General features: G+C 42.0%; 2 protein-coding genes across 2 annotated transcripts in view; both read left to right on the forward strand.

Moving 5' to 3' along the window:
- Window positions 1-481: 481 nt before the first annotated feature.
- On the forward strand, window positions 482-173,708 carry MYO3A (myosin IIIA). Its single transcript, XM_069732227.1, has 34 exons — window positions 482-649; window positions 10,431-10,565; window positions 16,190-16,294; window positions 17,828-17,927; window positions 18,876-18,952; window positions 27,027-27,172; window positions 43,832-43,897; window positions 50,485-50,640; window positions 59,115-59,214; window positions 63,364-63,480; window positions 64,773-64,877; window positions 70,429-70,512; window positions 74,497-74,699; window positions 80,500-80,598; window positions 80,699-80,813; window positions 88,851-88,977; window positions 98,508-98,718; window positions 101,189-101,336; window positions 111,050-111,203; window positions 114,313-114,401; window positions 115,446-115,575; window positions 121,329-121,408; window positions 126,258-126,332; window positions 133,017-133,222; window positions 133,696-133,807; window positions 133,981-134,143; window positions 141,641-141,718; window positions 141,819-141,942; window positions 144,078-144,780; window positions 145,566-145,704; window positions 150,765-151,025; window positions 158,275-158,363; window positions 161,214-161,254; window positions 173,594-173,708. Exons 1-34 carry the CDS (start codon window positions 482-484, stop codon window positions 173,706-173,708), a joined length of 4,821 nt encoding a protein of 1,606 aa, XP_069588328.1.
- A 32,995-nt stretch (window positions 173,709-206,703) lies between these two features.
- Window positions 206,704-208,389, forward strand: part of GAD2 (glutamate decarboxylase 2) — a 117,826-nt gene continuing 116,140 nt past the window's right edge. Inside the window, exons 1-3 of the mRNA XM_069729593.1 lie at window positions 206,704-207,099; window positions 207,959-208,018; window positions 208,136-208,285. Coding sequence (XP_069585694.1) covers window positions 207,024-207,099; window positions 207,959-208,018; window positions 208,136-208,285 — 286 coding nt within the window. The 5' untranslated portion in view covers window positions 206,704-207,023. The remainder of the gene's footprint in view (window positions 207,100-207,958; window positions 208,019-208,135; window positions 208,286-208,389) is intronic.

The raw sequence follows: 208,389 nt of genomic DNA on the forward strand, positions 1-208,389 counted from the left end.
GCATCAAACAGTTCACAGCAAATGAGGACTAGCCCATTCCCTCAAATGAATGTTATTGATGACACTCCATTATAGGGAGGGGGCAGGGACTGCAAAAGTGACCTCTGCATCTGCCCCTTGATAACATTTTATTTAAATATCCCAGCATGCACTGGGATTCTCAAACAATGCATCATCATAAAAGGAAGTGAAAAAAAGCAGTTAGAAAGTGTAGTTAGAGAAGGATAGGGAATTTTTTATTCAAGTATATTAGAAAATAGTTTAGATTATGGCATTAAATAGAGAGAGATTTAGGAGGAAAATGACTTTCTATGTCTTACCACCCCTTTAAAGGTGCGATCGGGGGATGGTTGTCAGCTGTTGGGTGCTAAGCAGAGGTGCAATAACAAACTGTATTGAAGGTACTGAATTACAATTCCATCCTGTACATAAAACACCTCACGCCAGCTATTTTTTTTTATTTCAGGCATCTTAATTGAAAATGTTTTCATTCCGTGGCAAGCCATTTGTATTTGATGGATTTCCAGACCCTTCTGACACTTGGGAGATAATTGAGACCATTGGAAAAGGAACGTACGGTAAAGTGTTTAAAGTCGTAAATAAGAAAAATGGAAGCAAAGCAGCTGTAAAAATTATGGATCCATTTCATGTAAGTCACTTTTCTCATTCTTTTCCAAATAAAACATATAGCGATAATGAGTATTACATTACATATTACATTATACCATTGTTGTTCTTCTATTTCACCACATGCCTCTTCTAAAATATCCATCATTTTGACAGTAGAAATCACTGTCTGGAGTCATTGGTTGTGATAAATATTATTACTTTAATAATTTTCCCAAGTGTGAAATAGTTGTGGCCAGATTACATGTATGAGAAGTAGAGATTAGAGAAGATTGGCTTGATCCACGGAGGATTGAGTTTGAGTTGAAATTACTGAAATTTGCCGTTTCACACAAATTTAAATATTTTGAGATTTGAGTCACATATCACAAAAAAATAACTTGCTGAGCACCATTTCCCACACTGCTGAAGCATCAGAGAACACGATAATCTCTTCTTGCGTTGTCACGTGCGCCTCCCCGTAATGTCCTGCAGCTATGACATCTAGCTGATCATCATACCTTGCACAGGGGGGTCAGTATCGGGGTAATCACAGATCAGCAGTTCACTGGGTAAGTTTCTCTCTCCTGTAGAGCATAAGCTCTTATGATCAGTGGGGTCCTCTCTCTCTTGTAGAGTATAAGCTCTTATGATCAGTGGGGTCCTCTCTCCCTCCTGTAGCGTGTAAGCTCTTATGGTCAGTGGGGTCCTCTCTCTCCTGTAGAGTGTAAGCTCTTATGGTCAGTGGGGTCTTCTCCCTTCTGTAGAGTGTAAGCTCTTATGGTCAGCGGGGTCCTCGCTCTCTCCTGTAGAGTGTAAGCTCTTATGGTCAGCGGGGTCCTCTCTCTCCTGTAGAGTGTAAGCTCTTATGGTCAGCGGGGTCCTCTCTTTCCTGTAGAGTGTAAGCTCTTATGGTCAGTGGGGTCTTCTCCCTCCTGTAGAGTGTAAGCTCTTATGGTCAGCGGGGTCCTCTCTTTCCTGTAGAGTGTAAGCTCCTAATGTCAGCGGGGTCCTCTCTCTCCTGTAGAGTGTAAGCTCTTATGGTCAGCGGGGTCCTCTCTCTTCTGTAGAGTGTAAGCTCTTATGGTCAGTGGGGTCCTCTCTCTCCTGTAGCGTGTAAGCTCTTATGGTCAGTGGTGTCTTCTCTTTCCTGTAGAGTGTAAGCTCTTATGGTCAGTGGGGTCTTCTCTTTCCTGTAGAGTGTAATCTCTTATGATCAGTGGGGTCCTCTCTCTCCTGTAGAGTGTAAGCTCTTATGGTCAGTGGGGTCTTCTCTTTCCTGTAGAGTGTAAGCTCTTATGGTCAGTGGGGTCTTCTCTTTCCTGTAGAGTGTAAGCTCTTATGGTCAGTGGGGTCCTCTCTCTCCTGTAGAGTGTAAGCTCTTATGGTCAGTGGGGTCTTCTCTTTCCTGTAGAGTGTAAGCTCTTATGGTCAGCAGGGTCCTCTCTCTCCTGTAGAGTGTAAGCTCTTATGGTCAGCGGGGTCCTCTCTCTTCTGTAGAGTGTAAGCTCTTATGGTCAGTGGGGTCCTCTCTCTCCTGTAGAGTGTAAGCTCTTATGGTCAGTGGTGTCTTCTCTTTCCTGTAGAGTGTAAGCTCTTATGGTCAGTGGGGTCTTCTCTTTCCTGTAGAGTGTAATCTCTTATGGTCAGTGGGGTCCTCTCTCTCCTGTAGTGTAAGCTCTTATGGTCAGTGGGGTCTTCTCTTTCCTGTAGAGTGTAAGCTCTTATGGTCAGTGGGGTCTTCTCTTTCCTGTAGAGTGTAATCTCTTATGGTCAGTGGGGTCCTCTCTCTCCTGTAGAGTGTAAGCTCTTATGGTCAGTGGGGTCTTCTCTTTCCTGTAGAGTGTAATCTCTTATGGTCAGTGGGGTCCTCTCCCTCCTGTAGAGTGTAAGCTCTTATGGTCAGTGGGGTCCTCTCTCTCCTGTAGAGTGTAAGCTCTTATGGTCAGTGGGGTCCTCTCTCTCCTGTAGAGTGTAAGCTCTTATGGTCAGCGGGGTCCTCTCTTTCCTGTAGAGTGTAAGCTCCTATGGTCAGCAGGGTCCTCTCTCTCCTGTAGAGTGTAAGCTCTTATGGTCAGTGGGGTCCTCTCTCTCCTGTAGAGTGTAAGCTCTTATGGTCAGTGGGGTCTTCTCTTTCCTGTAGAGTGTAATCTCTTATGGTCAGTGGGGTCCTCTCTCTCCTGTAGAGTGTAAGCTCTTATGGTCAGTGGGGTCTTCTCCCTCCTGTAGAGTGTAAGCTCTTATTGTCAGCGGTGTTCTCTCTCTCCTGTAGAGTGTAAGCTCTTATGGTCAGCGGGGTCCTCTCTCTCCTGTAGAGTGTAAGCTCTTATGGTCAGCGGGGTCCTCTCTTTCCTGTAGAGTGTAAGCTCTTATGGTCAGCGGGGTCCTCTCTTTCCTGTAGAGTGTAAGCTCTTATGGTCAGTGGGGTCCTCTCTCTCCTGTAGAGTGTAATCTCTTATGGTCAGTGGGGTCTTCTCTTTCCTGTAGAGTGTAAGCTCTTATGGTCAGTGGGGTCCTCTCTTTCCTGTAGAGTGTAAGCTCTTATGGTCAGAGGGGTCCTCTCTCTCCTGTAGAGTGTAATCTCTTATGGTCAGTGGGGTCCTCTCTCTCCTGTAGAGTGTAAGCTCTTATGGTCAGTGGGGTCTTCTCCCTCCTGTAGAGTGTAAGCTCTTAAGGTACTGTCACACTAGACGATATCGCTAGCGATCCGTGACGTTGCAGCGTCCTCGCTAGCGATATCGTCCAGTGTGACAGGCAGCAGCGATCAGGCCCCTGCTGGGAGATCGCTGGTCGGGGAAGAAAGTCCAGAACTTTATTTGGTCGCTGGACTCCCCGCAGACATCGCTGAATCGGCGTGTGTGACACCGATTCAGCGATGTCTTTGCTGGTAACCAGGGTAAACATCGGGTAACTAAGCGCAGGGCCGCGCTTAGTAACCCGATGTTTACCCTGGTTACCATCCTAAAAGTAAAAAAACAAACACTACATACTTACCTACCGCTCTCTGTCCTCCAGCGCTGTGCTCTGCACTCCTCCTGCTCTGGCTGTGAGCGTCGGTCAGCCGGAAAGCAGAGCGGTGACGTCACCGCTCTGCTTTCTGGCTGCCCGGCGCTCACAGCCAGACCAGAGAAGCAGAGCGCCGAGGACAGACGGCTGTAGGTAAGTATGTAGCGTTTGTTTTTTTACTTTTTAGGATGGTAACCAGGGTAAACATCGGGTTACTAAGCGCGGCCCTGCGCTTAGTTACCCGATGTTTACCCTGGTTACCGGGGACCTCGGGATCGTTGGTCGCTGGAGAGCTGTCTGTGTGACAGCTCTCCAGCGACCAAACAGCGACGCTGCAGCGATCCGGATCGTTGTCGGTATCGCTGCAGCGTCGCTATGTGTGACGGTACCTTTATTGTCAGCGGTGTTCTCTCTCTCCTGTAGAGTGTAAGCTCTTATGGTCAGTGGGGTCCTCTCTCTCCTGTAGAGTGTAAGCTCTTATGGTCAGTGGGGTCCTCTCTCTCCTGTAGAGTGTAATCTCTTATTGTCAGCGGTGTCCTTTCTCTCCTGTATAGTGTAAGCTCTTATGGTCAGTGGGGTCCTCTCCCTCTCCTGTAGAGTGTAAGCTCTTATGGTCAGCGGGGTCCTCTCTCTCCTGTAGAGTGTAATCTCTTATGGTCAGTGGGGTCCTCTCTCTCCTGTAGAGTGGAAGCTCTTATGGTCAACAGGGTCTTCTCTTTCCTGTAGAGTGTAAGCTCTTATAATCAGCAGGGTTCTTTCTCTCTTCTTCCTTACGTGTTTTCTCTAAGCAATTGTAAGCTATCCAGTATTGAGATCTGTGCTAATGTATTCATCGCAAATCAATTTTTGGGGGAAAAATTAAGCAAAGTCGAAGAATCTGAATTTCCCATTATCCACTCGTGTTTACTATGATGAAAGGTGCAGCCAGGCAGGCTTCTCCATAAGGCGCTGCAGCAAACACATCACATGATCTAGTGCAGACAATTACGGGGGACTATCACAGCCGGTATAAAAGATGGGAGCTAGCCAAGCAGCACCATCTTATGCTTTTACAGCACAGGGATAGAGGTCGGAGCACACAGCTCATACCACATAGGGATAGAAAAATGGTGTCAGTGGATTAATCTCTGTACTGTCCAGCCGTTCAACAGTGAATATATATTTATTAAGGAACAAAGATAACACAGCTTACAACTGGTAATTCTTATAGCTTACAATCTTACCATCTTGTTTGTCAACTTGCAAAGTGTAAGTGAAAGCGTGCTACATCTACACACACTGAGTGAACAGAAATGTACTGAGTTTTTTTTAGCAGTGCTTTGCTGGCAACAAAACACTATTGCTGGAAACAGAAATTCATGCACTATTAAACAGCAGTAAATAAAAGTTAATGCAATATATCTAACAATAAGCATTATTCCAACACCCCCACTCAACAACTACTTATCCTGTTAGTCGTAGAGTGGTTCTGAATTCTTCAAACTTGGCTCTTGGAAGTGGATTTGTTATAACATCAGCTATCATCTGGTCAGCCTTGCAATAAACAAACTCAATTATGCCATGTTCTATCAATCACGCAGGTGATTATGTTTAATGTCAATGTGTTTGGTTCTCACGTTAATCTTCTCACTTGCAAGTTTAATGCATCCTTGGTTGTCTTGATAAATCACCATCGGTTGAGTTGATGGATTACCAAGATCACCTAATAATTGGTTTAACTAAATGACCTCTTGACTTGGGTGAGTTGCAGATACATACTATACTTCTATAGATGACAAGGCTACAGACACCTGATTTCTGCTAGACCAAGAAATTGAGCTTTCTCCAAGCTTGAGCAAATAGCCACTTGTCGATTTACGATCACTTAAGTCGCCGACCCAGTCTGCTTCCACATAGCCTGTGAGTTTCAGATCTCCTCTTGCAGATATCCTTTTAAATTTATGTCTTGAGTCTCTTTCAAATATCGAAGAACTCTCTGAATGTCTTCTTGGCTCACTTTTTCAACATATCTGCAGAGAATTCTAATTGTTGTGGCGATATCCCATCAAGTCATAGATATTTATAGAAGTGCCCCCCGCCGATCTGCATTTATTATTGTTAGATAACAGATCATCTTTTCCTTCCAACTTTAAGTCGGATGGTTCCATTGAGGCTGATATGCCTTTGGCTGTTGACATTCCAAACTGATTCAGAATGGAGTTGATTTTTGCACTTTGGTTTAGAAGAAATCTTCCATCTTCTTCTCTTTGGACCTGAATTCCTACATAGTATGTTACATTTCCAAGGTCTTTAGTTTTAAAATGCTGATTCAGAATTTTAGTCATCTTTGCAATTTCTGTTTACTCCTGATGAACCATAACCACATTGTCCACATATAAGAGAATATATAGGGTGGGCCATGTATTTGGATACACCTAAATAAAATGGGAATGGTTGGTGATATCAACTTCCTGTTTGTGGCACATTAGTATATGGGAGGGGGAAAACTTTTTAAGGTGGGCGGTGACCATGGTGGACATTTTAAAGTCGGACATTTTGGATCCAACTTTATTTTTTCCAATGAGAAGAGGGTCATGTGACACATCAAACTTATTGAGAATTTCACAAGAAAAACAATGGCGTGCTTGGTTTTAACGTAACTTTATTACTTCATGAGTTATTTACAAGTTTCCTTTTGTTTACAGCCATTGACATGTCGCAGAGGTTAACACGTGAGGAGCGGATAGAAATTGTGTTGATGTCTGGTGAATAGTGTTGAGCGATACCGTCCAATATTTGAAAGTATCGGTATCGGATGGTATCGGCCGATATCCGAAAAATATCGGATATCGCCGATACCGATATCCGTTACCAATACAAGTCAATGGGACACAAATATCGGAAGGTATCCATAATGGTTCCCAGGGTCTGAAGGAGAGGAAACTCTCCTTCAGGCCCTGGGATCCATATTAATGTGTAAAATAAAGAATAAAAATAAAAACTGTTGATATACTTACCCTTGGACGGGCCCTGGTTGTCACCGCTGCAATCGCCATGCTTTTCTTCCTAAGAATGAGCGCTTTAATGACCTTCGATGACGTCGCGGCTTGTGATTGGTCGCTGAGCGGTCATGTGACCGCTCACGCGACCAATCACAAGCCGCGACGTCATCGAAGGTCCTTAACGCGCTCATTCTTAGGAATGAGCGCATTAATAACCTTCGATGACGTCGCGGCTTGTGATTGGTCGCGTGAGCGGTCACATGACCGCTCAGCGACCAATCACAAACCGCGACGTCATCGAAGGTACTTAACAAGCTCATTCATAGGAAGGAAAACATGGCGGTTGCAGCGGTGACAACCAGGGCCCGTCCGAGGGTAAGTATATCAATATTTTTTATTTTTATTCTTTATTTTACACATTAATCTAAATCCCGATACCGATTCCCGATATCACAAAAATATCGGAACTCGGTATCGGAATTCCGATACCGCAAATATCGGCCGATACCCGATACTTGCGGTATCGGAATGCTCAACACTACTGGTGAACGCAGTACCCGGGTCATTGCAGCAGATTTTAATGCAAGACACCCTACACAAGAAAACAGTCACCATTTCCTTGTTATTTAGGTGTATCCATATAAATGGCCCACCCAAAAAAGTTTGCCTCATCACTGAACATAATGTTCTGTGTAATCTGAGGGTCCTGTTCCAATTTTTGTTTTGCCCATTCTGTATGTCCAAGCCTCCAAAGTAGAAAATCAGAAAATAAAAGCAGCACTCTAAAAATCAAAATGAAAAACCGTGGCTTTACTGATCCATTAGCAGCAACTTTTCAGCAGATTTCTCTACCTTTCTGGCTTGAGAAAGGCAGAGAAATCTGTCGAAATGTTGCTGCTAATGGATCAGTAAAGCCACGGTTTTTCATTTTGATTTTTGGAGTGCTGTATGTTTTTTTTCTGATTGTCTATCTATCTATCTATCTATCTATCTATCTATCTATCTATCTATCTATCTATCTATCTATCTATCTACCTATCTATCTACCTATATCTGACCTAACAATAGCTGTACAGGCTGAACAGAAGTAAACATCACAGTTTGATATGCTTTATATGTATTTGGAAATTTCAAGGAAAATAAGATTACATTGTATTGATCTGAAGAGTAAAAGTCATTTACTTTCAAAGATTATATTTTGTGAAATGTCATACATAATAGTATAATTTTTTTCCCTAGCTCATTCTGAGCCTGTGCCCCAACAGAGCGAAATCTACCAAAAAGGGAGAATTGATGGACATTTGCCCTTTAGACTTCATTTAGTGTTTTGCTGGTTCAGGAAACACAAAAATATTAACTGATTTGTTGCTCTAGGGGGAACTCTGATTGGTAATAAAATATTATGTCATTCATTTAGATTGGAATGATGGGATATATTTTGAAAAAAGAATTTAATGTGTTCATTTTATTATTGAGCAGAAAACTCACAGTTCTGACTAGTCTAACAATCTACAATACAGACCAAAAGTTTGGACACACCCTCTCATTTAAAGATTTTTCTGTATTTTCATGACTATGAAAATTGTACATTCACACTGAAGGCATCAAAACTATGAATTAGCACATGTGGAATTATATACTTAACAAAAAAGTGTGAAACAACTGAAAATATGTCTTATATTCTAGGTTCTTCAAAGTAGCCACCTTTTGCTTTGATGACTGCTTTGCACACTCTTGGCACTCTCGATGATGAGCTTCAAGAGGTAGTCACCGGGAATAGTCTTCCAACAATCTTGAAGGAGTTCCCAGAGATGCTTAGCACTTGTTGGCCCTTTTGCCTTCACTCTGCGGTCCAACTCACCCCAAACCATCTCGATTGGGTTCAAGTCTGGTGACTGTGGAGGCCAGGTCATCTGGCGTAGCACCCCATCACTCTCCTTCTTGGTCAAGTAGCCCTTACACAGCCTGGAGGTGTGTTTGGGTTGTTGTCCTGTTGAAAAATAAATGATGGTCCAACTAAACGCAAACCGGATGGAATAGCATGCCGCTGCAAGATGCTGTGGTAGCCATGCTGGTTTAGTATGCCTTCAATTTTGAATAAATCCCCAACAGTGTCACCACCAAAGCAGCTCCACACCATCACACCTCCTCCTCCATGCTTCACGGTGGGAACCAGGCATGTAGAGTCCATCCATTCACCTTTTCTGCATCGCACAAAGACACGGTGGTTGGAACCAAAGATCTCAAATCTGGACTCATCAGACCAAAGCACAGATTTCCACTGGCCTAATGTCCATTCCTTGTGTTCTTTAGCCCAAACAAGTCTCTTCTGCTTGTTGCCTGTCCTTAGCAGTGGTTTCCTAGCAGTTATTTTACCATGAAGGCCTGCTACACAAAGTCTCCTCTTAACAGTTGTTGCAGAGATGTGTCTGCTGCCGGACTCTGTGTGGCATTGACATGGTCTCTAATCTGAGCTGCTGATAACCTGCGATATCTGAGGCTGATGACTCGGATAAGCTTATCCTCAGAAGCAGAGGTGACTCTTGGTCTTCCTTTCCTGTTGCTGTCCTCATGTGAGCCAGTTTCTTTGTAGCACTTGATGGTTTTTGCCACTGCACTTGGGGACACTTTCAAAGTTTTCCCAATTTTTCGGACTGACTGACCTTCATTTCTTAAAGTAATGATGGCCACTCGTTTTTCTTTACTTAGCTGCTTTTTTCTTGCCATAATACAAATTCTAACAGTCTATTCAGTAGGACTATCAGCTGTGTATCCACCAGACTTCTGCACAACACAACTGATGGTCCCAACCCCATTTATAAGGCAAGAAATCCCACTTATTAAACCTGACAGGGCACTCCTGTGAAGTGAAAACCATTCCCGGTGACTACCTCTTGAAGCTCATCAAGAGAATGCCAAGAGTCATCAAAGCAAAAGGTGGCTACTTTGAAGAACCTAGAATATAAGACATATTTTCAGTTGTTTCACACTTTTTTTGTTAAGTATATAATTCCACATGTGTTAATTCATAGTTTTGATGCCTTCAGTGTGAATTTACAATTTTCATAGTCATGAAAATACAGAAAAATCTTTAAATGAGAAGGTGTGTCCAAACTTTTGGTCTGTACTGTATATAGTGTTAAATTGGACATGTTCATATTACATGTTCTTTTTTTATGAAGGACTGATAAAGCTACTATAGCAGTGTATATATGTACCTTGATATGTGCTGTATCTGATCTCCATATGTATGCATAATCTGATTTAAGATGGAGGCATACAGAGCAGGGGTGTATATAAAAATTATGGGTCCCAATGCAGGAGTTCTAATCAGGCCCCCACCAGAAAAAAAAATAATAATAATGTATATTCAGCGGGGCAATGAAGAGCATACCTCAAAACTTTGCAGACCTTACAGAGTAATTTTTCTCCCATTGAAGACCTGGATTCCCCGTTCCTTGCTCCCATATAGTATGATGCCAACAAAAGTACCACCAAAAAACACAGTATAATATCCCCACAGTGAATTCCTACATAGCATCCCCCACCTGCACAATATGATCACCCTACTGTACCCACCCGGCTAAGTATGGTGACCACAACATTGTATGATGCCCCAACACAGCAATCCATACAGTATGATGGCCCCCAAAGCAAAGACCAAACTGCTGTGACGTTGGTCGTATTGCCGCACGTTGAAGATATAGTATATAGTTGTTGTTTTTTTGTTAACCTATATTCATTTTATTTTAATAAAATATGGAACTGGAAATCACAACCTCCACATAACTCTTCACGTATTTGCTAAATTAATCTCCATTTTTGGAATTTCAGGAGGATATCGACGAGGAGATTGAAGCCGAATACAGCATCCTGAAGGCTTTATCCGATCATGCAAATGTTGTCAAGTTCTATGGAATGTATTTCAAGAAAGATGCAAAGACTGGAGATCAGTTGTGGCTCGTCTTGGAGGTTTGTAATTATTTTCTAAATAATATATATAATTTAAAGGGAATTTGTCGCCAGGTTTTTGTTACCCGATCTGAGAGCAGCATAATGCAGGGACAGAGAACCTGATTCCACTGATCTATCGCTTATTGAAGTCTTGATATAATACTTGTTTTATCAGCTGCAGATCTACCAGTTCACTGAATGCTGAGCTCTGTACAACCCTATACAAAAAAATGTTCCTGTGCTGAGATAATCGTATAAATGTGTCTCGGCTGTGTACTGTGTAATGGCTGTGTCTGACCATGCAGAGATGCTCCAGCTCATCGGCAGGACATACCACAGCTCCTGGCCAGTGGGTGTTACCTATGAAAGCAGAGGCTGTAATGCTCTCCTGTTTTGTCTGTATACTCAATTATCATAAGAGACTAATGCTTCTAACTCCGACAGGAGCTGAGATATGTCTCGACCATGGTCAGACACAGCCATTACACAGTACACAGCAGGGGCACATTTATAAGATTATCTCAGCACAAGAACATTTTATTTAAACACATCCAATTGTGGAACTTATTATTATTCCAAGATTTATTAACTAACCGAAAAAAAACAAGATCTGAGAAAACTAAATAGTAGATAATATTCCCCTGTGTTTAATAACTTACATACCATTTTCCGATTTTGACTAGACAGGTTAGGGCTCCACAGCAACAAAAGTCATGGGGCAGCAGTTCAAAGACAAGTCGTGAAAAAAACCCCCAATATATTGATCTTGTCTGCAACTTAACCCCTTAGCGACCGTTAATTAACGGCGCTGTGGAAAAAGTACACAGCACCCCCCAGAGGCCGATTTTCACCGGGGTCTCGGCTGCCGGGGGTAGCCGAGACCCCAGAGAACATGATTCGGGGGGTTTTTAACCCACCCCGCATTTGCGATCGCCGGTAATTAACCGTTTACCGGCGATCGCAAAAAAAAAAAACAAAAAAAAAATCGCGATCTCTTTTTAATTTCTCTGTCCTCCGATGTGATCGCACATCAGAGGACAGAGAAAAGGGGTCCCAGGTGGCCCCCCAATACTCACCTAGCTCCCCCGATGCTCCTCGGGATAATCTTTGGGGTCTCGACTGCCGGGGGTAGCCGAGACCCCAAAGAGCATGATCGGGGTCGGTATTACCGACCCCTGTTTTGCGATCGCCGGTAATTAACTGTTTACCGGCGACCGCAAAAAAAAAAAAAAAAGTAAAGTGTAATTCTCTGTCCTCTGATGTGATCGCACATCAGAGGACAGAGAAATAGGGGGATTCGGGGACCCTAGCATACTCACCTAGGTCCCTGGATCCTCTTGCTGCTCCTCCTGGCCGCCGGCAGAAGAAAATGGCGGGCGCATGCCCAGTGCGCCCGCCATCTGTCTCCATCTGCCAGCCGGCAGGAGAACAGCAGTTGGGGCTAAAATTAGGGTTAGGGTTAGGGGTAGGGTTAGGGTTAGGGGTAGGGTTAGGGGTAGGGTTAGGGTTAGGGGTAGGGTTAGGGTTAGGGGTAGGGCTAGGGTTAGGGTTAGGGGTAGGGTTAGGGGTAGGGTTAGGGTTAGGGGTAGGGTTAAGGTTAGGGGTAGGGTTAGGGGTAGGGTTAGGGGTAGGGTTAGGGTTAGGGGTAGGGTTAGGGGTAGGGTTAGGGCTAGGGTTAGGGCTAGGGTTAGGGCTAGGGTTGGGGCTAAATTTAGGGTTAGGGTTGGGGCTAAATTTAGGGTTAGGGTTGGGGCTAAATTTAGGGTTAGGCTTCTTTCACACTTACGTCGGTACAGGGCCGTCGCAATGCGTCGGCCCGACATACCGACGCACGTTGTGAAAATTGTGCACAACGTGGGCAGCAGCTGTAGTTTTTCAAAGCATCCGCTGCCCAATCTATGTCCTGGGGAGGAGGGGGCGGAGTTACGGCCACGCATGCGCGGTCAGAAATGGCGGATGCGATGTACAAAAAAACGTTTCATTGAACGTTTTTTTGTGCCGACGCTCCGCCAAAACACAACTGATCCAGTGCACGATGGACGCGACGTGTGGCCATCCGTCACGATCCGTCGGCAATACAAGTCTATGGGCAAAAAACGCATCCTGCGGGCACATTTGCAGGATCCGTTTCTTGTCCAAAACGACGGATTGCGACGAAATGCCAAACAACGCAAGTGTGAAAGTAGCCTTAGGGCTAGGGTTAGGGTTGGGGCTAAAGTTAGGGCTAGGGTTGGGGCTAAAGTTAGGGTTAGAGCTGGGATTAGGGTTAGGGTTTGGATTAGGGTTGGTATTAGGGTTAGGGTTGGCATTAGGGTTACGCTTGGGATTAGGGTTAGGTTTGGGATTAGGGTTAAGGTTAGGGTTGTGATTAGGGGTGTATTGGGATTAGGGTTAGGTTTGAGGTCAGGGTTGAGATTAGGATTAGGGGTGTGTTGGATTTAGGGTTTTGATTAGGGTTATGGTTAGGGTTGACATTAGTGTTGTTTTGGGGTAAGGGTTGTGATTATGGTTAGGGTTAGTGATTAGGATTATGGATCAGGTTGGGATTAGGGTTAGGGGTGTGTTGGGGTTAGGGTTGGAGCTAGAATTGGGGGGTTTCCACTGTTTAGGTACATCAGGGGGTCTCCAAACACGACAGCCAATTTTGCGCTCAAAAAGTCAAATGGTGCTCCCTCCCTTCTGAGCTCTGCCGTGCGCCCAAACAGTGGGTTACCCCCACATATGGGGCATCAGCGTACTCGGGATAAATTGGACAACAACTTCTGGGGTCCAATTTCTCTTGTTACCCTTGTGAAAATAAAAACTTGGGGGCTACAATATCTTTTTTGTGGAAAAAAAATATTTTTTATTTTCACGACTCTGCATTCTAAACTTCTGTGAAGCACTTGGGCATTCAAAGTTCTCACCACACATCTAGATAAGTTCCTTGGGGGGTCTAGTTTCCAAAATGGGGTCACTTGTGGGGGGTTACTACAGTTTAGGTACATCAGGGGCTCTGCAATCGCAACATAATGCCCACAGACCATTCTATCAAAGTCTGCATTCCAAAAAGGCGCTCCTTCCCTTCCGAGCTCTGCCGTGCGCCCAAACAGTGGTTTACCCCCACATATGGTGCATCAGCGTACTCGGGATAAATTGGACAATAACTATTGCAGTCCAATTTCTCCTGTTACCCTTGTGAAAATAAAAACTTGGGGGCTACAATATCTTTTTTGTGGAAAAAAAAATATTTTTTATTTTCACGACTCTGCATTCTAAACTTCTGTGAAGCACTTGGGCATTCAAAGTTCTCACCACACATCTAGATAAGTTCCTTGGGGGGTCTAGTTTCCAAAATGGGGTCACTTGTGGAGGGTTTCTACTGGTTAGGTACATCAGGGGCTCTGCAAACGCAACATAATACCCGCAGACCATTCTATCAAAGTCTGCATTCCAAAACGGAGCTCCTTCCTTCCGAGCTCTGCCGTGCGCCCAAACAGTGGTTTACCCCCACATATGGGGTACCAGCATACTCAGGACAAATTGGACAACAACTTTTGGGGTCCAATTTCTCTTGTTACCCTTGTGAAAATAAAAACTTGGGGGCTAAAAAATCTTTTTTGTGGAAAAAAAAAATATTTTTTATTTTCACAGCTCTGCATTATAAACTTCTGTGAAGCACTTGGGCATTCAAGGTTCTCACCACACATCTAGATAAGTTCCATGGGGGGTCTAGTTTCCAAAATGGTGTCACTTGTGGGGGGTTTCCACTGTTTAGGCACATCAGGGGCTCTCCAAATGCGACATGGCATCCAATCTCAATTCCAGCCAATTCTACATTGAAAAAGTAAAACGGCACTCCTTCTCTTCCAAGCTCTGCGGTGCGCCCTAACAGTGGTTTACCCCCACATATTGGGTATCAGCGTACTCAGGAGAAATTGCACAACAACTTTTGTGGTCTAATTTCTCCTGTTACCCTTGTGAAAATAAAAATTTGTGGGCAAAAAGATCATTTTTGTAGAAAAAATGCGATTTTTTTTTTCACGGCTCTACATTATAAACTTCTGTGAAGCACATGGGGGTTCAAAGTGCTCACCACACATCTAGATATGTTCCTTAAGGGGTCTAGTTTCCAAAATGGTGTCACTTGTGGGGGGTTTCCACTGTTTAGGCACATCAGAGGCTCTCCAAACGCGACATCGCGTCCAATCTCAATTCCAGCCAATTCTACATTGAAAAAGTAAAACGGCGCTCCTTCACTTCCAAGCTCTGCGGTGCGCCCAAACAGTGGTCTACCCTCACATATGGGGTATCGACGTATTCAGGAGAAATCGCACAACAACTTTTGTGGTCTAATTTCTCCTGTTACCCTTGTGAAAATAAGAATTTGTGGGCGAAAAGATCATTTTTGTGTAAACAAAAGCGATTTTTTATTTTCACGGCTCTACGTTATAAACTTCTGTGAAGCACTTGGGGGTTCAAAGTGCTCACCACACATCTAGATAAGTTCCTTAAGGGGTCTAGTTTCCAAAATGGTGTCACTTGTGGGGGGTTTCTACTGTTTAGGCACATCAGTGGCTCTCTAAACGTGACATGGCATCCGATCTCAATTCCAGCCAATTCTGCATTGAAAAAGTCAAACGGCACTCCTTCACTTCCAAGCTCTGCGGTGCGCCCAAACAGTGGTTTACCCCCACATATGGGGTATTGGCGTATTCAGGAGAAATTGCATAACAAAATTTATGGTTACATTTCTGTTTTTACACTTGTGAAAATAAAAAAAATGGTTCTGAATTAAGATGTTTGCAAAAAAAAGTTAAATGTTCATTTTTTCCTTCCACATTGTTTCAGTTCCTGTGAAGCACGTAAAGGGTTAATAAACTTCTTGAATGTGGTTTTGAGAACCTTGAGGGGTGTAGTTTTTAGAATGGTGTCACACTTCGTTATTTTCTATCATATAGACCCCTCAAAATGACTTCAAATGTGATGTGGTCCCTAAAAAAAAATGGTGTTGTAAAAATGAGAAATTGCTGGTCAACTTTTAACCCTTATAACTCCCTAACAAAAAAAAATTTTGTTTCCAAAATTGTGCTGATGTAAAGTAGACATGTGGGAAATGTTATTTATTAACTATTTTTCATGACATATCTCTCTGATTTAAGGGCATAAAAATACAAAGTTTGAAAATTGCAAAATTTTAAAAATTTTCGCCATATTTCTGTTTTTTTCATAAATAATCGCAAGTAATATTGAAGAAATGTTACCACTAACATGAAGTACAATATGTCACGAAAAAACAATCTCAGAATCAGCGGGATCCGTTGAAGCGTTCCAGAGTTATAACCTCATAAAGTGACAGTGGTCAGAATTGCAAAAATTGGCCTGGTCATTAAGTACCAAATTGGCTCTGTCACTAAGGGGTTAAGCTGCGATTTTGCTGTAACAATACCAAATCGCAGACAAGTCGCATGCATGTGACCAGGAAAAGAAAATCGAACACATTTTGTAGCATTTGTGTCGCAATCGCGGGAGGTCACAATTTGCAATGTGACCCCATAGGAAATCATTAGATGCGATGGTGCAAGGAGACACTATGCTGTTGATGTTGATTGACACATGTCGTTGTGCAGCCCTGGCCTAAATCGTGATCTCGTCTTTTGCAGTTGTGCAATGGAGGATCCGTAACTGATTTAGCGAAAGGTCTTCTGAAGAGAGGAGAAAGAATGGATGAAGCCATCATTGCATACATTTTGCATGAAGCTCTTATGGTAAGAGGTGCAATTCCGACTGATACCATGTGTTACTATGCAATGTCATATCGAGTGTTTAGAGGCAGGTCTTTTATATGTTCTGATTTTCTCTGGCATTTATCATTGGGGCTAAGCTAACAGTAAGTAAGACAGATCCCTCTGCATAGAGCCAGATTACACAGTTGGTCCAGTGAGTTTGGACTAGGACCTAAAACTCTGCCCTTTAAGGCTACGTTCTCACGATGAGGTTTTGGTGAGTTATTGATGTTGCAGATTTTCTGGACCTTTTCAGCACCCATTAAAGGGAAGCCAAATCGTGAAAAAACACTATTAACCTGCAAATATGGGTTTAATCTGCAGGTTAATAGTGTTCTGAACCTGCCCGACGCCTGCACTTAGACCCCCGCTGCCGGCAGGAAGTGGACCTTTTTTTCCCCAGCAGTGTTTGGTTTCAGTCACAGGGGCGGCGCTGGTGTGGATTCAGTCACCGCTCTATGTATGGAAAGTGGCATCTGTAACTGCGCCTCCAGCACTGACTGACAGCCAGTCCTAATGCTGAGCTGCAGTCAGGCAGTGCGGGGCTGTGGTTACAGCCGCCGCTTTCTATACATAGAGCGCTCCCGAAATTGAAACCAAAATGCTGCCAGGTGTAATAAAGTTAATTTTCTCCCGCATAGGTCAAAGTGCAGGCGCCGGGCGGCCTGACAACCCTATTAACTTGCAACCTGGTTTACCCCCTATCTGCAGGTTAATAGGATTTTTTTTAGGTAATGGGTGCCCTTTAAGTAAAATAGGTGTCTTGCAAAAAAAATATGTAAAAAGACTCATCAAAAAAACCATCGTGGAAGTTTAGCCTAAAGGAGTTGCTCAGGTTAAAAAATAAAACAAAAACATGGCTCTTTTCTTCAAAAGGCAGAGCCCCACCTGTCTGCAGGTTGCGTTTATTATTACTGCTCAGCTCTATTGAAGTGAATAGAGCAGAAGATGCTAAACACAACCTGCAGAAGAAGGTGGCACTGTTTTTTTTGAAGAAGGCAGACTTTCTTTTATAGTTCTGGACAAGTCCTTTAAGTCGTGTATAGTTTTAAAATTTTCATCTACTTTTTTGATTATTGCAATGTGTTTCTCAAGACATCAGCTAAGTATAGAGTACTACAGCTAATGCTCCATGGGAGAAAACAGTGTAAATGAGCTATTACAGTATGAAAGCTCACAATTACCACCTAAAAGAGGTCACTACTCCATTAGGTAATGTATTGAGCCTTACAAGACCAGAGATAAACACCCATCCAGGAACTCAGCTACAAGCGCACTGTTTCGGCGTGTTTGCCTCTCATCAGTGTAAAGCCAAGTCTGATGGTTGAGTGCAACGACGTTAAGGCAACGTTTGGGAAGTACCAGTTCTTTTTAGGAGCAGAAAATGTATAAACAGGTCATATAAAGAAGTAATGTGCTGTAACCAGGTGAACACTGTGCACATAGGCGACATAGACAAATGTGTCTGTTATTCGTCTGATTCTTCTGCTGTTCAAAATTATTATTTTCTAAAAGGGCCTTCATCATTTACATAGCCATAAGACAATTCACCGTGACGTGAAGGGGAACAATATCCTACTAACCACAGAGGGAGGTGTCAAACTTGTGGATTTCGGTAAGTCTGTACAAGTTGTGTGCCCATTATAGCACAAGTATGAATGAGAAGAAGGCCCCAAAGCAAAGAGAAACGTGAGCCCCTAGTTTCAGTGCAGGTTCAAAACCACCTAGAACAGAGGCAAAGAGCTATTTCTACCTCCACTCTCTTTCCATTAACCTTAAAGGCGTTTTCCAGATTTACTATATTTATGACCTATACTCTGGAAAAATAATTAAAGGGGTTATCCACTATGCACACAACCCCTTCTGAATCCCTATGTTTCCCCCAGTAGTATAATAATAACACCTATACTCACCTCTGCTGCTGTTCTAATAGTGTTGGAACTGGCTCTCCCGAGGATTGCATGACATTGTAATGTCACACAATCCTTGTGGCCAATCAGTGCTGGCTTCAATCTCCTTTTCAATGGATGCAATTGAGGAAGGAAGGAAGTAGGAGCTGCGGCTGCTCTCTCACTTCCTCCAGATGTCTTAATTTGTCTGAAGAAAGGGAAATTGAAACAAACGCTGATTGGCTGCTGGTATTGCGTGACATAATAATGCCATGCGATCCCCGGGAGAGCCGGTGTCAACACCACTGGAACGGCGCTGGGATGAGTATAGGTGTTATTATTTTGCTGTGGGTAAACATAAGGATTCAGAAGGAGTTATCTGAGTGGAGGATAACCCTTTTAATATCAGATCGATGGGGGTCAGATACTTGGTGCCCACCCCCCCCCCCCAAAAAAAATCAGCTATTTTCAGAGTTGGAACAGCACAGCTCCATACACTGTGCAGTGGCCGTTCCCAGGTACTGCAGCCCAGCTCCTATTCTAAAAGTAATGGAAATGTGGCAGTCTCAGACAATATTAAAGGTTAGCAATGTATTTTGTTCCCTATATAATAAATGTTTTCATGGCTTTTAAAGGTCTTTATAAAAAATATTAACATTATGTAATTCCTGCAGGTGTATCAGCGCAGCTAAGTAACACTCGCCTCCATAGGAATACATCAGTGGGGACGCCTTTCTGGATGGCACCAGAGGTTGGTTACACTTTTTTATAAATTGATGTAACAATAACAGTTATAATAAAATAATACCGCATTAATGGCTGTACCATAAACAAGAAAATCATAACTATAGCACATGTTTAACTAATATAAATACTAATATTATCCTCTATGAAGAGTAAAAAATCAAGAACCGGAGAATTTTTTTTTTCCTTGTTAATACGAGTGGAAGCTCCATTTAAGCACTAAAATGATTCATTCAAGACGATTTCACGATTTCTTTATAACCTCAGACTGAACATAGTGGCTCCAGAAGACCAATGTTGTTCCTGCCGCTGTTCCCTACTTGTCATTTGTTACCAGTATTCCCAGTCACTCAATAAAACCTTTTTTTCAGCAATCTGAAAGATGACTAATTTTAATGATTGTTACCGCATTTTCTTTGCACACATAAACTTTTGCTTGGACGATTGGATTACCGTCGTGATTCTATAACAATTTTTTTTTTCAAATGTCGCTTTCTTTTTGTTATCATTTATGCATGTTCTTCGGTTTTGCAATTCAACAATTTTCTTTCCAGGAATCAAAGACCATAATAATAAAAGAAAGGTTTTATATCTGTATTGTACAATTTACAATATGTTAATATATTAAATCATTGAGTAGTGAGGGGGATTCGGGGAAGCAGTTATTTTTTTACTTTCGTTTTATTTATTTTATTTTCCCCAAAGCCCAGGCAAGATCATTGAAGACTTTACTATTTTGAGGTCACTGCTGTCATTGTCACTGCTAAGGCTGTCGTCTTACTATAGAGGTGGTCCTGAAAGGGGTGGTCCAAAATACAAATTCAATTTAATCCTAAATCTCTATTTAATGCCATAATCAAATCATTTTCCAAGATGCTTTAATTAAAATTTCCTATCCTTCCCTATCTGTGCTATATAACTGCTTTTCTTTTTTTTTTAATTATGCAAATTGTCTCTTCAGAGAGGAAGAGAGCTAGAACTCTAGTGCCACCTATTGGAAGGTAGCAATCCTACAAGTCAATGTCGACCCTTTAACGAGCCTTGTCACATGACTTAGGATAATAGCCAAACCAGAATCTCAATTTGCAGACACTGTGTTTTGGAGCACTGCCCCTCGTCAGTGCAGAGGAGCATTGCGGCTTTAAGTTGCCTCACCTCGGCATGCTTAGCATGTCGATCTCCGCAAGGAGAAATTATACTTTTTGGATAATGGTCTGACGCCTCTCAAACAGCCTAACCAGATCCCCGCTTTGCACTGACGAGGGGCAGTACCCCGAAACACAGTGTCTGCAAATTGAGATTCTGGTTTGGCTATTATCTTATCTATGTGACAAGGCTCGTTAAAGGGTCGACATTGACCTGTAGGATTCCTACCTTCCAATGGGTGGCACTAGAGTTCTAGCTCTCTTCCTCTCTGAAGAGACAATTTGCATAATTAGCATATTACCCAGAGGAGCATTGCGGCTTTAAGTCTCCTCATCTTGGCATGCTTAGCATGTCGATCTCCGCAAGGTGAAACAATATTTCTTTTTTTTATAACTTCCTTTTTGAGAATCCCAGTACATGCCAGTAGAATCAAATGAAGTGTCATCAGTGACATTCATTTCAGGGGCTGGATTAGTCCCTTTTACTTAATTTTTGGATGTCCACAATGACAGTGCACTCTCTTGATGGCTTAGGTCAGTGTTGTGAATTCTGTGCCTGAATTCAGTCCTGTGGTCACAAGTGGTACTGCAGCTTCTGGGCTTCCTCCCTCAGGTGTTCTGGTGAGCTCGTTGGCTGCCTTGTTATTTAACTCCACCTGATTCTGTCTTCCTTGCTCCTTGTCAATGTTCCAGTGTTGGATCTTAGCTTCTGGATCTTTCCTGTGGCCTGCTGCTCTGCTTAGATAAGTGCTTCTTTGCTTTTGTTGCTGTTTTTTTCTGTCCAGCTTGTCTTTTCGTTTTTGCTGGAAGCTCTGAGACGCAAAGGGTGTACCGCCGTGCCGTTAGTTCGGCACGGTGGGTCTTTTTGCCCCCTTTGCGTGGTTTTTGCTTTATGGTTTTTTGTAGACTGCAAAGTTCTCTTTGCTATCCTCGCTCTATCTAGAATATCGGGCCTCACTTTGCTGAATCTATTTCATCCCTACGTTTTGTCTTTTCATTTTGCTAACAGTCATTATATGTGGGGGGCTGCCTTTTCCTTTGGGGTATTTCTCTGAGGCTAGTCAGGCTTGTATTTCTATCTTCAGGCTAGTCAGTTCCTCAGGCTGTGCCGAGTTGCATAGGTAGTGTCAGGCGCAATCCACAGCTGCCTTTAGTTGTGTTTAGGATAGGTTCAGGTATTGCGGTCTACAGAGATTCCACGTCTCAGAGCTCGTTCTATTGTTTTTGGGTTATTGTCAGATTACTGTATGTGCTCTGATTACTGGCACACTGTGTTACTGGATTGCCTTCATAACAGTACAAGGAGCCCAACTAATGATTCTCAATAGAGGGAAAAAAGAAGTTCTGATATCATTTTTTTTTCTCAGCTTTGTGTTCAGTCTTTTTTTTCCCCTAGACATTAGGGTGCTTCAGGACACAGCTGTGGACATGGATATTCAGGCTCTGTGCTCTTCAATGGATAATCTCGTTATAAATGTACAAAAGATTCAAGATACAATTGATCAGAAATCTATGCTAGAACCAAGAATTCCTATTCCTGATTTGTTTTTTGGTGATAGAACTAAGTTTCTGAGCTTCAAAAACAATTGTAAGCTATTTCTGGCCTTGAAACCTCATTCTTCTGGTAATTCAGTTCAACAGGTTTTGATTATTATTTCTTTTTTGCGCGGCGACCCTCAGGACTGGGCATTTTCTCTTGCGCCAGGAGACCCTGCATTGAGTGGTGTCGATGCGTTTTTCCTGGCGCTCGGATTGCTGTACGATGAGCCTAATTCAGTGGATCAGGCTGAGAAAAATTTGCTGGCTTTGTGCCAGGGTCAGGATGATATAGAAGTATATTGTCAGAAATTTAGGAAGTGGTCAGTACTCACTCTGTGGAATGAATCTGCGCTGGCAGCTTTGTTCAGAAAGGGTCTCTCTGAGGCTCTTAAGGATGTCATGGTGGGTTTTCCTATGACTGCTGGTTTGAATGAGTCTATGTCTTTGGCCATTCAGATCGGTCGTCGCTTGCGCGAGCGTAAATCTGTGCACCATCTGGCGGTATTGTCTGAGATTAAACCTGAGCCTATGCAGTGCGATAGGACTATGACCAGAGTTGAACGGCAAGAACACAGACGTCTGAATGGGCTGTGTTTCTACTGTGGTGATTCCACTCATGCTATTTCTGATTGTCCTAAGCGCACTAAGCGGTTCGATAGGTCTGCCGTCATTGGTACTGTACAATCCAAATTCCTTCTGTCCATTACCTTGTTATGCTCTTTGTCATCGTATTCTGTCATGGCGTTTGTGGATTCAGGCGCTGCCCTGAATCTGATGGATTTGGATTATGCTAAACGTTGTGGGTTTTTCTTGGAGCCTTTGCGGTGTCCTATTCCGTTGAGAGGAATTGATGCTACACCTTTGGCCAAGAATAAACCTCAGTACTGGGCCCAGCTGACCATGTGCATGGCTCCTGCACATCAGGAAGTTATTCGCTTTCTGGTGCTACATAATCTGCATGATGTGGTCGTGTTGGGGTTGCCATGGCTACAAACCCATAATCCAGTATTGGATTGGAACTCTATGTCGGTATCCAGCTGGGGTTGTCAGGGGGTACATGGTGATGTTCCATTTTTGTCTATTTCGTCATCCACTCCTTCTGAGGTCCCAGAGTTCTTGTCTGATTATCAGGATGTATTTGAGGAGCCCAAGTCCGATGCCCTACCTCCGCATAGGGATTGTGATTGTGCTATCAATTTGATTCCTGGTAGTAAATTCCCTAAAGGTCGTTTATTTAATTTATCCATGCCTGTACACACCGCTATGCGCAGTTATGTGAAGGAATCCCTGGAGAAGGGACATATTCGCCCATCGTCATCACCACTGGGAGCAGGGTTCTTTTTTGTAGCCAAGAAGGATGGTTCGCTGAGACCGTGTATTGATTACCGCCTTCTTAATAAGATCACTGTTAAATTTCAGTATCCCTTGCCATTGTTATCTGACTTGTTTGCTCGGATTAAGGGGGCTAGTTGGTTCACTAAGATAGATCTTCGTGGTGCGTATAATCTGGTGAGAATCAGGCAAGGAGATGAATGGAAAACGGCATTTAATACGCCCGAGGGTCATTTTGAGTATCTAGTGATGCCGTTCGGACTTGCCAATGCTCCATCTGTTTTTCAGTCTTTTATGCATGACATCTTCCGTGAGTATCTGGATAAATTCCTGATTGTTTACTTGGATGACATTTTGATCTTCTCAGATGATTGGGAGTCTCATGTGAAGCAGGTCAGAATGGTTTTCCAGGTCCTGCGTGCTAATTCTTTGTTCGTGAAGGGATCAAAGTGTCTCTTCGGTGTGCATAAAGTTTCATTTTTGGGGTTCATCTTTTCCCCTTCTACTATCGAGATGGATCCGGTTAAGGTCCAAGCCATCCAGGATTGGACTCAGCCGACATCTCTGAAAAGTCTGCAAAAGTTCCTGGGCTTTGCTAATTTTTATCGTCGCTTCATCTGTAATTTTTCTAGCATTGCCAAACCATTGACCGATTTGACCAAGAAGGGTGCTGATTTGGTTAATTGGTCTTCTGCTGCCGTGGAAGCTTTTCAGGAGTTGAAGCGTCGTTTTTGTTCTGCCCCTGTGTTGTGTCAACCAGATGTTTCTCTTCCGTTCCAGGTCGAGGTTGATGCTTCTGAGATTGGAGCAGGGGCGGTTTTGTCACAGAGAGGTTCTGGTTGCTCAGTGTTGAAACCATGTGCTTTCTTTTCCAGGAAGTTTTCTGCTGCTGAGCGTAATTATGATGTGGGCAACTGAGAGTTGCTGGCCATGAAGTGGGCATTCGAGGAGTGGCGTCATTGGCTTGAAGGAGCTAAGCATCGCGTGGTGGTATTGACTGATCATAAGAACCTTACTTATCTCGAGTCTGCCAAGCGCTTGAATCCTAGACAGGCCCGTTGGTTGTTATTTTTTGCTCGCTTCGATTTTGTGATTTCGTACCTTCCGGGCTCTAAAAATCTGAAGGCGGATGCTCTGTCTAGGAGTTTTGTGCCCGACTCTCCGGGTTTATCTGAGCCGGCGAGTATCCTCAAGGAAGGAGTCATTGAGTCTGCCATCTCCCCTGATTTGCGGCGAGTGTTGCAAAAATTTCAGGCTAATAAACCTGATCGTTGTCCGGCCGAGAAACTGTTCGTCCCTGATAGGTGGACTAGTAAAGTTATCTCTGAACTTCATTGTTCGGTGTTGGCTGGTCATCCAGGAATCTTTGGTACCAGAGAGTTAGTGGCTAGATCCTTCTGGTGGCCATCTCTGTCACGGGATGTACGTACTTTTGTGCAGTCCTGTGGGATTTGTGCTAGGGCTAAGCCCTGCTGTTCACGTGCCAGTGGGTTGCTTTTGCCCTTGCCGGTCCCGAAGAGGCCTTGGACACATATTTCGATGGATTTCATTTCTGACCTTCCCGTTTCTCAAAAGATGTCAGTCATTTGGGTGGTCTGTGATCGCTTTTCTAAAATGGTTCATCTGGTGCCCTTGGTTAAATTGCCTTCCTCCTCTGATTTGGTGCCTTTGTTCTTCCAGCATGTGGTTCGTTTGCATGGCATTCCTGAGAATATTGTTTCTGACAGAGGTTCCCAGTTTGTTTCAAGGTTCTGGCGAGCCTTTTGTGGTAGGATGGGCATTGACCTATCTTTTTCCTCGGCTTTCCATCCTCAGACTAATGGCCAAACCGAACGAACCAATCAGACCTTGGAAACATATCTGAGATGTTTTGTTTCTGCAGACCAGGATGATTGGGTGTCCTTTTTGCCGTTGGCTGAGTTCGCCCTTAATAATCGGGCCAGCTCGGCTACCTTGGTCTCTCCATTTTTCTGCAATTCTGGGTTCCATCCTCGTTTCTCTTCAGGACAGGTTGAGTCTTCGGACTGTCCTGGTGTGGATTCTGTGGTGGACAGGTTGCAGCAGATCTGGACTCAGGTAGTGGACAATTTGACCTTGTCCCAGGAGAAGGCTCAACTTTTCGCTAATCGCAGACGCCGTGTGGGTCCCCGACTTCGTGTTGGGGATCTGGTTTGGTTATCTTCTCGTCATATTCCTATGAAGGTTTCCTCTCCTAAATTTAAACCTCGTTTTATTGGTCCGTATAGGATTTCTGAGATTCTCAATCCTGTGTCCTTTCGTCTGACCCTCCCGGACTCCTTTTCCATACATAATGTATTCCATAGCTCGTTGTTGCGGAGATACGTGGCACCTATGGTTCCATCTGTTGAGCCTCCTGCCCCTGTTTTGGTGGAGGGGGAATTGGAGTATGTTGTGGAGAAAATTTTGGATTCTCGTGTCTCTAGACGGAAACTCCAGTATCTGGTTAAATGGAAGGGTTATGCTCAGGAAGATAATTCCTGGGTTTTTGCCTCTGATGTCCATGCTCCAGATCTTGTTCGTGCCTTTCATGTGGCTCATCCTGGTCGGCCTGGGGGCTCTGGTGAGGGTTCGGTGACCCCTCCTCAAGGGGGGGGTACTGTTGTGAATTCTGTGGCTGAATTCAGTCCTGTGGTCACAAGTGGTACTGCAGCTTCTGGGCTTCCTCCCTCAGGTGTTCTGGTGAGCTCGTTGGCTGCCTTGTTATTTAACTCCACCTGATTCTGTCTTCCTTGCTCCTTGTCAATGTTCCAGTGTTGGATCTGAGCTTCTGGATCTTTCCTGTGGCCTGCTGCTCTGCTTAGATAAGTGCTTCTTTGCTTTTGTTGCTGTTTTTTTCTGTCCAGCTTGTCTTTTCGTTTTTGCTGGAAGCTCTGAGACGCAAAGGGTGTACCGCCGTGCCGTTAATTCAGCACGGTGGGTCTTTTTGCCCCCTTTGCGTGGTTTTTGCTTTAGGGTTTTTTGTAGACTGCAAAGTTCTCTTTGCTATCCTCGCTCTATCTAGGATATCGGGCCTCACTTTGCTGAATCTATTTCATCCCTACGTTTTGTCTTTTCATTTTGCTAACAGTCATTATATGTGGGGGGCTGCCTTTTCCTTTGGGGTATTTCTCTGAGGCTAGTCAGGCTTGTATTTCTATCTTCAGGCTAGTCAGTTCCTCAGGCTGTGCCGAGTTGCATAGGTAGTGTCAGGCGCAATCCACAGCTGCCTTTAGTTGTGTTTAGGATAGGTTCAGGTATTGCGGTCTACAGAGATTCCACGTCTCAGAGCTCGTTCTATTGTTTTTGGGTTATTGTCAGATCACTGTATGTGCTCTGATTACTGGCACACTGTGTTACTGGATTGCCTTCATAACAGGTCAGTAGTAATGAGCTGGCAACAGAGCGCACTGTCAGTTGGCACTGTTAGACCAATACCTAGTTTGCAGAGACCATCGCTGCCCTCACACGTGACATCGTGTCAGTGCCTGCTCTCCCAGTGCTTGCATCACATTGTTATGTCACGAGAGCCCTGCAGTCAAACAATGGTCTCTTCCATCTGACTTTCTTCGGACAAAACTGACACCCAGAAGACAATAGATATGCTGCTGCTTTCGGCTTTTCCGGGATGTCAGTAACATCTGAAGGTAGTGAAAGAGAAGCTTCTGCTGGGCTTGCGTGACATAACAATGTCATGAGAGCCCCGGGAGAGCAGACAACGACATCACAGTAAAGAAGTCCGCATTAAAGGTGAGAAGAGCTGTTATTATTTTACATGGGGAAAAGTGATTGAAAAATACATTGAAAAATCACGCATCTGTTGGGGAACAAGGAAAGCTTGAAAAAAAAAGAGGATGTCCTCCCATGAATAAATAGCTTGACCTTTTTGTCTCTGGTCAATAGATTTCCATATTATGGAATAAAGATATTTAAGATTTAATAAAAATGATTCATAAGTAAGACACAATCATTAATAGTGAAAATTCTGTAGATATTTTCAGAATTTTATGTCCCAGGATTCATTGAAAGAAAATGAAAGACAACAGTTTGTTTTCATTGTTTTGATAGGTCATAGCATGTGAACAGCAAGTGGATACAACATATGATGGCAGATGTGATGTCTGGTCTGTAGGCATTACCGCCATAGAACTAGGAGATGGCGATCCTCCCCTAGCAGACTTGCATCCTATGAGAGCCCTCTTTAAGATACCAAGGTACTGTGCTAAATTAAAGGTGGCGGACAATTTTTCTTTACTTAAGTGCGTGTATTTGGCGCTAAAAATAATTTTTGCAATTCAATGTAATTAAAAATGTTGCACTGTTTTGCCTTTTCAGACTCTTTGTTTTCCTGCATCTTCAACTTTGACTGTGGTCTGTTGTCATACGTCAGCTGAGAGGAGCTCAGAAAAAAAAACAGATTAAAGAGTTCCAAACAATACCATTAAACAATCAGAACGATTGACTGATGGTTTCTCAGTTTTGTACATTCTGCAGTTAGAAGTAGTAAGTGTAACACAGAAGCTAAGAAAGGCGGATGCTGCAAATGTTTTAATGAGACCAATTACAAAAATGATTTTCAGCTAAGAAAAATAGATGCATTTAAGTAAAAAAACAAATTGTCCCCAAAAGTGAACATCCCCTTTAAAGATATGTGATAAGCTGATCTCAAGTCCTAGTTTTGGGCGCCAACAAATCCTGAGTACGGAGCTCTGAAGTGTTCCTTTTTGAAAAAGCAATAGCTGGGCATGCATGACACTAATCCATTTATTGTCTATGGGACTGCGCTGTACTCGCGTATCTGCGGCAATAATGTACACAGGGAATGGAGCGGTGGTGCGCATGCTTGACTCCCGCTTTACTCAAACTGGGATAAGTGGAGGTCTCAGCTGTGAAGGGATTCTGAGCAAGTTATTACCCATCCCATGGATAGGTGATAATGGTCAAGCTTGTTACAACCTGGAAAACTTTAGGCAAATCCATCGCACTGTGTTATGTCCAATGCTGCACTCAAAGGGGTTGTCCAAGGCTATTATATTTTTAATAACTATGGGTCTAAGTCTATGGCTGCTGTCACACTAGGCGTAGGGAAATACGGTCCGTATTTTACAGGCGTAATACGCTAAAATGATCCCAAAAGAGTGATCCGCATTCCACACGAGGATGCGATTTTTTTCTCTAAAAATTATCCATGTGTCACCCGTATAGCATCCGTACATAAAATGTTAAAAAAACAGACAATGTGATTTTCTGGATTTTTTTTTCTCAGTTTGTCTCCCATAGTTGAGGTCTACCTATGATGTAAATTACAGACGCCTCTCATCTTTTTAAGTGGTGGAACTTGCACTATTGCTGACTGACTAAATACTTTTTTGCCCCACTGTATATATATATATATATATATATATATATATATATATATATATATATATATATATATATATATCAGTGAGACACATATATATTTATATTTAATACAGCTTTAGATAGCTTAAAAGTCGGTAATTCAATTGCCGACTTTTGCTATCTCGTTCCCAAACCCGACATGATATGAGACATGGTTTACATACAGTAAACCATTTAATGTCCCTTTTTTTTGCATATTCCTCACTACTAGGGTTGAGCGAAACGGGTCGAACATTTTCAAAAGTCGCCGACTTTTGGCTAAGTCGGGGTTTCATGAAACCCGATCCGACCCCTGTGCGGGGTCGGCCATGCGGTACGCGACTTTCGCGCCAAAGTCGCGTTTCAATGACGCGAAAAGCGCCATTTCTCAGCCAATGAAGGTAAACGCAGAGTGTGGGCAGCGTGATGACATAGGTCCTGGTCCCCACCATCTTTGAGAAGGGCATTGCAGTGATTGGCTTGCTGTCTGCGACGTCACAGGGGCTATAAAGAGGCGTTCCCGCCGACCGCCATCTTACTGCTGCTGATCTGAGCTTAGGGAGAGGTTGCTGCCGCTTTGTCAGAAGCAGGGATAGCGTTAGGCAGGGTCCATTAACCACAAAACCGCTTGTGCTGCAGCGATTTGCACTGTCCAACACCACCCTCGGTGTGCAGGGACAGTGGAAGTTTTTTTTTTTTTTTTCCCCCTCAGCGCTGTAGCTCATTGGGCTGCCCTAGAAGGCTCCCTGATAGCTGCATTGCTGTGTGTACGCCGCTGTGCAAACCAACTGCTTTTTTCAAAGCACAAATCCTCTTGTTCCTTCCTTTCTGCACAGCTATCTTTTTTGTTTGTCCACACTTTTTATTTCATTTGTGCATCAGTCCACTCCTTATTGCTGCCTGCCATACCTGGCTGAGATTACTGCAGGCAGGGAGATAGTAGCTGCCTGCCATACCTGGCTGAGATTACTGCAGGCAGGGAGATAGTAATTGTAGGACATTCCCTGTTTTTTTTTTTTTTTGGTGGGAGATTAAGATTGGCAATTTGGCATTTCTGCTAGAGTGCCATCCCTGTGTGTGCCATCTCTCTCACATAGTGGGCCATAGAAAGCCTTTTCATTTTTCTGTATTTTTTTTTGTGGGGTGTATAAATTCTCCCTGATAAAAATACAGTGGGAGATTAATATTAGCCTTTGGGCTTGTGTGCCAGTCCTGAGTGTGCCATCTCTCTCACAAATAGTGGGCCATAGAAAGCCTATTTTATTTTTTTTGGGGTTTTATAAATTCTCCCTGAAAAAAAGGGAGATTAATATTGGCCTCTGGGCTTGTGTGCCAGTCCTGAGCGTGCCATCTGTGCCAGCCCTGAGCGTGCCATCTCTCTCACAAATAGTGGGCCATAGAAAGCCTATTTAATTTTTTTTTTGGTTTTATAAATTCTCCCTGAAAAAAAGGGAGATTAATATTGGCCTCTGGGCTTGTGTGCCAGTTGTGAGCGTGCCATCTGTGCCAGTCCTGAGCGTGCCATCTCTCTCACAAATAGTGGGCCATAGAAAGCCTATTTAATTTTTTTTTTGGTTTTATAAATTTTCCCTGAAAAAAGGGAGATTAATATTGGCCTCTGGGCTTGTGTGCCAGTTGTGAGCGTGCCATCTGTGCCCGCCCTGAGCGTGCCATCTCTCTCACAAATAGTGGGCCATAGAAAGCCTATTTAATTTTTTTTTTTGGTTTTATAAATTCTCCCTGAAAAAAAGGGAGATTAATATTGGCCTCTGGGGTTGTGTGCCAGTTGTGAGCGTGCCATCTGTGCCAGTCCTGAGCGTGCCATCTCTCTCACAAATAGTGGGCCATAGAAAGCCTATTTAATTTTTTTTTTTGGTTTTATAAATTCTCCCTGAAAAAAAGGGAGATTAATATTGGCCTCTGGGCTTGTGTGCCAGTTGTGAGCGTGCCATCTGTGCCAGTCCTGAGCGTGCCATCTCTCTCACAAATAGTGGGCCATAGAAAGCCTATTTAATTTTTTTTTTTGGTTTTATAAATTCTCCCTGAAAAAAAGGGAGATTAATATTGGCCTCTGGGCTTGTGTGCCAGTTGTGAGCGTGCCATCTGTGCCAGTCCTGAGCGTGCCATCTCTCTCACAAATAGTGGGCCATAGAAAGCCTATTTAATTTTTTTTTTGGTTTTATAAATTTTCCCTGAAAAAAGGGAGATTAATATTGGCCTCTGGGCTTGTGTGCCAGTTGTGAGCGTGCCATCTGTGCCAGTCCTGAGCGTGCCATCTCTCTCACAAATAGTGGGCCATAGAAAGCCTATTTAATTTTTTTTTTGGTTTTATAAATTCTCCCTGAAAAAAAGGGAGATTAATATTGGCCTCTGGGCTTGTGTGCCAGTTGTGAGCGTGCCATCTGTGCCAGTCCTGAGCGTGCCATCTCTCTCACAAATAGTGGGCCATAGAAAGCCTATTTAAATATTTTTTTGGTTTTATAAATTCTCCCAGAAAAAAAGGGAGATTAATATTGGCCTCTGGGCTTCTGTGCCAGTCCTGAGCGTGCCATCTGTGCCAGTCCTGAGCGTCCCATCTCTCTCACAAATAGTGGGCCATAGAAAGCCTATTTTTTTTTTTGGGGGGGTTTTAGAAATTCTCCCTGAAAAAAAAAGGGAGATTAATATTGCCCTTTGGGCTTGTGTGCCAGTACTAAGCGTGCCATCTCTCTCTCTCTCTCTCTCAGTCAGTGGGCCATAGAACGCCTATTTTTGGTTTTATTTGTTTTCTAAATTCTCCCTGAAAAAATCATTTTATTTTATTTGGTTTCTAAATTCTTCCTGATAAAATCATATTTTTTTTATTATTTTTTTTTCTAAAGTCTCCCTGAAAAAAACAAAACAAAAAAAAAAACAAAAAAAACAGTGGGGGATTAATATTGGCCTTTCTGCTTGTGTGCCAGTCTTGACTCCTGTGTGCGTCATCTCTCACTCAGTGGGCCATAGAACGCCTATTTTTTGTTTTATTAGTTTTATAAATTCTCCCTGAAAAAATCATTTTATTTTATTTGGTTTCTAAATTCTTCCTGATAAAATCATATTTTTTTTATTATTTTTTTTTCTAAAGTCTCCCTGAAAAAAAAAAAAAAAAAACAGTGGGAGATTAATATTGGCCTTTCTGCTTGTGTGCCAGTCTTGACTCCTGTGTGCGTCATCTCTCAGTCAGTGGGCCATAGAACGCCTATTTTTGGTTTTATTTGTTTTATAAATTCTTCCTGAAAAAATCATTTTATTTTATTTGGTTTCTAAATTCTTCCTGATAAAATCATATTTTTTTTATTATTTTTTTTTCTAAAGCCTCCCTGAAAAAAAAAAAAAAAAAACAACCAAAAAAAACAGTGGGAGATTAATATTGGCCTTTCTGCTTGTGTGCCAGTCTTGACTCCTGGGTGTGCCATCTCTCTCTCTCTCTCTCTCTCTCTCTCTCCAATTGTGGTCCATAGAAAGCCTATATTTTATTTCCTTGATTTGGGTTCCAAAATCTACCAGAGAAAATAACTACATCAATCATTGGTAGAAAAATATTGGCCTCTGGGTTTGTGTGCCACTCCTGACTCCTGTGTGCGTCATCTCTCAGTCAGTGGGCCATAGAACGCCTATTTTTGTTTTTATTTGTTTTATAAATTCTCCCTGAAAAAATCATTTTATTTTATTTGGTTTCTAAATTCTTCCTGATAAAATCATATTTTTTTTATTATTTTTTTTTCTAAAGTCTCCCTGAAAAAAAAAACAAAAAAAAAAACAAACCCCCCCAAAAAATGGGAGATTAATATTGGCCTTTCTGCTTGTGTGCCAGTCTTGACTCCTGGGTGTGCCATCTCTCTCTCTCTCTCTCTCTCTCTCTCCAATTGTGGTCCATAGAAAGCCTATATTTTTTTTCCTTGATTTGGGTTCCAAAATCTACCAGAGAAAATAACTCCATCAATCATTGGTAGAAAAATATTGGCCTCTGGGCTTGTGTGCCACTCCTGATTCCTGTGTGCGTCATCTCTCACTCAGTGGCCCATAGAAAGCATATAGTTTGTTACATTTGTTTTCTAAATTCTCCCTGCAAAAATCTATTTTTTTTTTTTTTTTGGGGTTTCTAAAGTGTTCCTGAAAAAAATAAAAATAAAAAAAAAATAATAGTGTGACATTAATATTAACATTTGTGCTTCAGTGACAGTCCTGCGTGTGGGGCATCTCTCTAATTTGCAGCCACCAAAAACAGAGTGTGTAACATTGGGCCTGATTTTCGCTGTGGTCTCACCAACCTGTAAAGGGGTAGCTAAATCATACTGAAGTTATAGCTCACCGTGTAAGTTGTGTGACTGCAACAAATAACGTTAGTTTGGTTACGTTTTTAAAACAATGAGGAAGTCTAGTGGAAGAGGTCGTGGCCGGGGGCGTTCATTGTCAGCTGGTAATGAGGGTAGTGGTAGTGGTGGAGCATCAGGTGGTCGTGGGGAAAAAAATATTGCACCTAAGTCTGGAGCTGTGGAGCCAGGTTCGTCGTCCGGCTACACAAGGCCTCGAACGCTCCCTTTTCTGGGATTAGGAAAACCGCTTTTAAAGCCGGAGCAGCAAGAGCAAGTTTTGGCTTATCTTGCTGACTCAGCCTCTAGCTCTTTTGCCTCCTCTCGTGAAACTGGTAAAAGTAAAAGCAGCGCGTCGTTAGTGGATGTTCACGGTCAGGGACAAGTCACTTCCTTGTCCTCTTCAGCAAAAACAACAACAGAGAAGAATGCAGCAGGCGACACAACGGGTTACTCCATGGAGCTCTTTACACATACCGTCCCTGGCTTAGAAAGTGAAGCAGTTAACAGTCCATGCCCATTACAAGTTGAATCTGACATGGAGTGCACTGACGCACAGCCACAGCCAGACTACTATGCTGGTCCTTTGACTCAGACCACAACATTGCCCTCGCAGGGTGCTGATCAAGAATCAGACCCTGATGAGACTATGTTGCCCCATCACGAACGCTATACCACCAAACGACACGGTGACACAGACGAAGTTGCGCAGGAGGTACAAGAAGAGTTATTAGATGACCCAGTTCTTGACCCCGATTGTCAGCCATTGGGGGAACAGGGTGCAGGCGGCAGCAGTTCTGAAGCAGAGGAGGAGGAGGGGCCGCAGCAGGCATCAACATCGCCACAGGTTCCATCTGCCGGGCCCGTATCTTGCCCAAAACGCGTGGCAAAGCCAAAACCTGGTGGAGGACAGCGTGGCCATCCGTTTAAAGCTCAGTCTGCAATGCCTGAAAAGGTATCCGATGCTAGAAAGAGTGCAGTCTGGCATTTTTTTAAACAACATCCAATTGATCAGCGCAAAGTCATCTGTCAAAAATGTTCTACTTCCTTAAGCAGAGGTCAGAATCTGAAAAGTCTCAATACTAGTTGCATGCATAGACATTTAACCACCATGCATTTGAAAGCTTGGACTAACTACCAAACGTCCCTTAAGGTTGTTGCACCCTCGGCCAATGAAGCTAGTCATCAACGCAACATCCCTTCCGGCAGTGTAGGACCACCATTTAGCGCACCACCTGCTGTATCTGTGCAGGTATCTTTGCCAGGCCAAAGCAGTCAGGGTCAGGGAATCACCAGTTTCGTAGTAGGAAACACTGCATCTAGGGCACCGGCGGCAACAATACCATCTCCCACCGTCTCTCAGTCTGCCATGTCCACCGGCACCCCCGCTAGTTCCACGATCTCCAGCTCTCCAGTCCAGCTCACCCTACATGAGACTATGGTTAGAAAAAGGAAATACTTAGCCTCGCATCCGCGTACACAGGGTTTGAACGCCCACATAGCTAGACTAATCTCGTTAGAAATGATGCCCTACCGGTTAGTTGAAAGCGAAGCTTTCAAAGACCTGATGGACTACGCTGTACCACGCTACGAGCTACCCAGTCGACACTTTTTTTCCAGAAAAGCCATCCCAGCCCTCCACCAGCATGTTAAAGAGCGCATCGTCCATGCACTCAGGCAATCTGTGAGCACAAAGGTGCACCTGACAACAGATGCATGGACCAGTAGGCATGGCCAGGGACGTTACGTGTCCATCACGGCACACTGGGTAAATGTGGTGGATTCAGGGTCCACAGGGGACAGCAAGTTTGGGACAGTTCTGCCTAGCCCACGGTCTAGTAAACAGTTGTCTGTAGCCGTTCGCACCCCCTCCTCCTCCTCCTCCTCCTCGTCCTCCTGCAGAAGCAAGAGCTCGTCCACAGACCGCAGTCGTACAAACACTCCATCCGCACCTGCCACTGTTGCACACCAGGTCTCCCATTATGGGGCAGCTACTGGCAAACGTCAGCAGGCTGTATTGGCTATGAAGTGTTTGGGCGACAATAGACACACCGCGGAAGTTCTGTCCGAGTTCTTGCAGCAAGAAACGCAGTCGTGGCTGGGCACTGTAGATCTTGAGGCAGGCAAGGTAGTGAGTGATAACGGAAGGAATTTCATGGCTGCCATCTCCCTTTCCCAACTGAAACACATTCCTTGCCTGGCTCACACCTTAAACCTGGTGGTGCAGTGCTTCCTGAAAAGTTATCCGGGGTTATCCGACCTGCTCCTCAAAGTGCGTGGACTTTGCGCACATATCCGCCGTTCGCCTGTACACTCCAGCCGTATGCAGACCTATCAGCGTTCTTTGAACCTTCCCCAGCATCGCCTAATCATAGACGTTGCAACAAGGTGGAACTCAACACTGCACATGCTTCAGAGACTGTGCGAACAGAGGCGGGCTGTTATGTTTTTGTGGGAGGATACACATACACGGGCAGGCAGTAGGATGGCAGACATGGAGTTGTCAGGTGTGCAGTGGTCGAAGATTCAAGACATGTGTCAAGTCCTTCAGTGTTTTGAGGAATGCACACGGCTGGTTAGTGCAGACAACGCCATAATAAGCATGAGCATCCCCCTAATGCGTCTGCTGATGCAAAGTTTGACGCACATAAAGGATCAGGCGTCTGCACCAGAGGAAGAGGAAAGCCTTGATGACAGTCAGCGATTGTCTGGTCAGGGCAGTGTACATGACGAGGTACCGGGCGAAGAGGAGGTGGAGGATGAGGAGGATGATGGGGATGAGTATATTTTTAATGAGGAAGCTTTCCCGGGGGCACGGGAAATTGGTGGCGTGGCAAGGCCGGGTTCTGGTTTTTTGAGGGACACAAGTGACGTAGATTTGCCTGCAACTGCCCCTCAACCAAGCACAACCGCAGATTTGACAACGGGAACTTTGGCCCACATGGCGGATTATGCCTTGCGTATCCTCAAAAGGGACACACGCATTACAAAAATTATGAACGATGACGATTACTGGTTGGCCTGCCTCCTTGATCCTCGCTATAAAGGCAAATTGCAAAATATTATGCCACATGAGAACTTGGAACTAATATTAGCAACAAAACAATCAACTCTTGTTGACCGTTTGCTTCTGGCATTCCCTGCACACAGCACCCGTGATCGTTCTCACACGAGCTCCAGGGGCCAGCAGACCAGAGGTGTTAGAGGGGCAGAAATCAGAAGTGGCGTTGGCCAGAGGGGTTTTCTGACCAGGTTGTGGAGTGATTTTTCTATGACCGCAGACAGGACAGGTACTGCAGCATCAATTCAAAGTGACAGGAGACAACATTTGTCCAGTATGGTTACAAACTATTTTTCATCCCTTATCGACGTTCTCCCTCAACCGTCATTCCCATTTGATTACTGGGCATCCAAATTAGACACCTGGCCAGAATTGGCAGAATATGCATTGCAGGAGCTTGCTTGCCCGGCAGCTAGTGTCCTATCAGAAAGAGTATTCAGTGCTGCAGGTTCAATACTAACAGAAAAAAGGACTCGTCTGGCTACCCAAAATGTAGATGATCTAACCTTCATTAAAATGAACCACAACTGGATTTCAAAATCTTTTGCCCCACCCTGCCCGGCTGACACCTAGCTTTCCTATGAAAAGGTCTTGCCTGTGGACTATTCTGAATGACTTTTCCAATCTCGTAATTTTCTTCACCTGATTGTCCAGCATACAACATGTTTCCACCTCACGAAATGGCCAAACTCCCCACACGGGGCCGTGCTATCGCCACTTTGCGCTTGGACCCTTGAGAGTGCTGTTTGTCTGAAGAGGTGGGTGTGGCCGCTTTTGGTCGACGGCACTGCCACTGGGTCCCTCATAGTACAATAAAGTGTCTCTGGCGGTGGTGGTGCGCACCCAACGTCAGACACACCGTTGTAATATGAGGGGCCCTGTGCCTGTACCGCCGGCCACAAGACAGTTCCCCCCCCAGCTCAAACAGTGCTCTACCACTAGCAAAATTATCTCTCACAGCTTCACCAATGTGTAGTCTAGGCGCTGACATCCTTCAATGCCTGGCACTGACAATACCATTGTTTTGACATTTTTGTTATGTTAGGCCTTCGAAGCCTGTCTGCGGTCCCTTCTTTCTACAACTACTACACTGACCAGGCCACTGCTGGCCGTGTTACCCTGGAACCAATTTAAAAGTGCCTACAGTCAGCCCAATTTTGTTATGTTAGGCCTTCGAAGACTGTCTGCCGTCACTCCTTCCACTAGACTTCCACTGACCATACACTGCTGCCCATGTACCCCTGGAACCAATTTAAAAGTGCCTACAGCCAGCCCAATTTTGTTATGTTAGGCCTTCGAAGCCTGTCTGCGGTCACTCCTTCCACTAGACTTCCACTGACCAGACCACTGCTGCCCGTGTACCCCTGGAACCAATTTAAAAGTGCCTACAGCCAGCCCAAGTTTGTTATGTTAGGCCTTGGAAGCCTGTCTGCGGTCACTCCTTCCACTAGACTTCCACTGACCATACACTGCTGCCCATGTACCCCTGGAACAAATTTAAAAGTGCCTACAGCCAGCCCAAGTTTGTTATGTTAGGCCTTCGAAGCCTGTCTGCGTCCCGTTCTTTCAACTACAACTACACTGACCAGGCCACTGATGGCCGTGTTCCCCTGGAACCAATTTTAACTTGCCTACAGCCAGCCCTATGTTATTATGTTAGGCCTTCGAAGCCTGTCTGCGTCCCGTTCTTTCAACTACAACTACACTGACCAGGCCACTGATGGCCGTGTTCCCCTGGAACCAATTTTAACTTGCCTACAGCCAGCCCAATGTTAGGCCTTTGATGCCTGTCTGCCGTCACTCCTTCCACTAGGCCTCCACTGACCTGTCTATTGCTGCCCGTGTACCCCTTGAACCAACATCATTAAATATAAAAAAAATTAATTTGATTATAAAAAATAAGATCGTGTTGAGATCTCAAATGCAGACATTTTAACAATCAAAACAAACACACAACAAATATCTGGAACTGTACTACAAAGGTCCAACAGCTACAATTTCTTTCTCCTGCAAGAAGTTAACTGAAAGTTTTTTGGAGTTGTTAACACAGCTATGGCATCCACCGAGTGTTGTCCTGTCGCGTCTCCTTTAAATTATTTCCAATAAGATGTTAAACTATTAATTTAATAAAATCAATAATTAAAAAAATAATTGAGTAAGTCAAAAGCACATTGCAAATAAACATTAATTACAAATCAAGAAGCATGGCGCGTCCGAGGGTGAGTAGATACCGAATAAGAATATAATCACCCTCGGACGCGCAATGCTTATTTACAACAGCCTTCCTTCCTAAGAATCAGCCCTTCCGTGGTGTAGAGAGAGGTTGTGTTACACTCCAAGGTGTTCCCCAGGTTGCCTTTCCTGAGCTTCGATCTTCCGGCTCTCGTTTAGTAGCTGTTGGAAACTACGCTGCATTAGGCCTACTAATTGTGTATGGGTGAAACAGTGGCGCATCTGCGGTCCCTCCTTCCACTAGGCCTCCACTGACCTGTCTACTGCGGCCCGTGTACCCCTTGAACCAACCTAATAAAATATTTAAAAAATTAATTTGATTATAAAAAATAAGATCGTGTTGAGATCTCAAATGCAGACATTTTAACAATCAAAACAAACACACAACAAATATCTGGAACTGTACTACAAAGGTCCAACAGCTACAATTTCTTTCTCCTGCAAGAAGTTAACTGAAAGTTTTTTGGACTTGTTAACACAGATATGGCATCCACCGAGTGTTGTCCTGTCGCGTCTCCTTTAAATTATTTCCAATAAGATGTTAAACTATTAATTTAATAAAATCAATAATTAAAAAAATAATTGAGTAAGTCAAAAGCACATTGCAAATAAACATTAATTACAAATCAAGAAGCATGGCGCGTCCGAGGGTGAGTAGATACCGAATAAGAATATAATCACCCTCGGACGCACAATGCTTATTTACAACAGCCTTCCTTCCTAAGAATCAGCCCTTTCGTGGTGTAGAGAGAGGTTGTGTTACACTCCAAGGTGTTCCCCGGGTTGCCTTTCATGAGCTTCGATCTTCCGGCTCTCGTTTAGTAGTTGGTGGAAACTACGCTGCATTAGGCCTACAAATTTGGTATGGGGTGTAGAGACAGGTTGTGTTACACTCCAAGGTTTTCACCAGGTTGCCTTTCCTGAGCTTCTATCTTCAGGCTCTCATTAAATTGTGGTTAAATGGAACAACTGCATTTGGCGTACTAGTTGGTTTGGGGCCTACTATCGGTGTCTTCCGCTCCTTGCTGTTCTCCTGGTTTCCTGTCCTGAAATTCCATTTTCAGCCTCTCGTTAAGTAGTTGTTAATGTTAAACTGCATTTGGCCTACTAGTTGGGTTGGGGCCTACTATCGGTGTCTGCCACTCCTTGCTGTTCTCCTCCACTGAACAAAGCTGTGCCGCCTGTTTACTACGGTTGCCAATTTTGAACTGCATTTCGACTACTTACTGATTTGGCCCTACTCTCTGTGTCAGCCTCTCATTCCAGTTGTCCTCCACTGCAATGCCCCCTGGTTATTCCTGTGTTACCAATTTTGAACTGCATTTAGCCCACTTTCTTCTTTGGGCCTATATCTGTGTCTCCACTTCATCGTGCCCATTGCCCAGCCAGTGATAGATGAGTCTGCTGGTACATTGACCCATAACGCAACATTCCCCGTGCACGCTACACAACAACATTGTGACCCTGCTGAAAGTCAGGTTGCTCTTCCCGCATACCATACCACCTTACACGGGGACAAAGAGGAAGGTGCAGATGAAAGTGCAGGTTCCTTCATCAGGTGGGGGGAGGAATACTAGTTGGCGACGTCACTGGCACAGGGCCTCTCATAGTACGCAAAAGTGTTGCTGCCGGTGGGAGGCGCCCCCGCCGTGCAAACACACCGCTGTACTTTGAGGGGCCCTGTGCCAGTGCCAATGCCAACGAGTGGGCCCCCCCTGCTTGCTCAGGTTCACAGCACTTGCAAAGTTGAAATACTTACCTCTCCCTGCTCCACTGCCGTGACGTGGTCCAGATTTCCTGGGCCCACTAATTACTTGAACCAGCCCTACCCCCCACAACTTTAGCCAAATGACCCCCAATTTCAAATGCCTTCCAATTATTATAAGGTAAATTATGCTTGACAAGCTTCATTAAGAAGAATGGATGGTTTTGACATTAAAATGGGCACTCTAGGTGTTTTCCTGGCCCCCACTCACTGCCGACTATGCTGCCCCATTGACTTGCATTGGGTTTCGTGTTTCGGTCGATCCCGACTTTACGTCATAATCGGCCGATTTCACTCGACCCGACTTTGGACATAGTCGGGTTTCGCAAAACCCGGCTCGACTCTAAAAAGGTCAAGGTCGCTCAACTCTACTCACTACTAATGTTAGTAGAATGTGTGTGCAAAATTTGGGGGCTCTAGGTGTTAAAATAAATGGTTAAATCATGGAAAAAACTGGCGTGGGCTCCCGCGCAATTTTTTCTGCCAGAGTGGAAAAGCCAGTGACTGAGGGCAGATATTAATAGCCTGGAGAGGGACCATGGTAATTGCCCCCCCCCCCTGGCTAAAAACATCTGCCCCCAGCAACCCCAGATAAGGCAGATCTTTAAGATGCGCCTATTCTGGCACTTAGCCTTTCTCTTCCCACTCCCGAATATTGGGTAATAAAGGGTTAATGCCACCTTGCTATGGTAAGGTGACATTAAGCCTGGTTAATAATGGAGAGGTGTCAATAAGACATCTATCCATTATTAATCCAATAGTAGTAAATGGTTAATAAAACACACACACTAGGAAAAAGGTATTTTAATGAAATAAATATAAATGGTGTTGTAATAGTTTATTATATGCTCAATCCAAATGACGACCCTCGCTCTGTAAAAAATTAAAAATAAAAAAGCAACAATATCCCATACCTGTCCACCGTTACAGTCATGTCCCACGCTGTAAGTCCATCAGAAGGGGTTAAATAATTTTACATCCAGGAGCCTGCTAATGCAGCGGTGCTTCTGACTGTAAAAACTCGGGAATGAATGGAAAGCAGGGAACATAGCAACCTAGACTTGCGGTGCTGCGCCCCCTGCTGGGATAACCTCATATGAACTCGAGCGTGAGAAAATATTCTCAAAAATTCCCGCGCTAGAGTTCATAGAGAATGGTCCGTGTGCAATGCGGTTTTTTTGCGGCTGTCATACGTCCATAAAACTCTCTAGTGTGACGTCGGCCTAATAGGCAGGTAGTTGATAACAAAGGCATCTACTTGCCTGTTCTACTCGGCGCTGGCTCATATCAGTCACCGACCGCTCCTGCTAGAGATTCAGCAGCTCCATGGCAACAGAACAACTATTCCTCTACTGGGCTGCTCTATTGATGGTGCCAACATCATGATGGTTGTGAGACGGCTCCCTGCAGTTAGGCAGCGGGGAGCCAGCTGTCAATCAGCATGAGGTCAGCAGAGCAGAGCTCTGTGGACATGACATTAGTAGAAGCTGCTGAATCGCTGGCAGGAGCTGTCAGAGATCACTCTGTGCAGGCAGAGTTTTGTGTCAGGCAGTCAAAAACATTTAACCTAACCCCATTAGGTGGGTGGCGCATGACACAGGAATTCAGATAACAGCAAAGAGAAAGTCCCTGAAGGATGCGCCGCTCTTGATGCTCTAATGAAGCTACTCCACAGTGTATGGGTTCTGCCCAGGGTGTTTATTTTATGTTGCAGCTTTTAACTTTATTTTTCACGTGACACACAGTAGCTATATGAAGTCTTGCGTTTTGCGGGACTAGTTATAGTTTTCAATGACCCCATTCACTTTATTATATAACGTCTGGAAAAAAATGGTGAATGATTGAAAAAAAATGCAATTCTGCTAATTGTTTTTTGGATTTCATTTTTACGTCATTCATTGGACAGTAAAAATGACTTGTGAGTATGATTCTTCAGGTCAGTACGATTGCATCGATACCAAACTTATAAGATTTTGTTATGTTTTAGTTTTTATTTGCTAAACAAACGTCAAAATTTTGCAAACAAAAAAAAATTTTTATTCACGCTGCTATTTCATGAGACCCGTAACTTTTTAATTTTTTCAGGTTGATGGAGATGTTGTTTGGGTTTTTAGTTGTGTGGCGACGTGACCATTTTTGGGAACATACGATGTTTTGATTGTTTTTTAGTGCATATTTTTAGGGAAGTGCCGCATCTGAAAAACATCAGTTCTGTCGTTTCAATAATTTTTTCCTTTTTGGTGCTTTGTGTACATTTTAAATATTTTTAGAATTTATTAGATTGGACTTTTACGGACACAACAGTTACCATATAAGGGTTTTTTATGTTTATCTTTTTTTATTTGAAAAAAGGGAATCATTTAGGGTATGTTCACACGTTCAGGATTTCCATCCTTTTTTTTTCAGGACAGTTTTTAAAAAAAACTGCAGCTCTTGGCAGAAAACGCAGGTCCTTTTTTTGGTCCTTTTTTTGTCCTTTTTTGATGCGTTTTTTGATGCGTTTTTTTATCCTTTTTTTATGCAGTTTTCTATGCAGAGACTGTGTGTTTCCTAGGAAGCTTTTTAGGGCTAAAATGGCTGAAAATACCCTAACCCTACCCCTAACCCTAACCCTACCCCTAACCCTACCCCTAACCCTACCCCTAACCCTACCCCTAACCCTAACCCTACCCCTAACCCTACCCCTAACTCTAACCCTAACCCTACCCCTAACCCTACCCCTACCCCTATTCTAACCTTAGTGAAAAAAAAAAAAAAAATTCTTAATTTTTTTATTGTCCCTACCAATGGGGGTGACAAAGTGGGGGGGGGGGTGTCATTTACTATTTTTTTTATTTTGATCACTGAGATAGGTTATATCTCAGTGATCAAAATGCACTTTGGAGCGAATCTGCCGGCCGGCAGATTCGGCGGGCGCACTGCGCATGCGCCCGCCATTTTGCAAGATGGCGGCGCCCAGGGAGAAGACGGCCGGACGGACACCGGGACGCCGGGTAAGTATAAGGGGGGGAGATTAGGGCACGGGGGGGCATCGGAGCACTGGGGGGGGCATCGGAGCACGGGGGGGGGGGCATCGGAGCACGGGGGGGCGGGATCGGAGCACGGGGGGGCAGCCACACTCCGCCCACGCACTTCCGCCCGCTCCCCCGCACTTCCTGCTGCAGCGGTTCTGCACATCAAATCGCAGTAAAACCCGCAGATATATTTTTGATCTGCGGGTTTTACTGCGATTTTGACCTCACAATGGAGGTCTATGGGTGCAGAACCGCTGCGGTTCAGGAAAAAGAAGTGACATGCTCCTTCTTTTTTGCCGCAGCTATTCTGCGCGGCTTTTTAAACGAAATTACGGATCATGTGCACAGCAGTGACTGTTTTCCATAGGGTTACATTGTTATGTACCCTGCATGGAAAACAGCTGCGGAACCGCAGCGGCAAAACCGCTGCGGTTCCGCAGTAAAAAATGCACTGTGTGAACATGGCCTTAGACTTTCATATTTTCTTATTTACACTTATTGTACTACAATTCCACCATACTGCATATATAGGAATATTACTGACACTTCATAATAGCACCAACCAGTCAGCCACGAGACAGTCATTGTAACCTGTTGGCTCCTCCCGATCTTGTCACGGAGGAGAGAAATGATTGGCGCCGGAGTGATAGTGCAAGGCAATTGGACCATTTAAAAGGCAGCAGAATTTAAAAGGTTAAACACAGCATGGCTAAACAGTCTGCTCCATACACCCACACCCGACACACGATATTCTGGTATGTCCACTGATACGTCCTATGTCGAGAAAGGATGCCCACGTTTAGAAAAAAACATGGCTGGAATTCTTCCAAAAAAAAAAAAAAAAACAATGTCACACCAATCACATCAAAGGTGTTTTTTGAAGAAGGCAACAATGTTTTTCCAATCCTGGTAACTTGGCTGATTCATCTTTTTTTTTTTATCAGTATCCATCCATCACTGTGTCTGCAGGTATCATAGCATTGATATTAGATTAGATTACAAAAATTTAAAAAAAGTAAAAAAAAATAAATAAAACATTCCATTTTTTTTTAAAGAATTGTAATGATAACATTTTGGTTTTACAGGAACCCACCTCCAACTTTGTGTCAACCAGAATTGTGGTCACCGGAGTTTAACGACTTTATTAGCAAGTGAGTGAAACATATTATATTTTTTATTAGGGAAGAAAGGTTTATTTTTCAAAAATGCATTTGGTGTTAGAAGAGTTGGAGTTCTGTGGTGGTTTTCTCGACGGTAGCACGACTCGACTTTATCTGGTGCAAACAATATTTTATTTTATTACCACGTTACTGCAGACTGCACCAATTTGTACAGGTACATAGATTTTAGCTCCTTCAATAGTTTACGGTACCACCCTCATTGATCTGAAGGTAAGGCTGCACATATAATTTGGTGAGTTTTGATAATCTGGGAGACAAGCCCAGGAGAATCCATAATAACAGCAGATTACCCCTTACCCCCATAACAGCGACAATTTGCTTAATTTGGTTGTCCAGATCTTATATAGTGATAAAACTTTATCTTTATGAGATCAATGGGGGTTCAGGATTCAGAAACCCCGCTGATTGACTGTTCGTAGTTCCTGATGCTTCATTATTACACATAACATAATAACCATCATGAACTATGGTTTGATCACTTTGCCTGTGTGGATTTGATACCGATATCTGATGAGAATTTCATGTCAATCGCGACTTTAGAAATATGTTTACTTAGAAAATTGGTGGCATTCAATACTTATTTCACCTGCTGTAGCTGTACTGAGCAGTGTAGCTGCGAATCTAGCTCTAGGATAAGATAAAACACTTACTAGAAAGCTGCAGCACCAAATGTTTGCTTCTTTCTCACTTTTCTTCACCCACCTCCTTCCCACTGTCCTCGCCAAAGACTTCAATTGGCAGCTGTAATCTGATGCCTAACTGTGTTGCCAGTTGATCGAGATGGATAATAGGATCAGTGATGAGCGAACGTCCTCAGATGAGGTGTTATATCAGCATGCTCGGGTGCTATCCGAGTGTCTTCGGCATGCTCAAATAATATGATCGAGTCCCCATGGCTGCATGTTTCGTGTCTGTTAGAGAGCCGCAACTTATGCAGGGATCGCCTGTTTGTTAAGCAATCCCTGCATGTGTTGCAGCCGACGAACAGCCGCAAGACACGCAGCCGCGGGGACTCAAACATATTTTTCGAGGACGCCAAAGTCATCCATAACATAACATCTTATCCCAGCATGTTCGCTCATCTATAATATATTTTTGAGAGTGGATGATGAGTTCATTCCTGACACATGGGAAGAAGTAAGAAGTGACTCATAAGTGGAGAAAGCAGCAGAATTTCCTAATGATACTGTATATTACAAAGTGTCATATATTAGCTTGTACTATTGGTTTGTGCAGTCTATTGAAATAACAATGACTATTTAATATGTATTACATAGTAGTAATAACTGTATGATTGTGTTATTATGTGGCGTCTATGGCTGTTATTGGTCACTGAACGTCGTGTTACTTGTGCATTCCTTAAAATGTCTGTTACTGTGAAAAAGTCTTTCTGTATACCATGCTGCCACTCGTGTTCACTCTGAACATCCTATGCAATGACTAAATCTCTTTTGCATATCTGCATATTTATCACACGAATGCAAATTTCCAGATGCAAACTTAACCAAGAATTTGGTATTTTTATTTTTTTCTGCAAGCAAATCAGTATCAGGTATAGATCCAAACAGAGATATTCAAAGTAGCAGGATTCTCTAGGGTGGCTGCTCTTTAAACATTACGTGCTATGTCTTCGGACAGTGGGAAGTTTGATTTTGACCTCTTTATGTAAATTTGGGATTTAGCTTTTGATTTTTAAATGTTGTCTACTTTTATGTATACATAGTATTCTAATCCTGTTATGACTGTTTTGTAGACGCTTACCTGACCCAAAGCTTGTGAAAATACCTGAAAATACCTAAAATATTCCCTCCTAACACACACACAAAAAAAGGTGGTATCCCAAATACCTGAATACTCAAGCGGCGTCCTGCTGCCATAGCCGGGTGTAAATTGCCCAGGTTGGATGATGCCATCAGAGACGAGACTGGTCCTTGGCATCGAATTTGGCACAGATGAATAACAACATATTTACTTATCCCTAAAATACATGAAATGGGTATAATCGCTGATTATCTGACTACTTAGGCTACTTTCACACTTCCGTCTTTTCAGATCCATTGCAATGCGTCGTTTTGGGAAAAAAACGGATCCTACAAATGTGCCCGCAGGATCCGTTTATTTCCCATAGACTTGTATTAGCGACGGATCGCGATGGATGGCCACACGTCGCATCCGTCGTGCGACAGATCCGTCGTGTTTTGGCAGACCGTCGTCTGGAAAAAACGTTCAATGTAACGTTTTTTGTCTGCGTCAAAAAAATGTACAGCGACGGATCCTGCGGCGTCCGTCGTTGGCTAGAATGGAAGCCTATGGGCGTAGGATCCGTTGCTGTGCGTCAAATGATGGAATCCAGCAACAGATTCCGTTTTTTTACACTGAGCATGCCTGGAAGGATTTCTATTCCTTTAATTTAACCCATTTTTCCTGCAGCTGCTGCATCGACGGATCAGTCAAAAAACAGGATCCAGTGCATCCGTTTTTTACAATCTGCACAGGATCCGTCTTTTCAACACTGACGGATTGTGACTGATTCTAAAAGACGGAAGTGTGAAAGTAGCCTAAGACCCCCATTGATTTTGATACCAGGAGACACAACATCTTTTGTGGAAATGGTACAATAGTGAGCATGTGTGACAGCCACCGTAGTGATCGCACATGCTCAGTATTACTCTATTCACACAGGGGACTTTGGGACTTCCTTTCTATATTAATAATAATCATTTTATTTCTATAGCGCCAACATATTCTGCAGCACTTTACATTTTAGAGGGGACTTGTACAGACAATAAAAGACATTACAGCATAACAATAATCACATAAATCAACAGATACCAAGAGCAATGAGGGCCCTGCTTGCAAGCTTACAATCTGAGGAAATAGGGGAGATATAAAAGGTGGATGGTAACAATTGCTTTCATTGTTCGGACCAGCCATAATGTAGGAAATCAGGTGTTCACGTAGTGCTGCATGAACCTGTTACCAACCAGTATGTGTAAAAGTACAGACACAGAGGGCTACTAAATGCATAACGTGTATGCGAACATGACATGAGGAACCTGGTTATGGTGAAAATTTTTAATGGGCAACACAGGGATAGTTAAATAAATGTGTTGAGGTGGTAGGCCTGAAGAAATGCATTTTTAGGGCACGCTTAAGGCCAGTCTCACACGTCCAGATAATTCCGGTACCGGAGAAATCGGTACTGGAGTTATCCGTGTCCGTGTGCTCACGTGGCACATGTGCGGCAGTCGTGTGCCGCCCGTGTGCTGCCTGAGGACCACACGGACCATGCAGGAGACATCGCTACAGTTAAGTGCTGTCCCCTGCTTTTGGTGCTGACGCCGGCATTCATGCCTTCTCCCCAGCAGCGTTCGCTGGAGAGAAGGAATTGAAAATCAAGGTTTTTTTTTTTTTTTTTTGTTAACAATAAAGTTTGGGATCACCTCCCGCCTCCCACCCCCCGTGCACCCGCCCGCTTGCAAAGAAATACTCACCCAGCTCCCGCGATGCCTCCTCTCACCGCCGGCAGCCTGTCCTGTGTGAGCGGTCACGTGGTACCACTTATTACAGTGATGAATATGCGGCTCCACCCCTTTTTCACAATTTTGACCAGGAAGTGAATCAAGACTATATTTCCTGTTGTCTGGACACCAGAAAGCAACATAATGTGCAAGGTTAAAGGACAGACAGTGACACAAGAATGGATGGTCGCCATCAAGCCCTGTGCATTGCATTCATGATTTATAAAATTCATGGTCCATCCAGGTTTGATGTGTACCACAAATCTAGTGAAATTAATAATTAGCTTGCCCCTGCGCAGAAAATGTCAGTCTTTCATCTGAACTTGCTAGCAGAAAAAAAATGCTGATCACAAAAAAGGGATAATTTTTGGATCATTTTTTTAATTTTAAAAGCATAAAATGTCTATTAGTGCAGTATGTTATTACATGGACCTTAGGTTATCATTAATTACCCATAGCCATGTATGGTGAAGTCACTCGGACATTGCTAAAACTATATATATGCTAAAGAACTTCAAAAGGGTAACATTTCTCCTTGTCGAGTGTGACATGCCTGACATGCCAGAGTAAGGAGACATATAGGCCATGTAATGCTACTCTAGGAAATTAAATATGCAAACTGTCTCTTCAGAGAGGAGAGGCTCGTTAAAGGGTCGATTTAGACTTTTAAGATTGCGATTTCCAATAGGTGGCACTGGAGTTAAGTCCTCTTCCTCTTCGAAGAGACAATTTACATATTTAATTTCCCAGAGGAGCATTGCATGGCCTATAAGTCTCCTTACAGTGGCATGCCGCAAGGAAAAACATTACCTCTTAGATCACAGTCAAAGGCCTCGCTTACAGCCAAATCAGATTTCATACTTTACACTGCAGAGGGGCAACACCCTACAAAATGTCTCTGCAAATTGAGATGTTGGTTTTGGCTTTTATACTAAGTTATGTGACAAGGCTCATTAAAGGGTCAATATTGACTTATAGAATTGCTACTTCCAATAGGTGGCGCTAGTGTTCAAGTCCTCTTCCTCTCTGAAGAGACAATTTGCATGCTAAGAAGCTTGGAACAAGTTAGATACAGTCCTAGGAGACCTCAGAGTGTTGCACACATCTTTTCAGAGCAATTGATGAGCTTTGCAATACTCATGATTAAATCATCTGCAAATTATCTTTTTGGGAAAAATTTGGCAAAGCTGGCGAATATGGATTTAAAAAGTTTTGCATATCTATACTGCTTCTGAAGCTTGGTGGTTCTTTCTGCTAGAATGAGAAGGGAATATCTTACCGAGTCTGAGGTACAATATAGAACAGTTGTGGCCAAAAGTATTGACACCCCTGCAATTCTGTAAGATAATACTCAGTTTCTTCCTGAAAATGATTGCAAACACAAATTCTTTGGTATTATTATCTTCATTTAATTTGTCTTAAATGAAAAAACACAAAAGAGAATGAAGCAAAAAGCAAACCATTGATCATTTCACACAAAACTCCAAAAATGGGCCAGACAAAAGTATTGGCACCTTCAGCCTAATACTTGGTTGCACAACCTTTAGCCAAAATAACTGCGACCAACCGCTTCCGGTAACCATCAATGAGTTTCTTACAATGCTCTGCTGGAATTTTAGACCATTCTTCTTTGGCAAACTGCTCCAGGTCCCTGATATTTGAAGGGCGCCTTCTCCAAACTGCCATTTTTAGATCTCTCCACAGGTGTTCTATGGGATTCAGGTCTGGACTCATTGCTGGCCACCTTAGAAGTCTCCAGTGCTTTCTCTCAAACCATTTTCTAGTGCTTTTTGAAGTGTGTTTTGGGTCATTGTCCTGCTGGAAGACCCATGACCTCTGAGGGAGACCCAGCTTTCTCACACTGGGCCCTACATTATGCTGCAAATTTTGTTGGTAGTCTTCAGACTTCATAATGCCATGCACACAGTCAAGCAGTACAGTGCCAGAGGCAGCAAAGCAACCCCAAAACATCAGGGAACCTCCGCCATGTTTGACTGTAGGCACCGTGTTCTTTTCTTTGAATGCCTCTTTTTTTCTCCTGTAAACTCTATGTTGATGCCTTTGCCCAAAAAGCTCTACTTTTGTCTCATCTGACCAGAGAACATTCTTCCAAAACGTTTTAGGCTTTTTCAGGTAAGTTTTGGCAAACTCCAGCCTGGCTTTTTTATGTCTCGGGGTAAGAAGTGGGCTCTTCCTGGGTCTCCTACCATACAGTCCCTTTTCATTCAGATGCCGACGGATAGTACGGGTTGACAGTGTTGTACAGCTTGAACTTGTTTGGATGTTAGTCGAGGTTCTTTATCCAACATCCGCACAATCTTGCGTTGAAATCTCTTGTCAATTTTTATTTTCCGTCCACATCTAGGGAGGTTAGCCACAGTGCCATGGGCTTTAAACTTCTTGATGACACTGCGCACGGTAGACACAGGAACATTCAGGTCTTTGGAGATGGACTTGTAGCCTTGAGATTGCTCATGCTTCCTCACAATTTGGTTTCTCAAGTCCTCAGACAGTTCTTTGGTCTTCTTTCTTTTCTCCATGCTCAATGTGGTACACACAAGGACACAGGACAGAGGTTGAGTCAACTTTAATCCATGTCAACTGGCTGCAAGTGTGATTTAGTTATTGCCAACACTTGTTAGGTGCCACAGGTAAGTTACATGTGCTGTTAATTACACAAATTAGAGAAGCATCACATGATTTTTCGAACAGTGCCAATACTTTTGTCCACCCCTTTTTTATGTTTGGTGTGGAATTATATCCAATTTGGCTTTAGGACAATTCTTTTTGTGTTTTTTTTTCATGTAAGACAAATTAAATGAAGATAATAACAAAGAATTTGTGTTTGCAATCATTTTCAGGAAGAAACTGAGTATTATCTGACAGAATTGCAGGGGTGTCAATACTTTTGGCCACAACTGTATAATACTAAGGAATCCCTTTTCAGAAAGTAGCAATATTCTCTGCTATTCCATATTTTGATGTACAGTTTTTATATAAAACGTCATATTTAATGTTTCATATTTTGCATTTCAGGTGCCTTACCAAAGATTTTGAAAAGCGTCCTATGGTTTGTGATCTTTTGGAACATGCTTTTATTAGGCAAATTAGACATAATGAAATAGCACTTCAAAAGCAGCTAATGGAATTCATAGATATCCACCAGCAAATGGGGATAATGGAGAAGAAGAGGTAAACAACGTATTTCTGATTATCTGGGAAACATCAGTGACTGCTCTGTATATACTGTGCCCAGGAAGCGCTGTCATATCGCTCTGCTTAATCTGCACATTCTGCTCTAAATGGAGTTTCATTAAGATTCATTTTACTCTAAATTACAGAGGAAACAAGCAAAGTGCATTAACCAGACGTGGAAATATATTGGCCTTTTATGGCATAGCAAAAGGGAAAGTCTATAAATAGTGTATTAAAGAAAAATCCGTATACTTGGAAATTGGCAACTTGCTTATTAAATATTACTAGATGGTGACCCGATTCTAACGCATCGAGTATTCTAGAATATTCTGACTGACAGAACATGTTCAGTGAACGTGACTGAACTATGTCGCACTGTGACTGACAGAACTTGTTCAGTAAACGTGACTGAACTACATCACACTGTGACTGACAGAACTTGTTTAGTAAACATGACTGAACTACTTGGCACTGTGACTGACAGAACGTGTTCAGTAAAAGTGACTGAACTATGTGGCACTGTGACTGACAGAACGTGTTCAGTAAAAGTGACTTAACTATGTGGCACTGTGACTGACAGAACTGTTGTGGATTCTGTTTTTGAGCTCCCTCTGGTGGTTACAGATGGTACTGGGTGACTTGTGTTCTCTGCGGTCTCTGGTGTCCACCTGTTCTATCAGGATATGGGAGTTTCCTATTTAACCTGGCTTTCTTGTCATTTCCTCGCCGGCTATCAATGTAATCAGTGTGTCTTGTTACCTCTGCTTCCCGCTTCTGTATTCTTCTGGACAAGCTAAGTTTTTGATTTTCCTGTTCCACGTTTTGCTTAATTTTTGTCTCAATCCAGCTTGCAGATATGTGATTCCTTTTTGCTGGTTGCTCTAGTGGGCTGATATTACTCCTCATGTTCCATGAGTTGGAACATGAGTTCAAGTAATTTCAGGATGGTTTTTTGTAGGGTTTTTCGCTGACCGCGCAGTTCACTTTTGTATCCTCTGCTATCTAGCTTTAGCGGGCCTCATTTTGCTGAATCTGTTTTCATAACTACGTATGTGCTTTCCTCTCATTTCACCGTCATTACATGTGGGGGGCTGCTATTTCTGTGGGGTGTTTCTCTGGAGGCAAGAGAGGTCTGTGTTTCTTCTAATAGGGAAAGTCAGTTCTTCGGCTGGCGCGAGACGTCTAGAATCATCGTAGGCACGTTCCCCGGCTACAGCTAGTTGTGTGTTGAGGTTCAGGATCACGGTCAGCTCAGTTTCCATCACCCTAGAGCTTGTTTTGTTTTTTGTGCTTGTCCTTTTGTGATCCCCTGCCATTGGAATCATGACAGTATAGCCGGCCAAAAAGTGGTAATCGTATTGGCTGAAGTAGGAAGAAAAGTAGTCTGAGGAAGTTTTTTTTTTTTTTTTTCCCCTCAGAGTTTGCTGCATAGCCTTAATTGCAGCCTGGCTGCGTCTTACCTCCTCTTAATCCTTGAATGGCTCTGACCTCAGCTGTTTATCATGGACGTCCAGAGTTTGGCTTCCAGCCTAAATAATCTTGCTGCTAAGGTTCAAAATATACAAGATTTTGTTGTACATGCTCCTATGTCTGAACCTAGAATTCCTATCCCAGAGTTTTTTTCTGGAGATAGATCTAGTTTTCTGAATTTTAGGAACAATTGCAAGTTGTTTCTTTCTTTGAAATCTCGCTCTTCTGGAGACCCTGCTCAGCAAGTCAAGATTGTTATATCTTTCCTGCGGGGTGACCCTCAGAATTGGGCATTTGCATTGGCACCAGGGGATCCTGCGTTGCTCAACGTGGATGCGTTTTTTCTGGCATTGGGTTTGCTCTATGAGGAACCTAACCTAGAGATTCAGGCTGAAAAAGCTTTATTGGCTCTCTCTCAGGGGCAAGATGAAGCAGAAATATATTGTCAGAAATTTCGGAAATGGTCGGTGCTTACTCAGTGGAATGAGTGCGCCCTGGCTGCAAGATTCAGAGATGGCCTTTCTGAGGCCATTAAAGATGTCATGGTGGGGTTCCCTGCGCCTACAGGTCTGAATGAGTCTATGACTATGGCTATTCAGATTGATCGGCGTTTACGGGAGCGCAAACCTGTGCACCATTTGGCGGTGTCTTCTGAACAGGCACCTGAGACAATGCAATGTGATAGAATTCAGTCCAGAAGTGAACGGCAAAACTATAGGCGGAAAAATGGGTTGTGTTTTTATTGTGGTGATTCAGCTCATGTTATATCAGCATGCTCTAAACGCACAAAAAAGGTTGATAAGTCTGTTGCCATTAGTACTTTACAGTCTAAGTTCATTCTGTCTGTGACTCTGATTTGTTCATTATCAGCCATTTCCGTCGATGCCTATGTGGATTCAGGCGCTGCCCTGAGTCTTATGGATTGGTCATTTGCCAACCGCTGTGGGTTTAGTCTGGAGCCTCTGGAAGTCCCTATTCCTTTGAAAGGAATTGACTCTACACCTTTGGCTATGATTCATAAACCTCAGTACTGGACACAAGTGACCATGCGTATGACTCCCGTTCATCAGGAGGTGATTCGCTTCCTGGTACTGTATAATTTACATGATGTCTTAGTGCTTGGTCTGCCATGGTTACAAACTCATAACCCAGTCTTGGACTGGAAAACGATGTCTGTGTTAAGCTGGGGATGTCAGGGGGTTCATGATGATGCACCTCCAATTTCTATCGCTTCATCTACTCCTTCTGAGGTTCCTGTATTTTTGTCTGATTATCGGGATGTTTTTGAGGAGCCTAAGCTCAATTCGCTTCCTCCTCACAGGGATTGTGATTGTGCTATAGATTTGATTCCTGGCAGTAAATTTCCTAAAGGTCGTTTGTTCAATCTGTCAGTGCCAGAGCATACTGCTATGCGGGATTATGTTAAGGAGTCCTTGGAAAAGGGACATATCCGTCCATCTTCGTCCCCTTTGGGAGCAGGTTTTTTTTTTGTGGCCAAAAAAGATGGTTCCTTGAGGCCTTGTATAGATTACCGTCTTTTGAATAAGATTACAGTTAAACATCAGTATCCTTTGCCATTGTTGACTGATTTGTTCGCTCGCATTAAGGGGGCCAAATGGTTCACTAAGATTGATCTTCGGGGTGCGTATAATCTTGTGCGGATAAAGCAGGGTGATGAGTGGAAAACCGCATTTAATACGCCTGAGGGCCATTTTGAGTATTTGGTGATGCCTTTTGGACTTTCTAATGCTCCTTCTGTCTTCCAGTCCTTTATGCACGATATTTTCCGTGAATATCTGGATAAATTTATGATTGTGTGTTTGGATGATGTTTTGGTTTTTTCGGATGACTGGGAGTCCCATGTTCAGCAGGTCAGGAAGGTGTTTCAGGTCCTGCGGGCCAATTCTTTGTTTGTAAAAGGTTCAAAGTGTCTCTTTGGAGTCCAGAAGATTTCTTTTTTGGGGTATATTTTTTCCCCTTCTACTATTGAGATGGATCCCGTCAAGGTTCAGGCTATTTGTCTGGACGCAGCCTACATCTCTTAAGAGTCTACAGAAGTTCTTGGGCTTTGCTAATTTTTATCGTCGTTTCATAACTAATTTTTCTAGTGTTGTTAAGCCTTTGACGGATTTGACTAAGAAGGGTGCTGATGTTGCTGATTGGTCTCCTGCGGCTGTGGAGGCCTTTCAGGAACTTAAGCGCCGGTTTTCTTCTGCTCCTGTGTTGCGTCAGCCAGATGTTTCGCTTCCTTTTCAGGTTGAGGTCGATGCTTCCGAGATTGGAGCGGGGGCGGTTTTGTCACAGAGAAGCTCCGATTGCTCAGTGATGAAGCCATGTGCATTCTTTTCTAGAAAGTTTTTGCCCACTGAGCGGAATTATGATGGGAGCTTTTGGCCATGAAGTGGGCATTTGAGGAGTGGCGTCATTGGCTTGAGGGTGCTAGACATCGTGTGGTGGTCTTGACTGATCACAAAAATCTGATTTACCTTGAGTCTGCCAAGCGTCTGAATCCTAGACAGGCTCGTTGGTCACTGTTTTTCTCCCGTTTCGATTTTGTGGTTTCATACCTGCCAGGTTCAAAGAATGTGAAGGCGGATGCTCTTTCTAGGAGTTTTGTGCCTGACTCCCCTGGAAATTCTGAGCCTACTGGTATCCTTAGGGATGGGGTGATTTTGTCGGCTGTCTCCCCAGACTTGCGACGTGCTTTGCAGGAGTTTCAGGCGGATAAACCTGATCGTTGTCTGCCTCAAAGACTGTTTGTTCCGGATAATTGGACCAGTAGAGTCATCTCCGAGGTCCATTCTTCTGCGTTGGCAGGTCATCCTGGAATATTTGGTACTAGAGACTTGGTGGCCAGGTCTTTTTGGTGGCCTTCATTGTCGAGGGATGTGCGTTCTTTTGTGCAGTCTTGTGAAGTTTGCGCTCGGGCTAAGCCTTGCTGTTCTCGGGCCAGTGGATTGTTGTCACCTTTGCCTATTCCGAAGAGGCCTTGGAAGCACATTTCCATGGACTTTATTTCGGATCTCCCTATCTCTCAAAAAATGTCCGTCATCTGGGTTGTGTGTGACCGCTTTTCTAAGATGGTTCATCTGGTACCCTTGCCTAAGTTGCCTTCCTCCTCTGAGTTGGTCCCTCTGTTTTTTCAGAACGTGGTTCGTTTGCATGGGATTCCGGAGAACATCGTTTCTGACAGGGGATCCCAGTTTGTGTCTAGATTTTGGCGGACGTTCTGTGCTAAGATGGGCATTGATTTGTCCTTTTCGTCTGCATTCCATCCTCAGACGAATGGCCAGACGGAACGAACTAATCAGACCTTGGAAACTTATTTAAGGTGTTTTGTTTCTGCTGATCAAGATGACTGGGTTACCTTTTTGCCGCTTGCCGAATTTGCCCTTAATAATCGGGCTAGTTCTGCTACCTTGGTTTCTCCTTTCTTTTGTAATTCGGGGTTTCATCCTCGTTTTTCCTCTGGTCAGGTGGAGCCTTCTGATTGTCCTGGAGTGGACATGGTGGTGGATAGGTTGCATCAGATTTGGAGTCATGTGGTGGACAATTTGAAGTTGTCCCAGGAGAGGGCTCTGCAGTTTGCTAATCGCCGTCGCCGCGTGGGTCCTCGACTTCGTGTTGGGGACTTGGTGTGGTTGTCTTCTCGTTTTGTTCCTATGAAGGTCTCTTCTCCTAAGTTCAAGCCTCGGTTCATCGGTCCCTATAGGATCTTGGAAATTCTTAACCCTGTGTCGTTTCGTTTGGATCTCCCGGCATCGTTTGCTATTCATAATGTGTTCCATCGGTCGTTGTTGCGGAAGTATGAGGTACCTGTTGTTCCTTCACTTGAGCCTCCTGCTCCGGTGCTGGTGGAGGGAGAATTGGAGTATGTTGTGGAGAAGATCTTGGATTCTCGTGTTTCCAGACGGAAACTCCAATATTTGGTCAAGTGGAAGGGTTATGGTCAGGAGGATAATTCTTCGGTGGTTGCCTCTGATGTTCATGCTGCTGATTTGGTCCGTGCATTTCATAGGGCTCATCCTGGTCGCCCTGGTGGTTCTCGTGAGGGTTCGGTGGCCCCTCCTCAAGGGGGGTGTACTGTTGTGGATTCTGTTTTTGGGCTCCCTCTGGTGGTTACAGATGGTACTGGGTGACTTGTGTTCTCTGCGGTCTCTGGTGTCCACTTGTTCTATCAGGATATGGGAGTTTCCTATTTAACCTGGCTTTCTTGTCATTTCCTCACCGGCTATCAATGTAATCAGTGTGTCTTGTTACCTCTGCTTCCCGCTTCTGTATTCTTCTGGACAAGCTAAGTTTTTGATTTTCCTGTTCCACGTTTTGCTTAATTTTTGTCTTAATCCAGCTTGCAGATATGTGATTCCTTTTTGCTGGTTGCTCTAGTGGGCTGATATTACTCCTCATGTTCCATGAGTTGGAACATGAGTTCAAGTAATTTCAGGATGGTTTTTTGTAGGGTTTTTCGCTGACCGCGCAGTTCACTTTTGTATCCTCTGCTATCTAGCTTTAGCGGGCCTCATTTTGCTGAATCTGTTTTCATAACTACGTATGTGCTTTCCTCTTATTTCACCGTCATTACATGTGGGGGGCTGCTATTTCTGTGGGGTGTTTCTCTGGAGGCAAGAGAGGTCTGTGTTTCTTCTAATAGGGAAAGTCAGTTCTTCGGCTGGCGCGAGACGTCTAGAATCATCGTAGGCACGTTCCCCGGCTACAGCTAGTTGTGTGTTGAGGTTCAGGATCGCGGTCAGCTCACTTTCCATCACCCTAGAGCTTGTTTTGTTTTTTGTGCTTGTCCTTTTGTGATCCCCTGCCATTGGGATCATGACACAGAACGTGTTCAGTAAACGTGACTGAACTACGTGGCACTGTGACTGACAGAACGTGTTCAGTAAACGTGACTGAACTACGTGGCACTGTGACTGACAGAACGTGTTCAGTAAACGTGACTGAACTATGTGTCACTGTGACTGACAGAACGTGTTCAGTAAATGTGACTGAACTATGTGGCACTGTGACTGACAGAACGTGTTCAGTAAACGTGACTAAACTATGTGTCACTGTGACTGACAGAACTTGTTCAGTAAACGTGACTGAACTACATGGCACTGTGACTGACAGAACTTGTTCAGTAAACGTGACTTTACTACGGCCGGACTGCGCCTGTGGCTGATTGGTCGCGGGTGGCCAATAAGCGACGCGTGATTTCCATTACAGACAGACAGAATTAGACGATTATATAGTAGATTAGTAGAGATAAGAGAGAAACTGCAAAGTTTGGGTCTCCCTTGATTTCTATGTGGTTCAGGTTTGGTTACAGTTCCTGCACCCGGACTGAACTTTGGACTAAGGTTCGGACAAACTCGAGCTTATACAGGTCCACTCATCCCTAACTATTAGCACTTATTTTTTGCACAAATTTATTATTTAAAGGGATAATTTTATTAATCATAATAATGGTATGACTGTATAGATCCAAATGCAACACTAAAAATGATACCTGACTTGTAGTAATACCATTTGCCAGTCCTGGGAAATTAAGCTTTAAAGCCATAAGTAAATTAGCTTGAAAGGGCTTTGGGGGCGTGCTGATCTACTTTGCATGGACACGCCCCTACTTCACTTTCAGGCTAATTTGTAAGTGGATTTAAAGGTTGATAACTCAGCGCTAGCTCATAGAATTACTACAAGAATGGTATCATTTCTACTCATGTACTTGGACCTATACAGGCGTAACACTAGTGTGATTAGAAAAAATGTTCTGACAGGTTCCTTTTAAAGAGATCATGTCAGTTCCCATGTCTATTTTAGTACATAGATTATTTTAAATTAAATAATTAAATAAAATGACAATTCTAAACATCTTTGCGCAGAACACATTGTTTTTCCTCCTGCAAATATAAAAACAAATTGACAACTTGGTGTCACCATTTCCTTCATAGAGTGTGTAACTAGAATCTCTTATTAAATGGAATCTGTCACCAGGTTTTTACCACCTAATCTGAGAGCAGCATATTGTAGAGACAGAGAATTTGATTCCAGTGATGTGTTACTTACTAGTCTGCTTGCTCTAGTTTTGATAAAATCACTGTTTTATTATCAGGAGATTATCACTATAGGACAAGTAAACCTGCTGCCATGTAGTCCTCCATCTTCTTGAGTTCTGTATATCTCAGTCCCCACAACTGATTAGAACCTTTCTGCCTATGCACAGTGCACACAGGAAGCGGCCAATCAGTGGTGTGGGCGGGGTTATACAGAGCTCAGCATTGAGAGAACTGCTAGATCTACAGCAGAGAAAACAACAATTTTATCAAAACTACAGCAATCATCCCAGTAAGTGATACTTCACTGGAATCAGAGTCTCTGTCCCTACATCATACTTCTTCCAGATTACATAGCAAAAAGCCTGGTGACAGATTTCCTTTACCAATGATTAGAAAATATCAGGCTGGGTTCACATGCTGTGTTGATAATAGAGAAAAACATGAACCGCACGATACATTTTCGAAAGCCACAATCACAAAAATCACAAATAAAATTAAAAAAAGGTCACACAAAAAAATGCAATTATTATTTCCAAAGATGCTGTATGTGAAATCACTCCAGAAGTGAATGTCTCGCCAATGTAATAGTTCCGGTCACAATTAGACATTTCTTTTTTTTTCTAGGGGAATTTGTATTTATTCAAAGTACATATTCGGTCACCATGACTCTCCTGACAAACAGTAGCGTATGTTCTGCTAGGTATAACATTTGCCTGCAGATGAGGCTTTTTAACATTGAACCAGATATTTACGGCTCTCATTCGAACCAGAAAACAACTCAACAGAAGCTACGATCCTTCATGTATTTCACAGTAGTGCACACTGTAAGGCAAACAATCTCAACCTTCTAAGATCGTGGTCAAAAGTTCTGGTGTATCTGTTCGAATTTTAAAGATTTTATTTTTTATTATTTGGAGACCATCTGGAGGATAATACTTGGGTTTTGGTGTCTAGGCATGAGAGGATTCATACGAAGAAAGGCATCTTCAGAGAGTCTATGACATCCAACCTGAATGATGTGGATGACTTGGCAACCTTAGAGGTCCTGGATGAGGTATGGTTTGGAGCATTTTGAAGTATAAAATGTAAATTTTTGCTATTATTATTATTAGTTAGTCCAAGACTAAGATGGACCAGATGACCCAGGAGGTCCCTTCCAACTCTACCACTCTATGATTCTATGATTCTCATGCACCACTGGTGGCTCCGTGATGACTTCGTTAGACCCCCTACAACAGAGGTGTCAAACTGCATTCCTCGAGGGATGCATACAGGTCATGATTTCAGGATTTCCTTGTATTGCACAGGTGATAATTTAATCACCTGCACAGAATGATTCCAGAACCTTGTCCAATGCTAAGGAAATCCTGAAAACATGACCTGTATGAAGCCCTCGAGGAATGCAGTTTGACACCTCTGCCCTACAAGGTCCCAAGCCTTAGAAAATCCAAGATTCCGAGACACCAGAGAAAATAGAGATAAACTTACAGCCATTTTTTAAAATTGTACTTCTGGCTTGAAAAAGGCCCTTTTGGGCCGAAACATTGCTTCACTCGTCTACCTCAGTTGTATTTCACCAATTGGAATAAAGGTTATGTTTTATCCCTATTTTCTCTGGTGCCAAATAATCTTGGATTTTCGATTATTAGAAGTAGTAATAGTCTTTTGTAATTGACTTATCCCAGGCAGTAATGGTATATTGTTAGGATATGCCTCCGATATCTCATTGGCGCCAATCACTACAAGTGACACATACGTCTGGATGTCCACATGGATTGCCGCCATAGTCAATATCCAAAGGTGTGCCACCAATATCCGACATGTAATAAATCCTTTAAGAGCTATCAAATGTAATTCAGCTACTGAAAGCCACATGAATGATGGTCCTCCGAAATGTCCAGTCTTTGGTTTGAGGCATCAAAATGGCCAATTCATCATTTCTACTCCATGACCGCATCTACCATGGATGAAAGTCTTCTACTCTGAGCAGAAACCAAATGGTTTTCCCATTGAAAACATTTCTTTCGAATTAGGTGCCCATATATTGAATGTTTCGGACATGTTTAGCATTGATTGTGGACATCTCATCATCAGATATCCTGAGGATGCACCAACAAAATCTCAGGTTTTCCATTGATAACCATGACTTTTCAGCAATGCTCATCGACTCTGACGTGTTTTTTAGATGGAATGAATGGAGACGTAACTATTTTTGGAGAAAAACTGACCCCACCATTAGCGCTAGTGTGAACAGAATCCTACATGAACAAATGTTTAGTTTAAACTAACATATGAGGTTCCGCTCAAACTTCCTTTAAAGTCCCTGTTGAGGGTCTCCATTGGCAATTTCAACAGGTTTGACAACAACATGAAGCACTAACAAATTATTGGAATTGCATTACTGCTCTAGAGAATGGGTAAAATAAATTTTCTGTGTTGGGCACACATGAAGTAGTTAATTTATGCACTAAGTATCTTCATTTTAATTTTTTTCTATAGCAGTAAAGCAATTCCAATTTTTCATGCAATAGCGTTATAGAGGGCAGCTTTTATTTTTTAGATACGTGTGGAAGCGGCATTTTCACCTTGCGCCTGTTCACACCTCATCTTCTGTTTGGAAGTGACGGTCAGACTTTGATATTTGTAATCAGTATTTTTGATCACAGCGTCATCAAGGTTTCATCAGAATGTCATCAATTGTTCTTTCATGAGAAAGGAAAAATGTTTCTCCATCTTCTCCTATCTATCAGTCAATGAAAAACGGGAGTCACACTGATGGCATCTGAGTGCTGTAGGATATTTTTCACGTCCCTATAGACCTTCATTGCCGAGTTCAATGGGACACTTGGATCAACATTGGACATCTCTCCAATCCGCAAAAAAATCAGAGATATGTGAAGAGCTCCATAGACTATCGTAGATACGAGAGCTATCCGGGACAACACAAATAGCACTCGTAAGCAAAAAACTGACATGTGAATGAGCGTTAAGTCTAATATTTTACTATAAAAAAAAAGTTTTTATGATATCACAGGAGACCAAGCCAAAAAACAGACTACTACATCTGTAAGGGCGTCTGAAAACCGAGCGTATGAAAAATTGTCATAGTTTTATCCAGAAAACTTGGACAATTTTATTCTAATTTTCATCCGATTTTCATCCATGTGCCGACCGTGTTTCCGTTTTTTTTTTTTTTGCATCCATGGGACATCGGTCTGTGATCTGTTTCCATACAACTACATTAAAACACATACATGACCAAATACAATTTATTAGGTTTGTTGAAAGAATGTATCCTGGAAAAGAAGGGGAATAACGGGAACGCCATTTAAGCGTATTATATAAGGTCATAAGAACAAAGATGGGGATAAGAGTGATTTTGCTCACCTTTGGGAGTTGCGCATACAGACACAACTCTGGAAAGGATATGGCTTTAATAAGGATTAGTGATGAGCGAGTGTACTCGTTGCTCGGGTTTTCCAGATCACGCTCGGGTGACATCCGAGTATTTATGACTGCTCGGAGATTTAGTTTTCATCTCGGCAGCTAAATGATTTACAGCTACTAGCCTGCTTGATTACATGTGGGGATTCCCTAGCAACCAGGCAACCCCCACATGTACTCAGCCTAGCTAGTAGCTGTAAATTATTCAGCTTTGGCCATGAACACTAAATCTCTGAACACTAACAAATACTTGGAGACCACCTGAGTGTGCTCGGGAAAATCCGAGCAGCAACGAATATACTCGCTCATCACTAATAAGGATCCTCGATGGTGGTCTGTAGTGATGAGCGAGTGTACCCGTTGCTCGGGTTTTCCCGAGCACGCTCGTGTGGTCTCCGAGTATTTGTAACTGCTCGGAGATTTTGTTTTCATCGTGGCAGCTGAATGATTTACAGCTACTAGCCAGGCTGAGTACATGTGGGGGTTGCCTGGTTGCTAGGTAATCCCCACATGTAATCAAGCTGACTAGTAGCTGTAAATCATTCAGCTTCCGCGATGAAAACTAAATCTCCGAGCAGTTACAAATATTCAGAGATCACCTGAGAGTGCTCAGGAAAACCCGAGCAACGAGTATACTCGCTCATCACTAGTGGTCTGTTGCCAGTGTAGTTGTGGTGGACAATTCCTAGGTAAGGTACCCACTAGTGATGAACGAATGTACTCGTGGCTCGGGTTTTCCAGAGCACGCTCGGGTGGTCTTCAAGTATTTATGACTGCTCGGAGATTAAGTTTTCATCGCGGTAGCTGAATGATTTACAGCTATTAGCCAGCTTGATCACATGGTGGGATTCCCTAGCAACCAGGCATCCCCCACATGTACTCATGCTGGCTAGTAGCTGTAAATCATTCAGCTGCCGCAATGAAAACTAAATCTCCGAACACTAACAAATACTCAGAGATCACCCGAGCGTGCTCAGGAAAACCCGAGCAACGTGTATACTCGCTCATCACTAGTACCGACGTATAAAATACCCAAGCTATAAAGCGATTCCACTTGGAAAAAAACGAGGATCCAAAAATGTAGATAAACTGTATCATAAATTTATTAAAACTGTTTTTAAAAATTCTAACAATTCTTGCTAGAAATAAAATAAATAAATAAATAAATAAATAAAAGCCGAAACGCGTTGTGTTTAGGTCCTGTAATTTTTATTTAAGTTCTAGCAACAATTTCTTAGGATTTTTAAAAACAGTTTTAATAAATTTACGATCCAGTTTATCCACGTTTTTTCCAAGTGCGAGTGCCTTATAGCTTGGGTATTTTTTCACTCTATTTCTAGTTTATTAGGATTATAGTAGAAAACTATCCGTAAAAATCAGATTCCGCTCTCATGTTCTGGGCGGAATTACATTTTTCTTCTTGCAGCCATAGACTTAACTATGAATTTCATCTGATACTCGAATGTAAGTAATGCACGCAGAGAAGAAAAAAAGTCATTAATCTGAACAGCTGAAAATCAGAAAGCACACGTCCGATTTATACACACGCCTGCACGAGCCCTAAAATGTAATTGTCCAGTATTAATGATGAGTTATCGCCATCATTACAGAGAAGTACACAATCCTGCTAAAAGGGGAAAAAAAACAACAAAAAACCACTCGTTTGCACTTAGGATGACTAGATCCCAGTGTTACCTTTCAATATTGGTGTAATAGTAGAACTTGCCTGTTACCTGCCTTTCTCCATTGCTTGTTACAGAACACTGTGACTGACCAGCTTCAGAAACGATACAACAGGGATCAGATTTACACCTATGTAGGGGATATTCTCATTGCGGTCAACCCGTTCCGAAGTTTGGACCTCTACTCATCACAGGTCTGATTCATTTAAAGATTTCCTTGTAAATGTAGCACTCGGTCATAGTATTCAATATATTAACTTTATTTTTCGCTAAAAATATTTTGGCCATGATAAAATCGGCATATTTGTAGCTTTTTCTGGTGTTGCATAGCGTCACAAGGCGCCATGTCTGGTGGCTCCTCCTCCTCCGGTTATCCTCCATTCTGTCATTCCCGCGCTTCCTGTTAACCTTCCAGATTTAAGTTTCCAAGAAGATGACACAAAATGGTAAGAAATTGGATGACTATTTATGAAGCTGCTCTATTTTTTCATTTCAGATGGGTTGTAACTAGTGATGAGCGAATGTGCTCGGATAAGGTGTTATCTGAGCATGCTCGGGTGCTAACCGAGCGTCTTCAACGTTCTCAAAAAATAGGTTCGAGTCCCCGCAGCTGCATGTCTCGTGGCTGTTGGTTAGTCAATCACTGCATGTGTTGCGACTGTCGAACAGCCGTGAGACATGCAGGTGCGGGGTACTCTAAAATATTTTTCGTGCACCCTGAAATCTCAGCATGCTCAGATAACACCTTATCAGTTGCAAAAGTGTATTTAGCCTTATTCATCGCGCTATGAAGTTTTTCAGGGAGTCTGTCAGCACAAAATGACTGTTCAAACCAAGCACAGGCGATCGTTGCTCCCTTGGCGTGGTGAGCAGTTGAGTGCACCTTCCCGCCTACTTCAAGAAAGAAGTGGGCAGAGATAAATGGAAAGGTGCGCTGAAATATTTAGCCACGCCAAGGGTGCACTGATCATCCGTGCTTGGTTTGAACAGCCATTTTGTGCTGACAAACTCATTAGTGAGATAAATTGGCCATAAAAGGTTTCTTCACCGGCATCACTTCTTGCATCACCTCTTCATCCACTACTAAGTCTCATTGGATCCTTGTCAGTATGTTTAGTAGTATTTTTTAATTTTTTGTATATAATATGTGAGAAAGCTAATTTTATTCATGCAAAAAATGGCAGATCTTCTACTGCAGATTATTCTTAAAGGTGACTAAACCTAAAGAGATTTTCTTCAAAAGTTTAAAAAAATAAAAGAGATGGTCACCCTCCCAATTCCCCAATCTCCCTCCTACCAGGTCCCCAGTACCTGGTCTCCTCTGGGTTCCAATGCATGGTCATCCTTCCAATTATAGGCTGAGGCTGATCACCAGCCTGGAATAACGAATAGAGAAAACTCTTCTGTATCTATTTTACACCGGACCCATTCTGCTGTGGATTTGCTATCGCTTTGCATTATACCAATGTCCATTCTGTTTTTACAGCATTCAGAAACATACACAGGCACAAAAAGGACATCAAACCCTCCACATATCTTTGCTGTGGCCGACATAGCTTACCAGTCTATGGTTACATATAGTTCTGATCAGGTAATTCCTTTTTTCTATAAAATAGTCATCCACTGTTGTGTCCATATTTCATCATTAGTTATTGCATGCTGGTCCTAAGGCTGCCGTCATACTAGCAGTATTTGGTCAGTATTTTACATCAGTATTTCTCAGCCAAAACCAGGAGTGGAACAATTAGAGGAAAAGTATAATAGAAACATATGCACCACTTCTGCATTTATCACCCACTCCTGGTTTTGGCTGAGAAATACTGATGTAAAATACTGACCAAATACTGCTAGTGTGACGGCAGCCTAACTCTGATCACCGAGACTCGTGTGCACTGACAATGTACAAATTGCAATTTCCAACATCAGCAGCATAGGCACTCCATATGCCTCCCCATGATACCACCCATTTTTAGTCTTAGTTTATGAAGAGGTAGCTTTGCAGCAAAGATCCATATGCGCACCCATTTTGGTGGTCGGTTTTGCCTTCCTGGACATGAGGGCCTGGTGATTGTTTCCCTCTCTAGGACTCTGTCATGTCCTTTCCCCAAAATGCGCATCCTCTTGCTTGCTACTGTAATATTGTAGTTCCATTTAAGAAAGGAGTCCTATATTAGTTCTTAGATAAATGTTTTATTCTTGGGGGAATAGTTACAAATTTCCTTTTTATTGGAAAAGTCCAGTTGGCACGCTAATTACACCGTGTTCCAAATTATTATGCAAATTATATTTTTCTCGGATTTTCCTAAATGGTCGGTGCAAATGACAGTCAGTCTAATAAAAGTCATCACCCGTTAGATTATACATCGAATTTTATTTAAGAAACCTCCCAATGATAACCGTAAAATCTCCAAAATGAATAAAAACTCATGCATTGTTCCAAATTATTAGGCGCAGTAGAATTTCTATACATTTGATGTTTTAAAGAACTGAAAATGCTCTTTTGTTGAATTTGCAGCATTAGGAGGTCACATTCCCTGAACAAAACAGCTATTTAACTCCAAAACCTCCTAACAGGCCAAGTTACATGTTAGCATAGGACCCCTTCTTTGATATCACCTTCACAATTCTTGCATCCATTGAACTTGTGAGTTTTTGGAGAGTTTCTGCTTGTATTTCTTTGCATGAAGTCAGAATCGCCTCCCAGAGCTGCTGTTTTGATGTGAACTGCCTCCCACCCTCATAGATCTTTTGCTTGATGATACTTCAAAGGTTCTCTATAGGGTTGAGGTCAGGGGAAGATGGTGGCCGCACCATGAGTTTATCTCCTTTTATGCCCATAGCAGCATGAGATGGTGCATTATTGTCATGCATGAAGATGTTTTTGCTCCTGAAGGCACATTTCTGCTTTTTATACCATGGAAGAAAGTTGTCAGTCAGAAACTCTATTTACTTTGCAGAGGTCATTTTCACACCTTCAGGAACCTTAAAGGGTCCTACCAGCTGTTTCCCCATGATTTCGGCCCAAAACATGACTCCTCCACCTCCTTGCTGACGTCGCAGCCTTGTTGGGACATGGTGGCTATCCACCAACCATCCACTACTCCATCCATCTGGACCATCCAGGGTTGCACGACACTCATCAGTAAACAAGACTGTTTGGAAATTAGTCTTCATGTATGTCTGGGCCCACTGCAACTGTTTCTGCTTGTGAACACTGTTTGAGGGTGGCTGAATAGTAGGTTTATGCACCACAGCAAGCCTTTGAAGGATCCTACACTTTGAGGTTTCAGGGACTCCAGAGGTGCCAGCAGATTCAAATAACTAATAGATACCGCGCTTGAGGATACCTGAACAGGGAGAGGACTGGACAGGAAATTAGATGGGGAATTCAAGAAACAGATAGGCTCAAGAAAACCCAAGTATATTCCATGTGGTATAATGCCACTGCAGCCAGTAAAGTAAAAAGGGCAGCACACTGAAGCGCCAAAACATGCAAACTTGAAAACACGAAATTTGAACTGCATCACTGCACTAGAAATATGAAAAATGAGAGCTTTTAGCGCATAAAAATGGCCATATTTATGTGTACCTCGTAGCCACTTTACGGCATCTCTCTTATACGAGGTCCTACGCTTGACCTACCTCACCGAGAATAAACGTCTCCATCTGAATGGGTACATGTGAAACCTCTTCTTGGACTCAAATTCTCTCTTTCTGTGGAGGGGTATTGGACCTACTATAATTAAAACACCTGTGGCTAGGAGGCGGGGAGTGCACGATCAGAAGGCTAAAGAATACATTTCAAAAACCTGACCTGCACATCCAAACATAGACTGAGTGTGAACAGGTGCTGAACCCAGAGTCGCCAACTCGTATATAGTTAAGTAAAAAGGGCAGCACACTGCAGCGCCAAAACATGCAAACTTAAAAACACGAAATTTGAACTGCATCACTGCACTAGAAATATGAAAAATGAGAGCTTTTAGTGCATAAAAATGGCCATATTTATGTGTACCTTGTAGCCACTTTACGGCATCTCTCTTATACGAGGTCCTACGCTTGACCTACCTCACCGAGAATAAACGTCTCCATCTGAATGGGTACATGTGAAACCTCTTCTTGGACTCAAATTCTCTCTTTCTGTGGAGGGGTATTGGACCTACTATAATTAAAACACCTGTGGCTAGGAGGCGGGGAGTGCACGATCAGAAGGCTAACATGTACCCATTCAGATGGAGACGTTTATTCTCGGTGAGGTAGGTCAAGCGTAGGACCTCGTATAAGAGAGATGCCGTAAAGTGGCTACGAGGTACACATAAATATGGCCATTTTTATGCGCTAAAAGCTCTCATTTTTCATATTTCTAGTGCAGTGATGCAGTTCAAATTTCGTGTTTTCAAGTTTGCATGTTTTGGCGCTGCAGTGTGCTGCCCTTTTTACTTAACTATATACGAGTTGGCGACTCTGGGTTCAGCACCTGTTCACACTCAGTCTATGTTTGGATGTGCAGGTCAGGTTTTTGAAATGTATTCTTTAGCCTTCTGATCGTGCACTCCCCACCTCCTAGCCACAGGTGTTTTAATTATAGTAGGTCCAATACCCCTCCACAGAAAGAGAGAATTTGAGTCCAAGAAGAGGTTTCACATGTACCCATTCAGATGGAGACGTTTATTCTCGGTGAGGTAGGTCAAGCGTAGGACCTCGTATAAGAGAGATGCCGTAAAGTGGCTACGAGGTACACATAAATATGGCCATTTTTATGCGCTAAAAGCTCTCATTTTTCATATTTCTAGTGCAGTGATGCAGTTCAAATTTCGTGTTTTCAAGTTTGCATGTTTTGGCGCTGCAGTGTGCTGCCCTTTTTACTTAACTATATACGAGTTGGCGACTCTGGGTTCAGCACCTGTTCACACTCAGTCTATGTTTGGATGTGCAGGTCAGGTTTTTGAAACTGCAGCCAGTAACACACAATCAATTCAACCAAAACCCCTAAACTGACCACATATTGTGCTTAAATTCATAACAGGTGCCAATATCCATCAGCTTACCTCTATTATTGTGGACGTTGCTGAATATGGGCTAGTGCTGGACACCTGTTGATCTGCCTGGTGTATACACCCGGGGCTGCGGCGTTGTATGGATCAGGGTTCTGATGAAGAAGAGTGTTGCCTCTTTGAAACGCATTGGTTGTTTCATTCTCCATTTTTGAGCACTGTAGCGCTCCATACTGCATGTGACGTCACTGATAGGAGGAGCCTAGCGGCCATCTTTTTTGGTTCACGCGGTATCCAGGGAACGCTACCGGCCGGAGCTTCCCTAGACTAGCACTGCATTCTGTCACCTGATCCATACAATGCCGCAGCCCCGGGTGTATACACCAGGCAGATCAACAGGTGTCCAGCACTATCCCATATTCAGCAACGTCCACAATAATAGAGGTAAGCTGATGGGTATTGGCACCTGTTATGAATTTAAGCACACTATGTGGTCAGTTTAGGGGTTTTGGTTGGATTGATTGTGTGTTACTTGCTGCAGTGGCATTATACCACGTGGAATATACTTGGGTTTTCTTGAGCCTATCTGTTTCTTGAATTCCCCGTCTAATTTCCTGTCCAGTCCTCTCCCTGTTCAGGTATCCTCAAGCGCGGTATCTATTTGCTATAAGAATTGTACATTGACATACAGGGCGGCACTACCCTGGTTGATTCCAGTAGCTGAGGACTGTTATATGTAGGGTGAGCACCAGTGTGACTATTAATCATAGCTTCAAATAACTGTTTGCTGCTTTGTAATGGTATTTTGTCAGCTGCTCTCTTAATCCAATGAATTTGTCTGGCAGAAACGTTCCTCATTATGCCTTTATCTGCATGAACTCTGTCTGTGCTCTGTTTCAGTCACAAATCTCTTAAGTTTTTGTGAAATATCTAATGTTTTCATCCATTGACCAAGGCATTGCACTATTTGACGCTTTTCGGCAGCAGAGGGATCCTTTTTCCCATGTTACTTGAAAACTATGGCCTGCTTAATAATGTGGAACATTATTTTTAAGTAGTTTTCCATTAATTAGAATCACCTGGAAAACTAATTAACACATGTGTTTAAGTTTGATTTCAGTGATCCTTTGAGACCTGAGACACAATACCATCCATGAGTTTATTTCAAAAACAAAACAATTAAATCTTTATGACACTTAAATCCAATTTGCATAATAATTTGGAACACGGTGTAGTTGTAAAAATATATTAAGGTAATGATTAACGTAAATACTCTGACACGTGTATAAGCAACGTAAATGTCAAAATATCAAATACCTCATTTAGTGCCATAAATAGATTTCGATAGGCCCCGATGCAAAATTTGGGCCTGGCACCCTCACCTTGGTCCTTGTATCATTCTAGATCCTACAAATACATACATGTTTGCCACCATCCTGGCCCCTTCCTGTAATAATGGCCCCCATCATTGGCTCCTTCCTGTAATAATGTTTCCCATCCCGGCCCCTTCCTGTAATATTGTCCTCAATCCTGGGTCCCATCCAGTAAGATGTCCTCCATCCTGGGGCCCTTCCTGTAATAATGTCAGGATATCCTCTGCCCTTTCTTAGTATAATGTCCTCCACCTTATTATTCTACTTCCTGTTATAATGTCCTCCATTTTTGTCCCCTTCCTGCCATTCTTTTCCAACGCATTAAAAAAATTAAACAATTCTTCTTACCTTCCTCCACTGTCATGACGCATGACATCCTCTTCTATAAACGGAGAAGAGGCCAGCAACCGACTTCATGGTGCCAGCCACGGGCGTCACATGATGTCAACTGCCGGCCTTTGATTGGTGGCTGCATATATTGCAGTGCAGGGAGCTGGTGTGTCTCTGCACCGCAATACATTTCAGCTGAATTTGGACAGGAAGCAGCATCAATTCTTTTGCCCATGCGCATCCACCAACCTGGCAAAGGCTAATGTCAAAAATTGCCCATGTTTCAGTTATTTTTTGTTTTATTGGAAAAAAACTGATTATTTGTGATGGACATTATTTTTATTTACTAAAAGTTTTAGAAGCTAGTGCATCAATTGGTTTGTACTTAAAAAAAAAAACTAAACTAACGGTAATACAATCCTATATTTTAACTTTTTAATTTTAGTGCATTGTGATTTCTGGTGAGAGTGGTGCCGGAAAGACAGAAGGGGCTCATCTTCTAGTCCAGCAACTCACAGTCCTTGGAAAGGTGAAATCATATTTTATGTCTTCACATATAGTAGTTAATAACTGCTCAGTATGGAGCGCCCCCAAGGGTCTGGTCCATGGCCCTGGGCGTCAATTAAAGGGGAAATAAAGTTTATGGGAGATTGTTCATGACGCCACCTGTGGTACTCGGCAATAAAGGTTTTAGCCGACACTGCTTCAGAGTCCACTGGGGCTGTTGGTGATGCAGCAGAGTTGGTACAGCTCTACATAGGTAGAGCTAGATCCCAGGGCAACTGTGTGTATAAGTGATGAGATGATAGTGGTTGTGGTAGGCTGGGCAGGTGTTGTAGGACACAATAAGGACACAATAAGGTGCAGTTTCCACTTTTACTCACAGTTCTCCAGTCCACAAACGTCAGCCTGATGCTGTGTTCTCCAGGTTAGTGGTCCAGCAAACTCCCAGGTAAATTAGGATGCACCTTTCCAGGAATCCTTTCATATGCCTTTCTCTGGCCATCTCACTAAGCTAGCTTCCACTTCTCCTGCCCAGCACCTAACCCACAGTATCTCAAGCCAGCAGCCATGAACCTTGTTGGCGATGTTTTCTCAGTCCCCTGGATTCTATACGGCTGCCTTTTTGGCGATGTTTGGGTGGATGTGGCTGTGACTCTTGCAAAGCCACAGCCTCCGGTTCCTTAGCTGAACTTGAAGTATTGCACTAAGTTGGGGCCAGTCCCCTAACTGTGACCTGGTCCCTCCACGTCTGGACACAGGCCCCACGAGTTGCTTCTGCACCTCCCGTGCCCCTAGGACCCCTTCTGTACTCCCGGGAGCTTCCTTCAATCTCTCCCTTTCAATTCTCTCTTCTGCTCTGCTCTCTCACTCCTTCTCTTTTGGTCTCCTAGGACCAACTGCTCTGCCCACTGTTCTTCCTAATAAGCTCCTCCCCTACTCTACCTACCCCACCGACTCCCACCACCCATTCCTGTCCATCCTGGGATGAGGCCTTCCTCCCTAAGGGTATGCCCAGGTGCCCTGACTGAACTGGTGTGTGTTGGATGTGAGTGTTAGAGTCCTGGGTGCTCCTTACTTGCCTCAGAGTGGGATACCACACCTCTGGATCAGTTGCAGTACACTCTGTGGCGACTGGACCCCAGGGGTGCCACAAATACACAATCTCATCTACTTGTTTTGCATCTATTTCTGTACTTCACTACCGTAATTTTGAGCTATGGCTTTACAAGAGCCAGAGAAGGGCAGCAATAGATGTAAAAATTAGCAGGTGGGAAGGTGCACTTTTGGCCATGCTATGGGTGCACCAAGCACCTGTGCTTGGTTTGAACAGTTATTTTGTTCTGAAAGACTACCTTTAAAAATATTCACTATATCATTTGCATTTATTAGAGATGAGTGGATCGATCTGTTGCAAATTGACTTTCCGAAGCTGGCAAGTCCTGATGAATTTGTACAATTTGTTATTTGATTAATGAAAAAATAAAATATGAATCAACTGGAGAGCAGCCTTATGACATCAGATGTGGCGGTGCAGGCTTCCCCATAATGCCTTGCAGCTATTACATCATGTTGTCTAGTGCAGCTTATCAGAATGATCAATCACAGGGACTATAGATACAAGATACTCAAGAAAAGCAACAGCAACCACATGGTATGGATCTATGTACTGACTTTCTCTTATACTCAATAAACATTTGCTGCTATAGTAAAGGACTCCGGAACAATTTCGGACTAGTTGCTAATAGACCTGGACAAAAGGGGGAGGATGTGGAAACCACAAACAAAAATTGCGACTCAAAGTGTCCATAATAAATGCAAAATTTAATTTAGAATATCAAAAAATTAGAGACAAGTAAATGACAGTGACAAAAGGCATAGATTGCAGCCACTAAAAAACACCAACAGCTGTGCAAAGTGGAGCGCCCCAGCCTAAGTAATACCCAGGTACTTTATCTAATTTATACTAAAAAAAAGTCTTACACCAATCCATCACATACTATGTATCTATCTTGTTTATTCACCAATATACATTCTAGTATGGAAACACACGGTTACACTAATTAGAACCACTACTGTTGTTTACATGGGATAAGCCAGGGAGGATGTCGCGTTATAACTATCAAATAAAAAGTACCACATAATAAATGCTAGGATGTACATAAATACCTCAAGTGAGTGGCAGACGTATATACCCTAAGGCTGGCGCGTCACCCCGACGCGCGTTTCGGATGTCCTTCGTCCTTCCCTGATGAAATTTTGCATTTATTATAGACACTTTGAGTCACCATTTTTGTTTGTGGTAATCACAGGGACTATGCAAGATGACGGTAGGGAAATCAATGGCAATGTTTCGATTTTGCAGCATAGGGATAGGATGTCAGACTTTACCATTACATATATGGGATATAGATGCCCAAATCTGATTGTGATGTTCTACTGCAGTGCTGAAAAACATCAAAAATGAGAGTGGTAGGTGACTAATAAACAGATTCCAATAATAGGGAGGTGCTGGACCTGTAGAGTCTGTGTGACTGTGAATTGATTGATCTGTGCAGTAACAGCACATTAATAACACCATTTTTTTTTTATTCTTGATGCACTGCAAAAAAGGAAGGCAGATAAAACCCCATTTCCTAATTTTATGTTTGCATTAAATAGCTCAAAAGGGATGCAATACAATACTCAGAGACCTCAAAGTATTATATATGTTCTTTCTGGGTGATTAGAGGCTTGGCCATATTGAGATTCGCTGTGAATCAAATTTTTGTGGAAAATTTGGCAAAATTGGTGAATTTGAATCTTAAAAGACTCAATCATCTTTAGTACATATCTCTGGTCATTTTCTCAACCTTGTGTCTAAAAGAAAGAGTATAATTTACAGAATGTATTGTAAAATGTAATTAATCTTGATATTGTAAATCATTCCTTAAACACTTGTTCCCTTGGGGAACTTGGCAAACTTATTTGCGGAAAATCAACATAAACAAAGCTTTTCTTCACGCCTGAAATTTACCTAGTGGCTCTATGGGAATTTCCATTGCAAAACAGCCTTATTTAACTTTTACAAAATAAATTCTGTTTGTCTAGCTAATCTCTGCAAAGGAGAGCGATGGTATTTGTTCGGATTCATGGAAAGCGTAGCTCATTGTGAAAAGCTGGAATTCTGCAAAAAAAAACGTTTTTCATCACCGAACAGAATATAATTGGTCTTCTACTTAAAATGATATCATTAGTGTAAAATCTAAATGGTATAATTGCTGTAAGACAATTATCATAAAGGGAAATCAGTGCACTCGTTATGAAATAAAGAAGTTTTTTGTAGAAGGATACAAATTTTATCAAATTTAAAAAGAAAGAAAATCGTGTGGCTATCTGGTAAAGAGTTATAGCTCTTGTAAGAAGGGAAGGAAAAAACACAAAAAAAAAGCAAACGTGAAAAAAACATTAACTTGAATGAAAATATTATTTATAAAAATGATTTAGAAAATTGTAAAAACAATTCAAAATCATAATGCAATATCGCCAACAAATGATCTCATTCATATTATTAATATGATGTCATAAAATAACCAGCAAAATGTCAGACATAATTTGCCGACATCTTAGACAACAATATATATATGTGTATACAGTATATATACACTTACACTTTGTATATCCAGTATTAAAAAGGTGATTGCTATGATTTAAAGGAGCCATGAGATCAGGTTTTTGATAAATGATAAACGAGCCCTCATGTTATAAGTCATTGATTACATTTTTGTCTCCAATAATGCAGCCAAAATTCTTAATAATAACCTGGGAGTCAAATAACTGTATATTGTGTTATTAAGTTCCTGATTAATGGTAAAATTATTGTTTTTTCCAAGTTTTTCCGCCAGTTATAGAGGTCTGTCCTTAGATGAGATTTAGGGCTTCTGTTGTAAGATCCATCATTCATTACCAAATGTTCAAGAAGAAGAGTTTAAGAAACTAAGATCAAGTTGTAAGCAGGATTCCCTTTTTCTAGGCAAACAACAGAACCTTGCAGGAGAAGATTTTGCAGGTGAATAATCTGGTGGAAGCCTTTGGAAATGCTTGCACTATCATTAACGAAAATTCAAGTCGCTTTGGGAAATACTTAGAAATGAAATTCATCAACAATGGAACAGTTGTAGCAGCCCAGATCTCCGAATACCTCCTGGAAAAATCCAGAGTTGTCCACCAGGCGATGTACGTTGTTACAATGTTGATTCATTGATATCAATCAGTTAAGTTTCAAATTAAAGGTTTTAGTTTTTTTTTGGGGGGGGGACGATGGTGATTGGAAAAATGTAATAAAGGCAAGAATTGTGTTGAAATACCAAACTAGCCATTACTCACATATTCAAACCTCCCCTGATCAGTTGGTCCCTGCCAGTCACACCCATCACTCACATGACAGATGCAGCCAATCACTGGCTTCAGAGGTCACGTGCTGTACATGCAGGTGTCATCTCTGAGACCAGCAATTGGCTACAGTGATCACGTGAATGTTGGACATGATGACATCACTGCTGAACCAGCAGGGACCATCAAAGAGGTGGGGGTTGGAATAGGTGATTGGTGATTATATTATTATTTTGACATATTTACTATTAGTCTGTTAATTTCAATATCCGGGAGAAATATTTTTAAAAATCAACCACTAATTCTTAATATATTTATCAAAACATAGCATTAAACGTTTATCTATATTTTCTCTAATATATAAGTTACTACATATGTGCATCTCAACTTGATGTAGCATGAGTGTCAATACGCATCATTACGATTGTACAGAACAAGGTCATACATATCTACAAGCTTACCACCATACTTCTATACGTCTAACTGGCTCATAACAGCCAGACCCTGTAACAATCAAACACTCAGTGTAGACGTAACCTTGGATGGAGTCAAGCTGACAATATTCTGCCCATTGATCCCCCGGGCTGCTTTTTCTGATCACTACATTCTCCATTGCATCCTGTTTCTGTAAACAAGAGCTAAATATACAAATGAGTTGAAATGAGATTTTAGAATTTTTTTTTAATGACCATATTGACCACCAAATTAGTATTTTACAAATCAAAACTAGTGGTATGGCGGTATGGGTGTAAAATGGGTCATAGTACAAGAAAAAAAAAGATTCCAGTCTTATAGTAATTTGAGATATCTTGGCTGAGAAGTCAACCTTTGAAATCACAATAAATTAGCCTAGAAGGACATTGAGGGTGTGTCAGTACACTTGGAATTTATTGACACGCCCCCAGTGTGCTTCCTGACTAATTTGAATGAGCCTTCAAACCTTAAGAAAGGATTAACATTGATTGCCTATCCTTAGCATAGGTCATCAATGTCTGATCAGCAGGTGTGCAATACCTGATACACCCACAAATTAGCCGTTCTCTGTGCCGGTGACTGCCAGAAATTCTCAGTTATGGAGCTACTCCATCTATTGATAGTGGCCATAGCTGGGTACTGCACTTCCTCCTCATATTGTTTTGAATAGGGGGCGGATGAGCCGTACCCAGCCTCAGCATTATCAGTAGACAAAGCTGCATCGCAACTGAGCACTAATGGCAGCCACCGGCACCTAGAGCAGCTGATTAGCGGAGGTGCCTGGTGTCGGACCCCCGACGATAAGACATTGATGACCTATCATAACGACAGGTCATCAATGTTAAAGTAGTGGTCAACCTCTTTAATTTCTTGCCTGAAAACCATTATAATTTTTAATCTGTCCATTTCACACATAATCAGCCGTACCATTAGTTTGTTTTGGTCATACCATCCTGGTATGCTTCCTTTAGGCATTCTGAAAAGCTCTAAAGGGGTATTTTGAAATCAGAAAACAATGGTTATTTTTTGCATAATGAAAAGACATGCCATTTTTATATAATAATAATAATAATAATAATAATAATAATTTTTATTTATATAGCGCCAACATATTCCGCAGCGCTTTACAAATTATAGAGGGGACTTGTACAGACAATAGACATTACATAACAGAAATACAGTTCAAAACAGATACCAGGAGGAGTGAGGGCCCTGCTCGCAAGCTTACAGACTATGAGGAAAAGGGGAGATACGAGAGGTGGATGGTAACAATTGCTTTAGTTATTCGGACCAGCTATAGTGTAAGGCTCGGGTGTTCATGTAAAGCTGCATGAACCAGTTAACTGCCTAAGTATGTAGCAGTACAGACACAGTGGGCTATTAACTGCATAAAGTGTATGAGAACATGATGCGAGGAACCTTTTTTTTTTTTTTTTATTATAAATAGGCCACACAGGGATCGTTAGGTTAATGTATTGAGGCGGTAGGCCAGCCTGAACAAATGAGTTTTTAGGGCATGCTTAAAACTGTGGGGATTGGGGATTAATCGTATTAACCTAGGTAGTGCATTCCAAAGAATCGGCGCAGCACGTGTAAAGTCTTGGAGACGGGAGTGGGAGGTTCTGATTATTGAGGATGCTAACCTGAGGTCATTAGCGGAGCGGAGGGCACGGGTAGGGTGGTAGACTGATACCAGGGAGGAGATGTAGGGTGGTGCTGAGCCATGGAGTGCTTTGTGGATGAGGGTAGTAGTTTTGTACTGGATTCTGGAGTGGATGGGTAGCCAGTGTAATGACTGGCACAAGGTAGAGGCATCGGTGTAACGGTTGGTGAGGAATATGATCCTGGCAGCAGCATTCAGGACAGATTGGAGCGGGGAAAGTTTGGTAAGAGGGAGGCCGATTAGTAGAGAGTTACAATATTCCAGACGAGAATGAATAAGTGAAACAGTAAGAGTTTTTGCAGAGTCGAAAGTAAGAAAAGGGCGAATTCTAGAAATGTTTTTGAGATGCAGGTAAGAAGAGCGAGAGCCAATGATCGGATGTAGGGGGTGAATGAAAGGTCAGAATCAAGGATGACCCCAAGGCAGCGGGCATGTTGCTTTGAAGTAATGGTGGAACCGCACACGGAGATGGCAATGTCAGGCAAAGGTAGGTTAGTAGAGGGAGAGAACACGAGGAGTTCAGTTTTTGACAGGTTAAGTTTCAGATAGAGGGAGGACATGATGTTAGAGACAGCGGTAAGACAATCACTGGTGTTTTCTAAAAAGGTCGGTGTGATATCAGGAGAAGAAGTGTATAATTGGGTGTCGTCAGCATAGAGATGGTACTGGAAACCAAATCTACTGATTGTTTGTCCAATAGGGGCAGTATACAACGAGAAGAGGAGGGGGCCTAGGACTGATCCTTGAGGAACCCCAACAGTAAGGGGAAGGTGAGAGGAGGAGGAACCAGCAAAACATACAGTGAAGGATCGGTCAGAGAGATAGGAGGAGAACCAGGAGAGAACGGTGTCCTTGTGTGCATAGTGTATAGTGTACTTATCAGTGTATGGCAGTTATCAAAGTGGGAACCCTTGTGGTTTACTTCTAAATCTGTATAGGAAGTATCTGGTGCTTGAGAAACACAGGAGCTTGGCTCCTTAGATGTAGACCATGAGCCACTGTGGTGGCTTCTTTCAAAATTCCCATCAACCATGGCTAAAAAATTAGTGCATGAGTGATTGCTATTTTTGTTGCCCGAATGGCGAGAGCTCTCCACAAATGCTCGAGGTGACGCTGTAAAGATCAAGAGTCTACTGTACAGATCTGTCATATGATGATTCTGTTACAGGATCATGGCTGCCACTATAAAAAGAAGCCACAATGCTTGTGTGAGGAGACACTTTGGGCCAGATTCATCTAAGCTTTTACGCCAATAGTCTGGAGTAAAAAAGCTTTCAAAATGTGCAGCTTGGGGCTGCACTGAAATTTTGCGCCTTTTGACGTTCTTATGCCATTTTTGTTCCCAGCTCTGACAAAGTTGGAGGAGCTGAGGCAGGGAGAGAGTGTAGTGACCACCACTCATCAAATTCATGACGAGTGGTGGCATTCACGGGGACTGGAGTAGAAATTGTGGTGAGGTATACACCGCTTGTCCAACACTCCTGATTCAAGCGTCTCTTAATCAATCAAGAGCATTTGATTAATGAGACCTCCTCATTAAGACCAGCCTGAACAATGTTGGTCTTGATGAATCAGAACCTTGAACTGCAGTTATCAGACCTCTAATGTATAATGAGCCCTCCTTCTGTGTTTCCATCACATGATCAACGCTGACTTTTATCTCCTGTAAGGATGTAAGGAAACAATCCATATTTCTAGTAAATGATCTCAAGCAGAGATTTTTTTCTCCAATATATTTTAATTTAGATTTAATCAAAAACCAGATACCACAATATAAACTGCATATACAGTATTAATAACTGGATCTCTTAGACCTGTCGAGGCTGTTGTTTACTTAAAAGTCCATGTAAGTCTCAAAAGAATCAAATTGAATATTTTATGAGTCCAATTACAGATAAATAAAGCTAAAATGCTCATTTTACTATTGGGCAGGAAAACTTTCATAAATGATCATACTGCTTTTCAGTTGGCTGTAAAAAGTTATGAACTGTACATTTGGAAAGCGGCAGTTCCACCTGGAATACCCTATAATAATAATAAACTTTATTTTTATATAGCGCTAACATATTCTGCAGCGCTTTACAGGTTGCACACATTATCATCGCTGTCCCCGTTGGGGCTCACAATCTAAATTCCCTATCAGTATGTCTTTGGAATATGGGAGGAAACCGGAGAACCCAGAGGAAACCCACGCAAACATGGAGAGAACATACAAACTCTTTGCAGATGTTGTCCTTCGTGGGGTTTGAATCCAGGACTCCAGCGCTGCAAGGCTGCTGTGCTAACCACTGCGCCACCGTACCCTATCACTATGTCCGGTTAGAGCATATAGCTAGCAAATAGTAAGGTGTGCACAGATCTTCCGGGTAGCGCATGTCATACTCAAGTGGACTTCTCTTAACCTAATCTAAAGCCTCTGTCACTCCCGTTCTTTTCCCCGGCCAGTTCCACCTCGTCATGCTTGACTGATGGTTACTTTGCCTGAAGTCACACAGAATAGAAGCTGTCAGTTAAGCAGGAGGCGGTGCTGGGCGGGGAATAGAGCTGGAGTGACAAAGGCATCAGACCTACACATAGCTCTTCGGCCTCATAGGTATGTCACATCAAAAGCTGATTTCTCAGGAGCAGAGTAATAGACTGGCCATATAAATGTATGGCTGGACTTGTCTTTGAAAGAGCTATTATGTGCACATATAAATAGTTTAGGGCAGTGCTCCCCAATCTTTCTGACCTTGAGAGCCACATTCAGCTCTGAGAGAGGGTTGTAAGCCACATTCAGCTCTGAGAGAGGGTTGTGAGCCACATTCAGCTCTGAGAGAGGGTTGTGAGCCACATTCGGCTATGAGAGAGGGTCATAAGCCCCATCCGGCTCCCATCCCATCACAATAGTGACAACCAAAGCCCAAATTACAGGTATAATGATAACCGAAGCTTTTCCACACTTAACACACTGTCACATCCAGCTTCAAGAACCTCTCCTGACCAGTAGTATCATCATGTCTCCAGCACACCATACTTAAATTATCTCTAAACCACTAAGACCTGTATATGTGCATCCAAGTCTGGTCTTTTGTGTAGGGCTACTCACAAAAATCACCTTTTTGAGGTGTGCTCCTCATACCTGTTTGCTAATGCACCAAGCTGGCAAAAAGCAGCAAGCCACAATTCATGGGACCGCGAGTCACATGTAGCTCCCGAGGTACAGGCAACAAAAAATCTAGATTAAGTACATATGAGGGTATCTATCCTGTTCCCCTCCAATTCCCTCATCTTTATCACTTCCCGGAGACTGCAGTAATTTATGAAATTTCTTTGTCTCCCATTTATTTTAGTTGCAATATGTCCGCCCCTAAAAAAGCTTCTAAAAACAAAACTTAAATATCTACAATGTATTATTACTCTTCGACAGATTGACATCTCTTAAAAAAAAAGCTAAAATCAACTATATCAGCCATTCCTTTTAATAACTCAATTTTCACCTCTTTTTTGACAATTCGTTCTTTTCAGAGGAGAAAAAAATTTCCACATTTTCTATTACATCTACGCCGGATTGTCAGAAAAGAAGAAACTTGTGCATTATAAATTGCCAGAAAACAAGCCTCCCAGGTAATGGCATAGATTAGAATGAAGCATGATACCCAACGATGGCAACTTATTACTATTCCACTCTCATTTCAGTGCTAATCATTTCTCTGCCAACTTTCAGATACCTGGAGAACGAGCATATTAAAATGGTACAAGACTTTATGAATAACGCCTTCTATAAAACTCAGTTTGACTTAATTGAACAATGTTTCAAAGTAATAGGTTTTACAATGGAGGTGAGTGATTACATCTCTTTTTCACTTTTTATTTGACTAAAGTATTGTACATTATTGGACTGTATTCCCATTGAAAGTTGTACTGATTATATAATGTACAGTGCATTTTAGTACCTAGAAATGTATGTGTCCCCTTCATTTCCGATGTCCTTTGTTGCTATGTTGTGGTCACGATGGACCATTTTTTATTTTTATTTGAAGTTAGACCACTCTCCCATATTCCAAACAAACAATTCCAATTTTTCAGGATTTTTGTTAGACGGTAGTGTCACAATATGTACCCCATGTTCAAGATGAAATAGGACCTGTCACTTCCAATAAATATGTATTTTTTAACCTGGTGTAAATATTGCTGTTCTTCTGAATATGGCATTGTTGTTTTTTTTATTCCTGGCCCTCTCCAGTTGTGAAATAAGGCCTCCTTTTCCTCATATATAACTCTATACCACTTGATGAAATTATTTGAGAAACGCGCGTCGTGGTACCGGGCAGTGTGTGTCACATGGCTCACTGACTATGGACTATGGGGTGTAGTGGGTAATTGTCCTCTTTGGAGGGAATGTTTTTACACTGGTTTTGCTAACCCCTTTTTTATACCTTGATTTGATTTGATTTGATTTGTATGTTATTATTGACTGTTGTCTCGATTGGAGTTATTTTTATTCATATAAGGCCACGTTACCATGTTCAGTATTTGGTTGGTATTTTACATCAGTATTTGTAAACCAGAACCAGGAATGGAACAATTAGAGGAAAAGTGTAATAGAAACATATGCACCACTTCTGCATTTATCACCCACTCTTGGTTTTGGCTTACAAATACTGATGTAAAATACTGACCAAATACTGACCGTGTGAACGTAGCCTTATAACCATGGATTATTAAAATTCAGTTTCACAGTTGTTTTACTTCATTGTAATCATGGATTTCTAAACGCCTATATTGTTTGTTTACTTTCAACTTAAATTTATACTCTTACTACTTTATTCTGGTAATTTATTCTTTATATATATTGATACTATATTATTAGGGTTGAGCAACTTTTCTTTTTATAGGATCGGGTTGGGTTTCACGAAACCCGACTTTTTCAAAAGTCGGGTCGAGTGAAATCGGCCGATCCTATAGAAAAGTCGCGGTCGGGGTCGGCCGAAACACGAAACCCAATGCAGTGCATTTGGTTTCTAATGGTTTCCAGGGTCTGAAAGAGAGGAAACTCTCCTTCAGGCCCTGGGATCCATATTTAAGTGTAAAATAAAGAATCAAAATAAAAAATATTGATATACTCACCCTCGGACGCGCCCTGGTTCTCACCGGCAGCCTTCCTTCCTAAGAATCAGCGCCTGAAGGACCTTCGATGACGTCGCGGCTTGTGATTGGTCGCGTGAGCGGTCACATGGGCGTCATGCGACCAATCACAAGCCGCGACGTCATCTAAGGTCCTTCAGGCGCTGATTCTTAGGAAGGAAGGCTGCGGGTTAGAACCAGGGCGCGTCCGAGGGTGAGTATATACCTATTAGGAATATACTCACCCTCGGATGCGCCCTCGGACGCTTCCTTCCTAAGAATTAGCGCCTGAAGGACCTTAGATGACGTCGCGGCTTGTGATTGGTCGCGTGACCGCCCATGTGACCGCTCACGCGACCAATCACGGGCCACGACGTCATCGAAGGCCCTTCAGGCGCTCATTCTTAGGAAGGAAGGCTGCCGGTGAGAACCAGGGCGCGTCCGAGGGTGAATATATCAATATTTTTTTTTTTTTATTCTTTATTTTACACTTAAATATGAATTCCGATACCGATTCCCGATATCTTAAACATATCGGAACTCGGTATCGGAATTCCGATTCCAGATCAGAAGATCGCCGACCTCATGGCCGACCCCACACAGGGGTCGGGTCGGGTTTCATGAAACCCGACTTTGCCAAAAGTCGGCGACTTCTGAATCTGGCCGACCCGTTTCGCTCAACCCTATATATTATGCCTTTAGGGGATTTACCATTGATCACATTGCCTTTTTGGGTTTTCATGGAGTGATTTTGATGTGTGATTAATTTTTTCTATATTTAATAAAATGTATACATTGGTATCTAATACAGCATGGGCCTTTGACTTTACGGTATATATTTTTCTTTAAGAGTAATTTAAAGATACTTTTGGTACTCTTCAATGCTTTCTACATTTCTATAATTTATTATAGGTCTTTTGATCCACATTTTGTTACTAATTGTATATAAATCTAGCTTAGTTAACCAAGAGAGCGTGGTCCTTAACACTTTTCTGTGGCAGTCTTCTTCACGACCATGCCTCCATGGATAAAAAAAGGCCTAATTTACAAACAGGGAGGAGGTGGCCATATGTCTGGAACGTAGAGAAGCAGGAGGACGATGCAACAACTCTGGATTCAGGAGAACAGCGACATTTCCACTGAGTAAAAAAATATACATATTTATGGACGGTGACAGGTCCTCTTAGAGTGATTAATGTAGAACTGATACTACACTTTGATGGAGTTTTTCTACATGCTTTTGCAACTGCTCCTTGGCATTGAGTGATAAATTGTTCTGGTGAGTTTTACCAGTTACATAATGTGAACCAAATCCAATTAGCAATTGAATTCAATGATTTGGTTGATTCGTTTCTTAATGATTCTGAAATAATATGTTTGCACTTTCTTAGGCATCTGGAATGAGGCAAATCATGTTTTACAGCATATTTTTTTGTAAACATAAAATATATTATGGGCAGCACCGTGGCTCAGTGGTTAGCACAGTCTCGCCTCGCTGGGGTCTTGGGTTCAAATCCCACCAAGGACAACATATGCAACGGAGTACTTTATTATTAATCTCTATAAATTTTTCATGTGCAAAGAACATGATAAAGCATTAGTTTATAAATATACAGGGTAAGTATTCATTAGTGAAAGTGGGGTTACCACATGACACTTGATACACTAGTTGACTCGTTTGTCAGGGCGAAGGTGTTTCTCTACGTATATACTTACCGTACGCACTGTATACAATCATGACTAAAATGGTAGATCACTTTCACTAATGAATATTTACTCCGTATATTTATAAACTAAAACTTTTTCCTGTTTTTTGCACATTACTGGGACATCTTTTGGTTGTCTTTTTTTGAACATATGCTATCTTGTTTGTTACTATATTTTTATTATAATTCATTTTTGGTAATAAAAATGAATAGAGATTAATAGTAAAGTACTCCGTTTTCTTCTTTGGTGGGATATCCTTTTGGAGTTTCTTAATAATAATAATAATAATAATAATAATGGAGCTTTCGCTTGAAAGAAAAATCAATGGGGGAATATGGGTTTGGAGAAACAATATGTTTCCAGATGATCTAATATTTAATATTACAGTTTGTATGTTCTCCCCGTGTTTGCTTGGGTTTTCTCCAAGTTCTCCAGTTTCCTCTCACACTCCAAAGGTATACTGATAGGTAATTTAGATTGTGAGCCCCAAAGGGGACAGTGATGATAATGTATGTGGAATTAATAGTGCTATATATGCGAGTAAAATAAATAAACACTGTAATGTATTCAGAATGAGTATATTACATATTATCTCTATCCTTATTTCAGAAGCATGGGTTTTACATTCATTTTAGCAGAATGAATATAAAATGTGGTGTGTGCGAGATACCGCCTGTGACGGTAGATGATAGGCTGATTATGTATTAATTAATTTGCCTGTTAGGATGGTTTGTCAAGTTACTGATTTACAGAATACAATAATAGTAATTCACCACGCTCAAGAGAAGCACAAACACAGTGAGTTAATTTACCAATATATCTCAATGGGCTGTAAATCAGAAAAGCAAAAATCAGGCAATAATTTTCCTTACTTTCCACCAAGACTGTGAATATTATACAGAATATTATTATCATTTTGAGAGGTCCCTGTGTAATAAGCTGCCAGATCGAGAATGAGGACATGCGGTAGGTGCTTCTAAAGGGATAATGTTTAAGAGAAAAACAGAGCTGCCTCCAGAGGGTTTGTAAAGGGTTAATCTGTGTATCTCACTATATTCGCAAATAGCAGCAACCTGAGTAGAAGTCAGTTACAGGGTATACCTTGGTTGCTGCTTCTTCTAGCCCTCTCCTCCTTCCACTGATGCACTGAGGAGCAAAAGGGTAACAATGTTTTGACCTTTTGATTTTCAGGCTCCATATCTCACCATCCACTACTGCATCTAACGTGAGACTTCCAAAAAAGTAACTCCAGCACTCCATGTGTGCTGGAGTTACTTTTTTGGATGTTTCTATTTTTCTCCTGAGCACCAAATCAGGGTAGTGAGCACCCCATTTTCTATATTCTAACGTGAGACTGCCATCATTTCGTAGACAATCATCTTGGCCAGGGCCGGACTGGCCATCTGGCAATTCTGGCAAATGCCAGAAGGGCCTGTCTGATCATGGGCCACCTTGTCTGCTATGTTGTTAACAGAATCGGTGTTCTCAAGACACTCATTCTGTTATGAGTTGTGATGGAACACAAAGTCGCTGACTTTTAGGCTCCATATCTCACCATCCACTACTGCATCTAACGTGAGACTGCCATCATTTCGTAGACAATCATCTTGGCTCTCTCATACATAAATTTGACTTGCAGCTATTTAGCATAAGATTAGTTATACAGATTCTTATCACGTCACTGCATTGTTACTGTTTGGTTCTTTTGGTGGAAAAATCTTTTTCTTTCTGAATACTACAAAATACAACCCCTGTCCTCACATTCCCTAATAGCTCGGTGTGTTATTGAGTTGATTCCCAAGCGAAAGGTCACTGGTTCAAGTTGAGGAGCAGCCATGAAGATTTCCCAAGAAAAGAGAAATAGCATCATCCAGCTCATCGATAGCGGTCTGTCGGCCAAGAAAATGTGCAAAATGGATCATGTGAGTGCCATGACAGTTGGAAGAATATGAAACAAAGTCCGTTAATCCATTCAAATGCCAAGAGGTGGACGTCCAGGCAAAATATCAGAGCCAAGAAGTTGGCTCATCACAAGGTCTATCAGTTCTGGCAGAACAAACACAGCAGTGGAGGTGGCTCCACTGCTTCATAATAGCCAGATCACAGATGTCCATGCAAGGACCATGCGATGCACTTTACACAAGTCTGCAATGGTGGGCATGAAAAATGGTGAAGAAGCCTTGACTTCAATATTGTCATAAGAAGTGTCAGCTCGAGTTTGCAAAATAATACGAAAAGAGCACAGTAGAAGATTGGAAATGGGTAATTTGGAGCAATGAGATGAACGTCAAAAGACTAGCCTCTGAGGGGTGCAAATGGGTATGGAAGAAACAAGAGAAAAAGGGGCTAATGGATTAAGAAATTAAAGTAACTGTAAAGTAACAAGTTTGGAGGAGGAAGACTGATGACATGGGGTTGTTTTACAGCAAAAGTCATTGGACACTTGACCAGGATTGATGGTGGTCTCAATGCTGAGCTATATGTGATTATCCTACAAGATGAGTTACTTCATACACTCGTGTACAATGGGTATGAAAAGAATGAAATATTATTCCAGCAGGACAATGACCTGAAGCATACGTCTAGAAATGGTCCAGTGACAATGAAGTAGAGGTGCTGGATTGGTCCCCACAGTCCCTGGACCGCAACCCAATCCAACAATTGTGATTAGAGTTGAAGAAAAAGCTGTATACTGTTATGAACTGGTGATTCAGAACCACAATGGACCTAGTGGTTAAGAGCACACTAAGTGACCTGATAGTTACTAATAACATAGGACGAGCTCTGAGACGTGGAACTCTGCTGACCGCAATCCCTAATCCTATCATACCACTAGAGGTAGCCGTGGAGCGCTCCTGACCAGACCTAGGCGCCTCGGGCACAGCCTGAGAAACTAGCTAGCCCTGAAGATAGAAAAATAAGCCTACCTTGCCTCAGAGAAGTTCCCCAAAGGAAAAGGCAGCCCCCCACATATAATGACTGTGAGTTAAGATGAAAATACAAACACAGAGATGAAATAGATTTTAGCAAAGTGAGGCCCGACTTACTGAATAGACCGAGGATAGGAAAGATAGCTTTGCAGTCAGCACAAAAACCTACAAACAACCACGCAGAGGGCGCAAAAAGACCCTCCGCACCGGCTAACGGTACGGAGGTGCTCCCTCTGCGTCTCAGAGCTTCCAGCAAGTAAGAAAAACCAATATAGCAAGCTGGACAGAAAATATTGCAAACAAAAGTAACACAAGCAAAACTTAGCTTATGCAGGGTAGACAGGCCACAAGAACGATCCAGGAGGAAGCAAGACCAATACTGGAACATTGACTGGAGGCCAGGAACAAAGAACTAGGTGGAGTTAAATAGAGCAGCACCTAACGACTTAACCTCGTCACCTGAGGAAGGAAACTCAGAAGCCGCAGCCCCACTCACATCCACCAAAGGAAGCTCATAGACAGAACCAGCCGAAGTACCACTCATGACCACATGAGGGAGCTTGACCACAGAATTCACAACAGTATACATACCCAAGTAAGTCGACCAGTATGCACCAACTTTGGGAATGTGTAGGAGAGATAGGGCATCAGATTTCGGTTGAGACATACTTGAATCTGATTGAGAGCATGACCAGAAGGATTTCAGGTGCTGAAAGTCAAAGGTGAATTTACAAAATAATAAAAATAAAAATGTTGATTTTTAGGAGCATAACAGTAACAATACAGTAACATGACAAGAATCTGCATAACTAATCATATGCTAAATAGTTGCAAGTCAAATTTATGTATGAGATAGCCAAGATGATTGTCTATGAATTGATGGTAGTGACAAGTTCCAAGCTGTAGAGGATGGTGAGATATGGAGCCTGAAAGTCAAAAGTTCAAAACATTATTACCCTTTTACTCATCAGTGTAATACATAGGAAACCATCTTACATTGCTCCTTATATAATAGCATTCAGTAAATAGTAAAAAGCAGAGCAAATCTACTGCTCACTCATATTCTCCCCTCAACACAGTGGTATTTTCCAGTTCAGGAGCAGCAAGTCTCACAAAGCTGTCACAATAGTAAGACAATGAAGAGCCTGCCCCATTCTTAAACGCTCAGAGTATTTATCAGTAGGGTTGAGCGAAACGGGTCGGCAATTTTCAGAAGTCGCTGACTTTTGGAAAAGTCGGGTTTCATGAAACCCGACCCGACCCTGTGTGGGGTCGGCCATGAAGTCGGCGATCTTCTGAATCTGGAATCGGAATTCCGATACCGATTCCCGATATGTTTAAGATATCGGGAATTGGTATCGGAATTCAGATTTAAGTGTAAAATAAAGAATTAAAATAAAAAATATCGCCATACTTACCCTCTGACGCGCCCTGGTACTAACCGGGAACCTTCCTTCCTAAGAATCAGCCCTTCCAGGACCTTCGGTGACGTCGCGGTGACGTCGCGGCTTGTGATTGGTCACGTGAGCAGTCACATGGGCGGCCGCGCGACCAATCACAAGCCGCGACGTCACCGCGACGTCACTGCAAGGTCCTGGAAGGCTGATTCGAAGGAAGGAAGGTTCCCGGTTAGTACCAGGGCGCGTCAGAGGGTAAGTATGGCGATATTTTTTATGTTAATTCTTTATTTTACACTTAAATATGGATCCCAGGGCCTGAAGGAGAGTTTCCGCTCCTTCAGACCCTGGGAACCATTGGAAACCCAATGCACTGCATTGGGTTTCGAGTTTCCGCCGACCCCGACCCCGACTTTTTTATAGGATCGGCCGATTTCACTTAACCCGACTTTTGAAAAAGTCGGGTTTCGTGAAACCCGACCCGATCCTATAAAAGTAAAGGTCGCTCAACCCTATTTATCAGTATATTACATATATAAATGTTTACTTTAATATATTTGAGAACAAAATATATTTTAGTGTGCATTTAAATAATGAAGTTTCTCTAAAGGTGCCAACTCCTTTTTAATAAAAATGTTTTCGTATACCGATTGAAAATATTACTTTCTCTGTCGTTATAAAGAAATTGCTTTACAAGTTATTTAACATTTACTTGAAGGAACTTGGAAGTGTGTACAGTATCCTGGCTGCTATCTTGAACGTGGGAGATATAGACTTCACTTCGGTGGCATCAGAACATCAGATTGATAAAAGCAACATCTCCAATCCATCAGTACTGGAAAACTGTAAGATTCAATTACGTTAAGTCTTTTCGTGTATAGTATCACTGCACATCTGGTACTAATGCCATGTAGGCAGATTATACAGCACGCCATCTATACTGATTGGACAGAGGCCTACATATTTATGTCTGTGTGTGGATTCTATAAAGTGTCGTTAGGTCATCAACCTTGTCATTGTAATATATATTCTGTTTGTTGTTGGCTATCCTTTTTTCTCATCAACTCCAAGCAACATCAATGTCTTTTTCAATAGGGATTAGTGATGAGCGAGTATACTCATTGCTCGTTTTCCCGAGCACACTCGGGTGATCTCCGAGTATTTGTTAGTGTTCGGAGATTAAGTTTTCATCGCCTCAGCTGAATGATTTACAGCTACTAGCCAGGCTGAGTACATGTGGGGGTTGCCTGGTTGTTAGGGAACCCCCACATGTACTCAGCCTGGCTAATAGCTGTAAATCATTCAGCTGCGGAGATGAAACTAAATATCCGAACACTAACAAATACACGGAGATCACCCGAGCGTGCTCGGGAAAACCCGAGGAACGATTGTATTCGCTCATCACTAATAGGGATCTTTTCATAAAACAGATATGGGATATGGTATGAAATAACCAACTTTATAGAAAAAAAAAAGAAATGTGCTTTTGCGATACTCTGTTGGGAGGTTTTTTTGCAGTCCGTTTTGAGATGTGGCCACCCAGTGGTTGTGATGTGTGTTGCAACATGTTGATGATTTTGTCTAGTATGTCCCGGCGTTATCTGAATTTGTGCGAATAACGAAATTGGGGAAGGGTAACGGTGAGGAAATGTATAGATGTTGTTCCAGACAGAGGAGAATACATTTCATAGGATCAGTTTAAGGTTAGTCAAGGCTCATCTGTAAAGAATGTGTCAGCCAATGGCTTCAGTGCTCTGCATCTATTGGCTGAAGATGCATCTTAAAGAGGTTCTTGGGACCTTAACATTGAGGATAGGTCATCAATGTCTGATAGGTCGGGGTACAACCCAACTCCTTCGATATGTGTAGTGGCCACGGCCGAATATTGCACATCTGCCACCTTTCCAAATCAAAAGTGGATATAGATACTGTATGTAGTACCCGGGCCGCAGCCACTATTTGAAGAAGCACCGGAAACATCTGATTGGAGGGGTTGTTGGGTGTCACGTCCCCACCTATCAGACATTGATGACATATCCTGAGGATCGGCCATCAATGTTAAAGTCTCAAACAACCTCTTTAAAACCTCCTGCTCTACGTGCTACCTGCAGGCATGATATATGCAGGTTAGAGGTGGACACATCTGTATGTACGAGATAATTCCAGGATAGTTATTTGATGATAAAGGAGCCAGTGTCACTGCTTAGTTTTGTTGCCCTTGCTTTATGTTAAAGGTCTTCACCAACACAGAGATTCAAAGACATCCATAAGTTTCCAGTCTATCTTATTTTTGGGGCAGATTTTGATGCAACTAAAATCACACAGAAGATACTGGACATCTCTGATCTTTTTTTCTTTACTAGAAGCAATTGCTATTTTGGAAAACTTGTTTTTTTCATTGTATTGATCCATGAAACCATGCATCTTCTTAACTATCCTCACTTTACCGTGCAAAGTTTTAGCTCATAAACCTTGATAATGACCCTTTTAGCCAAAATTGTCACATATGGCTGAATGTGGGCGAATAAATAAGAAAATCTATATACTGTATGTTTTTAAGACACTGCGTTTTTCGCCTTTCTTGTGCCTGTATTTATTTATTGCAAAACTAATAAAATCACTAAGGCAGTAGTGGTCTCCTGCTAGAATATCATTACCCTATGCACTAGGCATAACACGTTGGATCGTTTCTCAAACCTAGCAGAAAAACTGCACCTTCCATCAACTGTGCAGCTTTCATGTCTTTCGATGATCTGGAATTATGCTAGATGTACTGGGATTGGCACTTACTATAGGCCATTTTTCATTAATAAGGCTCAGTTTGTAGTTAAATGGTCACTGTTTTCTCAATAAAGTCTATTTGATGGCCAATGCAATGAGTAACAAAGTAGCAATTGTTTTATTTACTAAAAAAAAGGTTTTTCAGCACTTCTGCCTAATTTTCTGTCCACTGCCTGTTGTAAAGTCCAATCTGTTTCGCTGAGATGTAATATACTAATGAGGCTGGGACTTTTTCTTTCCGTTGCTGTCTTCCCATGTGTAGCATAAAGGTGGGCTTTCATTTTAGGGCAGGTAAAACATTGAATAATGGGTGAAGCAATGCATGCTGGAAGATGAGAGATAATAATTTCCAGCACATATAGTGCTGACAGTATACTGATGAAGAGGGTTGTTCACTAAAATAGAGTGGACGGTTAGTTATCGAGTATGAGGACCTTATGGATATATTAAGAGAAATAGGCACTAAAAGCAGTTTTAACTTTTTCTGGGGCACAAGGGCAGCAACAACACTTAAAATCTCAGTTCGGGTGAAATGACAGGTGCACTTTAAGTAGGTAGAAGTGACTGTCAGGGACTGCCTAGCTGAGAAAATGCATTTCAAAAATTGTTACTGAGATTGGAAAAATTCTATTTCCAGTTTCTCAATCTCAGACCACTTTGAAATTAACATAAAACAGAAAGAAAAATTATTTTTTTTTTCATTTCTATTTGAAAACTTTGCTCAGGCTTTTTAGCAAACCCAGTAAAAATAAAAATATGCCATAAACAACAGCTGTGCTCCATCTCCTGACGTGTAATACATATTAGCATAATGGATTCCTGATGGTACAAAAAATTGATTTCATTCTGAGCTAAAAATTTCCTGACACATAATCATCACATCGCAGCTTAGAATCTACAGCAAAGGGATAAAGCAGGATAATAACAAACAAGTGGTTTAGAGGGAGATCTGAGTTTATGCAAATTATAGACTTCAGCCTTCTAGGTTTATAAATTACTCTATTCTCTTTTTAGACGTATTGAATGGTCCAGTTACAAAGTAAATGATTAGGAACAAGTTTAAGGAAAGCTGTCAGCAGGTTTTTGCTATGTAATCTGACAGTACCATGATGTGGGGACAGAAAGCCTGATTCCAGTGATGTGTCACTTACTGGACAATATTTTTGTTTCAATAAAATCAGTGTTTTATCAGTAGGAAGTTATCACTAGAGGACTAGGTGTCTCATACCTCCTGTTCAACCTGATCAGGGTATCCTCTCCCCCTCCTCTGATTGGCAGCTTTCTGTCAATATACAATGTACCCAGGAAGCAGCCAATCAGTGGTGTGGGCGGGGTTATACAGGGCTCAGCATTCTGAGCTCTGCTAGATCTGCAGGAGATTAAACTGTGATTCTATCACAACTGCAGTAAACCAAGTAATACATTGCTGCCCCTATACCATGTTGCTGTCAGATTACATTGCAAAAACCTCTTAACAAATTCCCCTTAAAGGAAAGGTGGGCAAAACTCACACATTAATATGCCTAGTGCAAATTCTGGGTAAAACAGCATAATAAATAAATGCCTTCCTAAGCATTACAGAGAATTTGGCAGAAGATTTTTGCTATGTAATATGAGAACAGCAAGATGTAAAGGGTTAGACACTGAATTTAGGCATGTGTCACTTATTAGACAGTGTGTTGTTGTTTCCATACAATGAATGATTTATTACCAGTAGATTATCACGGCTTGGACTACAGAACACATGAGCTCTGTGTTCATGACCACGCCCCTCCTCTGATAAGCAGCTCACTGTCAATAAGCAATGTAGGTACAGAGCCTCTTTCTTAACTCTGCTGCATCTAAAAACTCTGTGTCAAAACCGCTGCACCCAGTAAACTAAGTAACACATCGCTGGAATCTGAGACTCATTTTCTACATTATGCTGCTCTCAGATGAGGTAGCTAAATCCTGGTGACAGATTCACTTTAAAGGGTTATTCCCATGTTTCTTTATAGTGGAAATTGCTTATTGTTTCTAAAAGAAATCAAATAATTTATTTAATTGTGCAGTGTTTGCACGCTTCAGTACAGCTTGTAAGCACTCACTTCAGTACAGCTTTTAAGCACTCATTTCAGTACAGCTTGTAAGCACTCACTTCAGTACAGCTTGTAAGCACTCACTTCAGTACATCTTGTAAGCACTCACTTCAGTACAGCTTTTAAGCACTCATTTCAGTACAGCTTGTAAGCACTCACTTCAGTACAGCTTTTAAGCACTCATTTCAGTACAGCTTGTAAGCACTGACTTCAGTACAGCTTGTAAGCACTCATTTCAGTACAGCTTGTAAGCACTGACTTCAGTACAGCTTGTAAGCACTGACTTCAGTAGAGCTTGTAAGCACTCACTTCAGTACAGCTTGTAAGCACTCATTTCAGTACAGCTTGTGAGCACTCACTTCAGTACAGCTTGTAAGCACTCATTTCAGTACAGCTTGTAAGCACTCACTTCAGTACAGCTTGTAAGCCCTCATTTCAGCACAGCTTGTGAGCACTCACTTCAGTACAGCCTGTAAGCACTCACTTCAGTACAGCTTGTAAGCACTCACTTCAGTACAGCTTGTAAGCACTGACTTCAGTACAGCTTGTAAGCACTCACTTCAGTACAGCTCGTAAGCACTCACTTCAGTACAGCTTGTAAGCACTCATTTCAGTACAGCTTGTAAGCCCTCATTTCAGTACAGCTCGTAAGCACTCACTTCAGTACAGCTTGTAAGCACTGACTTCAGTACAGCTTGTAAGCACTCACTTCAGTACAGCTTGTAAGCACTCACTTCAGTACAGCTTGTAAGCACTGACTTCAGTACAGCTTGTAAGCACTCACTTCAGTACAGCTCGTAAGCACTCACTTCAGTACAGCTTGTAAGCCCTCATTTCAGTACAGCTTGTAAGCACTCACTTCAGTACAGCTTGTAAGCACTCACTTCAGTACAGCTCGTAAGCACTGACTTCAGTACAGCTTGTAAGCACTCACTTCATTACAGCTTGTAAGCACTCACTTCAGTACAGCTCGTAAGCACTCACTTCAGTACAGCTTGTAAGCACTCATTTCAGTACAGCTTGTAAGCACTGACTTCAGTACAGCTTGTAAGCACTCATTTCAGTACAGCTTGTAAGCACTGACTTCAGTACAGCTTGTAAGCACTCACTTCAGTACAGCTCGTAAGCACTCACTTCAGTACAGCTTGTAAGCCCTCATTTCAGTACAGCTTGTAAGCACTGACTTCAGTGCAGCTTGTAAGCACTGACTTCAGTACAGCTTGTAAGCACTCATTTCAGTACAGCTTGTAAGCACTCACTTCAGTACAGCTCGTAAGCACTCACTTCAGTACAGCTTGTAAGCACTGACTTCAGTACAGCTTGTAAGCACTGACTTCAGTACAGCTTGTAAGCACTGACTTCAGTGCAGCTTGTAAGCACTGACTTCAGTACAGCTTGTAAGCACTCATTTCAGTACAGCTTGTAAGCACTCACTTCAGTACAGCTCGTAAGCACTCACTTCAGTACAGCTTGTAAGCACTGACTTCAGTGCAGCTTGTAAGCACTGACTTCAGTACAGCTTGTAAGCACTCATTTCAGTACAGCTTGTAAGCACTCACTTCAGTACAGCTCGTAAGCACTCACTTCAGTACAGCTTGTAAGCACTCACTTCCTGTTGTGAAGCAGGCCAGGATGGAGGGAGAGCACAATTAGTTCCCAATTCTGCCAGCTTTGGTGCCAGTGCACTACTATCACAGTTGTTGTCACTTTTAAAGGGGTTGTCTCAACGAAGATATTTCTAAAAGGTAAAGTATGTCATAAATAGCAAATAGATGCTCCAATAGAAAAAAGAGAGAGAGAGATCAGTGCGTGTGCAGATACCTCTCCATTCTCAATAAAGCACGATGGTGTCCGGCTGTCAGTACGTGGAGCTCATATACTGTATATCTGACATTTGTGACATTTCCTCTAGATTTCCCATAAATGTCCCGTATAGGTTAACCCTTTTATATACACCCATATAGGAGCAACAAGAAAATGAACATAAGTTTTGATTTAAGTGCTAATAAATTGTGGGGGGGTTTTCAGCCATTTTTCATCTGGAAAGCAGGCGTACCGGGCCAAGTCAGTTTTCATTCATTTTTTTTTTAAATTAAATTTCTTGTGATCTCTATTCTCCATTGGTCCTTAACACCACAGGTAGGATCAACTCATTCACCATGTTACTAGTATATATAGGGGAATTTGCCAAAACTGCACCCACGTGTCTGACATCAGTTATTGTTCTAAAAGGAACCTTTTACTAAACATTCACATTTTTTCTATAATTTCATCCAACATGGAAAATTATGAAAATTTGCATATCACTTTATTAATGGATTGTTTTCTTTCTGGTAAAAAAAAAATATAAGCGGCTCCCAAACCCCTGCATTTCCCCAATCTATTCATCAGCTTTCAGCTGCATTGATATCAGAACCTACTCACTCGGAGTACAGATGATGGCAGTGAAAGAGTCAGCTCAGCACCTCTCTCCTCCCTCTGCAGTTAAAGGAAAGGCAGCAACACTGGTAATTTGAAAGATGGGGTGCACTTCATCCAACAGTCAGCAACAGTCAACACACATGGAGAGTGAGGCAGCACATCCAGTGAAAGCAATCTTTTAGTAACCCATGTGACATTTCAGCTCCCGTGAACCTTCTCAAGCCTTTCACTGGATGCGCCTCCTCACTGTCCAGATCTCTCTCTCCTCCTCTGTGTGCTGTATTTGCCAGAACAATCTCCCGCTGAAGCTTATCCCAAGAGTAAGGCTACTTTCACACTGGCGTTTTTTGCCAGACGTCGCAATGCGTCGTTTATGGCAAAAAACGCATCCTGCAAAGTTGTTTGCAGGATGCGTTTTTGCCCCATAGATTAACATTAGCGACGCATTGCGATGCTTTGCCACACGTCGCAACCGTCGTGCGACGGTTGCGCTGTGTTGTGGCGGACCGCCGGGAGCAAAAAACGTTACATGTAACGTTTTTTGCTCCTGGCAGACCGCTTTTTCCGACCGCGCATGCGCGGCCGGAACTCCGCCCCCACCTCCCCGCACCTCACAATGGGGCAGCGGATGCACCGGAGAAATGCATCCGCTGCCTCCGTTGTGCAGTGCGTCAAACGCTAGCGTCGGAATCTCTGCCCGACGCATTGCGACGGGGAGATTCCGACGCTAGTGTGAAAGTAGCTTTAGTGACACGCAGGTTCTGAGCTGTCCCTTTCACTGCCATCATCTGTACTCCAAATTAATATGTACTGATATCAATGCAGCTAAAGGAAGGCAAATCGACTGGAGGAAATTTAACTTACCTGTTATGGTTATCTCATGCTCCTCTTCTTTCCCCTGGGTCCTCTGCCCTCCGCTGTGCTCCACTTCAGGTTTTGCAGGTTGAGTGGATTAACCCCTTACCGGCATCGGACGTACTATACCGTCCGATGCCGGCTCCCCTGCTTTGATGCAGGGCTCCGCGGTGAGCCCGCACCAAAGCCGGGACATGTCAGCTGTTTTGAACAGCTGACATGTGCCCGTAATAGGCGCGGGCAGAATCGCGATCTGCCCGCACCTATTAACTAGTTAAATGCCGCTGTCAAACGCAGACAGCGGCATTTAACTACCGCTTCCGGCCGGGCGGCCGGAAATGACGTCATCGCCGACCCACGTCACATGATCGGGGGTCGGCGATGCTTGTGAATGGTAACCATAGAGGTCCTTGAGACCTCTATGGTTACTGATTGCCCGTCGCTGTGAGCGCCACCCTGTGGTCGGCGCTCACAACACACGTGCAATTCTGCTACATAGCAGCGATCAGCAGATCGCTGCTATGTAGCAGAGCCGATCGGGTTGTGCCTGCTTCTAGCCTCTCATGGAGGCTATTGAAGCATGGCAAAAGTTAAAAAAAAAAGTTTAAAAAAATGTGAAAAAAATAAAAAAAACATAAAAGTTTAAATCACCCCCCTTTCGCCCCAATCAAAATAAATCAATAAAAAAAATATCAAATCTACGCATATTTGGTATCGCCGCGCTCAGAATCGCCCGATCTATCAATTATAAAAAAGTATTAACCTGATCGCTAAACAGCGTAGCGGGAAAAAAACTCGAAACGCCAGAATTACGTTTTTTTGGTCGCCGCGACATTGCATTAAAATGCAATAACGGGCGATCAAAAGAACGTATCTGCACCGAAATGCTATCATTAAAAATGTCATCTCGGCACGCAAAAAATAAGCCCTCAACCGACCCCAGATGATGAAAAATGGAGACGCTACGAGTATCGGAAAATGGCGCAATTTTTTTTTTTTTTTTTAGCAAAGTTTGGAATTTTTTTCACCACTTAGATAAAAAATAACCTAGTCATGTTTGGTGTCTATGAACTCGTAATGACCTGGAGAATCATAGTGGCAGGTCAGTTTTAGCATTTAGTGAACCTAGCAAAAAAGCCAAACAAAAAACCAATGTGGGATTGCACTTTTTTTGCAATTTCACCGCACTTGGAATTTTTTTCCCGTTTTCTAGTACAAGACATGCTAAAACCAATGATGTCGTTCAAAAGTACAACTCGTCCTGCAAAAAATAAGCCCTCACATGGCCAAATTGACAGAAAAATAAAAAAGTTATGGCTCTGGGAAGGAGGGGAGCGAAAAACGAACACGGAAAAACGAAAAATCCCCCGGTCATGAAGGGGTTAATGACATCATTTCCGCAGACCTTAGGCCCATTTAGACACATACCTGGGTCTTGGTATTATTAATATATTTGGTGTTCTCCACATTTCTGTGCTTTTTGTGTTCGTACACTCATCTCTGCTGTGCTCCACTTCATCTATCCTACTGCTCCTGAGATTCTCTTATGCCAAGTTCTTGCTGCCCATGTGCCTTCTACATTGCTTCATCAATGTCCAGGGGTCCATGTACTTTGTGCCCATCCAGACCTTGGTTTAGAGACTCCACCTCATCTGCTCAGCATAAACAGGAACGCAGGATTTTGGAAGCCACCTACGTGCAATTTTTTACAGAAATAAAGACAAATGCCCTAATACAGGAAATCCAATCCAAATCCTTCCAAATTGTGCAAAATTCTGCAAAAAATTAGTTATCCTTTAATTTTCCTAATCAAAATCACTACCATAGTATATTGCTTTGCACCAACTTTCTTAGCATGTCTCATACAAACTTTGCATTTTAACTTAGAAATAGAAATTTTTCATCCCCATACCCCTTGTCGATTGATTGAGGTATCACAGGAATGGCTATGTCATTCAAAGCAGAGAAGCTTGAGCAGTTAGATCTCAGTATGCCAGTGTTATATGCAGGCACTCCTAGGGGGAAGGCAGAGGAGGAGCAATTTCAGCCAATAGGAGCAGAGTACTGAAGCTATTGGTTGAATTTTTTTTTTTTTTACGGAGGAGCCTTCAACTTTCATAGAGTGAGAACTTATTAAACACTACGTTCAAAGTAACCAAATACTTCAGTATAAAAATGAGGGTAGTGACATAGTCATGTAAAACATTATTAAATGGATGACTTTTTGTTTTCTATCTCAGCTGCCTCCTTGCTCTGTATACTGTCCGATGAACTGAAGGATGCGCTCACTTCTCATTGTGTCGTCACTCGTGGAGAAACCATAATTCGCCAGAACACGGTGGAGAAAGCAGCAGATGTGAGAGATGCGATGTCCAAAGCGTTGTACGGTCGGCTCTTTAGCTGGATTGTCAACCGAATCAATGTTTTACTGAAACCAAGTGAAGAAATAAAGTGAGAATTTATAGGCACTATTATTTATTGAAATTTTATATAATTTTATATAAAATTTGTGAATATGTTTTTTTATTTTTTATTTCCAACATTTTTTGTGTTTTTTTATGCAACCTTAGAAGATAAAAAGACAATTGTACCTTGTGATCCAAGCATGACTCCCCCATAATGTTCCACATGGAATGCCAACTGCCTGCATAAAGAAAATCAATGTCAATGGGAACAAAATCACTACAGTAAATTAAAGAGAGGCTGATTTACTTAGGGTAAAACAGGACTTACAATTTTGCCAGCACATTCTGGAGCTATTGTATAGAACCTCCTCCAACCATAACTTAGATAATGATTTCGGGAAGAATACAAGTACCGGTACTTATTAAACCAGACAAGTAAGACTTGTTACATCTTAGTGGATTTTTCTAGTTTAGTAAAACAGAAGTTTTTGTCCCAAAACAGCACCAGTTTTGTCCATAAGCCTCAGCCGAGTATTATACCTAACCTACGCCATCTTCACCTTCTATCACTGCCGTTCCCATCAGTCTCTAGCAGTTTGTGAGCCGCCAAAGGGCTCCAGTGTTTGCCCTAGATCACTTTTCAATGCAAGTCTCGTTCTGGCTCTCATAGACTTGCACTGAACGCTTGTGACCGTTACCTCTCACTTCCGGTCACTCATAAGTTGCTGTCACAAGATGGCACCGTGGAATCGGCATGGCACAAATAACAGGTTAAGACGGCAGTGGTTAATTATAAGACTAGGGTCAGGGACCTTAAATTAGAAGCACTACTCCAGCTCTGAGAAAAAAACCTGGAGTGGTGGATTAAGTCCCCGATTCTTTTTCTGGACCAGCTAGTTGACACCTCTTCCTTCAAGTTGTTCTACTGACTGGCAACTACTCAGTGTACACAACCCAGGCGGCCTCTGCAGCAAAAGTCAGATCCTGATCAGGGATAAAAAGGTGAAGAACAGATTGCCCTTAGGACCTGCTATGTGTAGTAGTTTTAAGGTTGAAAGAAGTTACAGGTCCATCCAGTATAACTTACTTGTTGATCCAGAAAGTGTAAAAAATACTCCATTAGACAGATGCTTATTTCTCCAAAATAAGGGAAAAACGATCCTTTCAGAATCCATATAAAGTAGCTAACAGACTAGTTCCCTGGATCAGCGCCCTTCAGAATCTAGCACTGATAACTTGTAATATTATATTTTTCAAGAAAGGCATCACAGCCCTCAAGAGAGATCCAGAGTCTAACTGCTCTTACAGTAAAGAATCCATAGTCTTACTGCTCTTATAGTAAAGAATCCATAGTCTCACTGCTCTTACAGTAAAGAATCCAGAGTCTCACTGTTCTTACAGTAAAGAATCCATAGTCTCATTGTTCTTATAGTGAACAATCCATAGTATCACTGCTCTTATAGTAAAGAATCCATAGTCTCACTGCTCTCATAGTAAAGAATCCATAGTCTCAGTGTTCTTACAGTAAAGAATCCATAGTCTCACTGTTCTTACAGTGAAGAATTCCTAGTCTCACTGTTCTTACAGTAAAGAATCCATAGTCTCACTGCTCTTATAGTAAAGAATCCATAGTCTCACTGTTCTTACATTAAAGAATCCATAGTCTCCCTGTTCTTACAGTAAAGAATCTATAGTTTCACTGATCTTACAGTAAAGAATCCAAAGTCTCATTGCTCTTACAGTAAAGAATCCATAGCCTCACTGCTCTTACAGTAAAGAATCCATAGTCTCACTGCTCTTACAGTAAAGAATCCATAGTCTCACTGCTCTTACAGTAAATAATCCATAGTCTCACTGCTCTCATAGACCTTCCTTTGGCGTGTGATGATTGCAGGACTGGGACTTAAAAGATAACTATATAGTTCTCTGTAATGCTCCCTCATATACAGTATTTGTACATTGTAATAAAATCGTACCTTAGCCGTTGTTTTTCCAAACTAAATAACTCCTAGTTTGTCAACCTTTTAGGCAACCTTGTTGGGCAAGGCACATGAAGTGTTTACAACAAATAATAAATCTGGTGTAATTCATCAAAGACAGTTTTTCGTTGCAAATGCCAGCACATATAGCTTCATGACTGTTCCCGAATATTCCATGTGTAACGTGACCAATATCTTGAATAGAGGTGAAACTATGTTTTACGCCAATTCTGTCCAAAGTAGCCAATTTAAATGGACACATTTGCTGCAATAAACAGCCATGTTTTCCTAAACTCAAAAAATCCTCTAAGCAGGAAACTAAAAAAAAAACTTTCCATGCGGCGCCTTACCGCAGATTCTCTCCTCTGACGCCCTTCATCAGATAGCCGCTCCGGCACGGTTTGCACGCTGTGTGATATCGCTTTATGACTGATTTAAACATAATTCATGAAATGCATTAAATTTGAAAAAGATTAATACAGCAAATAAGCCGTCCATAAATAGAACACAATTATAGAGATGTGTTTGATCTTGCAGCGAGGAGGAAGCTGGATACAGTATTGGGATTCTTGATATCTTTGGCTTTGAGAATTTTAAAAAGAATTCCTTTGAACAACTGTGCATTAACATTGCCAATGAACAAATACAATTCTACTTCAACCAACACATATTCGCTTGGGAACAGGTAAAGAAATGTAATTTTTACTTCAAGGCATACTTTATTCATTAAACCTTTCATGAATCGTTTCGGAAATGTTTTGAGTTTTTAATTTCTTTTTTTATTATTATTTCATATTTTAACTGTGTGCAAACCTTTTTTTTTTTTTTTTTTTTAACTTAGAGGGGTTGTCCCAGATGTTAACATCGATTATAGTTTATTGTATAAGATGTAGTTTCAGCCTTTTCCCTGCCTCCTTCTTGTAAAAGCCACAGGGAGAAATCTATCACAAGCAGGAGGCAGGGACTGAGGTTGAAACGGCATCACAAATGCTCTGTGACTCTGACCATGCAGTATGAGTCAGAAGTATGTCAGGGGACCACAGGACTATGCCACTGATTTATTACTTGCTGCTTTTCGATAGGACACAGAGCATAGTAAGTGCAGTGTGATGAGATACTGCCCCCTCTATAAACCCAAATGCTTCATGGGAAATATAGTTTACATTAAAGGGAATCTATCACCCCCTGGAATGCTTTTAAGGTAATACTATGGTCATACAGGTGAAAGAATTGTTAAAATAGTACTACTTGTATGCCTCATAGCTGCAGTCTTGTTGCTTAGAAATAGAGTTTTAATCTTTTATGTTAACTAGTTATTCCATGCTCCTGGGCATGTGGTGCCTGTATGAAAACACTACCTCTGATGTTAATTTTCATATCACCCCCATCCTATGCACGTCACAGTGCCATGCAACGTGCAGTTGTGGTGCCGGTGGCCCGCTCCTGTGCCCTGCACTCTTGTGATTGTGTGTACCATTTCTTCCCTTCTATGGGCAATTGTTCTGCGGAAGCGAAACATTGGTACCTGAATAGCAGTGACTCACAGGTGCCCATGCAGAAGAGCAGTGAAGCCAATGCCCATAGCAGGAAGGAAAAGGTAAGTATAATAGCGCAAGTGCAGAGCAAAGGTGTGGGATTCTGGCACCATAACTTCACATCACATGGCACTGTGACGTGCATGGGAGGGTACTGGAATGCAAATTAACACCGGAGGCAAGTAATTGGGCAAATTAACTTTACCATAAATAAAAGGTTTATTTTTAATACTTTGTAGAGATTCCTTTTCAGGCAATGTCTGTCTGAATTATTACCCCAAGGGGGATCAAAAACCAATACTGGAATAAACAAACAATAATCACCTTTTGAAAAAGTTGCAAAAAGCAAAAAAAAAAAAAAACAAATAATCAAAAAAGGATATTTAACAAAAAATATAATTTTTTTAATTACAAAACACAGAAAAAGAGAAGACAAAATATAAAAACACTCCATAAAACCCCAAAAAGCTGACAGTGTGGTCAGAGGTAAATCACATCACTGCAAAAGAATACATATAACAAATAGCAAAAAAATTATAACTTCATCAAAGAGAGGAGGGGAGGAGATGGAACGAAAAACATCTAAGCAAGGTAATAAATATATGCAGGGAACCAAACACATGATTGTCTGGAATGAAATTTGAACAATTTGTTTCATTAGGTGATTCCGCAAGAATTAACCAAATAACATAACATAAATAGCAATAAACAACCAGGGAACCGTCACTTGTATTAAAGTGCAGTAGTGCAGGAACCCCTTACCCATCAAACAATGTCATAGTCAATGTGCCAATGTAACAAACCACGCTGACAAGTACCCCGACGCAGGTTTCGCATTAGCTTTGTCAATGTTTGCCTAAAGTCTGGAAGCCATAAACGTCACCAACTGCTGGATTTCTTCCTTAGTGCTGTGTTCTCAGGCCTTTACTGCAGCTGACTTCAGTTGTTGCTTGTTTGCGTGTCTTTCTGCCTTAAGTTTTGTCTTAAGCATGCGAAATGCATGATCAATGGGGTTGAGATCTGGTGATTGACTAAGCCATTGCAGACTATTCCACTTCTACTCCTGGGTTGCTTTTGCAGTATGTTTTGGGTTATTTTCCATCTGTACTGTGAAGCACCGTCCAATACCAACCTTGCTGCGTTTGGTTGATTCTGACCAGAAATTCTCACCTTGTACACTCTAAAATTAATTTGTTTTCAGTCACATCATCAACAGACACTAGTTACATAGTGCCATTGGAAGCCGCATGCCCGCGCCATCACACCGCCTCCACCATGTTTTACAGAGGATGCGCTATGCTTTGGACTATGAGCTGTTCCAAGACTTCTCCATCGTGTCTTCTTCCCATCATTCTGGTACAGGCTGATCTTAGTTTCATCTGTCCAAAGAATGCTTCTTTAGAAAAGTCTAATCTCACTTTTCTATTTTAATGCTGATTAATGGTTTGCACTTGGTGGTAGACCCTCTATATTTCCTCTCAAGAAGTCTTCTCTTTATGGCAGACTTAGATACTGAAACACCTACTTCCAGGATAGTGTTCTCCACTTAGGTGGATGTTGTGAAGGGGTTTTTCTTCACCATAGTACGGATTCTGCGATCATCCACTACTGTTGAGTTCCATGGACATCCAGACCTTTTTGAGTTCCCAAGTTCATCAGTACTGTCTCTCTCTCTCTTATATACTTTATACCAAGATTTTTTTTTTGCCACCCCTTACATTTCTGCTGTGGATTTCTTCTTTTGTTTCAGCCTAATGATAGTCTGTTTCACTTCCACTGACCGCATGTTGTGGGTTCATAGCAACAGCTTCCAAATGCAAAAGCTACATCTGAAATCAGTTCCAACTTCCAGAGTCCAGATCTTTCACCTGCTTAATTGATAATGGATTAATGAGATAATAGCCAATGCAAGCCCATTAAAGAACAATTGAGATAATTGTCCAATTACTTTTGGTCCCTTTAAAAAGAGGCATGTCTGTATTAAAGAGCCATAATTCCTAAACCCTTATTCCAATTAGGATGTGAAGATACTCAAATTAAGCTGAGAGTCTGCACTTTAAGCCCATATTGCTTATAGGACTGTAACTTTATATAGTTTGGTAAACAGCCAAAATGCCAAAACTTGTGTCACTGTCCAAATATTTCTGGACTTAATGGGATTTTCCATCACTTTTCTGGTTTGAAAAATAGTGGAAATGATAAACACATGAGCGTCTCTGGTGATTCTGAAGCCCAATCTATCTCTAAAAATAAATTACGTACACATTTGAAAAATCTTCTCCAGTGCACATTCTGCAGCTTCATAAAGATCAGTAGAATATTTTCATGAATCCATCAGAAATAGTGCCATAACTTAGGTGTGAACAGAGCATTACTCATGCCCAATCATATGCACTGAAAAAGTCTCCCACTGGTAATAATCAAGTTATTTATAAGACAATTATGCTCTTCAAGCCTAGAAAGGATCCTATTGTTCTAAGCACCGACAGCTTGCAAATGAGCTCCGCAAAGCTGGGATATGAACAATTTCATACCTAATGTACTGTGAAATCCCATCTCTCATATATACAGTCTCTGGACAAGCATGGTGCTGGGTGCAGCTTCCCTATATGTGCACAGTAAGAGAATTTGCAATGCAAATCTTTATTTGCATTTCTAATGCACGTAGCTGCATGTAATTGGTGTGACCTTTGGAGTTGCTCCAGATAGGTCAATTAGAGTAATATGTATATGAATGCATAAATCACTGATGTCATTACTCATTTTATATTTTCTGCTTGGCAAATAATCACTTTTCGGTACAGTCTTAGCCTATGGTGCAGGGTAGCTGATTTTCTAATTTCATGCCCCAATATATATCATTTGCACATACAGTATATAATTTTTGTGCTACAGTCCCACATTATAAAGTATGGTATGCAAATTTTCAATCACATAATCACATTTAGGGAGGCATGATTTGAAGATTCAATGCAGGACTAGTCAAGGGGGAGAGATGTGCTATTGGACTAGTCCTGCCTCATTGGCATACTGTCACGCCGTAAACGGCGTTAAAGGGGCAGGACGGCGAACTGGGACCCGCACCTGTCCCTAACACTTTAATGGGGCCCTGGCTTTCCCTTATCTCGGGGGTACCTATGATGGTTAGGAGGCCCGAGCCACCAGCATATCCCTGTCTCCTGTGCAGGCCCTATAAGTGCCCCCCTACCCCCCAGGGAGGAGGACTGCACCAGTGTATAAACACAACAATAAACAGGGTATACAGACAAGGTAACTAAAAGTCTCTAACTCACCAAATGCTCACACAACCACAGAGGAAACACATAGAAGGGAAGAGAAGGAAAAAACTAGGAAGGAAAACAGGTTTAACAAGCAACCAAAACAGCAGACACCAATCTCTGTAATAAACCTCCAAGCTCCAAATATCACTCTCCTTCAACCTCCAAGCCGTGCAGCAGAACTGATCACTGACACTAGCTGTAGTCAAGGCTGGGTCTATATAGAGGAGGAGATTACAAAAATCCACTTCAGCTGAGAGACCCAGCTCACAGCAACTTAGCAAATAAGGTTAGCTCCTGCACTGCTGGCACAAGCAGCCAGGTCAAAATACAGGAGAAGAGCTTCTGTTCACTGTGTGTGAACGAGGCCCAGAGCGCTGCGGTTCTCTGGAACCTCTCTGTCGCGGCAGCCCTGTGACACATATGCTACTCTGCATGATAAAACTACATTTTCCAAATATTTACTACCAACATAAAGAGCATAAATCATCAAACTCATGATCTCAGGAGACACACCTGAACTATAAACTATGAAAAAGGAACAACTGGGTGCCTAATAGTCTCTAAAAATGAAAACTTTATTGAAACAGGAAAGATATATATCTTGGTACTGTGTTAGCCAGTAGATAGAAAAATATTTAGAATTGAGAGTCCTCAGTGGACTATCAACCACTATCTATCAACCACTGAGGACTCTCAATTCTAAAAGCTTTATTGAAAACGCCAGTATAAAAGCAATAGACGTTTAACAGAGTAGCACAATTGAGGACCACAAGAATATATAGACATAGATAAATCACGTCATTAGTGTTGAATGAAGAAACAGTTTAGGAAATTGTTTAAGCTATAGAATTGACGATACCAAAAAAACAAAGCCTAAATGGCCTAATGTATATGCTGCATAGTACAGGTTTATGGTCTGGTTGCCAATTGCATAGAAAGATTTGCGTACAGGAAGATGACTAAATGGTAGATTACATATCCTAAAGACTGGAGTGGCAGGTGGTCCTGGTGCCCCAACGTACGTTTCACCCTTGCTTCATCAGGGGGGCATTTACATACAATATACAGTCCCACCATGTCAAGTATTATAAACAAACTGTCAAGCATATATAGGGAGGCATGATTTGAAAATCCAAGGCAGGACTATTCCAAGGGGAGAGATACTCTTCTGGACCAGTCCTGCCTCATTAGCATATGCTACTCTGCAGGATAAAACTACATTTCCCAAATATTGAAGGCACCTAACCCTGCTAATGAAATCTGCATCCATACTGCTATAGTATTGATTAGGGATAGTCGGGATCATTTATAGCAAAATCATTAATTCTGAGGGATTTTTAAAATACAAGTATACAATAAATATCATAATTACTGCAGCATCTTTAGCCCAAGGTTCTGCAGACGTAGTGAGACAAGCCGCCAGTCAGTTAATCAAAAGACATAATATTTTTGATTGACACTTTGACATCTGACAAATCTTTTGTAGTGCTCAGGATCTACAGAAAAACAATAAGCTGTAAACTAGAAATGAGTGGATCTTTAGAAATTCGAGTTCAATGACTTTACTGAATTTTCCCCCAAAATTTGATTTGTGGCAAAAAATTTGCACAAATCTCAATACTGGAAAGCTTATAATTACTCAGAAAATATACTTGGGGGAGGGAAGAGAGACAGAACTAAGCTACTGACCATAATAGCTTGTGCGCTACAGGAGAGGGAGAGAGGACCTCATAGACCACAAGATCTAACACTCTACAGGAGAGAGAGGACCCTGCTAACCTTAGAGTTTATACTGCATAGGAGAGAGAGAAGACCCCGCTAACCTCAGAGCTTATACTTGATAAGAGAGAGGGAGAGGACCCTCCTGAGCACAAGAGCTTACACTCTACAGAAGAAAGAGGACTCTGGCTATAAGAACTTACACTGTACCGGAGAGAGAGGACACCACTGACCATAAAAGCTTACACTATATAAGAGAGAGAGGACCCTACTGACCAAAAGAGCATACACTCTACAGGAGAGAGAGGACCTCACTGATGATAAGAGCTTTCACTCTACAGTAGAGAGAGAGGACCCCGCTGACCATAAGAGCTTACACTCTACAGGAGAGAGAGAGAGGAACCCGCTGACCATAAGAGATTACACTCTACAGGAGAGAGAGGACCCCGCTGACCATAAGAGATTACACTCTACAGGAGAGAGAGGACCCCACTAAGCATAAGAGCTTACAATGTACAGGAGAGAGAGGACCCTGCTGACCATAAGAGCTTACACTCTACAGGAGAGAGAGGACCCCGCTGACCATAAGAGCTTACACTCTACAGGAGATAGGACACCGCTGACCATAAGAGCTTACACTCTACAGGAGAGAGAGGACCCCGCTGACCATAAGAGCTTACACTCTACAGGAGAGGACCCTGCTGACCATAAGAGCTTACACTCTACAGAAGAGAGAAGACCCCACTGACCATAAGAGATTACACTCTACAGGAGAGAGAGGACCCCACTGACCATAAGAGCTTACACTCTACAGAAGAGAGAAGACCCCACTGACCATAAGAGATTACACTCTACAGGAGAGAGAGGACCCCGCTGACCATAAGAGCTTACACTCTACAGGAGAGAGAGAGGACTCCGCTGACCATAAGAGCTTACACTCTACAGGAGAGAGTGAGAGGACCCAGGTGACCATAAGAGCTTACATTCTACAGGAGAGAGAGGACCCCACTGACGATAAGAGCTTACACTCTACAGGAGAGAGAGGACCCCGCTGACCATAAGAGCTTACACTCTACAGGAGAGAGAGAGGACTCCGCTGACCATAAGAGCTTACACTCTACAGGAGAGAGTGAGAGGACCCAGGTGACCATAAGAGCTTACATTCTACAGGAGAGAGAGGACCCCACTGACGATAAGAGCTTACACTCTACAGGAGAGAGAGGACCCCGCTGACCATAAGAGCTTACAATCTACAGGAGAGAGAGAGGACCCTGCTGACCATAAGAGCTTACACTCTAGAGGAGAGAGAGAGAACTCCACTGACCATAAGAGATTACACTCTACAGGACAGAGAGGACCCCACTGACCATAAGAGCTTACACTCTACAGGAGAGAGAAGACCCCGCTGACCATAAGAGCTTACACTCTACAGGAGAGAGAGAGGACCCCGCTGACCATAAGAGCTTACAATCTACAGGAGAGAGAGAGGACCCTGCTGACCATAAGAGCTTACACTCTAGCGGAGAGAGAGGACTCCACTGACCATAAGAGATTACACTCTACAGGACAGAGAGGACCCTATTGACCATAAGAGCTTACACTCTACAGGAGAGAAAGAGGACCCACCTGACCATAAGAGCTTACGCTCTACAGGAGATTGAGACTTACCCAGTGACTCTGCCATACAAACTGCTCCACTGGGAAACTCTGATCAGTGATGGCCCTGGTAAAGTACTGTCCACCACTGTACAAGATCTGATAATCCACTAGATGTCATAGCTGCAGGGCATTATGGGAAGGTTCACACGGCAGCATAAAATGAAGGTAGCCCGATCTCTAATGGTTTGCTTCAGCAGTGTGGTAAATGGTGCCAGTCAAGCTTTTTATTTTTTTATGAACCAAAGTCTCAAAGTGTTTGAATTCACATGAGACATCAAATTTCAAGAAATTCAATTCGATCCTCTGCTTTTCGATCTGCTCATCTTTACCATGGATGCCCCAGCTTGTATAGATTAGGAACTAAGGCTCTCTATCAGCACATGACGCAGCATCACCTGCTCATGTGGGAAAAGCAAGCTTCCCTGCAATATGAGCAAGGCTCTAGCTGTCCTCCTACCCCTTTTTCCCACCCTCGGTTTTCTAGTAGCCAGGCCACATATCCAAGTAGTACCTGGTCATTGTCATAATCATCCACATTTACTGCGTGTCGTACTCCGATTATACCTCCTCCTTTTCTATCACACCATTAGTCTTTCACATCCTACTGCTTAATTTGGGCAGCAATGATGCATAACTACAAAGAAGGCAAGTGGGGAAACCTACATGGCTGGGTGCTGGTTCAAATGCCAGGCAGTGCTTATCTACTTCCTCTGTATCCTCCTCAATAGATCAATGGATATCACCCCATCCAAAACAGCAGCTGAACAGAAAATTGAATCTGCTTTCTTCCTTCAATTTTTATTTCTTGCTAGCTTAAAGGGGTATTCCCATCTCCAAGATCCTATCCCAATATGTTGTAAGTGTAATAATAATATCAGAAAATACTTCCAATTAGTTATGGAAAATAGTTTTTCTGATTCTCTATGTCTCTTGCGGCCTTGATTATAAAATGTGTTATGTAATCCAAACCCCATCACAATGATGTCTCAAAAGTCACAAACAAAGATGTCTATATTCCTCTTGTATAGCGTCTTGTCTCACGACTTGAGAATCATACATTATTGTATTGTCATTGTAATGTTGCTGTTCCACTGCTATGCATTCAGGTTTACTTTTTAGAAGTTTGTCCTCCCTCTCTTCCTGTAGCTTTCTCTGATGTAAATACCCCCCCTTTTTCCCCAGTTAGTGTATTATTATTATTATTATTTATTGTTATAGCGCCATTTATTCCATGGCGCTTTACATGTGAGGAGGGGTATACATAATAAAAACAAGTACAATAATCTTAAACAATACAAGTCATAACTGGTACAGGAGGAGAGAGGACCCTGCCCGCGAGGGCTCACAATCTACAAGGGATGGGTGAGAATACAGTAGGTGAGGGTAGAGCTGGTCATGCAGTGGTTTGGTGGATCGGTGGTTACAGCAGGTTGTAGGCTTGTCGAAAGAGGTGGGTCTTCAGGCTCTTTTTGAAGGTTTCGATGGCAGGTGAGAGTCTGATGTGTTGTGGTAGAGGGTTCCAGAGTAGGGCCAATACGCGAGAGAAATCTTGTATACGATTGTGGGAAGAGGAGATAAGAGGGGAGTAGAGAAGGAGATCTTGTGAGGATCGGAGGTTGCGTGCAGGTAAGTACCGGGAGACGAGGTCACAGATGTATGGAGGAGACAGGTTGTGGATGGCTTTGTATGTCATGGTTAGGGTTTTGTACTGGAGTCTCTGGGCAATGGGGAGCCAGTGAAGGGATTGACAGAGGGGAGATGTCGGGTAATAGCGGGGGGACAGGTGGATTAGTCAGGCAGCAGAGTTTAGAATAGAATGGAGGGGTGCGAGAGTGTTAGAGGGGAGGCCACAGAGCAGGAGGTTGCAGTAGTCAAGGCGAGAGATGATGAGGGCATGGACTAGGGTATGTCAACCATGTTAAGAGGCTGATATCTGCATAGCTCTGGTTCAGAATTGTCTTTTTACCTTCTGCTACCTGTGCATAAAGCAAGAATTCTGCTTGAGAATAAACCTTCTTCTTCAGACGTGCCTCCTGCTATTGAGTTAAGCTATCTAATGAACTATATCAGTGTGAGTATTTGTCAATAAAGACATTCATAGAAACTGTGTCTAGCAGCCTAATTATGGAGTCAGAATAGACTACTGTATGATTTGCATAATAACAGCCTTAAAGCATGATTGCATTTTTAATTTTATTTTTCAGAATGAATATTTAAATGAAGATGTGGATGCAAGAGCTATTGAATATGAAGATAACCGGCCACTACTGGATATGTTTCTGCAAAAACCAATGGGTTTACTTTCTCTTCTTGATGAGGAAATTAGATTTCCTAGGGCCACTGATCAAACCCTTGTAGGTATGTAATGTTACATTCCAGACAGGACAGACCCTTATATACATCATACAACGTACTTACTTTTTTATTGAGAAGCGACAGTTATATTAGGTTTGATACTGAGCTACGTTTAATCTGTTTGAGTAAGCTACAGTCGTTTTCTGTTTGTGCAAGCTACAGTATATATATGTATAAAACCAAAAACACATGGGCTACCTGATCATCTGCATAGTACCTGTATGAGCAGGGTTCAGAGAGAAAATATCCAAGTAGAACATGCAGGATGGAACAGCTACAATGCAAATGACCCACAGAGGAGTGGTGGACTCCCCAGTCTTGTAGAAACAAGAGAACAATTGTAAAACCAAAAACACATGGGCCACTTGCACAGTGAACAAGTCTGTAGAAACCTGTTCACACCACCAAAGAACTTGAAGACACAAAAGCGCACAGAGAGGTCAAAAAATACTCTATTGTAAAGAAGTCACAGTAAATAAGCAAGTGCTAGTCAAAAAATGAAAAAATACAGGGTATTTAGTTAATACGTTTTTTTGCAAAAAAGTATGTTAAGCTGCTCCACCAATCGCCAAGGTATACCCATAATAGAGCAGTCCTATCTAATGTATATAATCGCTATCTGATGTATTTAAAAACCTGATCATCTGTATAGTACCTGTATGAGCAGGGTTCAGAGAGAAAATATCCATGTAGAATATGCGAGGTGGAACAGCTACAATGCAAATGACCCACAGAGGAGTGGTGGACATACATGTATATATGCATGCCTGTCTTTTCTTTTCCTTTCACCCTTTTTCCCTTACCCTTTTACCTCTATTAAATTTATAAAATCAATAAAATTTGTTGGAAAAACAATAGTGTAAGCGATGGTCATGAGGTGCATTAATCCCAATCTTTAGTCCTACATATTATATGAATGGATTAATTGCAAAACACTCATGCCATCCATGATGTATCCCTCCCTGCTCCTGAAATCCATATTGTAACAATGGAACACAATCTATAAAATACAGCTATAGAAACAATATCAGTTAAGGCCCCTTCACATTAAGCGACGCTGCAGCGATACCGACAACGATCCGGATCGCTGCAGCGTCGCTGTTTGGTCGCTGGAGAGCTGTCACACAGACCGCTCTCCAGCGACCAACGATGCCGGTAACCAGGGTAAACATCGCTGTCTGTCCTCCAGCGCTGTGCTCTGCACTCCTCCTGTACTGTCTGTGTGAGCACAGCGGCCGGAAAGCAGAGCGGTGACGTCACCGCTCTGCTTTCCGGCTGACCGACGCTCACAGCCAGTGCAGGAGGAGTGCAGAGCACAGCGCCGGGGACAAACAGGTAGGTAAGTATGTACTGTTTGTTTTTTTTACTTTTAGGATGGTAACCAGGGTAAACATCGGGTTACTAAGCGCGGCCCTGCGCTTAGTTACCCGATGTTTACCCTGGTTACCAGTGAAGACATCGCTGGATCGGTGTCACACACGCCGATCCAGCGATGTCAGCAGGGAGTCCAGCGACGAAATAAAGTTCTGGACTTTATTCAGCGACCAACGATCTCCCAGCAGGGGCCTGATCGTTGGTCGCTGTCACACATAACGATTTTATTAACGATATCGTTGCTACGTCACAAAAAGCAACGATATCGTTAACAATATCGTTATGTGTGAAGGTACCTTTAGTAGTAGAGTCAATTATTGCCCCCATATAGTGTTAATTACTTGAATATTAATTAATTTCTGAGGCCACTCATGGACATGTCTGTGTTCCTCTTTTAGTCTTTTTTATTGCCACATACTAATAATTTGTTTATTATAGTCATGTTTAATGACTAAGTTATGACCTATAGCATATATATTTATATGAATATCCCCTGGTCACAGGACTTATCACTATGTTTGTAAGTTTAGGTTCCTATATTATATATTTTCTACCAACTGCATCAAGTACCTACTGTATCATGCTTTTTCTCCTCTTCATGTGTGTTTTTTATTTATTTTTATATGTTTTTATGGATGTGATATATTAAAGGATTCTCAAGTTAGTACGTTATTCAATGGATAAGGGGTAACTTTCATTAGCTGGGGAATTGACTGCTGGGCCTCCCACTGATCTTTGGAACTGGGACTCTGAAGAGCCCATGAATGGAATGATGCAATGTTAGTCAATCGAGCTCACTGAGAATCCATTCATTCTTATCATAATGCCAAAGACTAGCTGAGCACAACAGTGGGCTATCTCCAGCGGTCGCATAAAGAATGTACATGATCAACCACCGATCCATTCACAAGGGGCTCTTCAGAATGTTCTTGAGAACATCTTGGGATAAGCGGGGGTCACAGAGATCAGAATCCTAGTGATCGGTATAGTTTCCATACTTAAGACAACCTCCTTCATAAAGATGAATTATGTTTTTATTGAATTATGTTCTGCGACTGTGATTTGTTAAGGGAATTATGAAACAACAATTTGTTCACAAAATTCAATGAAATAATGATATACGTTACACAAAATATGCAATTGTTATAATTGTAAACCCTAATTTGATAGTTATAATGTTATCTTTTGAAAAATTAATCTTCTTAATTTTCATAATTTCCAAAGTTTACTTTTATGAAGTTAGTGAGCTTAAATATTTATTAAATGCAATTATTATAATTGCAAACTGTAATTTTGGGAACTAGTGCAGTTGCTATATATGTATTATATTTACCAAATTCCTATTCACAGTGGCAAAGTCATAACATTATAATTTTCAAGGCTCACCTTTGGGGAGTTAGGGAGCTAAGAAGTGTTAACGTTAAAACAACTATTTGTGTGATTTAATTATTCTGTTCAAGAAAGATAATCCACTATGATTTTGACTTTCTAAGTATGTTTAAATGAAGATCATCTATTGGTGTCCTAAAGGGACCTTTTCATTTTGAACATGGTGTCTGATCTGAATCTTTTAGCACAAGATCATATATTAATTTTCTCAGCTCAACCGGTTGTGTATCTTGCTGCTGACAGATGAGATTGCATGTACAACATGAGAGCTTGAACTATGTTCTCTCTTTCATCTCTGATATGAAACGTTCCTAAATTCTAAATAATTAGCATTGAATCTCATTCACAGAAAAATTTGAGGATAACTTGAAATCCAAGTATTTTTGGAGGCCAAAGAGAGTGGATCTAACATTTGGAATTCATCATTACGCAGGAAAGGTAAAATGATGCGTAACAATAACAGATATCTTGCAAGTTGTAGTAGTTTGTCATTCTTTCTTTTTTTAAATATTTATAAATTAATGTGTTATGTGCATATTATTACATACAAAGGTCTACTAATTTACACGTTAATGGAGCAATGCATCATCCAAGACAACTTACATTAACAAATGCAATATGAATTGATTAGCAGTGGACTAGAACCTGCTATTTGCAGACTTCAGGCAGTGAAAGGACTTCTTTCCTAGATGCTATGTTGTGCTACTGTAGTCCCATGGAAGGGGTTACCATAAAAACATTGTATGAGAGAATTCTTATTTGTAGTGTTTTCATAATTATATCTTGTTTAAATCAAAAGTACATGTGAAATTATTAAATTATGTAATACATTCTCTGATAGTCAAGAGTCATCTTCCTTAGCTTCCAGCGTCTCGAATTTTCACTTTTTACGGTTGTAGGCTTTCTGCAAATGTTTAGAAACCTCTTCAGTCTTTAAGAAAAAAAATCTGGTTATTTTGAAATGGTAAATTCAAGACATGGAAAAGGGGAGAAGAGGGAGATGAAGCTGCAGTCTATTTAAATGTGTATGTTTACTATTGTACCATTGTAGGAAAAGGTTCACAGTAAAGTCCAGTTATTCGAATTACCGTAATTTAAATTTTCTCTTTTTTTCTATAAGATTTTTACATAACTCCTCATTGTACAAAAATGTTGCGACTTTTCTAAGATTTTATGCCACTTTTCAGGCATAAACGCTTAGAGAAATTGGTCCCATAATCTTTACATCCTAATGATGGGTAATACTCAGGAGCTACCTGATGGGATTTCATCATAGAACTCAGCCGTGGAGTCTTGTGGTTATTTTAAATTCTATTCCAGGTCAAGCTCTTTTGCTTTAACTCCACTTTCGGATATAAATCAGAGGAGAAAAGGTTTAGAATAAAGCTGTGTCACTAACTCTCCATTGCTCTAACCAATTGCTATGAAACAGTTTAATCAGTTGTTTTACTCCCGGCATTTACCAATATCCTTTATCTTAAGGTTCTCTACAATGCAGCTGGTTTCCTTGAAAAGAACAGAGACACGTTGCCAGCTGACATTGTGCTTGTCCTACGGTCGTCCGAAAATAATCTCATCCGAATACTGGTAACTAATCCCCTAACAAAAACAGGTAATTATTACATCTCAGGGTTGCCAACAGTCCAGAAATTCCTGGACAGTCTGTAAAAATAGGACAATTTTTATCAGTGAAAAAATATTTTCTGCATTAATGATTTTTTTTTTTAAGCAGCAGAAACTTGTACAGATTATTACTGTAATTATTATCATTTTACAGATCACAGAGAATGTAGCAAATAATTAGAGGCTGTAAACATGGATCACTTAAAATCTTAATGAATTATTATGGTTTTATGTGTTCGTTAACCCCTTTCTGCCAATGGACGTACTATTCCGTCCATGTGGGGTGGGCCCTACTTCCCAAGGGCGGAATAGAACGTCCAGCGCGATCGGCCGCGCTCACGGGGGGAGCGCGGCCGATCGCGGCCGGGTGTCAGCTGCCTATCGCAGTGCTCTCAGACAGATCGGTGATCTGACAGAGTGCTGTGCAAACTGTCAGATCACCGATCTGTGATGTCCCCCCCTGGGACAAAGTAAAAAAGTTAAAAAATAAATTTCCACACGTGTAAAAAAAAAAAAAAAAAAACCTAAATAATGAAAAAAAAAATATTATTCTCATAAATTCATTTCTTTATCTAAATAAAAAAAAAAAAAAACAATAAAAGTACACATATTTAGTATCGACGCATCCGTAACGACCCAACCTATAAAACTGTCCCACTAGTTAACCCTTCAGTAAACACTGTAATAAAAAAAACGAGGCAAAAAACAACGCTTTATTATCATACCGACGAACAAAAAGTGGAATAACACGTGATCAAAAAGACAGATATAAATAACAATGGTACCACTGAAAACGTCATCTTGTCCCGCAAAAAACAAGCTGCCATACAGCATCATCAGCAAAAAAATAAAAAAGTTATAGTCCTCAGAATAAAGCGATGCAAAAATAATTATTTTTTCTATAAAATAGTTTTTATCGTATAAAAGCGCCAAAACATAAAAAAAGATATAAATGAGGTATCGCTGTAATCATACTGACCCAAAGAATCAAACTGCTTTATCAATTTTACCAAACGCGGAACGGTATAAACACTTCCCCCAAAAGAAATTCATGAATAGCTAGTTTTTGGTCATTCTGCCTAACAAAAATCGGAATAAAAAGCGATCAAAAATGTCACGTGCCCGAAAATGTTACCAATAAAAATGTCAACTCGTCCCGCAAAAAACAAGACCTCACATGACTCTGTGGACCAAAATATGGAAAAATTATAGCTCTCAAAATGTGGTAACGCAAAAAATATTTTTTTGCAATAAAAAGCGTCTTTTAGTGTGTGACGGCTGCCAATCATAAAAATTCGCTAAAAAAACCCGCTATAAAAGTAAATCAAACCCCCTTTCATCTCCCCCTTTGTTAGGGAAAAATTTAAAAATTTAAAAAATGTATTTATTTCCATTTTCCCATTAGGGTTAGGGTTAGGGTTAGGGCTATGGTTAGGGTTAGGGCTAGGGTTAGGGTTAGGGCTAGGGTTAGGGTTAGGGTTAGGGCTAGTGTTAGGGTTAGGGTTGGGGCTAGGGTTAGGGCTAGGGTTAGGGCTAGGGTTAGGGCTAGTGTTAGGGCTAGGGTTGGGGCTAGAATTAAGGCTACAGTTAGGGTTGGGGCTAAAGTTAGGGTTAGGGTTTGGATTACATTTACGGTTGGGAATAGGGTTGGGATTAGGGTTAGGGGTGTGTCTGGGTTAGAGGTGTGGTTAGGGTTACCGTTGGGATTAGGGTTAGGGGTGTGTTTGGATTAGGGTTTCAGTTATAATTGGGGGGTTTCCACTGTTTAGGCACATCAGGGGCTCTCCAAATGCGACATGGTGTCCGATCTCAATTCCAGCCAATTCTGCGTTGAAAAAGTAAAACAGTGCTCCTTCCCTTCCGAGCTCTCCTGTGTGCCCAAACAGGGGTTTACCCAAACATATGGGGTATCATACGCAAACCACTTGGTCATTGGGTGAAAGGATTTGAAGCTTCTTCAAAAATCATCATCCTTAGCAGCAAATCGTGGTTATGTGCTGATGACAACCCGATATATGTGAACCGAATGATCATGTTAACGATTGTCCTGTGTGTACAGAACTGCATTCGGCCACTCTAACCAGGCTATTGAATGACCGCCAATCAGTGGTCATTTTACGGCCACAATCAAACTGTCTGAATGCAGCCTAAGAATGTGTGGCAAAGGGCTTCGCTACCCCAGAAACAGTCATGACTGCGATGGAGCCCAAAGAGAGCGGAGGGCTGGAAAAAGCTGGCTGAGCAGCAGATAAGTGACAGAGTAGGAAGGCCTCCAAAATCTCGCCTGACAGATGACATTATAAATAAGAAGGGTTGGGCATGTTAAATTTCAACATCAGCTCCTTTTGTTCCTGCGAGAGATAGGCCACCAGAAGGATCTCGCCAAGTCTTTCTCTTCTCTCCCCATTAAAAACATGTGTGTCAGTAAAAACCTGTATGTATATGAGGGGATGGGTCATAAGAAAACTGATCTAAGGTGAAAGGGCACCTTAAAGGGAACCTGTAACCAGGTTTGGCCGATATGAGATACGGCCATCACCTCTCAGGGCTGATATACAGCATTCTATAATGCTGTATATCTGCCCCCAACCCGACCTGTAAGAGAAGAAAAATAACTTTTATTATACTCACTTGCGGGGCGGTCCAGTCCGATAGGCGCCATTCTTTTTGGTCCAGTGCCACCCTTCTTGCTATGTCGCCCTCTTGCTGGCTTCGTGTGGATGACGCGTCACTGTGTAAGGTTCTAACAGGTACGAGGGATGCAGTGACAGGCAGGAGACAGAGCAAGAGTTAACTGGTTCTTTATAATTGAATAATTCAGCGATTACACTCCACACAGGGAGAATGGGGAACAATATGCAAAACAACAAATGATTGATAGCAGCAACAGGGATAATAGCCGAGAGGCAAGTAAAACAAAATTAACTTATCAGTCTCTGGTTCCTGGATGGTGGAGGTTGGAAAATTCCATGATGGCGCCGTAGGTGGCGTGAGAAGTCTCTGATCTGGTCCTGGAAATAGTTGAAACACTGTCTCTGCACGGAGGTGAAGTATCCAGTCCTTCCTGTCCTTGGAACGGGGAGCTGTTCGTGGGGAAATTCGCAGCACCGCTGGTGAAGTGCACAGTCCAGAAGAGCAGGCCGCAATGTCACGCACGTACTCAGCGTGCACTGAGGTATCTGCACTGCTCGGTACGTCTGTGGATGTCAGAGGCACAGTCCGGCCAGCACTCTTGGAGTCAACGGGCGGCATGTAATTGTCTCTTACGGATGCAAGGTCTGTCTGAGCAGGGACCGTAGTCAGCAGAGAGAGAGTCAAGCTTCTCCTGTCGCACAGGCTGAGTACCTGCCAAAAGTCCCATCTTCCCACGCTCAGCCCCTTTTATATCTGGCCCGTCCCCCTCTGTCTGGTGCACAGGTCTGCTCCGGTCCTGAAATCTTTCCCCCGGCAACAATAATGACAGCCCTGACAGTTCCGATCCGGATACACAAGAGGGACCACTAGCCCAGTCCATCTTCCTACAGCTGCATTATCCTCACAGTATCCTCGGCACCATGTTTCTGCGCAGGCCTACTTCTCTGCCCTGTCGAGGGCGGAGCAAAGTACTGCAGTGCGCATGTGCTGGGGCTCTTTAACCTTTCCCGGCACCTACGCACTGAGGAATACCCGGATCATCCACTCCTGCTGTCACTGTTATTAGTGCAGAAGGTGTCAGATGATGGTAGTAAGAGTCCCAAAAGCCCCCATCTACTGTCATCGTTCTGAGTTTAATATAACTCTCATCATTCTCTTCTGCTCACGCCGATCGCTGGCAGAGCAGGGGAGAATGATGAGAGCTGTCTTCAGCACCCGCCACCGGGGAACAGCTCTTACTGTCACGCCTCTTCCTTGGTGCCAATGCGTTTCACACAGATGACATCAATTTGAGTTCTCATGTGCAGGACGTTTTGCCATCCGTGCTGAGGGTAAAAACGGACATGTCTATGTGTGGGCACACGGACATACAGACCATGGAACACACTGACGTGCACAGACCCATTCACTTGAATGGGTCTACATGTGTCAGTGTCTCCGGTACGTGTGAAAACTGTCAGCACATGAATGATGAGAACCATCTTCAGCAACTGCTGCCGGGGAACAGCGCTTACTGTAGTGCTTCTTCCCCGGTGGCCGTCCGTGTGGTATTGATGAGGCACATGGGCGGCACATGGTTGCCACACGTGTGACGCAAGTATTACACACACGTACACAAGGACACGGATATCTCCGGTACCATTTTTTCCGGTACTGGAAATAAAGGGACGTGTGAAACCGGCCTAAGTGTGTAAATCTATCTGCAGCTAGCTACCTCTTGTTGTCAAAAGTTCAGAATTTAATTCTATTACTGTGAAGTGAGTGTGGTCCTTTATAAGTATTGTTATAATAATTATATTTTGTTTCACATCAGTATACTAGTAAAATATATTTTTATTTTACTCCTGAATATGAAAAGGGGAGAGAAAGCTGTTCTTAATTTTTGTTTCATTTTAGTCCTTGGTACAATTTTACAAGGGTAGAAACTCCTACACCAACTAGTGATGAAGAATATGCAGGATACAAATCAGTTCTTAGTAGAAATTTGGAAATGTTATCAAAAGGATCAGGCCAAGCAAAACTTAAAGGAAATGTCCACTATGCCACTCCCTATGTTTCCTCCCAGTCAAATATTAACATCTCCAGTGTCGTTGTCGCTACAGTAGTGCCGATGCTGGATCTCCCGAAGACTTTTGACATTCTTATGCCACACGGTCCCTGCAGCCAATCAGCGCTGGCTTCACCAGAAGTGAGTATAGGGGTTATTATCTTATTGATCGGAAACATAAGGATTCAGAAAGGGTTTGTCCCAGCAGTGGACAACTCCTTTACAGATTCTGCTATACCTACTGCCGAGCCTGAGTGGTCAATGCATGAGCTAACATGTCTGTATCTTGTACTGCCTATTTGGATCATTCAATTTGTATAACAAACTGGTGCAGATTTACTAAGTTGGTCATTTGAACAGCGCAGACGTAGACTCGACAGTTTGAAAATTCTGAGCATTTTATGACATGTCCCTTTTCGGCTAAGCCATGTCCTGTTTGTGAAGTCAGGCTTCTTTTGATTGAAGCGCAAACAACGCTTTAAACTCAGAAACATAGGTCCAAAACTGTACACAACAATGTGCACCCACTGAGTCGTCCTCAGACTAGGTGCAGACAACCGTGTGTTTTCTCATCCGAGAGAATCGGGTCAATTATGCTAAAAAACCACACTGATAAGAGTTTGATCAGAGTATGATCATAGTTCGATCCAACTATCTCGGATGAGAAGATGGATAAAAAATGTTTCCATCTTCTCCATTGTGTCAGTGCGCAGAAATTGGACTGCATGCAGATGTCATCCGAATGCAGTCCAATGCTTTCTAGAGACTCATTGACTTGCATGGCCAAGTGCGATCCAAATATCAGATCAAACTTGAGCATGCTGCCATTTTTTCCTCGGGCCGGCTATGTGTGAGGAAAAAATCGGACATATGCACGGCCCCATAAAATAAGATTAGTCCGAGTATGATCCGATGTTTTGAGGGATCGCATTTGGACTGAGAATATGGTCAACTGCACGAAGCCCCTACACTAATAAATCTGCGCCAGTGTTCCAGTTTGCATGGAGCATTCCGAATAAAGAAATCCTGTGAATAAAATGAATTTTCTGTTGTTTATACAGGCAATCTTGCACATACTAAAACAAAAGCAAGAATAGATTCACAATCATGGGCCACGCAGAAAAAGTGCAGCCACAACAAGGTAATAAAAAGTCCTTTTTTTGTAAAACGTTTAAAATTTTAAAGCCAGTGATATCAGTCCGTAATATCATCTCGGTTTATTCATTTTCCCTCAATCAAGCTGGATATCTTTATGTCGTACAGGACTTATTACTTCTATGCATCCACTGTATGTGCGCACTGTCTGTCGGCTCGGCTTTGTAGAAATGCACACGTGTTATAAATATTTACACACGGTAGATGAGTCTCCCGTGTATCACGTTGCGGAAACGTATAGGTGACGGTGTGAAATAATTCACAAGCGTGGCTTATACTATTCACTTACAGAAAAGACTAAACAGGGACGATACAGGAAAGATAAATATCTTGGTACCGTGTTAGCCAGTAGATAGAAAAATATTTAGAATTGAGAGTCCTCAGTGGTTGATACCTTTTAATGGCTAACTGAAAAGATGGTAACAAATTTCAAGCTTTTGAGACTATTCAGGTCTATTGATCAGGCACAGACTAAAGCAAATTCTGAAGAATCACATATTTATACACAACATAGCACAGAACTGTCATTATGGGAGAGTGATAAGTGATAAACAGTTGTGTCCATAAATATTGTTAAGTGTGACGGGGTTTGCGACAGAGCAGCAAGAGACACCAGGCCGATAAACAATCTAACAAGATTTATTGGAACAGGGGACTGGGACAACACAAATGAAAGTAATTCTGTAGGGTCCATAATGAGTCCACAATGATTCCACGCAAAGGGAGCAGATCTGGGGGCGCCACCCGCAGATCTGGGGGCGCCACCCGGCAATCCGACGCCAGGGAAATAGAAATAGCCTTTGAGTCAATTCAATGGCTCCAGCAGATGAGGGACACAACACAGTCCAACATGGCAGCTTTAAACCCTCCACACACAGGCACCAGGAATCTTGCCTCAGCATAAGACCCCAGCTCTTCCCAAGTCACCACACAACTACAGTCTTCAGATTCAGTCCTTAAATCCAGTAGGGTGACGAGACCTCACAATTCCATGTGGCAAAATGATCTCCAATCTCCATACATGATACCCGGATCCAGCTGCAGCAGCAGATCCTTGCCCTTCAAAGCACACAGCATTGACTAACTGAACATGTGGCTTGTTGTCCTACCACTCTTAGTATCTCTGCCTTACAAAAGGGCTGATCCCAACACCCACCCCCATAAACATAGCTCTAAGGATTAAGAAAGTTCCAGAAACCCTGCACTCTCTCTACAGGTTTGTGTATTGGAGATGCCCCCTGCAGAGGGGAACAAAGACAAGCATGCCCCCACCAAATGCAGGGCAAGGAATGCTAATGTAAGCCTGATTAAAGTATGGTCCATGTGTACAGGCTGGGGTGACACTCTGTTACAGAAAGTTCCTAGATTAGGAGTGAATGTTTTGTATGCTCTGATTAGGGTCTGGTTCTGTTATGATGACCCCACATGGTCTGAAGTGCAAATTCCTTAATTGATGCAAAAATACATAAATCCATGCGACACATTCATTCCTGCACTAAGTGTGTCAAAGGTCGTCATAAGTTTATACTCTCAGATTTTCCTGTCTCTCTGAGACTTGAAGCTACCTTTCAATACAAGTAATTTCAGGTCCATGGTGCTATGATCAGGCATACAAAAATGTTTGGCCACAGGTAGATCCATTCTTTTTTCTTTTATTGTATGGCGGTGAGAATTTATCCTTGTTCTCAGTTTTTGCCCTCTCTCCCCAATATACAGAACCCCAGTTGGACATTTAGTACAAATAATTAAGTACACCACATTAGATGTGATGCAGCTGAAGGTACCTGGGATCTTGTAGTCCTGATGTGAATTGGGGATCTTTATCTTGTTCTTGCAATTTGTTGCCATCTTTTCAGTTAGCCATTAAAAGGTATCAACCACTGAGGACTCTCAATTCTAAATGTTTTTCTAAACAGAGAAGATTAACATACTGTAGGTGAACGGAAAAGACGATTTGCAGGATTTTCTGCTGCTTCTCAAATGCGCAGAACACAAGTGTAAGGCCGGAGTCACACTACCGTTGATTACGGTAATAAAAAATCGCATAGCACTCGAACCAGTATTCATCTATGGGGCAGCTCACATCACCGTATTTTTTCTCAGCCGTTTTCAGTGTGGGAGTAAAATCGCAGCATGCTGCGATTGTCATCGACTCTTGGCCGAGACTCGGCTCACTCGCACCCATATAAGCCTATGGGTGTGAGTGAGATAATGCACATCACTCAGATATCATTCGAGTGATGTGCGTTATACGCTGACACCGGCAATGGAGGAAATGGAGATAGTAATTTCTCCGCCTCCTTCACAGTTGTGCTGCGATGCTCTATGTGCAAGAGGCTCGGAGCACAGACGCATGACACTTGGCTCCCGATCACAGCAGAGCAGGAGCCGAGGGTCATTAGCATATCGCATCCGATGCTCTCGCATCAGATGCCATACGCTAGTGTGAGACCGGCCTTAAAGGAGTTGTCCAGTCACCACCAAAAAAATAAATGAGAGTTAAAAAACTAGTTGGAACTTAAAACAGGTGCCCAATCATTAGATACAGTATCCGATCATGTTTGGGTATCAAGGGGGAAGACGGAATGACTGCTCATTTGAATACCTAAGGAATATTCCTTTTCTATTTATGCATCGGCTTTGACAGAGAAGGGGGCTGGCTCACCTATTGAAATGATCAGTCAGTGTTATTTTACATGACAGGCTCTCTTTAAGGCTAGAGAATCCTTCTGCTTCCTGCATTTTCAGCAGGTATATGGTATAGGGCCAGTACTTACCAAATGGGATTTGTTTTAGCAGTTTTCATCTTATGGTGCATACTGAACAATCGGGAAAATCATTCTTGCTTTACAGTCAGTCATGGTTTTGTGAGAAGGGTGAATTGCAAAAAATCTATACTCTAAAATGATTCATGCAGGTTTACTGTATTTAGTATTGCTATGTTCTAATTGGTGGTTTCTCCTTGTGGAGAGTGACAAGCCAAGCCTGGCATGTCAGAGCGAGGAGACTTGTATGCCATGTATGCTCCTCTGGGAAATGAAATATGCAAATTTCCTCTTCAGAGATGAAGAAGAGATAGAGCCACCAATCCTAAAAGTCAATATCGACTCTTCAACGAGTCTTTCCACATGGCTTAGGATAAACGCCAAACCAGAATCTCAATTTGCAGACACTGTGTCTCAGGGGTTTTACCCCTCGTCACTGCAAAGTATGAGATCTGATTTATGCTAAGTCATATGGCAAGGCTCACTAAATGGCATTAAAGAGAACCTGTCACCAGTTTTGGCCAATATGAGATGCGACCATCACCTTTTAGAGCTGATATACAGCATTCTATAATGCTGTATATCGGCCCCCAACCCGACCTAGAAGAACTGAAAAATAACTTTTATTATACTAACCTGAGGAACGGTCCGGTTTGATGGGTTTCACTTTTCTTGGTTCGGCGCCTCCCTTCTTATTGCGATGCCGCCCTCCTGCTTGCTTCGTGTTTATGACGCGTCTCCTCTGCACAGCTCTCCTGTGAAGCCGTACTTCTTTGCCCTGTTGAGGGCAGAGCACAGTACTACAGTGCGCAGGTGCCAGGAAAGGTCAAAGAGACCTGACGCATGTGCACTGCAGTACTTTTCTCTGCCCTCGACAAGGCAGAGAAGTATGCCTGCGCAAGAGCACTGTGCCGAGGAGACTGTGTGGATGACGAAGGGACGTGTCATCCACACGAAGCAAGCAGGAGGACAGGGATTGTAAGAAGATGGGAGGCGCCGTACCAAGACCAGCGACGCTCATCGGATCGGACCACCCCGCTGGGGAGTATAATAAAAGTTATTTTTCTTCTCTTGCAGGTCGGGTTGGGGGCAGATATACAGGATTATAGAATGCTGTAGATAAGCCCTGAAAGGCTGTGGCCGAACTTGTATCGGCCAAACCTGGTGACAGATTCACTTTAACTTCTAAGATTGCTTCTTCCAATAGGTGTCAGTAGAGTTCTACTCCTCTCTGAAACGGCAATTTGCATAGCAATGCTATAGCACAATAAACGGATCCATTCCTCAATTTTAAGCCCTCTTCTCTATCCCAGTAACGTATGCAATGCATTAGTGATGGCAAAAAAATATCTGCTAAGGTCACTAAAACTGAGGACCACCATTACACTTTTCCATACTCTATGGACTTCTGTTGGCTATGGCTTCAGATACCTGCTGCTTGATCAGGATGTTGGATGTCAGACCCCAATACCGATCTGATCCCTAGGATACGTCATCAATATCAAAGTCTTGAACAACATCATTATCTAAAGGTGCCCATACACATGAGGTAGCTGACAGACTAGGTGAGCATAAAGATTGGCAGGACCCTGGTCCAGCGCTACGTCAGTGGTCCATGTACTCTGAACCAGAGCCAAGCAAACCTTCTCATACCTACCAACATCTTAGGTACTTCTTCTGATTAGAAGACACGGCGTTATGTCATAATTGTGGAGGTTTGCATATAAAACGTCACTCTGAGCTTACTAAATGGAAGAGGGGCAAAAGATGCTGCCAATTAAGAGGAGCCTCAAAGGGCTGTGGTCCGGCACCTATGTACTCCATACTGACATAGTGCTGGACCAGGTTATTGGACCAGTATATCCTGGGAGAACAAAAGGATAAGGAATTAAAATTTATAATGCCCATTCCCTTCCCTCCAACAGCATATGTCCTGGGGATGGAAAAGAAGGATTAGTTGGGGCTTATTTAGCATTGATACACCTAAAACATACAGATGAACAGTGTTTAATTTATGCGTTGAGAATTTTCTTTAGTTCCACAGTAAATTTGTTTGCTTTACTTCCATAGGGTGATATTGGAGACGCCCGTCATCCCCGAGAGACGACCAACATGAAGACACAAACTGTGGCGTCATATTTTAGGGTAATGATTTTCAGTTTGTGTTTAGTTAATGATTATGTCTACTAACTTTGAAAAAAAGTCTGCATTTAGAAATGTTAGGGTTTTTTTTTGCATACAGCTCTTATAATGGCCTATGTGTTTCCATGGTAGCAGCTGTTTGTTGTCTGTTACCATGGAAACACACAGAACGTATTACAATTCTAAGTCATGCAATAGAGAAATAAAAACCTAGCCGAATAGATAAACAAAACCATGAAACAGAAACACTTTCTGTTATTACCTAGGAAGATTGTGGCTGAGTAAGAGACTTTGGAATCTGTTGCTTTTGTTAGTGTCTCTCTGCTCTCCTCCACTTTATGATATCACTAGATGGTGGCCCGATTCTAATGCATCGGGTATTCTAGAATATGCATGCCCAGATAGTACAGTATATTGCACAGCCCACATAGTATATTGCCCAGCCACGTAGTATATTGCCCAGCCACGTAGTATATTGCCCAGCCACGTAGTATATTGCAGTCACGTAGTATATTGTTCAGCCACGTAGTATATTGCCCAGACACGTAGTATATTGCCCAGTGACGTAGTATAGCCACATAGTATATTGCCCAGTGACGTAGTATACAGCACAGAGCCACGTAGTATATTGCCCAGCTACGTAGTATATTAGCCAGTCACGTAGTATATTGCCCAGTCACGTAGTATATTGCCCAGCCAGGTTTGTCACAGGTTAAAAAATAAAAAATAAACATATACTCACTTTTCCGAGGGAGCCCTTGTAGTCCACGGCAGCTTCCGGTCCCAGGGTTGGTATGAGCGCAGGACCTGTGATGACGTCGCGGTCACATGACCATGACGTCATGGCAGGTCTTTGTAGCGCAAGCGCGCAGGGCCTGTGATGACGTCACGGTCAGATGACCGTGACGTCATGGCAGGTCCTTCTGCCACTGGAACCTGCAACGGAAGATGGCGGCCGGCGCGAGCGGCTACGGAGGGTGAGTATAGCAGGGGTTTTTTTAAAATTATTTTTAACATTAAATTTTTTACTATTAATGCCGCATAGGCAGCGTCAATAGTAAAAAGTTGGGGACACAGAGGGTTAATAGCGGCGGTAACGGAGTGTGTTACCCGCGACATCACGCGGTCCGTTACTGCCGGCATTAACCTTGTGTTAGCGGTGACCGGAGGGGATTATGCGGGCGACAGGCACTGACTGCGGGGAGTAAGGAGCGCCCATTTTCTTCCGGACTGTGCCCTTCGCTGATTGGTCACGGCAGCCATGACAGGCAGCTGGTGAGACCAATCAGCGAATGAATAACTGAGAAAGAAAGAAAGAAAGAAAGAAAGAAAGAAAGAAAGAAGGACAGACGGAAGTGACCCTTAGACAATTATATAGTAGATATGCCTTAAATAATCTAATCGTCTGGTCAGGCAAATCAAAAACATTTTTCAATCTGAGCATGTGTGACCACCGACACTGGACACAAGAGGTAGACGTTCTGAGAAAGAATCCAAAAAACACCAGGGGGCATCATAATAAGATTTTTACATGGTTTTACTAAAAAAATCTCCGGTTGGCTTGAAAGACCCCCAATACACATTAGACTAATACCATCTGAACCTGTCGACCCAAACACCAACAGTTGGTGACCGGGAAGTTAAGTATTCAGCATATCTAATTTTGAACTGCTGATCTGTCACAGGTTTACCGCGACAGTACAGAGCCAGAAGATCGCAGCGTCTGATTGCTCCTACTCTGGTGCTGAGAAGAAGCACTTCTCCTTAATTTTATATGAATTTATTCTTTCTGGCATAACGGGTTAATCGGCCATGTTAGAATCCCCTTTATAATCTGGGCTCTGTTATAAATCCTTGTTAGAGATAGCATTTGCTGCATAGCTAATGAAGGGAGAGGAGTTCATATGAGAAGGGGACTTGGAGGAGTTATCATTGACTGTTACTTGGTTTGTATGCGTGGTAGTTCTCTATCCTTCTCTATTTTGGTTTATTCCCCTACCTCCACGCCCCAGTGTATTTCTCTGTATATGTGAGTGAATATTTTGTATGCCTGAAGTTTTCTGTTAACCCTTGTTTGTGTTGACTTGTTTGTCGTGTTGATGTACTACGGTGCACAGTAGCGCCCCTCTTCCCTGGGTGGGGAAAGAGAACAGATGGACAGCTGACTCAGGAGATAAGGCAAGGGTGGAGGCCCCGGCATCTTCACCTTCAGAAGTATCCTGGGGAGTAGGGCGAGCTGGGGCGTCCCCTAGTGTTAGGGACAGGGAAGGAGCCCCTGGTGCAAGGTCACCCGACAGCTGTGTCATGACACGATCCTTTTGTTCTTTTGGAAATAAGCTGCCACCAAAATCACCTTTCTCATAGAGAACACAGGAGTGCTCAGCTGAACAAGCGTTACCGTGTATGGGAGAGATGGCCAAGATAGCTGAAAATGGTCAGCAGAGCCATTGTTTATATCATGTACATCGAAGGTGTATGTGGGCTCTGAGTGTTCTGATGATTGATGGTAATATCAGCAATTGAATCCTAAAGGTTATATATTTCTGGCAATGGATGTTTACCTAGGTTGATGTTTCTTCACATTTTTACATTTACACACCTCTATAGATTTGTAGTATACTTCCATTTTATATTATATTTTCACAGTTTTTAGTCTTTTAAAGAGAATCTGTCAGCAGTTTTGACCTGACAACCCTAGATTAACCAGGCTGAGAAATAGAGGTTTTAATTCAGCATGGCACCATTATGTCAAGTGTCTGCTATGCCAGTGAAGGCTCTGGGACTCTCAGCAGTTAATTCTCTCCAACCACTCCCCTAAAGGAGCACTAAATAATAGTCACTTATTTGGTTTTGACTTGTATTTTCAATCTAAGAATTTAATTTCAGTGACTGGTGAATAGCATGAAAATGATCTTAAAAAAAGAGCGGAAAAATCACTTCTTTTCTGAACTTCCGTACACCTACAAAAATTACCAGTCCAGGGGCAGATATGCTATTGGTAAAAACTGTACAGCTGCACATGGGCACATAGGGCACAAGAGGTAAGGGGGCCGCTTATTCTAGGAGGCGGTGTCAGTTTTGTCATAGAATTTTTCTTTAATCACTCGCTCATGTTACCTGCATCTTAAGGTACCTTCACACTGATCAACTTTCCAACGATCATGACCAGCAATACGACCTGGCCGTGATCGTTGGAAAGTCCTTGTGTGGTCGCTGGGGAGCTGTCACACAGACAGCTCTCCAGCGACCAACGATGCCGAAGTCCCCGAGTAACCAGGGTAAACATCGGGTTGCTAAGCGCAGGGCCACGCTTAGTAACCCGATGTTTAACCCTGGTTACCATTGTAAAAGTAAAAAAAAAACCACTACATACTCACATTCCGGTGTCTGTCATGTCCCTCGCCCTCAGCTTCCCACACTGACTGTGTGAGCGCCGGCCGTAAAGCAGAGCATAGCGGTGACGTCACCGCTGTGCTTTACGGCCGGCGCTCACAGTCAATGCGGGAAGCTGACGGCGAGGGACGTGATAGACACCGGAATGTGAGTATGTAGTTTTTTTTTTTTTTTACTTTTACAATGGTAACCAGGGTAAACATCGGGTTACTAAGCGCGGCCCTGACCTGATGACAAAAAAAAAGTTCTGGCCTTCTAGCTCCGACCAGCGATGTCACAGCAGGATCCTGATCGCTGCTGCGTGTCAAACACAACGAGATCGCTATCCAGGACGCTGCAACGTCACGGATCGCTATCGTTATCGTTCAAAAGTTGCTCAGTGTGACGGTACCTTTAAAATCACCTCAAGAATCCAGCCTTTTCTCACATTTGAAATTGCAAAAACTCTTTCGGTCACTCCTACCAAACTCTTACAGTCATTTATTCTCTTCTGGATTACTGCAACTCTCTAATGACTAGTCTCGTGCTTACTAAACTTCCTCTTCTCCAGTCAGTCCTGAATGTGGCAGCCAGGTTCGTATTTCTGTCCCGGCTCTACACAGATGCCTCTACCCTGTGCCAGTCATTGCACTGGTTGCACATTTGCTACAGAATACTTATCTCTCTCTACCACAAAACCCTCCACAGTTCTGCCACTCCCTATATCTCCTCCGTCATCTCTGTCTATCACCCTATCCATGCTCTCCATTCGGTAACTGATCTAAGACTAACATCCTCCATAATCCGAACCTCTCACTTCCATCTCAAAGACTTCTCTCGTCAATTTGTCTATCAAGGGATATCAAGAAACTGTATAATTCGAGCTTTACCAGAGCCAACAAGGGGACAGTTAGATAGTTAGACAATGTAGACAATGTGCAATTTAATATAAAACAGGACCCAAGATAGACAGTACCGTATAACCACAGATTCACTACCAAATGTTATGACGGACAATTTTTACAAGAAGTTCAAGATAATATTAAGAAAACCCTACATGTGGACCTACTCCTAAATCCACAAGAGAAAAATACCACAAATACGGATAGTATTGATATTATTGATGTGCCTCTTATTACTCAATTTAATGCCAACCTAATATTTTGAGAGAAATCTAGAATAAACATTGGGACATCTTAAAGGATGACAAAATTATTGGTGATAAATTTCCAAATCATCCTCGCTTTATATTTAGGATGGCTCAAAATCTTGAGAATTGAATTGCTCCTTCAGTCCGTGATCCTTGAACTGAGAAGCAAGCTACCTTTTTCCCCAATTCCTGAGGACTTCTTGCCGAGTGCTGCACACTAAAAGACGATTGGGGTTCAATAAGGGGGATATTGAAAACAATTCTGACCACATAACTTGGACTTCCAAAGGTGTAACTTATTGCATGAAATGCCCTTGCAATAAACTATATGTAGCACGCACCAAGCGCTCTATGAACAAACAGATCAGCAAACACCTGAGGAATATAAGAAATAAGTTTTGTGGCCATCCCCTATCTAAGCACTATCTAGAGCAGTGTTCCCCAAGTTCGGTCCTCAAGAGCCACCAACAGGTCATGTTTTCAGGATTTCCTTAGTATTGCCCAGGTGAGAATTCCATCATCTAGACAGGCAACAATTCCATCACGTGTGTAATACTAAGGAAATCCTGAAAACACGACCTGTTGGTGGCTCTTGGAGTTGGGGAACACTGATCTAGAGAAAGATGGGGGATCTGTAGCTAGCACAGAATTATGGAATATTCAGAAAGTTTTCAGATACTGAAAAAGTGAGGACTATATTAAGCAAATGTCCCAGGCAGAAAACTGGTGGATATTTGAACTAGACACGTTGAAACCAAAAGGCTTGAACGTGGAACTATTTGCTTTTCAATGACTGAATCACACCTGATTGATATACCTGATTGACATCACTATGATTGTGTATATAGAGAACTACTTACCATTCATGGATGATCCCTGAGGAAGGAAACCGTGGTTTTCTGAAACGCGTAGGATGATGTTTGGGGTTGGTCCATTAAGAGGTTCATACGGGCACTGACAGCTTGACATCACTAATGCTCTCCTCTGCCTTCAGCGTCATCAGCTGATCCCCGGGAAGACTGGCATATAGTGTGTGCCAACTGCCAGTGCATCGCTCACTAACCTCGCTTTTAGCACACACGCTTATCATTGCCTGAGGATCTGAGCTGACACCACGAGTGTACAGCTGAAACAACCTTTTTTCTACACACAGAAACGCCATTGCTTCAAGACCTGGATTGACACTACAAGGTACATTACCAAGTAAAATATCATGTGTCATATCATGTGGGACTTGACTGAACTTTGACATGTGGTCAGGTGTTGTATTTTTTTGGCGCTCACATTCAAAATTTGAACCTACATAAGTGATACCCCTGCTGTCTCGTTATACATGTGGTTTTTACTGAAGAAGATGTAGCTTTGTACTTCGAAAAGCGTCAAAATAAACCATCAATTTCCTTCACTACCCTGGGATATATGACTTAATCCTGGCGAAAGCACAGAGATCATACGCTAACTCCTTCTTGCGTATTGAGTACAGGGTACAGTATATTGCCACTTGTATATCAATTGTATATGAACATCGCCCAGTTTATAACCAGTCCACTAAGTCGCAACCTCTAGTAGGTAGATGCGGTCAGATATTTTGTGGCATAAATCTGTGGCTATACTGTTCTGTGTATCTTTGGTCCAGTTTTATGTTAAGTTGCACATTCTCTACATTACTGCTACCTTCCTTAACTGTCCCCTTATTGGCTTTGGTAAGGCGCAAATTATACAATTTTCTTTACAAACCATTAAATATTTCTTCCTAAAAATGACAGAAATACAAAGAAGAACTAATCCTGTAGGAAAACAAGGCTACATACAACTAGCAAAATAATGCTGAAAGAGAAAAACCCAAATATTATTTGGTTCTAAAGGTTCAAAATGGGCTGTTCTTCAAGTAACTGTACCTTGACACTTCACCCATGTGGATCTACTTTAGAGCATACTATTGACATATGTATGTATATATATATATGTATATATATATATATATATATATACATATATACAGTATATATATATATATATATATACAGTATATATATATATATATATATATATATATATATATATATATATATTCATAAGAAATGTCTCCATTGTGTTCCCTTCTACCTTACCAAGGACCATTGATTATACAGTTTATATGGTACGACTTCTAATTTATGTTACAGTACTCTTTAATGGACTTGCTGTCAAAAATGGTGGCTGGTCAGCCACACTTTGTCCGTTGCATCAAACCAAATAATGATCGTCTGCCAAGTAAATTTGATCGGGAAAAAGTATTGGTGCAGCTGAGGTACACAGGGATTCTGGAGACAGCGAGGATTCGTCAGCTGGGATACTCACACCGCATCCTGTTTGCCAATTTTATAAAGAGGTAAGACGGGATATACTTATATATATCTTACATGGTTCTATAGGGCCGATTCACCATTAAATTTCCGCCTTTATTTTGGAGTGATTTTCTCTTTTGATTATGTTAATTTATTATTTATTCTATGCCTTTTGCAAGCTCTTTGCTAATTTTCTTTGGTGCTCTTCAATATGGGCATGGTAAGACAATTCCAGATTTTTTTTTTACTGAATTCATCATTTGCAAGGCAAACCGAAGAGCAAAAAAACAGCTTTGAATCTGAACAAAATCAAACATCGTGTGTCATTTTGATTAATTTGGCTCATAATAAGGTGAAAAAAAGAAAATAAGACAAAAAAAATCTAGTTGAAACCCCCCAAATCATGAATTAAAGCCGACATATCTATCTATATTATTGCACATACATACTGTCTTACTGCTACATCCTGCTCATAATAAAAATAACAATAATAATAATAATCTCTGTGTCTTTTAAGATACTACCTGATTTGCTTTAAGTCCTATGAAGATCCTCCGGTCAGCCCTGAATGTTGCACATCTATACTGGAGAAAGCAAACTTACACCACTGGGTTTTAGGGAAAACAAAGGTATTAAACTAATGACTAGAGGCTCCGCTGACTTCTGTATCTGATTTGAGAAATAATGTCATGCTATTAAAATAATTGATTTTCTTGACAGTTTTTAAGAAGAAATACTCAATATACATACATACGTTTCAGTGCTCTTTGGCGAAAGCGTCTTAACTGTTGCTATTTTTTAGGTCTTTTTAAAATACTACCATATTGAACAGCTGGATCGAACGATAAGGAGCATAGTCAATAGAATTGTTCTTTTTCAAGCCTGTGTCAAAGGATGGCTAGGAGCGAAAAGATATCAGAAACTGAAGTATAAGCGTGAGCAAAGTGCCGTGAAAATACAGTCAGGTAAAAACTTCCAGCATCTCCTTACGGTATGGTCATTGCGGTCAGTAAGGTACCGTCACACATAACGATATCGTTAACGATATTGTTGCTTTTTGTGACGTAGCAACGATATCGTTAAGGAAATCGTTATGTGTGACAGCGACCAACGATCAGGCCCCTGCTGGGAGATCGTTGGTCGCTGAGGAAAGTCCAGAACTTTATTTCGTCGCTGGATCACCCGCTGACATCGCTGGATCGGCGTGTGTGACAACAGGTGTTTTAATTACAGCAGGTCCAATACCCCTCCAAAGAGAGAGAGAATTTTAGTCTAGTAAGAGGTTTTCACATGTACCCATTCAGATAGAGACGCTTATTCTCAGCGAGGTAAGGCAAGTGTAGGACCTGGTATAAGAGAGATGCCGTAAAGGGGCTACCAGGTACACATAAAATTGGCCATTTTTATGCGCTAAACGCTCTCATTTTTCATATTTCTAGTGCAGTAATGCAGTTCAAATTTCGTTTTTCAAGTTTGTATGTTCTAGCGCTGCAGTGTGCTGCCTTATTTACTTAACCGATCCAGCGATGTCTTCACTGGTAACCAGGGTAAACATCGGGTTACTAAGCACAGGGCCGCGCTTAGTAACCCGATGTTTACCCTGGTTACCAGCGTAAACGTTAAAAAAACAAACACTACATACTTGCCTTCAGCTGTCTGTCCCCGGCGCTCTGCTTCTCTGCACTCCTCCTGCATCCTGTGTCAGCGCCAGCCAGCCGGAAAGCACAGCGGTGACGTCACCACTCTGCTTTCCGGCTGACCGGCGCTGACAGTGCAGAGGAAAGCAGAGCGCCGGAGGACAGACAGCTGAAGGTAAGTATGTAGTGTTTGTTTTTTTAACGTTTACGCTGGTAACCATGGTAAACATCGGGTTACTAAGCGCGGCCCTGCGCTTAGTAACCCGATGTTTACCCTGGTTACCAGGGACCTCGGGATCGTTGGTCGCTGGAGAGCTGTCTGTGTGACAGCTCTCCAGCGACCAAACAGCGACGCTGCAGCGATCGACATTGTTGTCGGTATCGCTGCAGCGTCGCTTAGTGTGACGGTACCTTAAGGGTTTGTTCAAACATTGAATTTTTGCATTGGAAAAAAAGCAGTGTTTTACAATACCAGAGAAGTGAATGAGATTTCTGAAACCTCATACACATGTTGCTTACTTTTTCCTTGCAGATTTTAACCATCAAAGCATTTTGTCAAATCTGTAATGTATTAATTCTTTCAGCGTTTTTCATGCACTCAAAAGAATGGGAAAAAAAAAACAAATAAAAATGAACAAAAAGCACAAGCAAAAATGTGTGTATTTAGGCCGGTTTCACACATCCTGATATTTCCGGTACCGGAAAACTGGTACCAGAGATATCAGTGTCCGCGTATCCGTGTGTGTACTACATGCGGCACACGTGTGGCAACCGTGTGCCGCATCAGTACCACATGGACGGCCCCCGGGGAAGTAGCGATACAGTAAGTGCTGTTCCCCAGCGACTGATGCTGAATATGGCTGTCATTATTCTCTCCTGCTCTCTCTGCTCTGATTGAATGAATGAATGAAAAACCCAACATGGGGTCCCCCTATGTTTTTAAACCAACCCGCAAAACTCACAGGTGCGGGCTGCTATTCTCAGGCTGGTAAGGGGCCATTGATATGGGCCCCCAGCCTAAAAACAGCAGCTCGCATCTGCCCAGAAAAGGCACATCTATTAGATGCGTCAATTCTGGAGCTTTGCCCGCTTCTTCCACTTGCCCTGTAGAGGTGGCAAGTGGGGTAATGAGGGGTTACTGTCACCTTCCTGTTGTAAGGTGACATTAAGCCCAGCTTAGTAATGGAGAGGTGTCAATAAGACACCTATTCATTGCTAATCCTATAGTTGGTAAAGGGTTTAATAAACACCACACAGTAAGAACAAAGTGTTTTAATGAAATCATACACCACACAGTTTTGCCATCTTTATTATACTGGTAATCCAAGCAACGCCCTCGATCTCCTGTAAAAAAATAAAAATAATAAACCAATAATATACCATACCTGTCCGGCGTTCAGTCCCACTCCGTAATCCATATCTGGGGAATGTACAGTTTACAACCGCTGCGGTGCTAATGTGACCGTCCCGGCTGGAAACTTCTGGGGAATGAATGAGAAGCTGCGGGCGCAGGCTCAGTAACTAGTGCTGACGTCATTGAGTCTGTGCTCACTGCTGGCATGAACTCCTGTGACCTCAGGACCGTGGGAGAATGCATGTGATGAGGTCACTGTGACAGAGCTTGAACTGCCGTGACCTCCAGTTTTTCTGGCATCGGAAATATCAGGATGTGTGAAACCGGCCTTAAGCAGCGTTTTTAATGCCAACACTGATTTTTGCAGCAGATTTTTCTAAACATGTGCACATACCCTAAGGCTGTATTTAGACAGGCTTATTTTTTATTTTTGAAAAATTTCGACCATATGCAAGTCGATTGCTCTGTTTATACAGGCTGACTAATACTGATATCCCCATACAACATCATGTTATCTGCAGCACATCTCATGTTTATATGGAGGTAGGTGTGATGTGCTGATGATATCAATGATATTTTATGCTGGCATAAACCATCAATTATCAGAACAACAAATGTTTAACTCGCTCATAATGTGATCTTTGGCATGATAGATAGGAAAACCTGACCAGCGCCTCCTTGTTGTGAACAAGTGCAAGCTGTATATTTACTCAATAAGTTGTACTTACTAAAAAAAATTACCCTGCAAGGCAAAAGAAAGACCTTTTATTATACTCACTTAGTGACAGGATATGCTCTAAAGGGATCGTTCGCCCACTCTCTACCATTGCCACTCTTATGTATATTTACCAAAGGATCAAAGTAACCCCATGAATAAGACCCGGGAGGGTCGAAACGTTGGGTTTCTTTCAACAAATTTTTCGATGTGGCAACCTCCTTTTGTTTATTTGAATAAACCTGGCATATACCTATTTGCATCATACCAAGTTTTGAGTGTGCAGTAATTTCCACCAGTATATAGCAGCAGCCTCCCCTGTTCCCCAGTATACAGCAGCTTCAGCCTCCCCTGTCACCAGTATACAGCAGCACCAGCCTCCCCTGTTCCCCATTATAAAGCAGCTCCAGCCTTCACTGTCACCAGTATATAGCAGCAGCCTCCACTGTTCCCCAGTATACAGCAGCTCCAGCCTCCTCTGTTCACCAGTATATAGCAGCAGCCTCCCCTGTTCCCCAGTATACAGCAGCTCCAGCCACCCCGTCACCAGTATACAGCAGCACCAGCCTCCCCTGTTCCCCAGTATAGAGCAGCTCCAGCCTCCCCTGTCACCAGTATATAGCACCAGCCTCCCCTGAACCCCAGTATACAGCAGCTCCAGCCTCCCCTACCACCAGTATACAGCAGCAGCCTTCTGTCACCAGTCTCTCACCAGTATAGAGCAGTCTCCCATCACTAGCCTCCTCTCACCAGTATACAGCACAGCCTCCCCCCATCTTCAGCTCTATGAGCGCTCACCTGCCCTATGTCGTCTTCCTCCTCTACTGTGATGTCTGCAGTGAGAAATGATCTCATCCTCTTCACATGCAGATTCTGCAGCATCTCAGAAGAAGGGACCTCTCTGAAGTTGCAGTGCCACTACTTCCTGAATGAATATGGAGGGGCGCTCCTGACCCCGATCCTCCCCCCCTTCGAAAAGACAACAGATTTTCTGGATTGTCCAAAGGAGGGGAGGTTAAAAAAAATAAATGTTCTTCCCCGTCCTGGTACCGCCCCCTGCAGCCCGGCGCCCTAGGCACGTGCCCTCCAGTGCCTAGTGGCAAATACGGCCCTGCCGAGGGCAGAGCGGAGTACTACAGTGCACATGAGCCAGAAAAGCTCAAAAGAGCCCCAGCGCATGAGAACTGCCGTATTTTGGTCTACCCTTTGCAAATCAAAGAGAAGTATGCTTGCACAGGAGTGCGATGCCGGGGAACACTGTGTGGATGACATAGGACACGTGATCCACACATAGCGCAGAAGGAGGACGGCATCACAAGAACAGAGGAGACACAGGACCAAGACCAGCAAAGCTGATAGATGAGTATAATGAGAGGTCTTTTTTTTTGCCTTGAAGGGCGAAATGGAGTCATATGTGCAGCATTATAGAATGCGGTCACATTGGGATGAAAGGTTTTGGCTATAGGTTATATCATAAGAAACTGGTGACAGGTTCCTTTTAAGGCAGAAAGACCCACAAACAAACAACATCTGATGTCAGCTGCAGTAAAAGCCAGAAAAAGCATCACATAGGAGAAAACCCAACATTTGCTGACGTCCATAGATTCTGGACTTCAGGCAGTCATTGCCTGCAAAGAATTCTCTACAATGTATTATAAATGAACATTTTAATTATGATAAAGTTAATTTGTCCAATTACTTTTTAGGCCCTGAAATGAGGAGGCTTTGTAAAAAATGGTTGCGATTCCTAAACATTTCCACATGACATTTTTGTTCAGCCCCATTATTGAACCTGAAAGTCTATACTTCAATTACATCTCAGTTGTTTCATTTTAAATAAAAAAAATAGTGGCCTGCAGAGCTGAAATTATAATGGTTCGGTCACCGTCCAAATATTTCTGGACCTAGTGTATAAGGTTGTCTTGTACAGGTCAGGAGACCCATAGCTGCTCCATACATCGCAGTTCGCACTCGGACCATTAAATATGGATGTGTGAAATATACCTTAGAAAGGTTAGAGGAGTGACCAACCTACAAAAAAACAAGCGTTTCCTCCTCTATTATTTGTTATTGTTGCCATGATTTGGGCTGAGATAGTCCTGTACTGGTTGACATTGATATTTAGCTAGCCTGAGCCATATATCCTGTTCTCATAGGTCCCATAGGATCGTCTTAGGTTATTTTTTTGGTATACAGTATATTACATTGTCTTTAAGGATATAAATATATACCTGAAAACAGAAATTGAACAACAAACTCACATTTTTTGTGAATCTTTCAAGCACTAAAAATAATTATTGTGAGAGGTTCTGCTCTCGGCCATGTAAGAAATAGGAGTTGGAAAATATTTTTACGTTAGGCACAAACAAACCCACATTGCTTCCAGACTCAACTATTGATCCATGTGGCCAATTTGAAATTCTGTAAGGCCAAAATCAATGGCATAATCTGATGTTTCCTAGCAAAATGCCGCAATCTATACCTCTATCCAACGACACATGACTGTAAACACTTAGCAATGGTGGCTAAGATAGATTACCAAGGGCTATGACCATGACTGATTCAATATAGTCTTAAAACAGAGGTATTAATAACATCGAGCTTAAAAAAATGGTATACTCAACAATCAGTGAAAGGATAGACTCATGTAATCAATTAGTAGATCTCACATTCTGGTTTTGAGGCAGTTTCCAGCAGTAATGCCCATGTTTTGCCAATGTTACCCTTTCCTTTCTGGAAATTTTGTGGTGGACTCCAAATTCTCTTAATATGCATTAAACGCTCATTGTTACTCATATAACATAAGCAAATCTCGACAGCATTGGTAAATCATATTTTATTTTTTTCTCTGCAAACTGGTAATCTTGCATCAGTGATCTCAGAATATAGCCAGCAAAAAAAAAAGGTAAGGGCTCATTCCCACTTGCGATGAAATCGGACGAATGCTATCCAATTAAAAATCGGATTGCATTTGGACCAATGTTGTTCTATCATTGTGTGTTCATCTGCGATTTTTTTTCTCTAGCTTGGATTAGATCACGATCGGACTGGAAAAAACTTGCAGCATGCTGCGATTATAATTGGAAATCGGATCGCGTTCAGCAATAAAACTCAATGGATGCAAGAAAAAAAATCGCACAGCACTCGGACCATGCAAGTGCTGTCCAATTGTTACACACCGATCTCCTTTGAAAAGCCATCAATTCAGCAGCTGCGAACAGTAAAATCACAGCGGGACCCGACAGGAAAGAATAAGTAGATTACATATAGTATATACATATAGAATAGATAGATATAAAGATGTCAGTGACACATATATAATAGATAGATAAATAGATAGATAGATAGATAGATAGATAGATAGAAGAAAGCCGGCAATTCAGCAGCCGCGTACAGTAAAATCACAGCAAGACCCAACAGGATAGAAGAGATGGATTACATACAGTATATACAGTATACATAGAATAGATAGCTATATACCTGTCAGTGACATATATAATTAGTGCAGTGCATGTGCAGCTTACTGTAGCATGCTGATGTCGGATACCCTCCCTTTGATGTGGGCTCCGGCGATGAGCCCACATCTTTCCGGGGACCTGTCAGCTGTTTTGAACAGCTGACATGTGCCAGCAACAGCCATGGGTGGAATCGCGATCCACCTGTGGCTATTAACTAGTTAAATGCCGCTGTGAAACGCTGACATTTAAATGGCGCTTCCGGCAATCGCGCTCGAAACACGCTCACCGGTGACCTGTGTCACGTGCGGTGGGAAAATCTCTAACGACTCGCTGATTTGTGACATTGTATAGTTTACATTACCAATTAAATGCATAAAAATCGCAATCTCAGCAAAAAAAAATATTCGGTTGACACTTGTGCTGTTGGCCATGTAAGACCTAGATGGAGGTACTTACAAACCGATCTCGCTGCAAGACTCAAATAGGGATTGATGGGTCCATTTTTTTAGAAATAATATGAGCATCAATGACCGATTCTGATGATTTCTATAATGATGCTTCAAGCCAAAATGCTGTCTGGGGTGATATATTGATTCCATTTATTCACTCTTTTTAGTCACCAGAGCAAACAATCTAACAAAAAAAACTTTCAACACAACAGACAGATAAACAATAGAAAAGTCTGCTGTTCTGTAACATGAGGTCTGTGCAATCTGCCGCAAAGAGTCTGACAGCTCACAGAAATGAGAAGCGGTCACTAATCTTTCCATGAAAATAGACCAGAGTTTGGTATAAATTACTTACCTCGTGACTTATATTGGAGGACATTATTCAAATAGCAAAGGAAAAAAAGGGGATGTATCCAGCCCCAGTTAATATAGTTCTTTTACTGAAAAACTAGCTTAAAATACCATTTCTATAATGGGAAAAGTTAAATACATGACGGACATGGTATGACGCGTTTCAGACGCACTCCGGCGTCCTTTGTCAGGCAAAAGAACGCCGGAGTGCGTATGAAATGCGTCACGCCATGTACATCATGTATTTATTTTTTCCCATTATGGAAATGACATTTTAAAGTAATCAATGAAAGGTCCAGTCAGCAAAAAGTATACTTAAACTTTTTTTTAAATTGGTCATATGATTATTTTGTTCACCCAGTACATAGTCACATCCAACATTTTAGAATCATAACGGAAAGATAACAGGATTATGCATAGTAGTATATACTGTATATATATATATTTTGTAAAAATCATGTCTATTTGTATAACTGTACATTATTATGTGTTGATAAGCTTACAGAGGCCACGTTGTACGAAAAGAAATTCATGCAAAATCTGAGATGGAAAATTTCGTTATCAAGTTCCAAGCATGTATGTATGGATTTTAGCTGCCATTACACAAACCATTGGGTTTTTGTTTTTTTTTAAATAATATTTTCAGTTTATCATCATTCCGTGTAATACATTCCAGGGGCCAGAGGATACTTGGTTAGGAAGGAAATGAGAGACAAGGTAAAAAAAGAGAACGACGCAGCCACTGCGATCCAGTCTCACTATCGTGGCTTCAAGGAAAGAAAGAGCTTTCAGAGAAAAAAGTAAGAAATTAGGTTATTTCAAAACTTTTTTTGTATTGTTTATTATGACATATGTAGCAATAATATCCATTTTTTTCTATCACCTCTCCTTCTGAGATACATTCATATTGTGTAATAAAAAAAAGTAACAAAAAAAATAATTTTTCCAGTAATCTCTGCATCAACATAAAAAAACAGCATAAAGTAACACAACGCAGTGATGAGTGGATCGATTTGCGGGACTTCCTTCCAGTGTCCAGGGCAGTGGTGCCTTGCAGCTAGACGGGAGGCCAGTGACCCTCTTACCGTCCAGCTTTCTCAACTCAGCATTTCATATGTCAGGGCTGTCGTGACATCTGTGTGACATGACATGCAGATGATGTCACGCCAGCCCTGGTTGATCAAAAGACACGCCGGGGACGCCGGATGGTAAGTGATTCGTGGGCCTCTTGCCTAGCCACCAGGTATCACTGACCTGGACATTGGACCAAAGTATATCGAAAAGATTCGCTCATCTCTAGTAACACGGTTAGTAAGGCTGAATGAAGGCCATATCCAAAAAGTTGCCGATTTCCCCATATTAGGAGAAATATTAATTCTGGACTCCTATATGATAAAAATGTATAAATCCTTGAATCAATGACCCATCTGCAGCATTCTAGTGAGGCTCCATTTAATAATGTATGCAATTTGTATTGTGAAATCTGATGACATATTTGCTTTAAAAGGGTTGTCCATAGATAGGGGACAACTTACTAATCACTAAGGATCTTACTGTTGGGACTCTTACCGATCTCTAGAATGCCCAGTTCAAATGGAACAATGGCAAAATATGCGCTCCACTGGCTCAATTGATTGTCTCGAGAACTTCTAGAAATACAGCACCCAGGTAGCTATCACTAGCAGTGCCAGAAACATCACAATGAATGGAAAGGTAGGGACACGACTATTGTTAGGAATGGTAGGGGTTCAGAGATTAGCAAGTTAAAATTATCCCATGGATAAGTGATAATTTGCTAAGTTGGGAAACCCTCTAGGCCATTATCTGATTTAGAAAACCCATTTTCCGGACCCTAATTTGAGCTCCTGAATTTATAGAGCAGAGAGGTCCCCAATGAGGACAAAGTGAAGAGGGGCTTTATTTTGCTCTCGACGACACGTGTACATCTTTGTGTAAGGGAACTGTGTATGTTTTGTATTTCTCACTTGCTGTAGATTCTCCATACCAATAAAGTCATCTGCATTGTGTGGGGAACCACCAGTATGACACCCAATAATCTAATTTTCATAGGAAGGACTGCAGTCACAATATGTTTCATAGTTTAAGGTTGAAGGTAAACTTAAGTCCATTGAGTTCAACCTATAGCCTGATGTGTTGATCCAGAGGAAGGCAAAAACCCCAAGGGGCAGACAGTAATAGCTCCAAATTAGGGGAAAAACTCCTTCTCGACTCCATATGGCAGTAAGACTGGTTCCCTGGATCAATGTTCCATCACAGAATCTAGTAATCATGACCTGTAATATTATATTTATCAAGAAAGGCAGACTTGTGAATCCTCACAGCATGCGCATTGGATACAGCAGGTGCGTGACCACAAGTATGTGATTTGCTTACATGTGGTTACATGACGACTAGACGTGCGCAGTCTCTGTCTATGCATGCGATTTCAGCAAGGCTGGACACGTCTAGTAGGAATGTGGCTGAGAGTATGCATATCACATACTTGCGGTCACCGCCGTTCCCAGTGGCAGAACTGGACAATCATCATAGCGCACAGTGCGCGCACTGATTAACAAGTCTACAGCCACATAGACGGACTACAGACTTGTAGCCCAAGACCGGACACCCCTTTAAATAGGTTGTGTCAGTATAATAGCTATACATTAATAACATATGGACATTACATACAGGGGACCCCTAGTCTGGCTGATCTATATCTTACATCAGAGACCATTCATCTGCTTTGCCGGCATGTACTATTACACTTCCTCTGCTGCGGAAGTGATGTACATGCTTAATTGTGTGTACTTCCCCCCAATCATTGATTCAGACGGATCTATTGCGATCAACTTGCTTCTTTTAAGAAAGGGACTTGTGTTCTAATTAAAGTAAATAATTCCCGTCTTTACTTATCATTACAATCCTGTTTTGCCAGGAATTCAATGAAGCGAAAACAATGTCTAAATACCAGTGAAGTGACAGAGAGAGATGAACCAGAGGTAACGGCAGAAGTTACCAAACCCAATGATCATAAAAATGAAGAAGACGCAGCCATTGTAATACAAAGTCATTATCGTGGACATCAACAAAGAAAGCAATTGAAAGAAGAACGCGAAAAACTCCAAAATGAAGATAATTCTATGCAGCCCGACAATCAAAATGAAGATGATATGGAAATAGAACAAAAAGAACAAAGTGAAAATGACAAAGATGATGACGAGGAGAGTAAAGCTGCCACAGTCATCCAAAGCAACTACCGTGGTCACAGGGAAAGGAAGAGACTCAAAGACGAGAGGCAGAAAGATGCGAAAATCGAATCTGCGTCCAACACTACTCAAGATTCAAACTGTTCTTTAGAAGACAAAATCGAAAAACATGACCATCCACTTGCTGGTGGAAAAACTTCTCAGACTGATGTAAATTGCAATGTAGAAAGCAACGGACATGCCAAAAATAATGACGAAGAAGAGAAAGCAGCCGTTGTCATACAAAGTAATTACCGTGGTTTGAGAGAGAGAGAGAGATTGAAGAAAGAAGGGAAAATTTCAAATAAAAATAAAATGGAACCAAATGGCACAAATAATGGAACAACCGATGTATTAAAAGAAATGGAAGATCTGGCATTCTTCACGGAACAGGTGAGGACCATACTGGTCTGACAGTAGTCATAGCTATCCAGGTGCACCTAATCGGGACCTGTAGTGCAAGGATTTAACCCTTGCCTAGCATGCTTTCCTACAACATCTACAAAGAATAAAAAAACAAGGCACTTCTTTTGCCTGGAACTCCTATAAGGAGCAAACAGAGATTCAGGTGGGACCCGGGCATTAAAGCCTATGACATCCAACAACTATAGCCTTGATACACTTGGCTTGACTAGGCTGACTCTAGATTACATGTAATACAAATTGAAAACTTAGGATCTTAAGGACCGGCATACCATCTCTAAGCTTTTGGCTCCAGCACAGGCCTCTCTAGTGGTCTCAACCAGGAACATCCTCTTCCTCAGTCACCTGACCATTAAGTCATCAGATTGGCTGGACTATATATGCATCAGATGATGTTCGGTTCCAGCTAATCATAGCTCTCATTGGTCAGGCAATTGGTCAGGCACATTATGTTATTTCTTCCTGTCCCGAAGAAGACCACCAAAGAGTCCGGCCATAGAGTTTTGAGTCATTGATTATACTTTCCTTTTTTTATTTATAACATTAAATGCCTTTCGAAAAGTGTTTTTTTGTAAGTCCAACAAGCCTTTTGACACTATGGTAGACACATCAACAAGACATTGTCTCTCCAGAGGGAAACCAGGGCATTCCTCATATGGTGCACTGGCATAAATTAATCTGTCTTATTAATAAATGGGATGAGCTTAGTCGTTTTCACTATTTTAGTATATATCAATCATACTATATCTTTCCAGATCACCAGATTGTCAGACAACTATTTAATTTTGCAACAAAGGCTGAATGATATGATTATGTCTAATCAGCTGAATCCTGAGACTACAGCATTGGTAATGAGAGAGAAGATAATGAATGATGCCCATACAAATAACACAGGTAAGGAATTTACCATTCATTCTTACTGATAAGTAAAGAACAAGGAGCCATGAAACCGAACTCACATTACTTAGGATGAGAACCCTTAGGGATTATTCACACGCTGGGTTTTTATGGCGGAAAAAAACACACTTTTTATGATATCAACAAATTAAAAAGATTTCTGAAATCTCATGCAGATGCTGCTTATATTTCCTTGCAGATTTGAACCATCCAAGCTTTTTTTTTCAAATCTGCAGCACATCAATTATTTGTGTCTTTGCAGCGTTTTTTTTACTTATTCGAATGCATGGGGAAGGAACACATGTAAACAGTCATAAAAAATGCATCAAGAATATGTATATTTTACACAGAGTTTTTTCCTACTAACATTCTCTATTTTGCTGGCTCGTGATGCAAAAAAAGGCAGGTCACAAAGTTGGGGGTCACGGACGAAGTATACACCGCTTGTCCATCTCGAGCCAGTTGATCACAATAAGGACTCCTTTTAATCCCTCAAATGACCCTGGTACCCTGAAATATTATAGTGGGGTACATTGATGACAGTCTTTATACAGACCGAAACGTCTACTGTATGTACTCTACCTCATTAAAAAAAAAATTTCACCGCATTAACGACTTGTGTGTGCCATATGTGTATTGGAGCACTCCAAATCACATCAGTCCACTGAACAGAAAACAAAAAGGGGAGAAATGGGCAGACACAAGTTGGAAAGACAAAAATCAAAAACAGGGTGGTAAGAGCCTACTCTCAAAGCCCTATTTCACATAATGTTTTATCCCCCTGTTTTTCACAGATAGAAAATATACCCATTAAAGTCTATGCGCAAACAACAAAAAATGGAGACATGCCCATTCTTGACCCAATTTGAGGATCAAAATTGCCCTCTCAAGTCGATGGGTCAATGAAAAAAGCTGACTGCACATGAATGCCATCTGTTAGGCATCTTAGTACTGTTATTTACTGCCTAATCAATGGGAGATGTTTAAAAACTTTTTTTGTCTAGCATAAAAATGATATCATAGACCAAAAATTGGATCAAGAACACTAATGAGAAATGTGTAAATGACGCTTAAGGAGGAGTGTAATGATCGTGGTCGCAGAGGGTGCAACCGTGACTGGGCCCGTGTGGGAGGGGGGCTTGCCGACGCCAGAGACTATCTTCTGGATATGTGTCCTTGGATGCACATTCTGCTGAAGTATATTGCGGCCCAGAATCCCACCGGCTCCCTGCAATGTAATACACATGGCCAGCAGCAGTCGTCAGCGAGCCTGTCAAGGGCAATGCATAACAGTGATATCATGTTGGAAAAGAGTGGCAGAACTGACATTATACCAGGAAGGGGCTCGGGACAGTGGGTATTATATAAGGAAGGGGCCCAGGATGGGAACATTAAACCAGGAATTGACTTATGATGGGGAACATTACACCAAAATGGGGGACATTGTTACAGAAAGGGGCCAGCATGGCGGACATTATTTTAGTAAAGGGTCCATGACAGGGGACATTATACCAGGAAGAGGCCAAGAATGGAGAACATCATTACTGGAATGGGCTCAGAATGGGGATATTACAACATGAAGAGACGCAGGATGGGGATCTTATGCCAGGAAGAGGCCCAGGATGGTGGAACACTGTTACAGGATGGGGGCTAGGACGTGGAACATTATTACAGCAAGGTGCCTGGACGGGGGACATTAAATATATTAGAATTGTGGTTTAGATTATATAGGATATTATAGAGGTTGTAATCCATAAAATAAATGTATTTTTCCTGTATCTTTGTGCAAGCTCATTGCATTTGTACAGCCATCATGCTGCGTGTTCTTGCGCATAATTCAATGCAAAATACCCTGCACTATTTCAATATATCACCTGCTCGGCTTCCAAAAACAAATTAACATTTTGAGAAGGCTTTCGCACAGTCTTTCTTCCGACGCTCTACTTGTGCGCCACTACCGTGTCAAGGCGATATCTAACGGTATTTACAGGATCATTTCGGTTTTTTGTTATCTGCTGTCAGATTCCATTATTGGAAATGTTTTGAGGCAGAAATTGCTATTACCTGACAACGTTTCCGCTGATCCAATGAATTATTTCTTTCCTTTTACCATTTATACATCAAATTGGAGAAAAAAACAAATGATGTTATTTTATAAGAAATGGGATATGTCCTCCCATCCTTTTTATAATACCGTTGTTTTGGCTTTTTTTTCTGGGAATACTAAACAAATATAATATCAGCAAAGGCAAAGTAATAAAACAGTTTTGGGTGGAAACTGATGATGGAATACAGCCTAAACATTCTGAAATACACTATATAAATGTACTACAACATAAATATTATTATAGTAAAAATTATATATTTTTTTTTTTTTGCGCATTTTATAGGTTTTTCTATGATCCTCCAATAATCCAAAATATTTATTAGCCCGTTCCCATTAATGGCAAATTAAAAACTATTACACATTTTTAGCCTTTTGGGGAAATCTATTTAGTGGTTGTAATTCAACCCCCTACCTTAAAGGGGTTGTCCAGAACTTTAACATTGATATGGTGGATACCATACATTTAGCCCCTATTCTAATCAATAGGTGGTGGATGTGCAGTACCCGATCACTATTACGTTAACGGCACTGAACTCTGCAGCTCCATAACTGAATAGTTCCAGCCACCGCAAACACTGGGAACAGCTGATCAGTGGGGGTACTGGATGTTGCACCCACACCGACCAGACAGTGATGACCTATCCTAAATATAGGCCATCAATGTTAAAGTCTTAGACAATCCCTTTTAATCTATTAGGGTATCAGAACACTATATTTTTAGTTGAATCATAGCACTCCTGTGCCAGTGAGCTTCCAGTGCTCCTCATGCTGCACTAGGCGGGAAGGAGTTAAAAACAATTTCTCTGAATTGCTGCAACGCAAGGGATCTATGATGCTGTCAGTTCGGCTCATTAGACCCATGGTCGGCCACGGAAAACTGATTGTGTGAAATTGGCCTAAGGGAGGAAAAGACCATAATAATCAAAACCTTTCTTGCACACATTCTCTGCGGATAATGGTCATTGATAAGATGGGCATTCTCACAATTTTTACGCAGTAGATATTTCTGGCAGCCCTTCTTCAATAACAATAAGCAGCATTTTACCGGCCTTTTAAAAATTATTATTATTTATTATTATAGCGCCATTTATTCCATGGCACTTTACATGTGAAAAGGGGTATACATAATAAAAAACAAGTACAATAATCTTAAACAATAGAAGTCATGACTGGTACAGGAGGAAAGAGGACCCTGCCCGCGAGGACTCACAATCTACAAGGGATGGGTGAGGATACAGTAGGCGAGGATAGAGCTGATCGTGCAGTGGTTTGGTCGATCGGTGGCTACTGCAGGTTGTAGGCTTGTCGAAAGAGGTAGGTCTTCAGGTTCCATTTGAAGGTTTCTATGGTAGGCGAGAGTCTGATATGTTGGGGTAGAGAGTTCCAGAGTAGAGGGGATGCGCGGGAGAAAGCTTGTATGCGATTGTGGGAAGAGGAGATAAGAGGAGAGTAGAGAAAGAGATCTTGTGAGGATCGGGAGACGAGGTCACAGATGTATGGAGGACACAAATTGCGGATAGCTTTGTATGTCATGGTTAGGGTTTTGCATTTCAAAAACCTGACCTGCACATCCAAACATAGACTCAGTGTGAACAGGTGCTGAACCTAGAGTCGCCAACTCATATATAGTTAAGTAAATAAGGCAGCACACTGCAGCGCTAGAACATACAAACTTGAAAAACGAAATTTGAACTGCATTACTGCACTAGAAATATGAAAAATGAGAGCGTTTAGCGCATAAAAATGGCCAATTTTATGTGTACCTGTTAGCCCCTTTACGGCATCTCTCTTATACCAGGTCCTACACTTGCCTTACCTCGCTGAGAATAAACGTCTCCATCTGAATGGGTGCACGTGAAACCTCTTCCTAGACTGAAATTCTCTCTCTGTGGAGGGGTATTGGACCTGCTGTAATTAAAACACCTGTGGCTAGGAGGCGGAGTGCACGATCAGAAGGCTAGAGAATACATTTCAAAAACCTGACCTGCACATCCAAACATAGACTCAGTGTGAACAGGTGCTGAACCTAGAGTCGCCAACTCGTATATAGTTAAGTAAATAAGGCAGCACACTGCAGCGCTAGAACATACAAACTTGAAAAACGAAATTTGAACTGCATTACTGCACTAGAAATATGAAAAATGAGAGCGTTTAGCGTTTCTAGTGCAGTAATGCAGTTCAAATTTCGTTTTTCAAGTTTGTATGTTCTAGCGCTGCAGTGTGCTGCCTTATTTACTTAACTATGGTTAGGGTTTTGAACTGTAGTCTCTGGGTAATTAGGAGCCAGTGAAGGGATTGACAGAGGGCAGAGGCGGGGGAATAGCGGGGGTACAGGTGGATTAGTCGGGCAGCCGAGTTTAGGATAGATTGGAGGGGTGTGAGAGTATCAGAGGGGAGGCCACAAAGTTGGAGGTTGCAGTAGTCAAGGCGGGAGATGATGAGGGCATGCACTAGAGTTTTTGCAGATTCTAGTTTGAGGAATGTACGGATCTGAGAAATATTTTTGAGTTGAAGTCGGCAGGATGTGGAAAGGGCTTGGATATGTGGTTTGAGGGAGAGATCAGAGTCAAGGATTACTCCGAGGCAGCGAGCTTGTAGGACTGGGAAGAGTGAGCAGCCATTTACTTTAATGGATAGGTCTGTTGGGGGAGTCGAGTGAGATGGGGGAAAGATGATGAATTATGTTTTGTCCATGTTAAGTTTTAGAAATTAAAAGATGATTGCATCAAATCTTAGGTCAGGACCAATGGAGTTTCTGACCAGTTCACCATTGAGGTAAGTATAAGTAACCATTGAACCACCCAAAAGCCTCTGCAGAATTTAAAGATATTGTCCACTACTTAGACAACTTCTTGTTATACCCCTCGCTTGGCACCCATAAAATAATAAAGCCTATACTCCCCTCTTTTGTTGGCACCATTCCTGTGGTGTCAGCACTCGCTCTCCTCAGGTCTCCTGTACGGTGTTGTGACACGTGATGCTGGCACCCACTCCATGCTGGCATCATTGTCCCCAAATCCGGACAAATCGAACATGAAGAGGAAGTCCGGGATCAGCTGCAGCTTGGACCTACTCTTCATGATCGGTTTATCCGAAGATGGGGACAGTGACGCCAGTGCTAATTGGGCACCGAGCTCATGTGTCAAAACACTCCACGAGAGCCCCGGGGAGAGTGACTGTCGACACCGCGGGAACAGCGCCGGCATGGGAGGTGAGAGTAGGCTGTATTATTTTATTGGGGTCAAACATTTTGATCAAGAAGGGGTTGTTCTAGTAGTGGACAACCTCTTTAATGACTCTACTGGATGCAATGTGGACTCCCATGCACTAGTATTTGTGCCACATTCTAATTAATTGTGCGTCTTGTTACACTTCACTCATATGAACTCCCAACAATTCGGAACAAACATACTGTAGCAACACTATTCTCAAAGCTTTCAGACTACCATGGAAAATAACACCCCATGGAGCAGGCGTATTTCTCAGAGGGTTCTCTGACTTGTTCTCAGTTACACATATGCTGCCCTGTTTTATTTCTGTAAGTGTAGGGAAGGAAATGGTAAGCATTATATACCAGCTTGGCATGATTGGGCACAGCATGTATGGTGAGCCATGTGGAAGGCTCTGGATACATTCTAGTTCTATCAGATTCATAACATTACGAGTGGTCGGCTTTGCAACATATAATAAAATATCACTGAAAGGACAAAAGAGCTTGTAAATATGGCATCTGGTGAAATAAAGTCTCTGCTATGTGGTCGCAATGTATATAATCCTCTTAATAACTTTCAGAAGCAGTTGTAGTTTTTGTGCTATTGGTTGGGTTGGTTGGACTATTTCTTTTTTTTAGAATGGGAACACTTAAGGACTCGTGCAGCCAACCGTTGTTTTCGGTCCGAGTGCGATCCGACTCAACATGGGATCACACCCAGACTAATGTTATCCTGTGAAGCCATGCACATGTCCAAAACAATCGCTGCATGCCCAAGTTTGATCCAATATTCGGATAGCACCCAGCCTTGCAAGTGAATGAGTCCACAGAAAACATCGGACTGAACTCGGATGACACCGATTTCCATGGACTGTCAGAATGGAAAAGATGGAGATTTTTTGTCTTTATATTCTTCTCATTCAAGAGAATTGGATCACACTCTGATCAGAGTTTGATCAGAGTGTGATTTGCATAATTTACCTGATTCTTTCGGATCAGAGAATATTCTCTCGCGAGACACTAGCCTAAAAGGAACCTATCACCTTGAGAAAATCTATTTATAAGGTTAATTTGCAGGTGAATAGAACTTAAAGTGGTTGTTCAGAACTGTTTTTTTTTTCCTATAGCTAACTACCTACCATTTCTGCCAAGTGATGATCTCCCCTGGCTCAGTGAGATGACCGCTCCTGTCGGCGATTCTTCTGCTTCCTGTGACAACACGTCAACAGAGCAGTTCCTTCTCTTACGCTCGGCTCGGTTGATGGGGCGACGCTGTCAACGTCATGTCAATTGACAGCTGGCTCCCTGCAGATTAACCCCTTAGTATACCTATAGGTAAATAGCGTTTCTTAAGGTGACAGGTTCACCTTAAAATGGTTACTAAAGTTATAATAACAAACTTTTTATATCCAAAGTACAAGGGAATATAAGAAATTCTGTAATAAATCTTATCAGATACAAAGCACTTCTTCCCCATCCAACCTACCACTTAAACTCATTATTCACTCAGAAATACAGCTACCAAACTGAGGGATCAAATTACAATTGCACTTTGAAGTCCATGGAGAGAAAAAGAGTGTGTAGGAGAGAGAAAAAGAGTGAGAGAGAAATGCAAAAAAGACACAAGTGATGCTCTTACTTCTAGTAAACGCTTTATCTCTCTTCAGTGCTGGATTCACAGCTGCACTGCTGAGTAATGTTGTACGATGATGTCTTCTATTCTGCTGCTACTTATCACCACGTGCCAGTAAGAGACACGAGAACATGAATCCCTTATAACTGTGTGTAGTGTAAGGAAGACATTAGGGCAGCTCTTCTCAACCTACTAGCTCAGAGACAACTGAAAACTAGAGATAGACTCTGCAGAGAGGAGAGGAAAACCTGGTGTTAAAAATGCAGTATACAAGTCATGTAATATCCAAAATTATGTTGTTTCTGAAGTACATACACATATAAGATTTTTCGTTAAAAGGAACCTATATCTTTATGAGCAAGGACCAGTTTTCGGTGTGGCAAAGCGGGTAAATGCACGGAACTTCCCAAGTTTAGATTTTTTCCTAAAACACTGCCACATTTGTAGTATGCAACTGCCTCTTTGAAAATTACAATATATTTATAGGTGTAACGTGAATTTAACAGCATGCAAGAGCTAAATTACAATTCCATAATGTATTATTTATTTTGCAAAGAACAACAAATAAACCCCTTAAACGTTCAGTGAAATAGTTACCGGATGCTCTGAGCTCCCTACTGTGTCTACGTTGCCCTTCTCTATCTCCGAAAATCGCTCTTGGGACATTTCCACTGCTGATTTCAGTGAATTCGCCTTGCAGCTGCCAGCAAGTAATATGTAAGAGGATTTAAAGAAATTGCCGTAATGTCATCTCAGCCAACAGACAGGGCAGCAAGCTCTGCTAATTGTAGATTGTGGGGGTTGGAAGGTTCTGCTTAGTAATCATAGATGGTGTTAGTCATCGGGTTTGTGACTTGTGAAGTATGAATCATCTCCCGTAAATGTAAATTATTCTCAACTCTCAAACTTTTACTTTTTTTTATTATAAGAACTACTTATGCATTTACAGTACGTGCTACATAATTACACATTGTCATCATGTGGTGATGAGGATAATAAGAGGCTTCTATGTGATTCCTGTACTGTTTGGATTAATGCCACCGCGTACTCTCTGGAGAAATATAGTCACTGAAATATAAAATCGTGATCACGAAAAAAATTAAAGTCCTCTTTTAAAGGGAAACTGACAGCTGATAAATGCTGCCCCATCCATGGACGGCATGAATCAGACACTGGCTGTATGATTTAATTCATATATGTTTGACTCTGAAACACAGCGACTTTTCAGAAAAAAACACAGTTTAATAGCCATCATGGACCAAGCCGTGCTTGAGACTAGTAGGACAGGCAGGTCCCCATTGACTTTGTATGGTGCCCGAGCGGGGTAGTCGTGGATGAGCTGCTGCCTCTGCATGCTCTGGCACCCTACAGGAAAATCGTGTCCTAGTCCCAGTGTGTTGCTTCATGTGGCGTGCATCACACTTACTTCTGGACCATAGGTGTCCACATGCTCCAGGTTTCCATCTTCTAGAGATGCGGCACACAATCCAGGGGACACCGAATTCTTTAGAACAGTCGAAAATTTAGTGAGCAGTTTACAGTCATGGTAGTAAAGTATGTGGGATAGGGCACAACAGGCTATAGTCTTTCCCTCAGGTACTGGACATAACTTCAACCCCAACATTCGGTCTGTGTAGAACAACCCTTTTTCTTACTGACTCCAATGACACAGGGAATTCTTCTCCACCGAAGACGGTCCACCTGGATTCCATTACAGTCCCACAGGCTTGACGTGCCCAAAGACTCTGACATTTGTCTTGAAGTTCCAGGACCGGAAGACGGGTCAGCACGGAATGGTTATATGGCAATCCACTGCCCCAAGTAATAGGCTCATGTTGTCCCTAGCAGCCCACTGCACTGGACCACGGTTATCACTTCACCACACTTCCGCAAAGTAAACTCAACTTCCTGCATCTAGTCTCCTGCTTGATCCTAGTCATTCCTCCCCCTCCTTTGCTGGCTAGGTGTTAATCCAAGGTAGCAGGATTGGAGAAGACACCGTGGACTAAGCCACATAGGAGACTAGTTGGACAGGCGGGTCTCAGGCAGCTTTTCTCAGCTCACTCCCATGGAGCATTAGGACTTTCTGCCAAACTAGTCTCCCATGAGGTTAGATCCCCAGCGGTTTTTAGGCCACATTCACCTGTTCAGTATTTGGTCAGCATTTTTCATCAGTATTTGTAAGCCAAAACAAGGAGTGGATGAAAAATGCAGAAAGGGTTCATATGTTTCTATTATACTTTTCCTCTGATTGTTCCACTCCTGGTTCTGGTTCCCAAATACTGAACGTGTGAATGTGGTGTTAAAGTGTGATACATGCATCTTGTGGATCGGTCAAGGTTCCCTTTAACAACGTTTTTATGTTTTTGATATATTTTTAAGGGTTTTTCTGTGTTGTTATTTGTATTTATCCTACTATTGATTTTTGAGTATCCTTCGGTGAATCTAAGATTAATCTCTGATGGTTTTATGTTTATCCTAGGTTTGCATGTCCTACCCTTCAATATATATTTATTCTATGATGGATCATTTTTTCATCAGTGTCCTGGATCTGTTTTTCAACTTTCAATCACTTTTGGGCAGTACAGCAGGTTTTATTATCCGTGTTATAAAAAGAAAAAGCCGAAGGAGGTTTTCCAAATTTTTCAACGAGTCAGTGAAAAAATGTATGCAACTCAGATGGTATTCATGTGCTGAACATTTTTTTGGAGGACTCACTTGAATGGGAGAGTTCAGACATTTTAATAGCCCCATAGAATATAATGTCTGTGTTCTATTAGTAAAAAATTAACAGTACATCTACAACAAGCTAACATGTGCATGAGACCTTAGGGTAGAACAAAGTGCTATACACAAGAGACTCCTAAAAAATGGACACCTAAGGAAATGTCCATTTTCATCCTCGTTATGTTTAGGATTAGTGATGAGCGAGTCAACTCGTTGCTCGGGTTTTCCAGAGCACACTCGGGTGACATCCGAGTATTTATGACTGCTCAGAGATTTAGCTTTCATCGCGGCAGCTGAATGATTTACAGCTACTAGCCTGCTTGATTACATGTGGGGATTCCCTAGCAACTAGGCAACCCCGACATGTACTCTGCCTGGCTAGTAGCTGTAAATCATTCAACTGCCTCGATGAAAACTAAATCTCCGAGCAGTCAAAAATACTCGTAGACCACCCGAGCAACGAGTACACTCGCTCATCACTATTTAGGACCAATTAAATTATATTAGTTCACTCTTAAATGGGTTGTATCATCTTCTTCAGGATCACACTGCTTCTCCGCCTCTCGGCTTCCTGCTTGCTGGGGGTGGTGTGCTCCAGATGATTGACAGTTCATACCAGCAGTATGGACATGCCCACTGCTGCCACTGTTGCTCTACCATGCTGCTAGTCAAGACATCTTTGCCTCTGTAGCATGGGTGAAGAGCAGGGGACTGAATTTCACCGAATCCCACGATATGGCCAGCTTAAGAACCGGTAATCTAGGTACACAAAAAAAATAAACAATCCCTTCGTTATTGGAAACAAACAGGATATTTAATAAAAGGTGAATTGCAAAGTTTCTTGTGTTGACGAACACTTTGCAATTTTACCCAATTAGTAAGATGAGACAATCGCTTTAATTAAGTCTCACGCCAATGGCTATATTGCAAGCTGTGTAACATGGCACAAATAACCTGCTGGATCCATGAGGAGTTACATTGGGGTTTTTTCATAATGATGGAATGAGAAGAGAAATTATCTCTTATTGAAACACACAACGTTTTACAGAATGATTTCCCCCTGAAGCATTGCTTCTTGGTTTGCTGTGTGCATGAACTCTTATTTTGTTAGTTCACGCAGTGCCCACAGGACCTTTTCTTATATTTGGCCTCTGGTAGAACAGTTGGTAGAGTGTGTGCATTAGTAAGGATAACAAGTTCTTTTCATATATGAAATGATGCTCTATATGAGATACCGTATATATGAAATGATGCGCTATTAGTGCTGTCGTACCTTCACAACAACCAAAGCTGACACATAGAATCTCAGGCTTTACTAACACATTAGAACACTTTCTCAAGAGCTAGTAGAACACATATGGTCCATTATTGCATTTGCGCCTTTTTTCTGTCTAGTTTTTGGTATTTTTCGCTTATTTTTCATTTGCACCATATTCTTTTTTTAATTTGCGTCTTTTCTTTAAAGTCTATTTTATGTGTTCGACTGATTTTTTTTTTTTAATGTTTGTGATTATTGGTGGAGTTTGAAGCTTGCATATGTTTTCGACTGATTCATCAAGTGTGACTTTTAAAAAAAAGTTGTGAAATTCTTGCACAAATGTACTCCAGTCCCCCTTCTTCTCTGTGATTTTATGTATGTCTGAAATTTTTGCAACATTTTAGGAGAGCATGTTACTTTTTGAGCTCAAAGGAAAACTGACTTAAAAAAAAAACGCAAATGATGAATCGGGCGCGTAGTGTATTGCAATGATATCTAGTGAACATAAGCTCTAATGCAGCAAAAAAACAAGCCCTGACATGACTGTCGGCAGAAATATGGAAAAATTATAACTCTCAAAATATGGAGGAATTCTGCTGTTCTGGCACCTCAGGGCCTCTGAATATGTGACAAGCACCCTCAAACCATTGCAGCAAAATGTGCACCACAATATGGCGCTCCTTCCTTCTGAGCTTTGCACTGTGCCTCAAAAGTAGTTTTTGACCACATAAGAGCTATTGGCGTACTCAGGAGAAAATGCGTAACATACTATATTACCCATGAGGAAGGACTACGCAGATACACCCAAGCTCCAGTTCCTTGTATAAATGGCACAAGGTAGATCAATTTTGTATTAGGACACAGGAACTTCAAGTTACACATCTGATTATAGACAAATTTCGGCAGCCATGTTAAGTAACAGCCAAGCCTATTAAAGTACTGTATTCAAGCAGAAGTGCTGGCTGGCAAATGTCACAAGGTAGTAAATGCCCCTAGGCAACTGCCTCTTATGCCTTCCCTAAAATTAAGCTTTATTCAGCTTTAGAAAAAAGAAGAGATTAATCTCAGTATTTCTATTTTCGGGGATTGTAGGCTGCAGTATTTTACTTTTTCAGGTAAGGGACTAATATGAGATAATTAACCAGCAAGGTGCAACACGCTTCCCCAAGTCTCTGAGGCCCCCATGATAAACATTTACTTGTGGCCAGGGCTTTACAAATATTTTAATTAAAAATACTGTTTAATTAGGAAGCTTCCACAATCAGCGAAATGATCTTCAGCACCAAAAGAATAAATTAAAGACATTTAAAGAACTGGTACTAAGGGAAAACATGATGTGGCCAATAACATCATCAACAGATGTTTGCCCAAACTACAAAAATATATAGAATATGAGTGACGAGTGACAGCTGTCTGCAGTGTTTACCAGACCGGATCTAACCCCCAAAGTTTTAGAGGGACTCTGACTGGCGCCTAAGGGGCCCAAATGAGGGAGAAGAGCACCATGAATGCCATGTGACAGTTATGGGACCGTTACATAATTTAGTAGGACCTAAAATCTTCAAGTCTGTGTTCCACTTTTTAGTTGTTTAATGTTAATTTCCTTTGTAATTATTATTGCTCTGGATTAGATGATGTTAAACCCCAGAGGGCTCCAAGAAGGCAAAAACCAAAGACCTTAACCAGCCCAGATGAGTCTACATACTACAGTCTCCTACATGTAAGTCCACGCTGGAATGTCTTGACAATATTTTAATTAAATGAATATTGATTGAAAACACAATCAAGTAAGTGTTTTTTTTAGACCGGTCAGCTAAGTGTTTCACTCCTACTGTCATAACCCTTTACAATATATTTTTTATTTTACATCTAATTTTTGAAAAATCAATTCACATTTCTTTCTATTCGTTAACATTTAAAAATTGAATGCGTCTATGAATCTGGTCTTGTTTCTCTTACTCAACGAGCATTGAGTCAGAAGTGAAACCCTTTGGGCAAACACGGGTCCTATTGTGTCTGGATCTAAATCTAAAGGCTCCAATAGTACCGATTAACTAAAAGTTGGTCAAAGCAACCGATTTTGATGAAACCAGCTGGCCATCTGATTTGTATGGGACCCCCCTGAATCTGACAGATGATGTTGGAGGAGAGGAAGATCACACAGTTTCAATTTAAGCGCCTGACTTTTTTGTCCTTTCTGAAGATAGTCCAGTGCAAGAGGTGTTTGGCAGCAGCATATCCCACCCACCATAGTAAAAACACATGAACTCTCATCCATATTAATCATTCATGTGTATGGAACAGTTAGGATAGATAAATGTCGGCCAAACGGGCAATTGGCTGACATCGCTATTAGATGTAGGTGCATCTAAAAGGTGGTACCCACTACTGTACAATCCTTTCCTAATAGCTCCACTGCCCATCATCGTAAAGTAACAACACTTACGGTAATACTTACAACCCATACTGGTGTCATTCCTCCGATATGCAATCTGATGATCAGTGGAGCTATTAAAAATGGGTTGTCCAATGGTAAACAGCACCTTTACTACTGCATCATGGTGAAGGGATGGTCTCTTGAATTAGGATCACAACAGGCTATGCTGGAAATTGTAGTTTTGCAACTTCTGGAGAACCACAGATCAGAGATCATTGATTTAGTCCTAGGCTTTATTTTTGTTTACTTGAAACATTGTTGTAGATTATTACAGACATATGTTGTTCTTTCTTCCATATTTTGCTTCTACTGTATATTCTGCCATTCCATAATACGTTACATTCTTCATAACCCTTTCTCAGAAAATCTCAAGCATTCAGAAAGTTATATGACTAAAAAGCTAAACGCAATTCCGTCTCATTTAATGTACCAAACTAAAATACAATCAGCTGAAGCATATCTTTTACTGCCTTATTCAACCTGCATCATTATTGCTCACCGCCGTATCTCTCTTTTCCTGCAACAGCTCTGCTTATTTTGACAGAGTTTGGGGCGAAACTGTCATAAAAACTCCATAAGTCGCAACATTTTTGCACATCCCCTTGTTGCGCAAAAAAGTTGTGACTTTTCAAAGAAATTTACACCAAAATTTGGTCGTAATTGCTTTATTGGATCGGGGTCAAAGAGTGAAATCTTTTTTCTAATTCTGGAAAACCAATGAAGGTAGAGTGGCATCACTAATGTAAGTTCTCTGCCCCTAATAATATATTTACCAGCTGCCGTCTTCAGCTCTTCTCAGCGCCGCTCTGGTCCAGCTCCATCATCTTGATTGGAAATCAGAGGTAACAGTCACAAACTCTCAATGTAAAGCCAGAACATGGAGGCCAGGACAATGCTCTCATAGACTTACATTCAGAAGTTACCTCCAGTCTGCCCAACAAACACTGCAAAGATCTGCAGGTCACAACCAGTAGAAGACGACCAGAGCGGCGCCGAGAACAGAAGAAGACAATGGCTGGTAAGTACAGTATATTACTGGGGGCAGGGAACTTACATTAGTAACACTACTCCAGTGGTGAAATAAAATAAACCGCTGGGGTGGTGCTTTAATTGTTCATAAATGCTTTAAATGTGTATGCACCCCTCTGCTCCATTCATTCTCAATGGGACCACCAGAGATAGCTGGGGTGGTCTTTGGCAATCCCATTAGGAAGATGCGCATGCTTAATCTTTGCTTCATTGTTACCGAGGTCCTGTTCATGGGATTTGTGAGGAGTGCCACCATCATGACCCCAGCAATTGGAAAGTCATAGAATAGAGGATAACATCCAAACTTGGCAAAACCATTTTAAGGACGTTTGATTTCTGATTTGCTGCTGAAGTAAATGTGTTAAAATTGCTGTTTTCATTTGGATATGTCCCACTTCACACTGTCTGTAGAACTATCTATCTATCTATCTATCTATCTATCTATCTATCTATCTATCTATCTATCTATCCCATATCTATCTATCTTTCTGTCTATTGTGGCCCTGTATATGTTAGACATTAAAGGGACTCTGTCACCTGAATTTGGAGGGAACAATTTTCAGCCATAGGGGCGGGGTTTTCGGGTGTTTGATTCACTCTTTCCTTACCTGCTGGCTGCAATATTGGATTGAAGTTCATTCTCTGTCCTCCATAGTACACACCTGCGCAAAGCAAGATGAGCGGATTTCTTCGCATAACCCCGCTCCAGGTCAGTGCTCTGTGGCTGTGGATACCTCTGGGATCACAGGCTCGGCTTATGATTAGCCAGGCTGGTGTAATGCCACCTGTGTGCCATGCCCCCACACCGGGAACTCGGTAGCTCAGGAAATTTGCACAGCTCCTGTTCAAAACCTGAGATCCCTGACCTGAACTACTAAAGCGATCCACTCATCCCTATTTATATAGACTCTTTTCCTTTAAAAAATAATCTGCCATTAAGTATTTCCATATACTCATTGTCATTTTTGAATAGGAAGTTCCTATGCTGTAGTAGATATCCATCGCAGCAGAATAGACTAATCAATGTAATATCTGATCTGTCTTAGAATTTTGTACCATTTATGACAAATGTGTCAATTACTGTAACATAAATGACTTTTTCAGTTGCCATACAAAGATGAAAAACGGAAACCAAGAAAAGAAGGGTGAGTTTAGTAATGGCTACAATATGTTTCAAGTTTCTCAATAATTGGTAAATAATGACAATCTTCATATAATAATATTTTATAGAATTTTTTTTATGTTTAATTATTTAACTTCATGTCAATGTAGTGGATTTCAGTCTCTGTACTAGTTAAAGCTCTGACCCCAATAAAGGCAAATTTTTAATTTAATTTTGAACTTATTTAGATTAAAAAACACAGTGTATGCCAAACTAGAACAAGTGCCTAGGAATGATATGTAGCTTTATAGTTTCCTATTATTTGAATAAATATTTTTTCAGAATATAAGCTGTTTAAATGCTGCCAAGACTTATAGAGAAAGCCTGAGAGTCCTGTTACTCCGCCCATTTATCGAGAAAGCCTGAGAGTTTTGTTACTCTGCCCATTTATAGAGAAAGCCTGGGAGTCCTGTTACTCACCCATTTATAGAGAAAGCCTGAGAGTCCTGTTACTCCGCCCATTTATAGAGAAAGCCTGAGAGTCCTGTTACTCCGCCCATTTATAGAGAAAGCCTGAGTCCTGTTACTCCGCCCATTTATAGAGAAAGCCTGAGAGTCTTGTTACTCCGCCCATTTAGAAAGAAAGCCTGAGAGTTCTGTTACTTGCCCATTTATAGAGAAAACCTGAGAGTCCTGTTACTTCGCCCATTTATAGAGAAAGCCTGAGAGTCCTGTTACTCCGCCCATTTATAGATGAAGCCTGAGAATCCTACTGCCCCACCCACTTATAGACAAAGCCTGAGAGTCCTGCTTCCCTTCCATTTATAGGCAAAGCCTGGGAGTCCTGCTGCCCCATTCACTTATAGACAAATCCTGAGTCTCCTGCTACCCTGCCCACTAATAGACAAAGCCTGAGAGTCCTTCTTCCCTGCCCACTTATAGACAAAGCCTGGGAGTCCTGCTGCCCCATTCACTTATAGACAAATCCTGAGTCTCCTGCTACCCTGCCCACTAATAGACAAAGCCTGAGAGTCCTTCTTCCCTGCCCACTTATAGACAAAGCCTGGGAGTCCTGCTGCCCCATTCACTTATAGACAAATCCTGAGTCTCCTGCTACCCTGCCCACTAATAGACAAAGCCTGAGAGTCCTTCTTCCCTGCCCACTTATAGACAAAGCCTGGGAGTCCTGCTACCCCATTCACTTATAGACAAATCCTGAGTCTCCTGCTACCCTGCCCACTAATAGACAAAGCCTGAGAGTCCTTCTTCCCTGCCCACTTATAGACAAAGCCTGTGAGTCCTGCTGCCTCGCTAACTTATAAACAAAGTCCACACACAGTATTTTCTTGCATACTTTTGAATACAGACAGAACTGTCAATCACTATGTGGCGGGCAGGGGTGGCATGTCTCACACGCTTCTAGTATGAAATTTGGCAGCATACAAACAGCTTTTTTTTACATGAAAAAAAAATCTTTAAAAAACGATATATCTCTAATGACTCCTGTGAAATGTCTGCCTGCAAACTCTAAATACCCAGAACGCTCAATGAAATGGACAAAGGAAATTTTCTTTTTTCCGCAGTCAAGGCAAAGTGTTGGAATCAGAAGATTATTATAGGGAGATTTATTCCAAACACTCAGTGTCAATAATTAATCCAAAAAGTCATGATGGTTTTTCAGCCATGGAATTTTCTCTCCTAAACCCAAATGAGAGGTAATGAACAATTTTTCTAGCTGCTCAAACATCCTAACCATGAAAAAGCCACTGGAAATCTTCAGAACTGGTTAGAATGGATGAGTCTAAGTGTTATCTTCAGAAACTGCCGTGTTATTGCAAGGGCTATTTCTAGGTATCATATCCAATAAAATCCAATACAATGGGGCCAGCCGGTGTAATGTATATTACATGCACTGAATGTTAACATTCAGTTACCCAAAACAGCGTATTCTGAACTACTCTAAAGTTCAGTTGATATTCTATAAAACTTTAACATACAAATTATTGAACGAGTGTCATATTTCTAACTATGTTCCCATATGTCAATCCATAGTTTGGGGCCTCTTACAGATAAAGGTCTAAACTTTGATTGCCTAGAAACTGCCCATTTTGATAGTTTTGAAAAGCCACAAAAAATAAGCAGAGCGGGATTTACAACTCAGATTCCGCTTGACAAAAAGTCAAAGAGAAAAGTAAGTTATCCTCAGGATAGGTGATAACTTGCTGATATGTGACGGTCCCACTGCTTCCCTTCCGAATGGAGCGATAGCGGCTCTTGTGCAACGTGGCTTGTCATTGACAGCACGAGATAGGTACATGTTGCCAAATCTCCATTCAAACGGGGCACTACAGAGGTCCAATTTAGGATCCTTGAGGCAGTTGGTGAGAATCCCATCGATCAGCAAGTTATCACCAATCCTGTAGATAAGTGAAAAGTTGGAACAACTTTTTCAGTACTCAGAGACCTAACTTTGCAATTACTGGGTGTTAGTTATCTTGGATTTTACTTATCCAGTAGAGATGAGTGAATCTGTTTGAGGACCATTCCATTTGCCTCAACTTCATACCGTCTGAATTTGAGTTTTTTGTGGTTTGCTTTCTGCTGATTTGTAGGAAGTCAGGAAACTTGGGAAAAAAATAAAAAAAATAATAATACCCACTTTTCAGCTGACCTTTTCATCTGTAGCCACCTATCCCATCCTCTGCACAGCGTCCTTGGGCTTTTTTTTTTACTTTTCCACGGTCTTTGACATTCTCATCCTTCATCTTCACTCTGCATCAAGTGCCGAGTAGCCCTCTGACGTCAAAAGGAAGAAGATGTTTCATGACATACTTAAAGAAGAGTCTGGAGGGAGCCAAATGGAGGACTGGATGGGGGCTGTGCTGGCAGGACAATATTTTTTTTTTATTATTTGCTTTTCACATTTATTATGTTTTGTGGTCTGGAGACAAATTTGATCCAAATCAAATAAATTCAATTCAAATTTAATTTTCTGGCTAAATTCAATCGAAATTTCAAATTCAAATTTCATCAGATTAGCTCATCACTATAATCCTGCATTTACAATACTATTATCAAAAAGCACAGCAGATTGCTGAGCTCATAGTTCCTAATAACTCTAGCTTGTTCAGTTTCTGCACAGAACATTATGTAAAATCTATAATCTTGACACTGGTCATAACTCAGTATACAGAGCAAAATCCATACTGTCATACAGCACCGGGCAGGATATTATAGAAATTTGGTAAAGTTTTATGGGGACATCTGCATCAGATAAACTGTAGCAAAGAAAAGAATGCTGCTCTGAGCTGGGGCGTGACGGCAGTGGCTGCAGAGGTAACGGTTGCATATATATTCTGGTGTTTGAGGGGGCACAAAACATTTTTATGTAGATTATATCTATGAATGCACTATGACATGCTTTTCAAATGTAAACATTGATTTGGAGTTAAAGATAATTAAAGAGGTAGAAAAAACCCGAAATAACTACAGGAAATGTCATTCTAAATAAATTCCTAAATAAATGTAATTAGTAAATCTCAATAATTTGTCTAGGGGGCTGACCACTGTATGATTAAAATGGTTGCCACCTTGTTATACTGAGAGAAACCTATCCTAGAATGCTAGGACAGGAATCTGGGATCATGTGCAGGACAGGAACTTGTGAGCATATGCAGTAAGACGGGTGCCTGTGAGCATGTGCAGTAGTACAGGTGCCTGTGAGCATGTGCAGTAGGACAGGTGCCTGTGCGCATATGCGTTAGGATGGGTGCCTGTGAGCATGTGCAGTAGTACAGGTGCCTGTGCGCATATGCAGTAGGATGGGTGCCTGTGAGCATGTGTAGTAGGACAGGTGCCTGTGAGCATGTGCAGTAGTACAGGTGCCTGTGAGCATGTGCAGTAGTACAGGTGCCTGTGAGCATGTGCAGTAGTACAGGTGCCTGTGCGCATATGCGTTAGGATGGGTGCCTGTGAGCATGTGCAGTAGTACAGGTGCCTGTGAGCATGTGCTGTAGGACAGGTGCCTGTGCACATATGCAGTAGGATGGGTGCCTGTGAGCATGTGTAGTAGGACAGGTGCCTGTGCGCATATGCAGTAGGATGGGTGCCTGTGAGCATGTGCTTTAGGACAGGTGCCTGTGCGCATATGCAGTAGGATGGGTGCCTGTGAGCATGTGCAGTAGTACAGGTGCCTGTGCGCATATGCAGTAGGATGGGTGCCTGTGAGCATGTGTAGTAGGACAGGTGCCTGTGAGCATGCGCTGTAGGACAGGTGCCTGTGCGCATATGCAGTAGGATGGGTGCCTGTGAGCATGTGTAGTAGGACAGGTGCCTGTGAGCATGTGCCGTAGGACAGGTGCCTGTGCGCATATGCAGTAGGATGGGTGCCTGTGAGCATGTGCAGTAGGACAGGTGCCTGTGAGCATGCGCTGTAGGACAGGTGGTAACAAGACCAGGCAACATAATAAATATACAAGGGGAATTCAAAGCACTAAATAGTGCAGAAAGACCCCTCACCAAACGCAAGAACCAACTCCATAAAGATTACAAGAAAGGAGTACACCAGGAGCATATAGGTAATAGAAAATAATAACAATACTTTATTAAACCACATATGTTAGTACAAAAGTGTGACTAGTATCATCAAAATAGTATCAAAAAATACAACGTACAAGGATGATAAAAACATGAGTGGGTATCCCCCCGGTGCGTACTGACTATGGGGCCAATATAACAGTTAAAATATAAACGCATGTCACTGTAGGTTTAACTGTGTCAGGTATATACTACTTAGTCGACAACACCCAGTGGTATGACAGTCCAAAAGTAAACCGGAACAGCGCTTACCAATGCAGGGTCCCAGAGCCAGGCGCAGCGGGAGAGATCCACCAACAGAACCCCCTGCCTGTGAGCATGTGCAGTAGGACAGGTGCCTGTGAGCATGCGCTGTAGGACAGGTGCCTGTGCGCATATGCAGTAGGATGGGTGCCTGTGAGCATGTGTAGTAGGATAGGTGCCTGTGAGCATGTGCAGTACGACAGGTGCCTGTAAGCATGTGCAGTAGGAAGCTCCACCCTTCTTCACATACAGGAAGACATGCTCCACTAATACTGGAGATACCTGAGGTGCTGGGGTAAGATGAGGCCTCTCAAACTTCTGTGTGTACTGTCTTTATGAATAACAATATAAGTATCTTTCAGTCATAGCAGAAGAGCTTCCTACTGCACATGCTTACAGGCTCCTGTCCTACTGCACATGCTCATAGGTTCCTGTCCTACTGCACATGCTCTCAGGCTCTTGTCCTAACAATCTAAGACAGGTTTATGATTTGGTAGCTGAATGTATTTAGGAATATATTTATAATGACCTCTCTTTTTAGTTATGTATTTTTTTTTATTCCTGCAAAACCCCTTTCAATTGCAGTAGTCAAATTCTAATTACAAAATCCAGCTCTGCTTAGCAAACAGTCATTGCATTTTAGTGAATTCTTAAAATGATAAAAGTTTGAACTCACTGTGAAAAGCTAATTAATCTCTTTAAGTACATGTTCGCACATTCATTTTTTTGGTCAATATTTTACATCAGTATCTGTAAGCCAAAACCAGGAGTGGGTGATAAATACGGAAGAGGTAACGTGTTTCTATTATACTTTAACTCTCATTGTTCCTCTCCTGATTTTGACTTACAAATACTGATGTAAAATACTGACCAAACACTGATTGTGTCAATATGGCCTGAAAAGGACCTGTGAGATGTTAAAAAGTGACCAGTTTTTGCTTTTATTGCAGTCCCGCTGCTCCCCTGAGTATTCTAATCTGCCATACGGTTCCAGAGATATGGTCGTCTTATATGGGGACTGCCTGGAGGCATATCTTCAGGCTTCTATGTATAATTGTTAAACAACACAGAAATTAGCACTAAAAAAAAGGATAAAAAAACACAATACATGGGAAAGGAGCTTTAGTAGAATAAAAGCAAAAACTGTCTACTTTTGACTTGGTGACAGGTTATCTTTAAACGTTAGAAATTTGAATGTCTCGAAAATCATACCATACAAGGTACCGTATGTTTGTGGTCTGGTATGTATCATGTAAACACATAAATCTGCATATCTGTGTGAACACAGATGGCAGGAGACCTCTAATAAAAATAATTTCCTCAATTTTTAATATTAAAAGGAATGTATTGACTATATATATTTTTTTACTAATTAAAACTAGAAAATAAAAAAAAGTTTTTTCTTTTTTTTCAAATGTGTTCCAAATTTTGATTGTTGATTTTCTTCTATTCCATTTTCTGTACAAGGTTAAGGAAGCAGTCATAATGCTAGAGCTTCCAACAAAATTATTTAATAATATGATTTACAGCAGCCACATGGACCATAGACAATAATAGTCTGGGTGGGTTTTTTATTGATGTCTATGAGAGATTGTTATGGGCAGGCTCCATGTCCTGTGCAGAGATCCTTATGCAGAGAGGTGGAATACATGAGCTGTGTTTGTTTCCTTATAATGAATGGAGGATCCCACGTATACATTGGTGTTACCTGTCATTGTAATCCTGCCTGTGATAATAATTAGATGACTGCTTAAAAGGGATCTCTGCAAAACAAGAAAAATCAGCCTATTATTAATGAGGCTCAGTGGCCAAAGTGAAAACTGTAAGATTTCAGTATTATTCTTTTTAAAGATATTGATATGGATAAAAACATTATATTTAAATTGTAGATAATTTTTGACTGCACATTTCCTAGAAATGTATCAAACAAATAAAAATTTTTTTATTAAAATAGGCGCCTTGCCTTTAGATATTAAAACACAGTACACTGTAAACTTATCCTTTTAAATTGTATAAAATGATGTTTAAAGTATTTTTTTTATTATGCTTAACAACAATGTAATTTTTATCACAATAATTATGGATTTTCTTACAGGTAAGTCTGAGAATGGCCTGTCAGTCTAGCTCTGATTCACCTTAACGTCTGTATTTACAGTAGAATGTCATCCATTGGAATGTATTAGATATTAAGTAGATATTTAAATATAACTTATCATACGTTACAGTAGTATTTAAAGGTTATTCCTATCTAGGCAACTTATCACCTTTCCTTAATATATGCAATAACTCGCTGGTTACTTGTGGTCTGACTGCTTGGACCCCAACGATCCTGTGAATGCCACCACTCCATTCCAACAAGGCATTTGAGAGTCCAATTCTCTGGATCAGAGAGGGTTTCAAATTATGAAGAGGTAATACCATGCCGAGATAAGAATACCCCTTTACATATACTAGAGCCATATTAATATATATAAATCTATCCAAATTTAAGCCATAAACACTTGTCTCTTTCCCAGAGATGTTGTGATGTCTTTGGAGGTGATGTCATAGTAGTGTGATAATAATCATAGTGATATCACATTACTGGAATATTAATATAAATATGGAGTATGGAATATAAATACCGTATATACTCGAGTATAAGCTGACCCGAGTATAAGCCGACCCCCCCTAATTTTGCCACAAAAAACTGGGAAAACTTATTGACTCGAGTATAAGCCTAGGGTAGGAAATGCAGCAGCTACTGGTAAATTTCAAAAATAAAAATAGATGCTCCATACCGTTCATTATTGCCCCATAGATGCTCCATATACAACTGTGCTATATAGAATGATCTATACTGTTCATTATGGCCCCATAGATGCTCCATAGAAAGCTGTGCCCCATATAGAATGCTCTGCACGGTTCATTATGACCCCATAGATGCTCCTTATAAAGCTGTTCCCGCCTTATAGAATGCTCTGCACCGTTCATTATGACCCCATAGATGCTCCTTATAAAGCTGTGCCCCATATAGAATGCTCTGCACCGTTCATTATGACCCCATAGATGCTCCTTATAAAGCTGTGCCCCATATAGAATGCTCTGCACCGTTCATTATGACCCCATAGATGCTCCTTATAAAGCTGTGCCCCATATAGAATGCTCTGCACCGTTCATTATGACCCCATAGATGCTCCTTATAAAGCTGTTCCCGCCTTATAGAATGCTCTGCACCGTTCATTATGACCCCATAGATGCTCCTTATAAAGCTGTTCCCGCCTTATAGAATGCTCTGCACCGTTCATTATGACCCCATAGATGCTCCATATAAAGCTGCCCCATATAGAATGCTCTGCACCGTTCATTATGACCCCATAGATGCTCCATATAAAGCTGTGCCCTATATATCTATTGCTCTGCACTGTCCATTATGGCCCCATAGATGCTCCTTATAAAGCTGTGCCATATATAATGCTCTGCACCCTTCATTATGGCTCCATAGATGCTCCTTATAAAGCTGTGCCCCATATATATTGCTCTGCACCGTTGATTATGGCCCCATAGATGCTCCTTATAAAGCTGTGCCATATACAATGCTGCTGGTGCTGCAATGAAAAAAAAATCACATACTCACCTCTCTTTGCTCAGGACGCCGGCGGTTTCAATATTTACCTGCTCATCGTGCGGCTCCGTCTCCAGCACTGACGCTCAGCAGAGGGCGCGCACTGACTACGTCACCGCGCCCTCTAACCTGAGTGTCACTGCTAGAGGACGCTGGAGACGGAGCCGCACCGGAACGAGGAGCAGGTAAATATCGCGCAGCGCTGCGCTCCCCTTACCTGCTCCTGGTGTGGTCCCTGCAGTCCCTGGCTTCCCCGGCGCTGCAGCTTCTTCCTGTAATTGAGCAGTCACATGGCACCGATCATTTACAGCAATGAATATGCGGCTCCTCCCCTATGGGAGGTGGAGCCGCCTATTCATTTCTGTAATGAGCGGTGCCATGTGACCACTCAGTACAGGAAGAAGCTGCAGCGCTGGGGAAGCCAGGGACTGCAGGGACCGCGCCGGGAGCAGGTAAGTATAACTACACAGCCCCCGCTCTCCCTCACCTGCCGACCCCCGGGTATATGACTCGAGTATATGCCGAGAGGGGGACTTTCAGCCCCAAAAAATGGGCTGAAAATCTCGGCTTATACTCGAGTATATACGGTATATGGAGTATATGGAATATAAAGTTGGAAAAACAGACAGAGTACATTGTTCTACATATCAGACTGGTGGAACCCCTGCATTAGACCTCTGGGATCTCCGGAGCTCTTGGCTGTCAGGCAAGGCTTGACTATCTTCCAGAGGAACACTTGCTGCAGGAGTCATAGTGGGGTCTTGTCTGGTCTCGTCCTCGCGTAGTGGTACATCCATGGGATTGGCAGTGTGTTCCTTACTGTCCATAACAGCACCATCCCCCTACAGTAGTGTGATAATAAGCTCAGTGATATCACAGTACTGGAATAATGAATATAGTGATGTCACAGTACCTATATTACCTATATTATGCTCTGTACTGGTATAATGATGGTTTTCTTGGTTATACCATGAACTGTATTGCATTTTACATGCTCACCTTTATTCATCCTTAGTTTTCACTACTTGTACCTCTCCTATGAATGGCAGAGGGCCCCCTCTTTTTGCTCTATCATTGCTGCTAAGGCAACCATGTGGAGACATGGGGAGGTCGGCGGGCACCCAGGTTTTGCTAGCTGGAACTGCGTGGACAAGGGATCGTTCCGCCAAATGCCCACTCTCCCTTTAACGTGGGCGTAATGCTGCTCAGACAACACAGGGAGAGGGTAAAACAGTATGACAATGCTTTATTGAACAACAAAACAGGCAGATAACACATAGAACAGTCCAAGCAAAATACTCCAAGGTGGTGCACATTACAGAGTCTCACTCTTCCGCTGACTCGCTGGGATAGTGGCAGCTGTTACTTCAGAGCTCCCAGGGTCGACTACCCCACCTGTGGCACGCACAAAGAGAGGAGGTAACGCCAAGTGTAGGAAGATGACAGTCCATTCAGGTACAAGGCCAGTTGACCCTCGGGTTACAACCTGGCTTCATCTTCCAGGGTTGACTACCCCACCTGTGGCACACCCACAGAGAGAAGATAGTGACATGCTTAGGAATATGACTGTCCATTGAGGTACAAGGCCAGTTGACCTGAGGGTCACAATCTGGCGTCTCCAAACATCTCCATGGAGCCAGGCGACCTGGGGGTCCCCAATCCTGGCTTTCTCCAAAAGTATCCATTGTTCAGCAATGGTCAATGGAGCAAATCTGTATTCTTCCCCACCGGGGCCGAGGTCCCCTAGGTTGTTTCCTGTAGAATTATAGATCCATGTCCCTCGTGATTGAGCCATGATGTATTGGCAGCAGTCCTGTAGGATGTTTGGATATCTTGGCAGAATCTCTGGCTGTCTCTCTCTCACTGTCTCAGTCTGAGAGGCATATCATCTCTTTTTATGTTTAACAAGTGTCCTTCAATCCAGCATCACAGATAAGGGGAAGAATGGTGACAACCAAGTCATATTGTTTGATTATGCAATCTATTTGCATAGATTTTCCTCCTCCATTTTAAAAATCAACAAACTTGTCTAGAGACTGTATAACTAGCATATCAGCAAGCATCACAAGTCATCAAGGATAAGTGCACAATATGTTATACTAAATTCCAACTTACAAGGCAATATTACAGGCTTATACAAGCAAAAGTCTGTTTGCTTTCTTGACCAATGCATAAATTCAAAAGCCAACATACAGATAACATTCTATTCTTCTTGGCTTGCTAAAATAGTTGTCTGGTTAATTAATATACAATGCTGTGTCTCCACAAGCCACACTTGGGTTTTTTCTCTGAACGACTAATCAATTGTGAAGTTACTATAATCATTTTTTATCCCCATGCTGTGGGGAAGCTTTTCTTCAGCAGGGACAGGAAAACCTATTAGAGGCCGTAAAAGACTCGAGACTGGGTCGTAGGTTCACCTTCCAGCACGATCCTAAACATAAGTCCAGAGCTACAATGGAGGGTTAAGATCAAAGCATATTCCTGTGTTTGAATGGCCCAGTCACAGTCCAGACCTAAATCCTATTCAGAATCTGTAGCAAGACTAGAGAATAACTGGAGAATTTCTGTTCACAGACGTCTCCATACAATCTCACTGATAGAGAGCAATGATGAATGGGCAAAAATGTCATCCTCTAGATCAGTGTTCCCCAACTCTGGTCCTCAAGAGCCACCAACAGGTCATGTTTTCAGGATTTCCTTAGTATTGCCCAGGTGATAATGGCATCACCTGCACAGGCAATAATTCCATCACCTGTGAAATACTAAGGACATCCTGAAAACATGACCTGTTGGTGGCTCTTGAGGACCGGAGTTGGGGAACACTGGTCTAGATGTACAAAGATGGTAGCGATGTACTCCAAAAGAGCAATTACAATGAAAGACGGTCATAGAAAATATTGACCCGGGGGAGGGGGGGGGGGGGGGCTGAATAAAAATGCACCTCACAATTTTCATATTTATGTTTAAAATAATTAGAAAGCATGCTTTATTTCCTTTACCCTTCTCAAATACTTGTTACTTACTTATTGTTGGAATATCACATAAAATCCCAATAAAATATATTTATTTTATTGTGAAAAAGTTCATGGGTATGAATACTTATTCAAGGCACTGTAAAGGGTTTGAATCGTTTATATAGGCCTCTTTTTTGATAGAAGAGTGCCCTGAAAATAAGCTGATGAGTAGAGATGGGCGAACCTTAACAGAACTGTTTGGCGTTCGTACCGGACAGTTACTGTTCGGGCCTGAACGCCAAACACGGACTCTCTGCTGAAGTCCGGTGCAGTGTTCGAGGTAAGTCCGTGGGAGAGAGAGAGGGAGAGGTTTTTTATTTTCTTAGCAGTCTGGGTATCCAATATTTTCAATGGTGTTCGGGTGCTGGTGGAAGTGCAGGTACTGTTCTGATACCCGAACCGATCTTTCTAAAAAGTTCGGATCAGGTACCAGAACCCGAACCTCAATCGGTCCATCCATCCCTATTGATGAGAAATTATCCTGCTGTGAGCATTTCCAGCATACATCTGCAAGGCAGCAGAGGAGCTTAAGTTCAAGGATTAAATTCCCCTGTAGCACGGCCATAGGGAAACAACATCATGAGGTCCTTAGAATCAATAGGATTTGCATGTAACGGATAATTTCCCGAATTCCTAAAATGGGTATTCAGATATGCATTTTTCAAGCACAACAACCTCTTTCATAGCCTCTAGAATAATAGCTTATGTACACAATTGCTTTCATTACTGTATTCTATTTAATATATCATTTTTATACATTTTATATGCGTCAGTAATGGATAATGCACTTTATGGGAAATGCACAGAACCCGCAGAGCCACCTGCTCTGATATTTTTATCTGACTGATCCTAAATAGAAAAAGAAAACAAAACTGTGTCCATCTGACCTATCTCATCATAGATCTGCGTTCTTTCTCTCCAGATCTTCAGCAGCCGATGGACCAAAGCAAGAAAATACGATGGAAAATAACCCATATGACTACAGGAAACTTCTTCGGAAAACATCTCAGCGAGATCGCCTCTTACATAATTTTTAATGTATTTTTATTATATTTATTTGTGTAGATAGAAGGATCTTTCTTTCATTGTTTTTAGCTTTTACAAAAACTATGCAAGTTTTTGTTTATACAATGTTTTACTGCCGTCCAAGATTTTTTTTTTTATGTTTTTCTAATTTTATTTTATTTAAGTTGGTGCTCTTTTCCTTCATGCCATAGGTTTTGCATTCCCAAATCTCTGCACAGTGGCTACATATTATTAAAGGAGCAATATCATGTATATGTACATGATTGCCGGATTGTGGAGAGGTCTCAGGAGCTGAGATCTGTACACACGGCAGATCCCAGTTCCATTAAAGAAGCATCTTCAGAATCAGTCTTCCTCCCATCAAAATTTTTACTATTGCTCATTTTGCCTTTCTTCCCAGAAAATTATGCTCTTTTCCATTAGGTCTATGACTTCACGTGATTAAAAACTGTCTAGCTAAATCCTTCTAAACTCTATGTAGAAACAGGAGGCCTCTTTTTCCTGCATGAGTCACAAATAGAACTACAATCGTACATCAGTGTAATGTCCCTGGCTGGGGGAAGGAGTGGAGATGCTGGGTCATGATGACTCATGCAGAAAAAAGAGACTTCCTGTTTCTACATAGAACGGAGAAATGAGGAGAATTTACTGGGTAGAAAGGTAAAATGAGCAATTGTAAGTACACAGTGCTATATAATATGATGAGTGCAATATAATAAGAGGATAAAGTCTTTGGTGGGAGAGCTTCTTTAAATAATCTTCAATGAATGAACCACAGGAAGTTGCCCCAATGAATCATCAATTACAATACTGGATATGATTGATTGAAATAAAAAATAATAAGTCTCTCTTAGGGTTATAGCAGAAGGAAATTTAAAGGGGCTATACAGGTTTTTCAAGAAATTCTGCAGTCAGTCTATGTTACTGCAGACTTGTGAATCCTCACAGTGCGTGCAGCACACACTGTGAGGATTGCCCAGTGCTGGCAGCCAAACTGAACAGTCATGTGGCTGCAGGTATGCAATATTCATACTTCTGGCAAGATTCCAACTAAATGTGTGTGGCCTCACTTAATAAAGGTGAATTGAGCGAGGCTGCGCGCATCTAGTTCAAATGTGACCTGGAATTTGCATATCACAAACTTGCGTTCCTCATAAATTCTCGGTCTCACTGCCACCACCGGAGAATCCTCACAGAGTGACTGCAAATTTTCATGATAAACCTAGACAACAGCTTTTATTTAGTCAGCTTTGAAGAGCTGCTGGACACTACCATACTAGATCATGAAAATGGGATAAGTAGATGTGGAGGGTTAATAAAGGGTTGTCAAATTCTACATATACAGCCTCACTGAGCATGTGGGAGGGAAGGTGAAACACTCACGCAAGCAGAATGTTTGAGTATGCTTGCTAGAGTAGCAGTTCAAAGCAGCTTCTGAAAGAGCATGAACTGGGCAGCTAAATAGCACTTTCAGCATGACGTTTGAGAGAGAAAGAAGCTGCATCCAACCGCTGCACCCTCATCTCATTTTCATGACTCAGTTATAGCTTTCAACACTAGACATGTAGAGGCTACACATCTTAAACATACACTGAAACACACAGGCAGAATGTTTGAGTACTTTTCCTGGAGCAGCAGTTCAAATCAGCTTCTGAAAGAGCATAAACTAGGTCATTAATCAGCACTTTCAGCATGATGTTTGCGAGAGAATGAAGCTTCATCCAACCATTGCACCCTCATCTCCTGTTCATGACTCGGTTATAGCTTTAAACACGAGACATGTAGAGGCTACACATGTTAGCTACTGGCCAACCAGTCATAATTACATGTAGCATAAAAGTCCTCTGAAAGTATCACAATTTTTATTTATTTTTTTAAAGCTAATAATCTTGTGCCACTTGTTATGGGATATGTTAAGCCAAGGGAAAAGGTAAAGAAGGGCACAGTTGTACACACACATTTGATACCAGGTTAACTTTGATCTTCATGAAATTGCTGTTCAGACTGATACTTTTTTCTGCCATGGCAGTTTATGTAGTAAATATGGTGGTCACCCAGGCTTTCCTGTTAGTAACACTACCAGTATGGAAGCATTTGGAATTGAAATACCAAACAACCAGCAGTCCGCAGTGTAATATTAGCTTAAGTGATTTCAGATGGACCTAAAACATGGGGTTCTACAGTAATGTATTTTTCAGTTGTTTACTCACATACTATCTCCCCCTATAAAGGAATTTGTTCCATCTGTGCCTTTTTCAGCCATATGTCTAAATAATAAAAGCACTTAGGGTCCGATTCATTGCATTTGCGTCTTTTTTTGTCTAGCTTTTGGTGTTTTTCATCTGTTTTTAATTCACGCCTTATTCTTCTTTTAATTAGCATTTTGTTTTTTGTTTTTTAAGTCTATTTTATATGTGTTGGCCTATGGTTTTTCATATGAAGGTGCAACTTTTTGAATTGTGATTTTTTTTTTTAAAAGCAAATACAATTTTTGGATTGAAATCCAATCCTCCCTAGTATGATTTTATGTACGCATAAGTTCACCCCCACCTCGTAAATTTTACGTAATTTTAGCAGAACATGCATTTTTTTTTGTTTAAGGGTTGCAAAAAAGCTAAAAAAAAAATTAAGAGCATTTTTGGTCTTGCACAAAATTCATAAACCACATGCACCATTTTGAAGAATATGGCACAAGAAAAGTCAATGAAAATCACAAGACGAATAAAAGTGACTTAAAAGAAAATGCAAATGACCAATTAGGTCTTGTATTTTACGTGTATCTTTCTGAAAGTAGATTGTTATGCTGCTCTTGTTAAAACTTATAGAAATGCCAAAAATGAGATGGACACTTACGTAGTATGTGATACCAAATAAAAAAGAATCCAACATTATTTTTCTGTTTAGTTCTCTTGTTGCAGTAAATTCTTAATATTCTCACAGTGACAACATGTGGTTATTCTGTGAGTCACATCTAGAACATGGGATTGGGAAAATAAAGTCAGTTCACAGGCAAGCAACTAGATTATTACAAGGGATGGAAGGGCTCTTCATTATAATGAGAGGTTGGAAAAGTTGGGCTTGTTTAGCCTAGAAAAAAGATGCCTCAGTGGAGATCTCATCTATACAGTACATACATCATGTGCACATTCATTAGGCAAGTGAGCATTTTGACCATATCATCATTTTTAGGCTTTCATACTCATCTGCATTTATAAAAATCGGTCCGATGTTGGTCCTGAAAAGTCAGATGAGTGTCATACAAGTGTCATGCGAGTACAATGCGATTTTTCTCACCTAGCATCCATATGACATGCGTATGCAATCCGTATGCAATGCAATTTTAGCATTAGCTTTTACATACGAGAATTTTCTATAAACAGGTTCCACTGATACATCTTAATCAAAATAGCAAGCCATATGCCCATAAAGGTTTGGCACATATAAGCACAAAGGACACTCCAGAAATATGAATCCTGCAAAAAACTCATGGAGCAAACAGTCCAAAACTCATGTGAGTAAAACGTACAAAATATTTTATTTTCTAAGTATACACATACATTTCATAGACAGACTAAAAAGACAAGGTACATCCAGAACTAATATGTGAAGGATGTACAACACCAGGAGTAAAAACCAAGAGAACGCAAAAGATCACCCTGCAAAACTATGGACATAAGATCTATTTTATACATGCATAGTGCAAGTCAAGAAAACAGGGGACAGTAAACTGTATATTCCCAATAAAGGTATTTTTAAAGCACTAGTATGTACGCAATCAAAGGGAACATCCTATGAAGAAATGCAGGTCTTACCCGTAAAGTCTCTGTTAGTGTGTGTCCTAAATGCAGCCCCGACGCGCGTTTCGCGTGGGCTTCCTCGGGGGGCTGTAACTATGTGTGTGTCCTGAGTGTTATTTAATGGAAGCTGGCAGCTGTGTGTAATAATCAGGACACACACATAGTTACAGCCCCCCGAGGAAGCCCACGTGAAATTGCTAACATATTAGGGCAATCACAGCACCATCAAAAGTTTTGTTGAAAATAAACAACAGGGTAACAAAAAGCGTGTTGAGAAAAAAGACGACATTAATAGTCAAAGGTTTGAGAAGAATCGAATGCGGAGCGACCAGGAAGACATTATCCTCCAGTGCTGTCATACTCAAGAGCTGCAACCTCACTGAAAGCCCAGAAGTACAAGGTGTTCAGTGCTCAAAGACATGGCTGAGAAATGTCCGTGGACAGATTAATAAGACAAAAACAAAGGGCATTCAAAATCTTGAAAGCCGAGAATACTGAAAAAGCACTTCAGGAGATCTAAATAAGAAATGTAAAAAAGAAATCAAGCTAGCAAAGTATCTACAGAGAAACAAATTGCCAATGACATTAAAATAAATCCCCCCCAACATTTTTATAAATACATCAAAGCCAAACAGAAAAAAACAGATGGAATCAGCTCATTAAAAGACGACAATAAGATAATTATAGAGAACAAAGAAAAGGCTGATATAATAAGCAGGCACTTTTCATCTGTGTTCACCATTGAACTAGTTTAACACAAAAAGAAGTACACCTACGTCTGAGCAATTTAAACATTGACAAATCCCCTAGCACAGATGGCATTCATCCACATTTACTAAGGAAATTGAGCACAACAATTGATTGACCACTGTATCGCTCATTCTTAGGGTATGTTTCCACGTTCAGGAAACGCTGCATGTTTGACGCTGCCTAGAGCCGCAGAGTCAAACATGCAGCGTCCAGATGTTACAGCATAGTGGAGGGGATTTCATGAAATCCCGTCTCCACTATGCGGTAAAACATGGAGGCGGCAGACCCACGTAAAACGGACATGCGGCGCGTCATTTCAGAACGCAGCATGTCTGTTTACCATAGACTATCATTAGATACGATAAAATTGCATCTAATGATTAGTCACATGCGTAGAAACTGCGTACAAGCAGCTTACTACGCATGTCTGCCGGCTCACCTGTCCCGCCGCCGGAAGTCCCTCATCCACTGCAGTTCTTGCGATAACTTATGTTATCGCGAGAACTGTCGTGTACGTGACCGGGACTTGTCTCCGGTCACTAGTCTGGTTCTCGCAAACAGCTGATCAGCTGTTTGTGAGAATGCTGTAGTGTAGGTGATCGCTGGAGAGTTAGCTCCGGCGAACATCTACCGGCTCTGCTACATCTAGATGTCAGGCATCCAGATGTAGCAGAGCTGGACTTGTCTACACTGTTTGCACATACAACACACAACATACACCATACTACATACAACATGCCACATGCAACATGCACAACATGCTACATGTAACAACGTGCGACAACATGCAACATGCAACATATGACGACATGCAACTACATGCGACATGCAACATGCGGCGACATGCGACAACATGCAACATGTGACATGCAGCATGCGACAACATGCGAGATGCAACAACATGCGACATTCAACATGTGGCAACATGCAACATATGACAACATGCGACGACATGCGACATGCGACAACATGCGACATGCAACATGTGACAGCAGTTTTGTGACTCCTTTTTCGGATTATATATATAACATGTGACAACATGCAACATATGACAACATGTGACAACATGCGACATGTAACATGCAACATGCGACGGCATGCAACATGCGGCGACATGCAACATGCAATGACATGCAACATGCGACAACATGCAACAACATGCGACATGTGACAACATGCGACATGCAACATGTGACATGCAACATGCAACAACATGCGGCGACATGCGATGACATGCAACGACATGCAACATGCAACAACATGTGACATGCGACATCATGCGACATGCGAGGACATGCGACATGCTGCGACATGCGACATGCGATAACATGCGACATGCAACATGCGACATGCATCATACGACATACACCATACAACACATACATACAGTACATACATACAACATACATATAGACATACAGTACATTAAACATAGAGTACATACTCACCATCACTTGTCACTTTGATCCCCGAAGCCATTGTCACCTGTAAAAAATATTAAAATAATAAACAAACACTATACTCCCAATCCACAGAAATCCAATTAAAACGAGTGTCCCACGACGATCTCCCGTGGAGAGCAGCAGCATCACCTGATGCGACTGCTCTCCAGGGGCTCCAGGAATACAATGATGGAAGGTATCCTTCCAAAGTGTATTCCTCACAATGTATTCCTACGCCTCTGGGAGAAAATAGTCCCTAGTCTCACTTTTGGCATTGCTGCATGAGAAAGTTCCCACGCAGCAATTGCCAAAAAGTGAGACCAGTGAACTACAGTAACCTCTCAGTGATGCACTGCAGGAGCCATTGTCTCCTTTCAGTGCGTCACAGAGGGTCCTATAGAGCAGTGACATCACCCGATGTCACTGTTCTATAGGGGAGATCGTCGTGGGACACTCGTTATTAATTGGACTGCGTCAGACAGGGAGTATACGGTTTATTATTTTACGTTTTTTGCAGGCGATCGAGTATGGTAAGTATGGTGAAATTAAGAATAATAAAATACATTTTTTCTGGCTGTGTCTTTATTTCTTTTTTAACGCTTTCACTACTCTAGGATTAATAATGGATAGGCGTCTTATTGACGCCTCTCCATTATTATCCTGACTTAATGTCACCTTACAATAGCAAGGTGACATTAACCCCTTATTACCCCATATCCCACCGCTACACGGGAGTGGGAAGAGAGGGGCTAAGTGCCGAAATTGGCACATCTTACAGATGTGCCATTTCTGAGGCAGCTTTGGCTGGTATTTGTAGCCGGGGGGCCAATATCCATGGCCCTTCTCTAGGCTATGAATATCAGCCCGCAGCTGTCCGCATAGCCTTTCTAGCTATAAATTATAGGGGAACCACAAGCCATTTCTTTGGGGGGGTCCCCCTGTTTTAACAGCCAGTAAAGGCTACACAGACAGCTGATATTCATAGCCTGGGAGGGGCCATGGGTATTACCCCCTTCCCAGGCTACAAATATTGGCCCCCGGCCGTCAGCTTTCCCGCTCTGGCGCAGAAAATTGCGCAGGAGCCCACGCCATTTTTTTCCATTTTTTTTAATTAAACGTTCATTCATAAACATCGGCCTTGCTATTATATATCTACTAGATGGTGGCCCGATTCTAACACATCGGGTATTCTAGAATATGTATGTACTTTATTTACGAAGTGGTGTTTAAATCCTGCTGCAATATCGATGATTGGTCGCGTGCGCGAGCAATCAGCGAAGCGTGGTTTAAATCCTGCACCAATTCACGGCCTGACTGCACCTGTCGCTGATTGGTCGCGCCAGCCGCCCGCGACCAATCAACGACGCAGGATTTCCGTTACAGACAAACAGACTCTTAGACGATTATATATATACTAGATGGTGGCTCGATTCTAACGCACTGGGTATTCTAGAATATGGTTGTATGTATGTACAGTATGTCGTGCTGTGAGTGGGGGTTAAATTTCACCCCAATATCGCTGATTGGTCGCAGCCGATGTAGTATATAACACAGCCCACGCAGTATCTAACACAGCCCACATAGTATATAGCAATGTGGACACCATATCCCTTTTAAAAAAGAATTAAAATAAAAAATAGCTCTATACTCACCCTCCGTCGGCCCCCGGATCCAGGCGAGGCAAAGATATGGCTCTTGGAAAAGGGGATGAAAAAACAAAAATGATAGAAAGGAAAATGGAAATGGTGTGAAGCCTTTAAGGGGTTGTTTAGTTGGCAAAACATGGCTGTGTTTTTATTAGACAATGCTAAACCTTTCTACAGTCGTTTGTCTCAAGCGTTGTTTTCCTAAAAAGTAGCCATGATTTTCTTATCCTTTACAAGCAGGGCCTAAATAAAGACAGATTATATACATACTGTATTTTGTGTACAAGATCAATACCCTATTTCGACACGTGGATCATTAAAGCCAGTGTATGAGAAACAATCTAAGTTTCCTTTTCATTGAACCCACAAGAAAAATCAATTATTGCATGGAGCTAAAAAACCTTCTAGTTTTAGAGGTAAATTGCTTTTCTCTTGTAGTTGGCTGAATGAAGTATTACAATGTGTATTTAAATCTAAAAACGGCATGCGATTGACAACGGATTGAAATATCAATGCAGAAAGTCTCTGAAACAAATTGTTAGTTGTCAAATATAATGAAGCTGCCAGTCACAGTCAGATAGGAAAAAAAAGAAGAAAAAGAAGTTAAAACTCATCACCATACAATGCAGCAGATAAATTATATCGATTATACATCTTAGGCTAGTTTCACATTTGCGGTTTAATTCGCAGCGTTTAATCCTCATCCGCAAGTGGTTGAAAAAACGCATATAAACGCGTACAAACGCGGCGTTTTCTTAGACGAATGCGGGAATGCATGCGGTTAAAAAAAAACGCCGCGTTTGTACGCGTTTATATGCGTTTTTCTCTGCGTTTGCGTTTTTGCTGCGCATGATGACAAATTTTACAGGAGAAAAATCTAGATAACCAGACACTGCCAATGGGACTACAGTGGGCGTGTATTATGGGATATCTTTATATAGACCCCTGAACAGCTGAAATCTTCATATTTTGCTCCTGTATCCTGTGTCATGATGGATCTTCACATGGAGAGCTTTTATTTCAACCTGGATTTAAGCATCAAGCTGTTTCTTGCCTGTGCGTTTGCCTGGGAGCAAGACAGAAATCGAGAAAGATTGAGAAGGAGATGGCGTAGGCGTTTTTGGAGGCACCCCATTATCGAACTACGTGAGAGCCGTGGAGCCTATCACACGCTCTATGGCGAGCTTAATGCCAACCCGGACAAATTCCATGAATATACAAGGATGTTGCAAGACTCGTTCCGGGATTTGCTTGCTCGTGTCCAAGGAGCCATACGGAGACAGGACACCCAGCTCCGTAGAGCAATTCCAGCAGAGGAACGTCTGCTGGTTATATTAAGGTACGATCCAAATCTAAACCAATGACAGTCCAAATTTGGTGTTTTCTGACATGTATGTTTTGGGTATTTTCCTTTCTATCTTTAGCGTAACCACACCATAAATAGAATAGATTGTAATTTTTTTTTGGTTTGTTTTTCTTACAGATTTCTGGCAACCAGAGAGAGTTTATCATCCCTCCACTTCCAATACCAGCTTGGAATATCCACCCTGTCCGGAATAGTTGCAGACACCTGCCGGGCTTTGTGGAATGTACTCCGGGATGAGTTTATACCCCTAACCACCTTGGACATGTGGCTTGAAATTGCGGAAAAATTCTGGAGTGTGTGTGATTTCCCAAACTGTTTGGGAGCGGTTGATGGAAAGCACATTCGCATTATCAAACCAGCCAGAACAGGATCGGAGTACTTCAATTACAAAAAATATTTTTCTGTTGTGCTCATGGCAATAGCCGATGCGGACTGTCGCTTCATCGCCGTGGACATTGGAGCTTTTGGTCGTGGCAACGATTCTCAGACTTTTAAGAACTCTGATATGGGCCGCCATGTGTATGGCAAAAATTTTAATTTTCCACGGCCACAACCGCTCCCCAGCACTCAAGGTCCACCGATGCCATTTGTTATGGTTGGGGATGAGGCCTTTCAGATGTGTGAAAACCTACTGAAGCCATATTCCAGTCGGGACTTGAACCACACTAGAAGGATCTTTAACTACAGACTGACCAGTGCCCGAAGAACAGTAGAGTGTACCTTTGGGATTCTAGTCTCAAAATGGCGCATTCTTGCATCAGCCATTAATCTAAAATTGGAGACAGTCGACGAAGTGGTCAAAGCCTGTGTGGTTCTGCACAATTATATAATGGCAAAGGAGCAACTCCATATTGAACTTGCACACCCAATGCCCGATTTCCAGCATCACCCGCTGCGGTCAACTGCAGAAGTTGGTCACATGCGGGACCAATTTACTGCCTTTTTTGATTCTAATATTGGACGTGTGTCATGGCAGGGCAATGTTGTGTAAATGTCCTGTTGTGATTTTATCTGTACAAGTAATTTTCTTAAATGATAATATTTCTCATTAATAAAATTTAGTTTTGGTTGTGTTGACCGTGTCTCCTATGTATTTCCTTTACAAACCAAGGCTGTCCTAAAACTAGCAGTATTTGGTCTGTATTTAATATCAGTATTTGCAATCCAAAACCTGGAGTGGGTGATAAAGGCAGAGGTACTAGTTAGTCTGTTAATATCATGATTTACCTCTAATTTTTCCACTCCTTGTTTTGGCTTACAAATACTGATATAAAACACTGACCACATACTGCTAGTGTGACGGCAGCCATGTTGCTTTAGTCGTAAGCTTGTTTACGTCATTGCGTCCTGATTCTGTTCTGCAGTATCCATTGGACACAGACTGAAGAGACAATGACTGTCACACTAAACAGATCTATACTCATCAAGTCAGGTGTCAGAAATAATGAATTCATAATACACATATAACAGCCTCATGAATTCACTATTTCTGACACCTGTGCAGGAGAGCATAGATATGCCATGTGTGACCACCATCGTCCCTTCACTTTGTGTGGAATAGATTACGTACACAGAAGAGAAAATGGAGGTTATACAAGGCAGTTCTCTACTCACCAGGTCAGGTGTCCAAACTAATGAGTTTTTTGACACTGGACCTGTTGAGTATAGTTCTGCATTGTATTTCCGCCATTTTCTCTTCAGACTGCAACACTAGTCACAGACTAAGCAGAAGGAAGAGATTATGGAGATAATACATCAATTAATTTTTGGGCCCACCTCATATCTTTATACTAAACACACACATAGCTGCAGTCTTTTATTTGCTAACTACTGGAGATATGATGTGGCCCAAAAATAAAGTGTGTGGCGAAGTTTCTTGGCGCACGGTGTTTGTTGCCGGTGGCGAAAGACACAATAAACCAAACATAATTGGGGCAAAAAAAATTGTATTTATTTTTTAACAACAAAAATATTTATTTACTGCGCCGGCTTGGGGTAGAGTGATGTAAACTGGGGGTGTGAAACACTGAGGCCTGGCTAACCGTGGACGACACAGAGGTGGCAGGAGAAGGGGCAATGAAACTAGTGGGGTCTGGTAGTTCGGGGATGGGGCTTGACACATGAGAGGCTTGAGATGCACTGGAAAGGTGAGACAAACCTGACATTACAGACACACTGGGAGGTGAAAGGGGAGGAATACTAAGAGTCCGCTGTTTTTTTGTTGTTGTTTTTTTTGGGGTATAGCCGGGTTCTGGGAAGCCTCGGTGGGCTCATATGTCTTGGCATGGTCGTGGTGGGTGACCTGTCTGGGTCCAGCTGCACTGTGTCAGAGTCCATAGTGCTCGTAGAGTGTGCAGCCATGCCAGAGTCCATAGTGCTCGTAGAGCGTGCAGGCATGCCAGAGTCCATAGTGCTCGTAGAGCGTGCAGCCATGCCAGAGTCCATAGTGCTCGTAGAAAGGAAGGCCATGCCAGGGTCCTGCTGCATCGTGGTGGTGGTGGTACGGAAGGCCATGCCAGGGTTCTGCTGCATCGTGGTGGTAGTACGGAAGGCCATGCCAGGGTCCTGCTGCATCGTGGTGGTGGTGGTATGGAAGGCCATGCCAGGGTCCTGCTGCATCATGGTGTCAGTGGAGGAGGTCCAAGCAGGAGCAGCAGTTGTCATAGTGGTGGCAGCGGACTGTCCAACTGCACTCGGCATGGTGGTGGTGCTGTAGTGGTGTCCGGCAGTGCTAGGAATAGAGGTGGCCATGCAGTGGTATGCAGCAGAGGTCGGCAGTGAGGTTAATCATGACAGTGAAGGCACAGGTGGATATGCCGACACTGTCTGCTGAAAATACCGACTCTGCTGCATAGCCTCCACGTAAGCATCATTGCAGGCCTGCATGACACTAAGCTGGAGATAAGGAGTAAGGTGTTCCGACATGCCCTGCTCAATTTGGTTAAAAAAATGATGTGCTGGCCTCTGGAGGTCGGCTTTTACTTGGTCAAGGCTTTTGGTGACCTCATGGATACGTGTATTCATGTGGCTAAGTGAAATATCCATTCGGTCACCCAAAGCCTTGAGTCCTTCGTGAAAACCCGAGCTCAAGTGCAAAAACTCGGGCATGAGGGACCTGTCCGATGCCCTCTGCCGCTGCCGGGACGAGCCCCCCAAAAAAGGGGCAGTGGCAGAGGACTGGGAAAGGGGAAGACCTGATGGACCAGCTTCCTGGTCTCCAGTTAGTGTGGCAGGCCCACTTGCTGCAGCGCTGCTGGATGGCTGGGTCCATGGCTCTCTGATGAAGGACCACTCCAGAACCTGGGCCAACAGTAGTGCTCCATGTGCTGTGAAAAAAATAAAACTAAAATTAATACCAAAAAATAACCAGACGCAAAATCCTGTGGAATTGAAACATTCAGATTATGGCAATACAATACAACCTAATGCAAGGGAAAAATACTTACATTCTCTGGGAAAGGACCGGTCTTAAAAATGCCAGAACACGATAGCATTTATATCTTCGGATCCTTGCTCCTGAACCACTGGGAACACGGCTCTCTTGACGCAGGTCCTTGTTGAAGTGGTCCTTCATCGAACGCCAATGTGTTTTGACTTTGGCCACTCTTAAAAAAAAAAAACATTATGGTCAGAAAATTGACTTTTTGCCGTACTCACACAACTGTGTGTGATGAGAGAAACTCCTGAGAGTTTCTTTCATCACACAGAGTTGAGTGAGCACGACCAAGGTCTCTGCTGCTTCACACTGCAGTGCAATACTTACCAAATGCAGTTCGGACCCGAGTCGGGGCGTTGTCCCAGCCATCCCACATCTCTTTGGCCACCTCATTCCATAGGCGCCGCATCATGACGTTGTTTGAGTGCAGTGGATCCCGGGTGTTCCACAACGGGACTTGCTCCTGGACCAGTGAGATGAGGAGGTCATTTTCAATTAGATCATCCTCCCATTGTGGAACCTAAAAATTAAATAAAGTCATTAAAGTTTGGTGAATTAACATAAAGAAAAGAAAGAAAAAAGATGCTGAGAAATGGCATGAATAGGAAAGTCAATATACAAAAGGATTCCAGAAGAAAAAAGTAAAGAAATAGGAATGGAAAGAAAGGAATATTCAAGAATATTACACTGAGGATACAGTAAACAGTCAGCCTTGTATACGTACCCACTGCCGTCTTTCCACACGACCTTGACTCCGCTGCTCCTGCCCAGTCTCTGCCGCAGATGAAGAAGATCTCTAAAAAAATAAAAAACAAAAATTGCCACATGTGTGGATGTGACAGTGAATACTTACCAATCTGAGGAGACAAGTACTCACCTCACTGACATGTTCAACTTCCGACGGCCCAGGACGTTGCTCCTCATCAGAAGAAGAAGAAGACATTCTGATGCATGTAGAAAGAAAGAAATGCAAGAAATTAGGACATGTAGAGACAAAAAAATAGAAAATAAAGGCATCAGCTAGGATATACTCACATTGTTCAGTGTCTTGTTTTCCTCCAAGATGTAGCCTGTGTCTCGTCTGCTTCAGTGTCTCCTGAGAAGTGACCTGCAAATGTCCACTCCCTCCCTTTATCACCTACTATGTGGGGGGTGGCTTATCAGTGTCTGGACATCTTTTTCTCTTGTGAAACGCATGCGTTCACGAGCGCAACCAAACGCATGTGCTTGTGAACGCATGCGTTCATATAGACAACAATGTGTTTTTTTGGTGCATTCCTTGTGCAATCGACCGCATACGTTTCCAGGCGGCAAATTGACGCCTCTAAAAATTACTACATGTTGCATTTCCGCGGCAAAACGCAGACGACGAAACGATGCATGCATCGTCAAACGCGGCAAAACGCGAACAATCACAAACGCATGCGTCTCTAATGTTAAAGATAGGAATACACAACGCATGCGGATATTTGAGGAAGAAATGCTGCGGACACAACCGCAAATGTGAAACCGGCCTAAAAGAGTATTTTTGCACGGATGATGCATGTTTGGACCATGGATTCACACGTGTTCCACACCAAAATTCATCAAATGTTCAATGACGCAATGAGACCCAACACTTTCAATAAGAAAACTACATTGTTGCTTATTTGGCTCATTCAGCGATTGATAGCGGCATTTAACAGGTTAACAGCCGCGGGTGGATCGCTATTCCACCCGCGGCTGTTAGGGGTACATGTAAGCTGTTGAAATCAGCTGACATGTGCTGGAAAAGATGTGGGCACTGAGCCCACTGAGACCCGACATGACATCAAAGGGGGAGACCCAAGATGACATCAAAGAGGAAGACCCGACATGCGTCGTACCTGAACGGCGCATGTCGTGAAGGGGTTAATAAAGATTGAATTTTAGAAGGTTTGTTTATTTTAAAAGTTTTGTATCCTGATTACACATACAGTACAGACCAAAAGTTTGGACACACCTTCTCGTTTAAAGATTTTTCAGTATTTTCATGACTATGAAAATTGTACATTCACACTGAAGGCATCAAAACTATGAATTAACACATGTGGAATTACATACTTAACAAAAAAGTGTGAAACAACTGAAATTATGTCTTATATTCTAGGTTCTTCAAAGTAGCCACCTTTTGCTTTGATGACTGCTTTGCACACTCTTGGCATTCTCTTGATGAGCTTCAAGAGGTAGTCACCGGGAATGGTCTTCCAACAATCTTGAAGGAGTTTCCGGAGATGTTTAGCACTTATTGGCCCTTTTGCCTTCACTCTGCGGTCCAGCTCAACCCAAACCATCTTGATTGGGTTCAGGTCTGGTGACTGTGGAGGCCAGGTCATCTGGCATAGCAGTCCATCACTCTCCTTCTTGGTCAAATAGCCCTTACACAGCCTGGAGGTGTGTTTGGGGTCATTGTCCTGTTGAAAAATAAATGATGGTCCAACTAAATGCAAACCGGATGGAATAGCATACCATACAGAAAAATCTTTAATTGAGAAGGTGTGTCCAAACTTTTGGTCTGTACTGGATGTTGCAATCACACCCTGGCACCCTATAAATACACGGTGTGCCGATTCCCATGTGCTGTGTGTGTTACAGTACACTCATGGTTCAGCCGCAGGCCTCTGCTGTCTCTTTGCTTCTAAATTCGGGAACATCCGCACACAAATCAGATGACACCCGGTTCTGCTTAACCAGTCCAACTTTGCTTAACAGTCTCAGTTCAGAAGATGCAAAAGAGATGGCGCGTAGTGATGAGCGAGTGTACTCGTTGCTTGGATTTTCCTGGGCACGCTCGGGTGGCCTTCAAGTATTTGTAACTGTTTGGAGATTAAGCTTTCATAGGGGCAGCTGAATGATTTACAGCTACTATCCAGCCTGAGTACATGTGGGGGTTGCCTGGTTGCTAGGGAATCCCCACATGTATTCAAGCTGTCTAGTAGCTGTAAATCATTCAGCTGCAGCGATGAAAACTAAATCTCCGAACACTAACAAATACTTGGAGACCACCCGAGCGTGCTCGGGAAAACCCAAGCAACGAGTACACTCGCTCATCACTAATGGCGTGGTCTTTAGGAGTGCTGAGGCAAAAAGGGTAGGAATTATCAATTGAAGGCACAAACCTGTTCAGAAGATGGCATTATGCAGTATTGGGCACAACCTTCATTTCCGTTACTAAGGTCCTGGCACAGTACACATTCACAATCTCTGTTCATTCAGCCTGTTCTATCCCTCCGCTTATTTGGAGACGTGTTGTCAGAAGTTTATAGAATTAAGAGAAAAATTTACATTTTACTCAAAAAATATACCTATAAAGAGAAAAATCTGACAAACTGAAAATTTTGCAGTGGTCTCTTAATTTTTGCCGGTGCTGTTCATAGCGGCTTTGTGGGGGCTCAAACTGTGTATAGAGAGGCTATGTGGAGGCTCATACTGTATATAAATGACTCACACTGTATATAGAGGGGCTGTTTGGGGTGTCATATTGTGTATAGGGAGGCAATGTGGAGTCTCATACTGTATAAAGAGGAGGTATGGGAAGGCTCATAATGTAGATAGGGGGCTGCATGTGGGCTCATACTGTGCATAGGGAGACCTTTTGGAGGCTCATACTGTATTAATACTAGAAGTCCCAGAAATTTCGAGCTCCAAAGGTTCCAAAGGTAGAAATGTTAAATGACCCCTCTCTGGGACTTCTAGTGTTAAGGGGGACTAAGTGGAGGCTCATTCTTTATGTGGGGGTGTTGTGTGGGGGCTCATGCTGTATATAACGTAGCTATGTTAGGGCTCATACTGTACATATGGGGCTATGTGCAGGCTTAAACTTTACATAGAGGGTTATGTGAAGTCTCATACTGTACATAAGGACTGTGGGGGGGCTTCTACTGTATATATGGGGCTATATAGGGATCACACTGTACATAGAGGGTTATGTGAGGTCTCATACTGTATATAGGGGCTGTGTGGGGGCTCTTTCGGTGTATATGGGGCTTTGTGGGGGCTCATTCTCTGTATATAGAGTCTATGTAGGGGTTCATACTGTATATAAAGTGTTCATACTGTATATAGAGAGGCTGTTTGGGAACTCATATTGTGCATAGGGAGGCAATGTGGGGTCTCATACTGCATATTAAGGAGCTCATAATGTATATAGGAGGCTGCATGGGGCTCATACTGTGCATATGGAGACCTTGTGGGGGCTCATAATATATATATAGGGGGACTGTGTTTGGGCTCATGCTGTATGTAGGAGGCAATGTGGGGTTCAATCTGTACATAATAAGTCTGTGTGGGTGCTCATACTGTGCATAGAGGGCTGTGTGTGGCTCGCACGGTATACGGGGGTGTCAGAAGACTTAATTTCAGCCTATTGGTTCGGCCCTCCACAACCACTGTCTTTATTGTGGCCTCTCAGAAAAATTAATTGCCTGCCTCTGCCTTACAGTAAATGTTGAGAAATCTCCACCATCACTATAAAACCTGCCAAAATTAAAACTTTAAATGGAAGACAAGTAAGAAGGGCAGGAGGGGGATGCAGCTGCAAATTCTAATTTTGAATAAAAAAAAGAGTGGTAGCAGCACGTGGGAGATATGCTTGGCTTACAACATGTATCACACTTGGTAAATTACACCTATATTAGTCGCCTACTCTGCAAACATGCAGAGAGAACATACACATTTACGGGAACGGGCAAGAGAAAGAAACTTGACCTAGACCTAATACACATATATACAGCTGCCTAAGGAGTAATCTGCCTCTTCATATTGTTGCCCTGGATTATAATACTTTCTTTAATATTGAGTGGAATAACTAATAGACTATCTACACTGCTGACAAACTAACCAATGACGTGAGACGCTCAGAACCGTAATGATCTTTATTTGCTTTACAGCAGCACTAAGTAGCTCGCCTTTTTGCCTTTTTACATACTGCAGGTAAATGCTTTAATTTAACTTGAAAGCACTTACCATGAAAGACATGAGAGCTCCTATTTGCTGCATTAGGCAACTGCAGTCTGCGATTGATGGAGGATAAGCATAGTATTAACTATTTGGGGGTAGCTGAAATGTCTTGAATATTTATACTGGCTTTAAAGGTACTGTCCTCAATATCCAAAGCATGTCTGGTATCTGCTCTAACGCAATCATGGACCAAAGCTACAGTATTTGCACATGGACTCTACGTGCGATCTGCTGCAGAAATGAGGGCGCCAGAATAGAAAGGAGACGACGCTGGGTTAAAGAACGTACATTAGCATTCTGAGAAAGTGTTGGGTTTGGCTTGAAAATAATGGAGTGATATCTGCTGAACGGTTTGACATCGTCTCACGCTGAACTCCTTACCATCTGCAGAGAATCCATTATGAATTAATTCCTATAATTACAGTACCTCCTTGGGGCTGCTTTGTTGTGTTGCTCCCCGGCTGCTAGAGAGACATAACTGTCTAAAAATCAACAGTTTCATTAAAATACACTTGAAGGAGGGGAAACGGCTGTATGGGAGAACGCTCAGTTTTGTCTTTAGAACATTTCGGTCTTGATTCCATCTTCATTTGTATAAAAGCATACAGTAGATCGATCATGAACAGTGGAACAATTGGTCACAGCAAGCTGTCACCGTTTATTTTGCGAAGACGTTGGTGTCAGATGCTCTAATTTTTACTTTGAGCTAGTTTGGATTAATCTTTCCCAATGCTCAATGGCCATTATTTACTACAATTATACTTGTACAATAAGTCCATGATGGCTCCAGGCCAAATGCCATGTCTATAAAGCCCCTCCACCATTTTCCCTGAAATTTAGGACTCTAGAAAAAATTGGTGAGCCTTAGGGCTTGTGCACATGGCCATATTTTCGATCTGACAAAACATCGGACTGCACTCAGACCAATATTATTCTATGGGGCTCTGCACATGTCCAATTTTTTCCTTGGACAGGGCCAGTCCAAGGAAAAAAATTTAGCATGCCTGAGTTGGATTCAATATTCCCATCACACTTGACCATGCAAGTCATTGAATTCGTCAAAAACATCGGAGAGCACTTGGATGAGTGCGGTTCCCACGGACTGACAGAATGGAGACAAACGAGAATTTTTTTTTCTCTGTATTCTCCTCATCCAAGAGAATCAGATAACACTCTGATCATACTCTGGGCATGATTCTCGTGGATGACAGAATATACGCTTGTGTGACCTTAGCCTAAAAGAGAACCTAACATCATTTGTACAACTCTTTAAATACCATCGTAGTGTTATACAGGATGGTAATAACTTTCAAAAACTGTCACTCTCTGAAATGAGCCTCAGACTTTAAAAGGAGACTATAGAGTTAGAAATTAGCATGTGCGATTCGTGAAAAGTCATGGAGCCAGTCCCAAGCTTCTTTTGGAGTTGTGCAATCCTGGTATTACAATCCAGCTCCTGTGTCATCTGACTCATGCACATTGAAGCTACGTTTCCCGGCCTCACTTTGCATTGTACATGTGCTTTTGTTCTCATGTTCTGTGTTGCTTTTCAGGACATGCACCATATTGATGAAAGTTGTTCTTGCTACTTGAAGGTGAGATTCATAAAAGCTGTCTTTACTGCCGATAAAATCAATAACAGCTCAGTTTTAATTTTTCAACAGAACTATATAAAACAAAAGTTGTTTTGTGATTAGTTGCTATGGGCAAATCTATAGAGAGGGTAGAGAGAAGAGGAAAGAGGATCATAGTAAAAGAACAGACACAACTCTCTAGTTACAATATACTACAGTTCCAAAGTTTAGGGTCACCAAGACAGTTTTGTGCTTTCCATGAAAACTCATACTTTTATTAATCAATGAGTTGCCAAATGAATTGAAAATCTAGTTCAGACATTGACAACAAGGTTCGAAAAGATTTTCATTTCAAATAATAATTTTCTCCTTCAAACTTTGCATTTGTCAAAGAATGCTCCCGTTGCAGCAATTACAGCATTGCAAACCTTTGGCAATCTAGCAGTTAATTGGCTGAGGTAATCTGAAGAAATATCACCCCATTCTTCCAGAAGCTCCTCTCACAAGATGGTTTGGCCTGATGGGCACTTTTTGCACCATGCAGTGAAGCTGTTCCCACAACAGCTCAAAGCGGTTGAGATCTGGTGACTGCGCTGGCCGCTCCATTACAGATAGATTCCAGCTGCTGCTTCTTCCCTAAATAGTTCTTGTATAATTTGGAGCTGTGCTTTGGGTCATTGTCCTGTTGTAGGATGACATTGGCTCCAATCAAGCGCTGTCCACAGGGTATGGCATGGCGTTGCAAAATGGAGTGATAGCCTTCCTTATTCAAAATCCCCTTTACCTTGTACAAATCTCCCACTTTACCAGGACCAAAGCAACCCCAGACCATCACATTACCTCCACCATGCTTGACAGATGGCGTCAGACACTCTTCCAGCATCTTTTCAGTTGTTCTGTGTCTCACAAAGGTTCTTCTGTGTGATACCAACACCACAAACTTGGATTCGTCTGTCCATAACACTTTTTTCCAATCTTGCTCTGTCCAATGTCTGTGTTCTTTTGCCCATATTAATCTTTGACTTTTATTAGCCAGTCTCAGATATGGCTTTATCTTTGCCACTCTGCCCTGAAGACCAGCATCCTGGAGTCGCCTCTTCACTGTAGACGTTGACACTGGCGTTTTGTGTGTACTATTTAATGTAGCTACTAGCTGAGGACCTGTGAGGCATTGATTTCTCAAACTACAGACTCTAATGTACTTGTCTTGCTGCTCAGTTGTGCATTGGGGCCTCCCACTTCTCTTTCTACTCTGGTTAGAGCCTGTTTGTGCTCTCCTCTGAAGGGAGTAGTACACACCGTTGTGCCGACCGTTGAAACGCGTATGATTTTATATACACTTTAAGCCTGTGACTGTCACTGGTATGAATTACCCGTTTTTTTGTCTCTGGATATAAAGATGGATTTTGGACTTATGTACTTTTAATAAAAATAGAATAAAAGTTATTTTTTATGGATTTCACCCACGCTGGACTTCTGCTTCACCTTCATACTACTTGCAGCACTGCATGATCCACACGGTGGGACTGAGAGGAGGTGAGCTGATCTTTGTTGCTTTTTTTAACAAATGTAATGCTTCAGATTCTCAACTAGCTCATAGGAAGGTCAGGGTCATAGGTTCTCTAATCAGCCAAACTGTTTTCAGCTGTGCTAACACACTTGCACAAGTTTTTTATTCTAACCATCCATTAGCCTTCTTACACAGTTAGCAAACACAAAGTACCATAAGAACAGTGGAGTGATGGTTGTTGGAAATGGGCCTCTATACACCTATGAAGATATTGCATTACAAACCACACGTTTGCACCTAGAATAGTCATTTACCACATTAACAATATATAGAGCGTATTTCTGAATCATTTAATGTTAGCTTCATTGGAAAAAACTGTGCTTTTCTTTCAAAAATAAGGATATTTCTAAGTGACCCTAAACTTTTGAATGGAATTGTATACCTATCACAAGTGTTGGATTTACAGCTACACTGCTTAGTACTGCTGTAAAATTCTCTCCATGTTGCTGAACATGTTTTACATACGGACAGGAAAACAGGAACCTGACATGTCTGTGTATATTGGGTATGGGAGGCATCAAATGTGCTAGTCTCCCTCAACCAGCTCAGAGATAACTGAAAGTTCGAAATAAAATAGGTGAAAAATATACTGTCATTCCTCATGTACACTCCCATGACAGGGTTTTCTGGAAAGTAAAATGAAACACAAGGTACACGTTAAAAAGAATATCAATTATGGCAAAATCAAGAAAAGAATTGGATGTGCTAAAATGAGGTTTCACTGTGGCAATTTTCACTCATTGTTTGTATTGCTTGCTGTGGAACCAGTCTACATTTAAGAGAAAAGTTGAAACCCACAGTTTTTTTTTAAATAAAGAAGAAAACTATTTGAAACTGTGTTATCCATGGTCTTACATTCTCCAGTTTCTTGTGTCATCATGTCCTAAAATCAAAAGCTTAAAATGGAAACGCTTCCTGAGACACTGTCATTAATGATGCCATTTTAGGAAGATAAGTGGAAATGAACTGGGCTGATGTCTCTTATAGAGGAAGAAAATTACAGCGGCTTCACCTTGATCCCTTTGATGATCGGTACAAACAAGAAAGAGCAGTGACCCGTGCAGACATCACTGCAGATGGGCCACATACAATCATTTGGTCTTGGGTATAGGAAAGAAAAATGGAGAATTTTAAAATGAGTCTACTATATACAGAGGTTGGTTTGCTCTGCTGCACTTCAAGCAAAGCAGGATGTTATTATACCCAGTACTTCAAAATAATTGGCATAATTATCTACTAGCAGCCTCCCAAGCTGTAACTATCCAGCGGTAGCGAGACGTCAATACCCATCATGTCTTGACAGCCCATTGGAAGCATAGAGACACATGCTGTCCCCATCACCTGTTGACATCAGCAGTACTCTTTCTCTCCAGCTTTATAATGATTATTGTATTTCTGCATTCTATGAATATTGAAATTATTGCTGTTACTGCCCCACATGTATATAGTACAAGCTGAAAAACAATAGAACTTACAGGCTTAGAGCTAGTGTTGGCAGAAATATATTAATCAGTAGTTGTGTAGTTTTGACCACAAGCTGAAAGACTGCAACGTCAGACTATTGTATGACTGGAGTAGAGATGAGTGGATCTTTTGAAATTAGAAAATGCTGACTTCTCTCAATTTTCCCCCAAAAATCAAATTTGCCATGAAAAAAAATTGTGACACTGGAAAACGTGTAATTGCTTGGAAAATGCAGAGAAGAGAGAAAATCCCACTGGAGAGAGAAAGGACCCTGATCATAAGCGCTTACACTCTACAGGAGAGAGGGGGCCCCGATTACTATAAGAACTTACACTCTACAGGAGAGAGGGGGCCCCGATTACTATAAGAACTTACACTCTACAGGAGAGAGGGGGCCCCGATTACCATAAGAGCTTACACTCAACAGGAGAGAGAGGACCCCTCTGACCATAAGAGCTTACACTCTACAGGAGAGAGAGAGGACTCCGCTGACCATAAGAGCTTACACTCTACAGGAGAGAGAGAGGGCCCCACTGACCATAAGAGCTTACACTCTACAGGAGAGAGAGAGGACCCCACTGACCATAAGAGCTTACACTCTACAGGAGAGAGAGAGGGCCCCACTGACCATAAGAGCTTACACTCTACAGGAGAGAGAGAGGACCCCACTGACCATAAGAGCTTACACTCTACAGGAGAGAGAGAGGGCCCCACTGACCATAAGAGCTTACACTCTACAGGAGAGAGAGGACCCTGCTGACCATAAGAGCTTACACTCTAAAGGAGAGAGAGAGAGGACGCTGACCATAAGAGCTTACACTCTAAAGGAGAAAGAGAGGACCCCACTGACCATAAGAGCTTACACTCTAAAGGAGAAAGAGAGGACCCCACTGACCATAAGAGCTTACACTCTAAAGGAGAAAGAGAGGACCCCTCTGACCATAAGAGCTTACACTCTAAAGGAGAAAGAGAGGACCCCACTGACCATAAGAGCTTACACTCTACAGGAGAGAGAGAGGACCCCACTGACCATAAGAGCTTACACTCTACATGAGAGAGAGGACCCCTCTGACCATAAGAGCTTGCACTCTACAGGAGAGAGAGAGGGCCCCACTGACCATAAGAGCTTACACTCTACAGGAGAGAGAGGACCCCGCTGACCATAAGATCTTACACTCTACAGGAGAAAAAGAGGACCCCACTGACCATAAGAGCTTACACTCTAAAGGAGAAAGAGAGGACCCCACTGACCATAAGAGCTTACACTCTACAGGAGAGAGAGAGGACCCCACTGACCATAAGAGCTTACACTCTACAGGAGAGAGAGGACCCCACTGACCATAATAGCTTACACTCTACAGGAGAGAGAGGACCCCACTGACCATAAGAGCTTACACTCTACAGGAGAGAGAGGACCCCACTGACCATAAGAGCTTACACTCTACAGGAGAGAGAGAGGACCCCACTGACCATAAGAGCTTACACTCTACAGGAGAGAGAGGACCCCGCTGACCATAAGATCTTACACTCTACAGGAGAAAAAGAGGACCCCACTGACCATAAGAGCTTACATTCTACAGGAGAGAGAGGACCCCGCTGACCATAAGATCTTACACTCTACAGGAAAAAGAGAGGACTCCACTGACCATAAGAGCTTACACTCTAAAGGAGAGAGAGAGAGGACTACGCTGACAATAAGAGTTTACACTCTACCGGAGAGAGAGACTTACCCATTGAGTCTGGTGATGGAAAATGTGTCTACCGTACAAACTGTGCTCCATTGGGAACCGCTGATCTGTGATGGCCCCAGTACTGACCCCCACTGCACAAGGTGTGATAATCCGCTAGATATCATTGCTGCAGAGCATTAAGGGGAGGCTTGTGTGGCAATGCTAAATGACATTAGCCCGTTTGTTGATGCATCATCAGCAGTATGAAAATGGTGCTGGCCAAGTTTTTTCTTTTTGCAAACTCCTCCATAGATCTGTGACCTCGTCTCCCAGTACTTACTTGCACGCAACCTCCGATCCTCACAAGATCTCCTTCTCTACTCCCCTCTTATCTCCTCTTCCCACAATCGCATACAAGATGTCTCCCGTGTATCACCCCTACTCTGGAACTCTCTACCACAAGATAGCAGACTCTCACCTACCATCGAAACCTTCAAAAAGAACCTGAAGACCCACCTCTTCCGACAACCCTACAACCTGCAGTAACCACCGATCGACCAAACCGCTGCATGACCAGCTCTATCCTCACCTACTGTATTCTCACCTATCCCTTGTAGATTGTGAGCCCTCGCGGACAGGGTCCTCTCTCCTCCTGTACCAGTTATGACTTGTATTGTTTAAGATTATTGTACTTGTTTTTATTATGTATACCCCAGCTCACATGTAAAGCGCCATGGAATAAATGGCGGTATAATAATAAATAATAATAATAATAATCAAATCTTAAAATGTTTGAATTTGTGTTTAACAGTGAATTTCAAGAAATTTGACTTAAATTCGATCCTTCTCTGTAAATCAATCTGCTCATTTTTTTGTGGAATTTGGAATAGTTTCATATTTTTTTCTATTATAAATTACTTTTTGCTGGCATAGACAATGATGATGATCTGAGAAGAGATTCCTTTTAAACAAAACCCAACATTTTTACTAAACAGGTTTATCTAGTTTCTATACCCATCTATGATTCTTTCATTATTGCATCATTCATCATCACTGAATTGAGTAGTTTCCTCCAGTTTGGTATGATAACATGCTGCAGCCCATAAATCAATGCCAGATGGACCCCGATATGTGTTTTAAAGGCATACTATTAAAAATACAATATTTTAATGTAATTGAACAGCAAATTCTGTACACACTAATTGGTGCATCCTTTTTGAGTAGGGGTCTTCTCACTTCTAATAGCTATATTATTTTTTTAATATTAGGATTATACAACAGCAAAGAATCTTAAGAAATAAAAGGGACTTTTTCTAGATAGATTATTTGAACATTTGACTGATAAATACTTTTATACCATATTTTATTTATTTCTATGTTCCTCTTACTTCCAATCAGTGGGTCTCTAATTCAGAAATAAGTGCCATAAACCCTCCTTGATCACTGTTTCATCAGGTGCAAACAGCCTCTTCAGAGAGGAAGAGGACTGGGCCTCTATTGCCACCTATTTGATGTAGCAATCCTTAATGAGTATCCGTTGATTTAACCTTTATTTCATAAATCAATAATACACATGAAAATAATCAACTTTGCAATATATCTTATTAGGGAAACTTGCTTATTTCCCCTCCTGGTACTCCTTTTACTGGCGGTTAAAATCTGTTTTCAGTGAAGACACCTTCTATGTAGATGGACAGATGGGAGGAGGGAGAAGCTAGATGTACAACTCCTCCCTCTTCCTCCTCTTACCCTCTATATAAAATGTTATCAGCATTAACTTCTATCTCCTATCTCAGTTATATAAGTCTATTAGTGGGGAAGAAGCGGAGAGCATTGTAGAATATATGGCACATCACTTGTCTCAGTCACAGCAGAATAATGTTACCTCTGACAGCGACACCATCAGTTTGAGTCAGTGTTCTGCACAGGACAGTCTGGCTGATAGAAAAAGACTAAGAAGAATGCATTTGAATCTTTTTTTAATTTTCCAAAGCATGAAAAATGTATTAGTGCGCTTGTGTTATTAAATGGGCTATTGGTTGCTCCCGGGTTACCATCTATTTCTATGGGGGGTTACCTTGGCATTACTAAGGCTTTGTTTGTGTTAAAAAGCATAATAGAGGTTGGATACAGTTGTAGGAGACCTCAGAGTGTTGTACACATCTTTTTCGGCAATTGGGCGGATTTAATTTTTTTTAAAAATTCCCCAAACCTTGTGAATTCGAATTTCAAAAGTTTCAATCGATTTTTTTTTCCAGAAACAGCATAGGTCATGCCAGGCATGTTGTCGCACAGTCAGCTATGTCCATAACCTATGCCTCATATTGCAGCATTAAAGTTAATGGGCCTGAACTGCAATACAAGATATAGCCAAAAAGAGGAACACTTTTCTTGAAGACAGAAGACTTTTTCTTTTTTTATTATTTTGCACAACTCCTACCAGCAATTATTAAGGATTTGCCTGAACTTTGTCATTCAGTTGAACCTAATGTTTTATGCCAAACTTTGTCCTATTTTCTATTTTTCATTCTCTGTTCTTTTCTTGTATGATGCTTTACAGGATTTTTTCTCTATCTTCTATCTGTTTAGTTGCATGAAGCTAGTGGGGCAGGGAAATGGCAGTGCTGCCTGCAGGGTCCCATCTAGATGTGAGGGTATAAATCTGTTTCAGCCTTGAATCCCACGCTTCATTGGTCACCTAGCTAGAATTTTCACAGTGGATCACTATGTGACAATCCTAATGATGACTAAGCTCAACTGTGGCATTTCAGCTTCTGAGCTGAAGATAATGGGGAGAGGTGATTCTCCAAAATATTTCTAGAGCACAAAGAACTGGGAAGCAGCAAAATAAAATTCTGTACTCAGCAGCATAGTGGTTGACTACAGAAATTGGATGTATATGAAAATTGAACAGATCTTTGTCACTCTTACGCTTAATATGCTGTAGATTGTTCCCAATATTACATTAATGGATGTGGATTCCTGTGGAAGGGTGGAATTTGTTAACATCGTAGAGATATTATGATGATTTATTCTCAGTTTTCCATAGAACTGAAAGTAGCCCTACTGAGGTACCCTAACCGAGTTATAGGAATGACAAAATGAAAAGATCATTCTAGCCAAATAGACCCAATAAATGTATGCATACCGTGCATATATGGTGGTATAAAAAGTCACTAGTGATGACACGGTGGCCCAGATAATCATGGTCCACGGTCAGTATTATTATTTATTATTAAACGCCATTTATTCCATGGCACTTTACATGTGAGGAGAGGGGTATACATAATAAAAACAAGTACAATAATCTTAAACAATACAAGTCACAACTGGTACAGGAGGAGAGAGGACCTTGCCCGCAAGGGCTCAGAATCTACAAGGGATGGGTGAGAATACATCTTGTGAGATCTTGTGAGGATCAGAGGTTGCGTGCAGGTAAGTATCAGGAGACGAGGTCACAGATGTATGGAGGAGACAGGTTGTGGATGGCTTTGTATGTCATGGTTATGGTTTTGTACTGGCGTCTCTGGGCAATGGAGAGCCAATGAAGGGATTGACTGAGGGAAGAGGCCGGAGAATAGCGGGGGGACAGGTGGATTAGTCGGGCAGCAGAGTTTAGAATAGATTGGAGGGGTGCGAGAGTGTTAGAGGGGAGGCCACAGAGCAGGAGGTTGCAGTAGTCAAGGCGAGAGGAGGGCATGGACTAGGGTTTTTGCAGATTCTTGGTTTAGGAATGTACGGATCCATGAAATATTATTGAGTTGAAGGTGGCAGGAAGTAGAGAGGGCTTGGATATGTGGTTTGAAGGAGAGATCAGTGTCAAGGATTACCCCAAGGCAGTGAGCTCGTGGGACTGGGGAGAGTGGGCAGCCGTTTACTGTAATGGATAGGTCCGTTGGGGGTGTCACGTGAGATGGGGGAAGGATGATGAATTCTGTTTTGTCCATATTAAGTTTTAGAAATCTAGTGGAGAAGAAGGATGAAATAGCGGACAGACATTGAGGGATTCTGGTTAGTAGGGAGGTGATATCTGGTCCAGAGATGTAGATCTGTGTGTCATCCTCATAGAGATGATACTCAAAGCCGTGAGATTCAATGAGCTATCCCAGGCCAAAGGTGTAAATGGAGAAAAGCAGGGGCCCTAGGACTGAACCTTGCGGGACTCCGACAGATAGGGGGCGAGGTGAGGAGGTGGTGTGTGAGTGGTGAGTGGGAGGCGCTGAATGTCCGGTCTGTTAGGTATGATGAGATCCAGGATAGGGCCAAGTCTGTGGTGCCAAGGGATGAGAGGGTCTGTAATAATAGGGAATGTTACACTGTGTCAAAGGCAGAGGACAGGTCCAGGAGGAGGAGGACAGAGTAGTGTCGCTTGCTCTTGGCGGTTAATAGGTCATTGGTGACCTTATTTAGGACAGTTTCAGTGGAGTGGTGTGACCGGAAGCCAGATTGTAAGTGGTCAAAGAGGGAGCAGGAAGAGAGATGGGGAGACAGTTCAAGATGGACGTGTTGTTCCAGTAGTTTTGAGGCATAGGGGAGAAGTGATATAGGGTGATAGCTAGATACAGAGGATGGTTCAAGAGAGGGCTTTTTGAGGAAATGTGTGATTAAGGCATGTTTAAAGCTTGAGGGGAAAACACCAGTTGTTAGTGATAGGTTGAAGAGATGGGTTAGAGTTGGGATGAAGACTGTGGCGAGGTTTGGGATGAAGTGGGATGGGATCGGGTTAAGGGCACAGGTGGTGAGATGCGATCTGCGAGTATGAGTCAGAACTTGGGTCCATGATATAGTTTAAGGATTTGTCAGCATAGACCATAGGCAGAGACCAGACTAGTCCAGCACCGCTCCTGACTAGCACCTTCCTACACAGCTCCAGGTGATTGACAAGTCTTTTTCTATGTACACACAAGGGAGAAACATGTCAATCAACTACAGCAGTGTGAGTGGAAGCCGGCCAGATCCACGCTCTACTCGTCTTTTCTCTGCCTATGTATTGTCCTCGGACAAATCTTTAAAAGCCAGAGTCTTTCAGTGAAAATCATACTTGGATGGCAATCATGCAGCCAGTCTCAGATTCATGCTGCTCATTGTTTAGGTGGCAAGAATCGTCTCACAGGTTCCCTTTAAAATTACTGATTCTTTCTGACAATTACACCCCTCTAATTCTTGAAGTTGATATATTAAGAGAAGGAAGAGATTTTGACAAAGACCAAACTGTAATAGCTACAGTGCCTTGAAAAAGTATTCATACCTCTTGAACTTTTAAACATTTTTTCATGTTGCACCCACAAATGTAAATTTATTTAATTGGGATTTTATGTGATATACCACAGTAGAAAGTATTTGTATAATAGAAATAATACATGGTTTTCTAATTATTTAAAAAATACAAATCTGAAAATTGTGACATGCATTTGTATTCAGACCCCTATAATCTGAAGACCCTAAATAAAACCCTTTTTACCAATTACCTCCAGAAGTCACATAACTAGTAAATTGAGTCCACCTGTGTGTAATGTATCCTCGGTAAAACTACAGCTGTTCTGTGAAAGCCTCAGAGGTTTGTTTAAGAATATTAGGGATCAAACAGCATTATGAAAACCAAGAAACACACCAGACATGTCAGGGATAAAGTTGTGTGGAAAAGTAAGCAGAGTTTAGTTATAAAAAGTAGCCCAAGCTCTAAACACTCCACAAAGCACTGTTCAATCCATCAGCCAAAAATGAACGGAGTATGGCATAACTGCAAACCTACCAAGTCATGTTCATACACCTAAACTGACATCCCAAGCAAGGAAGGCACTAATAAGAAAAACAGCCAAGAGGCTGCAGAGATGAACTGGTCAAGTGGAAAAATCTGTCCAAAAGACAACTATTAGTCATGGGGCAGCACGGTGGCGCAGTGGTTAGCACTGCAGCCTTGCAGCGCTGGAGTCATGGGTTCTAATCCCACCCAGGACAACATCTGCAAAGAGTTTGTATGTTCTCTCTGTGTTTGCGTGGGTTTCCTCCGGGTACTCCGGTTTCCTCCCACATTCCAAAGACATACTGATAGGGAACTTAGATTGTGAGCCCCATTGGGGACAGCGATGATAATGTGTTCAAACTGTAAAGCGCTGCGGAATATGTTAGCGCTATATAAAAATAAAGATGTATGTATGTAGTCCTCAAATCTGGCCTTTATGGAAGAGTGTCACAAAAAAAGACATTTTTGAAAGCAAGTCATACGAAGCCCTGCTTGTAGCTTGCAAAAAGTCATGTAGGGGATACTGCTAGCATGTGGCAGAAGGTCCTCTGGTCAGATGAGACCAAAGTAGAATAAATGCAAACGATATGTGTTGTGGAAAACTAACACTGCACATCACCCAGAAAACACCATCCCCACTGTGAAACATGGTGGTGGTGGCAGCATCATGCTGTGGGGATGCTTTTTTTCATCAGGGACAGGGAAGCTGGTAAGAGTTGATGAGAAGGTGGATGGAGCTAAATACAGGGCAATCATGAAATAAAACCTGTTAGAGGCTGCCAAAGACTTGAGACTATGACATAGGTTCATTCTCCAGCTGGACAACAACCCTAAATATACTGTCAGAGCTAAAAAGGAATAGCTTAGATCAAAGCATATCCATGTGTGTGAATGGCCCAGTCAAAGTTAAGACTTAAATACCATTGACAATCTGTGGCAAGATTTTTAAATTGTTGTTCATAGACGCCGCCATCCAATCTCACTGAGCTACAGCTAATTTGCAAAAGAAGATTGCCTAATAATTTCAGCCTATAGATGTGTAAAGCTGGTAGACACATCTCAAAAGTCTTGCAGTAATTGTAGCAAAAAGTCGTTCTGCAAAGTATCAGACTACAGGGGCTGAATACAAATCCATGTCATAATTTTCAGATTTAGACTTTTTAAATATTTAGAAAACCATGTATCATTTTCTTTACACTTCACCAGTACTTGCAGCTTTATGTTGCCATATCACATAAAATCCGAGTAAAATACATTTAAGTTTGTTGGTGTAACTTCAAAAAGTGTGGAAAGGTTCACGGGGTATGAATACTTTTTCAAGGCTCTGTACATACCTGGGTCAAAAAATCTTCAAAATGGCAGATCTTGTGGAGTGTTGCCTGTATATGGCATGACCTGTGGGGTGTTCCTGGTTTGGAGTGGCTAACACCTACCAAAAGTGGTCATAAGAAGGACAACCCATGGAGTGGTATAAGGGCCATTAGCACCCAAGACTCGTTGATACAAGTATGGCGGGGAGTGAATTAGCCTGGATTTTTCCCAAATGAGAACTACTGTAGCATAAATTGCAGACAAAGCTAAAACTGACCATGAACGAAAGGTAGAGCAAAGAAACGGAAGACCAGGCTATAAGATTCTTCCACTCAGAAGCTGCGAGGATCCAGAGGTATGGATGGATTGACATTTGTCATTTTAAAAACCAAGTAAAGGGTTGTGAGATAACATATAAGAAATTTAAAAAAACGTAATAAAACATAAACACAACGCGTTGCGGCTGTCTAGCCTTCATCAGGTGTATATTTATTGTGATCCATACAGCCTATTTATACTTTTTCATTAGTCTATGATAGAAAGGTGCAGGAATCACATTTTGATTTATATTATGTGGACAATCAGGTGCTTGTGCATCTCTTACTTAGGGAGGAGATGGCACCAGGATGAATTAGAGAAGATGACAAGCTGTCGGAGTCTGTCTGGGTGATTTTCTGCTGAGAAACCTTTGGTTCTGGCAGCTATGTTACTTTGACATACTGTGTACCTCCTACAGACAGCACAGGACACCTTCTGAGATCTTATGGAGGCAGGTCTCGCCTCAACTGGTCATGGCTGGTTTTTCCTGGAGGATTGTCAATACTAAAGGTTTTGGGCTTAGTAGGACATTGATCCTAACATATCATAAAGAATAACCTAAGCACAGAAGAAGAAGACTGTGATTCATGCTCAAAGGTAAATATATTTATTAAGATTTACCATTAGTAAAATAAAGTCCAACAGTTCGACTTATAAAGTTGTCTTTTCCAAGAACATGTGTAGAGGAAACACCGGGTATGTAAAGGTATGTACGGCAGTATTAAAACCATCTCACACCCTGCTTTTCCTCTATAGGGATGTCCTTGAAAAAGACCACTTTATCGGTCAAAACGTTGGGTTTATCTAACAAATATACTCACGGCATCTTTTGTGCAAGCATCACAGTGTTCATCTTCTTCTGTGCGGAGGTTATTCTTTATGATATATACATAGACAAATACCCATCGGGGGAAAAGTTACTTATGCCATCTAAAATAAAGACAACATAAATGCAGATGTGACAGTCAGAAGACGACCCTAAGTTTTCATAATGGTGCATGCTGTGCGCTGCGATTTGGCAAATCTCGGTACTTCCTCGCTTTTGCTGACACTATCTGAAGCCAGGTTTACTGCTGCACGATATTAGAAAATCTGGCACAAATCATAAATTCATGTCAACTGTTCTAGGCACAAAGGGAGAAATTTACGAAGATTTTTGTGCCACTTTTTTGTGATTATGCATCATTATCACCACTGGGTGTAGTTAGCCAAGTGAATAGCGACATACCCAATTTGTGAATTGTATGCTCATTACAGGGAGCGGTGGTGTAAAAAGTAAAGAAACTTTTGTTGGAAAAAGCATTATATAAAATGCCCGAAAACAAATAAAGGTTACACGGCGAAACTGTCGTGTAATCCAGAATTCTGGGCAGGCTCGGACTGGCCCACAGGGGAGCAGGTAAATTACCCGGCGGGCCACTCTCCAGAAGTCTTTCCCAATCCCACCTGTATAAGCAGTAAATGGCACAATACACTTTATGCACTGTCTACAGAGAAGGCATCTCGTCATTCATTTAACAAACTATCAGGTTTATTATTATACAGGAGTATAGGAAAATTTGTGAATGAGGGTAATGTAAAATTAGCATGCAGCTGAACAGTGGACCCCCAGAGTTAATATTACTGGTGGCTTCCTGACACCCCAATTAAATACTGGCTGTGTGTATATGTCAGATCGATGCGTGTGTGCGTGCGTCTAACACGCCAGACCTTAACAATGGACATTTTCCTTTTTTATCCGGAGAATGATGTCAGGGTGACGTCTCGCAGTGTCACGTAATTGCTGTTCCAGCTTTTCCATGTCATTTGCCCCAGAAGTACAATAAAAACAAAAGACAGTGCTGCTCAGCCATAGGTAGATGACAGTGCTCAGGGAGGGGAGATCTGCTCTGTCGCCCACCAGGGGGTAAAGCTTCTGTGCTTGTAGTTCTCACACTTTAGCAGAGGCAGCATTAGCACCATGGACAGCTCCACATAGACAGCGGCCGCCTCTCGCAGGTCTGCAGCCCACTGGCAGGTTCAGCACCGCTGACAGCTCCCCATAGACAGCACCCTACAGACTTTGCTACTCTCTGGTGTCTCCATTGAATCTACAGACTTCTTCAGGGCGCCTTTATTATTGCACATTGCTACTAATATCCTCGCACAAGACGTCGAGCTGCACTTGTTTTCAGTTACTTTCTATGCTCATTTCCAAGCTGTTCAGCAGCAACCTTCCCATCAGCTGGCTGCCAACATTTGCTGGTGATTTCAGGGGTCGGGATGGCATCTCCCGGCTCTGGCTTTTGGTCTTTGGGGGCTGAAGAGGCGAACAGTGAATCTGACAACCCAGGAACAGGTAAGGGTGCATGTAAAACACATGTGTATATACTAAGCCTGTGTGATCCATGAATTGGGTACTGTAGAGGCAGTCATTCAGTCATTGAAAAGTATCTCAGTTAAATATGGATGAGAGGATGGTTACGGAATAGGGAGAGAGGAAGGAAGGAAGGAAAAGGAGGAAAGAAGGTAATAAGGAAGGAAAAGAAAGGAAGGGAACAAGAAAGGGAGGAAGAAAGGAAGGAAGGAATTAAGAAAGGAAGGAAGTTAGGAAGGAAGGAAGGAAGGAAGGAATCAACAAAGGAAGGAAGTTAGGAAAAGAAAGGAAGGAAACAAGAAAGGGAGGAAGAAAGGAAGGAAGGAATTAAGAAAGGAAGGAAGTTAGGAAGGAGGGAAGGAATCAACAAAGGAAGGAAGTTAGGAAAAGAAAGGAAGGAAACAAGAAAGGAAGGAAAGAATTAAGATAAGAAAATAGAGGAAAGAAGAAAGAAAGGAGGGAAGAAAGAAAGGAAGGAAGGAAGGGACACAAGGAAAAAAGGAAGGACACAAAAACTAAAGAAAGAAAGAAAGAAAGAAGGAAGAACATAAGAAAGAATTAAAGAAAAAAGAAAGGGGGAGAAAGAAAGTAAAAAAGAAATATAGATAGATATTAGATAGATATGATATAGATAGATAGATGATAGATAGATAGATAGATAGATAGATAAAAGATAGATAGATAGATAGATAGATAGATAAATTGATATTAGTTAGATAATAGATAGATAGATATTAGATAGATAGATAATAGATAGATAGATATGGGATAGATAATAGATAGATAGATAGATTTAAAAAAAAAAACAGATATTATTCTTTTATTTTTCTTTTCATTCTAGCAAAAGCCTGGTGCCAAGTTGCTCAGAAATTTACAGGAGGAATCAGCTCAAAATTATCCGGTGAGTATAAATAATTGTCCTTGTTTCCTGTCATTTTATTCCCTAATGAAACCTTGCTTTTAGTAATTATTGGATGGATTTCCATACTTGAGCTCAGTTTTCCATCTTCTTATCCAGCTTTTCTTTATGGAGAAGGGGAGAAATCATCAGACCTCGCCAACAAAGAGGAAATGTGTCCCGGTGACAAAGGAATTGCCTCCAACTATGACAAGAATTCATACAACTGTGAGAAGGGCGAATTCAACTTCTCCTTATTGTACTCCACAGGTACGGGGGAGGGGTGATTTCTACATATTTAAATATGCATCATCAATACATTCGTCCTCACAACGGTAATTATATTTTTAGTGTATTTTACACATGAACGCATT

Source organism: Ranitomeya imitator, chromosome 6, assembly GCF_032444005.1.
Source record: "Ranitomeya imitator isolate aRanImi1 chromosome 6, aRanImi1.pri, whole genome shotgun sequence".
In the NCBI taxonomy this organism is placed as follows: domain Eukaryota; kingdom Metazoa; phylum Chordata; class Amphibia; order Anura; family Dendrobatidae; genus Ranitomeya; species Ranitomeya imitator.

Coding starts and splice junctions, on each gene's coding strand:
- MYO3A (XM_069732227.1), top strand. CDS start 482: ATGTTTTCATTCCGTGGCAAGCCATTTGTATTTGATGGATTTCCAGAC. Junction 17,928..18,875: donor TGTCAAACTTGTGGATTTCG/GTAAGTCTGTAC, acceptor TAATTCCTGCAG/GTGTATCAGCGCAGCTAAGT. Junction 101,337..111,049: donor ACATATTCGCTTGGGAACAG/GTAAAGAAATGT, acceptor TTTATTTTTCAG/AATGAATATTTAAATGAAGA.